The 288,358-nt window shown below is 37.5% G+C and overlaps 4 protein-coding genes and 1 non-coding gene across 8 annotated transcripts; 2 read left to right on the forward strand and 3 right to left on the reverse strand.

Moving 5' to 3' along the window:
* Positions 1–22,997: 22,997 nt before the first annotated feature.
* LOC117079754 lies at positions 22,998–23,102 on the reverse strand. The gene has a single exon (XR_004435597.1). It is a non-coding gene; the product is annotated as a U6 spliceosomal RNA (small nuclear RNA).
* Positions 23,103–23,952: 850 nt separating this feature from the next.
* On the forward strand, positions 23,953–48,998 carry OSGIN2 (oxidative stress induced growth inhibitor family member 2). 2 transcript variants are annotated; one of them, XM_033203721.1, is made up of 6 exons: positions 23,953–24,207; positions 30,965–31,119; positions 35,457–35,593; positions 35,938–36,129; positions 42,727–42,818; positions 46,155–48,998. In XM_033203721.1, exons 2-6 carry the CDS (start codon positions 31,053–31,055, stop codon positions 47,176–47,178), a joined length of 1,512 nt encoding a protein of 503 aa, XP_033059612.1. In that variant the 5' UTR covers positions 23,953–24,207; positions 30,965–31,052; the 3' UTR covers positions 47,179–48,998. The 2 variants fall into 2 exon arrangements, with proteins under 2 accessions (XP_033059612.1, XP_033059611.1); XM_033203720.1 differs by lacking the exon at positions 23,953–24,207 and adding an exon at positions 24,222–24,918.
* Positions 48,999–55,047: 6,049 nt separating this feature from the next.
* NBN (nibrin) lies at positions 55,048–108,295 on the reverse strand. 3 transcript variants are annotated; one of them, XM_033203383.1, is made up of 17 exons: positions 108,087–108,235; positions 106,278–106,411; positions 104,942–105,090; positions 104,298–104,457; positions 101,148–101,251; positions 93,971–94,088; positions 93,151–93,344; positions 86,850–86,947; positions 80,854–80,983; positions 77,372–77,644; positions 75,330–75,777; positions 69,622–69,693; positions 67,938–68,093; positions 65,071–65,184; positions 58,919–58,968; positions 57,419–57,487; positions 55,048–56,343 (listed from the first exon to the last, which is right to left on the reverse strand). In XM_033203383.1, exons 1-16 carry the CDS (start codon positions 108,121–108,123, stop codon positions 57,457–57,459), a joined length of 2,268 nt encoding a protein of 755 aa, XP_033059274.1. In that variant the 5' UTR covers positions 108,124–108,235; the 3' UTR covers positions 55,048–56,343; positions 57,419–57,456. The 3 variants fall into 3 exon arrangements, with proteins under 3 accessions (XP_033059274.1, XP_033059273.1, XP_033059275.1); XM_033203382.1 differs by lacking the exon at positions 55,048–56,343 and having other exon boundaries at positions 57,304–57,487; positions 108,087–108,295; XM_033203384.1 differs by lacking the exons at positions 55,048–56,343; positions 108,087–108,235 and adding an exon at positions 107,770–107,955 and having other exon boundaries at positions 57,304–57,487.
* Positions 108,296–126,552: 18,257 nt separating this feature from the next.
* DECR1 (2,4-dienoyl-CoA reductase 1) lies at positions 126,553–171,567 on the forward strand. Its single transcript, XM_033203385.1, has 10 exons — positions 126,553–126,854; positions 141,784–141,986; positions 142,895–142,952; positions 143,072–143,158; positions 144,897–145,044; positions 156,344–156,443; positions 162,207–162,279; positions 164,330–164,476; positions 171,239–171,301; positions 171,401–171,567. The coding sequence occupies exons 1-10, from the start codon at positions 126,786–126,788 to the stop codon at positions 171,458–171,460; spliced, it is 1,008 nt and encodes a 335-aa protein (XP_033059276.1). The 5' UTR covers positions 126,553–126,785; the 3' UTR covers positions 171,461–171,567.
* Positions 171,568–178,582: 7,015 nt separating this feature from the next.
* Positions 178,583–204,228, reverse strand: CALB1 (calbindin 1). Its single transcript, XM_033202684.1, has 11 exons — positions 203,946–204,228; positions 203,346–203,422; positions 199,655–199,729; positions 189,741–189,824; positions 189,586–189,642; positions 186,487–186,564; positions 184,013–184,068; positions 183,888–183,927; positions 183,708–183,761; positions 180,595–180,666; positions 178,583–180,279 (listed from the first exon to the last, which is right to left on the reverse strand). Exons 1-11 carry the CDS (start codon positions 204,022–204,024, stop codon positions 180,166–180,168), a joined length of 786 nt encoding a protein of 261 aa, XP_033058575.1. The 5' UTR covers positions 204,025–204,228; the 3' UTR covers positions 178,583–180,165.
* Positions 204,229–288,358: the final 84,130 nt, after the last annotated feature.

Here is a 288,358-nt window from a genome sequence, read left to right on the forward strand (position 1 = left end):
GCAGTGGCTCACGCCTGTAATCCCAGCACTTTGGGAGGCCAAGGCGGGAGAATCACAAGCTCAGGAGTTCGAGACCAGCCTGGCCAACATGGTGAAACCCCGTCTCTACTAAAAATACAAAAAAGTAGCTGGGCGTAGTGGCGGACACCTGTAATCCCAGCTACTGGGGAGGCTGAGGCAGGAGAATTGCTGGAACCCTGGAGGTGGAGATTGCACTGAGCCAAGATCGCGCCACTGCACTCCAGCCTAGGTGACAGAGTGAGATCCATCTCAAAAACAAAACAAAACAAAAAGATACTCAACAGTATTAATAATTCATGAAAAGCAAATTAAAACCACAATAAGATGTCACTACATATCACCAGAATGTCTAAAATCAAAAGACTGACTAGCATTAGGTGTTGGTGAGGATACTGAGTGACTGAAACTATCAGGCATTGTTGGTGAGGATGGAAAATGATACTGGCACTTTGGAAAAGAGTTTGGAAGTTTCTTATAATGGTAAACATACTCTTGGCTGATAACTCAGCATTCTCACCCTTAGGCATTTCCTCAAATAAAACAACATATATATTTACCCAAAGACCTGTATACAAATGTTTAGTTTTTAAAATTTGTATTTATGAGAGCCCCAAACTGGAAACAACTCCAATGTCCTTTAACTGGTAAATGGGTTGTGGCAGTTCATACAATGGAATTCTATCTCATAATAAAAAGGAGGGCATTCCTGGAAAAAAGGATGCCTGGCACAAAGGCTCAAGACAAGGAATAGCTTGGTGTATTGATGTAACTACTAGGATTTCAGGATTGCTGGAAGGTTGTGTAAGGTGGTAAGCCATAGTTAAAACAGACTACATACATTGTAGAGTATGCTAAGACATAGGGCTTGTATTCTTGGTGAAGGGCATAACTTCTACAATGGGATTTGGGCAGAATAAGATAAACAGGCAGACACTGAGATGAACAGAAAAGAAAATATTTGTTCAACGAGCATGAGTTAGCATATTGTCAAGGAATCCTAACCTGCACAGGTAGGCTAGGAAGTCAAAGACAGGGAAGGGAACAGTGGCATCCTTCCGAATTTTCCAGAGAGTGTAATTTACATATATAGGACAGGTAAGCTCTACATGTGTTTCTATGTAATTTCTGCATGTTTGCATTAGATTTACAGTTTCTCTTTCAATGTTCAAGTTAACACATTATTAAAATCAGAGTAGTGACTGTATAGACACTATCAGAAATTCGATACTTTCCAAGTAATCAAAAGACTATGGAGGGAAAAAGAACATAATATTTTCTTCTGTCAATAGAGTTAATAGGCCAAGTGCAGTGGCTCACGCCTATAATCCTAGCACTTTGGGAAGCCAAGGTGGGCAGATCACTTGAGGTCAGGAGTTCGAGACCAGCCTGGCTAACATGGTGAACCCTCATCTCCACTAAAAGTACAAAAATTAGCTGGGCATGATGGCATGCGCCTGCAATCCCAGTTATAGGAGGCTGAGGCAGGAGAATTGCTTGGCCCCCAAGAGACAGAGGTTGCAGTGAGCTGAGATTGCACCACTGCATTCCAGCCTGGGTGACACAGAGAGATTCTATCTCAAGATAAAAATAAAAAATAGTTAATAAAGTTTTAACACTATTTTACTCCAGATTTTGGCACTAAAATATATCTTCATAAGATGAAGCTAAGAAGCATAACACATTTCTATGTAAATGAATTACACAGAGTTTATAGGCCACCATTCAATTTAAGAAATTTGTTGAACAAATAAAGCCCATTAGGATGGGTTGCCCATAGCTATAGGAGTGTCCCAGATAGAAATCTAAAATAGGAAGAAGCTGGATCATGGTCATCAGGGAAAAGTTGGAACTAAAGAAGCAGAGGAGCTAGCAGAAGCAGCCATCAGAGTTGTTCCCAGAAAGACAAGTTATAGTAATGGAGACTTCTTGCCTTTACACCAAGTTTCCTTGGCAGTCCTGCATGCTCTGCATCATGTGAACGGAGTAACCAGAAGGCCATGCTGGAAGGAAAGAATGCATATCTAAAGGAATGAATAAGTAGGGGACTGAAGAGAGAGTGTAAGACAATGGATCAGTTCCAATGGGCTATACCACTTCTCTAAGAATATTTAACTAATTGTACTCATGTAACTTGTGGCTGTGACATGTATGTCTAAACTTAGCTCAAGCATGGCTTTGTCCACTTTGTGCCCCAAATCTGCTAATTAGATTTCTATTGCAAGCCAAAACTCTTGTGCCCACTTTTACTTAATTCAGATTTAAAAATAGGTCTGCTTGTTCCATGTGTCAGTGTCAAATGTATTGGTTTTCCTAACAGTTCAGTCTATTTAGAACTTTCTTGGCTTTTGCTAGTCCTACTCTCATGGAATGGAATTCTGACTCTGAGTAATGAATAATTAAATGTAAATGATTCTGCTCAAGTGGTTTCACTGGCTGTAACTAGATGCCAAATAATAATAAAGGTATTAAGTATTATGCATACCAGTAGTGATTTCAAGTTCAAAGTTCTGGTTTGATCCTTTTGGAAAAAAAATAATTTTACTGTGCCTGAGGAATGATGGTCATTTAGAAACCACATAATATTAGACTAAACTGAGCCAACTATTTCAAGGGGGGGGAAACAAAAAATTCTTTACTTATCACCTTTGTATCCATGATACAAGTAAATGTTATTATAATGATAAGGAAATGATTAATAAATCCAATCAGAACTCCTAAGAAACTATAATGAAAGATTAGAAAGACTCACAAATATTTAATAAATAAGTGAATTGTAGGTTAACACATCAACACAAGCTGATATTAGAAAGACTTCTTCCTCCCAATACAAACACATGGATCAAATATAATAATGGAAGATTTGGTTGTAATGTCAAGCCTGAAATTGACAGGAAAATCTCCAAACTAAATTCCCTGCATACAACCAGGAGTAGTAAGGGGCTGACCATCCCATGAAGTGGAAGAAGCTCAGCCACTGACCCTGCCTAGAAAACTGCAAGGAAGCTTTGCCCCCTGTCTAAAATATTGGGTGGAAAAGAAGTCACCTCCTGGAAGCCAGCACCTCTGCCTGCGGGTAACTGTGGAATGATCCTAAACTGAGATGTTTGCATTGTAACTGGTCCAGGTATGGTGAAATCCATCAGCCTAGGCAGGGGCAAATATAAAACTACCCTGTGGTTCAGATTCCATATCCTAAGTACATAACAAGAACACCCAAATCAAACCCCTGCTGGAGAAGAATTTACAGATGGAAATTATAATCTGCTTCAGGAAATGAATGAATCACTGTAAGAAAGTATTAGCCAGACACAACAAATAGGAAAATCCGTAAGCCAAGGAAGAGAAAGAAGGATATAGTTTAAAGATACTTTGACATAAATATTTGTAAGGAAGGAAAGAATACAATGACAATGAAAGAAAAAGGCTGTATGGTACGAGTAGGCAGATTTGTACAGAAGCCAAATAGAATCTTCCTGCAAATAAAATATACACTCATGAGAAAAAAAAAAATACTTAAATGGATAGAGTTCAAATCTCTTTTCCTTCATTAGTTTATCTACAGCTCTGGTGGTCTTTTGTTACTTAACTCTGGAGATTAACTCTTACATACATGTTTTTTTAAACAGGAAAGACTAATTTCCCCTGCCACCCTGGAATTGCACATAGAAGATTAGATATGCTTTACACCCTTTTTTGGAAATTGATTGAAAACTCTAGTTTTGAGCTCTGGATGCCACACTAAATTTCCAGCATACTTAGCAAGAGTTTTCATTGAATTCTATTAAATTAACATAAAAATACACACAAGCACATTTCTTAGCACTCTCCCAAAAAGACACACTTTTCGAACATTCTAGTTATAGTAAAGTAACAGGTAATTAGTTAATCAAATCATTATTTTAACTGTGTTATGACTGGTATATATTCTAAAACAAAATTTAAAAAATAATTTACATTTATAATTAAAGCTATGATTTCTGGTACTTATAAAATCTGTTCTTAGTCTCAGAACAAGGAAAAATATGGATATTCTAGTAATACTATGTAATTGATAATATCACTATTGCATAAATGAAAATTATCTTATTTTTAAAAGAGTTTCACAATTTAAATACCTTAGAATGCCAAGTTAATAATTACTCTCCTACCATAGAAACGTATCAAGAATAAATTATATAATGGTGGAAATTCATGTTTTCTTTGAAAATAACCTTGTATTTGGTATATTTGGCATTACAGTTGTTTCCTTCAATTCTATAGAGAATAAATGCAAAATTGTAGTGGATGTTCAACAGGAATGACAGTCTTCCAATAAGTCACTGTTACCTGTTAAATACCTCTTGTGACTAACATCCAAATCAAGAAGCCATGTAACAACGAATACACATACTATACATATACAAGAACTGCTAGGTCATACAAACTTTGACTGGGGAGACTAGTCTTTTAAAATTGAAAGAAAATAAAGGGCAAAATAGCAAAAATATACTTAAATGGAAAAAAATAATATCGGTGTCTTTATAAAAAGCATCCTATTCAGTGGCATAAATTTAAATTCTGAAGGCTCTGGGGTGAAATGTGGAAAATTGGTCCCTTTCCAAATGTAAGTTTGCATCTTAAAATTTTCCCTGATTTAAAGAACAAATTAGCACTGAAGAAGATGATCAGGTAAAAAGAACATCAAAAATACAAAGAACAGTTGTATTCTTTTTTGTTTTTTTCATCTCGCTCTGTCTCCCAGGCTGGAGTGCAGTGGCGCAATCTCAGCTCACTGCAACCTCCACCTCCCGGGTTTAAGTGATTCTCCTGCCTCAGCCTCCTGAGTAGCTGGGATTACAGGCATGTGCCAACATGCCCGGCTAATTTTTGTATTTTTAGTAGAGACAGGGTTTCATCATGTTGGCCAGGCTAGTCTCAAACTCCTGGCCTCAAGTCATCCATCCAACTTGGGCTCCCAAAGTGCTCAAAGTGCTGAGATTACAGGCGTGAGCCACCGTGCCCGGCCAAGTTGTATTTATTCTAACTTTTTAAAAAAAAGATAAAACAGATTAAGGGAAGGTAATGTACTTTGCAAAATACTGATTAGATAGGTTTATACAGCACCAACCATACAGCAATATTTAAATCTAACTCTGATTTAAAAAATAATAATAATAATCAATTTTCCAGTGGTGAATATTCTTAATAACTTTGCTAATAAAGGCTGAGAGACTGAATATGCAAATAGACAATGGCCAGAACATACACAAAAATCAAACTTTGACCAACAACCTTTAGAAACCTGTCCAGGGAAGCAACCCCCTTACCTACAAAAAACAGTCCAGAAAGTCAGTCTGATATAAGTCAGAATTGCAGGAAGCCAGGTTGTTCTCTCTAGTGAAAATCCAGGAAGCTAAACAAAACCATCAGTCCCAAATCGTTAGGACTTGATTAATAACTGACAGCTTCCCTAATTGTTGTCCCCACTTCCAACGTAGAACCAACTAGAGAAAGCCGAATATGTATCCTAATCAATCACAAAGATGCTTTGCTTCTGGTGTTTGCCTGTATCCAGCATCCCCATGCCAATAGTCTCTGATCAGGGCATCCCAGAAGCTTTTCCACTCTTGCCTGCTTCTGAGTGTCTGCCAAAATGCCAGTGAAAATGGCTGACTCCCTTGCTATAGCAAGCTCAGAATAGCCTTTGCTTTTCTCATTTAATTGGTCATCATTTATTTCCACAAACCCATGTAAACAGAAGGTATTACTAAAGTTAGTATTTCATAAAAAGTTAACAATCATTTAGCCTTATCATGAATCACGTAATGTATTAAATGTTTTTGTATGAGTTATCTAATTTAATTTCATAATATAAAAATTGTTACTGAAATTGATATATTACTATATTCATTTTACAGATGAGGGTATTGAGGCAGAGGATTGAATAACTTGTTTAATACTGAGATAAGGGTCGGCGCAGTGGCTCACATCTGTTGTAATCCCAGGCCTTTGGGAGGCTGAGGCAGGAAGACTGCTTGAGTCTAGGAATTTGAGACCAGCCTAGGCAACACAGCAAGACCCTGTCGCTATAGAAAAATGAATCAAATAAATAAATAAAATTACAGAAAAAATACTGAGGTTATAAGTAGTAAATCAAGGGTTAAAATCAAGACAATTTGATTCCAAAGGGGATAGCTCTTAACTACTGTAGCAAATTGTACTTGAAATATGGAGATAGGTGCATGTTTTAATTGCTTTCAGAAGAAAATAAAAACCACAAAATTAACCTTTTATTACATTTCAAGCTCATATGTGATCACAAAGTACTATACAATAGAAGAGGAAAAAAATTGGAATTCATTTATATCAACCTCTTTCTTTTATAAATAACCTAAGTGACACCGAGAGGAGTGAAGTACTTTGATCAGTATTATATATCTATTTAAACAAACAACATGAGATTAAAGCCCAGATCTTCTGACAGCCCAGATATCCAGCAGGCTTCACAGGGGTACAGAACATTTGCCTGGTGAGATATATAATTCTTCAAAAAACTTTATGCAAGTGTGTAATGCTAGCACATTCCAAACATATTATATAACATGGATAAACACTTATCTTTCATGGAAATAATGAGTTAATGTTATTTGAGAGGTCACTGAAATTCAGCAAGTATTTATTGAGTGCCCAATCATATTCGGTATTATTCTAGATACTTGTTTCATCAGTGAACGAAATGAAAAATACCTGATCATATTTGTTTACATTCTAGTGGGTGGAAACAAACATTACACAATAGGTACAAGAAGTGGGCAAATTCTATGTTAGACACTGATAAGTGCTACGATAAAAAGAAAGTAGAGCAGAGTGAGCTTGGGAGTACCATTTTGGGGCCTGGAGGGCAGGTCAGTCTCATTGAGAAGGTGAGGTAGTTAGCTATGCATATAGGAAGGGAAAGTGTCCCAGGCAGAAGGAACAGCCAATGCAAAATTCTAAGGAGCAAGTTCTCTTCCTTAGAATATCAGGTTGAAAATCGTTGACAAAGTGGTTCAATGCTCTAATTGGTTTTGCCTAATTCAATCAATTGTGCAGAAACTGCAGGTGACTTTTTTATTAATGATTTGCATCATGGGACTGAGGTCCCTTCACTAGATTTTCAATTTATTTGGTAGTGGTGGGAGTTGGAAAGAAGAGCGTCGAAAGGGGAAGAGGTGGTGTCTGGGCACTGATGTTTTTTTTTTTTTTTTTTTTTGAGACGGAGTCTCGCTCTGCTGCCCAGGCTGGAGTGCAGTGGCCGGGTCTCAGCTCACTGCAAGCTCCGCCTCCTGGGTTTACGCCATTCTCCTGCCTCAGCCTCCCAAGCAGCTGGGACTACAGGCGCCCGCCATGTCGCCCGGCTAGTTTTTTGTATTTTTTAGTAGAGACGGGGTTTCACCATGTTAGCCAGGATGGTCTCGATCTCCTGACCTCGTGATCCTCCCGTCTCGCCCTCCCAAAGTGCTGGGATTACAGGCTTGAGCCACCGCGCCCGGCCTGGCACTGATGTTTTTAAAAGCTCTTTGGGTGATTCTAATATACAGTCATGGTTGAGAACCACTATTCCGGTATAGGTGAGAAAGAGAAGGGTGTTGTTTTTTTGTTTGTTTTTCATTCCTGTTCTTAGTAGTCTGCTCAATATGCTTATCAGGCTTGCTGCTCCAGTTGTCACCATCTGGAACTTTAAAACCACAAATCCCCTTCACAGAAATCCTGGGACCTCCTGTCAACCCCACTGGAGGTGAAACATAGGAGAGGTCATATTTCTCCTTTATGGCTCCACTTGTGAGTTCCCCACAACACCAACAAACAAGACTGTGTATGGGTGTGAGATGACTGAAAACGTTGTTAGAGAATGAGAATGTAAGAGGAACGGAGAGAAGACGGTAGCAACATGGTTGGCATAAAATGCCTAGCAAAAAGTTTTAAGAACAAGTCTCTCTAATATTCAATTTTAAATCTGGCACTGTGGTGATAGAAAATATCTCATCTCCCCAAATCTTCAGTAGAGTCATTTCATTTACATGTGTTTGGCACATTTTTGGCATACAGTAAGTGTCTGTTAGATGAAAGAACAAATGAACTCAAGGGGGCTGAATGCAAAAAGCAACAGGCCCCCAAGCCATCCCTTTCCATTCCCTCCAATGTTGTTTCCCAGAGGCAACCACATTAATCTCATTGTTTTTAGTTACCCTATGTGTAAACAATCTGCTCATGCTGTGAATTTTCGATGTCTCAATCTTAGATGTTGCATACTCACTTCCCGCCAAGATAGACAAAGATTTAACTACGTTAAGCCACCACAAATTTTCCCTACTCATAACAGCTAATAAATTATATCACTAGTTAGCATTCCACTTATTACATTTGCAATTTTAAATAATATAACTAAACTCACAGTTCTTGCTTCAACATAAACAATATCTCTTCACTTTCCCAGGTAAGAATTTTGTATCCCTTACCCTTGTCTTCACATTTGGTTCCTTTATCACACTATCATGCTTCACATTTACAACCTGTTCTGTTAACTATAGTTAAACAAGTCTTGCTTTGCCTACAGGTGGACTGTATTTTTGAAAATCAGTAAAGGATATTTATGCTACATCTGTGTAAACAGTATTCACTGTCCGGGAAAGTTACCTTCTATGTCTCTACTTGTTTTTTTTGTACAGCTTTTTGTCATATATCCCACTCAACTAAATTATAAATTGCCTTTTTACTTTGTCTTGAATTGTCTTCCTTTATGGCATCATTAGACTAGGTTCTTCCAACATTTCCAGAATACTAACAAATCCAGGAACTCCTTTTTTTTCTTTTTCTTTTTTTTTTTGAGACGGAGTCTCACTCTGTCGCCCAGGCTGGAGTGCAGTGGCCGGATCTCAGCTCACTGCAAGCTCCGCCTCCCGGGTTCACGCCATTCTCCTGCCTCAGCCTCCCGAGTAGCTGGGACTACAGGTGCCCGCCATCTCGCCCGGCTAGTTTTTTGTATTTTTTAGTAGAGACGGGGTTTCACCGTGTTCGCCAGGATGGTCTCGATCTCCTGACCTCGTGATCCGCCCGTCTCGGCCTCCCAAAGTGCTGGGATTACAGGCTTGAGCCACCGCGCCCGGCCCAGGAACTCCTTTTTTTTCTACAGGCAGTTCTTACAGTGCTGAAGTGTTTCAATCTATATAGGCAGGCTTCCTGTTGCATAACTATCCTGGAAGTTGCATTCATTGCATTTCTGATTTTGTTCCACTGTTTCACAGACCCAATCCACTCCATTTCCTTCAACAAGTCCCTTGTTTGCTTGGCCTATATTCTCAAGAAACATCCTAAAAAAGAATATTAGTGAGGTAAAGCTTTCTCAAAAGTTTGTGTTTCATTTTCTTTTTCATTCTGCCCACATATTTTATCAATAGTTTGGCATGGTATAGAATTCCAAGTTCAGGAGGCATGGTGGCTCATACCTGTAATCTTAGTATTTTGGGAGGCCAAGGAGGGAGGATGGCTTGAACCCAGGAGCTCATGACCAGCCAGCGCAACACAGTGAGGCCCTGTCTCTATTTTTTTTTTTTTTTTTTAAGGTGGAGTTGTGCTCGTGTCTCCCAGGCTGGAATGTAATGGTGTGATTTTGGCTCACTGCAACCTCCGTCTCCTGGGTTCAAGCGATTCTCCTGCCTCAGCCTCCCAAACAGCTGGGATTACAGGTGTCCACCACTATGCTCGGCTAATTTTTGTATTTTTAATAGAGACGGGGTTTCACCACGTTCACCAGGCTGGTCTCGAACTCCTGACCTCAGGTGATCCACCCGCCTCGGCCTCCCAAAATGTTGGGATTACAGGTGTGAGCCACCATGCCTGGCCCTGTCCCTATAAAAATAAAAAAAAAATAGCTGGCATGGTGGCTCACACCTGTAGTCCCAGCTACTCAGAAGGCAGAGAGGGAGGATCACTTAAGCCCAGGAGGTCAAGGCTTTAGTGAGCCATGACTGTGCCATTGTACACCAGCCTGGGCAACAGAGTGAGACCCTGTGTGGACAAAACAAAACAAAACCAAAAAAACAAAACAAAACAAAAAAATGGAATTCTAAGTTTAAAGTCATCTCTCCTAGGAACTTTTAGGGTTTCTTGTATCTTAATACTCACTCAAAAGTTTGTTGCCAGCCTGATTCTCATTCCTTTACAGAGTACTTGAACTTTCTCCCTGGAAGCTTTTAGAATCCTCTCTTCATCCTTGCTATCCTTAAATTTCATGATATATCTATGTATACACATATTTTTCTTGTTTCTGTTCAGTACTCAGTAGGTCTTCTACATTTGCAGAATCATGTTTTTAGTTCTGAAACTTTTTTCTTGTTGAGCAAGTTTCATCCAACCACTTTCTCTTTTCTAACTTTCCGAACTTCTACTATTCTGATGTTGAAAATGTACATTCTTAGGATTTATCTTTTCTTTCTCTGTTGTTCTCTACTTTTCCTCTTTAATTTTGTAGTAATGCAAATTGAGCCTACCAACTGACCTTACAGACTATGAAAGAAATAAATCTCTCATGACTTATGTTTATTCCTTCCATTTAGTTAAAAGTTTATCCAACATCAGCCCTGCTGGGTTTAGTGGGTGAGTGCTACCTATGATTGCGAGTATTCACTCCTACTACAAGTCAAGATTCATTCTCAGTGCTGTGTATACAGCAGTGAACAAAGAAAAAAATTCCTGACTTCTTGAACTGACTTTGTAGTAGAGGGACACAGACAATAAAAAAATTAAAATGTTGCATGTCCAGTACAATTCTGGAGTCAGCAGTTGTAGCTGCAGCTTTCTGATTTTGTAGGCAGCTTTTTGTTCAGAGACAGGCAGCAGCTTCTTTGGTGGTTTGCTCTTATAGTGTGACTCTAGGAATTTTTCTCAGAGTTCTACGTTTCTTTAGCCCTCCTATGATTCAGTAGAATATGTAATACTTGTTGAGAAATTCTTTTTATCCTTAAATCATAGAGCATATAGAGTGATTTCTATGAATTCTATTCTCTGTAACTGAATCCGAACCTTACTGCTACAGTAGTCACAAAAATAAATTGTACTTTTCAGCAAGATGCCTCCTTGGTATTTTTCTTTCTGTCCTCTGAGACCAAACTGTAGGGGCAAGGCTCATTTAAGTTCCCAGCACAGGCCCCGACCTCAATTTTGTATGTACTCAGGGAAGCATTCCTACTATTTGCCATCTAGACAGATAATTTAGCTGATGAGAATTCCAAGCTGACAGTTAAATGGAATACTGTACCAAAAAATATCAATGAGCACTGTACCAAAAAATATCAATGAGCACTCTGCGAGGCTAGGGCAGGCAGATCACGAGGTCAGGAGATCGAGACCATCTTGGCTAACACGGAGAAATCCCGTCTCTACTAAAAATACAAAAAATTAGCTGGGCGTGGTTGCACACACCTGTAGTCCCAGCTACTCAGGAGGCTGAGGCAGGAGAATGGCGTGAACCCAGGAGGCGGAGCTTGCAGTGAGCCGAGATCGCACCACTGCACTCCAGTCTGGGCGACAGAGCCAGACTCCGTCTCAAAAAAAACAAAAAAAAAACAAAAAAAGTATCAATGGGCTTGAGGATTATAAATCTGAAAGGCATATGAGCTTCCCAGAGCTTCAGGTTAATAAAGGAGAAATACACGAATGTAACCAGGTTAAGCCTAAAATTTGGTAATACTCACTTTACCATTTGATCTGAAAATACTGCAAGAATGCTCAAAATGAAAATGAAGACATCAAGCAAAAATTTATATATGCTACTTATAAACATTCTGAAGGTGTCAGATATTATGTTTACTAGAACCCGCTGAGTTTTACACTGTCAAATTACGGCCTTTTATGACATGGCCCGTTGACAGATTTGCCTAGAATTGATGAAATACAACAGTTTATCCTGAATAGTTTACATTAGATTTGCTTTTGAAAAATGCATAAACATACCATCTTAGTCACCTCAGGCTACCATAACAAAATACCCTAGACTGTGCAGCTTAAACAACAGGAATTTATTTACTCACGGTTCTGGAAGCTGGGAAATCCAAGATCAAGGATTAGTTGATTGCCAGTCAATTTGGTTCCTGGTGAGTGCTCTGTTGCCAGTTTGTCGATTTCTTGGAGAGCCAGAGAGAGTGAGCTCTGGTGCTTCTTCATCTTCCTATGTGGCACCAACCCTATCAGATTAGGACCCCACCCTTACAGCCTCGTTTAACCTAATTATCACCTTATAGGCCCCATCTGCAATACAGTCAACACTGGGGACTAGGGCGTCAACATAAGAATTTTGAGGTAGACACAGTTTAGTGCACAGCACATACTTTCCAGAATTTTGCTTTTAGAAAATGTACAAATATTTTATAATATTGATAATTGTAAAAACTAACCTTTATTTAGTGATTAACATGAGCCAAGTACTATGATGTCTTATAAATGTTTTCTTATTTAATCTTTACAACCAATGAGATAAATTCTGTTATCTTCATTTTACAGATGACAAACTGATGCGCAGAGGTGCTAAGTAACTTAACCAAGATCACATGGCTAGTACAGTAAAGATTCCAACACAGAGGATCCTCTTAGCTACTATGTTATAATTTAACGTATAAAATGCTCATATATTATATATCAGTAAGAAGAGTTGTTCAGTAAGGATTTTACAACAGGTGACACTGGAGACTGAGAAGGTACCATGAACTGGCACAGTTGAGTGTGTGAGATAAGCCCTGCTGTAAATATACTACTGTGGGCACTGAAAGGAGGACTCAGTTCCTATCATGTAGGTGTTGGGAGTTTTAGCTTATACACCAATTTGCACTCTCACCAACAGGATCTGAGTTGTTTCTCTACAATCTCACCAACTCTGGGTTTTATATTTAAATAAGACCTCACCTATAACTTCAAAATAAAAATATGAAAATACCGATATAACCCTTCTGCTGTAAGAATAATCCCCTATGTAGTCATTGTGGCCTGTTTTAATCACGTCATTATGAAGTGCAAACCACGACAATAAATTCACAAGGTGAAATGCAAAGCTAAGATTAAGGCTAAAATTTGATATGCTCGCTTTATTATTTAACCTGAAAATACTGCAAGAACACTCAAAATGAAAACAAAGACATAACGGAACAATTTATACAAAGGTCTTATAAACACTCTGTAAGTGTCAGATATTATTTAAATTATCTGGATTGGGGAGAAGGCAAAGCAAGATGGCCAAATAGAAGCCTCCACCAATCCTCCTTCCTGCAGGAACACCAAATTGAACAACTACCCCTACAAAAAAGTACCGTCATGAGAAACAAAAATTGTGAGCGATCACAGTATATGGTTTGAACTTCGTATTACTGAAAGAGGCCCTGAAGAGGGTAGGAAAAACAGTCTTCCATTGCCAATACAACCCCTTCCTCATTCCCTGGCAGTGGCCCTATGGTGCCAAGAGAGAACCCATGCACTTGGAGGAGGAAGAGTGCAGTGATTGTGGAAACTGGCATGGAAACACAGTGCTCCCCTGTAACAATGGAAAACACCACCAGGCAGAACTCAGGCAGAACCCATGAAAGGGTCATCTGGACCTGCCCTAGCCAGAGGGCTCAGCCCACCCCAGTGCTCAGAATGCATTCTGGCAGACCTCATACCACAGGCTAAAGTGCTCTGGGGTCCTAAATAAAGTTGAAAGGTGGTCTAGGCCATAAGGACTGCCATTCCTGGGCAAGTCCTGGTGCTGTGCTGGGTTTGGAGTCAGTGGACATAGGGGGCACGTGACCTCGTGAGACACCAGCCAGGGCAGCCAATTAGAGTGCCTGCACCACCCTTCCTCATAACGCCACGCAGCAGAGCTCCAAAGAGACACCTTCCTTCTGCTTGAGGAAAGGAAAGGGAAAAATAAAGAGGACATTGTCTTGCATCTCGGACACAAGCTCAGCCACAATAGGACAGGCATCACGCAGAGTCCTGACGTCCCCATTCCAAGGTCTAGCTCCAGGATGACATTTCTAGATATACCGTGGGCCAGAAGGGAACCTGCTGCCTTGAGGGGAAAGACCCAGTCTTGGCAGGATTCATCACCTGCTGACTAAAGAACCCTTGGGCCCTGAAAAATCTGCAGTGGTAACCAGGCAGTACTTGCTGTAGGCCTTGGGTGAGACTCTGTGCTATACTAGCTTCAAGTGTGACCAAGCATATTCCCAGGTATGGTGGCTACAAGGACAGACTATTGTTTGAGAAAAGCAGAAGGAAGAATAAAGGGGTCTCTGTCTTGCAGCTTAGGTACCAGCTCAGCCACAGTGGGGTAGAGCATCATGTGGGCTCTTGGGGGTTCCAGATTCCAGGTCTTGTCTCTTATATGGAATTTCTGGACCTGCCTTGGGCCAGAGAAAAGTCCAGTGCCCTAATGAAAGAGTCCCAGACCTGGCAGCATTTACCAAATTGACTGAAGAGCCTTTGGGCCTTGAATGAACAACAGCAGGTAGCCAGACAGTACTTGCTGCATGCCTGGGGTGGTGGTGGCCATGGGAGAGACTCCTATGCTTGTGGAAAGGGAAGGGGAGAATGGGAAGAACTTCATCTTGTGGCTTGGGTGCCAGTTCAGCCACAGTAGAATAGAGTACCAGGTAGATTCCTAAGGGTTCCAACTCCAGGCTCGGGCTTCCACGTGGCATCTCTGAATGCCCTCAGGACCAGGGGAATCTTACTACCCTGAAGGGAAATATAGCCTAGCTGGTTTTGCCACCTGTTCATTGTAAAGGCCTAGGACCTTGAGTGAACCCAAGTGGTAACCAGGCAGTGGGCCACGGATGAGACCCAGTGCTGTGCTGGATTTAGGTCTCACCAAGTGCAGTAACAGTGTTAGTAGCCACAGGGGTGCTTGTGCAACACCTCCTGGAGCTCCAGGCAGCTCAGAGGAGAGAGAAAGACTCCATTTGTTTAGGAGAAAGTAAGGGAAGAGAACAAGAGGCTCTGCCTGGCAATCCAGAGAAGTCTACCAGATCTTACCCAAGACCAGCAAGACAGTACCTCTTTGAGTCTGCAAGAGCCACAGTGTTACTGGGCTTGGAATGCCCTCTAATCCAGATACAGCTGTGGTGGGAAAAAAAAAATTAGACCACAATTCTCAAGTCCTTTTGAATAACTGAAAAGTCTTCCCAAGAAGGGTGAGTACAAACAAGCCCAGACTGCAAAGACTACAATAAATACCTAACTCTTCAATGTCCAGACACTGATGAACATCCACAAGCATCAAGACCATCCAGGAAAACATGACCTCATCAAATGAGGCATCAGTGAAAAATCCCTGTCCCACAAAGACAGAGATATTGCGACCTTTCAAAAAGAATTCAAAACAAGTGTTTTGAGAAATCTCAAAGAAATTCAAGATAACACAGAGAAGACATAGAAAAGGAATTCAAAATCCTATCAGATAAATATAACAAAGACACTGAAATAAGTAAAAGAAATGAAGCAGAAATTCTGGAGCTGAAAAATGCAACTGACATGCTGAAGACAGCAGAGCCACTTAACATCAGAACTGATCAAGCAGAATTAGTGAGCCTGAAGACAGGCTATTTGAAAATACAGTCAGAGGAGACAAAAGAAAAAACAATAAAAAACAATGAAGCACACATACAAGACCTAGAAAACAGCCTCAAAAGAGCAAATCTAAGAGTTATTACTCTTAGAGAATAAGCAGAGAGAGAAATAGGCATAGAAAGTTTATTCAAAGGTTGTGCAGGATCTGGATTTTATGCAAAAGAAAAAAAAAGTTTATTCAAAGGGATAACAACATAGAACTTCCCAAACCCAAACTTAGAGAAAGATGTCAATATCCAACTACAAGAAAGTTACAGAACACTCACAGAATTAACCCAAAGAAGACTACCTCAAAGCATTTAATAATCAAACTCCCGAAGGTCAAGGATAAGGAAAGGATCCTAAAAGCAGCAAGAGAAAACAAATGAATAACATACAATGGAGTTCCCATACGTCTGGCAGCAAACTTTTCAGTGGAAACCTTCCAGGCCAGGAGACAGTGGCACAGCACATTTAAAGTGCTGAAGGAAAAAAAAATTCTACCTTAGCATAGTACATCTAGCATAAATATCCTTCAAACATGAAGAAGAAATACAGACCTTCACAGGCAAACAAAAGCTGAGGGATTTTATCAACACCAGACCTGTTTTATAGGAAATGCTAAATGGAGTTCTTGAATCTGAAAGAAAAGTATGCTAATGAGCAATAAGAAATCATTTGAAGGTACAAAACTAACAGGTAATAGTAAACACAGAGAAAACACAGAATATTATAGCACTGTAATTATGGTGTGTAAACTACTAATATGTAGAAAGAGTAAAAGATGATCCAATCAAAATAATAACTACAATTTTTCAAGACATAGATACTACAACAAGATATAAATAGAAATGAAAAAGTTAAAAAGCAGGGAGACTAAATTAAAGGGTAGAGTTTTTATTAGTTTTCTTTTTGCTTGCTTGTTTACGCAATCAGTGTTAAGTTGTCATAAGTTCAAAATAATGGGTAATAAGATGTTATTTGCAAGCCTTATGGTAATCTCAAATCAAAACATACAATGGACACACACACAAAAAAACAAAAAGCAAGAAATTAAAACATACCACTAGAGAAAATCACCTTCGCTAAAAGGAAGACAGGAAGGAAGGAAAGAAGGAAGAGAAGACCACAAAAGAACCACAAAACAAAATGTCAGGAGTGACACCTTACTTAACAATAGTAACATTGAATGTAAAAGGACTAATATCTCCAATCCAAAGACATACAGGACTGAATGGATAAAAACAACACCCAACAATCTGTTGTCTAATAGAAACATACTTCACTTATAAAGAAATAAATAGGCTGAAAATAAAAGGATTCAAAAAGATATTCCATGAAAATGGAACCCACAAAAGAGCAGGAATAGATCTATACTTCTATCAGCCAAAATAGATTTGAAGACTACAAAAAGAGACAAAGAAGCTCATTATATAATGATAAAGAGGTCAATTTAACAAGAGGATATAATTTTAAATACGTATCACTCAACATTGGAGCAACCAGGTATCTAAAGCAAATATTATTAGTGCTAAAGAGAGATGGACTCCAATAGGGTAATAGCTGGGGACATCTCAACACTCCACCTTCAGCACTGAATGAATCATTCAAACAGAAATTCCACAAAGAAATACTGGACTTAATCTGCATGATATAACAAATGGACCTAATAAATATCTACATAACATTTCCTTAAAACATTCAAAAATTTAAAGTATAATAATATAAAGTATCTTCTCAGACCACAGTGGAATACGATTAGAAATTAATAACAGGAGGAATTTTTGAAACTATACAAACACATGGAAATTAACAATATGCTCCTGAATGGTCACTGAGTCAATGAAGAAATTAAGATGAAAACTGGAACTTTTTTTGAAACACATAATGGAAGTTCAAAATACCAAAACCTATGGAATACAGCAAAAGCAGTACTAACAGGAAAGTTTATAGCTATATAGTATTATCAAAAAAAGTAGAAAAACTTCAAATAAACTAATGATTCATTTTAAAGAACTAGAAAAGCAAAGGCAAACCAACTGCAAATTAGCAGAAGAAATAATAAAGATCAGAGCAGAGATCAATGGAATTGAAACGAGGAAAACAAAGAAGATCAATGAAACAAAACGTTGGTTTTTGAAAAGATAAAATTGACAAATCTTTAGCCAGACTGAGAAAAAAGAGAAGACCCACATAAATAAAATCAAAGACAAAAAAGGAGACATTATAACTAATACTGCAGAAATTCAAAGCATCATTAGTGGTTACTATGAGCAACTATATCCCAAAAAATTGGAAAACCTAGAAGAAATGAAAAAATTCCTAGACACATACAACCTACCAGAATTTAACCATGTAGAAATCCAAAAACTGGGCAGACGAATAACAAGTAATGAGATCAAAGCCATAATAAAAAAATCTCCCAGCAAAGAAAAGCCTGGTACCCAATGGCTTCACTGCTGAATTCTGCCAAACATTTAAAGAACTAATACCAATCCTACTCAAAGTATTCCGAAAAACAGAAGAGGAGAGAATATTTGCAAACTCACTCTATGAGGCCATTATTACCCTGTTACCAAAACCAGGCAGACACATCAAAATAAATAAACAAAAATAAAAAATAAACCGCAGGCCAATATCACTAATGAATACTATTGCAAATATCCTCAACACAAAATACTAGCAAAGTGCATTCAACAACACATTAAAAAGATCATTCATCATGACTAAGTGGGATTTATCCCAGATGCAAGAATGATTCATCATACGCAAAACAATGTGATACATCATATCAACAGAATGAAGGACAAACACCTATGATCATTTTAATTGATGCTGAAAAAGCATTTGATAAAATTCAACATCCCTTCATAAAAAAAACCTTAAAAAAATTGGATATAAAACTCAACATAATAGAATCTATATATAGCAGATCCACATCTAGTATCATACTGAATGGGGAAAAATGTAAAGCGTTTCCTCTCATACCTGGGACATGACAAAGATGCCCACTTTCACCACTGTTATTCACCATAGTACCGGAAGTTCTAGCTAGAGCAATCAGACAAGAGAAAGAAATAAAAGGCATCCAAATTGGAAAGGAAGAAGTCAAATTATCCTTTTCAGATGAGGTGATCTTATCTTTGGAAAAACCTAAAGACTCCACCAAAAAACTATTAGATTTTATAAACAAATTCAGTAAAGTTGCAGATACAAAATCAACACATAAAAATCAGTAGCATTTGTATTGCCAACAGTGAACAATCTGAAAAAGAAATCAAAGAATTAATTCCATATACAATACCTAGAAATAAAATTAATTACCCAGAAATTAACCAAACTGGAAGATCTCTACAGGGAAAACTATAAGAAATTGATGAGGACACAAAAAAGTGGAAAGATATTCCATGTTCACAAATTGGAAATATCCATATTGTTAAATCGTCCATATTATCCAAAGCAATCTACAGATTAAATGCAATCTCTATCAAAATACCTATAACATTCTTCACATAAATAGGGGAAAAAAATCCTAAAATTTATATAGAACCTAAAAGACTCAGAATAGCCAAAGCTATCCTGAGTAAAAAGAACAAAACTGGACGAATCACATTACCAGGCTTCAAATTATATTACAGAGCTATAGTGACCAAAATGACATGGTATTGGCATAAAAACAAGACATAAAGATCAGTGGAAGAGGGCTAGGCACAGTGGTTTATGCCTGTAATCCAAGCACTTTGGGAGGCTAAAGCAGGTGGAACCCTTTGTGTCAGGAATGGATGGGTTCTTGGTCTTACTGACTTCAAGAATGAAGCTGCGGACCTTCGCGGTGTTACAGTTCTTAAAGATAGTGGATCCAGAGTTTGTTCCTTCAGACGTTCAGATGTGTCTGGAGCTTCTTCCTTCTGGGGGATTTGCGGTCTCGCTATCAGGAGTGAAGCTGCAGACCTTGGCAGTGAGTGTTACAGCTCTTAAAGACAGCGCGTCTAGAGTTGTTCATTCTTCCTGGTGGGTTCGTGGTCTTGCTGGCTTCAGGAGTGAAGCTGCAGACCTTCGCAGTATCACAGCTCTTAAGGGCAGCATGGACCCAAAGAGTGAGCAGCAGTAAGATTTAGGGCAAGGAGGGAAAAAACTAAACTTCCACAGTGTGGACATGGACCCCAGTGGGTTGCCACTGGTTGACTCGGGCAGTCTGCTTTTATTCCCTTACCTGGCCCCACCCATATCCTGCTGATTGGTCCACTTTACAGAGAGCTGATTGGACCGTTTTGACAGGGTGCTGATTGGTGCATTTACAATCCTCTAGCTAGACATAAAAGTTCTCCAAGTCCCCACTAGGTTAGTTGGATAGAGTACCAACTGGTGTATTTACAAACCCTGAGCTAGGCACAGAATGCTGATTGATGTATTTGCGATCCCTTAGCTGTACATAAAGGTTCTCCAAGTCCCCACTAGACTCAGCAGCCCAGCTGGCTTCACCTAGTGGATCGTGCATGGGCGCTGCAGGCGGACCTGCCCGCCAGTCCCTAGCGGCCCCTGCACTCCTCAACCCTTGAGTGGTTGATGGGACTGGGCGACATGGAGCAGGGGGTGGTGCTGGTCGGGAGGCTCCGGCCGCGCGAGAGCCCACTGCGAGTGGGGGTGGGAGGCTCGGACATGGCGGGCTGCAGGTCCCCAGCCTGCCCTGCAGGGAGGCAGCTGAGGACCGGCGAGAACTCGAGCGCAGTGCCGGTGCACTGGCACCCTCTGCAGCTGCTGGCCCGGGTGTTAAGCCCCTCACCACCCTGGGCCAGTAGTGCTGGCTGGCTGCTCCGTGTGCAGGGCCCACAGGGCCCGCAGAGCCTGTGCCTGCCAGAACTCGTGCTGGCCCACAAGCACCACGGGCAGCCCCGGTTCCCTCCGGCGCCTCTCCCTCCATACCTCCCTGCAAGCAGAGGGAGGCGGCTCCAGCCTGGGCCAGCCCAGAGAGGGGCTCCCACAGTGCCGTAGCGGGCTGAAGGACTCCTCAAGCACTGCCAGAATGGACCCGAGGCCGAGGAGGCGCCGAGAGCCAGGCTGCTAGCACGTTGCCACCTCTCACCTTGATGTCAGGAGTTTGAGATAAGCTTGGCCAACAGGGTGAAACCCTGTTTCTACTAAAACTACAAAAATTAGCTGGGCGTGGTGGCTTACACCAGTATTCCTAGCACTTTGAGCACTTTGGGAGGCTGAGGAGGGCAGATCACTTGAGGCCAGGAGTTTGAGACCTGTCTGGCCAACATGGTGAAACCTTGTCTCTACTACAAATACTACACTTAGCCAGGTGTGGTGGCACGCACTTGTAATTCTAGCTACTTGAGAGGCTGAGGAGGAAGAATCGCTTGAATCCGAGAGGTGGAGGTAAAAGTGGGCCGAGATCTCACCACTGCATCCAGCCTGGGCGACACAGGCAGACTCCATCTCAAAAACAAAAACAATGGAACAGAATAGAGAACCTAGAAACAACTCCATACATCTACAGTCATTTTCGACAAAGGTGCCAAGAACATACATTGGAGAAAGGACAGTCTCTTTGATGAATGGAGCTGGGAAAACTGGATAGCCATATGCAGAAGAATGAAACTAGACCTCTATTTCTCACCATACACAAAAATCAAATCAAAACGGATTAAAGACTTAAATCTAAGATCTGACACTATGAAACTACTAAAAGAAAACATTGAGGAAGCTCTCCAGGACATTGTGCTGGGCAAAAGAGATGTTGAGTAATACCCTAAAAGCACAGGCATTCAAAACAAAAATGGATAAATGTGATCACATCAAGTTAAAAAGCTTCTGCACAGCAAAGGAAACAGTCAACAAACAGACAACCCACAGAATGGGAAATAAATATTTGCAAACTATACATCTGACAAGGGATTCATAACCAGTATATATAAGGAGCTTGAACAACTCAATAGGAAAAATTATAATAATCTGAGTTTAAAAAGCACAAAAGGGCCAGGCACAATGGTTCACATCTGTAATCCCAGCACTTTGGGAGGCCAAGGCAAGAGGATCACTTGAAGCCAGGAGTTCAAGACCAGCCTGGGCAACATGGTCAGGCTGTTTTTTTTTTTTTTTTTTTTTTGTAGAAACCCCATCTCTACAAAAAAGAAAATAAAAAAAAAAAAAAGAAAATTTAGCTGAGTGTGGTGGTGCACACCTCTAGTCCCAGCTATTCAGAAGGCTGAAGTGGGGGGGATTACTTGAGCCCAGGAGTTCGAAGTTGCAGTGAGCTATGATCAAACCACTGCATTCCAGCCTGGGTGACAGAGCAAGACCCTGTCTTAAAAAAAAATTTTTTTTAATGGGCAAAAGATGTGAATAGACATTTATCAAAAGAAAACATACAAATGACAAGTATATGAAAAGGTGCTCAACATCACTCATCACCAGAGAAATGCAAATCAAAACTACAATGAGATATCATTTCATCGCAGTTAAAATGGCCTATATCCAAAAGACAAGCAATAACAAATGCTGATGAGGATGCGGAGAAAAGAGAACCCTTGTACACTGTTGGCAGGAATGTAAATTAGTACAGCCACTATGGAGAATAATTTGGAGAGTCCTCAAAAAACTAAAAATAGAGCTACCACATGATCCAGCAACGCCACTGATAGGTATATACCCTAAAGAAAGAAGATCAGTATATCTAAGATATACTTGCACTCCCATGTTTATTGCAGCACCGTTCACAACAGCCAAGATTTAGAAACAACCTAAGCGTCCATCAACAGACAAATAAAGAAAATGTGGTTTATGTACACAACATAGTAGCATTCAGCCATAAAAAAGAATGAGATCCTGTTATTTGCAACAAAATGGATGCCACCGATGTCATTATGTTAAATGAAATAGGCCAGGTACAGAATGACAAACTTTGCATGTTCTCACTTACTTGTGGGAGCTAAAAATTAATTGAACTAACAGAGAGAGTAGAATGATGGTTACAAGGCTGGGCAGGGTAGTGGGGAATTAAGGAGTGGAGTGGGGATGGTTAATTGGTACAAAAGTATAGACAGAATTGGATCTAGTATTTAACAGCACAAGAGTGACTATAGTCAACGATAATTCATTAAACATTTAAAAATAACTAAGAGTATAATTGCATTGTTTGTAGCACAAAGAAAGGATAAATATTTGAGATGATGGATACTCCATGTACCCTGATGTGATTATTACTTATTGTATGCCTGTATCAAAATCTCATGGACCTCATAAATATATATACCATGTACCCACAAAAAATAAAAATAAAAAAATTAAACGAATTTTCTGGATTAGATTGGCATAACTTTCAGGAATTTATGTGTTTATTTTTAATTTGTGTGGTTACATAGTAGGTGTATATATTTAAAAATATGGAACCCTTTCACGAATTTGCATGTTACCCTTGGGCAGGGGCCATGCTAATCTCTGTATTGTTCTAATTTTAGTACATGCGCTGCAGATTTAAGCACTGCTTTCGGAATTTAAGTACTTTATTTTATTATTATTTTTTTTTGAGACGGAGTCTCACTCTTTGGCCCAGGCTGAGTGCAGTGGCCTGATCTCAGCTCACTGAATCTCCGCCTCCGGGTTCAAGCGATTCTCCTGCCTCAGCCTCCTGAGTAGCTGGGATTAAAGACACGTGCCACCACGCCCTAGGCTAGTTTTTGTATTTTTTAGTAGACACGGGTTTCACCATGTTAGTCAGACTGGTCTGGAACTTCTGACCTCAGGTGATCCACCAGCCTCGGCCTTCCAAAAGGAATTTAGGTACTTTAAAATGCTGTTATGTATGTTAATGGAAAAGTATCTACATGCTTCATTTTCAGAACCAACCACATTCAAATGAAATGAGTGCGTCGAACCGACAAAAGCTCAAAAAAAAAAAAAAAGAAAAACATATAATTCTTAAAAGTGGTTAATATACTCTCAGATTGCATAACCCTGGTGGCAGTCTGAGTCCTGATTTTCTTTTAAGCTGCCAAGACTCTAAAATACCTGCTCATTACAAGTCTGTTCAGTGACAACATTCAGTAAAACTTACATTTGTTTTACAAAATTATATTGAAATATATAAACGTACGTGTATTTTAAGCACAAAAATAATTACGGCTGTTTTGGAAGCGGAGCTAACCATTTCCGTAGAAAAGTAGATGCAATCAATCTCTCCTGGGTTTTGTCCTCCCCACCTTTAATTTTTGACAAACCGAATAAGGACACTCACTACTTAATACTTTTCTAACTCTCTATTGCATCACAAACGCCTGCAGGGGCTTAAAAAGTAGCAAGCGTTCCCGCCCTTCCCCACAGACCGGTGTGGTCTGGGGCGGGCCTGAGCACCTGGATTTTCACCCAGCGTGCTGGTAATTCCTACACTTGTGTGTGTTTGAGAGTCATAAAGAAGAGAGGATGACCTCTTCCCGGAAGCGGGACTTCCATAAAAGAACCGTGGGGGGCGGGTCCCGGGCACCTGTGGTTTGGTGAGTCCCCCAGGTGACTGTGATGCGGGAGTCAGGGGTGGAGGCACCCGGAAGCTCCCGCGGTCTGCACCCCAGCAGCGCGAGGAAATACCCAAAGGTGGGTTCTCAAGCGTGGGAAGCTCGACCCTTCCTGGGGTCCTCGGCGAGGTGGCCGAGGCCGCGCCTTACGCCGGGACCTCCGCCGGGCCATCTGGGTGGCCCGAGTTCTCAGCAGCTTCCTTCCGTTCGTCCCTCGGCCCTCTCGGCGCGCACCCACCAGGCTCACCAAATCGCACACGGAGGGGCGGCGGGGAGCAGACCGAGGTCCAGGTCCCGATTGCTGCTGCTGGGGCCGCGCTGTTTGCCGGCAGACCTCGGCTCCCTGCCCGCTCAGCCTCGGTTCCGTTAGGCCCGGCCCCTCGCCCAGGCCCCGGCTCCACCAATCGCAGACTTCGCCCGCCGCCGCCGCACCTGCGAGGAGGGGCCCGCGCGCCGCCGCCGCCGCCGTCGCAGCGTCCCCTCCCTGCTCCGCCCCTACCGCGGCGCCCGGAGATCACCCGCCTTCGGCGCCTGGCTCCCCACAGGCGAGGAGCGGAAGCCGCTATCTGGAGGCGGACTCCGGCGCCACAGAGCCGGGGCAGCCGCGGCAACGGTGAGGTGCGGGGCAGGGGCGCCCGGCAGACCCCGCGACCCCGAGCGAGCGGGCGCCCGGAGCGGGCAGCCTCGCCGGGGGAGGCGGAGGCGGCCACGGCGGCCGCGCTCGGGCGCCCCTCGCGCAGCGCTCCATGCCCGTGTGGTGCTGCCGCTGCTCCCTGGCCGGTCATTTCAGGTGACTTCCTCGCCGGGGATGGGAGGGGAGCAGGCGGGGATGCACCGCTCTCGAGCTCTTTGGCCTGGCCGGAGTCGGGACCGGGGTGGAGGGCGAGCGCCTGGACCGCAGCGTTCCTACCGCCTCGGCCGTCCTGCTGGGCGTGGGGGTGGTGTGGGGTGCGGTGTGGCGGGGTCCTTGCCCCGGGGAGCCTTGTGCTGTTGTTCCCTTTTCCCGCGCTGGACCGCACGGGTCACGGGACTGCGGGACCGGCTAGGCCTGGGCTGAGTCGGTTACGGGGAGCTGAGACTTCGCAGTAGTGCAAAGTTTTAGCGAAGGGATCTACGAAGTGCTTGCCTCCCTAAAAAAAATTATTTCTTAAAAAGTCTTCTAAATAATGTAATGAGTGGGAGGAAGGTAGGGAACTACATTTCAATGTCATCTAGTTACAAATAGATTCTGCCTTGGTTAAGATGTTAGCCTTGGTAAGTCGTGTGTGTTGTAGAAATTTAAAGAATGAGGCGATTTTACACTCACCTTATGGGGAAAGTTTTTAGGGATGATAAAAAATAATACGTTTCTAAAATAAAAGTATGTTTTCTAGATCTAGCACATTTGGTCAACACCTCAGTCATTGGTGGAAAGACCAGACATTAGAAACTGATTTTAACCCTGGGGTGAAGAATTGTTAAGCTTAGGGAATACCTTAGTACCTTGCTTTACATGTACTGATGTTCCGGAATAATTCTATGTAAGACTTCTTTCCTGGTAAAATACGAAATTCTGATCAAGCGTTCCTAAATTACGGGTTTTCTAGATAGAATTTAGGTAGCACATGAACTTAGATGGAAAGAAAGGTATATCATTTCTCTAAATTTTAAAAACTAATATTCAGTTACAAATATAAGCAACAAATCACAGTAGTATGTGTGACTGTCATCAGTAGAGATCTTAAATATGTTTATATCACATTGCAGTTGTAAATATAGAAATACTGTGTATACTTATTCAAAATTATAGTAACACATTACTGAATTTATTGAATGCAGTGGAGAAGCACATATACATATATATCACGTTTACTTTTTATGATTGTTTTAATAGAATTGGTTTTCTTGTAAATCCTGTGTATGTATATTTAAGAACAGTATTCAGAGAAGGACGAAGCATCATTCTATAGTAAAAAAGATGTAAGGCACAGAGAAAGTTCGGAACTTCTTTTGTAGTAGTGATAATCCAAGCTTGTCTAACCTCTCAATGAGTTTAGAATGAGTCTCTAAGTTGTGGATATTAAGGAAAAATAGTTTCATATAATAAACTGCTTGATTTTAACTTTTAGGTAAATTTGTTGACTAAGACAGCGGTTTGAGAGTATCAGATTCTCTATGGAAAGTTTTAGGAAATAGGTTCCCCTAGTGAAACTTGTTAAACTAAATAAAGCCCATGAGAAACTAACATGCATTTCAGAAAATATTGTGTGAAAGCTATTTGACACCTTTTGAAATACAGTGTATAATTCATATTCTTTTGACTAACTCTGGGTCGTGAATACCATTTGCTTCCTGCTGTGCACAGAAATTTGGAGTAGGAAGTGAAAACAAAGTATTTGCTATGTTTTGGTCTTGAGGGACAGAAAGGAAAACAAGCTAGCTGCCAGAGATAAACATTATGATTAATAAACCACACTTTTTATTCCAAAAACAGTTCTGTTGTGTCTAAAGTTTTTTTTTTTTTTTTTTAATTGTTTACCAGCTCCTTCAGGAGTATGTTTCTGATTTACCAATGCTATTTCTCGAGCAGTTTCAGGTCAGGAGTTCAGGTCAGCATGGCCAACATGGTAGAAATCCCGTCTCTACTAAAAACACAAAAATTAGCCGGGCATGGTGGTGTGTGCCTGTAATCCCAGCTACTAGGGAGGTTGGGGCAGGAGAATACCTTGAACCCAGGAGACAGGTTGCAGTGAGCTGAGATCGCACCACTGAACCCCAACTGGGCGATAGAGTGAGACTCTGTCTCAAAAAAAAAAAAAAATACAGATTATAAAACAGGTTGTGACATCTGTATTGTCTAACATCTCAATGGATAAGTAGTGAGAGAGCTGTCCTAATTTTCCAACGGAAAAAACATCTTTCGTGTTCTGGAAGATGAAGAGTGTGACTGACTTCATTTGTGGCTTTAGAACCTTCTTTCCATGTGGTAGTATACATTTGATAAATTTTAGGATCATGGTTCCAAAGACTCTAAAAATTCAGTTAGTAAAGCATTTCATTTTGGTTTGAATGATCATTTAAACAAGTGCTGGTGCTATAGTATAGAAAAAGTCTTTTTGTTGTCCAGATACTATGTCTACACCATCCTTTGAAATGTTCTCTGAAACTTTGTGCTGTAATGTTTCAAAAACAAAAAATGGAAGGCCTCTAAAAGCGTCTTAAATATCAAATAGGCTTTTAACTTGCTTCCTAACAATAGAATAACTAATTTTGCACGTAAAGTGCTGTTCTTTAGTAGTTGCTAAATGTAATTGTACATATTTTCCAATTTTAATTTGTGTCTCAAAGAAAAAGTGGATTTTTATTACTCAAAATAAGTTGTTTTAAATAGAATATCAAATTGGAAATCTAGAGATTAACACTGTTCATAGACTTGTGATATACTGTGCATGTACTATAAAACTTGTACAGCAATACTGCGTTTACAACTTAAGCTCTGAATTTTTTAGAAAGAATAATTACTGAAAGTCTTGTTTAATTAATGTTTTATGTAAAACCATTGAATCACACTTTCTGTTTTTTGTTTCCTTGTTTTTCTTTGTGTTAAACCACTATCAAATAATAGGCAGGTTTACGGCAAATAGTTTATCACACAGTTTATACCAGTGGCTCCTGAAAAATCAGAGCAAATTACCTGTACTGTGTAAATTTAGATAAACTAATGTGTAGGAAATTTGAATAAACTAAACTTTGGTTCTTCATTGCTTGAGGGCTGCACACGCAAAAAACTACTAGACCTAATATATAAATTCAGTGGTATTGCAGGATGCAAAATCAACATACAAAAGTGAATTGTATTTCTATACATTAACATTGAACAATCTGAAAATGAAATTAACAAAGGAATTTCATTTATATAATGGCATCAAAAAATGAAATACTTAAGAATAAATTTAATAAAAAATGCAATACTTGTACACTGAAAACTACAAAATGTTGAGAGAAATTCCATGCCTTTGCTATTGTGAATAGTGCTGCAGTGAATGTACACGTGCATGTGTCTGTATAATAGAATGATTTATATTCCTTTGGGTATATATCCAGTAATGGGATTGCTAGGTCGAATGGTATTTCTGTCTTTAGGTCTTCGAGGAATCACCACACTGTCTTCCACAATGGCAGAACTAATACACTTCCCCCCAACATATAAGCATTCCCTTTTCTCTGTAACCTTGTCAGCATTTGTCATTTTTTGACTTTTTAATAGCCATTTTGACTGGTGTTAGATGGTGTCTCATTGTGGTTTTGATTTACGTTTCTCTAATGAGTGATGTTGAACTTTTTTTCATATGATTGTTGGCTGCATGTATGTCTTCTTTTGAGAAGTGTCCATTCATGTCCTTTGCCCACTTTTTTATGGGGTTGTTTTTTCTTGTACATTTAAGTTCCTTATAGATGCTGGATATTAGACCTTTGTTGGATGCGTAGTTTGCAAACATTTTCTCCCATTCTGTTGGTTGTCTGTTTACTCTGTTGGTAGTTTCTTTTGCTATGCAGAAGCTCTTTAGTTTAATTAGATACCATTTGTCAATTTTTTTTTTGCTTTTGTTGCAATTGCCTTTGGCGTCTGAATGGTATTGCCTAGGTTGTCTTCCAGGGTTTATACAGTTTGGGGTTTTATATTTGAGTCTTAAATCCATCTAGGGTTATTTTTTGTATGTGGTATAAGGAAGGTATCTAGTTTAGATCTTCTGCCAATGGCTAACTAGTTATCCCAGCACTATTTATTGAACAGGGAATCCTTTCCTTTCCCCATTGCTTATTTTTGTCATGTTTGTCAAAGATCAGATAGTTGCAGATGTGTGGTCTTATTTCTGGGTTTTCTCTTCCATTGGTCTATGTGTCTGTTTTTGTACCAGTACAATGCTGTTTTGGTTCCTGTAGCCCTGTAGGATAGTCTGAAGTCAAGTAAGGTGATGCTTCCCGCTTTGTTCTTTTCACTTAGGATTGCCTTGGCTATTTAAGTTCTTTTTTGGTTTCATATGAATTTTAAAATAGTTTTTTCTAGTTCTTTGAAGAATGTCATCGGGAGTTTAATGGGAATAGCAATGTTATCTATAAATTGCTTTGGGCAGTTTGTATGAATTTGTATGGCCATTTTAATGATACTGATTCTTCCTACCCATGAATATGGCATGTTTTCCCATTCGTGTTACCTCTGATTTCTTTGAGCAGTGATTTGTGTCATCTCTGATTTCTTTGAGCAGTGGTTTGGGGGTTTCTGATCAAACTGACTTTGATCAGAAGCCTCCAAAGATACAGGAGAACCTAACCTTTGCACCTACTTTGGAGAAGTATCAGGGACACAGCAGAATATAAAATATGTTAAATGCAGTTGCCAAGAGGTGTAAGCAGGCACAGGCAAGACAGCCGATGCATCTGGATCTGATCAGAGGCAGTAGTTGGAATGAATCAGAAATCGATGGATTGAGCATATAAAACTTCCTCCCAAGGGTAGGCTTGCACTGTGAGAAGGGTTTTCCCTTAGTAGCCATGTCTGATTGGTGTCTGTTTTGGTCAAAAGAGGCTATGTAAGAGGAAACCAAATAATTGGGGTACAGGTTACTTTCTTTGCTTCAAGAAAGCTCTCAGTGTGTCCTGAATAAGTCTGCCCTATCCTAGGGTAGATTGGGAACTCTGAAGTTTATAGGGAAGTAGAAATTCCTGTCTCTGCTTGATTCTTTTCTTTGTGTCAACCTCCTCTGGGATCAGTGAGTTCAATCCTGTGAGATAACTGATCCATCCCATGCTTATTTATCATTTCAGAGTAGTAATAAACACACCCACTAGTAGGTACTTAATTTAATACTTCCAGACATTGTGGTTGTTGCTGACTGTATGAAGATAAAATTAATTAAGGGATTCTATTCTAAAGTAATCTGTAGTATAATGCAGAACATTAGCTGTGTTCAGGAGATACTCCATGTATTGCATGAAAATGTGAGAATGCCAAAACTAATTTCTAGAGAGCCAGTTGAGAAAGAAAAATTGGAAAATAACATTAAGATATAATTTTAATATATTTTTGAAATATATTTAATATATTTTTGGTAACATAGCGAGATCCTGTCTCTACCAAAAAATATTTTTAAAATTAGCCAAGTGTGGTGGCACACCTGTAGCCCCAGCTACTCTGGAGGCTGAAGCAAGAGGATCACATGAGCCCATAAGGTGGAGACTGCAGTGAGCCATGCTTGCGCCATTGCACTCCAGCCTGGGTGACAGAGCAAGACCTTGTTTCAAAAAAAAAATAAAATAAGTATATATATAGTATATATGTAATACATTTCTGAGTAAAAATGTATAAACCTAATTTCTTATACCAAAATGCACAATTTATAATGTATAAATACCATAACTTTTTCTTAAAACATGTATGACTATATATTGTCTTTAATGCACTCACCTTTTAAAAAGAAAAATGTAGAGGAGAAACTAGCCCTTTCTAGACTAGTTTCAGAGAATTATGAACTCCCCAACACAATGCTGTCTTTGATCATGAGAGAGCTGCTTATTTCATAGGGACTTGACTACAAGATACTTGTGAGAGAAAAGCAGCTATTAATATTTGGAATTGTTGAGAAAAGCAGCTATTAATATTGGGGATATTTGGCCTTCAAGTTGGTATAGGTTGACATGTAGCGAAGCTATTAATTTGAAAGCATTAGTCGGAAGGATTATTTTTCTTCTTTTATGGAACGATTAAAATATTTTATGTCAAAATCAACTCAGAGTAGAGATTGATTTTTGTAAAGGCTATATTGACTATATCTCTTTTTATTCCCTTTTTTTTAAAGAAACTATAGTGACACTGAAACTGAAGGAGAGATTTTTAATTCCTTAGTGCAATACTTTGGTGATAATTTGGGGCGAAAAGTTAAAGCGATGCCATTAGTTGAAGAAACTTCTTTACTGGAAGATTCATCAGTGACTTTTCCTGTGGTAATAATAGGTAAGTTATTGTATTTTATCTTCTAAAATTACAGTTATGACCCTTAATACTTTTATAAATCTACAATTAGTACAAGTTCTTAAGATTTTATTGAAAAGTGTTCTTAGGTGGTTTGATATGCTAAAAAACTAATAACCAAATCTTTGGAGAGTAATTGGTTTATCTGATTTTAGCATCTATGTTAAAATGCAGTGTCTTTTTACTGAAGAACTGATATTACTACATTATTTTAAAATACCTCCTACATTTGTATTAATTGTATGACAGTGTCGTGGTGATGTGATATTATTATTAGAGCTCTGAAAAGTGTTCTATGTATATTATTGGATAATACCTTACAACTTTGTAGACTTCCGATGTTGGTAGGGCAGATACAGACAGAAACTGACACAGATATTGAGTAACTTGTGCAAGTTAGTAACTGGTGCTCAATTAGCAATGACATTACAGTACTCTAAGGTGATGTTTATAATTACTTTAACCACAACATCACTATTTTATATCCTTTGTATCACCTCAACAGATAGGCATATAAGATATTAAAAATTTAACTATTAATACAACCTAATTCAGATTTAGAAACTTGTATAATTTAGTTTTATTGCATGCATTTAATTACCTGTTATGTATATTTTTCATCTAATATACAAACGCGAGGAATTCAGACAAGGAATATAGTGTGAAGCTAACTAAGACAAAGGAGAGAGTTAAGGAATATAGGTGGCTTGGTGGCATATGACTTCCTATGTTTCTTTGATAGTTTGTTTCAAAGTTAGTAGGAAGGGGAGAAAATTCATGTCTTCTGGCTTGTGGGAGATACTGTAAAGGAAGGAAAAGAGGAGAGCAAGATTGTTCTTCTATACTAGGTTCTATACTAGATTCTCCTCTACAGTATATGATAGAAATGACAGTTTTTGTAATAGTTCTCAACCAAGAGATATCAGGGACCATAATGTTATGTTTCATTTTCCCCCTTATGTCTAACCTTGGTTTTCTGTCCTGAATGAATGGAGGAACCTTGTCTTCTTGTGTGGCTAGGCTGTGGGAAGGTCAGAAAAGAAAAACTTAACCTTCATTTGCACCTGCCCACTCCACTCCCCACAAAACAGCCTATCCCCATTTTGCCTCAGCTAGCTGTGAGTAGCTTAATCTCATGTATATTTATATAGTGTCATTACTGTTGACAATGGCACCACCAGCCTGAGCATAAAGAGCTAATTAATATATGTTTTATGTTGCTGCTGTAACAAATTACCACAAACCTAGTGGCTTTAAACAATGTGAGTGTATTATTCTACTGTTCTGTGGGTCAGGAATTCAACGTGGATCTTCCTGGGCCAAAATCAAGGTGTTGGCAGGACTGTATTGCTTTCTGGAGGCTCTAGGGAAGAATGTTTCCTTTTCCTGGCTCCCTTCTGTAGCTTCAAAATCAGCAACGTTGTTCCTTAACCTTCTTTCATTGTCATGTCCCCCTTTCACAACTGAGAAAAGTTCTCTATTTTTAAGGACTCTTCTGATTAGATTGGGTCTACCTGGGTAATCTAGGTTACTCTCCATCTCAGGATCCTTAGTCATATCTAAAAGTCCTTTTGCTGTGTAGTAACATTTGCAGGTTCTGGGGGATAGGTCTGGGAAATCTCTGGGCACGGTGGATCAAACCTGTAATCCCAGAGCTTTGGGAGGCCGAGGTGGGCTGGATCACCTGAGGACAGGAGTTTGAGACCAGCCTGGCCAACATGGTGAAACCCTGTCTCTACTAAAAATACAAAAATTAGCCGGGTGTGGTGGTGTAATCCCAGCTACTTGGGAGACTGAGGCAGGAGAATTGCCTGAACCCAGGAGGTGGAGGTTGCAATGAGCCAAGATTGTGAGAGCTTGGGCGACAAGTGAAACTGTCTCAAAAAAAAAAAAAAAAAGGGCTGGGCCTAATGCCAGCACTTTGGGAGGCCGAGGTGGGCAGATTAAAAGGTCAGGAGATCGAGACCATCCTGGCTAATAGGGTGAAACCTTGTCTCAACTAAAAATATAAAAAATTAGCCGGGTGTGGTGGTGGGCACCTGTAGTCCCAGCTACTCGGGAGGCTGAGGCAGGAGAATGGTGTGAACCCGGGAGCCGGAGGTTGCGGTGAGCTGAGATTGCGCCACTGTATTCCAGCCTAGGCAACAGAGAGAGACTGCGTCTCAAAAAAAAAAAAAAGATTAGTTCTAAATATTTTTTTATTTTTCTTTCAGTCTTTAAGGCTTCCTATTCTAGTATTATAAGTTGAAATATTCCTCTGCTTTCTCTATTTCTAGTATTCTTATGGTTTTACTTTTCTTACATCTTTGAGTATATTTTATTTGGGGTAACATATTAGGCAAGGAACAGGATTTTTTCTTTGTGGCTAGCAATTCTCTCAGTTGATTAAATTTTTGAAAGGCAGAGATAATAAAGAAGTGGCAATCCAGAATAAAGGAATTGTTGATTCATAAATGGAAGTAGTTCAAGTAATCCAGTTTGGTTTTAGTTAAAGCATATAAACATATAGGAAGGTGATATCAACATTTAGGACTGGAAAGATGGTCGAGACTCGAATGTGTGTAATCACCTGGCAGTTTCTGGCCTGCTGCACAGCCAAAACCAGTTCACTGAGACCATGGCATTGCAGTAAAGAGTTTGACACAAGGCCAGCCCATCTGAGAGAACTGCAGTTATTCAAATTAGTCTCCTTATAAAACTCCTGATTGGTCGGGTGCAATGGCTCATACCTGTAATCCCAGCACTTGGGGAGGCCATGTTGGGTGGATCACGAGGTCAAGAGATCAAGACTGTCCTGGCCAACATGCTGAAACCCTGTCTCTACTAAAAATACAAAAATCAGCTGGGTGTGGTGGCACACGCCTCTAGTCCCAGCTACTTGGGAGGCTGAGGCAGGAGAATCGCTTGAACCCAGGAGGCAGAGGTTGCAGCGAGCTGAGATTGCGCCACTGCACTCCAGCCTGGTGACAGAGCGAGACTCCATCTCAAAACAAAACAGAACAAAACAAAAAAATGAAACAAAACTCCTGATCCCTCCTGATGGCTTGGAGGTTAGAATTTTTCAAGGATAGTTGGGTGAACAGGGGACTAGGAAATAGGGTGCTGCTGATTGGTTGGGGATGCCATGCTGGGGTATCAAAAATGGTTCTCTTATACTGAGTCCAGCTCTCGGTGGGGAGCCACAGGACTGGTTCAGTTGAGTCTTGGGTCTGAGTCTTGAATCTTGGGAACAGTAGAGTCAGACAGTCATCAGATACGCAAAAGTCTGAAAAGACATTTCAAAAGGCCAACCTCAGGATCTACAATAGCGATGTTATCTGTAAGAGCAATTAGGGAAGTCACACATCTTGTGACCTCTGGCTACATGACTTTTCAGCAGTACAAAATTATAGACACTCTGCCTACATCTTAGCAGAATTCAGGCACCTCTCATAATCCTAACTTTGTGGCCTTTCATTAGTTTTAGAAAGGCAGGTTAATTTTGGGAAGGACTGTTACCGTCCTTAAACTATAAATTCCTTCCATGGTTAGCTTTGCCTATACCTAGGAATGAGTGAAGACAGCCAGCCTTTGAAGCTAGAAGCAAGATGGAGTCAGCCATGTTAGATTTCTCTCACTGTCATAATCTTTGCAAAAGTTACTTCAAATGGAGAACACTGGATAGTCAGAAACAAACAACTAAGACCTTTAGAATGGAAGGTTAACATGATGAGGATTGTGTGTTACCAAATCTTAATCTGAATGGAGTATGTGAAATGATTGGAAGTGGGTGAATCTCAGGGCAGAGAAACAGTAGGAGACTTGTCCTTTAGGTGAAAGTACAGGAATGAGAATAGCAAAGACAACTGACAGGATATGGGGGGCACACTAGGTTTAGAACCAGAAACTGATTAACTTAGAAGTTTGCTAGTACCATATTTTGAGATAGGATAGGGTTTGAAGGAGAGGGCACCTCAGTGAAGGGACTTATGAGCTTGCTTTTGAGCACATTATGTTTCAGTTATTAGTGGGCCACTCTTGTCAGGTAGAGTCAAGAAGTAGAATGGAAATGTGGGATATATCCTTGGGAAATAGGTCAATTTAGAGAACTGATTTTGGATGTCAGTAGCATAGAAAGTTGAAGCCTTGAGTAGGTGAGATTCCCAAAAGAAAATAAGAAAGAAGGCAAAGGTAAAAATCTCATGAAATATCTGGTTTTAAGAGATTAGAAAAGGAAGAATTGGTGAGGGAAAAGAGCCATTTTCAAAGTAGGAAAAAAGCCAAGGAACGAGAGTATTAAGATGCATGACCTACCCCTTTCCACCTTTTATTTTTAATAGGAAATGGACCCTCAGGAATATGCCTTTCTTATATGTTATCAGGCTACAGACCATATTTATCATCAGAAGCAATACACCCAAATACAATCTTAAATAGTAAATTAGAAGAAGCAAGACATCTTTCCATTGTTGATCAGGTATTATTTCTTACATGTCAATTTAAAAAAGTTGTTTATGCTGAAACAAGACTAGTTTTTATTTATATAAGCTTTGTTTCTTAGTTGAAACCCTTTATTCTAAATAACACCTTATATAATTTTTATTTTAGATTCGTAAATATATTCTGAGTTACTTCTGTTTATTTTCTTGAATTTATTAGAGCAGAGTTTTCTGAATTATTTCTTAATGGAGATTTAGTAGGTGCCCTGGTCAAGTTTGGGAGTACTGCTTTTTATCATCGGAGCATCATGGTAGACATTAGAATATACTATCTGGGAAATGCTGGCTTTTTTCAAACTCTATCTCCCTTTTGTTCATTCAGGACTTAGAGTACTTGTCTGAGGGCCTTGAGGGCCGATCATCCAATCCAGTTGCAGTGCTTTTCGACACACTTCTTCATCCAGATGCTGACTTTGGGTATGATTATCCATCCGTTTTGCATTGGAAATTAGAGCAACATCATTATATCCCTCACTTAGTTCTTGGTAAAGGTCCACCTGGTGGAGCTTGGCATGTGAGTATATTTTTCAGCATTTTAGTGTATGTGAATTATTTGTCTTGATAATACCAAGTTGATTCTTAAGCATTATGATAATGTTATATATGATGTTTATAACATTTTTATTTGAGAAGAATTTTAATGCTGTTCAGTTAGTTAAATATGGGTTTATTACTAGTAGCAGTAAATCAAGCCAAATTTTATTACCGGTACAGTCTTAGAATAAGCATGTCTCTATACTCTCTTACAAGAATTATTTAGAAGACATTTTAAGAATGTTTTGTTTAATAAAAATTTAAAACTCACTTATTCATTTTAGACTTTACAGAATCTCACGTAGTATTTCAAAGCAGTATCCATTATTTTTTCACATTTTCAGAATCTTAAGTGAAAAACATAAAGGAGGTTGTATTAGTCTGCTTGTCTGTGATAACAAAATGCCATAGAATTGATGGCTTAAAAAACATACTTAGTTCTTAGTTCTCACAGTTCTGGAGGCTGGAAGTCCCAAGATGAAGGTTCCAGCCAGTTCAGTTTCTCATAAAGGCCCTCTTCCTGGCTTTCAGATAGCTGCCTTCTCAGTGTGTCCTCACATAGCAGAGAGAGAGAGAAATTTTCTCTTCTTATGAAGCCAGTAATCCCATTCTCAGGGACCCACCCTCATGACCTCATCTAGCCCTAATTACCTCCCAAAGGCCCCGTCTCCAGAAGCATCACACTGGGGGTCAGGACCTCAACATAAGAATTTTGAGGGTAGATACAATTCAGTTCATAGCAGAGGTTAAACCAGAGAACCAGTGAATTAAAGAGTCACTCAGTACATTTCATTAGTGGGCCAGTAATAATTGTTCATCCTTCCTGTGTTCTTAGTAGTTAACACTGTGTCTAGTGTGTAGTGAGTGTTCATTTGTTATACAAATTGATGTTAAGTAATTTAGTTTGCTATGTTATAAATTACAGACTTCATGGGAACTTTAATATATCACATACCAAATTTTTAGTAGAAACTTCAGTTGGCTATTCGTATATTAGTGCACTTTTGCACATCTGAAAAGTTGTTTATGTTTATAAAATGATTGTTTCAGGGTATCAGGACATTCCTAGATTAAATACATCATGGGTTTCTTTTAAAATCTTTATTCTCTTTTTTTTTTTTTTTTTTTTTTTTTTTTTTTTGAGACGGAGTCTTGCTCTGTCGCCCGGTCTGGAGTGCAGTGGCCGGATCTCAGCTCACTGCAAGCTCCGCCTCCCGGGTTCACGCCATTCTCCTGCCTCAGCCTCCCGAGTAGCTGGGACCACAGGCGCCCGCCACCTCGCCCGGCTAGTTTTTTGTATTTTTAGTAGAGACGGGGTTTCACCGTGTTCGCCAGGAGGGTCTCGATCTCCTGACCTCGTGATCCACCCGTCTCGGCCTCCCAAAGTGCTGGTATTCTCTTTTTAATCATGAGTAGCAACTACCAAATTGTTGCTTTTAGCTTAAGTTTTATGATGTTTACTTTTTAATATCAACTTTAAGCTTAATTTATTTATAGTAAGCTGCATCCATTTAGAATGTATAATTTGATGAGTTGTGACAAATGCCTGTAACTGTGAAGCCACCAATACAAGATAAGAAATAATTCTGTCATGCCCAAAACTTAAGTGTTTATATTTGCTGTTAATTAGTAGCATTCTTTAAAAAAAAAAAAAAAAAAACCATATTGTATTTGGAGGTGGGAAGGGCATTTAGACTGCCTTCTCTGAATTCCTGAGGTTTTATTTTACTTAACATTTTTCTGCTTTGAAGAATGTGCAGGCGATAATTGATGTTTCATTTCTTTCACTTAAGTATAAAAAAGTTAAAGTATGGATAAACCCTGATTACCAAAAACACGTTTTGAGCCAGTGGTAAAAGTTAAAATATACCTAAAAGTTGCTGATTTTTTTCAGGCATGTATTCACTAGAATAGGGCTGTAAGTAAGTAAGATTTCAGCTGTGTACCAGTTGTCAGTCATCACCTCTGTGAAGGTTCCTGATGTTCCCAGACATAATTACTTGATCCTATCTGCATTCCATATCTTAATCTTACTGTGCTCGCCTGTAGTACTATTTATCTGTTTATGCGACCATCTCTCTTGCTATAGTTTATGTACATCCTAATTAACCTGAGTCGTGGCTTAAGATGTAAACTCCTTGAGTCATCACCCCTCTCCCCTACTTATCTTCATATAGTTCTGTTTCTCTTGTGATCTAGTATCTCATCACTCTTCTCTCTTCCAAACTTTCTGTGGCCCCTTGAACCAATTTAGTGGTAAACAACTTGTTTGCTTTGCCGTATCTTTAACCATTCAGTCAGATGCTGCTTGTGCTCCCTTTCTTGAAAGCTAGCTATTTCCTAAAGGTACCATTCCCACTGCAGCCCTCTGAAGTGGAGCCTATTCATTCTCCCATAGCCCCATGTCCTATCAGGTTGGCTAATAAGGTTGGTCTTCTCTTCACACCCCTATGCGCTTGTTAAAAAGCCCTGTTCCATTGAACAGGTCATGCCATTTTCTAGCTTTTCTACCATTCCAGACTGTCTCCAGACTGTGTCCATTTCTGACTTTTTTACCATTCCAGACTGTCTCTAGTTACTGAATCTGTGGCACCTAATTCATGGTCTTCCATTATATCCCAAGTTTTATTATCACCTTGAATAATTTTACCTCTACAAACATGACACAGAACCAAGATCTTAACCTTTTAGTTTCTTGGTCTCCTCATTCTCAACGATGTTGTATTCTTCTTTGGCTACTCACTCCAGTGGCTCCATCGTAGATCTTACCTCTCATAACTACTCAACTTGTAAAAACCTAAAATCTCCAATGTCTTCCTTTCTGATCACAGTTTCCTGTTCTTCAAGCTTATCACCCAGTTATGCACACTCTACATAATCTTTGAATACAGAGCGTGCTCCAGGCTGTGATCTTCATATTACTTATCCAGCCCAGCTTCTATAGTCCATTGAGTTAACTATTCTCTTTAATTCCCTTAACCCATTGTCCTTGTATCACATGGGTTTGTCAGATAGGCAGTTCATCTAACTATCCAGTTTATCTTTTCTTGAGCAGTCAGACCCCCAGAAAAAAAAAAAAAAATACACAACTGTGAAAATATTCTCTACTCTCAGTTGGGGCCAAAACACTACTATAAGCTTTGATATTTCCTTACTAACTTCTTTTCAAACCTTTATCTCTTTTTTCTCTTTCATGCTGAGATAAAAGTGCTCTTGGTTCTTATTTTACAGAGAAAATGTAATCCATTAGGATTGAACTTTCACAATTTCACACTCAAACCTAAAACTTACACATTAATGCTAATTCTTTTTTTTTTATCCCGTTATAACGGAAGAGATATTACTACTATCTAAGGCTCACCTTCCAGCTACATTGTGGATCCCTATCTTCCCAAGAACATTATTTATTTGATTTTCCCCATTTCTTTTATATCTTCAGTTTATCTGCCAGCTTCTATTGGTCAGTATGTAAACATGCTGAAATTATTTCCATCTTTAAAAAAATTTTAGGTGCCAGCCGATCTTCATCCTTTGGTTTCTAACTAACTTCCTGAAAGAGTTGCCTATACATCCTTCTCCCTGCTTTGCCTTCTGCTCCTTAGCTTATTCACTCTACCTTCTACCACTGATTTTCCATTGGAACTATTTTTTCTGAAAGTCAGTAACTTTCTTTTTTGCTTAATTTGATGATGAGTCTCTAAATTTATCTTTTCTGACCTCTGCAGCTTTTGACAGTGTTAATATCTTTCTTAGGTTCTCTGATTCTTCAGTCTCCTTGTTTTTCTTCCTGTTTGGTCACTCCTTTTCTGATACCTTTGTGGATTCTTGTCTTTTTTGTTGTTTTTGAGACAGCGTCTCACTCTGTCACGCAGGGTGGAGTACAGTGGTACAGTCATAGCTCACTGCAGCCTTGGACCCCTGAGCTCAAATGACCCTCCTGCCTTAGCCTCCCAGTGCTGGGATTGCAGGCATGTGCCACCACACCCAGCTGACTCTTATTCTTTAAAAATGTGCTTCCTAGACCTTATGCCAAGCCTGGGTCTTTTCTTCATGCTCTTCATTCTCCCTGGGTTATCTTACCTACTTCAGTGGCTCGCATATTGATATTGATTCCCAAATCAGAATTCCCAAAATCAAAACCAGCCCAGGTTGCTGTTTCTCATATATTCCCTTGATTATTCTGCAGGTGTCCTGAGACTTAATGTGCCTAAAGCTAACTATCTTTATCATCAAGTTCCTTCAATTTCCTTGTCATTAAATGACATTCTTATGTAGTTACTCAAGCCAGGAACCTGAGAGTCTTCCTTGATTTCTCTTTCTTCAACTCTCATTTCAAATTAATCACCAAATCTTTTTCATTTCTGATTTTTGGGTCCATCTATTTTGTTGCTAATATTGGTCACCACTATCTTTCACCAGAATTACTGCAAACCCTTTCTAAATGGTTTTCTTACTCATTTTGTCTTCTCCAATCCATTATCCATACCAAAGCTAGACTCATCCTTCTAAATTACCTGAGATGTTACACCAATGCATAATTTCTTCAGTTGCTCTCCATTCATCTAACATATAGTATGTAGACTTTGTAATGTATCTCACATAGCAACATTGTGTAGGCATTGGGTAATATTGTAAATCTTAGGTTTCTTATCATATTCCTCTTTTTATCTCTGACATTCTGTTCTCTAGCATGCTTTTGTTGGGGAGTCCAAGTTCATTCTCAGACTTGAAGATTCAGTAGGATTCACAGGACTCAGTAAAGATGGTGTACTTGTGGTTAAATTTTACTACAGTGAAAGGATACAGATAACAATCAGCAATGGGAAAAGTCTCACGGGGCAGAGTCCAAGTGTAAGTTTCTAGATAACCAATCGTAGTAAAGTCACAGGTGTGGTGTCTAGGGATGTTTTCTGTGGGGTCAGTCATATAGGCCAGCAGCTCCCATGTGACTTACCTCTGCCTCCCAGAGCAAAAACTGATATTCACATAAATCACATTGTTACGATAAACTCTCAGGGTTACATTGGTATAGCATCACCAAGGCCTTAGGCATGCAAAACCCATGCTCATCAGGTAGAGTATTCAAGGGCTCAGAAGTTATTTCTGAGAAAGTGGCAGCCAAGCTTGGTCCTGAAGACAGGCCTCTCTTGGTAATGTGAAAGGTTGGAACAACGCAGGCCTGCTAAGTTAATCCTATCAGGCACAAGGCTGAATTTCTTTTGTCTTCTTGAAGGACATTCATATTCGCTGTCTTTATTAAGCTGCCGCATGAATTTTTATTTGGCCTTGAATGTTTTCCCTTTCTATTGGTACACTCCTCAGCCCATTTGTGTCCTTGGAGAACCAGATGCTTTCTGTATGCTCCTACAGTACTTCTATTTAGTTTGCATCCTTTAATACTAGTCTCTATGACAGCTTGTCATGGCATATAGGTTACATGGGGAAAAAAGAAAGGTAGGAGAAAAGAGATCAAAGCACTAGGGCCCTCAACCAACTGGAAGAACTTGTGCAGTGGGAATAATGTTAAGAAATTGTTGTCAAAAAGTGAAATAGTGGTTTTTTTAAGGTTTTAGAGTTACAGGTGAAACTCTCAGGTTCCAAATAATCTCCGATAAATAACACATTCTTAACAGCTCCTTTTATGATGATTCCAGGTTCTGAACCTGGTATCAGGGTTAGCTTCCCTCAAAGCAGGGTGGCAGCTTGCTACATTCTCTTTCTTGGGTGATTTGTATACAGTCACAAATGATGCTTCACAGGGCCTAGCACATAGTAAGTACTCTGTGAATGTCAGTCAGTTACAATAATAATAATATGTCCCATTTTTCAAACTGGGTGTTATAGAAGCAGGGCAAGAAGTTAGGAGAAAAGAAGCCACTGCCTAAAAGAGTTGATTGAAAGAGATCATAGAGGTCAAGATATAATAGATACTTGGCCTTTGGACTTTTCTTGCTTTGTATTGAACAAAGCAGAAATAAGTAGGTCAAAGGAGCTTGATGGCAAGCAGTGCCTCAGCAGTGGGTATGTTTCTCGGGCATCCACTGCCTATTTCTGTATCTTTAAGAAGAGATGCTGCTGTATCCACATCAGCCTAGATTTTAGAATTATAGTTGATGAAGGGGGCAAAAGCTTTGTTGCTAATTAAAAAAAAAAGTTAAAATGGAAAGCCATCTAAAATTTTGGAACTTAATGAACATTCTTCCTTTTGTTCAAAAAGTGAATATAGTGAATTTTTGTTTCCCTGACATAATATTGTACATCTGAATTATGTTGATCATAGACCAAAGTTACCAACATTGTGTAGGCATTGGGTAATACTGTAAATCTGTTTTCTAAATGTGTAACTATATGGAAGAAGGTTGTTGGGATAATATCAAATGATGAAGGCATATGAAAGTTTATTGGAGTAATGTTTTTGAGGTAAGTTATCCAACCATTTAGGACTGGGGGAGCGTACCTTATCCAGAGTCATAATTATTGTAAATGAGATGGATTTGGTTAAAAAATAGACAAACAACAAAAAAAAGTTACTTCTTGTTTTTTGACTGTACTTTTTTTTTTTCTTTAACTCTAATAGAATATGGAAGGCTCCATGTTGACAATCAGCTTTGGAAGTTGGATGGAGCTACCTGGACTTAAATTTAAGGACTGGGTATCAAGTAAACGAAGGTAAAGATTAAACTGTATTAAAATTCTTTGGTGTACATTGAAAAAGAGAATGTGGAAAAATTTCAAAATATTTGTGATTTTGTCATGGCTGAAGAATATAAAGGTACATGTCTTTCAAATAAAAATGTGTCCTTGAAACAGTGATTATAATATGCTAGTTTTCATTTAGAGATGTTATAAAACTAAGCACAGAGGTAAGGGATTATTGCAGATTGGTTTCCTGTGACTTTTTGTTAATCATGGATTTATCTACTCTTTTGTTAAATCATCCTCTGTTTAGTTACTTTCTCATCCATCCATATATTATTTTTCATACTTTATTTTTATGAGTTGATATATAACTTTATGCACATTTCTTATATGAACACCTAAACTCTGCATACCTAAAGTGTTCGACTTTTAGGGTAAAGACTATATGTTGTATGATTGATAATTTAAAATTATGGATAAACTAGAATCTGGCTTATGGATGGCTAATTGGGTATGAAGGGACATATTTTTTTAAAAAAAGTATGAGAGTAGAACTGAGGGCCTGGCAGAGTGGCAGCATTTTGGGAGGCTGAGGTGGGAGGATCACCTGAGGTCAGTTCGAGACCAGCCTGACCAACATGGTGAAACCCCGTCTCTACTAAAAACACAAAATTAGCGGGGCATGGTGGTGCATGCCTGTAATCCCAGCTACTCGGGAGGCTAAGGCAGGAGAACTGCTTGAATCCGGGAGGCGAGGTTGCAGTGAGCCGAAATCGCACCACTGCACTCCAGCCTGGGCAATAGAGCAAGACTCTGTCTCAAATTAAAAAAAAAGTAGAACTGAGAAGAAATCTCATCTTGGAAAATTATAAATGTATTTATTTTAAGGGAAAGATCCCAAAATTTAAAAAGAAATATGAAAATCCTATCAGTCATTTTCAAGGATAGTAAATATTAGAGAAGAATTACTAATACAGAGAATCTACTCTAATTTGACTACTCACAAAAACAGTAAGTGAAGCAAGAAGTCACATAACCTTTGTTAGAACAGGATGTAACATTTGAGTACTTCAATTCCTGCTAGATAACACAACCATGTTAATTCATAGAAATTTTCCTTAATTTGAGGAAATTCAGGGAGAGCAAATTTATATCATCATGGGTAATTGAGATTAAACCTTTCAAAAAATTCATTTTAGATTTTTAAGAAGAATTATATATGGGTTTGAAACTTGAAGTAAAATTAGGCAGGTTGTACAGTTCTTGATCTTCGTAAGTTGGCAAGTGAAATTGCTTAACACATTCTTCACTTTGTAAAAGGGTAAGAAAGAGAAAGCTTTATGATTTATGTACCAGAAGCATTTACTTTTCTAAATTATGAATATTGTGTTGAAGTGATATGTGCAGATGCATTTTGTGATAAATTTAGGTTTAGTTGCTGCCTTTGCATAGTGTTGAGAGAAGACTCTTAGGTCTCTAGAGATTGGTGGAGTTTGAGTTCTGACCCTGTGACTTCTAGTATTGTGATCCTGAACAAATAAACTAGTCAATTTTCCATTCTGTAAAATGGAGATGATAATACAGCCATGTATTGCTTAATGATGGTGATACGTTCTGAGAATGGAGTCGTTAAGTGATTTCATTGGGCAAACATCATAAAGTGTACTTACACAAACCTCCACGGTATAGCCTGCTATACACTTAGGCTATAGGATATAGCCTGTTGCTCCTAGGCTACAACCCAGTACAGCATGTTGCTGTACTGAATACTGTAGGCAGTTGTAACACAATTGTGTTTTTGTATCTAAATATAGAAAAAGTACAGCAAAAATATGACATAAAATATTAAAAATGGTATACCTGTATGAGGTGCCATACCAAAAATAGTATACCTGTGTAAGGGCACTTACCATGAATGGAGCTTGGAGGGCCAGAAGTTGCTTTGGGTGAGTCAGTCAGTGGTGAGTGAATGTGAAGGCCTAGCACATTACTGTACACTAAGGTACACTTTATAAACACTGTACACTTAGGGTACACTACATTTATTTTTAAAAAAGTAATTGTACCACAACTTTAAGATGGCTATGATGTCACTAAGCTGTAGGAGTTTTTCAGCTCCTTTATAATCCTTTATGGGACCACTGTTGTGTATGCTGTCCTTTGTTGATTGAATTATGTGACACATGCCTGAAGAAGTAAAAATCGAAAGTTAATTCTAAATCTTAATTATAATTATTAAATTTTAAAAGAAAAATTTTTGTGAACTTCCCATTACAAGTTACAAACAGTCTCTGATTAATCATGGTTTGACTTAAGGTTTTTAGACTTTAAGGTGGTACCAAAGTGATGTGCATTTTATATAAACTATACTTTGGGTACCAATACAGCTGTTTTGTTTTTCACTTTCAGTGTAGAAATCAGTAAGTCACATGAGATATTCAACACTTTATTATAAAATAGGCTTATTGTTAGATGATTTTGCCCAACTGTAGGCTAGTGAAGTGCTCTGAGCACATTTAAGGCAAGCTAGGCTAAGCTTTGATGTTCAGTAAGCTAGTTGTTATTAAATGCATTTTTGACTTAAAATATTTTCAACTTACACGATTGGTCTATCAGGATAAATCCCATTGTAAATTGAGGAGCATTCATATCATGAATTATGTCAAGTAATTTGTTTCTCATCTCTGATTGGGGCAGGGGATTTTGCTTGTTGCTTTGAACTCTGGAAAATGACATATAGACTAATGCAAGTTTTTCATAAAGAACAGTTATGTTTTAGCTCTGCTTATGAGTAGGAAAACACATAGAGTGAAATGTCATCTATTATTTACCTAGATGTAAGATGACTTTGTTTAGAAAAAGACAGATCTGAATTATTTTCAGTTATTAGGAAAATAGCAGTGTATTAAAATTCATTTCAAGATGGTATATTTAATTTTAAGAAGCATAGATATTACAGTTAGACCTGTTCAATGATTGTCATGAAAATAATTCAGTTGATAGTTATAGATTATAATTGTGAGATAAAGTAGTCCAATTTTCAAATATCCACATTTTAATACCTTCATTTAATGAAAGTTTATCAAGCAGTGTCTTTGAACAGACACTATGCATGGCATTGGGGAAACAAATGCATTAAATATAGTCTCTGCTCTCATGGAACTTCTTCTTCTTTTACTAAAAGTAATTCATGAAGATTTTGAACTAAAAATAGGTTTTTTTTGTTTTTTTTTTTAAGTGTTAGGATAATGTATAGCTAAGACAGTCCAGCGGAATTAAAGAACTATAAAAGCTTACTAGGTAGATAATAATCATGTAAACCGAAAGTAGTATCCTTATAGGATATTTGTCCTTTTCCTTTTTTAGGAACCTAAAAGGGGATCGAGTTATGCCAGAGGAAATAGCTCGCTACTATAAACATTATGTAAAAGTCATGGGTCTTCAGAAGAATTTCAGAGAGAATACTTACATAACTTCCGTATCAAGACTCTACAGAGATCAAGATGATAATGATAGTCAAGACAGAGATATTTCAACAAAGATAGAGAAGTCAAACTTTATCAAGAGAAACTGGGAAATCAGGGGTTATCAGCGAATAGCTGATGGTTCTCATGTTCCCTTCTGCCTCTTTGCTGAGAATGTAGCACTGGCAACTGGAACTTTGGATTCTCCTGCCCATCTGGAAATTGAAGGGGAAGATTTTCCTTTTGTGTTTCATTCAATGCCTGAATTTGGAGCTGCTATAAACAAAGGAAAGTTGCGTGGCAAAGTGGATCCAGTGTTAATTGTAGGTTCTGGGCTTACTGCTGCTGATGCAGTACTGTGTGCTTACAATAGTAATATTCCCGTGATTCATGTGTTTCGCAGACGAGTAACTGATCCAAGCTTAATTTTCAAACAGCTTCCCAAAAAGCTGTATCCTGAATATCATAAAGTTTATCATATGATGTGTACTCAGTCATACTCTGTAGACTCAAATCTTTTATCTGATTATACCAGCTTTCCTGAGCACCATGTGCTTTCCTTTAAGTCGGACATGAAATGTGTTCTCCAAAGCATTTCTGGATTGAAGAAAATATTTAAGCTGTCTGCAGCAGTAGTATTGATAGGTTCTCATCCTAATCTGTCTTTTCTGAAGGATCAAGGGTGTTACCTAGGCCATAAGTCAAGCCAGCCAATCACATGTAAGGGTAATCCTGTGGAAATAGATACATTTACCTATGAGTGCATAAAAGAAGCCAACCTTTTTGCATTGGGTCCTTTGGTTGGAGACAATTTTGTTCGATTTTTAAAGGGAGGGGCACTGGGTGTTACACGCTGTTTAGCTACAAGACAGAAGAAAAAGCAGCATTTGTTTGTTGAAAGAGGAGGAGGAGATGGGATAGCTTAAAGCAAGTTTACAAGTAATTAAAATGGACAGTTTGCTGTTAAAGATTTTTAATAGTGGTTTTGCAGTGTGCTGGCTTGAATTTTCTGGACTTGAGTTAACTGAAGGAGAGCCTCAAACTATAGTAACTTCATTTTTAAAAGTTACTAGAATTTGGTATCTTGATTTATATTGTAATGTTTCAAAGGTGTCAGTGTCAGACAAATAGAAACATTGCCAACTTGGTGTATCTTAAGCTTTCACTTAAACATTCTTTTCTTCCAAAACTTATTTTTCGTGATCGTTTTTGGTTATTTATTATACTCGATTCCAAAATAGTACAGCCTTGAATCTATAAAACTGTGCAGTCATTATGCCAGAAATTATCTTAAATATATAATGGGCCACCTTGCTGTTCAAAGGATGGTGCAAGGTCCTGCAGCATCTTCTTCATCTGTAGCTTGTTAGAAATGGGCCCTACAGCTTACTTCCTGCATTTTAACAAGATCCCCAAGGGATATGTATGCTCATAAAAATTTGAGACACACTGTGTGTTACATGAAAATGATATAATTAAGGTATGTATGCTGGGGGTGGGGTGAGGGTAGGAGGCATTTACAACTCAGATTTTATTTATTTTGAAATTATCAATTGTATAAATCTAATTTATTACCAAATAGGGTCTTTTAAAAAATATTTTTATTGTTGAAACCTTGACAGGTACTTCATATTCTAATCATTTCAACAGTCCAATAATGTGTTATATACTTTGACATCCAAGAACTCACCAAGATATTTTTCAGAGATTTATTCTAGATTTAACTATCATAGCATTTAACGAGTCTGATTTGTAGTTCAATAAATTGTGGGTTGAACTACTTATCCCTGTGTGAACACTGAATTCCTTTCTGTCACTGAAACTAAGGTATTTGGGTGTGGTAAGTACTTCTAAAATTGTTACACTGTTTGGGCATTGTCTAAATTACTAAAGGTTAAAATAAAAATAAAGTCAACATTTTTCTTTTGCATTCCAAAGGTGTACTTAGAGATCTATAATAGTATTCATTGGAGATGACATAGCAGCTCATATCATGGTTTATTGGATTTATGTGTTCTAATTATCTTTATATAAGTGTGTTTACTGTCTGTGTTTTCACACAAACCGCTAGAAGTTTTAATGTTAAGACAAAAACATCTGAAGTTCTCCATGGCAAATTGAATTTTTCAGTCATTTTCTCTCTCTCTTTTTTTTTTTTTTTTGGTACAATTACTTCATCTGGAATGTCTTCATTGAATTCTCGTTATTCTATTTTTTTTAGAATTAAAAGTGGATTACGTGTGTTTTTCTGTTCATTTTATTGTAGTATTAAATGCTTAGCTTATTACGACCATAATTCACTATACAAATATTACTGTATAGAATATATTTGCATCATCAACTAATTGCTTCAGATGAATTCTTAGACTTTTGATAATATCACACCTAATTTAACTTGATTTTACAAGCTGTACAATTTTAGTTTTCTATTGTGATAACTTCTTTTTTCAAACCAGTTTCACATCTTAATGAAACAACATTCTCTGACTGCACTTGCTTCAGTACTCTCTTGCTTGCCTGTTTTTGACCGCTGCATGAGTTGGATTAGATGTTTTTCTTACTGTCACTTCTCAATAGAAAATGACAGTGTTATAAAAAAGGGAAGGATAAAACCTTTGACATCCCCTTGTGTCTCAAAAGTCCACATTTATTCAAACAATGGCTTTTTTGTGATGAGGGTATTTGTTAAAAAAAAAAAAAAAAGAGACTTCAAGAAAAATAAAGGTTCAGTGGAGCTGCAAATAAACCTGGTGAATCATTTCATCTTTGGTAATCTCCCATTTCCTGAGTTCTTCCTCAATCCAGGCTGTCCTGTATGGTATATAACATTCAGGCATTTTCTCTGATACACTATACTTTCATATTCTATAAATTTCTGTCCTATAATTCCAACACTTTACATTTTTACTTTAGTATCGACTAGCTATTCATGGAAGGGAAAAATCACTAAATACTTATCTAGTTATAGCATGATGTGAGCATCTCCTCCTTATCCCTCGATGCCTGGCTTGGTGTCCATAATTAGCAGATGTTGAAAGACTGTTTACAAAGCAGAATTCATTTGGGGATTTAAAGTGCAATGATACAACAAAAAGATTTAATTACAGCTTCCAGTGTTTTGAGTATGTGAACCATATCCAACTACTTTTTTGAAAATCTAAAGTTTTATGTAATACATTGCTGTGGCATCAAATTTTAGTTGGTTGTATTAGTCAATAGGAAGTGGTGGAAAATTTCTAAATAAATTCAGCTATTAAATAAAAGCAGCTTCCACTAAATCTCAGCATTTGGAACACTGGAGAACCCAGAATGGAACAAAATTAGACTGAATGTAAATGTCATTTAAAAATCTTAACTGTGGCTGGGCACAGTGGCTCACATCTGTAATCCCAAAACTTCGGGAAGCTGAGGCAGGTGGATCACCTGAGGTTAGGAGTTCAAGACCAGCCCTGCCAACATGGTGAAACCTCATCTCTACTAAAATACAAAAGTTAGCCAGGCATGATGGTGTGTGCCTGTAGTCCCAGCTACTTGGGAGGTGAGGCACAAGAATTGCTTGAACCTGGGAAGCAGAGGTTGCAGTGAGCTGAGACTGCACCACTGCATTCCAGCCTGGGCCTCAGACTGGAACTATCTGAAAAAAAAAATACTAAAAATCTAACTCAGTTACAAAGGCTGCTTGTTGCATAGAACCATTTTGATCTGATCACACAGTCTTTTAAGTTGTGTACATTCCTTGGTGTGGGGGGATAAAGGGTCTGAGTCCCCTAAGGCTAGTCTGAAGAGTACGTGAAATAAGGATTAAAGAGATACCCTGATTATTTTGAACAACCCCCTCTCCGCCCCCCGCATGCAGGTTATTCAAGAGAAATGGTGTCTTTGGGGAAGGAACAGGGTAAAAAAGGTAAAGATGATGACTGATAAAGCATAAAAAGAATGAAAACCTTCAAATTAAAAATAAAAGGATGGCATCCTGGTTTTAATCATGATGGAGTAATAAGAATGGGGCTTACCCTTTACTGTAATAATCAACTGTAAAACTCTTGAAAATACATAAAGCAGTGTTTTCACACAGTTGTAGACAGCAGTCCAGGACTGATTTTTAAGAGAAGAAACAAGCGGTGAGCTCCATAATCACCCTGACTTTCTGCTTGAAGGTACTTTGCAAACTAACATAAAGTGGAGTATGTCTGGTTGGGAGAAAATAATACAGTATAGGGTTCCTGCTAGAATTTGCTGAGCAGAGTACTGGGGAGGAGGAAGCTGCAGAGAAGCAGCTGCAGAAATCTGCATAATTTTCTTACATCTAGCACAACACTAAACAGTACAGGGAGAAACCATGGGGCTTTAGGGATTAGCAGCTATAAGTTAGGGGCCGAGTGGAGACTTTGAAGGTATTCAGTTCTGGAAGACTTTTGAATTCTGGCCAAATAGCAGAGCCACCACCTCAAGTATTCAGCTGAAACCCCAAAAAGGCCATGCCTTGCAAATAGGGGTACCTTAATTTGCCCCAAACTAAGCCGCAACAGGATCAAGCAGGTCTGTGAGTAAATGAACTGCCTGCCAGCACAAGACTTGACACTCCTCAAGGAAGACAAAATCCAGACTGTAACAACAGCATCAATAATGTCCAGCACACAGTAAAAGATTACTGGGTGTCCAGACAAGAAAATGTGACACAATCAGAAAAAACAAGCAATCAAAACAGATGTAAGAATTGATACAAATGTTGGAAATCACAGACAAGTACTTTAAAACAGTTAATATGTTCAAAATATTAAAATGACACTGAAGAAGTAGGGAATCTCGGAAGAAATACTAAGAAGTGAACATTGTATAGCTGGAAAGTACATTCTGAAAAGAAAAATTCACTGGATGAGCTTAACATACAGGACACTGGAGAAGAAAAGATCAATGAACTTGAGGACAGGTTAATATAAACTATCCCAACAAAGCATAAAGAAAACTAAAAAAACAATTGCCAGACTTGATGGGATAGTATCAAGTGTCTAACATGTATAGTTGGAATTCAAAAGGAGAGGAAGACTGAGCCAGAAAAATACATATTTGGAGAATAAAAAGCAGAAAAATTTCCAAATTTCATTTAAGAAATCTACAACCCATAGATCCAAGAAACTCACACTGCAAACAGGATAAAAAGGAAATCACACCTATGCACCTAACAGATTGCTGAAAAGTAGGAAAGTTTTAAAGCTGTCAGAGAAAAAAGGGAACAATGATGATAAGAAATATATGACTAGAAAAAAATGCAATCAAGAAGGCAGTCTTAAATATCTTTGAATTGCTGAAGTAAAAATACTGCCAAACTAAAATTCTATATCCAGTGAAAATATTCTTGAAAACAAAAGTGAAATATGTCATTTTTGGATATGTGAAAGTTGAGAAAATATGCTGTCAGAAAACCTGCACTGCAAAAGGTGGAAATTCTTCACACTAAGGTACATGATACCTGCATGTATCTACATGAAAGAAAGAAAAATGCCAGAAATGGTAAATAAAAATTATCTATTTTTCTCATTTCTTAAATTATTCAAAATCCAGTTGACTGTTGAGAATGTGTTTAAGCATAAACAATTTAAACAAAAAGTAAAAAGTTGTATGATTTAGGACATGTAGAGTAAAATATACAATAATTATAGCACTGTACAGAAAGACAACTAGAAGTATACTTCCCCCTCCACCCCCGAGAGAGGGTATCACTCTGTCTCCCAGGCTTGATTGCAGTGGTGTAATCTTGGCTCACTGCAGCCTCAACATCCCAGTCTCAAGCGATCCTCCTGCCGCAGCCTCCCAAGTAGCTGGGACCACAGGCAAGTGCCACCACACACAACTAATTTTTTGTAGAGATGGGGTTTTGCCATACTTGCCCAGGGTGATCTTAAACTGAGCTCAAGCGATCTGCCTGCCTTAGCCTCCCAAAGTGCTGGGATTACAGGCATGAGCCACTGTGTGCGGCAGAAGTATACTTTTATCAGGTGTATACATTATACAATTAGTGGTGTGTTATTTTAGATAAGAATCCATATCCTTATGGTAACTACTAAAAATAAGTAAAAGGTACAACTATAAAGCCAATAGAAGAGATGAAATGGAATACTAAAAAATAAAGAAGGCAGAAAAAGAGAAACAAGGGACAGTGAGAAAATAAGCATGATCATATACTCCAACTTAACCACAGCAATAATTATATTTACATACAAGTGGCTTAAGCACCACAAACTTAAAAGCAAAGATCATCAGACTGAATAAAAAGCTTCAACAAGGTTTACAATAGCTTTATCCAAATATAAAGATACCAATAGGTTATAAGTAAAACTGGAAAAAGACATACCATGAAAACACTAATAAAAGACTTCAAGACAAGTATTAGAGATAGATATTTTATCACAAAATGTTTAGTTAATGGAGAACATATCAATTCTAAATGTCTATGCACCTAATTATTGAGTTTTAAGATACATAAAAGACAATGGAGAACTAAGGTGAGACAAACTCACAATCATAGTTGGAGATTGAGTAGACAAAATCAGAAAGGATGTAAGAGATATTCAGTGGCATTACCAACCGCTGATCTGACATTTATAGAACAACTACACTCCTAAACTGCAGAATACTCCTTCTTTTTACATGCAACCAGAATATTCACCAAAACGGGCCAACAATATGCTTGCCCATAAAACAAGTCTCAAAACATTTAAAAAGATTAAAATATTACTGAATATGATCTCTGACCACAGTGGAATTTTAGAAATAGTAACATATAGAAATAAATAACAATTAACTATTATATCTATTTCCAAAAATTATATTTGGAAATTAGTCCATATGTCAGTGAAAAAAAATCACAGGGAAATTGGGACATTTTTTGAGCCAAAAGATCACACAAGTAACCAAATTTGTCACATGCAGCTAAAGAGGTGTGTTGAGTGCAATTCTAAATACTGTTTTGAAGATGGTTTAAAATCAACGATCTACAATGGACTAGGGGAAAAGAGCAAATTAACCCTAAGTAAGCCGAAGGAAGGAAAGTGAAAATCAATGAAATAGAAAAAGGAGAGGCCGGGCGCAGTGGTTCATACCTGTAATCCCAGCTACTCAGAAGCCTGAGGCAGGAGAATCGCTTGAACCTGGGAGGTGGAGGTTGCAGTGAGCCAGATCGGGTCATTGCACTCCAGCCTGGGTGACAGCGAGACACAGTCTCAATAAATAAATGAATGAATGAATGAATGAATAAATAAATAAAAAGGACATACACTAGAGAAAAATTAATGAAATTAAATGTTCTTCAAAAAAATTTAATGTAATTTATAAAGCTCTAGCTAGATAAGAACTACAGAACACAAGATTCAGATAACAAGAGATTCTACAACATTATAGACATTTTAACACAAACACTATAAACTTTTATACCAATACATTTCACAACTTACTGGAAAATATGAAGTCCTTAAAAGACAAACTACTGAAACTACTAGAGGCAGAACATCTATAGCTCCTTGAGATAAAAAATACAGACATTGATAGCCACTGTAATAGGTAAGAAAAAGAAAAGACAAAAACAATCGGAAGAAGTAAAACTGCCTGTATTCACCAATGACATGATTGTGTACTTAAAATCCTAAGGAATCTGTGAGAAAAAAAAAAAATGCCAGAATAGGTGAGTTTAGCAAGTTCACAGGATCCAAATTCTATACACCAAAAGTAATTGTATTTTCATAGAGAATAAATAAATCATTGCAAGATGAACTTTTTGAAAGTATCACAGTACCAAAAAAATGCTTAGGGACAGATTTAAAACAGATGTCCAAGCCTCTACAGTGAAACTACAAAACAATATGGAAAGAGTAGATCGATCGAAGGAAATGAATAGACATATTACACGCATGGAATGGAAGATGGAGTATTTTTAAGATGTCAGTTCTTCACAAATTGATTTTCAGATTCAGCACAATAATTCTAGCAATTGTTGGGATAGAAATTGACATGCTCAGAGGACTGATGTATCAGACTTCTAGACTTCCTACATAGTCCTGACTTACCATTTTTTGACTAGATGGTAGTATAAGAGTGATACACATTCAATAGAAAGCCTACTTTGAATGTTGTTCTTTTCCCTGGCTAGAAATGTGACCATACAATACTTAATCTTGCAATGCTGGGCGGCAGCAGCAAGCCACAGCTCCCAGTCAGCCACAGCATCAGGAGGGTAAAAACTGATTCTTGCTCTTTGTGAATAACACTATTCCTGCTAAACCGTCAGTGTCAGTGCCCTTAGTGCCTTCAACCAATGCTTCTACTCAAGCCTAATCAGTAGGGAAATTGATAATCCTGTTGCTGTAGTATTCCCCATCATGCCGCAATTTTAGTGCAATGCTTCAAACATTCTTCAGGCCCAGTGTGCTTTCAGCTGTGTATGTTAATAGTGAGTAGCTATATAATCATTCTGTTTTTTGCTTTCAGTTTAGTATTCTATAAATTAGATGAGCTATTCAGTACTTTACAATAAAACAGTCTTTGTGTTAGATGATTTTGCCCAACTATAGGCTAATGTGTCATGAGTACATTTAAGGTAGGCTAGGTTAAGCTATGATGTAGGTTAAGGTGTATTAAATGCACTTTTGACTTAAAATACAGTATTTTCAACTTATGTTGTGTTTATCCCAACTTAAGGAGCATCTATGCAGCTACTGTAATTCAAGGCAGTGTGGTATGAGTGCAAGGATGGACAAACATTTCAATGTAACAGAACAGAAAGTCCAGAAACAGATCCACCATTATGGTTAACTGATTTTTTACTAAATGGCAAGGTAATTTAATGAGGAAGGGATAATTCTTTCAATAAACAGTGTTACAATGACTGGATACTTGTATGGGGGAAAAAAGAACCCTGATCCATAATTCACAACATACATATCAATTCAAGATGGATCACAAATATAAAAATATAAAGTTTATATAATAAAGCAGAATACCTGAAATCTTGGGGTTAAATTGGAGAGAAAAAATATAAAACATTAAAGAAAAAAATTAATTTGACTTTGTCAAAATTTAAAACTTCTATTCATCAAAAGACATAAAGAAAATAGTCAAGCCAGAGACTAGGTGTAATATTCTCAATACATATATCTGACAAGAGACTTGCATCTAGAATGTATAAAGAATTTCTATGACCCAATTATAGTTATCAGGGATATACAAATTAAAACCAAAATGAAACATCACTACACACCCATTGGAATGGTTAAAAGGAAAAATACTGACACCACCAATATTTGTAAAGATAGGAGGTACTAGAACTCTCATTCATTATATTCATAAATTGACAAATATAAAAATTTCTATAAGTAGGGCAGTCTTCCTTAGAAAGGGATTGTGGGCATGACAGAGACCAATATTAATCTGTCCATTATATTCCTTAACTGTAAAATGGAGACCATATGTTCCACCAGCTTCACTCGGTAATTATGATACATGGCTATTAACAGACTCAAATGACTCCATTTTATCAATTAATATGCCCTGTCAATTCTGCTTCTAAGGTATCCCTTGTTCTATCCAATGTCATACCACTATCATAATTTAAGTGTTCATAACTCTCTATAATATTTCAATAATCTAACTGATCTCAATGCATACAGTAGAAATTGCAGATTGACTTACCTAATTCCTGCTCCCTAGGAAGGCTGAGAAGCTTTAAAAAAAAACCTTCATTTCCCTAACTCCCTTGCAGCTGGCGTTCCACCTGCAAGTAGCCAGAACTTGGAAGTAAGTTTAATGTGGTTCTGGCAAGCAGACGCACTTCCACAAGATTTGGAAAGTGAGAGTGATGCAGAGGCCAACCTCTTGCCCCTCTTGTTGCTTCTGTTTACAAGGGAAGTCATGGAAATATGGCCTCCATTCCTCACTGTTCCATTTCTCATTCTCCAGACAACGAAGCAGTTGTAGTGATTCTTGATGGGAGCTTCCTTCTTGCTGGATCACAGGGACATGAATATATTCTCGAACACAGAGTTGAAAATCACTTGTCAATAAAGTTTGAAAAAAGACATTCGTTGTTTCTTACCATTTCCCTTTAAGGTAGAAAAAGAAAACAATCTCACCATTTCTACTTTGTAAGCAGGAAAACTAGGACTCTAAATAAGCTCAAAACAGACACACACCCAGCTCAGTAAGACCACCAAAAAGGGGTACAGGTCTTTCCATTCTGGTGAAAACTAAACCCATGTTTGATAAAGTCTCCACATGGTATTCAGTTTCTAGTACTAGAATAACATGTAGGTGACATCTGCACCACTGAAGCCATTCTGTTTGGATCACTAGAGTTTAGGTAAGACTACAGCATAATGGAAAAGAAACAGTATTAAAAGAAAAATATATTGATATTCCTATAATTTTTAATCTAAGTAAAAAAGCAAGGTGTAGAACACTGTATATGTTATGCTATCATTTGTGTAGGAAATTATTTAAAAATAGGAATTTGAATAGGACTCAAATATCCCTGGAAAGATTCATAAGAAATGAGTATCATGAATTTTTTCTTTTTTTTTTTTTTTTGAGACGGAGTCTCGCTCTGTCGCCCAGGCTGGAGTGCAGTGGCCGGATCTCAGCTCACTGCAAGCTCCGCCTCCCGGGTTTATGCCATTCTCCCGCCTCAGCCTCCTGAGTAGCTGGGACTACAGGCGCCCGCCACCTCGCCCGGCTGATTTTTTGTATTTTTTAGTAGAGACGAGGTTTCACCATGTTCGCCAGGATGGTCTCGATCTCCTGACCTCGTGATCCGCCCGTCTCGGCCTCCCAAAGTGCTGGGATTACAGGCTTGAGCCACCGCGCCCGGCCCATGAATTTTTTCTGAGGGGAACCAAGTAGCTAGGACAATGGTGGAAGGGTGACTTTAGTCTTTACATACATTTAGAATTTTGAACTGTGAATAAATAACTATTTAATAAACAAAACACATTGAAAAATGAAAAAAAAAAAAAAAGATGCAATGACAAAGCCTGAAAACAGAACAACTGTTACACACAAAAGAATCAAAGTTTTGTGCATTTTATTTAATAAATTTAGGCCATAAAATACTGTAACTTAAATCTCTTCTATATACTATATATATTAATATAACCTTATTGGCCTGAAGTAGATGCTTACTAGGAAGTTTTTCCATGGCTTCTTTTTAAAATCCTCAGTTATCTTCTCCTTTTTAAATAAGGATTGTATCTGCAAAGAAAGAAATTGGGTTAAATGATATTTAGATAAGGGATAGTATTTCTTTTAAAGGTAAAGGACTTTCAAACTGTAGTCACACTTTGGCAAATAGGATAGGAATGTCAATTTTGTCCTTAGGATCAGATATTAAGCACAGACATTTTTATTTTCATTTATCCCTTTGATGTTGCTTTGATGAAAATATGGTAAAAACCAAACAAAAAAATCAACAATAACAAAAATCCTGTAAAGCTTTAAAATAATTAATAAAACAGTTTAAAAATGAAGGTATGTTTGCACTTCTTTATGGCTTCAAAGATCCCCATTCCTCCACTTAATAAAAGCATATCATCTGCATAAAAGAGCATAATCTCCTTAAAAGTAATTAGCACTTTACAACATTTTCTCCTACAGCAGTTAAACAAATATGGCTGAACAACCCATCTCATTTGACTAATGACAAATCAGTATTGTTTGTGAACATTTTGTTTTTTGAGACGGAGTCTGGCTCTGGAGTGCAGTGGCGTAATCTTAGCCTACTGCAGCCTCTGCCTCCCGGGTTCAGGCGATTCTGCTGCCTCAGCCTCCTGAGTAGCTGGAACTATAGGTGCATGCCACCACGCCTGGCTAATTTTTGTATTTTTAGGAGAGACGGGGTTTCTCCATGTTGGCCAGGCTGGTCTTGAACTCCTGACCTCGTAATCCGCCCACCTCAGCCTCCCAAAGTACTGGGATTACCCAGTCTGTCTGTCAACATTTTTACCAGTAATTTATACTCTCAAGTATGAAATTAGAGAATCAATCTAATTGGCTGCAAAATAGACTCAAAAATAAAGTATTTCTTCATTCTGTCTTTAAGTTGGGAAAATATTCCTCTCCCCTAGCTGATATCTACCTCTACAGTATTTTACTAATATTTCAGAGGCAATTATTATAATAGCTTTGTTAGGTGTGCAGGAATGCTGAAAATGTATTAAATCAGAATTAAATTATAATCACATAGTACAACTCTAAAACCTCCCACAAAAACCTGCTTTGAAACTCTAATCCAGCCTTTTGCTTTTATGCATGTGCCAATTAAAACTAAACAAATAGTCTGGCATTTTACTTGTCTTAATTCAAACTCAATCATAATTCTACTCAGAGCTGAAAAATCTTCACAAATCTACACAACAGTTTCACACAATTCAGGAACCGTCTTTTTGCCTGAATGACCCCATACAAATTTTAAGTATCTTATAAAACAACTTAACCCCAAACCTCAATGCTATATTCAATTAACCCAATTGAGAGGTGCTTAAGTAATAAAAATAAACACTTATGTTAGGTGAAGGGACTAGTTGTCTATGAGGACACAAGAAACAAATTCTTAATTTCTATGAGTAGAACTAAATTTTATATACATCTCTCAAAGGTACATGAAAAAGCTGAATCAAACTTTACCTAAAAAGATCATCAGCAAGAGACTCTTCTTTTGCATGTTGATTTTGTACCTGTCAAAATTAACATAATATCAAACATTTGCTCAGTGGTGAATATATAGTTAATGAATTGCTATAGTGATAGGTCACTGTCATCTTAGATAGAGATTCACATCCTAGAGGTCACCAAGTCTATGAGTTCTTGCCTCTACAATATTTAACGGATCGTCTATATTTTCACTCCATGCTAATATTATTACAAAAGAGCTCTAATTAAACAGCTTTCTTCCACCAATCTCCACTCAAAGACAACCAATGTCTATTGCTAGCTTGCTGAGTTTCTAAACACTCTTTCCAGCAAAACCCTTTTACTAAATGAGATTTCAGTGCTTGGGGATCAGACCACTGATGAGACTAAGAGGGCAACATTTACCCCACCTTCAACTACAGCAGCTCCACAGTTAAAGGGGCTCCTGTGTTCTTGGTCCCAAATCAGGGCTTAGAGGCTGCTGCTAAATTACCTCTCCTCTAAAGTCCTTTTAAATACAAACTCACTAAACTACTACAGCACCTTACAGAGTCAAAATCAAAAAATCCCTGTGCTGAGTGCACCTTCCTAAATAAAAGCCAGCTATGTCCCTATCATATGCCATTTGAAACCCTTCAGTGACTTCTCCCACCTACCAAGGAAAACACAAACCCTTGCATTTGACCCACTGAAATGTGCAAGGTTCTTCATAACCTGGTTCCATTTTACTTTCCTAATCACTTCTCAACCTCCTCTTCATGGGCTCTGTATGCCGGTTAAAACTGAATCACACAAAAAAGAAAAAAGCAAAACCAAAACAAAACCCCAGAATCATCTCCTAATTCTGTGACCTTCTATCTGCTTTTGTTCATGTTTCTCCCTCTGCCAAGGAAGTTAATTCCTTTTTATCCCTCTTCCCATATGTAATCATCTTTAAACGTACATTCATTCAATACTTATTTAGTGCCTCTTTAGCAAAGGCTTCCTAATCCCCTTCTTTCCAAAACAATGCCCGCTATGAAGAACTCTCCCAAAATTTCAGCTATGGAATTCCCAGGATGCTTATCAATTTCTACCTTCTGTTATAATTATTTATGTTTGCACCCTATCCTCTCTAAAAGACCAGAAGTTCCTTAAATACAGATAGAGTAAGTCCTGACTTAATGTTTTCGACAGTTTCTTGGAAACTGCAACTGTAAGTGAGATGACAAACAGCAGGTCCTTGAATCATGTTGTTTTGTTGTACTAATGAGAAATAATACTGTTTATGTCATTTCGCTTAAAGTTGCAGCTTCCAAGAACCTACTGACAATGTTAAGTAAGGACTTACTGTGTTTATTTTTACTGTTACTAACTTACATTTGAATGCTTCCAGATACTATCTTAAACACACTCTCTCTCTCTCTATATATATATATAATCTCACTTCATTTTCATGTAACTTCATTACTACTATTATACTATTATCTCAATTTTAATCAATGAGGTAACAGAGACTTAGGTAACCTGCAGAAGATAAGGGAACTCAGATGGAATAGCTGGGATTTGACCAGGTCTGCCTTACTAAGAGCACCAGCTCTTAACTAGGCTGCCTCAGGGCTTCTGAATCTCTACAGCAAGCCTACAAGAGTGACTTGCAGGGATTCAATGTTACAGACTGATTTTTCTATCATATAGTGAAATAAAATTACATCTTATCTTTTCAGATTTTCTAATAGGGATAGCAGAACATAAATGGGAAGACATAGTTTTAATAAAACAGTTGTCAAAATAACTACTGGTATCATTTTTCTAAATATTCTTAGAGGTTTCCTGGGGAATAATTTTAAAGTTGTAGCATAGTAAAGAAAAAACAGTGAGGAGAAAGCAGTTTTATTTCATATATTTTAGTAAAAACATATAAAATAGTATTGAGAAACAGAAATGCCTCATATTACCGGCATTTTTCAGAGGTCTGCGATAACTACTACTCATAGTCTTTCAAATTCAAATCAGGTTGGATACAGTTCAAATAATTTTTATGTTTGATATACACAATGAAAATATCTTAAATTCAAGGGAACTTCAGGAACTGACGCAGTGATTATGAAAACTAAGACTGGTGGGTCTGCAGCAGAGGCAGAGAAAGAAGGATGAAAAAGAAAAATAGGAAGGGAATATAGAAAAAGAAAAGCTGCAGCCAACAGGGAAATGAGATGGCAGTACAGAACATTTACATAAATAAGCAGTAGCCACGCAGCAAAAGAAAGTCAAGTCTGTTATAGAGTAAGTCCTATCAATAGCATCTAAAATGATTCTAGCAAAAAGAGAATTGATTTGGTGAAATCATCTAGAACACAGTCCATCTAATTCCTAATGAAATAAGCAAAAAATAGAAAAAAGTCAGCAGATGTATGATGTATCATCATTCTCTCAACTTCTTCCCCATCTAAAATTAATCAAACAAAACTTGACCATGTTAATTAATGAAGGAAAAGAGTTTAAACCATGTCATACACTTAAAAAGTGCAGCTGTGCAAAGAAGCAAATGATTCTGATGCAGCTGCTTCCTAATACTGTCCCAATCCATTAAAAGTGCTACAGAACTGGTCAAACCTGAGGATTCTTACTAATGCCCCAAATTTGGGGAAAAGGTAGCCTCAACAGGGAAAACAATTGCTAGTGGGCTGCTAGGAAGGGACTAATGGTATAGAAGGTAAAGAAGTGGGGCTGACACTGACTGAACACAGAGGCTCCAAGGATCCCTAACAAATTAGGTAAACAACCCAATAATGCTAGGTTATTCTCTTTTAGCTACGCACACTCCCTGGTACAGGACATTTAATTAAAATCCCAGGAGACAGCTAGCCCAAGCTGCACACAGCTCTAGCTGAGCCCTTCCTCTCCCAGATTCAATGTCTTCAGACAACAGAAACTAGATGGGACATGCCATGTGCCATTGACTGTTTCAGCATGATGCCATGCTGACAGTGAGGCACGAGGGAAATCTGTTCTTTAATTTTTATTTATTATTATTATTTTTGAGATGTGGTCTTGCTCTGTCACCCAGGCTGAAGTGCAGGGGCTCCAATCATGGATCACTGCAACACTGACCTTCTAGGCTCAAGCAATCTTCCCACTTCAGCCTCCTGAGTAGCTGGGACTATGGGCACATGCACTACCATGCCCAGTTAATTTGTTGTGTTTTGTTTAATTATCATTTATTTATTCTTTTTGTAGAGACAGGGTCTCAAGATGTTGTGCAGGCTAGTCTTGAACTCCCAGGTTCAAGTGATCCTCCTGCTCCCAAAGTGCTGGGGTTATAGTAATGAGCCACACCATCGTGCCTGGCTGAATTCTGTTCTTATGGGCAAGCTAAGAATGTTATAAGTAATTTTGATTATACTCAACTTCTGTCTCACAAACTGGCTTCTGAATGCAATCCCTGCATAAGATGGCATATGATCCTTTATGTAGCAAACAGAATATCTGGATAAGACATTTCCCTTTACCCAAGTAAAGACAAAAACAGGAAAGGGATACTGGAACAGAACATGCAGAAAACAGATAAAGAACCTAATCTGCAGGAAATAATAATCCATGAATAAAAAGCAAAATAGAAATATGAAAGCAATGAAATAATAACAAAAAATTAGATGTTAACAGAACAATGAAATGAAAAAAGAACAAATGCTAAGTAAAAGAACCATAATAACAGCCTTTCAGAATTAAATAAATTAGAAATAGCTAACACTCTAACACTTTCCACTGTTATAAATGATTTATATGTAGTATCTGATTTAATCCTCCCTCGTATGTCTGTGAAATAAAGGTACTATTATTATTCTCATTCTGCACAGATGGAAACAGAGACATCAAGTAATTTGCGTAAGGTCACATACCTGGTGAGAAACAGACATATCTGAAATGTAAATTTCTGATACAGTGAAAGAGCCTAAGAAAACCACAGTGAATGCAGAAAAAACAGATGTGGAGGACAAAGGTAATCCAATAAAACGATAGTTACGTCTTAAATGTAGAGAGCCCAGCAAATATAAAATATTTTAAAATATATAACAGAAAAAAAGTTCCTTGGGAAAGAGAATTACACCTGCAAATCAAAACAGCATACTATATGTCAGGAAAAACTAATGGAGAATGATCGACACTGAGATGTATTCTGACTGTTACTGGCTTTCAAGCTTAAGAAAGACGGCTGTGGTCATGCAAGTCACCTAAAAAGGGGACAAATAGGACTGGCATAAGGTGAGGGAAGCTAGGTGGGAGGAAGTACTAATAATGTCCTCACTTTTCGCTGTAGGGAGCCAACAAATAATTGTATATGTGAAGTTAAATATGAAGTTTAAAACAACTACCAAATCTGACTTACAGTGATTTTTATAGTTTTCCTCCTTAATATTAGACAGATCTCACAAAATATCTTGGAGGGAAGAAACATTTACAGAAATTCAGCAATGCCTTCAGTTTAACTTCTTCCTATCAATGTCTCCCTTCTTTCCCAGCCTGTCCCTGCCTCTCAGTACTCCTCAATGAAGAGATATCTGGAATATTATTCACTTAACTGTTTAAACAGGTAATTTCTGGGCTTTAGGTTTTCACATCTTCATTCTTTGTGTACTGCCATAGTTCTGTGGAATGCACATGTTATAAAATAATAAAGCCAATTTATTCTTTAAAAAAGGAAAGGAGAAAGGACGTGATTTCCATTCTTTCAATTTTTTAAAAACAAGCATCCTGAATGACCTTAACAACTCTACTTCATGGGTGACTTTCCTAAATAACCCTTTTTTAAAATAACTGATAGAAAAGCATTTTAAAAAGTGAATTACACTACACCAACTATAAAGCAAAACAAGGAACACTGAGAGATTAGCAAGGACCACAGTCAGCTTTTGCCTTGCCCTGTGAGTATCTGCAAGTCATGAAAAACCTGAACTCTGCTTTAATGTCTACATGGGGTATGAGTGATACGAAAGAAAACCCAAGATGGTGACTTTAATAAAAGACCCAGCACTAAAGGAAGAAAGAGAAATAAACCTTACAACACAGAAGGAGCTAGCAAAGAAACTTGCCCATCTTCATCCCGGCACTTAGTGAAGGAAAGAAATAAAAATCTCATTGGAAGTTTCTAAACAAGCTGGCCTTCATTCACTCAGGCTTCTGGTCCAAATATTAATACATACTAACTGTCTGGGTGATTCAAAGAATCACAAGAAGATATTTTAATTTAAAGTGGTCTCATATTGGTAGAAGAAGACTGGTAGATAAAAAACATACCTTTTCTAGGAGAAATAAATCTGAACTTAAGACTCAAGAAAACCTCACAGATTGAGTTCCAAAGAAAACAATCGGTTCATATTCAAAAATCACAAAGCACAAACTTGAAAACAAGGTACTGTAAGAGCAGAAAACAGATCAAACATTTTAGTAATGGTATCATTAGGCAAAGAATATAAAAGGGGAAGCTTGAAAAAGAGCAAGGAACAAGAAGATTTAGAAAGAAATAAAACAGACTTCCAGTAATGAGAAAATAAACGAATGGACGCAATGCCAACTAGAGTTGAAGACAGAAGTAGTAAATTGGAAGATGACCTGCAGCAGTTGCCAAAAATATAACCCAGAGAAACAAAGGCATGAAATACACAGGAAAGGAAAATGGAAAATAAAATTTAACTTACATTAAACTGGAATTCCAGAAGGAGATAATGGGGAAAACAGCAAAAAGGTAACTAATATTCAAGAAAACGAATGAGAAATTTTCAGAATTGTTAAAACACAATCTCTAGTTTTAAAAAGGCCAGTCCCTTGACATACTATTTAAGTGATATATGTGTAATATCCTCCATATTCTTTGAGTTTCGTTAAATTTTTGTGGCTTTTATCTCCCCCTTCTCATTAGGAGGTAAACTGAATTTCTTAGGTCTCGCTTTTTTTTTTTCTTTTTTTTAACAAAAATAAATTTAGTATTCCTTTAAAGAAGTGTTATGGAAGGGTATAGATTAACGTTGTGTAACTCAGGAATTTTCCTGAATGAATGACTTTATGTCACTTATTTTAATTTGGCTTTAAGAAGAAATTGCTTGAAGGCCACCATAAGGGACCAAAGTGCAATTTAAACAAGTTTCTGGGCCTCACTTCCTACTAACCTCCATTTCCTGCCTTAGCCACTCTTCTAGTTCTGTATTCTTTCGAGCATGATGAGGTATTAGATCTGATCCTCCAATGATGTGTGGAAGCTTTCCTGCTCCAGGATATGTGACCTATTGAATAATAAAAGTAGTACATTAAAACATATTAACAAACAAAAATGACCATTTTTTAAAAAGATTAAAAAGCAAAGATGGTAAATCATGCATAAGTACCAAAGACGTTTATATTCTACAAATAAAAGAGAGAAATAACTCTGTTCTAAACCCATCTGTTTTCGCCCTTATCTTTTACAGCTATTACTATATACAGATCTGGACATGTCATGGGATATATGTATTAAAAATAATTTAACACTTTTAATTTGGAGTTTTTATTTTAAAATGGCCTTACCTTATCATTTAACAATTAAAGCAACTCCAGATGAACACAAACACTACAATTTTCAGCACTACTGTATTTTGTTCTAATGACTTCAAAGCTTAAGCTCTTTCTAATATTGTTAAAAATTTAAATCTTTTTCGAAACTTTCCAGTTCACTGAGTCCTAGCAGGAGATGTTGGGGATGCCAACAATTTACACTTTCAATTAATATTTTAATTGTTTACAAGTAAAGAGGTGCTTTAAGAAAAGCAAATTCCATGTGAAAATGCCTATCAAGATCATTGTTAATACTTATTAGTTAATACCATTGTTAATAGTAACAGTTCCTTAATATTTGTAACATGCTTTTAAAATTCCGATATATGAAGTAGAAAGAGAATCTTAAATTTATTTTCACCCCTAAGCAGTATTTTAAAAGTTTAAAAAGCACCATGTCATTGATTAGGAGGGTTGTTTGAGACAGGGTCTCACTCTGTCACCTAGGCTGGAGAGTGCAGTGTGAGGAGACAGAAAATCACCTGGTGACCACTGAAAAGGCCCCAGAGACAAAACTTCTCTGAGCAATTTAGAAGGGAAAAAAGACCAACTGGTGACCATCAAACAGGCTAACTGGAGGCAAAACTCCTTATGTGGGGAATCTAGAGGTAATCAAACTTCCCCAGTATCTAAAGTTGGCTTCTGATTCCAGGCCTCTTTCAACTTTTAAAAGTAACTAAAATTTTTATACATCTCTGGAATGCCATGCTGAAACTCATTTTACAATCCCAAGTTCCCACCTTAAGGTCCATAAATGCTCCTAAGGACAATCTGCCACAGTGTGCTCACTCCTCTCGCTAAGGCGCCGCTCTGCATTTTTCTGCAGCATTCTTCCTTTCTAATAAACTTTCCTTTTCCAAATCTATACTGTTGTCGGTAACTTCTTTTTAGCAGCCCGTGAGTTGACCACTTCCCAGTGCTGGGGCTCTGATACCTGGCCCAGCACAGTGGTGTAATCTTGGCTCACTGCAACCTCCGCCTCCTGAGCTCAAACGATCCTCCAACTTCAGCCTCCTGAGTACCTGGGACTACAGGCACACATCACCATGCCTAGCTAATTTTTATATTTTTTTGTAGAGATAGGGTTTCACCATATTGCCCAGGCTGGTCTCAAACTCCTGGGGCTCAAGTCATCCACCTGCCTTGGCCTCCCAAAGTGCTGGCATTACAGGTGTCATCCACCAAGCCTAGCATGACTCAGAGATGTAAAGAACTCAGACAAATTCCTGCACTAATATCAATCCAGTTAAACATCTTCCTATAGAAATTTTGGATTGGATTTCTTCTATAGTTTCAGAACAGATTACTTGGTTAAGGATAGCAGTTTAAGCATTTTAAGTATTTCCAAACCACTTTCCAGAAATTTATATTACTTCATACTTCTTCAGTTGTTAATACACCACTCTGTGCCAATAGTAAACATTACTGCTGTTTCTTTGTAAAACTATAAAAAAAGTATTTTGAATTTTATGAGATCTTGTAACACAATATTAAACATGAAGTAACCATGTAGTAAGAATGCCTTTGTGCTACTCATCAGCCTCAGATACAGGGTGAGAAAAAGTGGGTGTTAAAAAAAAGGTATCGTGGTGCCATTTAAGTGGAAGATATTTCCATCTTCAGCTCTAAGTAGAAGAGATTCTTCCCATCAAATGGAGTTCAGAACCCTTTAGATACTATTATAGTAGGTAGAAAAGTAATTTAACTGTGAAATGTTAATAGTAAATGCTCACAGTAGAGAGAAAAACCTCTACCACTTCACAGTCATGACAAGATCATGTTATAGAGGAAAGCAGTTTTCCACAAAAATTACTTTTGAGTAATTACTGTACTCTGATCAAATGGGTAAGTAAAAGCTAGCAGTGAGAAGTAGGTCTGGAGCAAGAAGCAAATGTAAGACAACAAAAGAATACCTACTGGATAGAAGTCTTTTTTTAACCATTACCGAAAAAATAAGTATCAGTTCCTTAATGAGCAGAAACTCAGGTCTGATGATGGTACTCAGCATACATATTTACATTGTGTTTTATATGTAAATATAGACTACAGTTTGAATTATTAAATATGCTCAGTTATTTTAAATACATTTTAATCTTCATAAAGTCCTGAGCTAAAGATCCTCTTTGGGTAGTTGTAGACCAATATTAGACTAACAGAGAAGATCCTGTGATTATCAACAAAAACTTTCTGCTAATAAGGAGAGAAAACCAGGTAAACAGCAACCTGTAAAGAATTCAATCTTGATGAAATCTGTTTCATTCTAGGTGTTCAATATATTCATTAACTGTAAGTTCATGACCTTTCTAGAAGAATATTTTTAAGCATTTTAAGCAGAAGAAATAATATCAGTTTTCAACATAAACTGCTTTTATTTTCGTTTAGCATCATTGGTGTCTCTAAAAACATTTCAAACACTGACCTGTTGTGATACAGCTGAAATACCTACCTTTTTGAATTTCTTGAAATTGTTAAGTTGACCATAATCATCATTTATGCCAGATGGATTTCTGGAAGTAGAGTTTTCAATCACCAGTGATCTAAATTCAGTCAATAACAGCTTTCTTGGAAGCATCTCACTATCATCCTGAAGTTTGTCATTGTTCTTAAATGGGGTTAAGATGGATAGGTAAGAAAGAGAAGAAATAACAAAGAAAAGTCACTTGTCATTTGGGAATCTATAGAAAAAAGTTCAAATACCTGAAAAAATAGTAAAAATGTTTTATTTCTCATACCTGAACTTTGTATTTGGAATCAAATCATATCTAATTCAAAATCAGAAAATTACTTACTCAAATGCTATAACTTTGGACACATTTATACTCATCTGTGATAGAAGGCTAAAAACTGTGAAGTATTTTTAACCTAGTAGTTAGTTCTAATAAATATCATCTCAGTAAATAATTTACCTCCAGATCTATATTTTATTGACATAAAATCTCAGCATTGTCTGCTTTTCATTAAAATTGTACACTGAGATTATAATATATCCTGTTCTACAGGTCCTCATCTACTTTTCTTAAACTTTTGGGATTGTCAATAGTTTGTATTTTTTATTACTCTTAACATCTCAAAAAAGTCAATCATTAATTCTGGACATACTATCTCATTAAATGACAAGCCATTTTTAATTCAAGATTAATGGCTGTTAAATTCGCCTGAAGAGTCCTTCCTGTTATCTTTCAATTGCTGGATGAGATTCTTGGCTTCATGTCATTTACTATTAACTAGTCAGTTACACATCAACATTGTTACAGCTGCTTAAGGTTGACATCTTAGTTCTTTTAACTGCTGTAACTATGTAATTAATATGCAAGTTGCTAATAGGTCTAAGATAAAAGCAGTCAAAAAGGAAAAAAAATGGGGAAAGTCAGAAGGTTCATCTGATAGTGACAGAATGTAAACAGCACATTATTAAGAACAGCCTAAACTTTTAGAGTTTACAAATATTTCCCACCCATTACTCTATCTGATATAAATTCTGCTAGAAAAGCATCAACCTCATTTTATAGAGTATTTGAGGTTCTTAAATGTGAAAATGACTTGTTCAAGGCCACATATCTAAGGAGTAGAAGGCAGGGAATTATACCCTTAGTATAATACCTATAGTATTCTCTCTATACTCTTCACTGCATCATGGTTATAATATGATTGATCCAGGCCGGGCATGGTGGTTCACGCCTGTAATCTCAGCACTTTGAGAGGCCAAGGCAGGTGGATCACCTGAGGTCAGGAGTTCGAGACCAGCCTGACCAACATGGAGAAACCCCATTTCTACTAAAAGTACAAAATAAGCCGGGCGTGGTAGCACATGCCTGTAGTCCTAGCTACTTGGGAGGCTGAAGCAGAATAGCTTGAACTCGGGAGGTAGAGGTTGCAGTGAGCCGAGATCACACTTTTGCACTCTAGCCTGGGCAACAAGAGCAAAATTCCGTCTCAAAATAAATAAACAAATAAATAAATAAATAAAAGAAATAGTAATAATAATATGATCGATCCATTTCCAGGCACAATCATGAAGTAAGCCAAAATTAAGAAAGAGAAATAATCCAAAGAATGTAAAATGACAAAAATTGATGAGATGACAGTCTCTGTAAGCCAAATACGTAAAAAATTAACAAAACGTTTCTCACAGATACTTCTTCTTTAGTTGACCATAGTGATCCTTCCTTGAGTTCACGTTTCTTCCCAATTTCATTTTCTTGCTAAAGAAATAAAATAAAAAATACTGTTCATAGGAGTTATAAAATGATACCTTTCTATCACTTCTTGACCTTTTGAATAAAATGAAGTGTTAAATGGTTCCTTTCTAAAAACTTAAGAGATATTCATGTTATGTATAACCAGGCATTTGGCTTTCAACTGCTTTCCAAGAGAAATTATGAAATGAAAATTTATGTTGAAAGAGATACTGTAGTATCAGGGCAAAGAATTGGAAGCAATCTAAATCCATATAAATCACATGCTTAGAGAATATTTAACAGTATGGGAAAATGATTATAAGTAAATTAAAAATGACTACAAAATTGCACTAACAGTTTGCAAAATAAAATGTAAAGAGAAAATACTAAAATATTAACCATGGTTGTCTGTAGATGGTAGGATTATCAACAAACTGTCAGTTTGTTTTATTTTATACATGTCTGTATGATCGTGTATTACTTTTATAATCAGAAAAGAAACATTTTAAAAGAATTCAAGTTTACAATAGTATCTTAAATCACACTTAAAGAAGAAACAGGTACTTCAACTGTTTAAGATATTTGGAATAAAAGTGAAGACTGCCTTGTATATAGTCACAGTATCTTTCACATTAACATGTCTAGATCATGTTCTGGACGAAACTATTACATAAATGGGTAACGAAAAACGCTTAACTTGAGATACAATTCTCTTGGATGCAAAGTGGGGGACATAACATTTTACATCACATTTTCAGTAATACAGCAGTAAGTCATGAAAGTTTTAAAAAGGAAGTTGGAAAGGGCAGAAAAACAAATGTACTTTGTGCTTGCCTAAAGAGTAAAGAGGATACTGTAATCAATAGGATTAAATGTATGTTTCAGGCCTATCACATGCCATTTTACTTAGGCTGAGTACTTTCACATAACATTTACAGAAAGTTGTTAACACAATCAGAACATTTTAGTCCCTTTATTCATGAATACAAACTCCCTTTATGCACCTTCTCCCCATCCTGCCCTACTCTCTCAAAGTTGCTCTTCCTCCTGAAGAAGTTTTGATTTTCCAACTCAAAGAATCATAAAACCTACCTAGATACTCAGACTATAAGCTTGGAAATTATCTTTTATCCTTTCCTATCTATTTATTTCCCATATAAGCAAATCACCAAGTCTTGGGGATTCTACCTCAATGCCTATCAAACTTCTCTTCTCAAACTGCCTTTCATAGTAGATGCCCAATGCCTACAGTAATGGAATAACTGAGTGCATTACACAGTGAAAGCTGACAAAAGTAACAGTCAAAAGCGCATGGCAGACCTGTGTTTAAGTCTCAGTTGTCAAACCTAGCTATGTGACCTTGGCAAGTTACTTAATAACTCCCACTGTCAGTTTCCACATGTGTTCAATAGGTGTATTTAACTACTGCATTGTAGGGTTGCTGTAAACATAATAAAGGTATCCAATAAGTGGTAGCTATTACTACAGGATACTGGAAAATGCTATAGTTTTAAGAATTTACTAATGAGTATTGAAAAGACGCTATATAAAAATGCTGAACTTGAGATAGGAGGGTGGAATGAAGTGAAGAGGAAATATACTATAGATATAGGGGATGCTGTTAAGGAGAAGAATGTTAAGGATCTTGAGTCAGTTTTGCATTTTATGGAGACTGTGAAACTGAAAGTAAGGCCAAGACACAGTTATCTATGCATAGCTATCATTCATATAAGGATAAAGTCCTAGCAGGAATATTAAGCTAATAGTTTTCCATTTCAGCTGATAGGAAATCTTACAGACATGCTATAATCTAACTTTACATCCAAAAATAGAGAAATGACAGTTCTACCATCAACATCTTTTGGAAAGTGCCTTTCTGAAATATAGCTAAGGATTCCAATACCAAAGAGAAGTATCACATTTTTTGCCTTCAAAAAGTTGCAAAAAAAAAAAAAAAATAATAATTAAAGGATTAAGAAGTATTTCTCTTGACGGTCACTTCTGTAGCTAAAAAAATTAAGCACCAATTCCTTTAATCCATGAAATTAACAAGGACTTTCAGACAAATTCTTAAAATAACACAAATAAAATAATTTAAAACAAACCCACATTGAGTAAGGTTGATGGATTTTATCAGTGTCAATTTCCTGGTTGATACTGTGCTATAGTTATGCAAGCTGTAACAATCAGGGGAAATTAGGTAAAGGGTTCACTGCATGTGAACAATTATCTCAAAATAAACAGTTTTTTAAAATAACCTTACATTGAAAACAGAAACACTTTTGTACCTATTACAGATTCTTACTAAAAATATTATAGTGCTGGAATACAGTGATGTAACTTGTAGTAGTTAACCCCGTGGTATCCCTGGGGAACTGGTTCCATGACTTCCCATGGACACCAAAATCCAGGGATGTTCAAGTCCCTGATAAAAAATAGCATAAATTTTGCATATAACCTAGGCACATCCTCTCATATACTTTAAATCATGTCTAGAATACTTATAATACCTAATACAATGTAAGTGCTATGTAAATAGTTGTTATGTAGGAAATAATAATTTTTTAAAAGTTTCCACATGTACAGACGCATTTTCTTTCCCAAATACTTTCAATCACAGGTTGATAAAATCAGAGGATGTGGGACCCATGGATACAGATGGCCAACTGTATCTCAATTACAGATACTGCAATTAAACTGCTATTCCCTCTCCAAAAGCCTACTACAACATATTTTGTACTGTAATTTTCATTTAGAATGTCATGAATTCTGAAACAGTAAAATAAAGGAAAAATGGAATTATGCTATAGAATCACAGGGAAAAATAAAATAATTATATTTCCTGATATCATTATACCTCATATAAACCTTACATATTAAATGAAAGTTCTGGTCTATGAAAGACTGATGGCTCCCATGTCAAGGGTGTATAGTGCTCAGTTCTTGTCTTTCCCTGTCTGTGCTCTAACGCCCAGTGCCCTGAGTGACATAAGCCCTGGAAGAATGTGCAGTGAAAATAGGTCTTCAGGAAAATTAATTAGCAGTGATCCAGGATGAGCCAAAGAGAGCCGTTACAAACTAAAACTACAACCACTTCCAGACAGATTTGTGGCATCGTAGCAGTGGACTAATCTGGGATGGAATTTAAGGGAAAAAAAGGGGGGTGGGGGTAGCTACTTAAAAAAAGATTAAAGTCACCTTGGGAGGCCAAGGTGGGCGGATCACGAGGTCAGGAGATTGAGACCATCCTGGCTAACACGGTGAAACGCTGTCTTTACTAAAAATACAAAAAAGTAGCCGGGCGTGGTGGCGGGCACCCGTAGTCCCAGCTACTAGGGAGGCTGAGACAGGAGAATGGCGTGAACCCAGGAGGCGGAGCTTACAGCAAGCGGAGTGCAGCCACTGCACTCCAGTCTGGGCTACAGAATGAGACCCCGTCTCAAAAAAAACAAAAAAAGATTAAAGTACGTACTACGACAAGAAGACTAAAGAAAATAAGAACATGTCAGAGAAAATCAGAGGAGAAAAGAGCACAGCAAGGGAAATGCATTTCCAAAGCTGTGGCCAAAGTAATGTAGAAAGTGCCTAACTTTCTAAGCACTTACCTGTAATATTAAGTAACTGAATACAGATTCTGAAACAGTCTGGAACTAAAGTAATAATGTAAATCCATAATGCAACAGAATAAAGATAGCTTTACAAACATATGTAAATGTATTAAACTTAGCAAATGTCTTGGATTTCAACAAATGTCACATTAAACTATTTTACCTAGCTCTCCACCATAGTAGAAATTGATACAGAAGTGACTTATAGAACATATAAATCTCTTGTTTCACTTAGTGCTTCTGTGAAATGAAAGCAGTCTTAAATCCTTCACAATAAAAAAAAAACCTCTGTCTCTGAACTTCTCACTCTGGCTGCAAAATGGAATCTGATAATTCAACATTCATTCTCTCTTTCTTCCTTAAATATAACTCTTTATCAAGGACAGCAATGTGCCAAGTTTAAAACATTTCCAGACTCTTCTAGATTGAGGATAGAAAGTGGCTAAATTATATCCAATTCTGGCCAATAACAACAGTTATTAAGTTGGGTTTCTGAGAAAGCTCCTTAGAAAACAGGCAGGAATTCACCTGGAAAGGCCTTTACCCTGTCCCCTCATCATCACATTCTTCCTCCCTGGAAAGCAGACTTGATGGTTGGAGGCATCCTCTCAAAGAGCGGAAAGACAGACACCTAGTAAATTAATACCATGGAAAGCAGCTCTGATTATCTACTTCCAGGCTACTTTTATAGAGGAAAAAAGATTCTATCTTATGGAAGCCACTAATTTTAGAATTTTTAAAAATATCAAAGGAATTCTTAGCTAACACAATGAGGGAACTTATCCTGGGAAGGAAAATCAGATATACTGAATGAAAATCTCTGGGGCTCTGGTCTGGGAATCTATATTTTCAAAAAGCTTACCAGCTGACTTCAATGCAGCTGGTCCACAGAAGGGCATTTAGGATCACTTAGAAGAACTAACGAATAATGGGGATACCCTTGCCTATACGAAGATAACAATATACAGGCCAAATAGGACATAACGTTCTGTTTTTTGAGGAGTAGTTACAGATTTATAAGGTCCTTGATAAACTCTAGGTTCTCAACTGCTTAGCTAATAAACTATAACTACCATTCACTTAATCCTATCCTTTCGCCTATTCCTGTCCTTATTGTGCAGGTGTTATAGGAGAGGATTACCACAGCCATGAATGAGTGGAGTTAATGAAACCATGTTGGAGATCAGAATATTAAAGTTTTACTTCATCAGGTCTGTGCTCTCATCTAAAGAGCTAACAAATCTACAGCCAGATCAACTTACAGATGTTTATAAAAAAGAAAATAATCTGAGGTGTTTTCATAGATCAAAATAGGTAAGACAAATTATCAACATTCATGAAAATAGACAAGGACATTAAAAAACCTAAATGAAAATGCAGTTCTCACTCATAGGTGGGAACTGAACAATGAGATCACTTGGACTCGGGAAGGGGAACATCACACACCGGGGCCTATCACGGGGAGGGGGGAGGGGGGAGGGATTGCATTGGGAGTTATACCTGATGTAAATGACGAGTTGATGGGTGCTGACAAGTTGATGGGTGCAGCACACCAACATGGCACAAGTATACATATGTAACAAACCTGCATGTTATGCACATGTACCCTAGAATTTAAAGTTTAATAAAAATAAAAAATAAAAAAATTTAAAAAATAAAAAAAAAGAAAATGCAAATTCCTAGTGATGTTATAGCCTAAAAATTTATTGAGTAGATACTTAGTTTTACTAACTTCATCTTTCTGTGCCTGTTTCTTATACTGAAGTATCTCCTACACTTATCATCACAGCCAAATGTCTAATAGTATAGCCTAATTTGGAAATCTATTAAAACAATCTTCTATAAAAGTTTAATTTGTGGTCATTTATTTTACACTACTGAAGAATCACTATACTTTTAACATTTACCATTCACCTTATCAACCTACAAATTCCTATAGTACTGAGTGTTAAAAACATTAATGGATGCTCATACTGTCAATACAAAATCGAAAGTACCTGTTAACATTCTAAGCTTCTATGTACTATACCTCTCATTTAAAATGTTACTTACAGATATTTTGTTACTTTCTGGTACTGCTTCATCACTGAAAGTCTCATTTGTTTCTATATCCATCCTTGGCCTTTTTCTAATATTGACATCTTCCTCTTGTTTTTGAACTTTCACACCAGTTTCTAAATCTGGTTTTGTGTCCTTGAATAACTGTTCCAATACTTCATCTTCTATGGCCACATCATCCATTTCTCTTTTTTTATTTGATCCTAGCTTTTCTGAAGCATGAGATTTACTGGTAGAATTTTTCACACTGGATTTTAAATCTGTATCTGTAAATAAGTTATCGTCGGAGTTTGTGTCCACAGGCTCATTCTGAGATAGATGCTGCTCCTTATTTTTCCATAATGAGGGTGTAGCAGGTTGTGTTTGTTCTAAAACAGAACAAGACATTTCTATTCTTGCTGATTTACATGAAGACATTTCTTGATTTTCTTCATCCCTTTCCCTTAGATTTTTTTAAAAAAAGAAGAAAACAAAACAAGAAAATGAACACAGCTAAGTAATCTTTTAGTTTGGCAAAATTCATCACTCCCTTCATTTAGTTCACAATGTACTCTTGATTTTATTAATTAACACTATTACTGGAAATCAACAAATAGACCTTTGAAAACAGTGCAGAACTCACATTTCTGCTGTTTTGATAGAACTGATGGACCCTGTGGCTAAAGCAGTATGGTGATTGCTATCTTCTCTGCATAAGTTGCATTAGTTGATAAATTACAGGAAAAGGCAGAAAAATATAAAAATACAAAGAACATGTTGCCAGGAGACAGCAGCTTACTTTATAATGTAGTGAGGTTGTGGGCAGGGAAAATTACTCTGGGAATATAACCTGATGGGTTAATGAGAGATGGATTTAAGATAGTAAGTCAGAGTGACTAAATCTACAATACGGTACTGACTGTATACTGCAAATGCTATGTGAATATATCACTAAAAGTTTCCTACACAATACTGTATCATTCATTCAATAAATACCAAACACTTTATGCAAACGCACTAAGTCCATAGAGGACACAAAGACCTGGGACTCTGTTCCCACGAGTTTATTGGATTCATGTTGAACTAGAATAGTCAACCCAATGTTCTATTAACACTAATTTAATGCCAAGGTACTGGACAAACCAACCAATCAAGAGGTTTTTGTAATAATTTAGGTGGTCAGAATTTGAACCTGGCAATAGATGGAAATGGAGGGATTGATAGACACTGAAAATAACAATCAAAAACAGTGATTTCAGGAGCCAGAGGATAAAGAGTCAAAACTTGTAACAATGTAAGCTATTTTACTAAAAAAAAAAGAAATCACATTGGGTGAGAGAACAGAAAAAGTTTTTAGGTCTATTACTGGGGAAACAGCATAAAACCCCTGTAGAAAAGAAGTAAAGCTTAAAGGAAAAGTTAGGGCCAAATATGTTGATGGTCAGTAATAAAGTCTCAAAACCTGAAGGTAGAGTATAAAGAGCAGTAGGGGGAAGAAAAGAAGTCCTCCAAAGTTCATACAGAAATGGGAGAAATAACATCATCGTTTCTGAGAAGCTTAACAGGGATGGTACAAGACAAAAGGCAGTAGTAGCTAGAGGAAGAAACCAGGTCAAGAGAAGGTTTTCAAAAATAAAGGTGAGATTGAACTTTTGAAAACAGAAGAAAAAAATCTAGGATGATCAATATATTCAAAATATGGAAATTGAGAAAATAATTGATGGAATATGGTATTAGAGGGAGTGAGAGCGGTTCTCAAGGAAAACCAGCAGAAATATGATTTTAGAACTGAGATGGGAGCTTAGTTTTTATTGAAGAGAATTGCGGCAAGTAAAACAATACATAAGTACACGTATAGAAGGAGATAAAGGAGAAGCTGTCTAGTGGCTCTAGTGAAGGAGATCAGGGACATTTCTGAGAGGGAAAGGGGTCAAAAAGCCGCAGCAGGAGAAGCATACTTAATCAGAACAGACTAAAGACAATACCATTCTACAACAGGATAAAAAAACTTTCATATTTTTTTTTCAGAGACATGAGAGAAGTTATCAAAAACAGACCTTTTTTTGGTAGACGGCTGAAAGTAGTTTCTGATGGAGTTGGTCTGCTGCTGCTGAGAAGGCCTATCTTTACTTTTATTTATACTTGGCAATTTAGTTGGTGAAAGCTGATAGTTTGGGATTCTCATCTTAGCTAAAGTATTTGATACCATACTATTATTATTGGAGCTTGTTTTGCAGGACTCCTTTACAGTGGGTGCGTCTTGTGAAAGCATTCTGATTTTCTGTTCCATTTTGGAGACTTTGATTTCTTTCGGCCTTTCACTCAAATCCCTGTAAAAAAGAAATGAATGCAAGGTAAACAATCAAGTTTACAGCAACTTTAATATAGAAACAAAGATCGTTAAATAGTTCTAATGTAATATAATTTTAAAAGATAATTTTTAGACAAAAATATACTGAATATATTTTACCATCCCAAGAAAGCAACTCCTTTATTACCTAAGCAAAGGATGATACCTTACTCTTCTTCACCCACTAGAGCACATATTGTTGCTCTACTATAGATGACTGACAAACACACAAAGAATACCAACTTAGGATAGCCTATTATAAGTTAAACTAGGTTATAATCCTAGGCAATTTCCGTTTTGTTTAAAAATGTTTAATTATTCCCACATAAAATCACTATTATTATGGTACTTTCATTATTATTTATTATTATATTATTATAGTACTTTTTTATTAAAAACGGAAAATCAGAATAAAGTCACATATAAGATATTCAGGTCACTGTAAATGAACTGATATGATTATATTTCAGTCAGATGGCAGGCTCTAGAATAGAACAGAACTCTAGATTACCAGAAAAATATTTTAAACACACATGCACAGAGTATACTTTTACACACTTTTTACTTTTACAAAGTATGGTTAAATTAGACACTGCCATTGCTATTCTTATTTTACAGAAAAAAAAAAAAAAGGTCAGGCTGTCATTCAAGCAACTTCCAAAACCTTAACAATTTCTCTTGAAAAAGTTAAATCTGGCCTCAATATGAGTGTAGCAAAAATTAAAATAAGTATGGTTTAATATAGTGATATCTTAAGTATCTTAATATGAACACTTCATTATGTAATATTTAAAATAAAAAAACATATTGTTATAAATAGAAAATAACAAATAATATAAAAGCGCGAACCCCTTCCATTCAAAAAAACAAAATAAAACCCCTCTTCAGATAAAGAACCATAGAAAAACTATCTTTATGGACAACTATTAACTATTTAAATAGCTAGGTAGACACATATAAAGTATCTTCAAAATTACAAGTGATATTCAAATATAGGCAACATCATACAATACAAATACATGTATTTCAAACTTATCTCACCAGTTACAAATAAGTTGAACAACTCTTTCCAGTCATCCATGTACATTTGCAAGGAATAAAAAAACTATCCCAAGACAGGAGTTGCCAAGCTACAGCCTGTAGGCCAAATCTGGTCTGTCACTTATTTTTATAAACACAGTTATTAGAACATAAAACTTTCAATTACAGTCGCCAACACCATATAATGATATTTCTATCAACAATGGACTGCAATATATGATGCTGGTCCCATAAGATTATAAAGAAGCTGAAAAATTGCTATCACCTACTGACAGCACACTGCAACCCATTAGGTGTCTATGGTGATGTTGGTGTAAACAAACCCATGTTGCCAATCATATAAAAGTATAGCACAGTAGCACATACAATTAGGTACAACACATAATACTTGATAATGATAACAATGACTATGTTACTGGTTAATGTATTTACTATATTATACTTTTTATCGTTAGAATGCACTCCTTCTTTTATATATATATATATATTATATATATATATAAAGAACTTTAAAACGGTCTCAGGCAGTCCCTTCAGGAGGGATTCCAGAAGACACTGTTATCATAGGAGATGACAGCTCCATGTGTGTTAGTGTCCCTGAAGACTTTCCAGTGGGACAGGATGTGGGGGTGGAAGACAGTGATTGTGATGATCCTAACCCCGTGCAGGCCTAAGCTAACATGTATCTTTATGTCTTTGTTTTTAACAAAAAAGTTTAAAAAGTAAAACAAAATATAAAAATTTGAAAACAGAAAAGCTTAATGAATAATATGAAGAAAATATTTTTGCACAGCTATACAATATTTTAAGTGTTTACAGCTAAGTATTATTAAAGTTTACAGAGTACGAGTTACAGTAAGCTAAGATTAATTTATTATTGAAGAAAGATTTTTTTGTATATAAATTTAGTGTAGTCTAAATGTAATGCTAATAAGGCAACCATCATGTACAGTAATGTCCTAGGCCTTCACATTCACTTACCACTCACTCACTGACTTACCCAGAACAGCTTCCAGTCCCACAAGCTCCATTCATGGTGTCTTCTTACACAGGTATACCATTTTTTATCTTTTATACAATATTTTTTCTGTACCTTTTCTATGTTTAAATACACAAATACTTCCCATAGTGTTACAACTGCCTACAGTATCAATATAGTAACATGCCATATACATGTGGAGCCTAGGAGAAATAGGCTATACCAGCAGTTCCCATCCTTTTTGGCAACAGGACCAGATTCCTGGTGAGGTTCCAGGTTTGCTGGTGTGGGGAGAGGGGGGAAACAGTTTCGGGATAATTCAAGCATATTTATTGTGCACTTTATTTCTATTACTATTATATTGTAATATATAATGAAATAATTATACAACTCTCCATAATGTAGAATCAGTGAGAGCCTTAAGCTCGTTTTCCTGCAACTAGACAGTCCCATCTGAGGGTGATGGGAGACAGTGACAGATCATCAGGCATTAGATTATCATAAGAACCTAGATCCCTCACGTGTACAGCTCACAAGAGGGTTTGCGCTCCGATGAGAATCTAATGCTGCCGCTGATCTGACAGGAGGTGGAGCTCAGGCAGTAATGCGAGCAATGGCGAGCAGCTGTAAATAAAGATGAAGTTTTGCTAGCTTGCCCGCTGATCACCTACTGCTGTGTGGCCTGGTTCTTAACAGGTCATGGACTGATACTGTGGCTGAGAGATTAGGAACCCCTGGGCTATCTATACTATACGGCCTGGCATATAGTACTCTATACCATGTAGGATTATGTCAACACACTGTTCAATGTTCACACAATGCCGAAATTGTGTAAGGAAGCGTTTCTTGGAAAGTATCCTTGTCTTTAAGAGATTACGTATTGTCTCTTGACAAAGACTACATATCATCTATGGCCGCTTTCATGCTACAATGGCAGAGTTGAGGAGCTGGGACAGAGATCAACAGTCCTCAAAACTGAAAATAACTACTCGCCCCTCCTTTACAGAAAACCTGCTGACCCTTGTCCTAAGATACCCCATTTTCCCAGGGATCCCACTCTCCCATGCTTTCTCTCTCAAGAGACAACCTGATAAAGGTATTACTTCCTGAATACACTATTAATTTATTGATAGAATAATAACAATAGTTTGGTGACAAAGAAGCTTTACCATGTATCTGCTTGCTCTGATTCTGTGTCAGCTACGCATGTTGTAGTATTCACTGGGGCGCTTGGCATTAGTTTTTCATCAACTGACAAGTCTTGTGAAAGGCTTGGTCCTGGAGTTGTTGTCTTTAATCCTGTAAATCACACAAATAGGAAGAAATAATCACAACTGCGAGATACAAGATGAACATCTGGTCACTTAAAACTGTTAAGACTATGCCATGCTGAGGGGATTAACTAGGGAATACAGCACATGGTTTTCTCCAATGAGTCGCACCAACCAACACAAAACAGTCTATAAGCAGCCTGTTGGCATCTATGATGGGCTTATCTAAACCAAATCATTTTAAAGCTACATCAGACCCTTTGTGCTAAAGTATTATCAACTGAAAGAAAAATAAAATAAGCAAATTCTAATTGAAATTATCTTTTAAGTCCGTGGGCCAAAAAATTACATTTATTCCCCCACAGAAAGTATACACACCCTACCATGTATACAAATCAGAATCAATGAGTTTTATTTTCATAAGGAATACATTATTTGAAACAAATCATGTAAAACCATCTTAGACATAAACTTTTGGCTACTCCAGAAAACCATAATGATTACCTCATCTTTTGATTTACCAGTTCAAGTGCCACCCTTCTGGAATACTTTTTTTCTTAACACTTTTTAAAGGTTTGTTATCATTATTATTATTTTTTAGACAAAGTCTCGCTCTGTCACCAGCCGGGAGTGCAGTGGCGCCATCTTGGCGCTCACTGCAACCTCTACCTTCCAGGTTCAAGCGATTTTCCTGCCTCAGCCTCCCGAGTAGCTGGGACTACAGCCGTGCGCCACCCCGCCCAGCTGTTTTTGTATTTTGTATTTTTAGTATCACCACGTTGGCCAGGGGGGTCTCGATCTCTTGACCTCATGTTCCGCCCGCCTCGGCCTCCCAAAGTGCTGGGATTACAGGCATGAGCCAGGCGCCCGACCTGGAATACTTCTTTTCAATCTCCCACACTGAATTAAGAGCTCTCCAATTCTGCTTCCATATCACCATGCACATCCTTCTATTAACAATTCAAGCCAGGTGCAGTGCTTCACGCCTGTAATCCCAGCACTTTGGGAGGCTGAGGCAGGAGGATCACTTGAGCCCAGGAGTGTGAGCCCAGCCTGGGCAACACCAGGAGACCCCATCTCTACAAAAAATAAACAAACTCGCCAGGCATGGTGGCACACACCTGCGGTCCAAGCTAATTGGGAGGCCAAAGTGGGAGGATCACTTGAGCCCAGGAGGTCAAGGCTGCAGTGAGCCATGATTGTGCCATGGCACTCCAGCCTAAGACCCTATCTCAAAAAACAACAAAAAAGCAATAAACAAAATTCACTTATGACTAGCTGGGTGACCTGTGTCAAGTCACTTAACTTCTCTATGCTTCCATTTCTTCATCTATAAAACGAGAATAATTATAACACCTACCTCACAAAGTTGTTTGGAGGGTTAAATAGCCCCTGGAAAAATGCTTGGAACATAGCAAGCACTGTGTCAGCATTAGCTGTTATCATTATCATCACTTTACTTGTTTACTTGCTACTTTTTCCCTTGTTAGACTGGTGTATCCTTGAGAATAAGGACTAAGTCTTGCATATTTCTACATTACCAGTACCTAGAGCGATATTTGGTATAGAATAGATGTAAAAAAGTTTACAGATTAAACCGTTAACTGAAAAAATTTTTAAGCTGATGTTTACTAAATACCCAAGCTAAATTATTCTGTTAGGTCCTTGTGACATAGGATGTGCTTAATAAATATTTATTAATAATTCTAAATTCAGATACTTAAATGACTTCTGCCACTTTCCCGACGTGACCTCTAGAAGTTCACTGGCATTTCCTTTAAGACACATATTTCTAGAATTCACTTTCACTTGCACGTAAGTTTGGAAAGAGTAACAATTATAAATGTTTATATAATCACTGAGTAATTTACTATAGGCTTGGCGAGGTGGCTCGCTGCTGCTCAGTACTTTGGGAGGATGAGGCAGGAGGACTGCTTGAGACCAGGAGTTAAAGAGACCAGCCTGGTCAACACTGTGAGACTTCACTTCAACAAAAAATTTAAAAATTGGCTGGGCATGGTGGTGCGCACCTATAGTCCCAGCTACTCAGGAGGCTGAGGCAGGAGGATTGCTTGCACCCAGGAATTCAAGGCTGCAGTGAGTTACGATCATGCCACTGTACTCCAGCCTGGGTGACAGAGCGAGACTTTATGAAATAATAATAAGCTAATGACCCAAAAATAACGGATGTTTGTTGACAGATTACTTACAATTTTCTCCTTGTTAAAAATACCATAAGGGCAGGAACTTGGTCTCATCTATTCACCTCTTTATTTCAAATGCTTGCCATAACACAGGTATGCAACAAATGTTCAATAAATATTTGTTGAATAACAAAAGAGTGCATATAAAAACAAAGGAAGGAGGAGAGAGAAGGGAGACGCATTCACTCTGTTCCCCCAAACATGGTTGTGCTATAAAATTATTTTAGTATCAGAGGACTATGACTTGGAACCCTCATAAAACTACCTATGAAAATGTGCAGGAAGTAATACTACTTACAGTGTACTTTTTAATTCACTTTCATGACTCTGTTTCTATACGAAATAATACATTAGAAAAAAGTACCAGTCTGGTAGTCAGAAAACCAAATTTTAGAATTGGCTTGGCCATGAAGTAGTTATAGACCTTAACTTTTCTCAGCCTTGATATACCTTATCTTTTAATAGAATGATTAGATGATCTCTAAGGCCCTTTCATCTATAAACACAATTTCGACAGTGGTTGACAAAATTTTGTTACTCCACACTGGAAAACATAATCTTCTGTACCAATAGCTTAGTTCAATTATGCAAAATATTTATACCTACTACAAACAAGTACCATGCTTGCTGCTGTTAGGGGATCCCAAATTAGTAAGAGCCTACAAGATATCTAGTGGCTGAAAGAGGCGTGCAAACAACTGGTTATATCCAAAGTAGGAAGAAACTCCGGCTGGAATGCAAAAGAGCTACTGAGCATAGAAACAATAGTTAAATCTGACTTGGAGGAGTTGGGAGGGAAAACAATTTAGAAGACCCTCAGGAGGTAATCATTTGTAGAATGAGTCAGATTTTGACGAGCAGTACTGAGCATTCTAGGAATGGAACGTTATGATCAAGGTGAGGAAGTGTGGGAACTATAAAAAAATATGGCACATATATTCTGTAGAGAGGCTATGTAAAAAAGCTGAGGATGGGAGGAGGAAGGCTGCAGCTAAACTACCGGGGACTCAGAAGTCTAGACAAAGGGTCTTGGAGATTTATTCTGTGGATAATAAGAGCTAGTTAAAGTTTTTCAGAAAAGAGAAGGTAATTTAATAGTGGCATAGTGAAATATTAACTGTAGAGATGAATTTGGAGTAAGGACCATTACTAGAGCAATTATTAATACAATCAGCTCTCCACAGAGAAGGATGTAGAGGGTTCAAATAGGGCACTGGCTGTGAGAAGGGGACAGTCACAGACCTCTTGAGCAGAAGCTGTACAGTGAGAATTTCAGGTCTTGGTGATAAAATGGAAAAGGAAGAATAAAAAATGACCAGAGTTTCCAGTCTGAGTGCTTCTTCTTTTTATATAAAAGAAGACTCCTCTCTAGTTCATTTCTTCCCAAGATTATTCTAATTTAGTGGTTTCTGGAGTTTGTATAGGAAACAGGAGCTTAAAAATCAAAACAAACCAACAAACTCAGATGTCTAGGATGCATTTCAGAACGTTTCTGAATCATGGAGAATGTACATTTGAATTAAAGATTGCTTCTGAAGCATAATGTCTAGTTGAGAACTGATTTTCTAAACAGAAACACAGGACAGTGACCCCAAATGTGTGCTGAGACAAGGGGAGCTACTAACTTAGACTTAATCACCGTTTTTATATGTTTGTTGTAGTTAAAGCCTAAAATTACTGATACTGGTCTTTTTTCTGTAACTGAACAGAAATCTATCAACAAAATAATATGTATAGCACCTGCTAGTTCCAAAAGTTGGGCATATTTCTAGTAGACAAGGAAGGAGTAGTTCCTCCAAGAATATGGCTCTCTTTGGCGTCCACATTTAGAAAGTTCCCTTGCCAGGAGTTTGAAGAGTTGGTCTTTAGCTTTTCACTTTATGGATGAATTCTAGGAATTTGGTGAAAATATTAATCATATCACAATTCCACCAAAATAAGTTATTTGGATATATTTAAAACTTCACAAGCACTTAGGATTGTGTGTATTTGAAGGTTACCTATGTACAGACACAAACATATCCAGTATACTCAATGGGATAGGGTAGAGATATCAGTTGAATCAACATTCTTATCCAAATAATAAAAACAGCCTGTCAAATTTTATCAGATGTCTATCCTTTTGCATCAGCTCCCAATCATCCCTACACCACCATTTCTCAAAACGTCACACATTAAAATATAAGCCATTTGCACTGCAATGTAATAATGTCACAACAGCTTTGAGATTCAGTTTGAACCAATTACTTGCTATGTGACCTCCAGCTAATTTCCTAACCTCACTGTCCGTCAGTTCCCTCATCTATGAAAAGTAGATGATGCCCTTCCCTCTATCTTACAAGGATTGTTTTGCAGATTAAAGTTTGATGATGTACGTAAAGTACTTACTCTAGTCTCTGCACACACCAGAGGCAGCAGTTATTACTACTACTCATGGTTACTAATGATCTACATATCTAATAGCTTCCTGGTCATTAGGCCCTAATGGCTAACTCCTTCCAAAATTTAGCTTAGCACATTCCTTACTTGTTTAAACCAAAGTTGCAGAGCACAAGGAGATACACGGACTGACTCCACAGTGGCCATTCAACGGACTACAGTGAATGATGCTCCCCGGAGTGTGCAACGCAGTGGTGCTGTTCTCTAACTTGTCTCTTTTTGCCCAAGTTCAATAGCTGCTGATGAAATAACTACAGAACAAATCCAGGAAGCAAATAAATATATATAGGAATACAGAATGGATGCTCTGAGAGTTAGGCAAATTAGAAAAGTTAGTAGAGAGAATAAATGTAAAAATCTCCAAGGTAAAAAAGCAAGAAGAAAATAAAGAAACCGTTTTTACAACAGCTTATTAAAAAATTTTTTTAAACTATGGAAATGTGTTTTAAATAATAAAGGGGAAATAGTGACTGTCTCTGAATACATTGACTTTCGTGATCAGCAGTGAGATTATTATAACGCACAGTCTTCATCTCAGTAAATGGCACCACCATCCACCCAGTTACTTACGCCAGGAAACTAGGAGTCATTTCCATAGGAAAGTCCCACCAGGTCTAGTTCTAAAATATATCCTGCACCTGTTCATTTTCCTGCATCTCTACTACTGTCATGCTGGTCCAAGGCACCAGGCTCTTTCACATCTAGATTTCCACAACAGCATTCTACTCATACCTCCTCTTACATTGTTGACCCTTAGAATTCTCCACTCAAACCTAAGAGCGATCTGTTCCTTCTACCTGGAATTATCCACCACCCAGATCCTCACAAAGCTGCCTTTTCTCATCATTCAGGACACGTGGCTCAATTGTCACCTCCTGAGACTTTCCTTGAATACCTATCTAAAACAGCCTACTACCATCACTATTACATACCTCACCTAGTTTTACCTGTCTTTACACTTGGCTCGATCTGAACTTATTATGTATGTTTGTTTGCTTGTTTACTAAATCCTGATCTTCAGAACATAAAGTTTACAATAACAAGGATCTCACTTTATTTACCACTTCATAACAGTGTCTGCTACATGGTAGCCATAAATATTTACAGAATGAATAAATGAAAGTATAAATGGATGAATTTTAAAATATAGTGAATATGCTCACCCCAGCAAGTATACAAGCAACGTATATTTAGCTTATCAATTTACATAATAAAGTTGCTAACGAATCAATAAAATCATGCTTTAATTACCTGTACTGGGATGGCCCTGAGGATCACAGTAATTCTTTGTAGTCATGAATATCACCGCCAATCCAATTTCTGCTTCAGGAATAGGTCTAAGACCTTGCCTATTAGAATAAAATAGTTGAAGTATAATAATACATTAAAACTAGCAACTTTTATTAAGACAATGTCAAGATAAAGCAACCTCTTTTTTTTTTCCTCCCAAATAATTTGACGGTATAGACAAAATTTTAAATGTAGAGTACTATAATAGTTTACTCGCTGGGGCACTGTTACGTTGACGAGTCCACCATCGTTCAGTAACTCCATTAACTTCACCTGTAAAAGAAGGGGCTAAAGAATATAGACCTTCCCAGTTGTACAATTCTACTATTTTTGGAATAAAAAGAAAACAGTACTACCCACATTAAACAACAGAACAGGCTTTTATAGTCAGGCATGGTGGCTCACACCTGTAATCCCAGCACTCTGGGAGGTTGAGGCAGGTGGATCACCTGAGGTCAAGAGTTTGAGACCAGCCTGGCCAACATGGTAAACCCTCGTCTCTACTAAAAATACAAAAATTAGCTGGGTGTAGTGGTGCACGCTTGTAATCCCAGCTACTTGAAAGGCTAAGGCAAGAGAATCGCCTGAACTTGTGAGGTGGAGGTTGCAGTGAGCTGAGATCATGCCACTGCACTCCAGTCTGGATGACAGCATGAGACTCCATCTCAAAAAAAATAAAAAATAAAAAATAAAAAATAACAACAGGCTTTTACAAACAAATCTATGGACACTATGATCCTAAGATGAAACTTCAAAGAGAAGAAAAAAAGAAGGGAGAGAGGAAGGACGGAGAGAAGTAGACAGAATTATACCTAAGGTATATCTATACATGTGTTACAACTTTAAGTATAGTAAATCAAATCATTTTGCCAAATTTACATGTATTAAGGTATCTTCACATTAAAGGAATCTTATGGTGAACCTATTTTTTGTTGTTCTGTAAGGTCAATGACTGATTTTTATATAAACAAAAATATACCATTTAATATCATATAAAAATTACACCTCAAGGCCGGGCGCGGTGGCTCAAGCCTGTAATCCCAGCACTTTGGGAGGCCGAGACGGGCGGATCACAAGGTCAGGAGATCGAGACCATCCTGGCTAACACGGTGAAACCCCGTCTCTACTAAAAAATACAAAAAACTAGCCGGGCGAGGTGGCGGGCGCCTGTAGTCCCAGCTACTGGGGAGGCTGAGGCAGGAGAATGGCGTGAACCAGGGGGATGGAGCTTGCAGTGAGCCAGGATCCGACCACTGCACTCTAGCCCGGGCGACAGAGCGAGACTCCGTCTCAAAAAAAAAAAAAAAAAAATTACACCTCAAATTTTAACAAAGAACAACGACGTGTCTTTTAATACTCATTGTAAAGTGTTTTTTTTTCTTTTTTTTTTTTTTGAGACACCGTCTCGCTCTTTTGCCCAGGCTGGAGTGCAGTGGCACAATCATGGCTCACTGCAACCTCTGCCTCCTAGATTCAGGCAATTCTCGTGCCCTCGGCTTCCCAAGTTGCTGGAACCACAGGTATGCACCACCACATCCAGCTAATTTTTGTATTTTTAGTAGGGATGGGGTTTCACTATGTTGGCCAGATTGGTCTCGAACTCCTGGCCTCAAGTGATCCGCCTTTCTCAGCCTCCCAAAGTGCTGGGGTTACAGGCGTGAACCACCTTGCTCGGTCAAGATATTTTAAATGGTTAGTTTGCAAGGTCTTTTTCAAATGCTTAATGGGTCTTTTTGTGTGTATTGAGCTTACTTAAATAGGATTCAGTTACATGTGCAATTAAAGTATCAGACTAAAAAAATAAAATTTTAAAAAGCTTTATAATTGAGTGATCACATATACCTACCTATAATTCAGGTAATTCAAAACTGGTATTTTATTACTCTACTAACTTTTGCAACTATAAATTATACTATGTGAATTAGTTATAAAGAATGGTTACGTAAAATAGAAACGTTTTAATATGTATTTAATAATGCTCTACAGAAATTACATCACCCTTAATGGAGAAACACTGGAAGCATTTATTTTAAAGTCAACAGTGAGATAAATGTGGACATTATCACCACTTCTAGTCAACACTGCTCTGGAGGTCCCAGTTGGTATGAAACAAAGAGACAGAAAAAAGAGGTATCAGAGAAATAAGGATTAGAAAGGAGGATGGAAACATTCCTTATAAATGATATGATTTACAGAAAAGACTATAGATAAATTATTAGGAAAAAAGAGGAATCTGGCAAGACGGCTGGATATAAGATGAATAACTGAACGTCAGCTGAATTTCTTTACAGCAGTAGTGAACTAGAAAAAGTAAACTGACAACATCATTCACTTATAATATCAGAGAATATGTACTAGCTAGGAATAAATACAGTAAGATATTCAAGATCTCTATACACAAAGTATAAATTCTATTAAGAGATTTCAAGAAAACTTAAATAAATGGAGATACCACATTCAAGGATAAAAATAATTAAAATTTATATAAATTGTTAATTCTCAAGTTTACTTGTAGATTCAGTGCGCTTCCTAATCAAAATCCAAACAAAATTTAGCAAAAGATGATTCTAAATGTAAATGAAAAAATAAAGGGCCAGGAATAGCCAGGATGCTTCCGAAGAAGAGCAAAAAAAGACTTGTTCTACCAGCTAGGAGGACTTCATGAAGCTGTACTAATTAAGACAATGTGGTATTGGTACAAAGAAAGGCAGACTGATGAACGAAAAAGAATAAAGTCAAAAACACAGAAGTGCATGTACGTAACTTTGGTATAAAACAGAATTCCAGATAAGTTAAAAACAAATGTCAAAAACAAAAGATGGTATCAAAATACTAGTAAAAAACATAGGTGATTATCTTTAAAGCACTGATTAACACAGAAAAGATTTTTACTATATAGCAGGTCCTCAAATAACAGCATTTCATTCAGTGTCATTTCATTATAACATCGGCAAGAAAAAACCTGATTCCTAACCAGGGCCGCTGTCTGTGTGGAGTTTGCACTCTCCCCCAGTGTCTCTGTGGGTTTTCTGTGTGTACTCTGCTTTACTACCACATTCCAAAGATGTGCACATTAGGTGAATTGGTGTGTCCACATTGTCCCAGTCTGAGTGACTGTGGGTGGGTGTGTCAGTGTGCTCTGCAATGGAATAGTGTCCTATCCAAGGTTGGTTCCCACCTTGCACCCTGAGCTGCTGACTAGGCTCTGGCCATCCACAACTGTTAACTGGATTCCGGATGACAGTCATTTCACACAGGAGAAAACTGGGCTAGGGGTAACCATGTAAGTTATTTTCAAAGATCTGGCTGGTATTTTAGATGACAGATTTTTTTCAGACACTTACTGTCTGAAAAATAACTAATTAAATAATTCGTGAACAAAATAAATGTGTATTATGCACAGATCAATGATAAGCATGTGTCACAGACCAAGGATTATGATTCATCCAATTCTGTGAAAGGCTGGGGAACAGGTCAGGAAAGAAGGAAAAGCAGGAGGAGATAATAAAGAGAAAATAACTAAATTAATAACAGGAAGAGTTACCAAAATTTGAGCTGAGATACCAGAAAAAGGCCTCAGCAAGAACAAAAATCCGGGTTGTATTGTTCCCCTGGACTTCTAATCTTCTCCAGAAGACATTTAATCTTTACCACAGATTTCCTATACTCACTTCTGACATCTAGAGTCACGGCAATCACCGATCACAACGTTGCCCTGTTGAAGTTCGGTCAATAGCTGGCTTTACTGGCCACTCTGCTTCATATAATTGTTCCTTCATTGGCTTGAACTAAGTCAACAGGTATTATTTTAAGTGACAGTCTTTCTCAAAGTATAATACAGCACTCCCTCCAAAAAATGTATTGTGGCGAGGTGCGGTGGCTCACACCTATAATCCCAGCACTTTGGGAGACTGAGGCAGGCATATCACTTGAGCTCAGGAGTTCGAGACCAGCCTGGGCAACGTGGCAAAACCCACTCTCATAATAAAGAAATTAGCAGCAGCGTGCTCGCGTCCCAGCTACTTGGAAGGCTGAGGCAGGAGAATTGCTTGAGCCTGAGAGACGGAGGCTGCAGTGAGTCAAGATCACACCATTGCACTCCATCCTGGGCCAAGGGAGTGAAACCCTGTCTCAACCCCCACCCCCACCAAAAACCCTAAAAACTGTATCATAACAGGAACCAAGTGTCACCTCATGATCAAGCCGCCAGCGTCTGAGCTACCTGGTACTCCATCTACTTTTTTTTTAACCTCAGGGTGTCAATATATGCTGAAAGTAAAGAGCCTGGCCTCCAGAATCCAACTGCCTGGGCTCACATCCTGGCGACCGTGCTCACTGCCTCTGCTATATGCAAACCCCCTTCTGCCTCACTTCCCTCATCTGCACAGTGAGGACCACAACAGTAAATAATATATAGGTTGAGGATTAAATGTTTATACATACATAAATTCTTAGGACAGGACCTGCTATGTAGGATAATTTTTTCATTATTATTATGTATTACTGCTGTTGCTCTGCCTGGCACATGCTTTCTCTGGCTCTTTGAAAAACTGGTCAGAGGTTAAGACATTGTCTAAAAGAGGCCTTCTCTGTTTAGAATAAGCTTCTTCCCCACTGCCAGGTTACTGCTTCCTTTATATACATGTGTAATGATTTGTTTACTTGTCTTTCTGTGTCTCTCCCTCTAGACAGTAAGCTCCAGTGATGGCAGGGACCATGACTATCTTGTTTTTCATTATATTTCCAGTGCCTAAAACACAATAGAACTACAGTAAATTTGTGTTGTAGTAGTAAGATAGTATTTTTGTTATACAGTACATCTTCTTTTTTACAGTAGTTAATACATTTCAATTAAGTAAAATATTTATAGGATAGATGACTAAAATTTTACTTTTTATTTCAGCAAGCCTATAAGAGAAAAATAGAAAATCCCCATGGTCAGAAGGATTCCTGGGACAGGAAAAATGAATCTTTTGTAGGAAGTTGGCTGTGGACTTTTCAGGCATATAAACACTTTAGGACTCACCTACTTTTTGCTACATGAAGAGCAATTTAGTCAGAAGACTGCCACGCCTGGTATTTCTATAATACGTACTGGCTTCAACAATGCTAAGACTATTAATGCAAATTAAGGTCTAAGGAAAATCCTTCAGTTAGCTCTTTTACAGTCTCCCTCCACACTACAAACATCATTTCAACCAATCTGCCTTTTTTTCTGCTTTCCCATAATAGCCTATATAAGGATAGAAATGTTTATATGTCTTTCTAATGGGTAATAACCATCAAAAGGCAACTACATTTCAACTCTAGGCAACTGCAGAAAACCTTTCACCTTTGAGTTTTAACTTTCTTAAATGCAACATAATCTGTAAAAAAAGTTAATACTTTGTTAATTTACAGAGCTAAATTCTACAAATTCTATTAAAGTAACAAAAGAGCATAAAATATTTTTGAGTAAAACTGTCATCAATAAAGATATTCTATATCTAATACACCAAGTCACAATTAATTTTCAAGTATACTACACTATAAAACCTTTTATTAATTCTTGTATCAGCCGGGTGCAGTAGCTCACGCCTGTAATCCTAGCACTTTGGGAGGCCGAGGTGGGTGGATCATCTGAGGACAGGAGTTTGAGACCAGTCTGGCCAACATGTTGAAACCCCGTCTCTACTAAAAATACAAAAATTAGCTGGGTGTGGTGGTGCACACCTGTAGTCCTGCTACTAGAGTGGCTGAGGCAGAGGATCGTTTGAACCCAGAAGGTGGAGGTTGCAGTGAGCCAAGATTGTGCCACTGCACTCCAGCCTGGGCAACTGAGTAAGATCCTGTATCAAAAAAATAAAAAATAGGCCAGGTGTGGTAGCTCATACCACTAATCTCAGCACTTTGGGAGGCCGAGGCAGGTGGATCACCTGAGGTCAGGAGTTCAAGACCAGCCTGGCCAACATAGCGAAACCCTGTCTTTACCAAAAGTACAAAAATTAGCTGTGCATGGTGGCGGGCACCTGTAATCCCAGCTACTCAGGAGACTGAGGTAGGAGAATCACTTGAACCCAGGAGGCAGAAGTTGCAGTGAGACAAGATGGCGCCGCTGTACTCCAACCTGGGTGAGAAGAGCAAGACTCCATCTCAAAATAAATAAACAATAAAAAAAAAATTCTTGTATCTACTTTTACGATGTTAGGTGAAAAGCAACAAAAAAGGTTAAACATAAAATCTCCTACTTGCAGTTTTCTACTAATAAAGAATAATTCTATACCTTTGGAGCATATCCATTATTGACTGAATCCATTTCTTCTGAGAGTCAGGAATTAAGGTCTGTGAGTTTGTTATTCCTGTATCAACAACACACGTTTCCGGAGCCAAAAAGAAATTATGTTCTTCTTCATTTTCTTCTGTTATCAACCTAGCTTCCCCACCTCCAAAGACAACTGCAGAACTCAATTTCTTATGCTAAAAATGGAAGGAAACATTTTAAAAAGTAAAATGTAATAATGTCTTGAACACATTCTTATAAGAATTTGATTTGGGAAACACAGAAGTACAATTCAAGAAGACTTGGTGCTACTTCTTGAGTAGGTAATTTCAGCTCCCACTCTGAGAAAGTCCCTAGTTCAACAGGTCTCTGCAGCCCTGGAACTGTTACACTCTCTGTGGTTCCTCATCACATTTCCTAACAGCACTGCAACTGTGGGCTTATCTGCATTTCTCCACTACAACATAAACTCTCGGAAACCCCATTCTGGCACACAGAACATATTCAACAGATTGAACTTCTTTAGTTAGCTTACTACCTAAAGAGGTTTAGCTTACTAACTAAAGAAGTTAAAACTAAGTTTCCTGTCCTCCTCACTTGTGTATTTATGAATAGGCCAGTTATCACAGATTTTAAGAAACCCTGTAATCACAGCCATGATCACTGACTGGGCAGGTCTGGTGCCTGGGCAGTTTTTTATTCTACTTCACACTTTCACACAAAATCCCAAAACGAAATACATTAACAGCTATTGATAAGAGTTAATAATGTATTCTAGTTTGTAAAGTATTCTTCAGGAAAATTTAGCTTATAACATAATTACCTGTTTGGCACTCAAAAATATAAATGTTTTCCCTTTGAAGATTTGTTTTCTTTCCTGTCGTCCTGACAGATCAACATTTTTACTTCCAATAGACGGTTCATCAAGAGGTGGGTAAAAACTGTAAAAATAATTAAAGTATATTCTAATTACATACTACTATGTTTGCTATTAAATTTGTAAATGGAGTGATTATCTGACACTCAAAAGGCACAATTTCCATAATACCATTATAGCAATTTTTTTTTCTAGGTAAGAATTTTATCTGGGACAAAATGACAAAAAGCATCTAATTGCCTTTTCTAGAAATATGGTGGCAGGTGACACAAAGAGCTAGAATTGATCATTAATACCTCAAAATAAATAATCCAAGGTAGACAATCATAACAATATGAACATTAAACACACATGACTCAAACAAGGTAACTGAATTACAAAAGGCTGAGAGAAACATCCATAAAGATCAAATTCTATTAGCATCTTGTGTTTGCTTAGGAGCCAATATCTATTAAAACGTTCATGTTTCAATTCTATTAACAATCTATTATGAGTGTTTTGTTAGAGATCTCTTTGGAGAAGTTCAGGAAATTTTTAAACTTACATTACTTACTCAGCTTAAATAAAATTTACAAAACAAGACTAAAGAATATAACAGTTTAGCTCTTTAATTTAATGCTGTAAGAACATCTTAATCATCCATGAAAATAAAGGAAAATAAGAAAATGGAGAAATATCAACAGATAATTCTTAAGCCTCTCATCAGTCTAGAGTTTCAACTTCCTGCCCAGCCACCAGACCTGCCCAGTCAGTGATCATGGCTGTGATTACAGGGTTTCTTAAAATCTGTGATAACTGGCCTATTCATAAATACACAAGTGAGGAGGACAGGAAACTTAGTTTTAACTTCTTTAGTTAGTAAGCTAAACCTCTTTAGGTAGTTCAGATCCTTTGCTACAGGTGTTCATAACTGACCAGCATTTCAACTTCTCTCTCTTCCTTTTAGTAAAAATTACTAATCAATGATGATGATGATAAGGGGACAATGTAGGGAGGGAGAAATTCACAACCTGGACAATCAGTCACAAATCAAGAGTTAACTATCTGCAGAGATCAACATCCAGCATGGCAAAAACACTGCAGTCATTAAGAGTCACCATCCAGCATTTTAGAACTAATTACCTTACATCTTTCCCCTGGACTTCTCCTTGGAAACATACATGTTTCATAAAGCAAAGCTGAGTTATGATTGAAAAGTTATATTACTTTAAAATTTTTTTGATAACTGATGCATGTATTTTAATTTCACTACAATGGATGCTATAAGTCTATTTTAAAGTAATGATTTCCGGAAGCTGCAATCTCAAATGAGTTATCTGCAGGCAAGAGCAGACTCACTTGGCAGGACAGAATGCAGGACACTGTGTTAGTTCTGGTTTTCTAAATAACCAACTTTAAAATTCTATTTATTTTACTTGTAAAATATACAGAGAACAGTGGAAACTATTTTAACTGTTAACAAAAACTAAATCTACAATAAGAGTACTGGAAAGTTAGTAGACATTCGGACACATAAAAAGGATCAATTTTAGTATCTCTTTGAATTCTTTTTATCCCTTATCTCTTAATAAATATTCCCCCATAACTTATACTTCTTTTTTAGTGTAAAAGCTAACTAACACTTTACTTATATACAAATAACTAGTTTACCAGTTAGTCCACACAATAATGTAACAACACTACGACAGATTACAGAGCCAGTTACAGACAAAAGCAGTAAGTAAATACTTAACACATATGACTGTGTGTTATAGTCATATATGACTACAACACTAGGACTGAGTAGATGTGAGATTCTTCCTGCTTTCCCAAAACACTAAAGTTGAATGATTTTTAAATTATCTACCGCTTTATATTATTCACACTATCATTCTTAATTATGCCATAGATAATAGTTTACAGTAGCCAGGGAGCAGCTAACTGTATCTTAGTTCAATGAAGTCTGAGCCAGGTTCCTAAACACACATGTATGGTAGCCTGTTAGGCCTCTCTAACAACTCTACCAGAGTTCTAACTTTATTAGTGTGATTCTTTAACAGCTGACTCCTCCACTAAGTGCCCTGAGGGCAGAAACTGTAACTTTTTTTGGCTCATCATTATATCCTCAAGTCTATCTTGCCTGCTTCACAGCAGGCGTTCAATACATATTTAGAAATAAACTGACATTACAAAATATAAATAAAAATTCAATCTAATAATTTAAAAGTGAATAAAAAGTATAAACATTCTTCAATTCCCTCAAGTATAGATTTGAGTATTAAAATTCTAGAACTTGTACAATGTAGTTTGGTTTTGTTTTGAGAACACTGATAAATTTGAGCCCCAATACTTGGTAACATCAATCTTGAACAAAAAAATACAAAACTGTATTATCTAGAAGCTAACCAAATGGTGGCCATGACTCCAACACGGGTTATTCTTAGTAATACATATATTTGATATATGATAGATACATTCATACATAGATTAATTAATACAGTGATTAAAAAACACTATGTTCTAGAACTTCAAATACCTACATAAGCCTTCTTTACCGGTATAATGATGAGAACGAGAAAGAAGAGACTAGTGATGAATGTGAAGAGATCATTAAAAAATTATTTCTGAAGCATTACATTCTAGAAGTTTTAAAGCATTTCTGACACTCCAGTAATTTAATAAACTCGTACAAAAACTGGAAAACAGGAAAGTAACCTGTCAGAAACCTAGGTTAGAAGCATAGTGACTGAATATAATGATACTACAAATATAAAGTGATCTCCAATTTCTACCATTAAAAAATTAAAATGTTTTGGGTTCATTTATACAGAAACTTCAAGAGCTACAAATAATTATGTTTTATTACACAGTAATTGGTACATATTATGAATCATACATTCTATAAAATGATGTTAATCTAGAAATGTTGCTTTTTCCCATTCACATTTTCTACTTAAATGCATTACATGATCTTCAATACATTTCATCTAACCTACAGTATATCATCTTCACTTCTGTACCAAGATTTTGCAAATACAGAATTTTTCTGACTCTATGTATAATTCTGGCTCTAGAAACTGTATCCCAAGCCACACATATTTATTTGTCCAATATCTGGACAGCTGCTTATTTCATTAGTCCTGCAGGCATACATTCATAATTTCTAGAACCATTTACTATATGGCTTTATTTATTTATTTTTTTTGGTGATCTGGAAAAGGCTAGACTAGAGTGACATCCACAATTTGCAAATGTAAGGTTCTATCTCCTGAAAAAAATTACGAATACTAGCTAAATTTCTCGCCTTTGATTTAAATTAACTACGTAAGGTGGCCTCTATAAGCTTCCTAAACTGTCAAACTTTCATTTACTGAGATTATTTCAGGCCAATGTGTCTTTTGGGTCTGAGATTGGATTACCAGCTGATAAGCCAACCTGTTCCTGTTTCATGGATGCTGGCAGAAGACAAACACTCCTGAGTCACAGCAAAGCAAGCAGCATGAGCCCCAGTATGTTTGCTGCAGGTCTCCTCTCTGACCAGGTCCCATAGGTAAGACGTAGGGGGTACATACAGTGGCGTGTGTTACAGGAGAGAGGAATACTGAACTTGGGAAACCACCAGTATTACAACAGGCCATAAGCAAGCCTACATTTTGTCACAAGAAGGAAACATTACTTCATCCCTCGAGGTTTGTCACTGCAAACATACCCTCGAGAAATGGTCTGCATAAAGGAGAGTCAAGGCCTTGCATTCTTGGCCTATTCAGCAAATTGTTTATGAATGCAAGGGACCCATGGAGGACTCCATCCCTCAAGAGTATCTCCCTAAAACAATACTTGTTGCTTGAAATAATTAATACACCATCCTACAACATGACTTTGTAAAAACTCAAATAAAAGCCAACTCCCCCTCCTTTCTAGGGGATAATCTCCTTACATTTAGACATATAAATCTCCTCTATTAGAGCACAGATTATCGAAATTAAACACTCCTTTCAAATGTATTCTTCTGAAAATGACTTCATCTACTTCAGCTACTTTGATGACAGTCAAGGAAAATGAGATACTGCAAATCATTTTATGTACATGAAGTTATAACTGTCATATCCTGTTTCTTGATAACAGTGCAAAGATGTAGACATAGCTGTACTAAATAAGACTGTACATTTTATTGGAAAAAAATTATAGTATGCCTCTTAATTTAAATCCAGGACTAGCAGTCATACTTTTTTGGAACATTAGAGGTACCTACGTAATCAACAGAGTTACCACAATTTATTTCACATCCCTTTCGTAACCCATTCCTTCTACTAGTTAATGTTTATAAACTGAATCTTTTTTCTGTTAATTGAGTACTCAGACAAATGAGCTTTCAACAAGCACATCAAAATGGATCCAGATAGGTACAGGACTCTATTAAGGCAAATAACTACATACATTTAAAAATTTTATTATCAATTGCCATCATCAAACATGGGCTAATAGAATAAATAACCTGTTCTAGTTAACACCGAATTAGGAGTTATTCAACAATCTTATGGTAGGGATGTTGCATAGTCGTCATGTACATTGATACAATCAAAAACTGAATCTAGAAACAAATTATGTGGAACTTGATCAAAAACAACCCTAGGTTAAACACAACTGACAATCTGAACAAAAAGAGGAATCAACGACTAATTCTAAAAACTCCAAGACCACAAAATATATCACTAGTAGTGAAAACTTATCAGACTCCTCCACCCTCAAGTATAACCTAGAATTAAGAATAGTTCATTATCTGTAGCCAGAGTCATTATTTACAAGACTTTATGTACTTCCTCAGGGAGACTTATCAAGAGGCTTCAGGGAAAAATGTGATTCTGTTAAAATACTATGCAAGTTTGTAGTTATGTCGGTGAAGTTTCTTGAGGAAAGACCAGTGCTTTCATCTTCTTTTTTTTTTTTTTGAGACAGAGTTTCACTCTGTTGCTCAGGCTGGAGTGCAGTGGTGGGGTCTTGGCTCGCTGCAACCTCCACTTCCTGGATTCAAGGGATTCTTATGCCTCAGTCTTCCAAGTAGCTGGGATTACAGGAACCTGCCCACCACACCAGGCTAATTTTGTATTTTTAGTAGAGACAGGGTATCTCCATGTTGGTCATGCTGGTCTCGAACTCCTGACCCCAAGAGATCCGCCTATCTTGGCCTCCCAAAGTGCTAGGATTACAGGCGTGAGCCACCAGGTCTGGCCTGCTTTCATATTTGCAGGAGTTAAGTCAGGGTGATGGGAAAAAATGTAGAGGGATGCAAACCTTGGAAGGCCAGAAGGTTTTACATTTGAAGGCAGCCAAATTCTCTTACACAATGCCTGAAAGCTTAGGTTAGATAACAAGGGATGTGAAGAAACTGATCTAGGTAAGTTACTTAGCTCAGAACCTAGCCTTTTATCATGCGTAGGGCTGCTCTCTCCAGACGGGAACCATGTTAATTATCCACAAGTGTGTAGACTCAAAGCCTTTGTCATTAAATCTATACTGAATAAACGACCACAGCACCAGCTAGTTGGGCTGTGGCTGCTAACTCTACAGCACCCTCCTCAGTGTCTGTGGGTGGCTCAGCCCCCTAGCTCGCTCTTTCACTGGATACCTGTGTTTGAGTGCATTTGTTCATCTGTCGCTGGGTCAGGGACTGTGGGTCAGACCTGGCACATATTCACGGGTCTTGGACTCAAAAAATGTTAAGAATCCTCTATTTTAAAATCTGAGTATCTTTTTCCAGAGTCCAAATACATCGCATTATCTGCCAACTGGAGTATAAAATACCAAAAAACTTCCCAGATAAAAATTATAAAAAAAGAGAAAAATTTGATTTTTGGTTACTTTTAACAGCTGTTATCAGGTATAAATAGTCCCTAAAAAACTAACATTAAGCAAAATAGCTTATAACAGCTCAAAACAGATTAAAATTAGTAGTAAAATTTCTAACTGGCATAACATTTTAATTTTTTTTTTTTTTTTTTTAAGTTCTGGGATACATGTGCAGAACGTGCAGATTTGTTACACAGGTATACATATGCCATGGTGGTTTGCTGCACCTGTCAACCTGTCATCTAGGTTTTAAGTCCCACATGCATTAGGTATTTGTCCTAATGCTCTCCCTCCCCTTGTCCCCCAACCCCTGACAGGCCCCGGTGTGTGATGTTTCCCTCCCTGTGGCCATGTGTTCTCACTGTTCAACTCCCACTTATGAGTGAGAACATATGGTGTTTGGTTTTCTGTCCCTGTGTTAGTTTGCTGAGAATGATGGTTTCCAGCTTCGTCCATGTCCCTGCAAATGACATGAACTCATTCTTTTTTATGGCTGCATAGTATTCCCTGGTGTTTATGTGCATGGGTATGGACATATACCCAGTCTATCATTGATGGGTATTTGGGTTGGTTCCAAGTCTTTGCTATCGTAAATAGTGCTGCAATAAACATATGTGTGCATTTGTCTTTATAGCAGAATGATTTTTAATACTTTGGGTACATACCCAGTAAAGGGATTGCTGGGTCAATTGGTATTTCTGGTTCTAGATCCTTAAGGAATCACCACACTGTCTTCCACAACGGTTGAACTAACTTACACTCCCACCAGCAGTGTAAAAGCGTTCTTCTTTCTCCACAGCCTCACCAGCATTTGTTGTTTCCTGACTTTTTAACTCGGCTAGGTAGGTATTAGTCTCAATTTTGAAATGAGTAACTGGAGCTCAGAAAAACTGAGCTACATTCCCAAAGCTATGGTGCTGTTAATATTCTGGACTATGTGGCTCCCAAAGAGGGCTGCTGTACCACACAATTCCAGAGCTAACTGTGGTGTGATGCCCGGACCTGAGAGATGTGCTCTTCTGACCATATCTCAGTGCCATTTATTGTCTTTCCATTTTTTTCTTTAAATATTAGCATATATTTAACTTTTGTTTCAGAGATACAGAATAACCAACAAAGAAATCTGGGAAACTCTTTCTTTACATACTAACAAAAAACCTTCCATTAATAATACTGAACTATAACAGCAACTATTACATTCTGAAACAAGCATTAAAGAGGGAATCAACCTAAATAAAAATCAATGCTATCATATATTATAAGTGACATCTTGTTATATTTAAAACACATAATATACCTTTCAATTTGTGGAGGCTGCTTCTTGGACTGAACTGCTTTCAGGAATTCAGTAAAATATTCTGGCTTTACAATTGGACGTCCACAAATGAGTGCACATATAGTCTAAAATGAAGAAAACATGTGAATATATATATTCATATGCTAGCAATTTTTTTTTTTTTTTTTTTGAGACGGAGTCTCGCTCTGTCGCCCAGGCTGGAGTGCAGTGGCCGGATCTCAGCTCACTGCAAGCTCCGCCTCCCGGGTTTACGCCATTCTCTCGCCTCAGCCTCCCGAGTAGCTGGGACTACAGGCGCCCGCCATCTCGCCCGGCTAATTTTTTGTATTTTTTTAGTAGAGACGGGGTTTCACCGTGTTAGCCAGGATGGTCTCGATCTCCTGACCTCGTGATCCGCCCGTCTCGGCCTCCCAAAGTGCTGGGATTACAGGCTTGAGCCACCGCGCCCGGCCGCTAGCAATTTTTTAAAGAAAAGTTTTAAATTATAAACTACAGAGAGGCTGTTTACATTCATAAAAAATAATGTTTTCCCTTTCATCTCTCTAAATTTATAAAGAAGCCACAATCTATAAAATAGAAGTCAGTCTTTGGTCACTGCATCATTTTAGAACATAAATCGCAATATAATCACTCAATTATGAGAAGTCACCATTTATAATACTAATTTTTAAAACTGCTTTTTTGGAAGGGGTGCAACAATATAAAACAAAAGTCAATTTTAAAATGCATTCCACTTTCAAAGACATTCAAGTGTTAAAAATTATCTTAGAATTGAGAAAATGTAACATCTGCTGCAGGGAAGACAATATTAGGAGATAAACATGAGATATTTTTAGACTAACTGTCTTTCAAAAAAATTGTAACTAGGCAGTAAAGCCTTTTTGAGAAAGTAAATAAATAAATCACTTTTGGTAAAAGCACAAAATAAGTATATATAAAGTGGAAAAAAAGAAACTTAAACTCACATGTGAATTAAACTATAAGTCTCAAATATGATACATCCAAAAAATATGACAAACATTAGAAAATACTAGAGTGGGTAATGAAAATAAGATTCAGAATAATATAAATAAGCTTTTTTATTTTTGAGACAGGGTCTCGCTCTGTTGTCCAGGCTGGAGTGCAGTGGTGCGATCCTGGTTCACTGCAGCCTCAACCTCCTGGGCTCAAGCAATCCTCCTGCTTCAGCCTCCTGAGCGGCTGGGACTACAGGCACATGCCACCATACCTAGCTAATTTAAAAAATTTTTTGTAGAGATGGAGTCTTACTATGTTGCCCAGGCTGGTCTCAAATTCCTGGGCTCAAGCAATCCTCCCACCTCGGACTCCCAAAGCACTGGGATTACAGATGCAAGCCAGAACACCCAGCCATGAATATGCTTTTAATAACACAGGGTATTTTATTGTCTACATAGGGACAAGCAGATTTAGAGTGTCTCTCAAGCATGGAACCTGAAAGATACTACCTTCCAAAGTAAAAGAAATAAACTAGCATGAACCAGTAATGTGCAAATCAACACTGTACTGAGTCATCTCTAATACACGTGACTTGGGAAATTAATTGGTCCATGCCTCAGTTTACACTTCAGAAAATAAAAGTTGAACTTAAAGGTTTTTTTTGTTGTTGTTCTTCTTGTTGTTTTTTTGTTTGTTTGTTTGTTTTTTGTTTTGTTATTGTTTTGAGACGGAGTCTCACTCTGTCGCCCGGGCTAGAGTGCAGTGGCCGGCTCTCAGCTCACTGCAAGCTCCGCCTCCCGGGTTTACGCCATTCTCCTGCCTCAGCCTCCCGAGTAGCTGGGACTACAGGCGCCCGCCACCAGGCCCGGCTAGTTTTTCGTATTTTTTTAGTAGAGACGGGGTTTCACCGTGTTAGCCAGGATGGTCTCGATCTCCTGACCTCGTGATCTGCCCGTCTCGGCCTCCCAAAGTGCTGGGATTACAGGCTTGAGCCACCGCGCCCGGCCTGTTGTTTTTTTTAAGTAGCTAATAGTAAGAAAAAATGGTCTTTGACTTCCTTTTTGGCTCTAACATTCAATGACTTAAAAAATAAAAGCTAACTGTACTTTCAGAAAATTTACCAAAAAGAAAACAGAACAACAAGGTTTTCTATTTTGGCAAATGAATGATCAGGAATTTTTTTTTTAACAAATTAATCTGTAAACCATGTTGGTATGTGTAATAAAGCAATTCACAAGGTGGTCATCAGCATCCCACTCACTGGAAGTGCCAGGTCTGTCACAGACGTAGTAAAATATCTCTCAAGACAATCTAACTACCTTTGACCTTATTTCACACCAACCAAGCAAGTGTATGATTACCTACTCTATTTCTTAATATCTTAAAGAGGACTGTGCTAGGGCCCACACTCAAATATTCTGGTAAAGGTGCATCCCTTCTGAAAACCATAAATGGACACTTTGATTTGTAAATCTACTATTTGTGAGTTTATATGCATATACTAGTACTCTGGAGGCTAATCACACTGCTGAATTTATAAAATCAATTTCATAAACTTGCAAAAATAAAAAAACCCTTGATTACAGACAACCCCACCAAAGCACAAGTTGAGCTCCAGCTGAGCAGCAAGCCTTTCTCCATGATAATTCTTTAGCTATAAAATATAATGCTAGTTTAATTATATTAAATACTAAAGGATTTTTAATAAAGGAATCTAAGTATTTGTGGTTTTTTACTATAGATATTAATCTAAAAGAATCTCACAAACCTATAGTCAACCTGTTAAAAAGGAGATGAATCACCTGGAGACTGGAGGAAGACAACTTGATAGAAGAGACATAAGATGCTAACTTTGAAGACTGGCAGTTAATCTCTAGTTGCGTTGCTTTAAGACTGAAAACACAAACTATGCACTGTCATAACCTTCTTGGTGGAAGGACAACAGAATCACTTTTTAAAATGCTAAACAAAATGTGAAATATAATTTTAGTTGCTTTGGCTTGTCTCAGATAATAAACAGGTTATCTGAAAAGCCACTGAAGCCTAAACACAAAGGGATGGAGTGGGTATATATACATCTACAACTAACAGTTCTGATAGTCTTAAAGTAACTAAAAAAAAAAATCTGTGTATAGTGGGTAAGCTTAAATTCAAAGAACTTATTTTAACATAAGAACAAGACATTCAACCTACTTTAATGGTAACTTTCACTGATACCATGACAAGGTGAGTGCATTCTTCTGTCCAGTTGTTTACAGTAAATCCTCCAAGTTGCAATACAGCTTGATTTAAAGCAGTTTTCCCAGAGACATCTAAACAAGAAGAGCATGCAACCAAAGGCTCATACTCTACTCTGTAAATGAGAATAAGTTAAATAAAGTTATAGTAGCATAGTTGCAGAGATGGCAACTTTTAGTACTTTAAAACTTTAAGCTCACATCATATACTGTTATCGTAACTTTTATTTATTGTTACCCTTTGTAACCTATGAAATTATCAATTCCTCATCATTATTAAGCTTTGTAACCTAGAAAATTATCAATTCCTAAGTCCTGAGTCCAAAAGAAAAAAAAACAATGACCAAAAGTTAATATCATACTTTCACCAATGAGGAATCGAAGAAATGTAATTTCCCATGAAGTTCCTCAGGGCCCACTCAAACTCCCATCACCATGACGTACAAAATGCACTCACCACCCCTGGCACAGAGTCCAATACTGTGCTAAGTAGGAACTACATTACACTGTTTTAAATTCATTAATCAGAAATATAATTTTCCTTTAGGATTTGGCTGAAATAAAGCTGTCCATTTTAATATCAATTTAAAAATGTCTTACCTGAATTTACTTTCAAACACTCCAAAAGTAATACTATCCCCCGACTTCAAAGTTCGGGAAGAGCCATTCTGCATTTTTTCCTCATTAACAAAGGTACCATACTTAGAATTATCTTTTAATGTCAATACAGGGATTTCATCTGTTTGACTCTGAAAAGTTAGCAAATAATTTAAAGTCTTTTACCACTCAGTACATTCACTTCTCAGAGAAAAAGGTTTCAAAAGAAAAAACAATAGGCAGGTGGCAAACCTCCCAACACAGCAGAAAAGTACTGCTTTCGTTGCCTTGACAGGAAGATCCCTCAACTAACAATTCATATTTCCCCTTAGGGAAGTTTCTTAACCCAGGATTACCCCTCCCAGAACACACATTTTTTTACTTGCGTACGTCAGTGGGGATTTTCCTGACCCCTCACACACATTTGAGAATTTTTTGCTTTCGTGCAGTCTGTTTCATTTAAAACATGACAACTTCATTCTTAGATCTTTTTTTGTTTGTGTTACAGTATCAAAACCACATTGCAAAAATTAGTCCCATGAGAATATGAGGTTATAGGCTAGTGTTTCTGACTTACAGTAACAATTTTACTTTTTCTGCAGAAATTTCAATAATGTTTTTCTATACCTAAAAGAATAGAAACAAAACCTAAATAAAAATAACAAATTCAGATCGCATATATGCAATCTTTGATTAAAATAATGGCTTATCTCTCTTATTCCACCAGCGTTATCATGAGTACAGATATTTATGTATTTATTTTAGCACTTTTATCACCCACGGTTGTGATCAAAACAAACTCAAAGCCATTTAAACGAGCTGTGGGCCTAAGTAAGCATTTCCCTAATAAAACAAATGAATTCCCATTGCAAAAACTTGTGTTATATGAGAAATGCCCGTGTCCACACAGCTACATAACCTCTTTAAGAGCCAGAGCCATGAAGAACTGTTCATTGTTCTCTTCTCAGGGTTGGCACAGTTACTAACACATAAAAACACATTACTGCTAATGGCAAAAACAGCAATTACTTTTGCACCAAACTAATAGTAAACAATTAATATTCAGTAAGCAAATAAAAATAAATATGTCCTACTTCCTCTGAGTTTCTAACTAACTAAAACAAAGAGTAAATTACTGAAATAGAAACTTCAAATCTCAAAATAAACAAATACCACTGGTACCACTGCCAAAATATAAGTATTTAATTTTGTTAAAAAAGTCTACACAGCTCTATAAAATGACAAGTCCTGTGATCTCTCTCTCACATACACACCAAGAGAATATTTTGTGATTTCAACCCCCTTACTAGAAACTAGTGAAACAAAATTAGTAACATACCAGGTTGGTTACAGAAAAGTTAGCAGTTAACACAGCATGATTTCGGCTGATTGACTGATCATTTTCAATTAGAATGGCACAGTTTTTCCTTCCAACAACGTACTCAACGCCAGTCAAAAGTCTGTATGGCTCTCCTGAGACAAATATTTTTTTAAAAAAGATAAGTTGATAGACACATACACATGTACACGAACACACACACACGTAAGTATATATGATATGGGTATGACAAATATTAAATAAAACATCTTTATTTTGTTATTCAAATGTTACTCAACTTTATATATGTCAAACTTGTGTTTTCAGTAAAGCCTCACTGAAGGATACCAAAGGTTATCTAACTATGGTGTTTCAGAAGTAACAACAACAAAATTTAAAACACAATAAAAAAGAGAAAAAAAAAGGTTATCTAGATAGAAGGCTACATCGTTTTTCTAAAGGGAAAACAACGCTGAAAGAAGTCAATGTTCCCTCAAATTAACTTAAAAACTTAATGTATTACCTAGCAACAATCACAATATTATGTTTGGAACTTGATAAACAAAAATATCTGGAAACCATAAAAAAGGTACTCAAGCCTGTAATCCCACCTACTTGGGAGGCTGAAGCAGGACAATTGCTTGAACCCAGGAGATGGAGGGTGCAATGAGCCGACACAGTGCCACTGCACTCCAGCCTCGGTGACAGAGTGAGGCTCCGTCTCAAAAAAACAAAACAACAAAACAAAACAAAGATAGTAAAGAAAAATGTGAATAATATTATAAGAGCTTGCCCTACCAGATGGCAAAATATGTCATAAAACTAAAAGTATGGTATTGGACCTGGAGTGAACACCACAGACCAACGCAACAAAGTCCAGACTAAGATGCACGTGTACATTTTTCGCAATTTTGTTTTTATCTTAAAGAGAGCATCTCCCATCAGTGGGAAAGGGTTATCAGTTTCTTTTAAAATTGCTGTAAATCATAAGTTGTTAGAGTAACAGTATATATATTGGAGACATGCGGAGTTCCATCTGGGAGCGTGATTTCGTTACCCAAGTGGCAGAGCGATTAGGGCAGATAAAGAGTAAGGAGTCCAGGAGAGCCAGGTCTCCAGGGACGCCTTGACCTGTGAGTCTTCACAGTATAATATTTATTTAGTTTGGCCGTCTCCACACTCTCCTACCCTGCCAGTCCATTTAGTCTCTACATAGATCTTTGCTAATCATCACGTAAACTTCCCGAGGACAAGACCCTTCACACCCACCACATTAACATGTGATTACATTTCACACCGCTGGAAATGAAGGAGAAAAAAATCGACTTTTCCCGTTGTTCTGATGACATTGTGGAAAAGGAGTCTGAAACAAAACTGAAAGTAAGCCTTCTCGTGCTAGACATTTCCCCAAACTGTCCAGTAGTTCTTCACAAAAGTCATGTGTGGCTCCCGTGTGGTCCGCCCATGCTAACTTCCTGCCGGGGGTTCCCACTAGGCGCCGGCTGCCGCTCACCTGCAGGCCATCCAGCCCCGGGCGCTGCAACCTCGCCGCGTCGAGGCTGGGAGGGAGAGGGTGTCGGGGGAGGGGTACGGAGGACGGCCACCAGGGGGCGCAGCAATCGCCGCACCGCCCGCGCTGTATTCCGGCTCACAGCCGCCTCGCCGCCGGGAATACGCGCTTGCCATACAGCGAACTCGCCGCTTCTGCGACCGCTTCCGCAGCGTCCCCGAGCGGGAACGGACGCGACGCAGGAATCATCACCCGCAGGACCTCCCCCGAGGCAGTCGCTACCGGGAAAATGGGCCCTGAGGCTTCCCTTCCGCCCTTACCTCCTGCCGGACCCGCGACGGGCAGCAGTTTCCACATGGGTCCGGCTCCTCAGGGCTCAGGCCGACGTGCAACCGCGTAACCGGGACTGGTACACGAGCGCGGATACTGCGCCTGCGGTCGGCACGTGCTCCGGGACGTGCGCGCTCCCGGGAGCCACGCAGGCTGCCTTGGATCAGGCGGGAGTGCGACTTGGGCGCTTGGCCGTCACCTGGTGGTTGGTCAAGGAACAGCAAATCGGTATTGAAATGTGCTGCGTTAAAAGGGTAGTTTCTAAGGTGTTGCTGAGTATAAGGTTACTACCTTTCCTGATTATGAACGAAAAGAATTTTAAAAACTAACTCCAAAGCAACATAAGGAACGTTTTTAATTAAATGCATTAAAATACTGACCAGTTATGTAGTTTCGTGCATTTGCAATTTCTTAAATTGCAGGTGTTCTTTTGGATTCTAGGGATGGTGAGAATAATGACGAAGATAAGGATTTCACCTGAAAGTAAACTCATTATTTTTACTCTTTTCTAAGTTCAAATCAACTTGTTCTAACATCTTTATTTCATAATGCCACCGTTTCATCTCATCACATGCTAACTACTGGGCAGTCTCCTGTATTTAATACCCTTCCTTTCCATTTCCACTTGTCTCAAGCTGGTTCAAGCTCTCCTCCTAATTCCAGTAGCTTCCTAACCCATCACCACCCACGTCCCCCATAATGTAGGCTACATCCTGCGCACTACCAAATAAACATCTGAGAGCACACTCCTGATCACATACATTTTGGCTTTCAAAAGCATTCTGTAATGGGCGGGGGGAAGTCACTTTCAAAAGGCTCGTTTAGGCTCAGCACCGTGGCTCACGCCTTTAATCCCAGCAGTCTGGGAGGCCAAGATGCGAGGATCACTTGAGGCCAGGGGGCAACTTGGCAAGACCCTGTCTTTATAAACAAATTTAAAATTAGCAGGGCATGGTGGCATGCTCCTGTATTCCCAGCTACTCAGGAGGCTGAGGCAGAAGGATCATTTGAGCCCAGGAGTTCAATGCTGCAGTGAGCCATGATCATGTGCCACTGCACTCCAGCCTGGGCAGTATGAGCAAGATCCTGTCACCAAAAAAAAAAAAAACACACAAAAAAAACAAAAAAAACTGGTTTACCAATCTCTGTTATCATCACAGATGCAAAATCCTAAACACAGTGTTAGCAAATTGAATCAAGTAGTATTATAAAAAGAATAATCATAACTAAGAGGGATTTATCCAGAAACAAAAGGATAGGTTAACATTGGGGAAAAAAATAAATGTAATTCATCAGAATAATTTTTAAATAGGAGAAACATCATGATTATCTTGATAGTTGCAAAGAAATTGATAAAATTCAACACCCATTTATGATTAAAAACCTCTCTGCAAAGTAGGAATAGAGAAAACATCCATGATCTGATAAAGGACATTTACAAAAAAACTACAGCTTACGTTATACTTAAGGTAAATTATTGAACATTTCCCCATGACATCAGTATTGAAACAAGGACGTACCTGCTCTTACCACTTATTTTCAACATGGCTTTAGATGCTCTAGCCAATGCAATAAAGGAGAAAAAGTAACAAAAGACATTAAGTTTGGAAAGGAAGAAATAACAGTCATTATTCACAAATTACATGATTGCCTATATTGAAAATCAAAAAGACTGTTGGCAAACTAATTAATAAATCAACTTAATAAGGTTCTGGATATAATATCTACATACAAAATTTAATTGTATACTTTTATTCCAGAAAATAAATAGAAAATTACATGTATGATTATAATGGCACCAAAATAATCAAGTACTTGGTAATACATCGATCAAAATATGTAATACAAAATATTATTGACTACGTAACATTATTGATGGAAAGTTTTTTTTTTTTTTTGAGACGGAGTCTCGCTCTGTCCCCCAGGCTGGAGTGCAGTGGCGCGATCTGGGTTCACTGCAAGCTCCGCCTCCCGGGTTCACGCCATTCTCCTGCCTCAGCCTCCTGAGTAGCTGGGACTACAGGTGCCCGCCACCTCGCCCGGCTAATTTTTTGTATTTTTAGTAGAGACGGGGTTTCACCGTGGTCTCAATCTCCTCACCTTGTGATCCGCCCACTTCGGCCTCCCAAAGTGCTGGGATTACAGGCGTGAGCCACTGCGCCCGGCCAATGGAAAGTTTTAAAAGTCCTAAATAAATGCAAGGATAATGGATCATGTTCACAGATTGTTAAGATGTCATTTCCTCCAAAATTGATCTATAGATTCAATATAACTTCAGTAATGTCTCAAATGCTTTTTTGGAGTAGAAATGGATAAGCAGATTCTAACATTTATATGGAAATGCAAATGCCTAGAATAGCCAAGGCAATTTTGAAGAACAAAGCTGGAGTATTTGAATTATGAAATACTGAGATCTATTATAAAATTAAGTTAGTGTCTGCTTGGTACCAGAATAGAAAACAGGCAAATGAGTCAGAATAGAGGGACCTAAGAGAAGTGGACACATAAGGTAATTTGGTTTTTCAAAGGTGATTACAAGGCAACAAAGGAAAGTCTCATGTGCCCCCACCCCACCCCACAAATTAATGATCCCGTTTATTAACATGACACAAAAAATGTGTTCACATAACACAAGAAATGAAGACTGATCCCCCTAATTCATTTAGATGAATTAGAATTCATCTAAATTCCAGATGAATCATAATTTAAATATGAAAGTAAAACAATAAATATTGGTGGAAGAAAACATGATTTCAAAGTAGGCAGATCTTTCTTAAGTAGGACACACAAAAGTATGCCCTGCATCATCGAATCCCTAAATTTCACTGATTTAGTGAAGCATCAACATTTTGCAGGAATTTTCTTCCACACTCTGAGGTATACGTATCTCACCAACGCCTCCAACCTGTATGCCAAATCCTTGCTCATCCAATCTGGCGAGCATAATACCATCACTGTAGTAGAACAGTGGGATGTTCTGCAGCATGTCCAGACACTTCAGGTCTCTTGGGACTACATTATGCTAGAGGTTAAGGAGATATAACTTAGCTCTGGGTCAACACTGCAAATATTTTCTAGTATTTGTTCTAATTAAATATGATAGCTCTGGGTCAACACTGCAAATATTTTCTAGTATTTGTTCTAATTAAATATGAGCACTTTTGGATTCTACTTTCTGATAAGGTTGGGGAAACACATGTCATCATATCAAACACCCCAAACCTGTTGCCTAAGGTCATGTTGCTCTGCTCTTGTAAAGATTTCACATCTGGTACGGTAGCTCTAATTGGGGTTATTACTTTGTTGATTGCAGTAGTCAGCTGTTTATTCTCTAGGAACTGTCAGGCTTCTGTAGGTCAAGTATGATGAATTAAATGGAGATATAAAGGGAGCCAAAAAGAAAGCACTAATATCTATCATTCCTCTATATTGTTTTTGCTCACTGTCATGGCTGTACAATTTCAGAGGCTGCTCCCTGTTGGCCTTGCCCACGTTGATAGCTCTTACCCTATAGGCCAAGGAGCTGATGTGAGTATTGTAAGAACTACCAAGTATGTTCATTTTGATTATATATTTGGGAACTAGGGAAATGACTACCACGTAGGTCTGTGTATTCAGTGGACCCACTGTGTGCCAGACCTGGACAAGGACTCCCTTAACTCTCTGGCTTCTGAATACCTCTGCTTTAACCAGGAGCCGTACTATTTTGGGTTCATGTGTATTAATAATGATCATGTCCCACAGCCCTCCAAGTATGTGGGCATTCTCTTTTCCTCAGTGTATGATTTTCCAAGTGAATGGCTATAGGTCCCTTAAGGGAAAGACTGAGAGTAGGGTGGGGTGTGGGGAAGTTATTACCATATATTCTTGCTATGGGATTGCAGGGTCCTTCCTCCTGGCAGTCCTGCCTCTCCACCAGTCAATGGGTTCTGGATTGGTAAAGTGGCTCAGGTCATGAAATTCAGAAAGAGACTGTGACTTTCTATTGAGGCTGCTTCTCTGAGCCTTGTGTCTTCCATTCTTGTTACCTGTTCACTGAACAGATTGAGTATACTCTTGGTTAGCTGTCTTTCCCCATAAGGGTGCCTTATTCTATTAAGCATCTTTTAAGCTCACTCTGGGTCAAGAGCTCTGCTGCCACTTCCATCTTGCCACTCAGGATAATTATACCATTCTGATGGTTAAGTACCAGCAGCTGGCCTCTATTATTTCAGGATTCTATTATTCCCCTTCCTATCTGTGAACTCAATTCCATAACAGCATGTTTGATCATCAACAATGACCTACAGAGGATACTTACCACTCAGCTTCTCAGTGATGCTGGTGCCCTTCTCACCAGAGAATTCCATGTCTCTTTAATAAATGGCACATCTCAACTGGAATTGTGACATCTGGGGGTTTTCAGCCTTACATGGTATGGCCACTCTAGCATACCCATTTCCCTGAGCAGTTTGATCCCTGGTTCCACCATCTGCCATGGCAGCTGTGGCATTTTTACTTCTCTTAGTGTGGGCCACCACTTTTCCACAAACTCCTAAGAGCCGTCATAGAAGCATAATAGCAATGTTTCCCTGAGTCCTTGCCAGAATGTTTGATACTCTCTCCCTGGAGACTGCTCTCAAATCAATAAACTCTCCCTCATACAAATTTACTTTCCACTCTCCTCTTGTTCAGCCTCCTCAGAAGGCAGCCCTGTAAGTACTGTCTTGTTCCAGCTGTTGCATGGTGGCAGGGTTCTACAGCTCCTTCTGCGTAAAGCCACCTCCTTCCTGTATCAGGCCCAGTTCTTCCCGACTGGGAAACACTATAACTTAGCCCAACTTATTGTCTGATTGTCAGGATGAAAGACGGTAGTGGCAGAGTGATGAAGGAAAACTGAGACCCCACGATTTCTATCTGTTGCTTGGTAACAACGCAGGTCTAATAATCAGAGCCCAGAAAAAAATTGAAAAGAGGAGCATGATGCAAATAGGGTTTGCTTTTAGTAGCAAATTGGTCTGCTTATTGCTCCATGCTCCCTGCTTCTTGTACCTTGCTGGCATCTCTTCTCACCTCTGTCATGGTATAAACAAACTCTTCTACATCTTCAGAGTATTGACAGAATCTTCCCTTTACATCTTGCCTTAAATGAAACTTTGCTGCCACCCTAGACCACAGCTTCCCATGACAGATTCTAGGCTAGTTTGCTCCAATGCCTCTCCCACTCATATCCACCACAGCTATGGGCCACTAGGGTTACTACTTCCCCCTAAACTTTACCTTCCATTTTAATGTATTACTCTTCCTACTTTGCAAAACCTCTCCTTGGTCAGGATCATTTCGTGTAACTATCCACCCTCTAGACCTTCTTTTTCTATTACCTACTGCAGGTATGACCATGTCAGTTGCCCATATTCATTAAGGACACTGTCACATATGTGAGAGATTTTGCTCCATCTCAACTCTTGCCATCACTCTCAACTATGCTGAAAACTCACTCCAGGCTCACCATTCTTCAACTGTCTCAGCTTCTGTGACTTTCACCTCTACTCCACACATACCGCCCTCTCGGTTGGCTACACTTTTGATCTTCACATCATCAGAAGCTTCTTCACCCTTATTTTCCTGCTTTCTAACTGGAGCTGCCTGGCCTTCCCACTTCTTTGTACGTTCACTTCCATTGCCCCACTTTTTAGCCTCACCCAGGACTCCAGCCACATGATCCTTCCACTTTACCCAGGTGTCAGTCTCCTTCCATCCTCCTTCATATCCAGGCTGGACATCAGGATCAATAGCTCAGTAACTTTGCTGTCAGTCAGCTTCTCAGTACTGAGCTGTAGCTCTCAGAAGTACTTTTACTCTGAGATCTCTCAGCTCCATAGCTCACTTGTCTAGAAGCCCTAACAAACTCAGAACTATGAGTCAATCCCACAACAAATTTCTCTACTGAGACACCTGGGTAAAATCTGTCCATCTTCAAAAATACGGAGCCAATGCCAATCCATAAACTCTTATATCAGTTGAACTACAGAATACAATTGATCAGTGTCTTTTCCTGCTTTCAAGAAAATCTCTTCTCCATAACTCTGAAGAGCTATTTAACACATTTGCTGAACTCCTCAGATCTGATCATCTCCTGCTTTCCTTCCAAGAAAATGGTATCATATCTTACTAGAAATTGATGCAAGAACTTCCTTACAATTTCTGACCTTACAGTGCTGCTGTTCGTATCACAAGACAAACCTCTTGTCTTTTAAAATCTGTACCCATGCCTTATCCTTGCCTTCTTATTTCTGGTTTAATATGATTTTACTATTCAGTTCAGGATCAATTTCTCCATGTGCTTATACCCATCTCCTCTCATTTACCCAGGGTTTTGCTTTATCAGTTATCCCTTTCTCCTACTTGTTTTCAGTTTCTCCCTTTGGTTCCTTTGCCTTACCCTAAAAATATTTACCTTGTCCTTTCCCCCAAAATTCCATTAACCCTGCCATTAATTTCCAACTAATGTTCAGCTAACATATAAGTTCAATAGTGCTAGACTTAATTATTTCAAGATCACACAATGGGTAACTAACAAAGGTAACTCAGTCACCTCTTATCTATAAGCGGTCTTAAATAATAGCTACCTTGAAGTGTTATTGTTAGGAATAAATGAGATTATAAATTGAAAAGTCTCTGAGACAAGTCTCAATCAATTTAGAGGTTTATTTTTGCCAAGGTTGAGGACAGGCTTGGTAAAAAGACACAAGCCACAGTAGAATGTGTGGCCTGTAATTTTTCCAAGGATTTTGAGGGTTTCACTATTTAAAGGGGAAAAGTGGTCAGGAGGGGAAAGAGAAAAAAAAAAGAGGTAGGGTATGGTCACACTCTTGTGAATCCACACGTTGCACAAGAAAAGGAGGGGAGAGAGGGAACAGTTGATGTATTTATATCGTGCTCAATAAATCTACACTTTACATAAGATAAAGTAAACATAGAAGAAGCAGCAAATATGCATTTGTCTCGGGGTGGGTGGGTTGGGGGGGTGGCGGGATGATTTCTAGTCTCCTCTTGTCCCATACCTGTGAAGATAATGTGTTAACTTACGTCGTCAGATGAGGGAGGCCCCCTGTGGAGATACATGGCTATCTGTCAGTTTAAGACAAAAGGAAAGGTAGTTTTTTCATGACTCAGTTTCTGAGCTTAACTTTTCCCTTTTGGCATAGTGAATTTGGGGTCCTCAGATTTTATTTTCCTTCCACACGATACTATACTATATACATGTTAGTTGTTAAGCAAATGTGAGTTTCCTTTTCTTCATTTCTAGTTCCACGAGGGAGGAGGTGGTGTCTAAGACATGTCTGTGTTCCTACTGTCTAAATCACTTCTGTGTCTCATATTCACCATAGTGATGAATACATGGAAGACACATAACTCTTTGTTAAACTTAATTATTCATTGAACCTCTTCCAACTTTTACTTAGATTGCAACTGTGAAGGTCGTTGGGGTGTGGGGTGTGGGTGAATGAGAAGCATGTGGCGAACAAGTGTTGATTCAAGGTGTATCTTTATTATTATGAATATGTCTGATAGTAAGGAGCAATGAGTTCTATTTTTGTGTCCCAGTGCTCATTCTACTTTACTATAATGATTTTGCTATAATAATTATATATTTTACTAGAATAAATAATTTAACTTCTATGTGTCTTGTTTCATCTTTATATGGGAATATAACAATATATATATAATTAATCTGTGCATAAGAAATAGAATTAATTGACACATCAATGGATTGCTTGAATCATATTGGCTGTTTGATCATAGTTTTTTTTTTTTTTTTTTTAATTTAAAGATAAAAGAATGTAAGACTCCAAATTGCAGAGTATAAGATTTGGCTTCACTGAATGAGAACAAATAAGTCTGTGTAATGGGATCATGGGCAAGCCTCCCTTGCAGAAGTCATTCAATAAGCGAATTAACAATTGCAAAGCACTTTGAAACTCTGACGCTTTTTACCTAAAATATGTAAATTAGACAGAGTATTCAAACACCAGAGATACATAAGAGCTAATATTATATATATATGTTATATATATATTTAAGTTATTTTATTTTAACAGTATTTCACAATGACCTCCTTAGTAGCACACCAGGTTACCTGTAGCAATTCTGCTAAATCTAGTTTTTTTCAAGTGATCTTATAGTTCTACACTTTTCTCATTTATGCAAACACCCTAGTTTTATGAGGAAAATAAAGCTGATAAAAGTTAATTTGTCCGGTAGCAGCAGAAAGCCAATTTGTCACAGAGTTGTGACAAGAACAGTATCATCAGGTGGTTTGCTTCTCATTGCAGTTCTCTTTCAATCCCTTCAGCTCCCAAATAGAATAGACTTAGTTCCTGGAGCACAGCACAACTCTTGAGCAATTCCTGTAATGTACAATTTGGGGTGTGAAGGCAGGATCAAAAACCAGAGAGGCCTAGCACAGTGGCTCACACCTGTAATCCCAGCTTCTCTGGAGGCTGAGGCAGGAGGATTGCTTGAGCCCAGGAGTTTAAGGCCAGTCTGAGCATCATAGTGAGATCCCATCTCTAGAAAAAAATTAAAAGCAAAAATCCAGAGGGAGGAACATTATTCACCGTAGCTCCCTTTTCCCCAACTCAGACTTGCCCTGTAAGGATGTCAGTGATCATTTGTCTGGCACCTTCCACCAGACGTAAGCATGACTCTCCCTTTCAGGTGGGCCTTACTGATATTTTTCAGTAGTGAGTCAGAAATCAGTCAAAGAGTGTCTCAGTCTATTTATTCTATTTCCAAAATAATATGGAGTAACCCTCTGGCCATTTCTGAAAGGTGTGGGTCTTCCTCACCGCAGCAGCACAGGCTGGTATAACAACATGGCTTTGGGGCTGGGTGCCAAGGGGTTTACTTGCAGCTTACTGCTATTGGGGATGTCCAGTTAAAAACAACATTTCCTGCCATCCCAGTAGACTCACAGGCAATTGACTAGAGATTGTGAAGACAAAAATAAATCTCACACTTTATATAGGCAAGCAGATACAACCATTTCATACATGTTCTTAAGAGGAACAATAATTAGTCCTCAAGTAAGAGGACTTGACAGCACCCTTTGTCACACCTTGTTCATATCAAATTCACTTGGTAATTAGGGTGATCACCCATATTAACTAATTGGATTGATTGATTGATTTATTTTTTTTTTTTTTGAGACGGAGTCTCGCTCTGCCGCCCAGGCTGGAGTGCTGTGGCCGGATCTCAGCTCACTGCAAGCTCCGTCTCCCGGGTTTACGCCATTCTCCTGTCTCAGCCTCCCGAGCAGCTGGGACTACAGGCGCCCTCCACCTCGCCCGACTAATTTTTTTGTATTTTTTTAGTAGAGACGGGGTTTCACCGTGTTAGCCAGGATGGTCTCGATCTCCTGACCTCGTGATCCGCCCGTCTCGGCCTCCCTTGGGTTGATTTAAAGGAAAAATTAACTTATTTTATCTTTATGACTCGGGGTAGGTTTCAACTTGAAGCTAGGTAAACAGCTGAAGTTAGGCTCCTACTTTCCCACAGAAACAGGAGATAGGAAAGGGGCACTATCTTCTTTGATTATTACTTTGCAAAGGAGTGGCTGTAGGGTCCTTAGACACTGCTGCATTGTAAGGCTGGCAAGAGGCTTACTTAGCCTTAAAAAAAAAAAAAATAGATTTGCACACATTTCAAAGAGACAATGAAAGAATTTGCAATGACAAGATTTATAAAGCAAATGCTCTAAGAAAAGGGAGGAGGGGAAACCTCTTCCTTTATTTTCAACAGGGAGAATTAAGCTTCTTATTCTTAATTTGTGTTTGCCCTTACATTCCCAACCTGGCTAAGCCTGATCACCCTCTTCAACCTCTTTTCCTGGGGCAGAAGCTGTGAGCCTTAATTTCATTCAAACACAACTCCATTTTGGATACTGCGTGTCTTTTTTTTTTTTTTTTTTTTAAAGACTCTAACAAAAATATTAAACTGCACTGGCCAGGGAAGGTGGTTCATGCCTGTAATCCCAGCATTTTGGGAGGCCTAGGCAGGCTAATTGCCTGAGGTCAGGAGTTCGAGACTAGCCTGGCCAACATGGTGAAACCCCATCTCCACTAAAAATACAAAAATTAGCTGGGCTTGGTAATAGGTACCTGTAATCCCAGCTACTTAGGAGGCTGAGGCAAGAGAACCCCTTGAACTCAGGAGGTGCAGTTTGCCGAGATCACGCCACTGCACTCCAGCCAGGGCAACAAGAGCAAAACTCTGTCTTATATATATGCGTATATATACATATTTGCACTAAGCATAATTTCTAGACACCAATGCTTTCGGCGAGGCATTTTGTAGGTTTTTTCTTTTTCTCCCTTAGGGTAGTTTACTTCATGGGTAATCATCCTGTTGAATTTGCTTAGTAGTTATAGCTTGTGATTCTGTGAGAAAAGAAAAATCATTACATAGTGGTATCAGGGGTTCTATGCTGATTCTGGGCTAATTACTGGCCATTCTCTATGTACATGATGATAGTGAGCATTTGCTGGCTGTTTTGTATGTGTCATGTTCTGTTCTACGTGCTTTAAATATATTATTTCATTTAAATCTGAGTAGAAGCTTTTGAGGTTGGCACCCTTACTATTGTATCTGCATCTCACAGATAAGGGAATCAAATGAGAACGTTTGTAACTAGCTAAACATTATACATCTAGTGAAACATGTAGCTTGGCTTGAACCCCAGAAGTCTGACTCCTGAGGTTCCACCCCACTAGCAAAGAGTAAAAAACAGTGGCTGAAAGCAGGGGCCCTATAGCGTGACAAGGCTGGGTTCAGATTCCATCACCGTTGTTTACTAGCTGGACAGTTTGCCTACCTGTGTTGTGCCTCAGTTTCCCAAATGCTGATAATGATAATATAAGCCTTGTAAGTGCTTGTGACAATTAGTGAAATACGTACACAGACTGTGTGCAGAATCTGACACACAGAAAAAATTGAGAAATACTAGCTTTCATGAGAAATAGATCCTCAGACACTGAAGTCATGCTCCATGGCCCCCCCTCATGGAAACACTGTAACTTATTGCATTTTGAATGGCCCCTTGGTTTTATGCCCCTTGTCTGTTCCTTAGTAGCGCCTATCACTGCTGCACATTCTCCTCTAAATTGCTTTTGTGATAACCCCATTAGAAAATGGTAACAGTCTCAGTACCTCATTCAACAAAGTGTTTGAGGGCTCACCATGCACCAAACATTGTGCTAGATATGAGGGACAGAAGGATGGTAAATTTAAAAAGATAGGCACCCCACCCCACAGCCTCTAATATGTAAGAGAAAGACGCAACTGCAATTGTATTAAGAGCCCCAAAAGGGAAATTCAGTGCCCTGTGAAAACATATAGCTAAGGCAAGGGCTGATTTACCTGAAGCTGGTAAATTTCAGGGCCTCCCGCTTGCACAGCTCTTCCAAGGCCCCAGGGCAATTTTTTTTTTCCAGTCAAATTCACAAAAGTAAGTTATTTTAACAAAAGGAGTTAAAATAATTCTCTTTCCATTCCTATTTCTGTCAAAATCCCTCTCATGTTGGATGATGTTGGAGTGGTCACCAGCAGTTTGGGTGTCTGCTAATTAGAATTGGGGAATTAATTTCTTTCTTAGATCAATTCAGAAATACTTGTGTGGTTTGTCGTCACTTCAGTATAGAGTTAATGCTAGTTGTCCCTTGGTGGGGCTGTCTTCCAGCAGACTGGACTATACTTTCTGCCCACCTTGTGACATGTACGTGCAGGGCCAGAGGTGGTACTGAAATGTAGACGTGTCCAATGGTACCCAGCTCTGGAAGTAAATGTGAATTGGAGGAGAAGCAAAGTTTGAATTGTTTAAAGTGTATGAAGCCATAAGCTAGTACCAAATTATGTAAAACTGTTGGCCCGGCGCGGTGGCTCAAGCCTGTAATCCCAGCACTTTCGGAGGCCGAGATGGGCGGATCACGAGGTCAGGAGATCAAGACCATCCTGGCTAACACGGTGAAACCCCGTCTCTACTAAAAATACAAAAACTAGCCGGGCGAGGTGGCGGGCGCCTGTAGTCCCAGCTACTCGGGAGGCTGAGGCAGGAGAATGGCGGGAACCCGGGAGGCGGAGCTTGCAGTGAGCTGAGATCTGGCCACTGCACTCCAGTCCGGGCGACAGAGCGAGACTCCGTCTCAAAAAAAAAAAAACAAAAACAAAAAAAAAAAACTGTTAGCAGAGAATATGGTTTCATGGATGCACAGTCAAAACAGAAGTTTGTCCCTGTCATGAATAGTCACTATGTAGTGTTTACTATTATGAATGCACCATGCTTTTTTGTATATGATAATAATTGCATGCAACAGAAATTTTTAGAAATTCTGTCTTGGCCAGATACAAATCTGTAGTGGTCCTATGAATGGCAAGTCTAAGTGTGTGTGAGGTATGATTTAGCATTTGAACTCCCTATTCTCTCTATTAAAAATATGGGTATAAAATCTTCAATAAAGGAAGAGATGACCAAAGAGAATGCAGCCCCGAAATGTAGGCGGAAATTACAAATAGAGGCGTGTTAGACATTTAAGTAATTTGAAACATTACCTTATATTTGTGTGAAATTTAGGATACTGTGAATTTTTTGGAATTTGTAATTTGTTATAATTTCTTCTTATAGTCTAAGTTAATATTCATTTTTGCATCTAATTTTGTATTCTTTTTCTTAAATGGCTTCCCAAAGTTTGTAAGCTTCAGATACCACCAAACTTGGACACTTCCCTAATGGGAAGACTTGAATTAGTGTAGAAGTCAAGGTAACTTTTCCTGAGAAAACAAAATCAAAGCTGACCCTTGATTATGGGGTCAGAGGCAGCCATACTTGGGTGATGGTGTGAAAGTGGGGAGAGGAGGCGTGTGTGTGTGAGGGAAGCAGCCATTGCTGGAATGTAGGAGTCTGCCAGGCACTAAGGCTGAACCATCAGATAGGAAATCAGAAGAATAGCACCAAAGGGAGAAATCTGCCCCCATGATCCAGTCACCTCCCACCAGGACCCAATTCCAACATTGGGGATTACAATTCAACATGAGATTTGGGTAGGGACACAAATCCAAACCATATCACTAATGTTGCAACTTCTTCTTAGAAACAAGATGAACCTCACTTTTAGGCCTGTGGATTTCAGGAAATATTAAAAATTAAAAATAATGTAATCATTTTTTCTGTTCATATTCAAGACAAGTTAGTAGTATAAATGTTCAACCATATATTCAAGGATGAAGGTAATATTTTATTTTATTTAAATTCCAATCTTAGCCCTATTCATCCCTCCATGATTGTGGGAATTGTGAGAAATTCAACCTTAGTCATCTTTAGTGCTCTGTCTCCTTTCTTCCCTTTCGGTATCATAAGAAGGTCCCTAAGTCCTATATAGGCCTTTAGGGGAGGCCTCTCTGATTTTCAGTTCCTAGTGGTTATATTTTTCCTAACCGGTTTATTCCTTTGAGGTTCCAACCATCTGCTTCTGTACCAAACTTGGGGAACACAGTAAAACAGAACCCAGAGTCCAGGCTGCCTAAGTGTTTTATGTAGCTATTTCCCTCTGACAGATTGTAGAGTGTGGGTGATGCAGTTTTGATGTGTGTCCCCACCCAAATCCCATATATTGAAATGTAATCCCTGGTGTTGGAGGTGGAGCCTGGTAGAAGGTGATTAGATCACAGGGGTAGGTTTCTCATGAATGGTTTAGCACTCACTATTCCACTTGGTACTATCTTTACCATAGTGAGGGAATTCTCCTGAGATCTAGTCATTTAAAAGTGTGCCCCTTTGCCTTCCATGAGTGGAAGCTTCCTCAGGCCTCCCCAGAAGCAGATGCTACAGTGCTTCCTATACCGCCTGCAGAACCGTGAGCCAATTAAACCTCTTTTCCTATAAATTACTCAGTCTTCGATATTTATTTATAGGAATGCAAGGATGGACTAATACGGGGGGTCTACCTAAAACTTTTGCAATCTTCTTTTTCATGTCTAGTGTATGGTTGTGGTAGACAGAGTTCTAGGATGGTCCCATGAGTCCAGTCCCTGGTATTCATGCTCTGTATAATTCCCTTCCCTTGAGTATGGATAGGAACTGTGACTCACTTCTAGTTAACAGTATGTGGCAAAGGTGAAAGAATTTTGCAGATGCAACTAAGATCCTGTGAAAGAAAAACAGAATATAGGGACTCTGCACTCACTATGCTATAAGGAAAGTTAAGCTTGGGAACTCAGTCACCAATACTGTCTTTTTGTTGTTGTTGTTCCCAAACCGATAGCTATAATTTCATAATCCCAGGACATAACGTCATTTCATCTACTCCCTCTTTTCACATGTTTATCTTATGTAAAATGTAGATTTACTGAAGCTAATCAGAGTCTCAAAAGAATGGAACCATCTGCCTCACTGTCTACCCTCTTCCTTTTTTTTTTTTTCTCCTGCTTACTCTTTCTTTTTTAAATAAAGAATTTCCCAAAACTCCCTTTGGAAAAAGCATAGGTTACAGATGCTCCTGTGAGTTGCATTTTTTTCCCCAGACATGTCCTCAACCTTGGCTAAATGATCTCTAACCGACAGAGACCTGCCTCAGTCACTTTTTGGTTTGCAGTCCCAAGTCAGTTGATTTTATTTAATCAAAAGGAGATTAAGACTATTTTCAGTGGGCCTCACTTAATCTGATGATTGTCCTTAAAAGATGGGCTGGGGCCTCCCTGAGGTACAAAATTATCCTTGCTGGCTTGATGTAGTAAGCATTCTGCTGAGGAAGCCCGCATGGGACGGGATGGAGGTGACTTTGAGAAGTCGAAGGCAACTCCAGCCAACATCCAGCAAAAATCTGGGGCTGTCAGTCATATGGCTATGAGGAAAATAATTCTGCAAACAATCTGGATGAGCTTGGGATCAGATCTTCTCCAGTTGAGACTCCAGATAAAAACAGCCCAGTTGACACCTTGATTGCAGTCTTCTGAGACCCAAAGCCAAAGATTCAGCTAAGCTGTGCCTAGACTCCTGACTCCTGTGAACTGTGAAATTATAAATGATTGTTTTAAGTTACTAATTGTGTTACTCCATTCTCACAATGCTATAAAGAAATACCTCATACTGAGTAATTTATAAAGAAACGAGGTTTAATTGACTCACAGTTCTGTGGCTATATAGGAAGTATGACTGGAGAGGCCTCAGGAAACTTAAAATCATGGTGGAAGGCGAAGGGGAAGCAGGCTGTCTTACACAGCTGGAGCAGGAAGAACAGAGAGGGTGGGAAGTGTCACACACTTTTAAACAACCAGATTTCCTGAGAACTCTATCAGGAGAATAGCACCAAAGGGAGAAATCTGCCCCCATGATCTAATCACCTCCCACCAGGCCCCAATTCCAACAGTGGGGATTACAATTTGATATGAGGTTTGGGTAGGGACACAAATCCAAACCCTATCACTAATGTTGCAACTTCTTCTTAGAAACAAGATGAACCCCACTTAAAATTTGGTTTGGAAGTCAAGAATGACAGTGCCCCTATACATATCTCAAGAGAGTAGGTAAAGGTTTATTATTGATATATTCTCAAGGTTTTTTTTGGGGGGGGAGGACAGAACAGGCCTCCTAAGCTAGTCCAAAAGTTATTTAAGACAGCAAGTGTTTTGGGCTGAATTGTGTTACTTCTCCCTTCTCCCAGCCAAAGACATACATTGAACTCTTAGCCCCCAGTACGTCAGAATGTGACTATATTTGGAGATAGAGTCTTTAGGGAGATAAATTAGGTCATTGAGGGTGTCCAACAAGACTGGTGTCCTCATAAGAGGCAATTTAGATATAGAAAGGTGTACAGGAGGATTATGTAAAGACATAGGGAGAAGATGGTCCCACAGTGGCTCCACAAGAAACCAGCTCTGCTGTCTTATGGCCTCCAGAACTGTGAGGAAACAAATTTCCATTTAAGCCACTCAATCTGTAGTAGTTTCGTTCCTGGACCAAACTGAGGGTCAGGCTGCTATTTCTTGCTGCCAGTAATGAGATGCCAATGAACTGGGGAGGAAGAAAGTTTTTATTTCTATAACCAGTTACAGTCCTGGAAATTATCACCAGACCAACTCAAAATTACAAAGTTTTTCAGAGTTTATATACCTTCCAAGCTATATGTCTACATATAAGTGTACATTCATCTAAAGACATAAGTGATTAACTTCTTTTAATCTATAAGTAAGGTCTGAGTACTGAAGACCTTCCTCTGGAGCCTCAGTAAATTTACTTAGTCTATATGGGTCTAGGTGCTGGGTGATTACCCTTATTTTGTCTCCTGCTAGATTACAGAGGTTTGGGGAGTTCCTTCAGACTTCCAATAGACTTGTTTGTGGAGGCCTGGGGAGTTTCCTCAGGCCCCCAATAAAACTTGTTTAATCCTGAATGGGTCTTGTTAAGAATTCCTTCATTATTTTTTCATGCTTTAAGTTTAAGGCCCAGGAAAGGTCTAGGAAAAACTGTTGATGGGCTTTTGTTACATCCCAGCCTTTGTATAAGGACATTGGTTTTTTTTTTTAAGCTTTTAATATTTAACTTATCCACTCAGTCACTACTGAAACAGTTGTGATGGAGGCCTGCATTAGTGAAACCTGGCCTGCCACACTTTCTCGTGGCAGCCCTAGAAAACTAATATAGCAAGGAAAAAATGTTTTGGAGTTTTCATAATGGTTAGGGGATTGGGCTGAACAAAGTTTCCACACACGAGAAAGGGCTTCGCTGCCAGAGCCAAAGGAGGGAGCGTCTGGGCTTTCTTATCGACTTGCCCAGATGTGGGAAACAGGGGAAGAACTATCAGCAATCAAACGTCAAAAAAGGGAGTCAGACTTTTATTGCAGTTAAGTTTGTGGTAAACACTATTTCAGGGCACCATCTAACTCCAACGATAGTGTCTGTGTCACTTTTCTTGAGGTCTTTTTCTGAAGCAAGCCCTGATGTTACTGTCACAGGCCAGAGTGCTGGGGAATCAATAGTCCTGGCCCTCAACCGTTGGCGTGAGAGTTTGCGTGCTAATACCCCAGCTTCCTCATCCCTTGGATGGGATTTCTCTGAGGCCTGGGTTCTCCATTTCCACCCAGAGTTTCCCCTGTGGCATTAAGCTCTAGTTGCCCACTGCCAGATGCCTGGATGACTTACCTGGGTTGCCTACCTTCTCTTCCCTGCTGGTGCTTCCCCAGGTTCTCAAATGGGTCACTTGCACTGGATACCGGCCTCAGAGTCTGTATCCTTCAGGAAAATCAACACTGAGACAATGAATTAATACTGCTTTCAGGGCACTGTCGAGGCCTTCCAGCCAAAGATAACCAGGGACAAATCTGCAGTTGAACCAGTTGGGTTTATTATTTTTTGCAGTGAAGGACACATGCCATGAAAAATTATAGGGTGTCTCAGTAAGAGGTGTTAGAACGTTAGAAAGAACTTCTTATAGGGTTTGGATTTCCAATGATTTAGGAGATGGCCTAAGGAAGTTGGGGTTCACTCTAGAATGGATGTTGTCAGAAAGGGCAGGCAATTCTGTGAGAATCTCAATAAATCTTACTTATAGTGAAGGAAGATTAAGTCTATAGGTAGAATGAGGTTAAAGTTGTAATTGGAAAAGAAATAGCAATTCATTTAGGCCGAGAGACATTGTGTTTGGTGTTTTGTGGGTGGCATCATGAGTTGTTTTCGTTGGTGCTTAGAACTATGACTTGCTTTGCCTCACCTTATTATGATCGCAGAGCAACCTTGTCTGAATTGGTATTCTGTGTGATGGTTTAAGTTTAAGAGATTAGTATGACCTAGCTGTGAGTCCCGGGCCAGGTTCTGAATATCAAGGGCTGGAAAATGCCAGCACATAGTAAACACTCAATATCATCTACCATCAGCCTGAGCCTAGGACCTCACACCCATCCTCTTTTATCTAAAATCCTGAATTAGCTATGAACATTCACATTTTACGAATGAGGAAAGAAATGTGATCTGAGCTAATGCCTTGTGTCAACAGGTATGTTACACTAAGATGGAGAATGATATACTGAATCTGCGTTTGCCTTTAACGTGTGTATAACTTCGAGAAAAAAGCCAAGGTTAGGCGGTCGGAGCCACGCTGGATCTCGGCGACAGGGGGCGGTGTGTCCTGCGAAAAGTCAAAACGCCGGAAGCTGGCCTTGGTGTCTTTCAGGCTCTTAGCCTTAAGGAAAGTGAGGTTGTGTTTTACATCCAACATATTATTCTGATAATATGTGACTTGGCGCCACGCGTGCACTTAAACACACACTTAAGGGATAAACATATACTACTGAAAAAGGTTTTCGCCCTTGGTGGGCAGTGTAAAAGGGGACGCGCAGCTGCAATCTGCAAACCTTTGCAGGGCGCAGGGGTTCATCCACCCGCTCAAGGACACAGAGACCTCCGTGTTCTGCTATACAAAGCACTCCCGGCCGGACCAGAGAGCAGGAAAGAGTATCGGCCAGGCCGAGCTGGGCGGCGCCCTCGGCCCGAACCTGAAGGTCAGGGCCGCAGGGCGTCCTCGCCGCCTGGGTCCCAGTTCCGGTCCCAGCTCCCGGCAGCCCAGGCAGCCATCCCAGCCGCAAGAACTTTGTTCTTTTTGTCCCGCCCCCTGCGCTGTACCGCCTTCCCCGCCTTCCTGTCCGAGTTCCGGAGAATCAACATGACGCTGCAGGCCGGGGTTTTCTTTGCTCTGGGGTCGCGGCTGCCCTGTGGCCTCGCTCCTCGGCGGGTAAGGCGGCTGGGGTCGCGGGGAGCGAGGACAGGGCGTCCCGACTCGCAAAGAGAGAAGACAGGGCGTCCCGGGGCCTCGGGGAGCGAGGCCAAGGCGTCCCGGGACGCAGAGAGGACTGGGCGTCCTGGAGCGCTAGGAGAGCACAGAGCAACCCGGGGCGCGGGAGACAGGACAGAACGTCTCGGGGCGCAAGAGAAAGGGCACGAGGTCTTGGGGCCCAAAGAGAGGACCCGGTGTCCCAGGGACTCAGGGAGCTAGGACAGGGCTTTTTGGGGCGCAGAGAGAGGGACACCAGGTCCCGGGGCGAAGGGCAACGCCGGGAGTGAGCACCGGGGCCCAGGTCGTATTCCACTCTCAGATGAAGCCCTGATGTGTGTAGGGGACTAGGGAAGACACGTGATTTTCGAAGTTTTCACAGTTCTGCAAGTTTCCAACTTGTGTGTAAATAGGAAGAGGTAGGGAAGAATATGGTGCTCGCCCGTCCCCTAAGGAGTGAGAGAGGGACCAGGCCGAGCAAGCACTGGTCTTTGACATGCTTTGTTATGAGGAAAGCCCATCTATGTGTTATGGAATTAAACACTAATGCAAACAAATTCTCATAAAAATGAAACAAAAACAAAACCCCAGCTGTTTATAGACTCGCCTTCCCAGATGTATAGCTGGGAGAGGTCCGTCTCACACTGGCTTCCCCCTCTCTCTCGCCTCCACTCCTGTCAGCATCTCTCCATTGCACCCATAATGGAAATAAAATACTGCAAGTGAAAACAGGAAGAAGAAAGAGAAACAAAAACGAAAAAGAAGCAATATCCAAGACAAGCCTTCCGCACATCTGAATTACAAAATTGTAATAAGTAAATTAAAAAGCACGTTTTCTTTAGCCAGGCAGAAAAATTAATACCTCAACTGTGAAAAAACTTCTTTTGATTTGATAGAATAGAGAGCCATGGTGTTCTTTTTCAAAGAATACGGGCAGCAGTAGTTCCAAATAGGAATACAAAGAATTAGTATGGCGGTTCCCTCAAGTAAGAGATCTGTCTTTTAAAAAGTGAGATTTGTTCAGGGTTAGGTTTTTGCTGAGTTTTTTTTTTCCTCCCTGTGAAAACTGGGTTATAGATCATTTTAAAGGAAGCCTATATTTTCTGATTCTTTCTCAGAGACATTTCTCATTTGAAACCTGCAACAGCTCTGTGATGTCTTCAGAGATTTCATTTTTTAACACACATCATTAGGATTGTAGTAATAAGGTCACACAGACCTTATCCGAGCTCTTCTGACACCATTAGACAGTACAGTTTGAGAGGGAGAAAATGAACTCATTTAAAACTTCATTGTAATCTGACAATTTTGAAATTTCTTTGCTGAAAAAAATGTGGAAGTTCTGAGGATTGAGGTTGGGAGGCAAGAGAGGCACCTGTTAGTGTGGTTTGTCCCCTTCCTAGCATATGTAGCCTCGAGTTTGAATTCCTGGGAGGAGAGAAGTGTTTACATCTGAGAAGTGGGAGGTTGTTCCAGGGAACATCATGTTTTTGTGGGCAAATACAAGTTGTTATAATTAAAACTCCTAATTTGAATATTTTTGTTACCAAGAACCAAGGCAAATGTTTCATTTGTTTTAAAACCTATTTGTGAATTGCTCTATTAAATTGTGCTGCTGACTAGTAGACCTCATTTCAATTTAATAAGTATTTATTGAGGACTGGCTTTGTGTATGGCCCTGTGCTATGTCCTGGGACTCAAGATATAAAAAATATGAGCCCTGCTCTCAATTGCTGTCAAGTTGCTCTCAGTTCTATTGAGGAAAACAGTCATTCAGTTGTTTATGAGGAAACACTAATTAATTAAGTACCTACTAAGTGTTGGGCATTCTTTGGCAATTTGTGGTTGAAAGACATTCCTACCTTCAATGCAGTATAGTCTCATATATGTTTTTTAAGCCACAAGTAATAACGAATGAGTAGGCCTTAAAATCAATTTAATGGAGCAAAACAACCCTTTGGGAGGCTGAGGCGGGTAGATCATGAGATCAAGAGATCAAGACCATCCTGGCCAACATGGTGAAACCCTGTCTCTACTAAAAATACAAAAGTTAGCTGGGTGTGGTGGTGTATGACTGTAGTCCCAGCTACTTGGGAGGCTGAGGCAGAAGAATCGCTTGAACCCAGGAGGCGGAGGTTGTAGTGAGCCAAGATCGCGCTACTGCACTCCAACCTGGCGATAGAGTGAGACTCCATCTCAAAAACAAAAAAATTGGAATAGAATGGGATATATCTAAATTCATCTCATGTAGTAAGGTTGTTTATTTTGTTTTGTTTTGTTTTTTATATTTTTATATATTTTAATTTGTACATATGTTTATATAATAAAATATATATTTTATTTTATATATTATTACTTACATATCTCAAAGAATGAGACTCCATCTCAAAAAAAAAGTAGTAACTATCAAGAATAAAATCACTAGTTTTAGAAAAATGGTTCCTGGCCGATATTAATTCACCAATACAGTTAAAAAAACAAAGTAACATATGACCTCAAACTGGCCACCCAAAATTAACTAGGTTTAACATTTGGTGAACATCATTCCAGGCATCTGTTCTGGTAAAAGGATGGATAGGCATAATTTTACTTGGATGTCACATTTTCCCTTAGAGTGTAGTCAACTTTGTTTCATTGCTTTCTCATGATGAATATTGTCTTGGAGCAGTATAAAACCAGCTAGATGTGTTTTCTTTATTTTTTTTTTTTTTTAAATCTGGAAGCCTAAGTATTTCCTTATTCAATGTAAAATTCTGGAGTATAAGCTGTATGCAGGCAAATATTTTCATCTGTTTTGTTCACTGTTTAGACCTAGAACAGTGCTTGGCATAGAGTAAACACATAACAAGTATCTGTTACATGAATGAATATGTGTACTGTGTTGCTATGAACATGTGTATGTTGCTATATAAAGCAGATTTCTTGCTATGCTTCACAGTCAAATCTGAAAAATGGTACTCTAGTGAGTCACCAACAGACATCAATAGACTGTGAAGATGCAGATGTGTATTATAATGCGTATATGACCCAAACTGTGCATACCTAGAGGAGGCGAGGTAGGCTTCATGGAGGAGGTGGTCCCGGTAGCCTACTGTCAAACCAGGAGTTGGAATTTGTGTGGTCCCAATGGCAATACAGACCTAAGGAATAGCATGTATCAAGAAGTGAAGGAGTGGCTTATTTTTAAAAATTCAAGTGGTTTGGTATTGTGGAGTTGGTGAAGTATGGGAACAGAGAAGCATGTGGAGCTGAGATCAGTCAGGTTGCTGGGGGACAGGGCATGGTGGGCTTTTCTTATTTATGTAGAAAATTGAGCATTTACTTTTTGCTAGGCACCTTACTAGGGATATGAGGGTGAGAAGAAGAGCTGATCCCTGCTGTCAGGAAGCTTAGAGTCCAATGGTGTTATGGGGTGATGTGCTGCATGTTAGGTTGGGTGTTCTTGCTTTGGGAGGGGATCCCAAATAAATAGCATCCGTTTTTTTCCAGTCTGAAAAATGAGTAAAGGTGGAAGCCAAAGTATCACTTTTATCACTTTTTAACCACACAAAAGTGGTTTGTGAGAGGCAGCTGGGCCCATCAGCTGCATCTCCCGAAGTAGGCAGACTTACGTAACTCTGAAGGAAGGTGGAGTATTACCCTCTGAAGGCAGCTGGCTCCCAAGAGGAAGAAGACCAAGGAGGACTGTTCATACCCAACGATCCTGTCAAAATTTACCGGTCATATCAACTGTCTCTGCAGGGACAGATTGTACCTCAGTTTGTGTTGTTGTAAAGGAACACCTGAGGCTGGTTAATTTATAAAGAAAAAGGTTTGTTTGGCTCATGATTCTGATGCCTGGACAAGTTCAAGACTGAGCATCTGCATCTGGTGATGGCCTAAGGCTGCTTGCACTTGTGGCAGAAGGTGAAGGGGAACTGGAGTTTGCAGAGATGGAAGTGAGAGGGTGTTGGGAGGTGCCAACACACAGCCTGCTTTAGTGGGAACTAAGAGTGCAGACTCACTTGCCACTGCCAGGATGAGGATGGTACTATGACATTCGTGATGGATCTGCCCCCATAACCGAGGCACCTCCCATTAGTCCCCACCTCCAACATTGGGGATCACATTTCAACACGAGGTTTCAAGGGACAAGCATCCAAACGTCCTTAGCAGGTTGACTGGAGTTGTACTACCTGAGCTTCTCTCAGTAGGGAGATGTCAGGACTGGGGAAGAAGCATCTCCTGCTCGTGGGGGAAGTATGTGCAGTTTTATGAGAGCATTGTTGTTTGGTATATATCAAAGCTGAGACCTGAAGGATGAGTAGGAGTTAGCCAAAGGGAGAGATATAAGAATGTTTTAGACAGGAGGGTAGTCTGTGTGAAGGCCCAGCATGGAGGTTATCAGTAGAGAGCGGGGAGGCAGGAGGTGAGAGACAGCTTAGTGAGCAGCCTGTCAGCTGTGTTAAGGAGTTAAAACTTTGTCTTGAGGGATGGGAGTGGAGACAAATGGCCAAACCCTGAGTAATCCTCTCGTCTGATGAGAGGTGATCGTGACCTCAACAAGGGCATGCATTGGGTTTGGAGACACTCAAAGTTGAGTGATATTTGGGAGGTAAAATCAGAGGCCTTGGTGATTGGTTGGTGGTGAGGATGAGAGATAGGGCTGTGTTCAGAGGTGACATGTTGCCATCAAAATTGTGAGCAGAAATACAATATCGTCAGGTAAGACTGGAAGTAGGGAAACCAAACATCAAAACACCAGTGATGAGGGTCTGAACTGAGTGTAGCATTAGAGCTACTGGGGACTAAAATGAACTGGGCTTGGTTTGAATGTATGGGGTAAGACGAAGCCCAGATTTCCGTCTTTGGCCCCTGAACTAAGGACAATGCCACTCTCTTGAGTGAAGACATTAAGTGGGGACTGGAGGGAGAAGAGGAGTAAGTGACATCATTCTTGAAATGTCAGTAGGATCTGGGACTCCTCAAGTGGTATATAGATAATTAAGCTACAGAGGTGGAAGAGAGAATGTTAATTCTCCCTGGGAGTGTTAGGGAAGAAGGCACCAGAGCTCTCACAGCTGGGTTTCAATGATGAATGTTGGGTGACGATAGGGAGCAATTTGTGTAAAGACAGGGAGGTAGGAAAGAGTTCGTGTTTGGGGAACCCTGAGTATTTTGTTTTCCTGAGTGTAAATTTCAGGGGAGATGAGGCAAGAGAGAGGGGCAGGAGCTAGTCGTGAAGACATATGCTGTGGGGAGCAAAGGAATCTGGGTGTTCTGCAGCTACCAGGAGCCGTTAGAAGATCTTAGGAGAGAAGTAACGTGATCCCGTTGGTAGTCATCTGGAGATCAGTTAAAAGATGACACAGAGTAGGCCCTCAGTGTTTGTGAATATTATGAGATTGGGGTTTGAAATCAGATGGTGAATAGAGAGGGACACTGGGGAGGTAAAAGGCAGGGAGCTTAGAGATGGATGGGATGTATCAGGTGAAGAGGAGGAGAGGGAGTCACTGAGGTGGGGCAGAGCAGGGCAGGTGGTGGGGGTGGGGTTAGTGGATGAATCTTGGCCTTGTAGCTTAAGTATGCATCTGAAGAAATTTCAAACAAACTTCCTGCCCAAACTACAAAGCTAACTTTATAGTATTACAAAAAAAATCTAGATCTCAGATGTCTCCCAAAGGTCATGATAATGACATCAAAAGAGGAGGGAATTTAAAGTTATCCAGAGTTTCTTACAGCCGATGGTAGAAAGCATGCCATTGATGTTTAGCAACTTTTAGTTTTTGCAGAAAATTCTAGGTAGAAAATGATCAGCGTTCTCAGCTGTCCAGCACTCTTCCTAAGTTGATGAATCATTCTGAGATCGAAGTGCCAGGGTAATGATAAATAAGTCTAGTAAAAAAGTCAACTGCACTTTGATCCCTTGCAATCTGGGAAACTCTCACATTGCATTGTAACATGAAAGCAGTGATAGAACTGTAGGCTTTCATAATTGCTGGAATGATGAAATGATGTTGCCATTTACCTTTAGCCCTGATTTATTCTCTGTGCTTCAAAACCATATTTCCTACTGCAGCTTAGATATCTCTATCTGACTATTCCAGAAGCATCCCAGATGCAGCATTTCTAATGCAGAACTCATTATCCTCAGTGCTGCAACTTGGTCTTCTCATGCCAACCCAGTCATTTCAGTTACAGCATTACTCTGCATGCAGTCACTTAAAACTAGAACTCAGTTACATTCCGCAGCTCTCACCTTACTCACCAGGTCTGGCTGGTTGGCTTCTGGGTTCAGGCTAATTTACATATTAAATGTGTGTAGAATGTGTTGTCTTCTCTTAATTTCTGCTGCCCTTAGTGTCTCTCACCTAGACTAATGACTTCTGTCTGATGGGGTCTCCATTTCCTTTTTTCTGGCTCACAGTTAAATCTTAATTTTTCTAGAACACAAAGGCAGTGCAGATGTAACAGGGATATAGAGGTAAAGTTGAGAGGTAGAAAAATCTCTTAGTTCTTTTCAGTAAACAGGAGACCTGTTTATATGCTTTTAATGAAATAGGCAAAAATGTGATAAAATAGATCAAGAACAAAAGCCCGAGCTCATGTTGTTGGGCATGAGGCAAGAAGAAATCATGGATCTAGTGGATATCCTGAATACCCTGACTTGATCATTGCACATTCTATGCATGGAATAAAATATCACATGTACCCCACAAATAGGTAAAAATGTTATGTATTAATAATTGGACCAGGCAATATTAGGTAGAATGGTAACTCATTATGTCCTCATTTTTGGGGACCTTTGTTCTTGCAAGTAGTTTTATTTGCTAACTTCCGACCAGTTCACATGATAGCATCCTGGGCTAAGCATCACCATCTGTTGCCTGGCCTGTTACACAAGTGTCCTAATAGTTTCCCTGCTTCCAACCTTGCCCTCTACACTCCATGGCAGCCAGAACAATCCCTTAAAACTTCAGACAGATCATTTCCATTCTCTCCTCAAAACTTAGAAGATGTTTTCCACTTGACTCAGAGTAAAAGCCTAAGTCTCCACCGTGGCTGACTCAGCCTGCATGGTCCAGTCCCCTTTACCTCACTGACCTCTTCTCCTGCCCCTGTCTCCCTCCTTCCTTCTTCTGCAGCCACACTGGTTTCTTGACTATTACCCCATCCATAAGTATGCCCCCTGCTTAGGGCCTTTGCTCCCAATCCCTTTTGCCTAAAACCCTATGATTCATTCTTCTCCTTCACGTCTTTGCAATGAGGCCTTTGCTGATGACTCTATTTAAAGTAGCAATGCTATATCCCTAATCTCTGCCTTATTTTTTCCCACACTACATACCAACTTTTAATATACTACATATTTGACTTAATTTCTGTATCCCTCATTCCCTCAAGGATAATCTTGCTGAGAATAGAATATTGTGTCTTTTTTTTTTTTTTTTTTTTTTTTTTTTTTTGCTGCTGTACTGCCATGCCTAGAACAGTGCCTGGGGTGTTATATATGCTCGATAAACACTTGATTAAAATGAATAAATGAATAAACTCTATATCCATCATAATGTCATGTTTATCCTTAATACTTTTTCATGTAAGCAAATTCTCAAATCAAAACAAACTCTTTGCAAGAGCAGAGATTCTAATTTTTGGTTTAAAAAATATTGTCATTATAGTTTTGGTTAACATGATAGGGGATCAATAAGAGATGACTCAAATCAGAGACAGGCAGGAGTAAAGACCCTAGCTGAAAATTTCAAATTGCCTCTTAGCTCGGTGATTTCATCTGTTTTTATTTTGTAGTATTGGGGAAGCATCTGTTCAGTCTGCATCTAACTGCAGACAGATAGGCACTGTAATAAAATGAGATGTACACCCTAGAGCATAGAGCACCGACATTTTCAAGGACTCATGTTCACTGATATAAAATGTATCATGACTCAAAAATGTAATTTCTGTCTTGCTCCTGGCAACTGCATAATTCAGCTTAGCCATTGGAGCTTGGAGTCCAGCTAGGCAGTTTCGTTTATATTTGTTCAGCCTTACCTTCATGTTGCTGTGGCAACAAGATCCGTGCTCTGCAGAAGCTGAGAATATCAGTGGCTTCTGTTCAGTGCCCTGCTATAAGTTAAGGAGCAGGCAGATGTGCTTAAGCAATCTACACAGTCATGGAGCATGAGTTAACAAGGCCTTTGGCAAACCTTCGGTGTGGTAATCCGTTATTTTAATGTCTGCAGTGCAACTATTGGCATTTGGGGTAAGGCAGTTCTTCATTCTGCAAGACTGTCCTTTTTTGCACTGAAACATCCAGTAGAACATTCCACCTAACTATCCCTTGTATTTGCAGATGCCTCCATCTAAGGACCACATACACTCTGCTGAAGTGGCAGTGATCTGGTCGTTGGAAAGAATGCATGCATGGCACAGGAAAGTGCCTCTAGCGGTCGGACAAAATAAATTGGGAAGTAGTTATGGAAGGCTTCCTGTGTTCAGGGAGTACATAAGGTGTTTTGGGAATGCAGATGTACATTTGTCAAACTCGTCCTTTGAAAAATACGGTTGTCCAGTGTTTACCATGCTGACGTTTTAATACGACAGTTAAGGCCCAGTCTGCAAAACTCTTATGTGAATTTGAGTTGGAGTAAATTTGATCTCAAAAATATGCATTCATCCTGAACCAACAGATACTTAGAAGCTCCAAGAGAATAGATATGGAAATATTTCATTATTTTTATAAATATAGTTCACACTTTAGTGTTTAATATAGAGTAGTTATGCTTCAAGTAAGGTGTATGTCCTTATCATGAAATTGATTCTATGCCATTTTTTTCTTGCTCTGTTTTCTTCTACGCACTTCTCATATTGTGTGCTTGCCTATATGATTCAATTTTGTGTTAGCTATTGTTAATGAAAAAAATGTATGAACATGTTGAACATTCAGGCAATATAAAAGGATATGCAGTGACAGTGTCATAAGGTTATTACTACTATGGTTATTACTATGAATAGTTTCTTGCGGATACTTCTGACGGTTTTTGTGCATATGTCAACATATGTATGAAGATATCCTCATTTTAAGAAACCACATGAATGGGAGCATGTTACATGCATTTCTCTACCTTGAGTTTTACACTTAACACATAATGTCTCACATTGTTGGTATCCAACAAATACTTATTGAATAATTAAAAAATGATACATCTATAGCAATGTTTACAGTCAGCATATACATTCTAGCTTCTTCTTTTGGTAGATAATAGATCCATATAACAGTATTTTGTAATATAGATGTGCTCTAATTCATTGGCTATGTCCCCTAAGGAAACATACATAGATTGTTTTGTAGTCTTTCTATTACAAACAATGTTTTATTGAATCTCTTTGGCTATTTTGAGTCTCTTGCATTTTCATACCAATTTTAGGATAAGCTTGTCAACATTCACAAAAAGCTGATTAGGATTTCGATAGGGATTTTGTTGAATCTGTGTATCAATTTAGTAAGTATTGTCCTCTTAACAAAATTAAGCTTTCCAATCCATTAACGTAGAATGTCTTTTTATTTACTTAGGTCTTTAATTTCTTAATGATGTTTTGTAGTTTTCAATTTATAAGTCTTGTACTTCTTTTATTAAATGTATTAGTATTCTTTTCAATGTGATTATAAACAGAATTGTTAATTTCATTTTCATCTTAATGTATATCTTTGATCATAGCTACTTTTCCCCCTGCTTCTTTCCCAGATGAATGAGTATATATATATTTTAGATAAATTCCTGCATGTGGATTTGCTGGGTCAAAGAGTATTTATATCTAACATTAAAAAAATGTTGCCTGATTGGCCTCCTAAGAAGTTGCCAGAATTCTTATCAACAGATTGTAAGGGTGGCTTTAATCAGCTGTTTCTTGTATTATATATGATAAAATTTGAACCTTACTGGTCTAGTAAGAGAAAAATTATGTCTCCTTTTGTTTCAATATGCTTATTTAGTTATAAATATGGTTGTATATTTGTTTTTTGTTTGTGTGGAGTACCTTTCTAAGCCCTTTGCCCAGTTTTTCTATTTGCAAGTAACTCAATACTTAACATAGATTGATTTAGATTTTCTTTTCTTTTCTTTTCTTTTTTTTTTTTTTTTTAAGAGGGAGTCTTGCTCTGTTGCCTAGGCTGGAGTGCAGTGGCACGATCTTGGCTCACTGCAACCTCCTCCATCTGGGTTTAAGAAATTCTCCTGCCTCAGCCTTTCGAATAGCTGGGACTACAGGCACATGCCACCACGCCTGGCTAATTTTTTTATTTTTAGTAGAGATGGGGTTTTACCATGTTGGCCAGGTTGGTCTCGAACTCCTGACCTCAGGTGGTCCACCTGCCTCAGCCTCCCAAAGTGCTGGGATTACAGGCGTTAGCTACTGCGCCCAGCCTGATTTAGATTTTCTATTCTTGGGATGGCCAACCAAATGTTACATTCAGTAAGACAAGCATTTACCGAATGCCTAATTGGTGCCAGAAATTTTACTGTGGTGATGAATATAAGGTAGTGTCCCTGGCTTCCTGAGCATCCTGGTATGTTGATGTGAATTGCGGCAACTCCTTAGCAGGCCAATTTGGAAGCCTTCCATTTGCCTGTTTTTAATAGGGTGCCATTTAAAAAGTGCTGACAGAGATATTGACAATGTTGTCTGGTTTTGAAGGTCAATTCTGCTGGGTTGAGAAAGACAGTGGTTAGTTCAGGTCAATGAGAAAGCAGGAGCAAAGGCCAGAAGGTGAAAGTAGTTGACAAGTTTTTGGAATGCTGAGGGCTTGGTAAGTGTAGAGTTTACTTCTACATGGCAGACCAGTCACGAGGTGGGGCTAGGAAAGTATTAATACATTGGCACCATATTGTCCAGTGGCTTGAATGCCATGCTCAAGAGTTTGATTTTTGTCTTTTTGACTTTGGAAGGCATCCATGTTTTTGAGGAATGGAATTTTAATGTGGAGGACCCATCCATAATGATGATGACGATGATGATGGTGATGATAAATAGCTAAACTAAGTGCTCAAAAGATAATTCATTTAGCCTCACAACTCCCATATGAGAGTCTGTTATTTTATGAATTTTATATATTTGAAACTGGATCCACCTAGCACATTAAACAATTATTTTTGTAGAAATTTCTTTTACATGAAATTTAGTTATGGTGCAAAAAAAAAAAAAAAAAGCCTTGCCTCTTCTTTCGTTTTTTTTTGTTTTGTTTTGTTTTGGTTTCTTGTGTGTTACTTAGACTAGGCATCTAGGAGTCACATACTCAGATGCCTGAAGTCCTTGAAGGCCCTGTTTATGAAAGGCCACCCAGTGAAAAGGGCTCACTTTTCCTGTGTTGAGTCAGGGCTGGGCAGAGCTCAGGCCTTGTCTCAACAGGGCTGTCATAGTCGTACTTAATCATGTAGTAAGGTGTGCCCAAGTGTTGGTAGAGCTTCTGACTTTTATGTGAATTCTTCCATTATCTAAATGTTGGCTCAAGTTTTAAAAACTCTGGGCAGGATAACAAAACATATTTGGCCTAGAATCACTAATCTGCTTCTGTTTGAGATACCCTAGACATTTTAGACTAGCCAAATTATACCTAAGTAATTTAGGTATATATCTCATGGATATACAGTCCTTATCCTTGAGGGGAAGGTGCAGTGTCAAGACTCTCAGAATTGCCATTTTGAAGATTAAAAGTGTGATCATGTCTTATTAGTTTAGATGCTGTAATTTTGGAATACATGAAGGAGGAAGCTATTGTTTATATGATGTGGGAGAGGGATGAGTATGGTGAGGAAGGTGGGTGATAGCTAATTTTTTGTGGGAGAGATTTAGAGCTTGTAACTAAAAAATAATTCTGTATTGCCAAAGTTGGAAGACTCTAGAAAGTTTTAAGAATTTTAGGTCACTGAAGATCTCCAGAGAAATCAATCTTGATATGAAAGGTGTTATTTACATTTTTGAAAAAAACTTATTTCTCTAAAAACCATAAAGCAGGACTTGAAAATCTTTAAAAGCTTGTTTGGTATCCACTTTTTATAATTCAAAAAAGCCCAACCAAAATACTGTTTCAGGTTATTAAGGATGCTTCTTTGTAGAAACAGGGGATTGAGTATGATGTGATCCTGTGACATCTGATCATCTCAATGGGTCTTAATGTTGAAATGAGCATCTTCCTTTTAGGCAGAGAAGATGGCTTGAATTTATATTAACACATATGCTGTGTATTGTTAGGGGGTAATGAGAATTAAAATAGCTTATCAATTTCTTCACTTTGGTGGGGAAGTGGAATCATAAGGTTAGTATTGATCAGATCATATAAGATAAATAAAAAAGTGCTACGTAATAACCTGTTATATTATAGACACTAGGAATTATTTTTATCACATGTGACATTTTTACCTTTATATCCTTTTCTCTACCAGTGAGGAGGTTGAGGAATGTTTTAAAATAAATTTAAAAATAAAGTTTGTATGCAAATATCTTGTTTAATTATTTTCATGAAGTCCCACATCAAATCCCCTATACACATTAACATTAAAAAGTTAAAAATTATGGTAAAGCCTTCAGAAAATTAGAATACTTTTTTCATTATTATTAATGACAAATTTACCATTCTATTTGAGTAAACTTGTTGATTCATCATCTTAATGTAATAGTTCTGAAGGCAGGTGGCAGCCTTAAGGAAAACTGCCACTTATGTAGAAAAAGGTTATTGTGGAGTTGCTTGGATTACTGTGCTTCGGCAAAAGGATATGAAAAGAAAATGCTTTGTCAATATGAAGCTAAAATAAATATGATGACTATGGAGCATAACAGGATTTATAAACGTATCTTCAATTATTTTGTACATGATCTCAAATTGTGTCTTTTAGTAACGTTTTTTCTGCTTATAAAGATCTAATCATACTTATTGGATAGATTTGGAAAGTACTAAAAGCCAATCAAACAAACAAACAAAAAAAGCAAATAATTATCTATAATGTCATCACTTAGCCATAACTGTAAAGTAATGGGTGGACTCTGAAGTCAGATACTGGATTTAAGTCTTTATTCCCTATTATTATTTATTTTTAAAAGTTAGCTACTTGACCTTTCTATGCTTCAATTTTTTTCATCTATAAAATAGGAGTAACAATAGAATTTACCTTATAGAGCTGTTTTGAGGACTGTATGGTAAATATTGAATCTACTACTTACTGTTGTTATTTCCTTCTAGTCTTTTTTTCTAAGTGTATATTTTTATTTGTAGTTAAAAACATACTGTATATTTGTTTCTTTTTTTTCATTTAACATCACATTATAAACATTTTCTTGTGCAATTTCCAGTTGATGAACAGCCTCGTTCTAAATCATTGACCACATTTCTTATTCTTTCCTTAGGATAAATTTTAAGATATCCTGAATCAACTGATGACAGTCTATTTAGCTTACAGGAATACTCTGGAAGGAAATGGCAGCTTCTGGAGTTTTAACTGGAGTTTTAATCTTGCCACCATAACTTAATGGAATATCACATAACCTCCCTGGTGTGATCATTAAGCTTAGCAGGATCTCGGAGAATAGACAGAGGAATATGCAAGCTGGTTATCAGAGAAGGCTCTGGAGCCTGTCAGTCTGTGTTTGAACTGTGGTTCTACAACTTTGGCAATATATATATTTTTTATCACTCTGAGCCCTTTCTGTACAATAGGATAAAACTAATACCTATTTCATGTGGTTGTTGGGAAGATTAAATAGTTTGATATGTAATCCTGGCAGGTGGTAACCACTTAATGAATGTTAGCTCCTATTGTTCGTTATATTAAATACCTAAAGTTTGTTTTATGATTAAATGAGAGAATGGCAGTGATGTTTGCATGTAATGTAAGTACAAGCTGTTACATATAAAATAGGGCAATACAAATATTTTTTACTCTGAAATGTATTGATTTTTCCCTCCATTTAAAATAAATAACAGAAATATTCTGTTTTATGTTTTGTGGCCAGAAGCTAGCATGTGAAGAGGCATTTGATTTAATAAACCTTATAGAGAATTTTTAACAATTTTCTTCAGTGATTCAAAGGTGAAAAGTGATTTTTATCCAGATTATTTTTGTTGAAAGATAAAAATGCTTTATGTTAGTTTTTAAAAAATTAAATTTGGTCGGGTGCAGTGGCTCATGCCTGTAATCCCAGCACTTTGGGAGGCCGAGGCAGGCGGATCATGAGGTCAGGAGACCGAGACCATACTGGCCAACATGGTGAAACCCCGTCTCTACTAAAAATACAAAAATTTAACTGGGCATGGTCACGCGTGCCTGTAATCCCAGCTACTCTGAGGCAGGAGAATAGCTTGAACCCGGGAGGTGGAGGTTGCAGTGAGCCAAGATCACGCCACTGCACTCCAGCCTGGTGACAGAGCGAGACTCCGTCTCAAAAAAACAAACGAAAAACCAAACCAAAAAACCAAAAACCAAACCAAAACATAGCAAAATTAAATTTAAGTAAAACACCTGCAGATAATAATGTAAGCATTTGTAGTGCTTACTATATGCTACACACTGCTCTAGGTGCTTTACCTATAATAACTCATACAATCCTCACAATGCCATATGAAAAAATTTATTTTATTGTCCTCATTTTGTAGATGAAGGAACTGAGGCACAGAGAGGTCAAATAACCTGCTGAAGGTTATACAGCTTGGGAGAAAATTCTGTACTATGTAGTCCAGCTCCAGAGCCTGTTCTTTTTAAATCAGAAAGCAAAGAATAACAATTAAGTACAATACCAATATGTTTGCAAAGAGTTTGTGTTGATACAAAAATTTGATTACTATTAAATTCAAGAGCATGTTTTAAAAAATTCATCTGTTTTTTGGAAATATATGTATGCAAATTTCAATTCATTTTTCCCCTTTTAGTTTTTCAGTTATGGGACAAAAATATTATATCAAAACACTGAAGCTTTGCAGTCTAAATTCTTTCCACCCCTTCAAAAAGCGATGCTACCACCTAATAGTTTTCAAGGAAAAGTGGCATTCATTACTGGGGGAGGTACTGGCCTTGGTAAAGGAATGACGGCCCTTCTGTCCAGCCTAGGTGCTCAGTGCGTGATAGCCAGCCGGTAAGTCCCTTACCTCAAGCCTATTGGTGATGCTTTTGAAGAAACTATTCTGTGCCATAGTATTGAAAACACTGTTTGCCCGAGTTATTTGATTAGCATCTTAATCTTATATGAAATACTAGAAATATTCTTTAGATTATTTAAATAAATCGTTTTGAAAAAGTCAGGTACTATTTGAGATGAAAGAAACAATGAAAATTGTGGAACTGATGTTTGGGTAAACATCCACAATTTTCATTATTTTGATTTCCCCAATTAAAATAATTGGTAGAATTATTTCATTATTATTTATTTCAGTATATTGGTAGAAAATGTTTTCATTATTTTAATTTCCCCAATTAAAATAATTGGTAGAATATTTCTTTTTCTGTACACGAAGATGAAGTTAAAAAGCTTAACATGGAGCCAGGTGGGGTGGTGTGTGCCTGCAATCCCAGCTACTGGGAAGCTGAGGCAGGAAGATCGCTTGAGGCCCGGAATTTGAGACCAGCTGGGCAACATAGTGAGACCGTGTCTCAAAAGAAACTTTTTTTTTTTTTTTTTTAAGCACTACATGGAGGTTGCTTTGTCTTCAATGGGAATGATTATGGTTACTGCTTTAATTAAACATTAAACATTAAACCATGAATATATTTTCTTTGTAAAGCTGGCTTATTAAGGAACAATTTAAATCTGTGAGTAGATAATGTTCAAGTAACTGGTTTAGAAGTGACTAATTCAATAAATTAGTATCAAATATATAAAAATGATCTAAATTTGACTTTTAGAAAAAATTCACATTGATTTTTGTATATAAATAACATGTATACTTTCTCAGAAATGCTTTTCTTTAAGCTATGGATTCTCTATTCTTCAATTTATGAAATTGAAAAATATAATATGAAGTCATACAAAGTGTTTATTTCTAGGAAGATGGATGTTTTGAAAGCTACCGCAGAACAAATTTCTTCTCAAACTGGAAATAAGGTACGTTAAAAATCAGTTATTTAATTTAGATTTAGGAATTATAACATGTTCAAATAATTTGTTCATGTGTTTGGTTTAAGAAACCTGGAAAATGTCATTTTCTTTTTGTTATTTTGCAGGTTCATGTAATTCAGTGTGATGTGAGAGATCCTGATATGGTTCAAAACACTGTGTCAGAACTGATCAAAGTTGCAGGACATCCTAATGTAAGTGTAGTGATGACGAAGCCGAACTGCCAGACACTTGATGTTGATAACACCCAACAACTTGTACAAAGGAAATAAAATGTTGATACTGATGTAGGACAGGCAAGTCCCAGTCTGGGGCTTAGCCTGGGAAGGTTCTTGGCTTTACCCAGGAAAGAATTCAAGGATGAGCTAGCTGGTGGTAGAAGAGAACAGCTTTTCTGAAGCAGCAGCAGCAGTGGAATGGATCTGTGACTGTTCCTTCAGAGCAGGGCAACCCCATAGTCAATGTGCTGGGCATAGCAGTTGAGAGGCAGTTTTATAGTCATATTTATATCCACTTTTAATTACATGCAAATTAATTAGGTTTATGCAGAAATTTCTGGAAAAGGGTTGGTAACTTCTGAGTCATCAGTTCGTTGCCATGGAAAGGGCAGTAACTTGCTGGCATTGCTATGGCAATGGTAAACAAACATAGTGCATTGGTGGGTATGTCTAAAGAGGGGGTGCTTTCATCTAGGACTTGGTTTAACTAGTCCTCAATCTGGTCCTGTGCTGGAGCTCTGTCTCCAGAGTTAGGCCCGCCTCCTACCTCTATATGAGCAAGTGCTGTGTTGAGAAGCACCTATTTTCTGTCCCTAGGAAAATGCCAGTTCTGCTAAAGCAAAGAATGGAGTAGAAAGACCGCTACATGACTTCCTTTCAGGAATACTTAAAGAATCCATTTATGATTGCTCAGAAAACAAACTTGATTTCACTTTATTTAATAAGATTATGAAATAACAAGAGCAGTTATCCAAGAGCACAGCATTGAGTTTAAATGATTGATGCTTTTTGCTTCTGCTAATAATTTTTGATTGTCTTCCTCAGTGGAGAACAATATGAACATGAAAAACTGTAAGAAATTCAAAATTTCTCCTTTTAATACCTGAAATAGGCATGAATATTTTGCTGTTGCTTGGTACATTTACTGGAGAGAAGCCATTTCTTCCAGTAGTCTCAAAGATAGCACTTTCTATGATAAAGATATTTTCAGAACCAATAACATTGAATCTCCTGTAGAACTAGCCAGAATCTTTATTGATGGTAAATAGATCATCAACCACAAGCTGCATTGGTTAAGTTAAACTAAAATGACACCAGAAACAAAAGGGCATTTCTTGAGATCTTTGAAATAAAATAGAGTCACATGGTAAATATGTTTATCTGTATTAATTTTCTTTTTTTTTATCTTTTAAAATTTTATCCATTTATTTTGAGACAGGGTCTTGCTCTGTCACTCAGGTTGGAATGCAAGTGGCACAGTCATGGCTCAGTGGTGCCTTGACTTCCTGGGCTCAGGCAGTACTCCCACTTCAGCCTCCCAAGTAGCTGGGAATACGGGCACGTGCCTCAACACCCAGCTAATTTTTAAAAGAAAATTTTTGTAGAGATGAGGTCTCGCTTTGTTGCCCAGGCTGGTCTTGAACTCATCCCAAAGTGCTGGGATTACGGGCATGAGCCCCTGCACCCTTTTAGTTTTCTTGATAACAGAATCTACCGTAATTTAAAGACGGCTTAGGATTCTGAAATTTGGTAACTAACATGGGAGGTTTTCACAGACTCAGACTACCAAATCTCATGGTATTGTTTCGTAGGTAACTGTGAACTTCAACTTCATTGTATTATTTCTATTAATTCATTTCAGAAACAAAAACCCTGCAGAGAAAATGTTTTTCCTCATCTAAAGTTTCTGTAACTTGCCTTGTCTATTTATTAGATTGTGATAAACAATGCAGCAGGGAATTTTATTTCTCCTACTGAAAGACTTTCTCCTAATGCTTGGAAAACCATAACTGACATAGTTCTAAATGGCACAGCCTTTGTGACACTAGAAATTGGAAAACAACTAATTAAAGCACAGAAAGGTATGTTTATTTGCTTTCTCATATTTATTTGACTCCTATGTGTGCAAGGTTCTGTGCTAAGCTCTGTGATACTTTAAAAGTCAATGAGAGTCTACACTTGTACAACTCACAATGTAATGGAGAAAAATGATATTTAAATAATAACTATGTATTACAATTTGAGCAGTAATAAATATTGTTTCAAGTGCATTGACAATCCAGGAACAGGAATGACTAACTCTCTCTAGGGTCAGTGATCAGGTTGAGGAACAAGATGCAACTTAAGCTGAAAGTTCAAAGATCTAGATGTAGAGAAAGAGGAGGGAAAGGACATGTGAATGTCCATGGATAGAGGCCTGGTGGAGAGGAGGAGCATAAGTACATAGGAAATGACGAAAAACTTGATGTTATTAGAGATGGGGAGAGTAGGAAATGACTTTGGGAAGGTGAGTTGGAGTGTAATTGGGAAAGTTCTCAATACCAAAATAAGGAGTTTAATGTTAATTCTGAAAGAAATAGTAAGTATTTTTGTATGGATTTCCATTGAAGGTGGAACAAAAATGTGACTTGATTGGAAAGGTTAGTGACAACAAGATAGATGATGGAAGGAGTGCTGTTCAGGAGGATTTGATTTTTCTTTTAGCATGTGGCTAGATTGCATGGGAGATAAAGTAGAAGACATTTAGAAGATGAGATCAACAGGCCTTATTGATTTGATGAGAGTGTTTTCAGACGGGATGAAGCGTCTGAATGACGTTAATACTACTGAGATTAAGAACACTGGAGGGAAAATAGATTTAGAAGGAACTTACTAGGAGAACATTTTTGTTAATATTACAAATGAATTACTTTACAAAAGTTCATAGGTACATGAATAGCAAACATGTCTAAGGTATATATGTGTGTATATTCATGTATATCTAGAACCAGCATACGTTTATTCACCTGACAGACACTTACTAATGACTTTTGGGTAGCAGGGCCAATACTCATGCTCAAAGCAGAGGTGGACGAGACTCTGTCCCTGAATAATTCGGGGAACTTGAAGGATGGGGGTATTTTCTGAGAGAAGGTGGAGAGTATTCTAAACAAGGAAAATAAGGAAGAGTTCTCATGCTCCTCAGAGGGTGTCCTTTGAGGGCTGAGGGGAGGAAAGAGGGCATGGAGCTGGCCAGGTTCCTCACTCTGGTTCAGAAACCTTTGCCTTACAAGGTTCAATTTCTTCTTTTGTGCAGCGCAGATGATCCTAGCACCAGCTTGAGATAGGGTATAGGAGCAGAGAGATGCTACAGAGGCACTAGCTGTGTGTGTGTGTGTGTGTGTCTGCGTGTCTGCTCACACACATACACTAATAGCTTCCATCCTTTCTATGCACTCATTGAAATTGAAATTCCTGGTTACTCATTTCCATGACGCAGAATGGATGTGATTTATAATTGGAGTTTGGATGATAAGTGTTTGATATGATTTTTTTTTCCGTGGGGGGTGGGAAGATGGATAGGAGTGGGAAGGGGGCAGGGAAGAGTGTGACTCCTCTCTCTTCCCTCCTCTGTCTGAGGAACCTTGATCTCTGTATCTCTCCTGTGTCTCTGCCTCTGATTCTCTCGCCCTACCCCCCATGCTCATGTCTCAATCTCATTCTCTACTGCTCTGCCTCTGTCAGCTCCTCATTTTTGGTTCTCTGTTTCTCTCTTCATCTGTCTCTTTTGTTTCTTTGTCCTTCTTTGCCTCATTGTCCCTTATTTCTTCCCTTGCTCATCTCTATGACGCTTGATTTCTGTCTGACTCTCCCTTCTTTCCTCATTATTGTCTTTCATTTTAACATAGACTCTGATCTATTCTTGTTCATCACATTGGATTAAAATTCTATGGGCTTCATTAAAAATATATTAGATAAGATACCTTTTTAAAAGATGGAAGCCAGTTTTTATTCTTCCAAGATTCCTGTCAGTTATTGATGCTATAAGCTGACAGAGCTTAGAGAACTTGGACCACTGGACTGAGGGGAGTAAACAGTAAAGGATTTGTCCTGGTAGTGGATCGACAGTCAAGGAACTGAAGCGTGACATTTTTAACAATATCAAGTCTTCCAATCTTGCAACATGGTATCTCTCACCATTTATTTAGGTCTTCTTTAATTTCTATCAGCAGTGTTTTGCACAGGCATTGTACAAGTTTTGTTAACTTTCTCCCAAAGTATTTAAATTATTTGTGCTATTGCAAATGGCACTGTTTTCTAAATGGTATTTTCTAATTCTTTTCTTGTAGTATTTAGAAATACAATGGATTAGTTTTGTGTATTGATGTTTTCCCTAGGAGCTTGCTAAACTCAATGGTTATTACAGTTTTTTGTTTGTTTGTTTGTTTGTTTAGATTCCTTTGGATTTTCTACATTCCTAATACTGACAGTGAAAAAAAGACAGTTTTTATGGTTTCCTTCCCAATTGATAAGCCTTTTATTTTCTTTCTTGCCTTATTTTACTGGATGGCACCTTCACTAAAATATTGAATAGTAGCGGTGAAAACTTAGATTCTACTTGTTCCTACTATTAAGAAGAAATCAAATACATGGAGGAAAGCAATTAGTTTTTCGCTATTAATTATGATTTACCTGTAAGTTTTCATAAATATCCTTTATCAGCTTTAGGAAGTTCTCTTCTATATCTAGTTTGCTGATAGCTTTTTTAAAAAAATTATTATTATTATACTTTAAGTTCTAGGGTACATGTGCACAACATGCAGGTTTGTTACATATGTATACATATGCCATGTTGGTGTGCTGCACCCATTAACCCGTCATTTACATTAGGTATATCTCCTAATTCTATCCCTCCCGCCCCCCCACCCCATCACAGGCCCCGGTGTGTGATGTTCCCTGCCCTGTGTCCAAGTGTTCTCACTGTTCAGTTCCCACCTGTGAGTCACAGCATAGGGTGTTTGGCTTTCTGTCCTTGTGATAGTTTGCTGAGAATGATGGTTTCCAGCTTCATCCATGTCCCTACAAAGGACAGGAACTCATCTGTTTTTATGACTTCATAGTATTCCATGGTGTATATGTGTGACATTTCCTTAATCCAGTCTATCATTGACGGACATTTGGGTTGGTTCCAAGTCTTTGCTATTGTGAATAGGGCCGCAATAAACATACGTGTGCATGTGTCTTTATAGCAGCATGATTTATAATCCTTCGGGTATATACCCAGTAATGGGATGGCCAGGTCAAATGGTATTTCTAGTTCTAGATCCTTGAGGAATCGCCACACTGTCTTCCACAATGGTTGAACTAGTTTACAGTCCCACCAATAGTGTAGAAGTGTTCCTATTTCTCCCCATCCTATCCAGCATCTGTTGTTTCCTGACTTTTTTTTTTTTAAATACTTTATGTTCTAGGGTACATGTGCACAACATGCTGGTTTGTCACATTTGTATACATGTGCGATGTTGGTGTGCTGCACCCATTAACTGGTCGTTGACATCAGGTATATCTCCTAATGCTATCCCTACCCCCTCCCCCCACTCCACAACAGGCCCCAGTGTGTGATGTTCCCCTTCCTGTGTCCAAGTGTTCTCATTGTTCGATTCCCACCTATGAGTGAGAACATGCGATGTTTGGTTTTCTGTTCTTGCAGTAGTTTGCTGAGAATGATGGTTTCCAGCTTCATCCATGCCCCTACAAAGGACATGAACTCATCCTTTTTTATGGCTGCATAGTATTCCATGGTGTATATGTGCCACATTTTCTTAATCTAGTCTGTCATTGATGGACATTTGGGTTGGTTCCAAGTCTTTGCTATTGTGAATAATGCCACAATAAACATACATGTGCATGTGTCTTTATAGCAGCATGATTTATAATTCTTTGAGTATATCCCCAGTAATGGGATTGCTGAGTCAAATGGTATTTCTGGTTCTAGACCCTAGAGGAATTGTCACACTGTCTTCCACAATGGTTGAACTAGTTTACAGTCCCAACAACAGTGTAAAAGTGTTCCTATTTCTCCACATCCTCTCCAGCATCTTGTTTCCTGACTTTTTAATGATCGCCCTTCTAACTGATGTGAGATGGTATCTCATTGTGGTTTTGATTTGCATTTCTGTGATGGCCAGTGATGGTGAGCATTTTTTCATGTGTCTGTTGGCTGCATACATGCCTTCTTTTATGAAGTGTCTGTTCATATCCTTCGCCACTTTTTGATGGGGTTGTTTGATTTTTTTCTTGTAAATTTCTTTAAGTTCTTTGTAGATTCTGGATATTAACCCTTTGTCAGATGCGTAGATTTTTAAAATATTCTTATAAACATATTCTCACTCTGATGGTAGTTTCTTTTGCTGTGCAGAAACTCTTCAGTTTAATTAGATCCCATTTCTCAATTTTGGCTTTTGTTGCCGTTGCTTTTGGTGTTTTAGACATGAAGTCCTTGCCTATGCCTATGTCCTGAATGGTATTGCCTAAGTTTTCTTCTAGGGTTTTTATGGTTTTAGATCTGACATTTAAGTCTTTAATCCATCTTAAATTAATTTTCGTATAAGGTGTAAGGAAGGGATCCAGTTTCAGCTTTCTACATATGGCTAGCTAGTTTTCCCAGCACCATTTAATAAATAGGAAATCCTTTCCCCATTGCTTGTTTTTGTCAGGGTTTGTCAAAGATCGGATGGTTGTAGATGTGTGGTATTATTTCTGAGGGCTCTGTTCTGTTCCATTGGTCTATATCTCTGTTTTGGTACTAGTACTATGTTGTTTTGGTTACCATAGCCTTGTAGTATAGTCTGAAGTCATGTAGCATGATGCCTCCAGCTTTCTTCTTTTGACTTAGGATTGTCTTGGCAATGCGGGCTCTTTTTTGGTTCCATATGAACTTTAAAGTAGTTTTTTCCAATTCTATGAAGAAAGTAGTTGGTAACTTGATGGGGATGGCATTGAATCTGTGAATTACCTTGGGCGGTATGGCCATTTTCACAATATTGCTTCTTCCTATCCATGAGCATGGAATGTTCTTCCATTTGTTTGTGTCCTCTTTTATTTCGTTGAGCAGTGGTTTGTAATTCTCCTTGAAGAGGTCCTTCACATCCCTTGTAAGTTGGAATCCTAGGTATTTTATTCTCTTTGAAGCAGTTGTGAGTGGGAGTTCACTCATGATTTGGCAAATGCACCTTGTTTCACAAGTGGAAAGAGTAGAACATAGTGGAAGGCTTTCCTTATTTGTCAGTAGTGTGAGTGCAAGGTGTATGTTGCTTAGCGTATATAAGAACCACATGAATACATTTTTTATATTGTGTCTAGATATTTTTTCTAGAACAGTGGGTGCATCTAAAGACTATTTTAAAACACATTTTTAGTTATCTGTTGAAATTTATTAAGGCAGTATTAGTATCCTTTTAAAATCACTTTTTGTAGAGTCATCTTGTTTGATGGGAGAGTTCAACCTCATCTGTTAAAATTTCTTAGAGCAACTGTGTATCTTATTTTGGTGTTTTTTGAAGATAAGGTATTAAGTGATTTGGGAATTTTGAAAAGGAATTATTTTTTCTTTCTAAGTAGTAATTAGAAATGTCTTGGCAAGGCAGTAGTAGTTACATAGTAGTTAAAAGTGCAGGCTCTAGAGCCTAACTGCCTAGTTCCAATCCTGGTTAATACTTGTTAGTCCTATCAACTTGGACAGATCAGCTTGCTGTGCCTGTCTTTTCTGTAAAATAATGTTAATAATAAAGCCTTTCTCCTAGGATTGCTCTAATGATTATATGAGCCAGTATCTGTAAAGTGTTAAGAATAGTTCCTGGGCCAGACTAGTACTCAGTAAATGTTAGTTATGAAAGAAAATGTTAAGTTTCCTCCATGGTAAGTGTATTTTTACATCTTTTACAAGGGGACCGTCAACTATCTGAAACTTAGGTTTTGACTCATAATTAAAATTGGTTAGAAAAACCAGAGCCCTGATATCACTTATTATAATTAAACTTAAAAATAACAGCCTACATGAGGGATATATTTATATTAAATGTTTAAATGAGAAAAGTGTTTCCTTAGTAGATAATATTATTTATATAAGGTTATTCTAGTTTTTAAATGTTATAGTCCTATTTTGAGTAGCTTTTAGAGAATTAAAGATTTTTAGATTTTCATATGGGCTCTCATATGGGCTGGGAGACAGGTATCCTCTGTGCTCCCATTAAAAAGACAGAGAAGTTTGTCTTCTTACCATGATTGTCAGTAAGATTAATTGCTAGCAATAATAGTAGAAGAGTTAGAAGTGCAACCAACAGCTCAGTTGTGTATTTAGGCATACAAGGAGTTCAGTGTTGCTTATATGTGACGTATAATGCCTGAAGGGGTAGGAGATGAGGCAAGCAATGTGGACTTTATCCTTTGGTGATAGGTAAAGTTAAACAAGGATTAAAAAAAATTCTTAAGATGCTTTATTTCTGTTTGCTGGAAAATTGACATAATACACTATGCTAGTCCCCCATTGTGGCTACAACAAATGACCACAAACTTAACAGCTTAATGTATCATACACTTATAATTTTATAATTCTGTTTTTCACAAGTACATGCACAGAGTTGCTTGACTGGTTTCTCTGCTTCAGATCTTATAGGCTAATATCAAGGAGTCACCCAGCAGAGCTCATGTCTTGGAGGCTCTAGAAAGACTCTATATCCAGGCTCATTCAGGTCGTTGGAATAATCAAGTTTCTTGTGTTTGTAGGACTGAAATGTGTATGTTCGTGGTTGCTGTCAGCTGAGGGCCACCCTATCTCCTAGGGACCTCTCTCTGATCCTTACATAGGGACTGGTACGTCTCAGAGCCAGCAATACCACAATATGTCTTTCTCATGCTTGGGGACTGACTTTCCCTTCTACCACATCTCTCTTGCCTGCTCCTTAAAATTCATCTTTCTGACTACAGCCAGAGAAAGTTATCTGTTTTTAAGGGTTTATGTGATTAGACTGTGTTACTTGGATAATCCCAGAAAGGTCCCTCTCTTAAATTCTGTAATCTTTCTTAACATCTCCAAAGTTATTTTGCCATGTAAAATAAGAAATTCAGTTCTTAGGAATTAGGGCATGGGATCTTTAAGTGGGGTCATTCTGCCCACACATATTTCTTGTCTTGTTAGAAAGGAAACCCTCAGAACAACCAGAAAATTTTGAAATAAGTAAATGATCATGTAATATCTGTAATGTAAAACATGCTTCCTTAGATATGGCACCCATATGCACTGCTCAACCATGTGTAGCAGCCCTGACCTACTGGCGGTTCAACAAAGTCTTAGATGTGTCCATGAAACTAGGGGACTGGGATGCCTGTTGGAGTCTTGGCTTATATAGTTACCTTCCATTCTGGTGATGTTTCGTAACACAACTTGCCAAATTATTAATATACAGGTAGTAAATGGCAGTCTTTTTGCATGAGAGCAGAAGAGTAATAGGTGGAATCAATAACAGCAGTAAATTAACAAGTAGTTCTTAGAATCTAATGACATTTGCTGGACACTCCCTATGTTCCTGTTTTACAGGAGATAAATCTAGGGCCCAGAGCAGGGATGCGACTTCCCCAAAGCCTCATAGCTATACAGCTAGTAAATAGTGGAATCCATTTCTGAGCCCAGGTGTCTAGACTGTTCCCCTTCTGTTGGTCACTAGAACTAAAATTGTTTAGTGAATCTTTCAATTTTCATAGTTTGTACTGAAACCAGATTTTAGAGCTTTTGAATCTTTTAAATCATAATCTTGGCACATATCATAGCTTTTTTGATAGATAATGTGATTTTTGATGTTCTTTTATTACTATTTTTTTCCATTTCAAAATAACGAAGGATGGGCTAGCATATTTATTTCATTTATTGCTTCCCTTCTCTATTTTCTTAACCTCATTAATAATATAGATTCATTTCTGTTGTCTGCTCTGAGCTGTTAGAAACTTGCCTTTTATAAAGCTTTTCCATGGGCAGTTATTCTAATTGAAATAATGGGCCTCTGTACAAGAAGGAAAATAAATGTGACTAACCCTGGGGATCCAGGAATTCTTTACTTTGCACTTTAGCACCAACGTTCATTTTTCTGAAGCTACTAATTGTTTCACCTTGCAGCATTAATGCTATTGGAACAGTGCAGTTTGAAACTTTTATCTCCCTTTTACACTCAGGAGAATTAAAAGCCACAGTATCTCATTCTAAGAGGTGGGCTCCCCAAATTTTCTACACTGAGAAAATAAAACCTAAAGGGATAAAGAGAATAGTAAAATAACTTTCATTTCAGCATCTAAATTGTGTTAGGATGGCTTAACACCTTTCCCACGCTTGGAGAAATGTATCTCCTCAGTCTTAGTTGAAAGATAGTGCACTTTCCATTGGAGCATTTGCTTTGTATTTGTCACTTTTAAAGCAGTTTTTTTTTTTTTTGTAATTTTGCTATAAGAATGATGCAGTTAGCATCTGTTGTCAGTGTACTGTAATGGAGCTCACTAATGTTCTACATCCCTCCTCTTTCACAGAGTACGATTTTGGAAGCAAAGTAATTTTCAGCGATCTGAAAGCCTGTTTGATATATAAAAGGAGTTACCAGAATGACTAACATAACCATTCTTATTTTTTGCTATCCTCAAAATGGTACTCCTGCCCCTCCTCCACCCCCGTGTTTCCCAGGATGTGCTGAGTTTTCTTTCTACTCTGGAAAATGCTGAGAGAAAGAGAAACTAAATATATGGAGCAGAGAAAAAACTTAGCTGAATATTCTTCAAAATACTTTCCTTGTAGTCCTTCAAATTTAAATTTCTAAAAGTATTTACTGTTATGTAAAAGATGTAAACTTATTTTGATCCTTTTGCAAATATTATTGTCTTATCCAGTGTTATGAATAAATAAGAAGTAGAAAAATCACTGATTTCTCAGGACCTAAAGATGACTCTTTTAAGCCTTCCTTCCTTGTTTGTTTGTTTATTTATTTATTTATTTATTTTTTGAGACGGAGTCTCGCTCTTGTCACCCAGCCTGGAGCGCAATGGCATCATCTTGGCTCACTGCATCCTCTGCCTCTTGGTTTCAAGTGATTCTCCTGCCTCAGCCTCCTGAGTAGCTGGAATTACAGGCATGCCCTACCACACCTGGCTAATTTTTGTGTTTTTAGTAGAGGCAGGGTTTCACCATGTTGGCCAGACTGGTCTCGAACTCCTGACCTCAGGTGATCTGCTCCTCTTGGTCTCCCAAAGTGCTGGGATTACAGGCGAGAGCCACTGTGCCTGGCCTCATTCAGTTAATTTATTGAGAACCTGCTGTGTCCTAGACTCTAGTGACCACTATATGTACAGTGTCACTTTTTAATATAGCTTTTATACACTCAGTTATTTTAAAAAGAAATTTAAAAAACAAGAAAAAATATTTTATATTTACCTGCATATTTACTGTTTTTTTCCTTTTGACAATCTCAGTCTCTCTATAATGTCATTTTCATATCATCTTGATTTTTGAAAGGTATTTTTGATGGATATGGAATTCAGAGTTAACAAGCTTCTTTCAGCACCTTAAAAATGTAGCTCCATTGTCTTCTAACTTATTTTTAGAAATGAGAAGACAATGAAAATTTTTATCTGTGTTTGTGTATTTTTATTGTTTATTTTTACCTTTGGCTGCTATTAAGATTCTATATATCACTGGTTTTCAGTTATTGATTATGACAACGTCTTCATTTTTTTCCCCCTGTTTATCCTGCTTGGGATTCATTTAGCTTTCTGCATCTGTAAGTTACAGTTTTTACCAAATTTGGAATTTTTTAAGTCCTTATTCAAGTACGTTTTCTTCCTCTGTGACTCCAATTATACGTTTGTTAGAATGCTAGATACTGTTCCACAGGTCAGTGAGATTCTGGGTTTTTCCTCAGATTTTTTTCTCCATTTGTCTTTCATTTTGGATAGTTTATATTGCTGTGTCTTCAGATTCGTGGATCTTTTCTTCTACAGCTAAGCTTATTTGTTCAGTTTTTCATTTCACATGTTGTATTTTTCTGCTTTAGAAGCCATATTGGTTTCTATTTTGTATTTTCCATTTTTCTCATCATATTAATATTTTCAGTGAAATCTTTTAAAAATATTTGTAATAGCATTAAAAGGCTGTCTGCTACTTCTGTCTTCTCTGTCATTTCTGGGACTCTTTGTCTATTAGTCATTTTTCTCCTTGTTAGGTTTATGTGTCTTTATATGCAGTAATTTTTTATTGCATGCTGTGAATGCTATGTTGTTTTGTGTATTTGTGTCTGTGTGTATTTTAATTTTTTTTTGAGGTGTGTGATTTTTTTGTTATTTTCGAAAGCTGTTAAATTACTTGTGCATCAGCGTAATCATTTTTAAGGGTCATTTTAAAGCTTTATTTTAGCAAGTATATAGTAGTCTTTACTTTGGGGCTAATTTAACCCTCCTACTAAGTCATTTTTTTTTCTGAGCTCTCTACTGAAAGCCCTGAATGTTCAGTGAAACTACTTAAAACTCACATGTCTCCCAGCCCTATGCGAGCTCTGGGAATTGCATCACTTACAGCTTCCTGATAATTGTTCTCTGCCTGGCCTCATGGAATCTCACACTAAACACGTATAGCTTATTATTTATCTAAAGACTCATTGAGATTCCATGCAACTTTATGGAGTTCTGTTAGTATCTCTGCCTACTTTCCTCCTTGGAGGAACTCTTAGAAACCTTAGTTTCTTTAGGCTCCCCAAACCGATCTCTATCTTCTTAACTCAGTGTGAATGCCATTTTCTGCTTAGATTCCTCCTCCTCATCCTTCCATCTATATAGTACCTTTAGGCAGAAATCTAGAGTATCTCAGGGCTTATTCATTTTCCTTCTCTCAGAGATCATAGTCCTTCCCTGCCTGCTGTGCAGTATCTGTATATAATTGTAGCATATATCTTACTCAGTTTTCTTGATGTTTATAGCAGAAGGGTAAGTTCATTATCGCTGGAGGCAGAAGTCCCTGCTAGTTTAATTTTAATTCTGATTTATTCTTATTCAAGTAGTATTTAGTTCATGGGAATTCTGACCAGCTGATTATACAAGGTGCAATAGGGGCATGCCTCTGAGATTTGGGCTTTTGTATTGACTCACCAGGCATGCATTCCAAGTAAGTGCAGACCGGGCCATCCTAAATCACAAGATTAGTAGCAAGACATATCAATTTTCTTATTCTCTCATTAATTTAGAGTGAAGTTTTAAAAAATACTTCGGTTTTTCTTACACCCTCTTTAATCAGATCCCATTTTTATAAATCATGTTTTCCTTATGTGAAGTGATACAGCTATATTGCTAATCAACTGTATCCTTTTAAAATTTCAGGAGCAGCATTTCTTGCTATTACCACTATCTATGCTGAGACTGGTTCAGGTTTTGTAGTACCAAGTGCTTCTGCCAAAGCAGGTGTGGAAGCCATGAGCAAGTAAGTACTTCCTTATCAATCCTGTTGCTGAACGTAACTAATACAGTTTGGTGGCTCAGGGAACTAAATTCCAGCTTTCTGGTGTCCATCCAGAGAAAAGTAAAACAAAGACTTGGATTCACCATGAGACACACATTTTATCTCCCAGATAAGTCTTGTTTGTCTATAGCAGCATTGTCCTGTGGAACTTTCTGCAGTGATGGAAATGTTCTGTAAATATGCACTATCCGGTAGCCACATGCAGATATTGAACCCTTGGAATATCCCACTATGACTGAGAAACTAAATTTTAAAAATTAATAGCTGTATATGGCTACTGGCTATGTATTAGACACCACAGGACTATAGCTTTTTTGCTCTCCCAAAGATCTTTATCAGTGTCATCCCTAACCCCTCTCATAAGCACATCTTTATTCTTTTATTGCACATACTGTTTAAGGTTAATGGGACTAACACAGACTATGAGCACTTGCCAAGTCCAGTGGCCTTTCTCAGCAGAGTATAACTGCTTTTTTTTTTTTTTTTTTGTCTGAGACAGGACTACACTCTGTTGCCCAAGCTGGACTGCAGTGGCGCAATCACAGCTTATTGCGGCCTTAATCTCCCAGACTCAAGTGATCCTCCCACCTTAACCTCCCAAGTAGCTGGGACTACGGGGCGGTGCCACAGTGCCTGGCTAATTTTTAAAAATTTTTTGTAGAAATGAGGTCTTACTGTGTTGCCCAGGCTGGTCTGGAACTTCTGACCTCAAGAAATCATCCTGCCTCAGCCTCCCAAAGTGCTGGGATTACAGGCATGAGCCACCACACCCAGCCATGATTGCTTTTTGAATTTGTTCTCCATTGTCTTTGTTAAAATGGGGATTATCATCATTTCATTGCTTGTCTGGCTTGCTGTAATCACGGTATATTTCTTTGCTACCAGTCTCTTCCCCCTGTATTTTTTATTCACATTTTCACCAGAATTATCTTTCTAAGAACGTATATGTCTGCTCACGACACTCCCCAGCTAAAAATCTTAGATCATTTCCTGTCACTCTTTGGAATAAAAGCCAGAACTCACTATGGCATTCTAAACAGACTTGTCTCTGGCCATTGTTAATTAATTTATTTATTCAATAAATATTTATTGTATACCTTATATGTGCTTCGTCCTAGGGATATGAGAGTGATGGAAATAGAACAGTCCTCATTGTCAGCTGAGTTTAAATTTTTTACTATTCCATTTATTATTTTCATGCTTTAATTTCCATTAACTGTTCCATGTTTCCCTAAACGTACCATACAGCTTTCATATGTCTATGCCTGAGTTATACTGTTGTTGGAATTTTGCTGTGATATTTTGCTTACTTCCTTTGGGATGTTTTCTCTGTAATCATTTCCTCCTCTCTGCCTTAAAACTTTGTTTAATCCAATCTAGTGAGAGGACAAACATTAATAAGTAGATTCTAAAATGAAGGTAATATACCAATATAGCAGAGGCAGAGAGCAGGGCATGGCCGGCTGGAGTGCAATGGTGCGATCTTGGCTCACCACAACCTGTGCCTCCTGGGTTCAAGTGATTCTCCTGCCTCAGCCTTCCAAATAGCTGGGATTACAGGCATATGCCACCACACCTGGCTAATTTTGTACTTTTAGTAGAGATGGGGTTTCTCTGTTAACATAACATTAAGCAATCTGACTTCCCCACTTCAGCGTGAGTTCTGTGAGAAAAAGGGCCATATGTTTGCATCCTCATTACCCAGAAGGTTCTGGTCCATAGCTGGTGCTCCATGCTTGTTGAGCTGAATTATGGTACTCTTCTTTTAGTAGTCCGAGAGCATTTTTAATATTTAAGTCAGTAAATACACATTAGTTTGAGATAGAAAGAAATATTTATTCACAAGCTGAATCTTAGTCTGAATAGAGATAATTACCATTTTTAAGGTCATATGGTGTTTTAAATAAAGGATGAGAACTTGACTATTTTGGCAGCATTTGTTCAATGTCAATATTTGTTTTGTGAGAACCCTTCAATCTTGTTAGAGCTTTTCATCTCATGTCCTTTAAGAACTGATTTGGTGCTGCTTTTATTGTGTTCCTGCATATAATAGATGCTCAGTACACATGTGCCTTCCTTTATAGCTTGAGTTGCCATCAACCTTCTTCTCATACTTTATAGTACACAGTCATACTAAATAAGGCATTATAGGTCCCCAAATTCTACATGTTGTTTGGGCCCTTGTCCTTTACTCATACTGACCCATATGCCTTGGCTGTCTTCCTTTCTCCATCTGTATTAGTCCGTTCTCACACTGCTGCGAAGAAATACCTGAGACTGGGTAATTTATAAAGAAAAGAGCTTTAATTGACTCACAGTTCCACATGGCTAGGGAGGCCTCAGTAAACTTACAATCATGGGGGAAGGCACCTCTTCACAGGGCAGCAAGAGAGAGAATGACTGCCGTGTGAAGGGGGAAGCCCCTTATAAAACTGTGAGATCTTGTGAGAGAACTCACTCATTATCACGAGAATAGCATGGGGAAAACTGCCTTCAGGATTCTGTTTTGTCTACCTGGTCCCACCCTTGACATGTGGGGATTATTACAATTTAGGGTGAGATTTGGGTGGGGACACAGAGCCAAACCATGTCACCATCCTACCTTCTTAATCTGTCAGCTCCTCCTTTCTCCTGCCTTTGCAGCAAACTCCTAATCCTTCTTCACCCGTCAGCTCAAATGTTACCTCTTCAGAGAAGCCTTCCCTGTCACTCCCACTTAGGTTCTTCTTCTTTTAAGCAGGTATGGCTCACATCACACAATTCCCAGCCTAGTAACTAATTCATTATATAACCAAGCTCACCTCTCTTGAGAGGGAGGGACTGCTCTTTTGAGAGCAGGGACTGACTTTATTTGAGGCTAAGCAATATTTATAGTATTGATACATGGTAAGTATATGATAAACATTTGTTGCATGAACAATAATAATAGCTAACATATTGAATATTTTGTTCTTAGCATCTTAACATGCAGAGCTAACTGTATGAGGTAGATTCATTGTCAGATTACAGTGGTTCTTCAGTGTATCAGCTAGCTTAATGACAGTTGAAAGATCATGCTAGCAATTGAACAAATGTATCTGAGACACCTCTGAGCACAAGAGAGGATGGCTTTTCCTCTAGGCAGATTTTCTTAACAGGTTGCTCAGTTTTTCATAGGATAATATAGACTCTGCTCAGTACAGTAATTCTATTAAGACATGAAGCAATTTAGAGTAGATACACTATAAATAAATGCCCAGAGTAGCTATGGCAATGAAGTTTGTCAAAAACATCACTCAGAGAAGCAATTTTTATGTATGTTCTGTCCGAAAGAGATACAGCCCACTCATTTCTCTAAAATACATTCATGGATTAAGTCAGATTAACAGGCTATCTTTAGATTATATGTACCCTATTCTGTAGAACTGGTTTTACTGAATTGGCCTTTGAAGTGATGCTGTAAGACTGTAGTAATGGATGTCTGATAGTTTCATAGAACTTAGCCCATTTTTAAAATTATTTTACTTTACATTCTGGGATACATGTGCAGAATGTGCAGGTTTGTTACATAGGTATACATGTGCCCTGGTGGTTTGCAGCACCCATCAACCCGTCATTTACATTAGGTATTTCTTCTAATGCTATCCCTCTCCTAGTTCCCCAACCCTCAACAGGCCTGGTGTGTGATGTTCCCCTCCCTATGTCCATGTGTTCTCATTGTTCGGCTCCCACTTAGAATGAGGACATGCGGTGTTTGATTTTCTGTTCCTGCGATAGTTTGCTCAGAATGATGGTTTTCAGCTTCATCCACTTCCCTGCAAAGTATATGAACTCATCCTTTATTATGGCTGCATAGTATTCCATGGTGTATATGTGCCACATTTTCTTTATCCAGTCTATCATTGATGGGCATTGGGGTTGGTTCTAAGTCTTTGCTATTAAGAACAATGCTGCAATAAACATATGTGTGCATGTCTCTTTATAATAGAATAATTTATAATCCTTTGGGTAATACCCAGTAATGGGATTGCTGGGTCAAATGGTATTTCTGGTTTTAGATCCTTGAGGAATCGCCCCACTGTCTCCCACAATGGCTGAACTCATTTACATTCCCACCAACAGTGTAAAAGTGTTCCTATTTCTCCACATCCCCTCCAGCATCTGTTGTTTCCTGACTTTTTAATGATTGCCATTCTAACTGGCATAAGATGGTATCTCATTGTGGTTTTGATTTGCATTTCTCTAATGATCAGTGATGATGAGCTTTTTTTTTTCATAGTTTGTTGGCTGCATAAATGTCTTCTTCTGAGAAGTGTCTGTTCATATCCTTTGGCCACTTTTTGATGGGGTTGTTTGTGTTTAATTTGTTTAAGTTCTTTAAGTTCTTTGTAGATTCTGGATATTAGCCCTTTATCAGATGGATAGATTGCAAAGCTTTTCTCCCATTCTGTAGGTTGCCTGTTCACTCTGTTGATGCTTTCTTTTGCTGTGCAGAAGCTCTTTGGTTTAATTAGATCCCATTTGTCAACTTTGAACTTAGCTCATTTTATCTATTGCAAGGATACAGTATCTTAAGGAGATTGTTATACTACACAATTTTCCTTTTGTAAGTCTAAAAGACTTAAACAGTTTTTCGTATTAGAAACAATTGTGCTTTTCCGGAACAATTAGCTTGCTTTTTCTTTATGGGTACTTTGGATTGTGTAACTGATTAAGCTTACCTTTTTTGTATGGAGTCATGGGATGAATAGATACCAGTTTGTGATGTGACTGTTGCAGTTATATGGAATGTCACACACTTCAGTAAATTTAGATATTAACTTCATTCTTGGCTCCATTATATTTTGTTATCCTGGCTTTTCTCTCTATCTTGCTTTTTTTTCTTTCCTTCTTTCTTTCAAATTATCCTGTCTTCCTCATTTGCATTATATGTATTCTTTTAAGCTACCTTGTCATTATTTGAAATTACATTAAGTATATATACACACAAATATACGTATGAATGTAAATGCCTAAAATAAATTTAGATTTTAAAAGAGCTATCTGTAAAGTAAGCTTTTAAAACAAGTTCCTTTGAAGTTCTTTGTTTGCTATTAGTGTTATATTTTGCTTCAGGACATTAAGTAAGATTTTGTTAGATTCCTATTTCCTTTCAAGTTTAGTTCAACAATTATATTAAAGCCTAGTTAGACATGGATGTGGTTAATATTTTCAGTCGATGTAATCTTTTACTCAAATAAAACACTTGTGATGTTATAGATGTTGTAATCCAATGTACAGCGCTATGAGTAAAGTTATAATGAACTTTGTAACTATAAGACTGAACTCCAGAAAATGTGAGGGAAGGGCATAAAGCACTCGCGTTTTTATGTGAGTAATGAATACCTACTCTAAAAATGTATATTGACATTGGACTTCATATTCTAAACTACAAATGGTAGGTGGTATAGCATAGTGGTTAAGGACACGAAAATGTAAAGGTTAGGTTGTCCAGTAGAGTGACTAAGGGTATAGACTGAAGCTAGATCTCTTCAGATTGACAAATTGGCCATTTGACGTAGAGAACATGATTTAACCTTTCTGTGCCTTAGTTACATTATCTGTAATATAGGGAACAATAGTAGTACCTACTTCTTGGGGTTGTAATCTCTGACATGTAGTAAGCATCTAGTGAGTCTCAGTTATTACTGTTTTTAACATATGGTATAATATCTCAGAATGTATGTTGTTGATTTTAATTTTTAGGTCTCTTGCAGCTGAATGGAGTAAATATGGAATGCGATTCAATGTGATTCAACCAGGGCCTATAAAAACCAAAGTAAGTTGTATTTTGCTTGTTTTCACATTGTGAATGATTAAATAATGAAACACTGATAGATATAGTCTGGTTGTTGTGTAAAGGACTTTCCAGAGATGCCTGGGTTTAGAGCCCTGGTTCTAGGGAAGAGGCCTTTGCCTTTATTCGTTATCGAATATAAGAAATAAGGAGGTGGGCAGGAATATACCAGTTATGCAATTTCTTCATAATGTCAATTTCATTGTCTTAATCTTTTGGGATCTTTTATGCCATCAGTGTTGGCACTTTATCTGATTTGCTTCAGTGGTTATTGTCCTGTATTTGTTAACTTCACGACATTTTAAAGGCTCTTACATTGTCTGACGTCCTTTTTTAAAAAAAAAATCAAGGAAATGTAACTATATTTATAGTTTGAGGGATGCTCCAGTAACTTATTATACAGTCTTTGTCTTGCTATAGGTAGGTAGCATTTTCCTTGACTCATGCTTGTGCCCTTTCACTCTCAGTCAATTATGCATGTCATCTAACGCCCACATCTCTCTGATTATGAATCCTTCTGACAGCATGGATTTCACCTGTAAGTAATAATCCTTGCAGATACTCATTGCAACTTGTAATTATCTCTAATGTTGTCACAGATGTTGCTCAGAATGTCCACAGCTTCTCTGCTCTCTCATTATCCCAAAATAACTTCACCCTCACACTTCTCTTGGTTTTCACCTAAAGCAGGTATTTATAATGCCAACCAGATGTAATGTTGAAAGGTCAGGCAAAATTTGGTAACTTGTTTAAGTTGTGTAAACATATTGGAAAATAATACTAAGGGATATTTGGGTTATAGGTAGCTCTGGGTATTAAGTAATAACTTGGAAATGTCCATATTAGTTTATTTAGCAGTTTAAAGGATGGGAAATAGAAATAAAAACTTCCTGAGTGATTGAAACTTGATTGACTATCTTATTTATCTGACAATTCAATACTAAACAGTTGAATAAAGTTAGTGGAAAGAAACTTAAAAACATAACATTAAAACACATGATTCAGGGTGGCCCTGTCCTAAGCATATCTGAAAAGAGGCTTATAGACACAAATGCTTCTCTCCAGGATGCCAATATCTAGGGAAAAATCACCTGCGTTTTATTTATTTATTTAACCTATCTTTATTGACTGTTCACTGTATGCAAGGGTACTGAGAAAGATACAGAAATATCTCTGAGAAAGTGCTTACCACTAAGGAGTTTATAGTCTAGCCACTGAGATAGGAGTTGTACCCAAATAATAACTATTTACTGTTGAAGAGATTAAAAGAAAACTGAAGTGTAGAAACTCCCTAGCATGCACTTTTTAGAACCAGGATTGGGACCGGTTGCTACCCTTTGTCTCTGGGCTTTATACCCTCCTGGGAAGAACTGGAGGTCTCTCATGGAGTCCTCTGAGTGTTTGTTCTGTCTTATGGCCACGTTATTGAGGAAAACTGTCACCTAAACTTCAAGGCACTAGTACAGAAAAATCAGTTGTTTTTATTAATCATGCACATCCATAATTCATCTTGGTTTGTTCCTTCACATCACTGACAGAAAGCAAATTGTTTGGCAAATTTAGTTATAGTTTTTCTCTCTCTAGAATCTAATTGAATTTCTATATCCTTGTTTTCTTCCTTTTCTAATATTTTGGGATGAAAGAAAAGGAATTTCCTCCTAAATATTTCCTATGAGCCACTTTTCTGTGTTTATGAAAAGCCAGTAATACCACTGCCTTTACCACATAAGCTTGTACATATTTCAGAGTACCTTTATATACATTTTTTCATTTGATGCTTATAACAGTTTTGTGAGGTAGCTAAGATAGATATCCTCATTTTATATAGAAGAAACTTAAGATTAAAAGAGTTATATTTTCCAGTGATCTATTTTTTCTTTAAAGAAGAATTTGGTGAAATTGTTTTTTACTTACAAAGCCTGAGGTTTTAAGCTGCATAGTAGCATGCCATTTTATACACATTATTTTCTTCAGTAGGAAAGGAGTTGATTGAAAAACCCAACACAACCCAATTGTTTTCTTAATTTCTAAGGGTGCCTTTAGCCGTCTGGACCCAACTGGAACATTTGAGAAAGAAATGATTGACAGAATTCCCTGTGGTCGCCTGGGGACTATAGAAGAACTCGCAAATCTTGCTGCTTTCCTTTGTAGCGATTATGCTTCTTGGATTAATGGAGCAGTAAGCATTGTTTATTTCTCTTCACTTTTTTTCTCAGGAGTGTGTTTAGGGCACGGAAGTCTGTTCTGGAACCAATCCTGACAATGCTAAATGTAAATATGATTTAAAATATGTATTTAGCTGTAAATAATATAAAAATATTATATATATTGTTTAAACTATGACATTTATTCAGTGATGTATTAGTCCGTTCTCACACTGCTAAAGACATACCTGTGACTGTAATTTAGAAAGAAAAGAGGTATAAGGGAAGCGCAAGGGGTCAGGGAATTCCCTTTCCTAGCAAAGGGAAGCCCTGACAGATGGTACCTGGAAAATGGGGACACTCTCACCCTAATACTGCACTTTTCCAATGGTCTTAGCAAACGGCCCACGAGAAAATTATATCCCACACCTGGCTTGGACGGTCCCACGCCCACAGAACCTCACTCACTGCTGGCACAGCAGTCTGAGATCGAAATGCAAGGCCACGGCAAGACTGGGGGAGGAGCGTCCGCCAATGCTGAGGCTTGAATAGGTAAACAAAGTGGCTCGGAAGCTCAAATTGGGTGGAGCCCACTGAAGCTCAGAGAGGCCTGCCTGCCTCTGTAGACTCCACCTCTGAGGGCAGGGCATAGCTGAACAAAAGGCAGCAGAAACTTCTGCAGACTTAAAGGCCCCTGTCTGACAGCTTTCAAGAGAGTAGTGGTTCTCCCAGCATGGAGTTTGAGATCTGAGAATGGGCAGACTGCTCCCGCAAGTGGGTCCCTGACCCCTGAGTAGCCTAACTGGGAGACACCTCCCAATAGGGGCCGACTGACACCTCATACACCCGGGTCCGCTCTGAGACGAAGCTTCCAGAGGAACGATCGGGCAGCAACATTTGCCGTTCTGCAATATTTGCTGTTCTGTAGCCTCCGCTGGTGATACCCAGGCAAACAGCATCTGGAGTGGACCTCCAGCACATTCGAGCAAACTCCAGCAAAACAGACCTGCAGCTGAGGGTCCTGACTGTTAGAAGGAAAACTAACAAACAGAAAGGACATCCACACCAAAACCCCATCTGTATATCACTGTCATTAAAGACCAAATGTAGACAAAACCTCAAAGATGGGGAAAAACCAGAGCAGAAAAGCTGAAAATTCTAAAAATTAGAGCAGCTCTTCTCCTCCAAAGGAATGCAGCTCCTCGCCAGCAACAAAACAAAGCTGGATGCAGAATGACTTTGACGAGTTGAGAGAAGAAGGCATCAGACAATCAGTAATAACAGACTTCTCCAAGCTAAAGGAAGATGTTCAAACCCATTGCAAAGAAGCTAAAAACCTTGAAAAAAGATTAGACAAATGGCTAGCTAGAATAAATAGCACAGAGAAGACCTTAAATGACCTGATGGAGCTGAAAACCATGGCATGAGAACTACGTGACACATGCACAAGCTTCAGTAGCTGATTTGATCAAGTGGAAGAAAGGGTATCAGTGATTAAAGATCAAATGAATGAAATGAAGCGAGAAGAGAAGTTTAGAGAAAAAAGAGTAAAACGAAACGAACAAAGCCTCCAGGAAATATGGGACTATGTGAAAAGACCAAATCTACATCTGATTGGTGTACCTGAAAGTGATGGGGAGAAGGGAACCAAGTTGGAAAACACTCTTCAGGATATGACCCAGGAAAATTTCCCCAACCTACCAAGGCAGGCCAACATTCAGATTCACCAAAGTTGAAATGAAGGAAAAAATGTTAAGGGCAGCCAGAGAGAAAGGTTGGGTTACCCACAAAGGGAAGCCCATCAGACTAAGAGCGGATCTCTCGGCAGAAACTACAAGCCAGAAGAGAGTGGGGGCCAATATTCAACATTCTTAAAGAAAAGAATTTTCTACTCAGAATTTCATATCCAGCCAAACTAAGTTTCATAAGTGAAGGAGAAATAAAATCCTTTACAGACAAGCAAATGCTTGGAGATTTTGTCACCACCAGGCCTGCCTTACAAGAGCTCCTAAAGGAAGCACTAAACTTGGAAAGGAACAACTGGTACCAGCCACTGCAAAAACATGCCAAATTGTAAAGATCATCGATGCTAGGAAGCAACTGCATCAACTAATGAGCAAAATAACCAGCTAACATCATCATGACAGGATCAAGTTCACACATACCAATATTAACCTTAACTGTAAATGGGCTAAATGCTCCAATTAAAAGGCACAGACTGGCAAATTGGATAAAGAGTCAAGACCCATCAGTGTGCTGTATTCAGGAGACCCATCTCATGTGCAGAGACACACATAGGCTCAAAATAAAGGGATGGAGGAAGATCTACCAAGCAAATGGTAAACAACAAAAAAAGCAGGGGTTGCAATCCTAGTCTCTGATAAAACAGACTTTAAACCAACAAAGATCAAAAGAGACAAAGAAGGCCATTACATAACAGTAAAGGGATCAATTCAACAAGAAGAACTAACTATCCTAAATATATATGCACCCAATACAGGAGCACTCAGATCCATAAAGCAAGTTCCTAGAGACCTACAAAGAGACTTAGACTCCCACACAATAATAATGGGAGACTTTAACCCCCCACTGTCAACATTAGATAGATCAACGAGACAGAAAGTTAACAAGGATACCCAGGAATTGAACTCAGCTCTGCACCAAGCAGACCTAATGGACATCTACAGAACTCCCACCCCAAATCAACAGAATATACATTCTTCTCAGCACTACATCACACTTATTCCAAAAGTGACCACATAGTTGGAAGTAAAGCACTCCTCAGCAAATGTAAAAGAACAGAAATTATAACAGACTGTCTCTCAGACCACAGTGCAATCAGACTAGAATTCAGGATTAAGAAACTCACTCAAAACCGCTCAACTACAAGGAAACTGAACAATCTGCTCCTGAATGACTACTGGGTACGTAACAAAATGAAAGCAGAAATAAAGATGTTCTTTGAAGCCAATGAGAAAAAACACACAATATACCAGACTCTCTGGGACACATTTAAAGCAGTGTGTAGAGGGAAATTTATAGCACTAAATGCCCACAAGAGAAAGCAGGAAAGATCTAAAATTGACACCCTAACATCACAATTAAAAGAAGTAGAGAAGCAACAGCACACACGTTCAAAAGCCAGCAGAAGGCAAAAAATTACTAAGATCAGAGTAGAAATGAAGGAGATAGAGACACCAACAACGCTTCAAAAAATCAATGAATCCAGGAGCTGGTTTCTTGAAAAGATCAACAAAATTGATAGATCATTATCAAGACTAATAAAGAAGGAAAGAGAGAAGAATCAAATAGACACAATAAAAAATGATAAAGGGGATATCACCACCAATCCCACAGAAATACAAACTCCCATCAGATAATACTATAAACACCTCTACACAAGTAAACTATAGAAAATCTGGAAGAAATGGATACATTCCTGGACACATACACCCTCCCAAAACTAAACCAGGAAGAAATTGAATCCCTGAATAGACCAATAACATGCTCCTTAATGAAGGCAATAATGAATAGCCTACCAACCAAAAAAAGTCCAGGACCAGACAGATTCACAGCTGTATTCTACCAGACGTACAAAGAGGAGCTGCTACCATTCCTTCTGAAACTACCCCAATCAATAGAAAAAGAGGGAATCCTCCCTAATTCATTTTATGAGGCCAGCATCATCCTGATACCAAAGCCTGGCAGAGACACAACAAAAAAAGAGAATTTCAGACCAATATCCCTGATGAACATCGATGCAAAAATCCTCAATAAAATACTGGCAAACCGAATTCAGCAGCACATCAAAAAGCTTATCCACCATGATCAAGTTGGCTTCATCCCTGGGATGCAAGGCTGATTCAACATACGCAAATCAATAAACATAATGCATCATATAAACAAAACCAAAGACAAAACCACATGATTATCTTAACAGATGCAGAAAACGCCTTTGACAAAATTCAACAGCCCTTCATGCTAAAAACTCTCAATAAACTAGGTATTGATGGGACATATCTCAAAATAATAAGAACTATTTATGACAAACCCACAGCCAATATCATACTGAATGGGCATAAACTGGAAGCATTCCCTTTGAAAACTGGCACAAGACAGGGATGTCCTCTCTCACCACTCCTATTCAACATAGTGTTGGAAGTTCTGGCCAGGGCAGTCAGGCAGGAGAAAGAAATAAAGGGTATTCAGTTAGGAAAACAAGAAGTCAAATTGTCCCTGTTTGCAGATGACATGATTATATATTTAGAAAACCCCATCATCTCAGCCCAAAATCTCCTTAAGGTGATAAGCAACTTCAGCAAAGTCTCAGGATACAAAATCAATGTGAAAAAAATCACAAGCATTCCTGTACACCAATAACAGACAAACAGAGGGTCAAATCATGAGTGAACTCCCATTTACCATTGCTTCAAAGAGAATAAAATACCTAGGAATCCAACTTATAAGGGATGTGAAGGACCTCTTCAAGGAGAACTACAAACCACTGCTCAGTGAAATACAAGAGGACACAAACAAATGGAAGAATCAATGTTATGAAAGTGGCCACACTGCCCAAGGTAATTTATAGATTCAGTGCCATCCCCTTTAAGCTACCAATGACTTTCTTCACAGAATTGGAAAAAACTAAATTTCATATGGAACCAAAAAAGAGCCCGTATTGCTAAGACAATCCTAAGCCAAAAGAAGAAAGCTGGAGGCATCATGCTACCTGACTTCAAACTATACTGCAAGGCTATGGTAACCAAAACAGGATGGTACTGGTACCAAAACAGATATAGACCGATGGAACAGAAAAGAGCCCTCGGAAATAATACCACACATCTACTACCATCTGATCTTTGACAAACCTGACAAAAAAAAAAGAAATGGGGAAAGGATTCCCTATTTAATAAATGGTGCTGGGAAAACTAGCTAGCCATATGTAGAAAGCTGAAACTGGGTCCCTTCCTTCCATCTTATGCAAAAATTAATTCAAGATGGATTAAAGACTTAAATGTTAGACCTGAAACCTTAAAAACCCTAGAAGAAGACGTAGGCAATACCATTCAGGACATAGGCGTGGGCAAGGACTTCATGACTAAAACACCAAAAGCAATGGCAGCAAAAGCCAAAATAGACAAATGGGATCTTATTAAACTAAAGAGCTTCTGCACAGCAAAAGAAACTACCATCAGAGTGAACAGGCAACCTACAGAATGGGAGAAAATTTTTACAATCTACCCATCTGACAAAGGGCTAATATCCAAAATCTACTAAGAACTTAAAGAAATTTACAAGAAAAAATCAACCCCATCAAAAAGTGGGTGAAGGATATGAACAGACACCTCTCAAAAGAAGATATTTATGCAGCCAACAGACACATGAAAAAATGCTCATCACTGGACATCAAAGAAGTGGAAATCAAAACTACAATGGCATCTCACACCAGTTAGAATGGCAATCATTAAAAAGTCAGGAAACAACAGGTGCTGGAGAGGATGTGGGGAAATAGGAACACTTTTACACTGTTGGTGGGACTGTAAACTAGTTCACCCATTGTGGAAGACAGTGTGGCGATTCCTCAAGGATGTAGAACCAGAAATACCATTTGACCCAGCCATCCCATTACTGGGGATATACCCAAAGAATTATAAATCATGCTGCTATAAAGACACATGCACACATATGTTTATTGTGGCATTATTCACAATAGCGAAGACTTGGAACCAACCCAAATGTCCATCAATGACAGACTAGATTAAGAAAATGTGGCGCATATACACCATGGAATACTATGCAGCCATCAAAAAGGATGAGTTCATGTCCTTTGTAGGGACATGGATGAAGCTGGAAACCATCATTCTCGGCAAACTACTGCAAGAACAGAAAACCAAACACCACATGTTCTCGTTCATAGGTGGGAATTGAACAATTCCCAGAACACCTGGACACAGGGTGGGGAACCCCACACACAGGGGCCTATCATGGGGTGGGGGGGAGGGGGGAGGGATAGCATTAGCAGATATACCTAATGTAAATGACGAGTTAATGGGTGCAGCACACCAACATCACACATGTATACATATGTAAGAAGCATGCATGTTGTGCACATGTACCCTAGAACTTCAAATATAATTAAAAAAGAAAAAGAAAAGAGGTTTAATTGACTCACAGTTCTGCATGTCTGAGGAGGGCTCAGAAAACTTACAATTATGGCTGACGGGTAAAAGTCATAACCTAACATGGTGGCAGGCAATAGAGAGGGAGAGAGAGAGAAAAGGGAGACAGAGAGGTTTGTGTGTGTGTGTGTGTGTGTGTGTGTGTGTGTGTGTGTGTGTGTGAAGGGGAAAGAGCCCCTTATAAAACCATCAGATCTTGTGAGAACTCACTGACGATAACGAGAACAGCATAGGGGAAACTGCCTATTCCAGTCACCTCTCACTGGGTCCCTCCCTCCACACCTGGGCATTATGAGGATTGCAATTAAAGATGAGATTTTTGTGGGGACACAGCCAAACCATATCAAGTGATAAATTAATAGATGCAAGTTACCTTGATAGATATACCTTTAAGATGATCTTCAAGATTGGGTAGATTTTTGAAATTGTGGAGATGTTAGAAATAGAATTATGAACTGTGTAAATCAATTTAGGTTTAATCATGAGTTTTATCTTTAAAATTTGGGCTTGATTTAAAGTGCCAAAGAGATATTCCATCCAAAGTATGGGAAAATGACTAGTGGTTCAGAAACTTTTTAAAAGGAGTAGTTTCAGAGTTTAAAAATTTGTTTTTTCCAGGTTGTTAAATTTGATGGTGGAGAGGAAGTACTTATTTCAGGAGAATTCAATAACCTGAGAAAGGTAATGCCATTTTGTGTGTATAATGTAATATTAGCAGCTCGGTTACTAAGCTTTAAAAACATGTAAAAAGCACATTAAATTGACATCTTTTTGTGTTAGGTCACCAAGGAGCAGTGGGACACCATAGAAGGACTCATCAGGAAGACAAAAGGTTCCTAAGACCACTTTGGCCTTCATCTTGGTTACAAAAAAGGGAATAGAAATGAAAGAAATGATCTCTCATCTTTTGACTATTTCAAGTCTAATAAATTGTTAATTAACAAACATTCATTGAATATGTATTTTGTGCCAAGCCAGTGATAGCCATTGTATATTCAAAGATGAATAAAATGAAATATAGTCCTTCAAAACATTAAAAAAAAAAAGGAGGCATAGGGAGAGTAGGTAGTAGGTAAAGATTCCTCTTTACCTACTGATAGAGGTAAAAAGTGCTTAGAAGTACAGAAAACAGATCTTTGTGGCTTGGAAAATCAGGAGAAACTCAATGGTGGGGGTAGTATTTGAGTTACATATTATACTATACCTATACTGATAGGGCCTAAAAGAAAGAAATTAGAGGATACACACTAAATATAATAGACTTTGCCTTTGCAGTATATTTTCTTTTCACTGGCCTTGTGAATTACTTCTTTGGGTAACTCCGTATTAACTCAAATCTTTAATTTTTACTAGGACCTATTTGTAGCCAGACATTTCATTTAGTACTGAATAAGCTATAGCGCTTGCCCTTTTGAAATTCATTATCTAGCAAGATAGTCAAACTTATAAATAATTATTTATGGTACATTGTGATAAGTATTATTCCAGCAGTATTTGAGTGTGGAGGAGGAAGTAATTCATTCTGTCTCCAGACTTTAGAAAATGTGATGCCTAGGAGATAGCATGTCATCCCAGCTGTAAAAGAAGAATAGATTTCTCTGGGTAAAAAAGGTAAACAAAGTCTATAAAATATTTTTGTGTATCATTTGATTAAATTTCCTCTTTGGTTTGACTATTTTGTCATCCTGAAAATCAAATAATAATGAATCCAAAGTCTCAAGTCTACAGAGCTATACTTCTGAGCCTATATTTTTAAAATGTCCATTTTGCTTTCCCAGGAGTCACTTATAACATGTTCACTAGACTGACTATTGCCATTGCCCAAGTTGACAGGAGAGGAAACCGGCTTCCATATTACCTCATCTGAATAAATCTGCAAAGGAATCCAGTTTTCCTGTTTGAATATATATGCCACAAGCCCCATGGAAACCCCAATTACACTGACAGTTAATTGTGTACATAAATTACATTTATTACAGTTTTGTTTTTTTTTTTTTTTTTGAGACGGAGTCTCGCTCTGTCGCCCAAGCTGGAGTGCAGTGGCCGGATTTCAGCTCACTGCAAGCTCCGCCTCCCGGGTTCACGCCATTCTCGTGCCTCAGCCTCCCGAGTAGCTGGAACTACAGGCGCCCGCCACCTCACCCGGCTAGTTTTTTGTACTTTTTAGTAGAGACGGGGTTTCACTGTGTTAGCCAGGATGGTCTCGATCTCCTGACCTTGTGATCCGCCCGTCTCGGCCTCCCAAAGTGCTGGGATTACAGGCTTGAGCCACCGCGCCCGGCCACATTTATTACATTTAATTGTGTACATATAGGGGAATGTTATAGATTTGGAATAAGTGGCCTGACATTTCCAATTATACTGACTTTCACTGGGCTTTTTAGGCTGTTACACTTTTTCTCCACATGCTTGCAATACAATACTCTCAAAATAAAATGCAGACAGTTAACTAGTCTCCATTTTACCTTTTGTACTGATCCTGTGTATTAGTCTGTTCTCATGCTGCTAATAAAGGCATAACCAAAACTGGGTAATTTATAAAGGAAAGAGGTTTCGTTGACTCATAGTTCAGCATGGCTAGGGAGACTTCACAACCATGGCAGAAGGTGAGTGAGGAGCAAAGTCATGTCTTACGTGGTGGCAGGCAAGAGAGCTTGTGCAGGGGAACTCCCATTTATAAAACCATCAGATCTTGTGATGCTTATTCAGTATCACATTATTGTATTGATATTGTGTCCACACACCATTAGTGATGGTTTATCACTCATTTCATTTCCAAACCCACCTTCCCACCCACCTCTCACCAAACATACAAAGACACTTTCCCTCCACTGATTCCACCAATATAGCCATGTTTCTCTTTCTGGTTAAATTGATACTAAATGTTTACATTTATATAACTTAATACATTTTTTTTTCCAGTGTTGTCTCAACCTTTTTTTTAAAAAAAAATTCAGATTACATGATAAATCAGATCCTTTTTAAGATAAATATTATTTTTAGTATTCTGTTGTTTTGATGTATCATAATTTAATTTATTGGAAATGGGATTATTTATAATTTTATCTTTTTAAATTTTTATAAAGACAGTGTCTTGCTATATTTATCAGACTGGTCTTGAACTCCTGACCTCAAGTGATCCTCCTGCCTTGGCCTCCCAAAGTGCTGGGGTTACAGGCATGAGCCACTGAGCCTGGCCTTTGTTTTTAATTTTTTTGTTTTTAAATGTTTTTCAAGAATGCTGATGCCTCCCTTGCCAATGCATTTTAAAATTAGTATTAATATTACTTTTGATTGGAAAATCATAATTGAATTCATTTATGGGGTACCCTGTACATTTTAGGGGTACAGTGTGATGTTTTGATATATGTATACTGTTAGGCAGGAGTCTAGACCCAACATGACGGCGTTACCCGGCGTAGCAGGCCTTTTGTGAAAGACTTCCTTCACCCTTGTACACACCCGCAGACTTACATGCATCAGAGTTCCGGCTGGGCAACCACACTCCCCCATGACCTGCAGCTCACCTGCATTCCACAAGTTCGTAAACAGCAGTTTCAGTTAACAGTTTCCAAAGACCCCTTCCTTGTGACCCTTACTCAACTCCTGCCCTAGTAGTTTCAAGACCCCCCAGGCCCTGTTTGCACAACCAGCTTCCCTACCTCTCAGGCTATAAGAAGCCCCTACCCTCCTCCCTCAGTGCGACTTCCTCGGCCCACACCTTTGGACCAAGGAACCTTGCCCACAAGTCCTAATAAAAGCTATTCTCACTGCCATTTGCCTTGTGTTTTCGTTCCCGGTTCGGCTCCAGCCTCAGTTTACCTTTACATATACAATGTGGAATGATTAAATCAAGCTAATTAACATATCTATCACTTCTCTTACCTATTGGCCTTTATGGAGAGACATTTGAAATTTACTTTTATTATTTTTAAATATACAATACATTATTATTGACTATAGTCAGCCTGCAGTAGATCCTAAAACCTGTTCTTTCTATCCAAAATTTTGTATGCTTTGATCAGAAACGCTCTTCTTCCCACTCCCTCAACCTCTAGTAAACCATCATTCTACTTTTTTTTTTGAGATGGTGTCTCGCTCTTGTTGCCCAAACTGGAATGCAATGGCATGATCTCGGCTCACCGCAACCTCCACCTCCAGGGTTCAAGCAATTCTCCTGCCTCAGCCTCTTGTGCAGCTGGGATTACAGGTGCATGTCACCATGCCCGGCTAATTTTTTGTAGTTTTAGTAGAAACAGGGTTTCACCATGTTAGCCAGGCTGATCTCGAACTCCTGACCTCAGGTGATCCGCCTGCCTAGGCCTCCCAAAGTGCTGGGATTACAGGCGTGAGCCACCATGCCCGGCCAATCGTCATTCTACTTTCTACTTCCATGAGTTCAACTTTATTTGATTCCATACATAAGTGAGATCACAGGTTACTTTTATTTTTCAGTATTGTAAATAAAACTGAAAATTTTTGTGTATAACACATTTTTAGAATTTGGAATTTTTTCTTCATTTCTAGAAGTGGTATTATTAATCAAAGTTATGAAGCTTTTAAAGTTTTTTTGATATACATATCCAATTGTTATTCCAAAGATTTGTATGGGTTTAAACCCCGTGAGTAATGTGTGACAGTGCCCATTTCAACAAATACCTGCCAACAATTAAAACTATTCACCAATTTTACATGTAACAAATGATAGTACCATTAAAAACATTATTAGTGAGATTGAATACTTTTATACACTTGTGAATTTCCTGTTTGTCGTTTTACCTATTGGTATCTCAATGGGGTATTGTAAAATTTTTGATTTGTATGAGTTTGTATGCAATTTTTTTTCCTCTGTTAAAGACAAAAATAGTTCTTTTAATAGTTTCTTAGTCATCTATTGCATCATTATTATGTATTATTACAAATGGTTGATGAGAAAGCAAAGCTTGCCAGCATGGCAGAGAGGATCAGAGAAGAGAGATCGTGGAGATATTGACTAACATATTTTTTCCTGAGTCTGAAAGAAAAATAAACATTGTTTATGGGTAATTCTATGACAGACCACGTGTGGGCTGTAACCACATCAGTATTCACCTTAAGAGTTACTTTGTCACTCAATACCTTCTGTAAGAGTCCTGCTTCTGTTGTACTAGTGGAAGAGTTAATACTCAGTAAATTAAAGATTATTGGTAACAGTTTCACTCATCTTACCATTAACATGTGAAACCACTTCCAGGAAATGTTTCAGGTATAGAGCGACAGCCATTGTTTCCTTATTGTTCTTGTGGAAACTAAAACAATGAGAATTTAATGACTTTGAATAATAGAATTTTAGAGCTGGTAAAGCCTTAGAAAATGCTAATTCTCAATGTTTTTGTTTTACAGTTAAGGAAACTGCAGACCTAGAAAGTTGTGTGACTTGCCCTAGGTCATACAGTTTAAGTCAGGCTCATGTCTCTCACCCAGTTGGATATTTCTTGGGATCATAACTTAAGAGACAATAACAAGGTTTTTAGGAGGTAACAGTTACATTACAAAAGCCTTGAAGAGGCGAAAACCCATCAATGTCTTTAGCTTATTAGTTGAAGTATGACTTCTAAAAATGCACAAATCATGAATTATTACAATATGAATGCACTCAGGTAACCTTTCTCCAGGTCAAGAAACAGAAGAAACAGAACATTACCAGGAACCCAGAAGCCTCCCTTCTGCCCACCATCGTGACTCCTTTCCTCCTTCTCACAACTAAACACTGTCTTGACTTCTAACCCCATCGTTAAGCTGTTTTGAGATTTATATAAATAGAATCACACAATATGTATTCTTCTGTTTTTTTGGCTTTCTTTCTGTGTAGTAATTGCTTATGCACGCTCATTGTTATATTCCATAGAATATAAGGTATATATATGAATATACCACAATTTATTTGTTAGTTCTGGTGTTAGTGGACATTTGAATTATTTCTAGTTTGAGGCTATGCCAAACACAAAGCTGCCACGAACATTCTATTCTTTTGGCGAAAATATATACACCTTTATCTGTTAGACTGGTAATACCTCAAAGTGAAATTGCTGGGTTTTAGGGTATGCTTGTGTTCAAATTGAGTAGATACTGTCAAATGGCTTCCAAGACTATTCACAATTTAACCTCCCACCAAGCTGTTTGGGAACTTCCACTGTGCCGCATCCTAACCAGTAGTGAGCATTCAAATTCTCTTTACTTTGAGCCATTCTGTGAGTGTGTGGTGGCATCTCGTGTGTTTAATTAGCTCTTTTTTTTTTTTTTTTTTGAGAGAGAGGGTCTCCTGTTGCTTAGGCTGGAGTGGAGTGACATGATCTCGGCTCACTACAGCTTTGACTTCCTGGGCTCAGGTGATTTTCCCACCCGAGTTCCCTAGTAGCTGGGACTACAGGTGCACGCTACCATGCCTAGCTAGCTTTTTGTAGAGACAGTTTTGCCATGTTGCCAGACTGGTCTCAAACTCCTGGGCTCAAGTGATCCTCCTGCCTCAGCCTCCCAAAATGCTGGGATTACAGGTGTGAGCCACTGCACCTGGCCAATTTGCATTTATTCTGATTACTAATAAAATTGATTACTTGTATATGTTATTGGATATCATTTGGGTATCTTCTAGTGAAAAATTTGTTCAGCTTTCTTACACATTTTTCTATTGGGTTATATTTTTAAATGTTGGTTTCTAGGAGTAATGTTAATATATTTTGGGTATGTGCCTTTGTCAAGTATGTGTTGCAAATATCTTCTCCCACTCTGAAATTTGATTTTTCACTCTCTTTAATAGTTTTTTGTTGAAGTATATAGTCTCTGAACAGGAATTCTTAATTTTAATAGAGTCCAATTTTTCAATTTGTTTCTTCATAATTGGATGTGAAGAAGTATTTTCATGCATGAAGTATTGAAGTTATTCTCCTGTGTTTACATATGTTTCACATTTATATTGATAAACTTGTAATGAATTTTGTTTGTGGTATGAGGTAGGCATTATGCCTGTAATTTTATATTTGCCTATCTAGATTCATTTTTTTCATTCTTCATCCTGTTCTGTGCTTGAGGAAGCAGACTTGTCATTTATAGGTAAGTGCGACTGATGTAGCTGAGGTGTAGGAATTTCTTTGTGTGATAGTGCTCAGGAATTAAAGCCTACCGTGCTAGTCCTGCTTCTAGATTCATGACAGTTATTGCTGACAGCCCTCTATGAAGTCTCTTCAGAAATTTCCCTATCATAATTTGTTGTTGTTTTTCTTTCTTTGCTCGTGCTGTTACTGTAAGAATGCCAAATCTGGTAGAGTTTTGGTGCATACTTGGTAGTGAATAGTTATTTTTCTATGAATGAAATATAGGAAAATTCTGTATGTTCCTGTTATTCTGTTGGAGATATTTCAAGAAGAAATATTTGACTATGGGCCGGGCACAGTGACTTACGCCTATAATCCCAGCTCTTTGGGAGGCGACGGCAGGTAGATTATGAGGTCAGGAGTTCTAGATGAACCTGGCCAAGATGGTTAAACCCCGTCTCTACTAAAAATACAAAAATAAAAATTAGCCGGGCGTTGTGGCGGGCACCTGCAGTCCCAGCTACTCAGAAGGCTGAGACAGAAGAATCGCTTGAACCCAGGAGGCAGAGGTTGCAGTGAGCCGAGATCATGCCATTGCACTCCAGCCTGAGCGACAGAGTGAAACTACGTCTTAAAAAAAAAAAAAAAATTAAATATTTGACTATGTCAGTTGGGCAGAAAACTTCAAATATTTGGAAATTTTGAGATTTCTTTGTAAATTTTAATGTTAGAGGAACCCTTCAATTCAACGAAGTATCCAGTAGTTCACTGAGTCACATTTATGTTTATTTAGATTCCTTAGGCCATAAAAGTTTTATCCTACATTTCCACCTGGATCCATCATGGATTGCATGTCAGCTGACATTTTGAAGAAAAAAACAAATACAAGAGATTAAGGTTATTTTCTTCTTTCTTTATTCTTAGTAGTTAAACTCAATCTAACGGCAGTGCTTCCATTTACACGCTAAAGGCAAAGCCAATCTCCCACTCAACATCATTTGATGAATTTTAGTTTTTGGCAGATCTCGTTTCTGTTTGTTCTTGAGGGAAACATTATAGTTCACATTTTTTTTTGTTGTTATTTTTATGAATTCAGAAAATAAGTGTTGTTTTTATAGAACGGGGACATTCAAGCTGACCCAGAACGATCATTAACTCCTAGGCAGTAACTGTAAATTTCACATGGACACATCTCTCATAGCTCCCTGTTTCACAATCAAAGAAATCTAAAATCACCAACTGTTACATGTCAACTATAACCAGTATAGGATATTCTAGCTACAAATATGTGAAACTGTGACTTAGATGTGTGTTAAAGAATGTTTTAGAATCTTCTTGCTAAATAAGATAAATGATTACGTTAGCATTTCTTTTCAGATGTTATTTTTTAAACTCATTTGAAACTATTTGCAGATAGAAATAGAACTATTTTGAATGCTGATCTCAATATGAAATATAGAATCCACAGAATACACAAAAGTATTGATGATATAACATTCAATAATCAGGATGCTATGAATTTTACATTAAAATTTAATTATGTAGTAAAAAATAGAGTTGTTATAGCTAGAAAAAAATATTTTTAGAGGCAGCAGATACCCTTGGTGGAAATGAACAGTTCTACATAGAAAGAAAATCCAGGAAGTATGCAAACTAGACACCAGGATACGCAGTGTATTAGATTTAATCAGAGATTACACAGAATATGACATGAAACAACAGTTGACTAGAATAATTATTATCTGCAACACGTGAAAACAGTTTAGAAAATTGATTTAGGTCATATTCTCTGACAGTAGGCTTGTTGGAAATACAGGCATAGAATCAGACAGATTTATGTGTCATCTAGTGCTCCCTTCCCTTGTCACCGTATCAACTTGAACTGATAGTTTTGTATGGATCCAAGCAGTAGACATGCTGTTGATTGGTAAACTAAATCTGTAATGAGACTGTTAACTTCATAAAGCCACAATTAACTATTTATTTATATTTTGGTGAGTATTTTAGATGCAAAAGCACATTCCTCCTAATAGTTGGAAATAAGCTTAGAAATATTTTGTGGGACAGTTCTATGATTGTCTAAAATAAGAATGTTTGGCTTGTCATACATAATTCCATTATTCAGTGACAAATGTGCATTTGCACATCAGAGACTAGAATTTTAGACATTAATCCTGGTGGAATTTTTAGGGAAATCTTGTTCAACTATATTTATGAAAGCAAGAATATTTTTTAAAATTGGGTGTACTGACTGGTCTAAGCATAGACTTTCTTCTTTTCAATCATATGGTTACAAAAACTGTATATTACAAACAGTATAGAAACAAGCTGAAAAGAATGAGCCACACATCCTGGATAATTATCTATATGCAGTTAAATTTACAGATATAAAAGAAAATACAGACTACTCCCTTATAGTGCACAGTTATTTTTTAGATACAGTGTATCACTAGCAAGTGGTTGCGACCACCAACTCTAGTTATCCCCAGCACAGAGAATAAGAGCAAGATCTGTTCGGTACAGCTTCCCTCCGTCCGACAAAGCCATTATGTTCTTCTTGTATGTTGTAATATTATTAATATCCAGCTCCTGTATAAACATAAATGGCATTGTAATCCAGTTAAATATGGAAGTTAATTAACCACTGTCAAGTGATAAAATTCGAGATGAAACTACTTGTTACATCAATCCATTAACAAAAGAGCTGAATTAAATTCTTATACAAATGTGAATAATCACAAGGTTGTTTTTAAAATCTATTTATCACAGTTACCCTGATTTAGGCCAGAACCAAACTGAGTTAAGAATTGAATTCTATTTCTGCAAAGTAGATTATGTGCGGTTGGTTTTGGATGGATCCATAGAGTCTGCTTAAAGAAGTAAGTGCCATGGTAAGTAAGTTACCTGTTTATTCTTCTCGCACAGATCCTTCAGTAAAGCATCCAGTTCATTTTCATCTATGTATCCATTGCCGTCCTGGGAGAGGAGAAATAAAATATACAACCAACTCCATCGACAGTAGTGGGAAATGAAGTAAAATGGAAATAATAGGAATCCTTAGAAAGTCTCCCAACTGCATATTTGGCAGATAATCTGTTATGTCAGACCACCCAAGTTTTTTTTTTTTTTTTTTTTTTTTTTTTTTTTGAGACGGAGTCTCGCTGTGTCGCCCAGGCTGGAGTGCAGTGGCGCGATCTCGGCTCACTGCAAGCTCCGCCTCCCGGGTTCCCGCCATTCTCCCGCCTCAGCCTCCGAGTAGCTGGGACTACAGGCGCCCGCCACCGCGCCCGGCTAGTTTTTTTTTTTTTGTAATTTTAGTAGAGACGGGGTTTCACCGTGTTAGCCAGGAGGGTCTCGATCTCCTGACCTCGTGATCCGCCCGCCTCGGCCTCCCAAAGTGCTAGGATTACAGGCTTGAGCCACCGCGCCCGGCCCACCCAAGTTTTTAGCTGCTCCAAAGTTGTAAAATATGCAAGGTGTTAGTTACCTCTCATTCAACACCTTACATTTGTAAAAGATCTTGAACTTTTCAAAGTACTTACACATGTAATTCACTTAATGTTAACAATATCATATCTTCTTCTAGGACAAGTGAGGAAACTGAGGGCTGGGGAAGGTATGTGTCACACCAGGTGGTGGCAGAGTTCTACTAGAGCCCACAGTCCAGGAGTAAACAAATTAGAAGCAAAGGATGTGACCTAGTGACATCACAAATAACCTTTATCTTGGTGGATATTTTCACCTCGCTTAATCTTCATTCAATCCTGCAAAGTGGTGTTATTATTATCTCTTGTTTACAAATGAAAAAATTGAGGCTCACATGAGTTTGGTATCTTGTTCAAAGTCTCAAAGCAGGTAAATCATAGTGTGGGATTCAAATCAGGGGTTTATGTAGTTTGGGCATACCATAATACCTTTCCTATGAAAAGAATGAGTTGGTTGTGTAATTTTCATAGTCATTTTTTCCAAATTCTTCTCAAGAATCAAATTATAGATAAGAACACAATTTTAAGGCATCCAAATCGGAAAGAAAGAAGTTAAATCATCCCTGTTTGCAGATATTATTTTTATAGAGAGAAAACCCTAAAGACCTCACAAAAACTGTTGGAATTAATAAACAAATTCCATAAAGTTGTAGGATGCAAAATTAACAATGAAAAATTAGTTATGATATTAAACCATCTGAAATGGAAATTAGAAAACCCCATTTACGATAGCACCAAAATAATAAAATACTTAGGAATAAAGTTAACTGAGATGAAAAACTTATACACTAAAAATCACAAAATACTGATCAAAGAAGTTAACAGAGACACAAACAAATGGAAAGACAGCCTGTGTTTATGGATTGGAAGGCTTAATATTGTTAAAATGTCTATACTACTCAAACACATCTACAGATTCAGTGCAATCATTTCCAAAATCCCAATGGCAATTTTTGTAGAAATAAAAAACCCTGGCCGGGCACGGTGGCTCATGCCTGTAATCCCAGCACTTTGGGAGGCCGAGGCGGGTGGATCATGAGGTCAGGAGATGGAGACCATCCTGGCCCACACAGTGAAACCCCGTCTCTACTAAAAATACAAAAGTTAGCCGGGCGTGGTGGTGGGCGCCTGTGGTCCCAGCTACTCAGGAGGCTGAGGCAGGAGAATGGTGTGAACCCAGGTGGTGGAGCTTGCAGTGAGCCAAGATTGCACCACTGCACTCCAGCCTGGGTGAGAGCGAGACTCCATCTCAAAAAAAGAAAAAAATAAAAAAAAGAAATAAAAAACCCTAAAATTCATGTGAAACCAGAAAAGATCCCAAATAGCCAAAAACCATCTTGAGAAAGAAGAACAAACCTGGAGACATCATACTTCTTGATTTCAAAATATGTTTCAAAGCTACAGTGATTAAAACAGTATAGCACTGAAACAAAAATAGAAACGTAGACTAATGAGCTCTCAGTTTCACATGTTATGGTCAACTGATCTTTGATAAGGGTGCCAAAAACACAAAATGGGACAAGGATAGCTTTTTTCAACAAATGGTGTTAGGTAAACTATACAGCCCTATGCGAAAATGAAATTGGACCCTTAGCTTACACTATATAAAAAATAAATTTAAGATAGATTAAGAACTTAAATATAAGATCTGAAACTGTAAAACTCCTAGAAGCAAACAAACATAAGGAAAACCTTTATGACATTGTTCTTAGCAATGATATCGTGGATATGACACCATAAGCAAAGACAACACAAGCAAAAATAGACAAGCGAGACTACATCAAACTAAAAAAGCTGCACAGCAAAAGAAACAACAGAGTGCAAAAGCAGCCTACAGAATACAGAAATATTTGTAAACCACATCCCAAAAAGGGTTAATTTCCAAAATTTATAAAGAACGCCTATAACTCAATAGCAAAAAATGAATAATCCAATTTAAAAAATGGGTTAATGACTTGAGTAGACACTTACCCAAAGAAGATATATAAATGGCCAACAGGTAAATGAAAAAATGCTTAACATCACTAATCAAGAGAAATAAAAATTAAACTAACAATAAGAGATCTCCTCACACCTGTTAGAATGGCCATTATCAAAAATACAAAAGACAAGTGTCAGAATGAAGAAAAATTGGAACTCTTGTGTACATTGCTGGGAATGCAAAAATGGTGCATCCACTATGAAAAACAGTGCGGAGAGTCCTCAAAAAATTAAAAATAGAACTGCATATGATCAATCTCAGCACAAGACAAATACTGCATGATGCCACTTGTATGAGGTATCTAAAATATTCACACTCATAAAATAGAATGTTATTGCCAGGGCTGGGGGAAGGAGAAATATGGAGTTACTAATCAATGGGCATAAAGTCTTAATTATATAAGGTTAATAAATTCTAAAGATCTGTTGTCAAGATTGTCTCTATAGTTTATGGTACTGTATTTTATACTTAAAAATTTGTTAAGAGGATAGATCTTATATTAAGGGCCTTACTGCAATAAAAAAGAAAGGAAAAAAGTAACAAACTTTTACCTGATCATACAGCTCAAAAGCCTTATTGAACTCTTTCCCACACATTTTGATTCCCTAAAGACAGAGAAGAGAGTAAATGTTAAAATGTTATTACTATGTTTCAGTATGTTTCCCTTGACAAGTCTCCCACAGTGTAGCTTTTCAAGGAAAAATTATTTAAGGTAGTAAAAATTTAAGTACCTGGAATTTAAGAAGAAAATTCTCCTGCACTGGTAGTAACCTTTTGAGAGAAAAACATTATATTAATATATTACATTTTTTGAAAAGGATCTACTTATAACATTTTTCATGGTTCCTAAACTCACCTGGCCATCTCAGTTAATTCCAGCTTCCCATCATTATTTGAATCAAATAGTTTCAGCTGAAAGAGAGAATGCCATTATTCTAGCTATTTGAGGAATAATTTATTGCATGAAGGAGATGAACTTTAAAATAAAGCTGTTTGAGTTATCAACTACTTGTATATATACAGTAAAAATTTAAAAACTAGCGTTTTTAAAACTTTAAATGCAAATTTCTAATTCTGTAATGTGTCAATTGCTAGCGTTTATCAGAATAATATAGAATAGTCAAAAAAGAGAAATAGTGGTTTTAGCTATGTTTCTAGAATACTGTCACTTTTTTATTGCAAATACATTTATATGTGTATCAAGATGTGGGAGGGATGGTGTCTGGCAGTTTTTGCACTTCTGGAGTGTCTCCAATAAGAAAATAAATATTTATTTCACCCGTTTAGATCATAGAATAGCACAAACAGAAGCAGAAAACAGATAACAAATAAATCCTTAGAGAATATAATTTTTGAATAATTTTGAATTGTTTTATTTTCTATTGGACATTAGGAACTCCATAAAGCTCTCCAACTCTCCATTGCACTTATGTATACATCATTCACAAAGACACATCCAGATGTAAACACTCATACCCGTATTTGGGAAGCTTTCATCTTTTTAGACAGTAGCAACTATTGCTATAATATGTTATACCAAAGTAGTATATATGAATTACATTAAATATATAAAATGTATATACTAAATGAACATTAAATATGTGAAAAATTAGCAATATTTTTGTTTTTAAAGAACGGAATGTGTCCAGTGCTATAATGGATACAGATTTAGTGACATCTTTTTAAAGAGGAAAGGAAGGGCATTCTATGGTTTGAGATGTTCTAAGAATCTTTTGTAGGAGGCAGATTTTTTCAGGGTCCCATGCTGACAAAACATTTTATCCATTGACCGTAAATTCTGATATTGTCACACTATCAAGATACTGGACAGCTGAATCACTTAGTTTTGTGCCCATGGGGAAATATTTCCCAACATATATATTTAAATTTTAATTAGCTCTTGATTAATTTGCTTCCTGGATTTGAACTGGTTTATGACATTTAATCAGATATGTCAGGCCAATCCAACAGAGGAAAACTCCCATCTGAGTGGGTTTTGAAAGGCTGCTTCAATATTGTACCTGGAAAGGAGCCTTTCTTTAAATAGGCATCCCTTAAGATTGGAACAAAATAGAAAATTGATAAATGTAGGTTATTGTCCATTACCAAAAAGTTATTCAGAGCTTAGACCTGCTGATTGTGACACATAGCAAGAAACTCTCCTCCATTTGTTTGCTAATGCTATTGTAAGTGGAGATGTAATGAGGAATTAAAGATGACCATGAAAACCTTTTTGGTTGTTTTGAAACTAAAGCTTAGCTCCACTTTATAATAAATAACACTAGTTGGTGAATAAGGCAATAGTAAAGTTCTAGTAGTTCCCCACTCCAACTCAGATAAAAGTAAGCTGAGATGCTGAAAGCAAACCTCGGTTACATCAAGTATAATCAAAGACTTTATTAGATTGTTTCTCAGAGTAATTAAAAAGTCTAACTCCTTCAATCTAATATAACAGTAGCTTTTATAGTATAGAGCTATGTTTATGGTTTGCTGATTTAAACCCATGGAGTAAGAATTCACAGTACTGAAAGCATGTATAAATATATGTATCTCCTGGTAGTCCAAATTCTGTGATGAGTCAAAATGAGCAAACTTCGTCCAGTAGAAACTAACTTCATAGACATTGGTTTATTTTATCTGGAACCTTATTTATTTGCTTTTTTTTTTTTTTTTTTTCTGAAACAGTAGGTGCCTATGTGTAAAGCAGTTTTCTTGGCTCTATTATCAACATTCTATAATTGATCTTAGTTATGACTGTTTAGCATAGCATCAGCCTCACGGCATATTTAGATTTCCTCATTCAAAGCACCCATACAAAACCCCAAAACAACAAAAATCAAAAGAAAGAAGGAGACCCATTTTAAGTTGCTTAATCGATAAAGTAGCTAGACAGTCCTTTAAACTCTTAACAAAGTGTGATTTCCCAAACTATGATAAAAATGGATTTAGGACCTCTATAATAAGTGAGTTTTTGGTGATATAATTTATAAATATAGTGTGCCTTATATATGTGTAAGTTATATAATTTAGTGATATAATTACACTGGCTTTGGAAGAAAAACAAGTCATCTTTTGATAGATAAAAATTACATAGCTCTACAATGAAGAAAATGCTCATATGTTGAGTCTTAAAGCCAATGCCTGCAGAACTCAAAATGACAAGATGTAAGCATCCCTAAGTATTTCACTTTTCAAATGAAATGACACCTATGTGCATATGATGCCCACACCACCATTTATTTATTTCATCCTGTGTAGCCTTGGGAGTTAGCAAGAACATCATACTACTTCATGAGCTCTTGGGTACAATCTTTTCAAGATCAGTCTTACCATTAGGTCTGTATACTCGGCTAATTTTGTGTCATCAACAGTCTTGTTTGCTTTTTCTAGTAGATCCTTTAGAAAGTTCTGTTAAAACAAAGAACACTTAGATTAATGTCATTAATAATATATCATCTACTTTCATTTCAGAATGCCTTGGAACAGGACATACCAGGAATGCCAAGAAAGTCTCTTTTTGAGGGTAGAAGCAGGTGAGTAGAGGGACTTATAATAGAAGAAAGACTAAACCAGGTGGTCCTCCTGGCATTCCAGCAACGAATATACCTTTGACAGGAATAATACCTGCTTTTTACTGAGACTTGATTGGTCATTGTCTGTGCATTACTATGCTTTTATGATTTCAGTTTATCTGAATAAAACCTTTTAAAACCAGCCAGCCCAATGGATGTATTTCTCCTTGCTGATATCTTCACAAGTACTCATGGGATTGTTCTGCAAGAGACACAAGGGCCTTTGTACCTTTGGAATATGTGTGAAAAAATATCAGTAAACCTGATAGAGATCTATTTCTAATTTCAAATCCATTTTCTGCCCCCCAGGCTGTATTTACACATCAGTTTATAGCCAGCATGATGCTTGTTTCTCCAGAGGGCCAGTTGGATAGTTTTTGGCTTGATGCAGTCCAAAGTGCTTTGGTTAAAATGCTTCCACTGACTATTTAAATTAACAAAATTGGCCACAGATGATGTCATTGAATCTTTGAAAGATATATGAATCATATTAAAATAGAGATTAATGTGGGAAGATGAAAAAAAGATGATTATTATCTTGACAGCTGGAGCTTAGGAGTGAATTTATTTTTTTTTTAACAGAAACGTAAATCAAATAAAAGCTTTACAAGATTTGCCATATAAGTGACAGTGTAAGCACTTAAGCATATAATAGTCATTCATTTTGTTTAGTGCTATTCATTCGTAACTCCTTTATTTTCTCAGAAAATGAATTAACACAATTAGGAAAAACTAGGCAGATACTGTGCCCAGATATTATTGAAGGATTAGATTTCTTCGATTCAGCAATGACTTATCTCCTTCCTAAATGTTCCAGTTCTGGGCTGATTTGATGTCACCTTTTTAAAGGAAAGACACTCTTAGTTTGACAATTTTTTTTATAGCAAATATTCCACTTCAAATCCAAAGTGAAGCATGGAAAATTCAAAGTTATCTGTTGGGGTTGAATTTTATTTTTGAGCCTTATGGGGCTTTTGTCAGAGATTAATTGGGTTAAAAAGCCTCATCAGAGACTAAAATGGTGGTCACAAAAATAGCCTGGGAGAAACCTTGGGACGCAGAGATTCAAAGTCGTGTCTGAGAGCAAGTGATGTTTTACTCCATTATGGATCTTAAAATTAGCTTTCTTGAAAGATCCATTAAAAAAGAATGCCAACTTATCTTCAAAATTCCCCAGGGAAGAGGACTTCTATTTAGAATCTCTTTCAGAGAATAAAATTTAGAACAAAGAAGGAGACTTTTAGAATATTTAGAGGTCAGTATTGGAAATGAGCTAAAGTTTTCATTATGAACTAAAAAGGATATTTAAAAGAATATTTTTGGTCTAATAAAATAAAAACACAGTAGCTTAACTGTCAGCTTGTGGGTTGTTGAGCTGCAAGTTCGTAAAATACATTGTTTTTAGTGACTTCACATTAAAAACATTTACATTTTCAGGAGGATACAACTGAATATGTTTTAGCCATTTTGCCATGGCCCAAATGTCCTAGTTTCATCTTTAAAATTGTATGCTACTCAAACCATGTTGAACTATGACTAGAACTGTTTGATATTCATATTTCCCCACATAGCGAAAAAGCACCTCTTAATAAATGAAGTCTGAAAGCATGTAGTGCTGTGGGGGGGTGAGAGGGAATCATTCTTAGCATTATCAGATATTCTAGGTCCAAATCTAGGTTCTGTTCCTAGGCAGCTGTGTAATCTTGAAAAATCATCAAATCTCTCTACATTCCAATCTCACTGTTTGTATATTAGGAGTGATAATACCTGCCTTGCATATTTTTCTGTGAGGATTAAATTTTAAAATACATTCCAAGCACCTTGTACTCTGCCTGGCACATAGCAAATATTAACTCACTTATGTTTTAGTCACTCTATGTTCTAAAAATAGAAAAAGTAGGGTCTTTAAGATGGAGATGTTTTGGAGTCGGTTTGAGAAAATGAGAAGAATACTTCCATATTCCTGAAAGGTTAATAAATTGAGTTCATGAATAATACAATTTATTATATGTTGCATGTCACAAAAGCTTTCGTGTGCAGAATCTTACTGGAGCTTCACAATAAGCATGAGAGGAAGGATTTATTACCCTCATTTTAAAGATTAAAGAAAATTGGAAAGATGTAGCAATTAATGAGGTAAGACTTGATTTCAGATCTCTGTCTTTTCCTTTATATCCTCCTCTGTGATATCTGAAGTGATAAATTCATTTCCTAAGTTGCAGTTTTTCAAAGGTTTAATTATAGAAGAATTTTTATTTTTTACCATCATTGTTGTTGAGAGACAGTAGGTTGTATAGAATGTCTACAGGCCTTGGAGGCAGACAAGCCTGGATTTGCACATCAAGGCTCTGTCTGATTTCTGCGTGGCCTTCAGTATATCACTTAACTTCTCTCAACTCTTCCTCACTGGGGTAATACAATCTCATACAACTTATGCAAAGATTAAATAAGACATTATGTGTAAAGTAGTTAGCATACAGTAGCTATTCAGTAACTTTTTCTTCTTTCTTTTGTAAGGAAATTTATTTATATGTGTTTATTCTGAGAACTAAAACTACAAATTTCAATAAAATGAATGGATTTTTCGGCTTATCTATAATTCTATCTGTCTGTCTGTCTTATATTTGTGTATGTGATGGAAAATGTTAATTTCTTGCATTACTTTACAGAATTTCAAGAAGCAATTGAAGTTGCTTTTTTGATCTGGTACTTCATTAACAATGTCGAAGAGTAGGTGAAAATGTGACACTGTTCAACATTAGTTTCTTTTGTGGGAGGTTTTTTAAAAAGCTAGGAAACTCTTAGTTCATAACTGCATTTGAAAGGAAAAACTTAGCACAAGTTTTTATTTGCTTACCTTAAGCTCCTCAGTTTCTATGAAGCCACTGTGGTCAGTATCATATTTTCTCCATGTCTGCAAGTAATTTGGGGTAAGGAAAACAAACACATTGTTAATAAAAGGAACAATTTCCTACTTTAAGCAGCTTTCTTAAAGGGGCAGCTTTCTTATACCTTCATGAATTCTTCACAGGACTTCAGCTGCTGGCATCGGAAAAGCAGCAGGAAATTCTCTTCTGTGGGTAATATGTGAGCCAACTGGAAAAGATGTAAAAAGAGAGAAACGTGTTGTAAGTTGCTCAAAAATAAGTCTCTGCCATTACCTGCTGCTTAGTTTCTCTTCAACCTGTTCCCTCACAGGCTAGAAAAGTAGGAGAGGAAAAACATTAGAGTCGGCTTTCCCTTTCTGGTACTTTCCTATGGAGTGCTGTCGATTCTCCAATGCTCCTGTGCCCTTGTGTGCTTGGTTCTTGGGCCAATGAGGTGGCTGCAGCAAACCTGTACTCAGGTAGAACTAGCGCGGCCACTTCTTGTCTGCTGGACATTCAGGCAGATTCATCCTGTTGGCTTGAACCCTTCATGTGTTCTATGCCACAGATTAGGACTCTCTCCTTGCAGGGTACACAGAAAGGCACATATGGGGGCCATAAATTTCATGTGAAGTGAAAGAAACCATGAGAAACATAAATGTTGGGGAGGGGAGTGAAGGGGTAAAATGCATTCCCAAGCCCGAGGAGAAAGCCTACTATGAGATACGAGAGAAGATAAACCAAAGACAATTTTAAGGCAATGGAAAAGAAATTCACCAGGAATGGTGGGGCATTAAACAGGAATAGGAAAAGCCAATTCTCAAATTGTTGCTTTCTACTGAAAGGACATCCATTGCTTGAATCCAGGGCTGGGGTTTATTTTCTGATCTCCACGGCATGCCTCTATGACATTTTCCCTTAGATCTCATTTCATAACTTCAATCCTCCTCTCTTTTTTTTTTTGGAAGAAAAAAGGATTCCATATCCCGTTTTATGACTAATCTATTGCGTGCGGAGAAGGAAGGAGCTGGATTGATGGCCCCACTGCAGATGTGAGATCTATTTCTGGCACAGTAGCTAATTAGCTGTGGTCCCCAGCAACCCCGAGCCATTTCTGGACTTCAGTACCCTCATCACTAAAACAAGGACTTGAAATAGAAGCCAGTGTTTCTTGAATATATTGGGTTCAAAACGCCTTCTGTTGGAAGCACTGCATTTTCACCATTAAAGAAAGAATCTACACACACTGTATTTCACCTGATTTTCAAGATTTTATGAATTCCCTAGATCACAGGCCTGGACCCTCATCCATGGATTTTAGGCCAAGAGCCTGTAGTCTAGATCAGCCTTAAAGTCAAAGTCTACCAAGTTATAGAAAAGACTATCATAACTTTTTAAAAAAATTCATCATTTTAGGTTCATTTAAAAATTAAAAATTTAATATAAAATGCACTATTCTACTTTATATGCAAGGAATCTCATTTTTCTTGTGGCTCTGTATGCCCTTTAGCTTATCTTATTTTTAGATTTTTGAAATAATATTTCAAATTAAAACCACTTGGTTTATAGGCACTACACGTGTGGGTGAGACTAAGGGAAAGGGTCAAACCTCATATCAACATGTTTAATATGACCTAGTCATAAAACATTTTCTTATTTATTTATTTATTTATTTATTTTGAGATGGAGTCTCACTCTGTTGCCCAGGCTGGAGTGCAGGGGTGCAATCTCGGCTCACTGCAAGTTCTGCCTCCCGGGTTCACGCCATTCTCCCACCTCAGCCTCCCGAGTAGCTGGGACTACAGGCGCCCACCACCATGCCTGGCTAATTTTTTGTATTTTTAGTAGAGACGGGCTTTCACCATTCACAGGATGGTCTCGAACTCCTGACCTTGTGATCTACCTGCCTCGGCCTCCCAAAGTGCTGGGATTACAGGCGTGAGCCACCACGCCCAGCCTTCTTATTTATTTTTAAAGGAAGGTCACTAGTGTGGATAGATAATATATCTAAAAAGTAAAAATCGGGGTTTATAATCTGCCAGTACTTTAAAAAAAATGTAATTAGCTTTTGGTACACAAACACATTTGCATCATTGCAGTGTGTATGTGTGTGTGTGTGTGTGTGTGTGTGTGTGTTGTCCAGGTCCATTATTAAGTGCAGGACATACTTCTGTGGCCTTTGCATTCTTTCAATTCCTTTGAATACTTGAATCAGAAAATTCTATATCTCAGAAATAATGTAATTTAATTCTATTCAAAGACCAAACTTTTCGATTGAGGACGCTAAGGCCCAAGGAAGTTAAATGACTTGACTTGATGATTGGCAGACTGAAAATCACTTTAATTTGGTGATTATTAATAGATTAAGTCAACAACATGCTTATTGAAGACAGTAATAGAATGGTTTGGTTGCTTCTTTGCTCTTGGACTGCAAATAATGAATTTGTTGGTGATTTTTACACTTGACAATAAGACAGTTTGAATGTGATAGGCTGTTTCTACTAATTGAAATCTAGGACGCCATTTTCCTTATAAAAATCCCTTCTTTTCCTCATCTGTAAGTGGGCTTCTAGTGGAAAGTAGATATAAATGATTTTCATTATTAAAGTATCCAGATATCTGGTAAGTTAGACCTAGAATGTAGGTCTCCCCATAGAGCTAATGGGGAAGAGGAGAAGGGAGGGAGAATGGCAGTGGGTGGGCTCGGCGTGGAGAGGGACTCTGGAGGAGGGAAAAGCACCCACGCCCCTCCAGTCTTTTGTTGAGCCTGGCCTCTTCTATAATAATACTTCCCTGGAGGGATTCTGAAGAACGTCTTCTTGAGGATTTTAAAGAAGATAGGACGAGAAGATAAAGTAATCCAAGAAAGAAGAGGGAACAAAGACGGAAGACAATAAAACACATCAAAGAGGAAGAAAATATGTCAAAGGCAGACATTTTAAGGGAAAGATTGAACAATGGAAATGGATGTTATGTATACATTTTGGAGGGTTCTGCATGATATAGAAAGTCTAGCCACATTTTATTATGGTTTTTCATGAATATAAGTGTTCATTTAGGAAAAAGGAGATAGCTAACACCAACTCGTCCTTTATTTATTGGTATGCAACTTGTTAGATACTTCTTACAGTTTTTGCGTGACCTTCCTCTAGAACATTACTTTCAAGAGGGCAGGGAATAATACTTTTCTGCATCCCCTGAATGTCCAGCATGGTATCTAGCGTGTCATATGCCTGAAATAAATGCTTGTGGATTGGTTGGTAATTTTACTTTATTAAAAACACCCACTTAAAAGAATTTAGAATATTTTTTGCTTATCTTCGTCATAATTCTCTATTTTATTTGGATTTTTATAATTAATGTGTGTTGCTTTGAACAAAAATGAATAATTTTTCTTTAAATATTTTACATCTCCAAATCCACTGAATACATAAAAACAGAAAAAACAAATGAATGAGCTAGTAAGCAATCACTAAATGTAAAATTAGGGAAATTGTCATATTTGTTTCAACATAAAAGTTCATGTAACTCACATAAAGTTCAGAGGTCTCCTAAATGTAAGATACAGAGATAGTAAAAATGCTCTTCATGTCTACTACAAATGTGTATTTCTTGCCCATACTGCTTTGGTCTTATTCTTAAATTATTAAAAAATACAGATTGTGTCTATGTGCAACATATTCAATCTGTTTTAATTTCACTGAACTGTTGTTACACTCAACATGATACCATCCTCTTTTATAAATGTTAGAAAGGAGTCTTAAGCATATAAAAGATTATTATGTATATATAGGATGTGGCTATAGTGAATGTAAAGAAATCTTTCTTAAGACACGTTTCACAATGTGGTGGTCCTGTGTTGCCTCTCAGTTTTTCTGTTAATGTGTATGAATCAATATTCAAGTTTCAGAGCTGGGCACAGTAATTCTCCAGTTGTAGCCTTTATGACCATGTCTACAAGGTGCCAAAGGTCTTTCATATCGGAGGTGTTAAGCAGAGTTGCTTTATTCTCAGATACGCTAAGTCACTGTTGTTTATAGAAGTACCCAATACTACTTATTCCAGTATTATTGGTGATTCTGTAATCTTTGGGCTGCCTGCCTGCTCTTTTATGAACTTCCAAAACTTTTTTTATGAGTTGGAGAAGAGAGTGAAGAATATCAAGGGGTTGAGTGGAACGCAGGTAGCTATGGAAATAAGTAGAATCCCTCAGAGCTTCATTTCTGAGAACTGGTTGCTTGTCATCAAGAGTAGGAAAAAAAACCCAACAATTTTCTACTTGCTTGTCTCCCCTACTAGTCTACATGCTCCTTGATGATGGAGTCTGTGTCTTATTTACTGTTTCTTTGGCCAGCAACTGCACAAATTGTAGTAAATATTTTATTGAAGCAATACAGAAAGGCAATTAACTATTTGTCTAGCGTCAGGATAGGCTGTAAATAAATGGAGGTAAAGTTCCTTCGGAGATAATTGCAATAACCTATTACTGAGCTGTGAACAGGGGTTGGGGCAGACATAGTGATATGCTACCCAGAACTCCCTTCAAGTGCTGGGCATGTTGCTGCAGCCTCACCTGTGAGGCCCCATTGAAGGAATAACTGGGCTGAAGAGAGCTGTGTCCCCAAGGAGGTGGCATCCTATGACTGATCAACATGGGGATATAAAGGGCCAACGGTCTCACTCAAAACTAGAGACATTCCTGAAGGGTCATCCCAGCTTCAGAACTCACTGTAGGGTCTCAGCTGATGTCCCCGTTGAGACTGTGACACAGCCTAGCTTCTCCCTCTGCCCAGATCTATTCTCTTCACTTCCATCCCAGGGATATTGATCCCAAGAGCACTTCCTAATAAACCTGCTCATTGCTACTCTTCCACTCAGATCTGCTTCCCAGGGAACTCTACCCATAACAGGGATCTTTATCTCTCTCTTTTATTTCTAGCATAATACTGAGCCTTTGCCTGATGTTTTGGAGTAAGTTGAAATCTCTTGCTGTGGCTCATTTGGCTACTAAATACTAGGCACTGTGCTGGTGACCACAGTCACCACTAGTGAGAACCAAATAGGGAGGCAGATACTTTCAAAGAAGTTTTCCCCTGACAATTTTAAAGCAGGAGATAAAAACAACAATAAAGCTAAGTACCAGTTGTGAGGAGAGTGTACATGAAAGGCAACTTGATTAGTGATATAAATTATATCACAGTGCATATGAGGCAGAATTCCTAACTTTTAAAGACAATCATGGTATGTTAACATTATTGAACATGTATTAGACAAGCATTCAATTCTTTTTTCACTTGAGAACCAGAAAAATGTTTTCCCTAGCCAGTGAGAAGTGAGTCCAGGAAATTTGAAAGGTAAATAACTTTATCAAAAATATAAAGCTCTTTCAGTTTAATAATTTGAATTTGACAAATGATATAATAAGTCGGGGGAAAGGCTTGGCATTCAGAAGATGGGGTCGATTTTGTAGTAAGTTATTTTTATATGTAACAATAACTGCAAATACATTTGTTGAGTTTTTACAGTGTGCCAGGGTCGATTTATTTGTTCAACATGTATTATTTGATACTGATGATCATAATAACCTTATGAAGTTAATACATTGTCATTCCTGTTCACTGCCAAGGAAACAGAGGTTCAAAGAGGGTAAATGGTCTGCTCTCACATAGATTATAGTTGGAGCCAGATTTGAAGGCAGAGTCTGACTTTCTTGGCTTTGAGACTTTGTTTCTTACCTTCATCACCCTCCATTAAAATCCTCAATCAAAAAAGTATTCCTAATAAATCATTTAGAAAAATATATGCAGAGGGAATTTTAAAATCAGATTTCATTGTCAGTCATTTCCCAAAATTCTGTGGTGGAAAAGTAGTCTTCCATTAAAAAGTATATTCACTATGGCTAAACTCACAGGCTCAAATCCCACTGCAGATGAAAAGAGGGAAAGGCTGGAGAACAGCTTGCTTCCCTGGGAGGGTTGTTATAGTTTTAGGATTAAAATAGCTTGTAGGTGCATTTTTCAGTGGATGCACTGACCTGGATGGATAGAAACAGTAAGAATGGAGAGGATGGTAGGTTCTCACACATTGCCAAAAGGATGAGGTGAAAAACTTACAGATTTGACATCCACTCAAGAGAAATACCTGTATTTCATGTGAACACCAAAGAAGAAAGCTCTATTATCTGCTAAATCATTCAGTCTTCCTTTTTTAAAATTATTTTAATCAGCCTTCTTTGCAGTAGAGTTATTATTCTGAATAAATTTGGAACTTTTTTTTTTTGAGGCGAAGTCTCGCTCTGTCGCCCGGACTGGAGTGCAGTGGCCAGATCTCAGCTCACTGCAAGCTCCGCCTCCCGAGTTTACGCCATTCTCCTGCCTCAGCCTCCTGAGTAGCTGGGACTACAGGCGCCCGCCATCTCCCCCGGCTAGTTTTTGTATTTTTAGTAGAGATGGGGTTTCACCGTGTTAGCCAGGATGGTCTCGATCTCCTGACCTCGTGATCCGCCCGTCTCGGCCTCCCAAAGTGCTGGGATTACAGGCTTGAGCCACCGCGCCCGGCCTGGAACATTTTTTTGACCGTCACATTTTTTGTTAAATTATCTTAGAATTTCGATGCTCCTGTCTTGAGTTTGTGTTAACAATCTCTTTATTTCTAAACTGTATTTGTGTGAATTTTTAAATCTATTTTAAGGCAAGAAATTAGAAAGTTAAGAAAGAAACATATTTGTTTCTAGGTAGCAAATGCGTGTTGTTAGAAAGTGTCAGTTAACTTTATCAGGTCAGAACTTTGAAAGTTAACCATTACATTTTCTAATCTTTTGAATGACATCTTTCAGAGACAAACCAATTTGGCCTATTCCATCAGGGAAGCAGACCACTGCATGAGTATCATTTAGTTTACTTTGATTAGATTTTGATGAGTTTGTGAGTATAACTATTAAGTGAGCATAACATATAAGTAAATCCATCTTCCTTTGCCTTTGAACACCAAAGTTAATGTGTGCTTGATGTCAGTAGGTAGATTATTATAAATTATAGAAAACATAGGATTTTGCATTCCTTTATAGCTGGCTAGAATTTTTATGTTCTATATTATTTATAGGATTTCTAAGCAAGTGATGTATGTCAAATAGGAAAAAGAAAGGATGAACTTCATTTAATACAGCTTTCTGGTTACACTAGAGAGCAAAATATAAGTTCAGGCATTTCCTACTCTCCCTGTCCCCATTTCCTACATGTAACCTGTAACTTTTAATTTCTATTTCCCAATTATTTTCAGAATTTCTCTTTTCTTCACTCTTAACCATCACAGAGTGAACCAACATGCATATGAACTATTGAAGCAATCTCCTATTTTTCCTCCCATTCTCCAATTCTCTTCTCTCAACCTAATGCCCTCTTCCAGATCCCTTACTCCTATGTCTTGGCTGATAACTGAGGTTAATGAAAAGAGTTCCAAAATCAGAGTGAGATCTAAGTCTGTGTATAGACTTTGTCACTCCCTGCAAGTGGGACCTTGGATACATTATTCGACCTTTTCGGGCTTCAGTTTCTTCATCCTTAAAATGAGGAATGTTGGCTAGTTCTTCCCAAGAGTCCCATCTAGCAAAAAGTTCCATGTCCTGGAACACTAAAATCTTCCGATCAGTTTATATGTATCTCATTTGTCTCCCTTTAAATTATTTCTTCTTCAGCTGATCAAAAGCTCTGCTGAAATCATGTTTCGAGGGCTTTGCCCAAATAAATTATCTGCAGAACACTTTCTGCATCCCTATTCAACCTGGCTAAACTTAGAAACTTGCCATAAGTAATCAACCAACTGAAGCTTGAAAACCTTTCCTTTTAATGCAGAAAATGTACAGATTATTTATTATTTAAAAAAAGGCAGAATAGTTTGGGGGAACATGTCTGGGTTCTGACTGTTCTACCATTTATTTCTTGCTTTTTCTGTGACCTTAGGCAAATTCTGTTGAAGCTTCACATTCCACAACTATAAGATAGGTCTTCATTTTATATTTAAATTTACTTAATTTTCTTGTTACAAGGATCAAATGAGATAACACATTTGAAAACACTTTGTCAATTTTATTTTATACAAATGTGAATTCTTTTATTTTTATTGCTATAAAAGCTTCCCACTTCTTTATTTCAGACTTCATTGCCTTCTCCATCCTCTTCTGTTATGTATATTTCTATATGTTTCCTTACACAGAAAGCTTTTTATTTCCTGTAACAGTTTCTTATCTAAAACTTCTGAGGAAATTTCCTTCATTAAACCTCTAGGACAATGCATCTGCTAAATGGCTTCTAACCTCTCGTTCAAAATAAAGCTTAAATAATAAGTCACAATGATTAGATTGTATCACATAAAGTAAAACCTGGATTCAAAACATGCTCACCCATTTTATCCTTTTAAAAATGTAAAATCCATGTGAATCAGACCAATGCTTTTTACTGCACAATCTAGTATCACTGAAGAAATGAAATTGAATAAATAGCTGAGTCCATTGGAGTCCTTCAAGGTGAAGTATGTTAAATGTAAGGTGACAGGCTTTCCTTTACTAGGATTATAAAGTATGTCAAACTCTAAAAGAGGCAATTCGTAATTTCACTGATGTCATATTTCCAAACTAGTTTTGAATAATTAGATTACCTCATCTCATTTATGTTTAATTTAAAAGTTATTTTCTTATCCTTGATGGTTTTATATCTTGATTAGTTGGCCTGTATGTCAATCTGTAAGTCCCATTACTATTATCTATTTATATAGTAATGAGTTACACATAGGTAAAGGGGAAAGTATGTACTCCAGGGAAAAATTTTAATTATAAAGATAATAATAGTGTGTCCTCTCTTAACTCTATTTGTATCAGCTGTTTAAAAATAAGTCATCACACACTGGGGCCTATCATGGGGAGGGGGGAGGAGGGAGGGATTGCATTGGGGAGTTATACATGATATAAACGTCATGCACATGTACCCTAGAACTTAAAGTATAATAAAAATAAAAATAAAAAAAAAATGTGTATTTCATATTGGTATCACAAGTGTCCTATAAGATCAATTATTTGAAAACCAGGTTATTTCTCTGAATCAAAGGTAAGTTATTACTAAATGTTGTTGAGAGCCAGAATACTTCGCAATCTAATACACTGAGAAACACTATATAAATAACATAATTATGTTATGATTTGGCATACTTTAAATTATGACCTTATTAATTTTTCAGGACAAAGGCTTCCCCCCAATTTCTCTAATAGGCTGCTGAGATAAAGAAAGAGGCTAAGACACCACAGGCTGGAAACACAGACATAAGGGAAGCAACAGCTCTTTCACAAATCTGAGAATACAGAAGAATTGAGGCATAATTGGTTTTGCTTCCTTGATTCACAGACAAAAATAAGTTGCCCTTAATAGGAAAAGTCAGTGTGAAAGGATAAAATTTGACACCCACAGTTTTAACTTTCAGAGACTCACACGAAATCTGTACCTATAACAGATCATAAAATATTCACTAACTCTAGTTAAATTCTTCTGTTTTTACTAAGGCCAATTGTCAAACAGGATGCAGCTTTTTGCCATGAAAAATAAGGACTGTAAATATTTCACAGGGACTACAAACATTTTATTTTATATTTTAAAAGTCAAGTCTACACTGTTAAGTGATAAGAAATGCTGATGGACCATATGCTTAGATACTGCATTGAAGTGAGGCTGGGTAATGGAATGTGATTGATATTCATCTAGAAGTCAGGGACTTGTTCCTCTAACTGTACCTGTTCCAGCAGACAACTGTATGACCAGAGACAAGCCATTTTATTTCTCCAGGGTCTCAATTTTGTAATATATGAAATTTAGGCCCTGGGTTAGGAATACTCTTAGATGTTTTTCATTTGTGAACATTTTTTAACTTTGTGCTTCTGAACAGAAGACAATGTATTACTTAGGTAAAATAAACCACTCTGAATGGGTCTTGCTATATCATAGTTGACTTGAATACAATTTCAAAATTGAAACTCATTTATTAAAATTAAATCAGAAAAATGCATAAATTCCTTACCTCTACAATTCCTATTTTCCCATCATCTCTTTGCCCATACTGATCCACAAAAGTCTTCATTTCAGGTGATAACTCCTAAAATTATATAAAAGCAGGTAAGAGGTTTGTAAAAAAAATACCCAGTTATGCTTGTGACGGTGTTAATAACTTACTGCAAAGAAAAACCAAAATTAGAACCATATAGAAATATGCATAATGATTAATTATTCTCATAAAAATTAAAGGCATAACTGATACACAGTATTTATTAGGTCCAAATGAAAGAGTTATAATCATGATTATTATTTCTCAATATGATTTATCTTATTATTAATTTTGAGAATATGCTATCCTTTGAAAGTGTAGTCAGAAACATTCCATTCATAACTTTTAGTGAATTTTAACATAATCATCACTGTCAATATACTTTAAACATGGCTTGCTTCACTAAAGATGACCTTATATTGATACACTATTTTGTCTTACAACATTTTTCTCATTCTAACATAATGTTTTATCTATGGAAAGTAATATATGTTTTCAGTTTGAATAAACAAAAATTATGAATGTTAAAGAGTAACTCACTTTGTAAGCAAAGATTGTTTTAAGCATAAAAGAGGCATTTATCAATTAAATAAATTTTAAAATTAAATATATTAGAGATCTATGAACTATAAACTAGTGATCTAAACATAGAACTGGTATTCAGGAGGTTTAATTTTTACCCTTGGGTCTCCAACATAGCCCATTTAAAATAGCCCTGTTGCATTAGCTGAAGCCTATTTAAAATAGGTCAGCCCTTACTAATGTTCTATTCTACGTCCTTGGGAAAGCAAATTAAGGTCTCAGTTTTCATCATAGCTAACAAGATGGTGGTATTATCTACCACACAAGTTTTCTCTGGGGATAGATAGGTTAATATAATTTAAGGGTTATATTGAGACTAAATATCATTTTTACTAGTATTCACAAAATCTGTTTGGAACCAGTGTAGACATCTTTAGTAGAACTAAGATAATAAATAATAACAAAGCAATATAATTATATTTTAGTCTTTATAAAACTTACTATGGATAAATTACAATTTGTATTTATTTCATTTTGTTATAGAAACAATTGTAAGAAAATGAAAGTGTTCAACCACAGCAATAGTGGGAATATCAGGTCCTACAGTTTTTTTTTATTTTTACATATACCTTAACATAAACAAAAACCAAAGCATCTGTCCTTAAATTTTAAAATGGTGTAATATCACTACTTTAACTAGCAGACTTGACATTTACTTTGTGAAGTTTCTGACAAGTATGTCAAAATCTATTTTTTAAACAGTGCAAAAGATATACTCATCATCACCACCAATTAAAAATGTATAAAAATGAGTGCAAATACAAAGACCAAACACTATGATTAGTATAAAAGGATAGTTTTTGAAAATATATTGCACTGTTATATTTCATTAATGTTATAGTCACCTAGTGAAAATTTTGAAATTTCATGTTATTAACAGAAAAGCCAAACAATGTTTCCATTAATGCAATGAAATTTGTTATTCTATGGCTAGAAATGCAAAAAGCCTGGTTTATAAGGGCAATTTTTGTGTTCTAAAGAAAGAGAAGAAATATATACAAGTAAGTTTAATGCAGTGAAGTTGGTAGTATAGTGAAACATGTATCTATTATACGAAACTCTGAATCCAGATCTTGATTTAGATTTTAACTACCCAACTCAAGAAAAATACTCAATTCAGAAAAATCCAGATTGTATTTACATTCCAGAAAAATGGTCAAGAATCAAGGTATTAAGCAACTTGATATAATCCTATAACTATGCTTGTTTAGTATCATTATGTTATAGTCTAATAATTGGAGCTTTGACTATTCCAAAACAGAGAAAAATAATTAAATTCTAAATCTCCAACATGAAGATATTGCTTACAAAAAGGTACAAATATTAAAATCGGAGGAAGAAAAATATATTTTAAATTTCATGAATATTTAAATTTCCAAACTGAAAATAGATTTCAATATTAAAATTACTTCTGGACAAATTAAAATATAATCATTTAGCTGCCAGAAGCATCTTCCAAGATTTTAATTCTAAATTTTATGGAAAGTAAGACTTTTCCAACCGGATTTTAAAATATGTATTTTTAAACTAGGAAGATAATTGCTTTTATTAGATTAGCCAAAGATACATAGAGCTATAATGACAGTATTGCATAAATTTATTTACATGGCAATATATAAGATCTGGGGAGGGTGAAGAGTATATAAAACATTTTTATGCTATTTTATTCCGTTGTATTATACTTTTAGATTATATAATATTAAATCTGGGTAAAACAATCCCTAGAGCACAATCTGGTTTAAAATCAATTTAGTCAATGATTTTTGTAACTGATAGTTCTGTAATGCATTATAACACATTTAGAACCCTCTGGGATTCTTTTGAATATGCTATACAGTGACGTATATTACACAATTTTCAATTTAGATAGGGCAAAAAGAGTTCTATTATTAAATTTTATATATATCACTCAATATTAGAGGTGGTGATCTGCTATATAATACATACATCATTGGTAGTGTAAAATCTCTTTCTAAACATAGTCAAGAAGGCCAAAGACCATTAACGTGTAACTCATCCCAATTCAACACCGCCTTCTGAAAGACAGTGTTACATAAACCTCAATAGAGTAGTACAATTTTTAACCCGTTTTCCTCTGGACAACCATCTCATCTATGTTTAAAAGCTGATTATATTTTATATTTGTACTGACAACATACTTTCTTAACAGGTTAATTTATGCCCAAAGGGAGTCATTTATAATTAATAAGAATTGTCATTTGTTTAATTAACTAATGGCTTAAATAACAAACATAGCCATTTTCAAAACACCATCAATTGCTGCCCATCAGAGTATCATTTTGCTTTTTTTTACAATACATGAAATTCTTAAAATTGTTTTACTTTTTACTTCTCTACCTTTTAGGTTTATTGCTTTCAACAGAAATGAAGACCTTTTCTTGCTAAATTCTTGCTCACTGTTAGGTTGCAAGTTGGGCAACTTTCCCTTAATGAGGACAAGATGTTTTCTCATCTCCCCAACGACATCAACATCACAACAATAAGAATTGGTGATAGAGTAAGAGATCCATAATCTGCAGATCTGTTTCTTGACCACCAAGGGGCAGAAATGCATTTCCACCCCCTTATTTCTCACACAATAAAACAGAAGTTAAAAATTACCTAATCAAACTCAGTGGTAAAAGTGGTGATCCGCTAAAGAATCTCATGCACCCAGTTTCCTTTTAAGACCTATTAAAGCAAGGACTAGTATAGAAAATATATATATATTTAAAACTGCGATTTCAGATAGCAAAGTTTTTCCCTTTAGAAAATCTCTCTCTCTCTCTGTCTTCCCTTCTCCCTTCTTCCCTCCCTTCTCTGTCCCTCCCTTCCCCCTCTTCCTCTCTCTCTCTCTCTCTCTCTCTTTCTCCCCTCTCTCTGTGTCTCTCTTTCTCAGTCTGTCTCTTTCCCCTTTCTCTGTATGCGAATTGGAAAAGTGTTCTTTCTTGCCTTTCGCAGTCAATAAAAGTTTACATTACCCAGAAAGCGCTTTACCCTGCTGGCTTTTTGTGAAAACACAACAATGTTTTAATTTGGGGGTTGAAAGTCTTTTTTTTTTTCTTTTTCGCAAACTTGAACCTACCAATCCAGCCTTCTTTCGCGCCTGCTGGAGCTCCTGGATCAAGTTCTGCAGCTCCTTTCCTTCCAGGTAACCACTTCCTGCAAAGACAAAGAGGCACTCTGGTGTCAGATATCTCATTCCGAGTGTCTTCCCCGTTCACTTTCCAAGACAGTTTTCTTTCTGGCGACCCGAGAGGCTCTCTCTTGCCTGGACATTGATTAACCAGCAAAGCGTACAGACGCGGCAGCGCTCCCCTCCTGGGGTATCAAACTTTAGATCCACTGAGGAAGACAAAGGAGGATGGTTGGGGTGCTGAGCGCAGCCACAGAAACTTTGGGGGAGCAGTGTCCCCCAATCCCTGCTCTCTCTCTCTCCTTCTACCATTACCGTTCCTGGAAAGACAAAAGTTTAAGGTTTTGGGATTACAGTGGAAACAATATAAACTTTCAGGTTGACGGTTTGGCGGCCAGTCGGGAGATAAGAAGATAAGATTAGGCAGAAGGGGGAAGAAGTAAAGAATAGAAAGGAGGGATAATGGGATCAGGAGGCTCAGAAAAGGGCAAAGAATGGGAAGGGGCATGGAAACGGGTCTTGAAACAGTTAAAAAGAGAAGATAATCACCGTCAGCGTCGAAATGAAGCCAGATCTCGAAAAACTGTGAGGCTGTGATGAGGGACGATTGCAGGTGGAATTCTGCCATTGTACAGCGGGGTGTGTGTCTGGGTGTGTGAAATGCGTGTGTGTCTGTGTCCGCGCGAGAGAGGGGTAAGCAAAAGCTCAGCGTGTGCGCGAGTCAGTGCTGCGGAGGGAGACCTGGGCGCGGGCGCTGCCGGGCGCTGTCCTCGGTGCTGCTCAGCTCAGCGTTCCTCCAGACTTCTCTCCCTACACCCCGCACCCAGTTCTCAGTATTTATCCCAACGGCCCAAAGCCGAGCCACGCCTCCTCCAGCCTCCCATTCCTCACTCCCCGCCTCTTGCTCTCACCAACCTTCTTCCCCTCCCTTCCAGTTTTCTGCTCGGTTCCCAGGAAAGCTAGTGGAGCGGGAGTTTGGGCTTGTTGGAAGCAGCAGGTGGTGGGAGATCCTTTGCTCGGAGATTGGATGCTGAAAACAGAGGCGCATTTTCCCCTACATCCTCCTAGTCCAGGAAGAATCTTATTCCTGAATATTATAGCAAAACTCTTGTTACCAAGAGAGGTTTTAATGTTCAGATAGAAGGGGAAAGCTGATGACGGGTAGAATCACATAAATGATTATTATATTTATGTGTGATTTCTCCAAGACTTCAGTATTTGTTTGAAAAAAAAAAAAAAAAAAGCACGTGAAAACTTGGCACACATTAGAATAATTTGATTAATGTATACAACGAGTTGAGTGCTATCAATAATCACTCTATTTTGTGCCATCATATCAATGTTTCTTAAGATGGTTTCTATGAACTAACCTTGCCAGTATGGAAAAGCGAGATTATGATTTTCTTTTCAGCATGACGTAGAATTGTAATTGGAAAGTAACATAGTTAAATTATAAAACCTTAAAATCTTAGAGAAGGAAGTCATCTTACAGATACTAGAGTTTACTGCCTTTCAGTTTAGAAAGAGTGAGTAAACTAAAACAAAGAGAAAGGAAGGATCTTACCCAGGTTCATAAGCAAGTACGTTAGTGCAACAACCACAGCCCCATTGAGTGGCCTTAACACACATACATCTCCTTCTTTCTATGCCGAGCAACCCATACTGGAGAATTTTTCAGAAATTGGAAGTCACCATCAGAGCTGGAAAAACTATCTAACTAAATGTATGCTATGTTATATGTATATATATGTGTAATATATGTGTGTGTATACACATATGTGTATATGTTCTGTATTACATACACATATGTATATGTGTTGTGTATTTTAATATAATTAATGATATATTTAGATTATTTCTTATTTACATAAATACTTCTGGAGTATTTGGCTTTGAGTCTTTTGAACCTTGAAGTCCGCTAGAAATGTATTCCAAATGTCTGATTACAATTGAACTAAAACAAAATGAAAGAACAAGAGAAAATCTACACATAGCCCATATAAGCTTAAAGTGAATTAAAATGAATTTACCGGCCGGGCGCGATGGCTCACGCCTGTAATCCCAGCATTCTGGGAGGCTGAGGCGGGTGGATCACGAGTACAGGAGATGCAGACCATCCTGGCCAACATGGTGAAACTCATCTCTACTAAAAATACAAAAATTAGCTGGGCATGGTGGTGGGTGCCTGTAACCCCAGCTACTCGGGAGGCTGAGGCAGGAGAATGACTTGAACCCGGGAGGCGGAGGTTGCAGTGAGCCAAGATCACACCACAGAACTCCAGCCTGGTGACAGAGCAAGACTCTGTCTCAAAAAAAAAAAAAAAAGATTTTACCAAGCTCTATATTCTTAACCTTGTGTAATTGAGTTTGGGACCCCTCAGATTTTTTTTTTGAGATTATGGCACTATCCAGTACTATATTTGTGGAGTTTTTAAATAAGTATCCTTTTCAGAGACCCATCAATTTGTAGCTAGCCTATTTCAATAATCTTCTCAATGAAATCCTCACTTTCATAGTACTTTCCAGTTCATACATTATTTTTACTTCTGACACCTCATCTGATTCTCACTGATGGTCCTATTGGTCATTATATTAGTGACCAGGGTCGCTGTGTGAAAAATATAGTGTGTGAACTTGGACACCAGTGCTAGAGAATAAACTTTGAAGAGAGGGTGAGAACGCAGTGACTAAGGAATTACTTGAAGAAGCACTCTGATCATTGCAAGTCTTGACAGAGCTAACAATGCCTAGACTTTGGATATAGTTCTGAGACAAAGAAAAATGCTAGAAAAAGTATGTAAGAATATGGACTGAACAAATTGATGAAAAAAGAGCAACATTTCTACTATTTTAAAAAAATAATTAAAATTAATTTTTTTTTTTTTCCTAAAAAGAGACCACACACTGTGGTATAAATTCCTAAACATTTTCACCATAATCTGTTTGGTTTTTAGAATTTTATCTTAACTTCCAAAATTATTACAAGACAATTTATAAAAGTTAAAAATATTTATATGAAAGTAATCTTTTTTCTTATTCACTTTCCTGAAGCTATGGCAACTTCCAAATTTCCATTTAGGAAGGTATAGGTGTTGTGACTTGAGAGAGAGTGAGAAGTAAATGGGAGACTTCCTTGGAACTATGTCCAAACAGCAAGCACACTTTTTTGTGTGTGTTCTTTTTATGTTTATATGAAGTGACTTTTGAGGGAACTAATGTAGATTATGGAGATCTAAAGCATCGCTTAGTGCTGCCCCTACCATAAGGTAATCAACATTAAAAGATCCATGTTTATGGAAATATACAAGTCCATATCTAAAGGTTTTTTTTGTTGTTGTTATTTGGTTTTACAGAAAAGGGACTATGTTTTGTGTATTATCCTTCAACTTTTTATAATTAATTCAAGGGCATCCCTCCAGTATTAACATCAACATCTAATGTATACTTTTTACAGTTTAATATTTTATTAACTATAATTATAGATATGCAGATTTATTTATAGTAGTACACTGTGACACATAATGCTGCAATAAACACCTTTATACATTTATATTAGCTATACATATTTCTGATTACAACAGGGCAGAGTCCCAAAAGTAGTATTTTTAGTTAATATAATGCATATTTTAGATTTTAATATACATTTCCAAATTATTTGCTCCAATTTGTAGCAATTTATACTCAAATGTCCAAAGTCTGAGGATGACTTATCCTCATTAACTATGAATGTGATTGCTTTTTAAACTTTATGCTAACGTAATAAGTAAAAAATAGGTTGTTATTCTTCCTTTAATTTTCATTCAATATTAATTTTTTTAAATTTACCTTTTGGTTTTTAAGGTGAACTTGTTATTCTTCAGAAATTTTTTCTAATGGCAGAAACATAATTTCATAAAAACTGTTTTTCCTTAAAATTGTTATTGGTCCTAGACTGTCACTTCAAATCAATATCTCTTTTCAGATGTATATTTTGGGCCATTTCTAGATTAAATTATACTTTATGGTACTAGTAAAGAACTGTATGATCCAGATCTACAGATTTGAGGTAACTTGAGGAATGCTTCTTCCCTTATTCATTAACTAGGTAGTAAGGACCTTGCACTCAGGAATCTTTTAATTTCTAGGATTCTGGGGGAACTACAAATGCTTTCAATAATGAGAAGATTTTTCCATAAGATTGGAGTTTCTAAAAACAGCATTGCAAACAAAGCATTCTTATGGCTTGCTTTATAGGCTTCATTACACAACATTAAGGTGAATGGGTTCATAATCCAATATTGTCACCAAAGTAGAAGCAATTTATGTTCCAAAAAAAAATCTCTGGGGTAATTAAACTGCATTTCCCATTTCATGTTACTGAATTACCACATCTCCATTCATATGCAGGCTACCACAGTTCCAATTCACTATGCAAACTGGAAGACTCAGAACTTCCCAGGTTTAATGAATGCTTTCTTAGCCTCCATTCAGGAAAGAAAACTCCCCAAAATATTTTACTATGGGTTTAATTGCATGAGGAGTATAGTACATCACTCTCTCTTGGCGTCCTAGTCCCTCACTGAGGTGTTGTTAATAGATGAATGAAGCCTGCTGGGGGAGTTTGCAGTTTTACCTATTAGTGTTCTCTGAAAGATCCCTCATCAGCATGATACTGCCATTTGAAGAACTTTTCCCCCAAAGCAAGGGATTTGCATACATTTAGTCAGAGAATTCCACCCCCTGGGCTGGCTAGGTAAATAATTATCTCATTCTGGGCATCAGAAGTTTTTTTGTTTTGTTTTTGTTTTTAAACTGACCAAATGTAGCTCATATAGGGCACAGTAGAAAGTCTTGGAAAGAGTGATACGTGTCAAACTGTGGACTGAAACAGGAAAGTATGGCTTGGAGCTGCTGCCTGCAAGTATTTGCAAGGCTAACATAAGAAGAGGGGACAGATTTTCTCAGAAACGCCAGAGGTGACTTTTGCTGCCCTTTAAAAATACTTCTCAAATTTGAGCTCTTCTACAGGAATGGATACTGCATGAATGGTACAATTCCCCCATAAGAACACTCATCCAGTCACTCAGAAATATTTAATGACTACAGTATATTATTCAGAATGCTACCATAGTAAGCAAGACAGAGTCTCGGACCTCATGGGATTACAGTTTGCAGGGAAGAATGTAGAGTAGAAGCTGAATGGCCAGCTTCTACTGGGAGTGTCTTGGAGGGGATATGAGCACTGAGGGTGTTTTGACTTTATAAATTTTGTGATCTCTTCCACCTCTTTAATTCTATAATTTTGTGACTGTGCCTACTCTGGTAGTTTTGTGATAAGTAGTATGCATTTGCAAAATTGATTTCTAGAAAGGAATGTAGACTGTTGCCTTGAGCAAAAATGATTTTCCTAGTTATTAACTGGCACATTTGGGATAATTTTGAAGTCCTTGGCCTCATTAAATTCATCTAACCACCTGAATTACAAAAGCCACAAATACTGTTACGAATATTTTAATTTACATTAATTGTATTTTCACTTTTCAAATATAGAGAATCTCCTGATATATAAAGAAAAAAGGATACAAAAATGAGATTTTATAAAATTTTTATATAGTTATCTAAAGTCATCAGGCTTCTGCCATTGATACCGATTTTCATCAATTTTAAATTCCACTTTTTATATTTTATCTCTGATATGTGATACATCTTATAGCTAATGCTTTATAATTGGCAAATTGATAAATGATAATCATGCATCTTAAATCAATTGTATTTTAAACTTGAGCAAATTTGTTAATCTCCTTCAAAAATTCAGTGGGTACCACTTGCATGAAGAATAGATTTTAAGTCCATAAGCTTAGACTCCAAAGAACTCTGCAATATATTTTCTGCCTTATTTGCAATACTGTTCTGTAATATCCAACTCTCTAGTCACAAAAAATAAAATTGAAAAAACCCTATATATTTTGAGAATGTCTTTGCTTATGTTATTCTCTTTTTTGGGAAATTTCCTTTCCTTCCTCCTTCAGCATTTTTCTTTTGGAGTTTTATCCTTCAGCAGCCTTGTACAGGTATAGACTGTGCCAGCTTGTTCTCTCTTGGCCTCTCGTCAAGGGTAGTACTTCTGTCTGCAGGGTATCTTTGAGTAGTTTGCTATTCTCTGTCTTGCCTGCCTGGCCTCTCAACTATTGGACAATTATTTATAAAGTGGTTTCAAAGGCCCAACTTTAAACCCTTCCTTAGACAACCGGTTGGTCCCCTGCTCTGGGAGGTAACCATACTGACACTGAATTTAGTGCAGACACCCAGTTAGCATAGCACACTATCGCCCAGAACTCTTGAGCTGAAATGATTCTCTGTCTTAGACTCCCAAGTAGCTGTGACTACCAGCACATGCCAACACACCTGGTGAGTGTGCTCTTTCTAAAAGACATACATGACCATGTCCTTTCATTAAGTGGTTTCCCATGGTATGGTATATGAAATGCCCTCTAATTTCACTTTGCCCTCTGACATTAGGTTTCTCAATATTCTCCCCCACCTCAATTTTTTTAAAGCTGTGCTGAATTACTTGCTTTTCTCCAAATATTCAGTTCTTTGAATATTTTTGTCTGCCATTTCCTCTCCCTCTAATCTTCCAGGATAAAGAATCACTACATCTTAAGCTTTTCTTGACCTTTTCTTTTGTTGCTCAAAACTGATCATTCCTTTATTTGTACTTCCACTAACCCTGTACTTACTTTTATTATAAAATGTATTGTATTGTTATGCCTTTTGGACTGTGCTTCTCCCTTGTCCATGAGTCCATAAAGACAGAAATTGAGGTGTTCCTAATTTTTTGTCTCCTTTGTGTCAAATATTGTGCCTAGTACATAATGAATGTTTAACAAGATGTTGAATAAATTAATGGAGAGTTAGAATAGTAAGATTAACATACCATATATTAATGACTTCAAGGAAGGACAAGACTTTATTGCAGTGGTTCTCCAATATGGCTGCGTATTAGAATCACTCAGCTTAAAAAAAACTCAATGCCAGATTGTGAGAATATTAAATCAAAATATCAAAGAATGGGACACAGATACATTTTAAAGTCATCCACATGGTCCAAATGTGCCAACATCATTGAGAAATACTGTTTAAATACTTAGTAGTTTTAATAGATTTATTGAAAGTTCACCCATTTTAAGTGTATAATTCTTTGATTTTTAATAAGTTTAAAGAGTGGCAAACCACCACCAAAATATAGTTTAGAACTTTTCCTTCACGTCCTGCATTTATATTAGGCCTGCTGCTTGTGAATCTCTGTTTACACTCCTCCAGCCCCAGGCATCCACTGATTCACTTCTGTTTCTATACATTTTACTTTTCTGGACATTCTATATAAATGGAATCATCCATTGTGTAGTCTTTTGCATTTAGCTTCTAATGTTGTTAAGGTTTATCCACAATGTAACATGTATCAACATTTCTTTACTTTAAAAAAAAATTTTCCATAAGTTATTGTGGTACAGGTGGTATTTGGTTACATGAGTAAGTTCTTTAGTGGTGATTTGTGAGTCTTTGGTGCATCCATCACCCAAGCAGTATACACTGCACCATATTTGTAGTTTTCTATCCCTCACCACCCCCTACTCTTCTCCCAAAGTCCACTGTATCATTCTTAAGTCTTTACGTCCTCATAGCTTAGCTCCCACATATCAGGAGGTGTTTGGCTTTCCATTCTGAGTTACTTCACTTAGAATAATAGTCTCCAATCTCATCCAAGTCACTACAAATGCTGTTAAAACATTCCTTTTTATGGCTGTGCAGTATTGTATCGTATATCCCTTACATTTTTACTACTATTTATGTGCTGTATCTATACAATAGTATTCCATTTTATAGATACAGAACATTTTGTTTATTCATTTATCAGTTAGTAGACATTTGGATTGTTTCCTGTTATGCATTATTATAAATAATGCAGCTATGAACATTCACATACAAAACTGTGGGCAAATGTTCTAATTATTAGAAATAGAATTGTTAAACCTCAAGACACATTTAGATTTAACTTTCAAAAAATTTTTCAAACTTTTTGTCACTGTGGCTTTATGATTTACAATCCCACTAACAATTCTTGGAAATGTTAGTTTGTCCACATTCTCACCAGCAGTTGTTATTTTCGGTGTTTTTGAGTATAGCCATTGCAGTCAATGTGTAGTGGTATCTCATTATGGCTCTAATTAACATTTCTCTTATGATTAATGATTTTGAGCACTTCTCATGTTCTTATTAGTCAATCATATGCCTACTTTGGTGAAATGTCTATTCAAGTCTTGGTTCCTTTGTAAATCGGGTTGTTTTTCTTCTTGTGACTATTAAGAGCTCTTTATTTATAATGCATGTAAGTATTCCACCAAATATATGATGTGCAAATATTTCACCCCAATCTGTTACTAGTCTTTTAATTTTGTTAACAGAGGTGTCTTTTAAAGTGCAAGAGTTTTGTTTTAATAAAATTTATCTTTTTTCTTCTTTTTATGGCTTATGTTTTAGTGCTGCATCTAAGAGATCTTTAATTCCATGCCATAAATGTTTTTCTAAATTATTTTTTAGTTTTCACATTCTAGTTCTTACTTTCAGGTCTACAATCCATTTTGAGTTAATTTTTGTGTATGATGTGAAGTAAGGGTCTAAGATTACTCATTTGCATATGGATCTCAAAATTTCCTACCATCATTTGTTGAAAAGATTGTTCTCTTTATACTTATTCTTCTTGATATATTTGTTGAAAATTAATTGATTACAAATACAAGGATTTATTTCTGGACACTCATTCCTGTCCTATTGATGTTAATGCCTATCCTTATAATGATACTACACGGTCCTGATTAACTTTATTGTATGTTTTGACCTTGAGTAGTGTACATTTTCCATTCTTCTTCTTTTTCAAAAATTGCTTTGACATTGTTAGGTCCTTTCCATTTCCTTAAAATTTTGGGTCACGTTGACAATTCCACACAAAAGCCTGCAATAATTCGACAGGGTTTGTGTTGAATCTGTAGATCAATTTGTTAGAGAATTTCCATCTTAAAAAAATTTAATCTATATGTGATTACGAAATATATTTTCATTTACTTAGACCTTTAATTTCTCTCAGAAATATTTTGCAGTTTTTAGTCTATAAATCTTGCATTCTTTTGTTAAATTTATTTCTGAATATTGAATTAATTTGATACCATTTTAAATACAATTATTTTTAAATCTCACGTTTAGACTGGCAGTATGGTAGAAGTACAACTGATTTTTATGTTGACTTCATATTCTGTGACATTGCAAAACTCATTCGAATTCTTAGTAATTTTTTGTGTGTGTGTGGCTTCCTTAGGATTTTCTACATATTGGATCATTTTACCTGCAATAAAGACATTTTGACTTCTTCATTTTAGACCAGAATTTCTTTTCTTCTTTTCCTCTTCTTCCTCTTTTTCCTCTTCCTCCTCCCACCCTTTACTGCCTCCTCTTCCTCCTTCTTCTTATTCCCCTTCCTCTTCTTTTCCTTATCCTCCATTTCCTGCCCCTAGTTTTCCTCAGACTCCTCCGGGACAATTTGAATAGAAGAGGTGGGAGGGGACATCTCTGCCTTGTTCTTGTTCTTAGGAAGAAAATGTTCCGGGATCTCTGGGGTGTCAATTTTTCTGGCCAGAAACCTCTGTGGCCACTCCGCCTTTGCCTAAGTTCTTGTCCTGCACCCAGGAAGAATGAGGTGTGCGGACAAGTGAGGAGTGAAGAGTAAGAGTTTTACTTAGTGTTAGAACAGCTCTGAGGAGTGGGTAGCTCCTCTCTGTGGACAGGTCATCCCGTCGAGTGTTCATCTCTCAGCAGAGAGGAGGTTCTGGAGAGGGTGGCTCCTCTCCGCAGGCATCTCTGCAGGTCTCAGAAGCTCTCAGTCGACAGGGTAGCTCCTCTCTGCCAGCAAGTCGTCCCTGCAGCTCTCGGAGGAGAAGGCACTCCTCTCTCAGCTGAGGCGGCCCTGGAGAGGTTGTCTCCGCAGCTCTCAGCAGAGAGAAGACCCTGGAAAGGATGGCTTCTCTCCGGGTGTCTCTAGAGGTCTCTGAAACTCTCAGTAGAGAGGGTAGATCCTGTCTGTCAGCAGGTGATTTCTGCAGCTCTCGTCCCAGACGGTACTCCTCTCTCAGCAGAGAGGAGGTCCTAGAGAGGTGGCTCCTCTCCGCGGGCGTCTCTCTGGGTCTGTGAAGCTCTCAGAGGAAAGGGTACCGCCTCTCTGCCTGCAGGTCGTCTCTGCAGCTCTCAGCGGAGAGGGTGCTTCTTCTCTGCAGTTGGTCGTCCTATTGTCTCCAGCTATCAGCAGAGAAGGTACGTCTCACTGCAGCTGGTCACCCAGTCCCACCAACCCTGTTCACCCTCTTGGTTCTCTGGCCATCCTCTGCACTGCTCTGGCTGAGCCCAGGGCTCTTATAGACCTCATAGGGGAGGAAGTGCGTGGGGATTGGCCCATGGGTGGCCATGGGCGGGCCCGGAAGAGGCACCATGAGTTCCCGCTCCGGTGCCGGACTCAGCCTTCAGGCCTTCAGTGTCCTGAAGGTGGGGCCTTACTGGGGACCTGCCCCCTTCCACCCAGGACTCTTTCTGCCTCCCACTGCCATTCAAGGCCCCAGGTCTCGGCCCCAACCCCACTTAGAGATCGGAGCTGGCACCAGAAGCAGAGAAAGGCCAGGCAGTGGGAGCGGACACCCCCGAACCTGAAGAAATGGCCGTGGGGTAGGGTCCTTCCTGCAGCCCCCGACGGTGCAGGCTGCAGGCTGCAGAGACGCCCAGGTCCTGAGCCAAAGATCATGGCCGCGGCAGCACCTGGTAAGGCAGATTCGGCCTGCTCCAGGCCCTCCCCAAGAGCACAGGGAGGCTTCCATCCAGGGCTGCAGTTTGGGCAGCCGTAGTCCCTTCCAGGAGGAAGGGGCTTCTGCCTACTCCATAGAGCAGGAGGCCTGGGTCTGCAGCTGGGTTTGGGCAGCTGGCAGTGGCACCGGAAGAGGTCCCGCTCCAACTCAGAAGGGGCGGGGCTGCCGCCGGCTCCATGGTGTGTGCAGCCTGAGGCATGCCTCCTTGCTGCAGTCCCCCTGATGGCCACAGCCATCACAAACATTTGGAGTTCTCGTTAAGTGTGATATTAACTGTCGTTTTTTTTTTTAGCTGTCCTTTATCAGTTTAGGTAGGTTCTTTTCCCAGTTTAAGAGTTTTTGAAATTATCAAACCCTTTCTGTGTATCACTGGAAGTGACACACAGATACACAGATCATATATGTGGTTTGTTGTCCTTTATTCTGTTAATACAGTGTATTACATTACTTCATTTTTGAATGTTAAACCATCTTGCGTTCCTGGGATCAAATTCACTTGGTCATATGGTTTGATCTTTTAATATATTGTTGAGTTCAGGTTGTCAATATTTTATTAAATTTTAGTATTTAATATTTATTTGATTTTTTGTTAATTTTTTGCATCTGTATTCATAAGGGATATTGGTGTCTAGTTTTCTTATTACGTCTTTGTCTGATGGAAGTATCAGGATAATACTAACTTCATAGGATAAATTGGAACGTGTTATCTCCTCTGTTTCCTGAAAGAGTATGTGAATTATTATTTCTTATTGAAATATTTGATAGAATTCACTGGTAAAGCTACTTAGGACTGGGCAATCCTTTCTGGGAAGATTTTAAATTATTTGTTGAATTTTGTTACTTGTTACAGGCTAATTCAGATTTTTTACTTCTTCTTGAATACGTTTCTTGTAATTTGCGTCTTTCTGGGAATTTGTGCACTTTATCTAAGTTGTCTAATATGCTGGCATAAAATTGCCCATAATAGTCTATTATAGTGCTTTAAATTTAGGTGGGGATGTAAGTAATGTTCTCTTTTTATCCCTGAACTTTCCTACCTTTTTCCAGGTTAGTCTGGCTAAGAGTTTGTCAATTTTGTTGATATTCTCAAAGGACCAACCTTGCAATTTATTGTTTTTTCTCTTTTGGTTTTTCAGTTTCTAGTTTATTCATTTCTAATTTAATCTTTATTATTTTCCACCTTCTGCTTGCTTTGAGTTTAGTTTGACCTTTTTCTGGTTCTTATGGCATAAGTTTAGGTGTTTGGTTTGAGATTTTTTATCTTTCCTGATATATGTGTTAAAGCTATACATTTCCCTCTAAGCATTGCTTTAGCTGCATTACATGCATTCTTATATATTATACTTTTGTTTTCATTAAGTTCAAAATATTTAGAAAATCTTCTTTGAGATGCCTTTCTATCCCATGCATTACTTAGAAGTGTATTGTTTTATTTAAAATTATCCGTGTAACCTAATTTATTTATTTTGTGATATTTAATTTAATTTTCTTGAGGACATAGTATGTATATTCTGTGATTTCAGACATTTTACATTTATTGAGACTAATTTAATGGTCCATTCTATAGTTGGTTGTGAATAATGTTTCTTCTGCATTTGAAAAAAAAATGTATATTCTGCAGTCTTTGGGTGGTCTGTTTTAGGGTTGTAAAGTTAGTCAAGTAGGTAGATACAGTTGTTCTTATCTTCAATATACTTAGCTGAATTTCTGTCAAGATGGTCTCTCAATTATTGAGAGTGAGTTATTAAAATATTCAATTATTGTTTTCAATTATTTATTTCTCCTTTCAATTGTGTCAGTTTTTGCTTCATGTATTCAATCTGTTTTTAACTGTTTATACATTTATAATGGTTTTATACATTCCTGATGCATTGATGCTTTTATCATTAGAAATGATCACTCTTGGCCAGGCGCGGTGGCTCAAGCCTGTAATCCCAGCACTTTGGGAGGCCGAGACGGGCGGATCACAAGGTCAGGAGATCGAGACCATCCTGGCGAACACAGTGAAACCCCGTCTCTACTAAAAATACAAAAAAAAAACTAGCCGGGCGAGTGGCGGGCGCCTGTAGTCCCAGTTACTTGGGAGGCTGAGGCAGGAGAATGGCGGGAACCCGGGAGGCGGAGCTTGCAGTGAGCTGAGATCCGGCCACTGCACTCCAGCCTGGGCGACAGAGCAAGACTCTGCCTCAAAAAAAAAAAAAAAAAATAAAATAAAATAAAATAAAATAAAAAAAAAAAAGAAATGATCACTCTTTGTTTCTTGTAATATTTCTTGTTTTAATATCTATTTGTTCAACATTTACATACCCACTCTAGCTCTCTTATGGTTACTTTTAACATTTCATGTGTTTTTCCATCCTTTTTCTTTGAACCTATTTGTAGTTTTTGAATCTAAGGAGTATATCTTCTGGATAGCATGCTGTTGGGGTTTTTCCTTCTTGTTTAACATCTGCTTTTTTGAATGAGATATTTAGTTCATTTATGTTTAATGTAATTATTGATATGGTGGTATTTACAGCTATCATTTTGTTCTTTATTTTTTATTTGTCCCATGTCTCTAGTTTATCTCTTCCTCTCTTTCTTACTTTTGTCCAGTAAGACAAAATAAATATTTTTAGCAAACTATTTTAGTAACTCTTTTAATTTTTTACTACTTTTGAGTCATCTTTCTAGTCATTGTTGTAGGTGTTAAATATACATTTAAACCCCTCAATCTACTCTAGAATAATTCTCCTGAGTTTTGCTTTCACTGTCTTTTCTCTCTTCACTTTTATATGTGTGTATATGTGTGTGTTATATAATTATACATTATATTATTTAAATATATCATATATAATGTGTATATTTTATACACTCAAGAAGTGTCAAAATTACTATATTATACATTCTTATTCTTTTAAAGAAGCGAAAATGAGAAAATATATTTATAGTTTTTATATTTATATATATATTTACCATCTATCACTCTTTATATTTCCATATTTTGATTCAAATTTTCATCCGGTTTCACTTCCTTTTAGTCTGATGAACATCCTTTAATTTTTTTTTGTAAGACAGGTCTGCTAGCAATGAATTCTTCCGGGCTTTGTTTTTGTGGGAATGTCTTAATTTCATGTTAATTTTCAGAGGAGTTTTGCTGCATATGCAATTCCTGATGACTACATTTTTATTTTAACCCTTTGAATATGTCATTCCATTGCCTTCTGGCCTCTATTGTTTTTGGTGAGAAGTTAGCAATGGATTGTTTTGCCTTTTTTTTTTCTTTTCTTTTCTTCTTTCTAACTGCATATGATGAATAATTTTACTCTTACTACTTTCAAGATTTTTTCTTTGTCTTTATCTTTCATCAGTTTAACTATGACACATCTGTGTGTAGAAACTTTATCCTGCTTAAAGTTCATTGAGCTTCTTGAATATGCAGATTAATATTTTTCATTAAACTTTGGAATTTTTGGTCATTATTCAATTTTTTTTTCCATTTTTTTCTCTTTTTACTCTCTACCTTGGACTCTAATTACACATGGTTAGTATGGTTCATGTTGCTCCAAAGGCCTTTGAAGTTCTGTTGACTTTTCTTCAATCTTTTTTTCTTTGCTATTCAGACTGGATTATAACTACAATTCTATTGTCAAGTCATTGATTCTCCCTTCTGTCATCTCATATTTGCTGTTGAGCCTCTTGAGTGAATTTTTCATATTAATTATTGTAATTTTCAACCCCAAATTTCTATTTCATTCTTTCCTTTTTAAAAATAATTTCTATCTCTCTAAGATTATTTTTATAAGCACATTTATTTTATATATGGTAAATAGTATGTTTTGATACGTATATGCAGGCATACATCAGAGATACGAGTTCAGTTCCAGACTACAGCAATACAGCCAATCTCACAATAAAGTCATGCAAAGTTTTTGTTTTTCCAACACATACGAAATTATATTTCCAATATACTGTAGTCTCTTGTACGCAATAGCACTATGTACAAAAAAAAACAGTGTGCGTGCCTTAATTTAAAAATAGTTTATTGTTAAAAATGCCAATGATCACCTGAGCCTTTAGTGAGTCATCACCTTTTTGCCAGTGGAGGGGTTTTGCCTTGATGTTGATGACTGCTGACTGATCAGGGTGGTGGTTGCTGAAGTTTAGGATGACTGTGGCAATTTCTTAAAATAAGACAACTATTAAGTTTGCTATATTTATTGACCATTTCTTTCATAAAAGATTTCTCTATAGCACAAGATGCTATTTGATAGCATCTTTTGCACAGTAGAACTTCTATCAAAATTGGAGGCAATCCTCTCAAACCCTGCAACTTGTCAACTAAGTTGATGTAATCTTCTAAATTCTTTGGTGTCATTTCAACAATGTTCACAGCATCGTTACCAGGAGTAGACTGATCTCAAGAAACTACTTTCTTTGCTCACCTGTAAGAAGCAACTCCACGTCTATTACAGTTTAATCATGAGATTGTAGCAATTTAGTCACATCTTCAGGTTCTACTTCTTTTTTATTTTTTTGAGACAGGATCTTACTCTGTCACCCAGACTGGAATGCAGTGACATGAATACAGCTCACTGCAGCCTCAGCCTCCTGGGCTCAAACAATCCTTCTGCCTCAGCCTCCTGAGCAGCTGGTACCATAGGCATGTGCCATTATGCATGCCTAAGTTTTTGATTTTTGTAGAGATAGGATCTCACTATGTTGCTCAAGCTGGTCTTGAACTACTGTGCTCAAGCAATCCTCCTGCCTAGGCCTCCCAAAGTGCTGGGATTATAGGTGTGAGCCACTGCATCTGGCTGGGCTCCACTTCTAATTCTAGTTCTCTTGTTATTGTCATTATGTCTGCAGTTACTTCCTGCACTAGTCTTGAATCCCTCAAAGTCATCCACAGAGGTGGGAATCAACTTCTTTCAAAATCCTGTTAATGTGGATATTTTGACCTTCTACCATGAATCACAAATGTTTTTAATGGCATTTAGAATGATGAATTCTTTCCAGAAAATTTCAATTTACTTTGCCCAGATTCATCAGACGGATTACTGTCTTTGGTAGTTATAGTATCATGAAATGTATTTCTTAAATAATAAGACTTGAAATTAGAAATTACTCCTTCATCCATGGGCTACAGAATTGTTGTTGTGTTAGCAGATATGAAAACAAAATTAATCTCCAGGTACATCTCCATCAGAGCTCTTGAGAGACCAGATGCATTGCCAATGAGCAGGAATTTTGATAGAATCATTTTTTTTCCAAAGGAGTTGGTCTCAACAATGGGCTTAAAATATTCAGTAAACCATGCTGTAAACAGATGTGCTGTCATCCAGCTTTGTTTTTCATTTATTGAGCATAGGCAGAGTAGATTTAGGGCAATTCTTGAGGGCTCTAGGATTTTTGAAATCATAAAAGATGTAAAGCCACCAGATACACTAGCCCTCAACAAGAGATTCAGACTGTTCTTTAAAGATTTGAAGCCAGTCATTGACTTCTCTAGCTATGAAAGTCCTAGATGGAATTTTCTCCCAATACTAGGCCATTTTGTCTACATTTAAAAAATCTGTTGTTGGCTGGACATGGACATGGTGCCTCACACCTGTAATCCCAGCACTTTGGGAGGCTGAGGTGAGAGGATTGCCTGAGGTCAGGAGTTTGTGACCAGTCTGGCCAACATGGTGAAACCCCATCTCTACTAAAAATACAAAAAAAATTAGCAGGGTGTGGTGGTGTGTACCTGTAATCCCAGCTACTCAGGAGGCTGAGGCAGGGGAATTGCTTGAACCAGGTAGGTGGAGGTTGCAGTGAGCCGAGATCATGCCACTGCACTCCAGCCTGGGCAAAAGAGCAAGACTCTGTCTCAAAAAAAAAAAAAAAAAAATTCTGGTGTTTAGTGTAGCCACCTTTATCAATTATTTTAGTCAGATCTTCTGGATGACATTCTGCAGCTTCTATATCAGCACTTGCTGCTTCACCTTATACTTTTATGTTATGATGATAGCTTCTTTCCTTAAACCTTATGAACCAACCTCTGTTATCCTCAGTCATTTCTTCTGCAGCTTCCTCACCTCTATCAGACTTCGTAGAAATGAAGAGAGTGAAGGCTTTCCTCTGGATTAGGCCTTGGCTTGAGGAAATGTTGTGGCTGGTTTGATCTTTTTATCCTGACCACCAAAATTTTTCCCATATCAGCTACAAGGCTATTTAAATTTCTCATTGTTTGTGTTTTCCTTGGGAGTACCTCTTTCAGTTTTCTTCAAAGGCTTTTCCTTTGTATTCACTACTTGACTACCTGGCGCAAGCGGCCTGGCTTTCATCCTATCTTAGCTTTTGAAGTGCCTTCCTCACTAGGCTCACCGATTTTTAGATTATGTTTTAAAGTGAGAGATGTGCAACTTTTTCTTTCACTTGAACACTTAGAGGCCATTATAGGGGTATTTTAATTGGCCTGATTTCAATATTCTTGTGTCTCAGTGAATATGAAAGTGTGAGGAGAGGTAGAGAGATGGAGAAATAGCTGGTTGGTAGAGCAGTCAGAAGTCACACATTTGTTGATTAAGTTTGCCATCTCAATCGCTTCTTGGCCTTTTGGCTAAGATCAAGTTTACCATCTCATATGCTATGGTTTATGGTGCCCCCAAACAATTATGCTAGTAACAGTAAAGATCACGGATCACCATAATGGACATAATAATAATAAAGTTTGAAACACAGCAAGAGTTATCCAAATGTGACACAGAGACACAAAGCTAGCACATGCTATTAGAAAAATGGTGCCAATAGACTTGCTTGGAGCAAAGTTGTCACAAACATTTAATTAGTAAAAAGTGCAGGATCTGAGGCATGCAATAAATGCAATAAAACAAGATATGCCTATACATACTAAAATGATTACTACAGTGAAACAAATTAACATATCATTTTTCTCACATGATTACCTTGTTGTGTGTATATATGTGTGGTAAGAACACCTGAAATTTACTCTTTTGGTAAATTTTATTATACAACACAGTATTTATTAATTACAGTAATCATAGTTTACATTAGATTTCTAGACTTATTTATCCAACATAACTGTAACTTTGGACCCTTTGACCAACATCTCCCCATCCCCTTCCACCTATAACCACCATTATACTCTATTCTATGTATTCAACATTTTTAGATTCCACATATAAGTGAGATCATGCAGTAGTTTTCTTTCTGTGTCTGACTTACGTCCCTTAACATAATGTCTTTCAGTTTCACTCACGTTGTTGCAAAGGGCAGGATCTTCTTTTTTTTTTTTTTTAGTCTGAATAATATTCCATTGTGTGTGTATATGTTATATTATATTTTATTACATTCAACAATTTATTTATCCATTCACCCATCAGTGGACACTTAGGTTGTTTCCATATCCTGGCTATTGTGAATAATACTCCAATAAACATGCCAGTGCAAATATCTCTACAGAAAATTTCATTTCTTTTGGTTATATATTCACACCCTTTCTAACACTTATCTCTTGTCTGATAATATTCATTCTAATAGGTATGATGAGGTGGTATTTCAGTGTGGTTTTTATTTGCATTTTCTTCATGATTAGTGGTGATGGGAATCTTCTCATATACCTCTGGGCCATTTGTATTTCTTCCGTCTATTCAGGTTGTCTATTTTTTAATTGAATTATTTATTTATTTTTTGTTGTTGAGTTGTATGTGGTCTTTATATTATCCTGGATATTATTCTTTTGCTGGATGTGTGGTTTGTAAATATTTCCTTCAAATATGTAGGTTGCCTTTTCATTTTGTCAGTTTTTTTCTTTGATGAGCAGAAGATTTTTAGTTTGACATAGTCCCACTTACTTATTTTTTGCTTTCGTGGCCTTAGGGTTTTTTGTGATATCTAAAAAATCATTGCTGAGACCAATGTCTGGAAGCTTTATTCCTATGCTTTCTTCTGGAAGTTTTACAGTTTTAGGTCTTATGTTTACGTTTTTAATTTATTTTGAGTTAATTTTTGTGTATGGTATAAGATAAAGGTTCAAATTCATTCTTTTGCATGTGGCTATTCAATGTAACCAACATCATTCTTTGAAAGATTATCCTTTCCCCATTGCTTATGTGTGGTGCTCTTGTTGAAAATTAGCTAAACATATATGGTTGAGTTTTTTTTTTTTTTTTTGTCTTTCTGTGCCTGATTTATTTCACTTAGCATAATATCTTCCAGTTCCATCCATGTTGCTGCACATGATGGGATTTCATTCTTTTTTATGTCTGAAAAATATTGACAATTTTCTTTTTCATTCATCCATTGAAGGACACTTAGGTTGTTTCCATATCTTGGCTACTGTGAATAATGCTGCAATGAACATGGGAGTGCAGAGGTCTCTTTGAGATCCCAGTTTTAATTTCTTTGGATATACACCCAGAACAGGGATTGCTGGATCATGGGGGTAGTTCTATTTTTAGTTTTTTGAAAAACTTCCATACTGTTTTCCATAATGTCTATGCCAATTCACATTCCCACCATCCAGTTTACAAAGGTATCCTTTTGTTCACATCCTTATCAATACTTATGATTTGACTTTTTCATAATCACCATTCTTTTTTTTTTTTTTGATAATTGCCATTCTAACAGGTAAGAGATGATATCTCATTGTGGTTTTGATTTGCATTTCCCTGATGATTAGTGATGTTGATGACTTTTTTATATACCTCTTGACCTTCTTTAGAGAAATGTCCATTCAGATCTTTTGCCCATTAAAAAAATGTATTTATCTTTCAACTTTTAGGTTCTGGGGTAGATGTGCAGGATGTGCAGATTTGTGTTACCTTGGTAAACATGTGCCTTGGTGATTTGCTGCATACATCAACCCATATGGTTGGGTTTTTTTTAGATTTCTTTTCTGTTTCATTGATCTAAGTGTCTGTTTCTATATTGTTTTGATTACTTAAAGCTTTGTCATATAATTTGAAATGAGAAAATGTGATGATTCTTAGTTCTTTCTCAAGATTATTTTGACTAAAAAGATATTTTATAGTTCGTATTAATTTTAGAATTTTTCTATTTTTGTTTAAAAATACCATTGGAATTTTGATAGAGATTATGTTTTATCTGTATATTGCTTTGAGTTGTGTGGATATTTTAACAATATTCATTCTTCCAATCCATAAACCTGGGATATGTTTCCATTTACTTGTGCCTTCCTTAATTTCTTTTATCAAGGTTTTATAGTTTTCAGTGTACAGATATTTCACTGCTTTGATTTAATTTATTTCAAAACATTTTATTTTTAATGTATTTTAAGTGGAATTGTTTTCTGGATTTCTTTTTTATTAGATCATTATTGGTGTAAAGAAAAGTAACTAATTTTTGTATATTGATTTTGCATTTTGCAACTTTACTGAATTTGTTTATTAGTTTCTATAGATTTTTTTTTTTTTTTGTAGAGTCTTTAGCATTTTCTACATATAAGATCATCTGCAAATGGGTAATTTTACTTCTTCCTTTCTGATTTGGATGCCTTTATCTTTTGACACTGAGTGCTCTTACAATTCATTACTGTGTTGACTAGAAGTGGTGATAGTAGGCATCCTTGCCTTTTACCAGATATTGGAGGAAAAGCTTTTAAGTTTTTCCTCATTGATATGACATCTCTGGCCTTTTCATAAATAGCATTTATTGTGTTGCAGAAGTTCCCTTCTACATATATTTTGTTTAGAGTTTTTGTTACAAATGGGTGTTCAACTTTGTCAAATGTTTTTCTATTATCTATAAAGATAATCATGTGGTTTTTATGTTTCATTCTGTTAATGCAGTGTATTGCTTTGATTAATTTGTGTATGTTCAACCAAACTTGCACCTTAGGGATGAATCCCACTTGGTTGTGGAGTATTATCTTTTTGATGTGTTCCTTTTTTTTTTTTTTTTTGAGGCGGAATCTTTGCTCTGTCGCCCTGGCTGGAGTGCAGTGAGGCCATTTCCACTCACTGCAAGCTCCGCCTCCAGGGTTCATGCCATTCTCCTGCCTCAGCTTCCTAAGTACCTGGGACCACAGGCGCAGGCCACCAGGCCCAGCTAATTTTTTGTATTTTTAGTAGAGATGGGGTTTCACTGTGTTAGCCAGGATGGTCTCCATCTCCTGACCTCGTGATCCGCCCACCTTGGCCTCCCAAAGTGCTGGGATTACAGGCGTGAGCCACCAAGCCCGGCCTGATGTGTTCTTAAATTCAGTTTGCTGGTATTTTATTGAGAATTTTTGCATCCATGTTCACCAGATATATTGGTCTGTAGTTTTCTTCTCTTATAATGTTGTTGTCTGTTTTTGGTGTTAGGGTAATGCTGGTCTCATAAAAGGAGTTAAGAAATACTCTTTTTGCTTCAATCCTCTGAAGGAGATTGTAGAGAATTCATACATTTTTTTTTCCTTAACGTTCCACAGAATTCACCAGTGAACTCATCTGGGCTTGGTGCTTTTTGCTTTGGAAGGTTATTAATTATTGGTTCAATTTCTTTAGTCAATTCAGATTGTCTTTTTCCTGCATGAGTTTTGTGAAATTGTGTCTTTTAAGGAATTGGTTCATTGGCTCAATCTAGATTACAAATTTATGAGCATACAGTTGTTCATAGAATTCCCTTATTATTGGCCGGGTGTGGTGACTCACGCCTGTAATCCCAGCACTTGGGGAGGCTGAGGCCGGCGGCTCATGAGGTCAGCAGATGGAGACCATCCTGGATAACACAGTGAAACCCAGTCTCCACTAAAAATACAAAAAGTTAGCCAGGTGAGGTGATGGGTGCGTGTAGTCCCAGCTACTCGGGAGGCTGAGGCAGGAGAATGGCGTCAACCAGGGAGGCGGAGGTTGCAGTGAGCCGAGATCGCGTCACTGCACTCCAGCCTGGGTGACAGACCGAGACTCAGAAAAAAAAAAAAGAAAAAAAAGAATTCCCTTATTATCCTTTTACTGTCCACAGGATCTGTTGTCATGTCCCCTCTTTTATTTCTGATATTAGTAGTTTGTGTTCTCTATTTTTGTTTCTTAGTTAACCTGGCAAGAGTCATATTGATCTTTTCAAAGATAGCTTTTGGTTTCATTGAGCTTCTTTATAGATTTCCTCTTTTCAGTTCATTGATTTCTGCTCTCATTGTTATTGTTTATTTTCTCCCACTTTAGATCTAATTTGCTCTTCTTTTCCTAATTTCATAGGGTGAAAACTTAGATTATTTATTTTATATCTTTCTTGCTTTTTACTATATGCATTGAATACTATAAATTTCCCTCTAAGCACTACTTTCACTGCATCTTAAAAATTTTGTTGTGTTTTCATTTTTATTTAGTTCCAAATATTTTAGATTTTTCTTGAGATTTCATCTGTGACCTATGTGTTATTAAAAAGTACAGTAGCTCAGGCATAATAGCACACACCTGTAATCCCAGCAATTTGATAGGCCAAGGCAGAAGGATTGCTTGAACTCAGGAGTTCAGGACCAGCTTAAGCAACATGGTAAAACCCTGTCTGTACAAAAAACACAAAAAAATTAGCTGGGCATGGTGGTGTGCACCAGTTGTTCCAACTACTTGGGAGGCTGAAGTGAGAGAATTGCTTGAGCCCAGGAGGTCAAGGCTGCAATGAGCCATGATTGCACCAGTGCACTCCAGCCTGGGCCACTGAGTGAGATCCTGTCTCATAAATAAATAAATACTTAATAAAAGAAGAGTATGTTAATTTCCACACTTTTTTATTTTCCTGTTATCTTTCTGTTATTGATTTCTAATTTAATTTTACTGTGGTCTGAGAGCAGACATTTCATGATTTCTGTTCCTTTACGTTTGTTAAGATATGTTTCACGGTGCAGAATGTGCTTTATCTTGGTGAATGTTCCACGTGAGCTTCAGAGGAATGTGTATTTTGCTACTGTTAAATGAAGTCGTCTATAAATGTTGATTATATCAATTAATTGATGATGGTGTTGAGTTCCACTATGTCCTTAATAATTTTTTGTCTGCTGAATCTGTCCACTTCAAATAGAGGAATGTTGAAGTTTCCAACTATAATAGTAGATTCATTTAGTTTTCCTTTCCTTGCATTTTCATCGTTTTTTGCCTTATGTAGTTTGATGCTATGTTGTTTGGTACATACATATTTAAGATTGCTTGCAGAATGACCCCTTGATCATTGTGTACTGCTCTTTATCCATGGTAATTGTCCTTCCTTTGAAGTTTGTTCTGTCTTAAATTAATACAGCTATTCCTGATTTCTTTTGATTAGTGTTACATGATATATTTTTCTTCATCCACTTACTTTTAATCTATATGTGTCTTTATATTCAAAGTGGGTTTCTTCCAGACAACATAGAGTTGGGCCTTTTTTTTTTTAATCCACCCTGACAACATCTGTCTCTTAAACCATTGATGTTAAAGTGATTATTGATATAGTTGGATTAATATCTACTATATTTGTTATTGTTTTCTATTTGTTGCCCTTGTTATTTGTTCCTTCTTTGCCTTCCATTCTTTTTCTGCATTCTATAATTTTGAGAATTTTATATGACTTCATTTTCTCTCCTTCCTTAGCATATTAGTTATACTTCTTTTTAAACTTTTTTTTTAGTGGTTGCCCTAGAGTTTTCTTTTTTTTTTTTTTGAGATGGAGTCTCACTCTGTCGCTCGGGCTGGAGTGCAGTGGCTCAGCTCACTGCAATCTCCGCCTCCCGGGTTCACGCCATTCTCCTGCCTCAGCCTCCCGAGTAGCTGGGACTACAGGCGCCCGCCACCTCGCCCGGCTAGTTTTTTGTATTTTTTAGTAGAGACGGGGTTTCACCGTGTTAGCCAGGATGGTCTCGATCTCCTGACCTCGTGATCCGCCCGTCTTGGCCTCCCAAAGTGCTGGGATTACAGGCTTGAGCCACCGCGCCCGGCCTTAGAGTTTTCAATATATATTGACAACTAATCCACATCCAGTTTCAATATACATTGACAACTAATCCACATCCACTTTCAAATAACACCATAGTGCTTTATAGATAGTGTGAGTACTTTATAGTAACAAAATAATCCTAATTCCTTCATTTGATCCCCAGATTCATTGTAGTTATTCAGTTCACATATATTAGCATGCATAAGTATATATATATATAAAGCATATATAATTGAACACATTGTTGCCATTGTTATTTTGAACAAACATTTGTTAGATTAAGAAAATAACATATTTATTTTACATTACTTATTCCTTCTTCAATGCTCTTCTATTCTATATGTAGATCTGAGTTTCTGACTTGTATCATTTTCCTTCCCTCTGAAGAACTTAACATTTTTTGCAAGGCAGATGTACTGGCAACAAATTTCCTCATTTTTTGGTTGTCAGAGAAAGTCTTTTCTCCTTCACTTTTAAAGGATAATTTCAAAGGACACAAAATTCTAGGTTGGTGTTTTTTCTCTCAACACTTTAAATACTTCATTCAAATTTTTCCATGCTTGCATGATGTCTGAGGAAAAGCTGAATACAAGTTTTATTTTTGTTCCTTTTACAGGTAAGGTGCTTTTTTCCTGTGGCTTCTTTCAGGGTTTTTTTCTTTATCTTTGATTTTCTGTAATTTGAAAATGATATACCTAGGTGTAGTTTGTTTTTTGGTTTGTTGGCTTGTTTTTTGGCATTTAGCCTGCCTAGTGTTCTCTGATCTTCCTGAATCTGTGGTTTTATGTCTGACATTAATTTGGAGGAAATTCCCAAACATTATTGTTTCAAATATTTCTTATGTTCTTTTCTCTGTTTCTTCTTCTTCTCTATTCCCATTATGAGTACATTACATCTTTTATGATCGTCCCATAGTCCTGGGATAGTCTATTTGTTTTTTCACTTTTTTTCTCTTTGCTTTTCAATTTTAAAAGTTTCTGTTGATATATCCTCAAACTCAGAGATTCTTTTCTCAGTCGTGTCTATTTGATAAGCCTGCCAAAGGCATACTTTAATTCTGTCACAGTGTTTTTGATCTATATCATTTCTTTTTGTTTCTTCTTAGGAGTTCTATTTTTCTGCTTACGTTGTCCATCAGTTTTTGCAAGCCGTCTATCCATTAGAACTTATACATATTCATTTATGTTGTTTTAGATTACTGGTCTGATAATTCCAATATCCCAGTCATGTCTGGCTTTGGTACTTGCTCTGTCTCTTTGAATTATGTTTTTTACCTTTTGGTGTGCCCTATAATTTTTTTTTGATAGCTGGACATGATGTAGTGGGTAGAAAAAACTGCTATAAATAGGCCTTTAATAATGTGGTGGCAAGGTGTGTGGTGAGGGGAAGCATTCCATAATTCCATGAATATGTCTCAGTCTTTTAGTGAGCCAGTGCCTGTGAACTTCACAAATGTTTCTCAGGTTTTTTCCTCCTCCCTTAGGTTGGATAGGATGGTTAGAGTGGGCTGGAGAACTTGGGTGTTTCTCTTCCTTCACATAGAAGGCTAGAGTGGGTTGGAGTTAGAGATTCGTTTTTCCCCAGGTCAACCCAGCAAGTTAATGTCTGGTTAACTAGTTTCCCCTGAGGGCAGGTTTTGTTAAGAAGAATAGAGTGCTCTGGCATATTTCAGAATGGTTCAATTTCCCCCACCCCTGCCAAAAGCAAGAAGGAATTTTTCTCAGATATTTACTTAGAAATCTGGGAGCTCTTAGAGGTGAATCTGACAATATTGTGTGTGTGTGTGTGTGTGTGTGTGTGTGTGTGTTGTAGGGGGTTCCCATTGATGGTGTCTCTCTGGAGTTTTTAACCCTCAGACTTGTCTGCACTGAGTCTCCAGCAACTTGTCAATTACAATTCAGGTTTTCCTGCCTTTCCACAGTTTCTATTTGTGATTCTCTGCTCCAGAAACTTGTGACTCCCTGTTTTAGCCTGTCTGTTTCTCCAGTTTTGGGATCAGCAGTTTAATCTAGTGACCTTACTGCTCTTACATATCCAAAAAGAGTTGTTTGTTCAATCTATTTAACTTTTTACGTGTTGTTTGGATGGAGTGGTCATTTCCAAGTTCCTTACATGCAAAACCAGAAAACCCATTGTTAGAATTTTGAAAGAGAGGAAACTTTATTTTTACTTTTAAATTTCTTCAGTAACTATAATCAAGTTTCTGGGGCTTTAACAACCCCCAGTACCTAATTCTTAGTGTGCTTGCTGTTCAGTCAAGTTTTAAGTCAAGTTTCCCAATCGCTGCATCCAATCAGATTCTCCTGTGTAAAAAAATTTAATGAGCCTGTTTATGCTGTTGTATTTTATGAATGTACTTTTGGTTTACATGTTAGTGGACATTTAACTCTGCCTTCTTTTTACATTTTCCCACGAACCCTATACGAGAAAAGAGTTTATAGCTGTGTTAATAAAAGAAAAAAAATGCTGACATCTTACTGTCACTTATGCTAACAGACAATTCATCCATTTTCATGATTACAAATTTTTTTACTAGGAATGACAGTCTGTAAATGTGGGCATGAAGCAGGCTGGTATGCCAACTAACTGCTCTTGTACATGAGAAAGCGAGGATATCACAATATAAAAAATATTTTGTATATTTTTTGACTTTCAGTTTTCTTTAAAATAAATTTTTTAGTCATCCAGCCCAAAATGTCCTCTTTTTTTTTGTTTTGTTTAGGGAAAGAAAAATAGTAGATTCCAAATGCATTTATTTCTGGTTTACCTAGTGTCAGAGAGGATGTGGGTTGAAGTTGAATATGTAGAAAGGGAGTAGAACAGCATACATGGGTAAAATTTGTAACAATATCAATAGTGGACTTACATCTTTTTTTGAGAGTTTGGGAAGTTTAAACAATTCAGCATTTTTTAATGTTATCCTATTATGCATTAAAAGATAATTTTTATTCCCGATTAAGCACTACAGGGTAATAGGAAAAGCACAGGCTTTGCAATTAGGAAAACCTACTTAAAATCTTGATTTTGCTACTTGCTAATTGTGTGACCTTGGTCAAGAGTAGTTCTAAAATCTGATAAATGGTAGTTTCTACCTCATTTTGTTCTAAGAATTAAAAAAGAACCATATGTAAAGTACTTGGTGGGATGCTAGCCAGTTCATGTCGTTGGTGATTCATGCAGTTATAATAAGCATCTATTAAGGTTAACATATTAAAGTGCTCAGTTTAGACCTAAGATTCTTATCTTAAGATGCATCTGATCCTGATACATTATCATTGACTAGGGTAACCATTCCCATGCCCTTTATGTTAGAAAAATTCCATGGCAATTTTACTGGTGCATGATTATTGGATGGTTATTGTTAATTTCCATTCATGGGTCATAATTCATTAACCACAGGTGCCATTTTGAATGACCTTTTGACTTCCACTTTACAAACAATGCCAGCATGAAGCAAAGTGAGGTCTGTTGATCATAAGAGATAAGTACATTTTTGAGGTACTTTGTGATTGCTAAAGCTGAGTGCAGTCTCAGTGACTCTTAGGTTATCAAAACCCCTTTCAATTAGCCATGGCATAAAATCAATAAATATCCAGGGAAAAATGTCTTCAAGGGAGATGAAAAAAGGAGTATTTTAAGGTCCCAACAAAAATGAGGGTAAAATGTGCTAATCAGTAACAAATTTAAAAAAGAGAGAAACAAAGAAAATCCATCTGACACAAAAAAATTTTTTTCCAAGATCTTTGTATGTGCGTTTTCAGGAAACAAAACATTAAGAATGTTCCCTGGCCATTAGGGAGCATTGGAAAGTTGGATTCTTCTCTATTTTGTTTCTGGGAATAATAAAGTTTTGGTATACTCAGAGCTGAATCAGATTGAAAGGTTTAATTCCTCTAGGAAAATGTTGTTTTTCATTGTTTTTTCTTTTTATCACATATGTGCCCAGGGAGAGCCTTGATGAGCCCTAAACAAATAACTTGATAGTTAGATGGAGAGCAATTAGAATGTTCTTACATGCACAGCACTCAGCATCGTGGTGTTTGGTGTCATGGAAATGCAAATTAACTAAAGCACCAATAATTATAATGCTAATGATGATACGCATTGTTTAAAAATTATTTGAAGATAAGCAGAGTGTTATCTATAAGTAGATAAACATGCACTAAGTATATATGTAGATATGCGAGCATTTGTAGAGCCATTTTTCACTTTATGAAGTATATTTACATTAATGAAGTTGAATTTCAACTGACTTTCCAAAAGCAAATCATATTTTCTAACCCATTCCACTTACATAATTGGAGATGTTTCTCATGGGCAATAATGAAACTGAAAAGCAAATACTGGTCTGGAATTTGTTAATAAAGTTTTTATTCAGCAACAGTTTTGCAACAATCACTATGTGCCCTCCACTGTGTATAAGTTGGGGATGCGATACTAAATCAGGTGCTCCCTGTTTTCAAGGATTTTTTTCTTTTTCTTTTCTTTTTTTTTTTTTTTTGAGACGGAGACTCGCTCTGTCATCCGGGCTGGAGTGCAGTGGCCGGATCTCAGCTCACTGCAAGCTCCGTCTCCCGGGTTTACGCTGCCTCAGCCTCCGGAGTAGCTGGGACTACAGGCGCCCGCCTGGTTTTTTGTATTTTTTTAGTAGAGATGGGGTTTCACCGTGTTAGCCAGGATGGTCTCGATCTCCTGACCTCGTGATCCGCCCGTCTCGGCCTCCCAAAATGCTGGGATTACAGGCTTGAGCCACCGTGCCTGGCCAAGGATTTTTTTCTTTAGCTGGAAACAGAGAAGTAAACAAGGAATTTCAACACAATGTGATATGTGTTATAGAAAGATAATATAGAGTCCTATGGGAGAACACAGAGGGTACCTAATCCAGTCAACTGTGGCAGGAAGAGGTTCCTGGATGTGATGTTATCTAAGCACAATTAGGAATTATCTAGGCAAAAGTAGAGTCTAAGGTAGGTTTTGGGGTTAGTGCTGATGGTGGATATAGTGATGATGGTGGTGGTGGTAAAGGGAACAACAGGTACAAAAGCACAGAGCCTAGAGGGAGCATAAAGTGCTTCTGGGCCTGCATCTTTTAAGTATTGCTGAGAGAATTTAATGTGGGGGAATGGAGAGAGGTTGATGGTGAGATATGAATTTGGAGAGGTAGGCAGGGGACAAAATATGAATAAATCTATAGCCTGTGGAAGAAGAATTGCTGTTCAGGAGTATACTAATAAACTGCTCTTGGAATAAAATGCTCTATTTTGTAGTTCTTGCCCATTTCTGTGGTGTAAATACTCCCACCATGGCTGTATGCTACCAATCGTTGAACAACTGGCTTGCAAATTTTTTTTCTGAATATTTAACAAGTGGCTTTTGAGAGCCAGTTCGAGCTGGTTCCATTCATCCCAGAACTCACTACTGGAGACTAGATCAACATAGATCTGATATTGGGATGGACATACAGATAAAAAGACAAGCAGATGTACTGGTTATTGTAACCCACCACTAACTTTTTAAAACCTTTCCTTTTGTAGGTTGCAACTGAACCTTACCTCCTCAACTCCAATGCATGCGTCTATACTCACACAATCTGCAGCTCATTTTACTATGGGATACTTTCAGTCTTGTGTGAGTAGAACTTAGAATCTTAGTATTACTATAGAAGAGATCTTTGAAATTTTCTAGCACGACTCTTTTAGAGTTTAGGAAACAGAAACTCATGTTACAGCTAATATTTGCAGAGCCAGGTATATATCCTTTATGACTTTTCCAGCCTTTCCCACCTCAGCCATTAGCCATACTCATAATCTCCCTAACCCTACAATTTCTTTACACTATTAGTCACTTAATTTTAGTTCTTTGCTCCCTATCTAAATATTTTTGATTCAACTAAGCTGCAAGATCATACTTTGCTGGTTTCAGACTTAGAGTTCCCTTATTTTAACATTGCAGATGTTCATTCTAATTATTTTTCCACTATAGATAAGATATTGTGTCTGGCTGTTCTTAACTGTTTTGTCTTTTTGTTGTTAAAAGCTTAAGTATGATATGTGTTGGCGTAAATTACTTTGGGTTTATCTCGTTTGTGATTTTGTTTAACTTTTTAAATATGTAGGTTTATGTCTTTTGCCAAATTTGAGAAGTTTTCAACTATAATATTGTTTCGTTCATTATTTTTCTAGGCCTACCTTTTTTCTCCTCTGCTTCTGGGACTTCAATGGCACGAATGTTGAATCTTTTGTTATAGTACCATTTGAAACCCTGTTTAACATTTTTTCAGTCCATTTTCTCTCCATTCCTTAATTTGGGTAATTTTAATTATTCTATTTTCAAGTTCACCAATACTTTCCTCTGTTCTCTCCATTCTGATATTATGGCTGTTGCTGAGATTTAAAAATTTTTTTTTTGTCTTATGAGTTTTACTTGGTTCTATTTTATACTTTATGTTTTATACTTCCTATTTCTTTGTAAGACCTATTTCTTTTTTTTTTTTTTTTTGATTATACTTTAAGTTCTAGGGTACATGTGCATGACGTTTATATCATGTATAACTCCCCAATGCAATCCCTCCCTCCTCCCCCCTCCCCATGATAGGCCCCAGTGTGTGATGTTCCCCTTCCCGAGTCCAAGTGATCTCATTGTTCAGTTCCCACCTATGAGTGAGAACATGCGGTGTTTGGTTTTCTGTTCTTGTGATAGTTTGCTAAGAATGATGGTTTCCAGCTGCATCCATGTCCCTACAAAGGACGCAAACTCATCCTTTTTGATGGCTGCATAGTATTCCATGGTGTATATGTGCCACATTTTCTTAATCCAGTCTGTCACAGATGGACATTTGGGTTGATTCCAAGTCTTTGCTATTGTGAATAGTGCCGCAATAAACATACGTGTGCATGTGTCTTTGTAGTAGAGTAATTTATAATCCTTTGGGTATATACCCAGTAGTGGGATGGCTGGGTCATATGGTACATCTAGTTCTAGATCCTTGAGGAATCGCCATACTGTTTTCCATAATGGTTGAACTAGTTTACAATCCCACCAACAGTGTAAAAGTGTTCCTATTTCTCCACATCCTCTCCAACACCTGTTGTTTCCTGACTTCTTAATGATTGCCATTCTAACTGGTGTGAGATGGTATCTCATTGTGGTTTTGATTTGCATTTCTCTGATGGCCAGTGATGATGAGCATTTTTTCATGTGTCTGTTGGCTGTATGGATGTCTTCTTTTGAGAAATGTCTGTTCATATCCTTTCCCCACTTTTTGATGGGGTTGTTTGTTTTTTTCTTGTATTTGTTTGAGTTCTTTGTAGATTCTGGATATTAGCCCTTTGTCAGATGAGTAGGTTGCAAAAATTTTCTCCCATTCTGTAGGTTGCCTGTTCACTCTGATGGTAGTTTCTTTAGCTGTGCCAAAGCTCTTTAGTTTAATTAGATCCCATTTGTCAATTTTGGCTTTTGCTGCCGTTGCTTTTGGTGTTTTAGACATGAAGTCCTTGCCCATGCCTATGTCCTGAATGGTACTACCTAGATTTTCTTCTAGGGTTTTTATGGTATTAGGTCTAACATTTAAGTCTCTAATCCATCTTGAATTAATTTTCGTATAAGGGGTAAGGAAAGGATCCAGTTTCAGCTTTCTACTTATGGCTAGCCAATTTTCCCAGCACCATTTATTAAATAGGGAATCCTTTCCCCATTTCTTGTTTGTCTCAGGTTTGTCAAAGATCAGATGGCTGTAGATGTGTGGTATTATTTCTGAGGACTCTGTTCTGTTCCATTGGTCTATATCTCTGTTGTGGTACCAGTACCATGCTGTTTTGGTTACTGTAGCCTTGTAGTATAGTTTGAAGTCAGGTAGCGTGACGCCTCCAGCTTTGTCCTTTTGACTTAGGATTGTCTTGGCAATGCGGGCTCTTTTTGGTTCCATATGAACTTTAAAGCCGTTTTTTCCAATTCTGTGAAGAAAGTCATTGGTAGCTTGATGGGGATGGCATTGAATCTATAAATCACCTTGGGCAGTATGGCCATTTTCACGATATTGATTCTTCCTATCCATGAGCATGGTATGTTCTTCCATTTGTTTGTGTCCTCTTTGATTTCACTGAGCAGTGGTTTGTAGTTCTCCTTGAAGAGGTCCTTGACATCCCTTGTAAGCTGGATTCCTAGGTATTTGATTCTCTTTGAAGCAATTGTGAATGGAAGTTCATTCCTGATTTGGCTCTCTGCTTGTCTGTTACTGGTGTATAAGAATGCTTGTGATTTTTGCACATTAATTTTGTATCCTGAGACTTTGCTGAAGTTGCTTATCAGTTTAAGGAGATTTTGGGCTGAGACGATGGGGTTTTCTAAATATACAATCATGTCATCTGCAAACAGGGACAATTTGACTTCTTCTTTTCCTAACTGGATACCCTTGATTTCTTTCTCTTGCCTGATTGCCCTAGCCAGAACTTCCAACACTATGTTGAATAGGAGTGGTGAGAGAGGGCATCCCTGTCTTGTGCCAGTTTTCAAAGGGAATTTTTCCAGTTTTTGCCCATTCAGTATGATATTAGCTGTGGGTTTGTCATAAATAGCTCTTATTATTTTGAGGTATGTTCCATCAATACCGAATTTATTGAGCGTTTTTAGCATAAAGGGCTGTTGAATTTTGTCAAAAGCCTTTTCTGCATCTATTGAGATAATCATGTGGTTCTTGTCCTTGGTTCTGTTTATATGCTGGATTACGTTTATTGATTTGCGAATGTTGAACCAGCCTTCCATCCCAGGGATGAAGCCCACTTGATCATGGTGGATAAGCTTTTTGATGTGCTGCTGAATCCGGTTTGCCAGTATTTTATTGAGAATTTTTGCATCGATGTTCATCAGGGATATTGGTCTAAAATTCTCTTTTTTTGTTGTGTCTCTGCCAGGCTTTGGTATCAGGATGATGCTGGCCTCATAAAAAGAGTTAGGGAGGATTCCCTCTTTTTCTATTGATTGAAATAGTTTCAGAAGGAATGGTACCAGCTCCTCCTTGTACCTCTGGTAGAATTCAGCTGTGAATCCATCTGGTCCTGGACTTTTTTTGGTGGGTAGGCTATTAATTGTTGCCTCAATTTCAGAGCCTGCTATTGGTCTATTCAGGGATTCAACTTCTTCCTGGTTTAGTCTTGGGAGAGTGTAAGTGTCCAGGAAATTATCCATTTCTTCTAGATTTTCTAGTTGATTTGCGTAGAGGCATTTATAGTATTCTCTGATGGTTGTTTGTATTTCTGTGGGGTCGGTGGTGATACCCCCTTTATCATTTTTTATTGCGTCTATTTGATTCCTCTCTCTTTTCTTCTTTATTAGTCTAGCTAGCGGTCTGTCAATTTTGTTGATCTTTTCAAAAAACCAACTCCTGGATTCATTGATTTTTTGGAGGGTTTTTTGTGTCTCTATCTCCTTGAGTTCTGCTCTGATCTTAGTTATTTCTTGCCTTCTGCTAGCTTTTGAATGTGTTTGCTCTTGCCTCTCTAGTTCTTTTAATTGTGATGTTAGAGTGTCAATTTTAGATCTGTCCTGCTTTCTCTTGTGGGCATTTAGTGCTATAAATTTCCCTCTACACACTGCTTTAAATGTGTCCCAGAGATTCTGGTATGTTGTATCTTTGTTCTCATTGGTTTCAAAGAACATCTTTATTTCTGCTTTCATTTCGTTATGTACCCAGTAGTCATTCAGGAGCAGGTTGTTCAGTTTCCATGTAGTTGAGCGGTTTTGATTGAGTTTCTTCGTCCTGAGTTCTAGTTTGATTGCACTGTGGTCTGAGAGACAGTTTGTTATAATTTCTGTTCTTGTACATTTGCTGAGGAGTGCTTTACTTCCAATTCTGTGGTCAATTTTGGAATAAGTGCGATGTGGTGCTGAGAAGAATGTATATTCTGTTGATTTGGGGTGGAGAGTTCTATAGATGTCTATTAGGTCCGCTTGGTGCAGAGATGAGTTCAATTCCTGGATATCCTTGTTAACTTTCTGTCTCGTTGATCTGTCTAATGTTGACAGTGGAGTGTTGAAGTCTCCCATTATTATTGTATGGGAGTCTAAGTCTCTTTGTAGGTCTCTAAGGACTTGCTTTATGAATCTGGGTGCTCCTGTATTGGGTGCATAGATATTTAGGAGAGTTAGCTCTTCCTGTTGAATTGATCCCTTTACCATTATGTAATGGCCTTCTTTGTCTCTTTTGATCTTTGATGGTTTAAAGTCTGTTTTATCAGAGACTAGGATTGCAACCCCTGCTTTTTTTTGTTCTCCATTTGCTTGGTAGATCTTCCTCCATCCCTTTATTTTGAGCCTATGTATGTCTCTGCATGTGAGATGGGTCTCCTGAATACAGCAGACTGATGGGTCTTGACTCTTTATCCAGTTTGCCAGTCTGTGTCTTTTAATTGGAGCATTTAGTCCATTGACATTTAAGGTTAATATTGTTATGTGTGAACTTGATCCTGTCATTATGATATTAACTGGTTATTTTGCTCGTTAGTTGATGCAGTTTCTTCCTAGCCTCGATGGTCTTTACATTTTGGCATGTTTTTGCAATGGCTGGTACCGGTTGTTCCTTTCCATGTTTAGGGCTTCCTTCAGGGTCTCTTGTAAGGCAGGCCTGGTGGTGACAAAATCTCTAAGCATTTGCTTATCTGTAAAGGATTTTATTTCTCCTTCACTGATGAAGCTTAGTTTGGCTGGATATGAAATTCTGTGTTGAAAATTCTTTTCTTTAAGAACGTTGAATATTGGCCCCCACTCTCTTCTGGCTTGTAGAGTTTCTGCCGAGAGATCTGCTGTTATTCTGATGGGCTTCCCTTTGTGGGTAACCCGACCTTTCTCTCTGGCTGCCCTTAAGATTTTTTCCTTCATTTCAACTTTGGTGAATCTGTCAATTATGTGTCTTGGAGTTGCTCTTCTGGAGGAGTATCTTTGTGGCGTTCTCTGTATTTCCTGAATTTGAATGTTGGCCTGCCCTACTAGGTTGGGGAAGTTCTCCTGGATGATATCCTGAAGAGTGTTTTCCAAGTTGGTTCCATTTTCCCCCTCACTTTCAGGCACCCCAATCAGACGTAGATTTGGTCTTTTTACATAATCCCATACTTCTTGCAGGCTTTGTTCATTTCTTTTTCTTCTTTTTTCTTTTGGTTTTCTCTTCTCGCTTCATTTCATTCATTTGATCCTCAATCGCTGATACTCTTTCTTCCAGTTGATCGAGTCGGTTACTGAAGCTTGTGCATTTGTCACGTATTTCTCGTGTCATGGTTTTCATCTCTGTCATTTCGTTTATGATCTTCTCTGCATTAATTAGTCTAGCTGTCAATTCTTCCACTTTTTTTTCAAGATTTTTAGTTTCTTTGTGCTGGGTACGTAATTCCTCCTTTAGCTCTGAGAGGTTTGATGGACTGAAGCCTTCTTCTCTCATCTCGTCAAAGTCATTCTCTGACCAGCTTTGATCCGTTGCTGGTGATGGGCTGCGCTCCTTTGCAGGGGGAGATGCGCTCTTATTTTTTGAATTTCCAGCTTTTCTGCCCTGCTTCTTCCCCATCTTTGTGGTTTTATCTGTCTCTGGTCTTTGATGATGGTGACGTACTGATGGGGTTTTGGTATAGGTGTCCTTCCTGTTTGATAGTTTTCCGTCTGACAGTCAGAAGGACTGTCTGTTGGTCTGTTGGAGATTGCTTGAGGTCCACTCCAGACCCTGTTTGCCTGGGTATCAGCAGCAGATGTTGCCGAAGATAGAATATTGCTGAACAGTGAGTGTACCTGTCTGATTCTTTCTTTGGAAGTTTCCTCTCAGGGGTGACTCCTCCCTGTGAGGTGTGGGGTGTCAGACTGCCCCTAGTGGGGGATGACTCCCATCTAGGCTACTCAGGAGTCAGGGACCCACCTGAGCAGGCAGTCTGTCCGTTCTCAGATCTCAACCTCCGCGTTAGGAGATCCACGGCTCTCCCCAAAGCTGTCAGACAGAGTCGTTCCAGTCTGCACCGGCCCGGGCTCTTTCCCCTGTTGGACTGCAGCTGTGCGCAGTCCGCAGAGGTAGAGTCTACAGAGACAGGCAGGCTTCCTTGAGCTGCTGTGAGCTCCACCCAGTTCGAGCTTCCCAGCGGCTTTGTTTACCTACTTAAGCCTCAGCAATGGCGGGCGCCCCTCCCCCAGCCTCGCTGCTGCCTTGCGTATAGATCGCCGCAGACGGCTGTGTTAGCAGTGAGGGAGGCTCCGTGGGCGTGGGACCCTCCCGGCCAGGTGTGGGATATATTCTCCTGGTGTGCCTGTTTCCTTAAAGCGCAGTATTGGGGTGGGAGTTACCGATTTTCCAGGTGTTGTGTGTCTCAGTTCCCCTGGCTAGGAAAAGGGATTCCCTTCCCCCTTGCGCTTCCAGGTGAGGCGATGCCTCGCCCTGCTTCAGCTCACGCTGGTCAGGCTGCAGCAGCTGACCAGCACCGATTGTCCGGCACTCCCTAGAGAGATGACCCCAGTACCTCAGTTGAAAACGCAGAAATCACCGGTCTTCTGTGTCGCTCGCGCTGGGAGTTGGAGACTGGAGCTGTTCCTATTCGGCCATCTTGCTCCGCCCTTCCTGTTAAGACCTATTTCTTTGCATTTTTGTGATGGCTGCTTTAAAAATCTTTGCTAGATGACTTTACCCTCTGTGTCATCTTTGTGTTGGTGTTGTTGATAGTCTTTTCTCATTCAAGTTGTGATTTTCCTGATTCTTGGTATGATGGGAGATTTTTTATTGTATCCTGCATATTTTTGGCATGATGTAGAGACACTGTGGATTTTATTTAAATCTTATGATGTAGTAGGTCTTTTCCGACACTGTACCTGTGGGCAAACATGGCTGCAGCCTCATTACTATCACTGGAAGGTAGAAGTGCAAGTTTCCCCTAAGCCTCCACTGAAACCCTAGAGTAGGGGTAGCGTGTCTCACTTTGGTGGCTATGGGTGGGAATCAAAGCTCCTCGCAGGCTGCATTGACACCACTCTGGTTGGGAGGGAAGGGGAGGCTGTTAACTGCCCACATGTGGCTTCCACTGACATCATGGGGTGGGAGTTGCTGTCAGGTGGGATGAAAGTCGTCCTGCTCCCCAACTCCACCTTCTCTGATTAACTTCCCACCCCCCAGCGGGAGGGGAACCTTGTTATAGCTGGGTGAGAGTGGAAGTCTATGTTCCTCACTTAGCCTTTGTTGGCAGGCCTGGGGTGTGCCATAGTTTTCTCTCTTTGGTTGTAGCAAGTCTTCTGTTTTGTTAGGCTGCCATTGTTTTTGATCCTTTGGCTACAAAAAGTTGGCTGTTCTTTTTTTTTGTTTGTTTTTTGTTTTTACCTGTTAAGGGCTTTCTGGGTTGTTGGCTTCTTTAGCACTTGAAATGTTCCAAAAAAATCTGTATGTCTTTTTACCTTTTATTAAAAAGTTATCTTGAAGGCCAATGGATAAACATTTAGAGATTTTAATTTCAAAATTTGAGAAAAAGAGTGAAAGTCAGAACTGTCCAGAAATGGAATCTTAGTAGGTGGGATATTCTGTATCATTAGCTGTTGTACATGAAATTAAAAAATCAGAAAAGGAATTGCACTAACATTTAAAAGGTCTCCTTCAACTCTAAATATCTGTGATATTTGGAAACCAGCAGCTTCAGAAAGTCTTCCCTAGTGAAGAGAGTTGTGACATTGAGGCATCACAAGTTGAAGATGCATTCCATGATCCTTCTATTATGCAGTGTTTTCTTATCTACACAGTAAACATTAAGAATAGCAGAGGGAGGATGTGGGGTTGTAAAGGAGTGTGAAGTAGCTTATAAGAGTCTAGGAGGCTGGACTGTGTTTTCACGATGTTTATGTTGTGTTTGGCTTGCTAAAAACTTCATGATCAGTTATAAAAATGTTTCTAATATTTAGCGCACATAATTTTTCTGTATCCTGGACAGGAAAAAAGAAAGCATTGGCCTTTATGTAAAAGAAGTGTGTGTGTGAATTTATAACAGATTATTTGGAGTGATTTATGAACATTTGGATCTCAATTAATGAAATACAAATTTTTGCCTACATGTATGTAAAACAATATTCCATTATGCCCTTGTCTGTATCTGAGAGGTCATAATTATCCTTTGAGAATATATTCATTTTAGCCACATGTTGGAACTAGGGAGATCCATAGGTAGTAGCATTCTTAAATACTGGAGATTCTAGATTGTGTAATTCCAAATGCTCTTTATTATAGAAATAATATAATGTGATTCAAAAGCAAATTCATTATATGATGGGCATCTCAATAAAGTGTTATATGGAAAAACCCCCAAAAACTAAGGTGCACACCCTTAAAAGGTTAACTAGTTCATCTCTTGATTCCTGTGAACTTGAAAAAGGTCTGTATTGCCATAGGGGATGATAAGGAAATTAGTCAGTGTAATTAGAATTTGCTAATGCAAATTTGTTGTTATTGAGCTGTGGAATTACCCCAATGAGACTTATTTGCCATGTCATCAGCTATGCATATTTTCAGCTAGTCACATTGGCGGCTCTGCAGCCCTAAAGACCAGTTTGGCATTTGTTCCCAAGTGTCATTTTCATTAACATTGGTGGATGTAAAGTATAAACAGTGAAGGAAAAATTATTTCCCTTTGCAGTTATCATGAATTGCAGAATGATAGAAGTGGCAAAGCAGTGGATTTTTATTTATTTATTTTTTTTACATTTAAGGATTTACTGAGCAATATCACTGCAGGGCTTTTTGTTTGTTAATGGCCAGAAGATTAGATTTTTCAATATTCTTTTATGTTCAAATTGTGATTCTTATATGATTTTTATTAATAATGTTTTATGCAGGGAAAGATTAAGCAACTAAAAGTCATAGCGTGGTTAGGAACTTTGTTGGCTAACAGTCTTAAAAATGTAAAATTCAGGATGTAGTGAGAAAGGATTGTGATAAGAATTAGAATGAAGAGGATTGATTTACCTATTTAGTCTGTATGCATACACATACATAAACCATGTGTATTATGTACAAAAATGTATGTATGTATACATATATAGTCTACATATATATGTATACCCATATATCTACATGCATACATATGTGTGTATACATATATGAATTGATGTATATATAAACTTTTTAGCCAGTTTACTTCCTGTTAACGTCTTTCTTTTTAAGTGAAGGCACTATTTTCTTACCTTGCTATTATTATTATTACTACCGTGATTATTATGTTCTCTTGCGCCTTAAAATACCTTCAAGTTTCTCTTTCTAAAGTTTGCCATAAAATAAGTGCCTGTTTTTAGATTTTATTTCTCCATTATATATTTTCCCATTTTTATTGCTGTGAACTTTACTTATGTTAAAAGAAAAACTTAAGACAAATTAAGTTTAACAGAGTTTAAATGAACAAAGAATGAATCTTGAATCGGGCAGCCTGCTGAACTAGATGGGTTCAGAGCAACTCTAGTGCTGTTGCATAGTTGAGAAGGACTTAGGGACAGGAAAAGGAAAGTGATGTCCAGAAAACAGAAGTGAGGCACAGAAGCAGCTGGATTGGTTACAGCTTCGCATTTGCCATATTTAAATAGGATTTGAACAGTTGGCGGCCTGTCAGTGGTTGAAGTATGACTGCTGTGATAGGTTGGGACTCAGCTACATGTTACCAGAATAAATTACAGACGTTTTACACATCCAATTAGGTTACAGTTCACTGTGTGAAACCTTCAGGCTGGACTTAACACAGGAAAGGAGGCTAAACTTACTTTAATACTTACTTAAAAAGTCCTGGCCGAGCACGGTGGCTCATGCCTGTAGCCCCAGCACTTTGGGCGGGCGGATCACGAGGTCAGGAGATTGAGACCATCCTGGCTGACACGGTGAAACTCCATCTCTACTAAAAATACAAAAAATTAGCCAGGCATGGCGGCGTGCGCCTGTAGTCCCAGCTACTTGGGAGACTGAGGCAGGAGAATGACGTGAACCCGGGAGGCGGAGCGTGCAGTGAGCCGAGATTGCGCCATTGCACTCCAGCCTGGGCAACAAAGCGATACTGTCTCAGAAAAAAAAAAAAAAAAAGGCCTTTTTGGGTGAATCCCTTGATAACAACTTCAGTTATCTTTATTCCAAATAATAGCGGGAATTCAAATTTATATTAGATGAATATGATTGCTAACTCTTTGAGAAACCTGTTTATCAAATTGGAGACAAAATTAACTCCTTGGTCTTAGTTTTAAAAGTCATGGTACTTTCAAAACTTGATGTTGTACAAATTGGAAACTTGTGCTTCTTTCATATTCTTTCATATTATCTTTACATTTGGAGCTCAAAGTCCTTTTTCTTTAGTACAAACTCACAAATCCAAGCAAGCTGTGCTGGTGACTGTATAATTAGGTCTCTGAAGAGGAAAGAGTGTTCGAGTGACATAAAATATATGTAAAGAGAAAAGGGTGAAAACAAAACCATAGCTCCAATATTTTTTGGAGTGGTACAGCATTGTGATTTGAGTTTTCATCAGCTCTGCTACCCATGTTCCCCAAACCACAAGCACCATTTATTTATTTAGTTAGACAACGGTGATAGTGAAAAGTACGTTTTCCAAGGTGGAAAAATATAGGTCTGACTCCTGAAATTCCAATTTTAGTGATTCCCAAATTCATGGTATGGTGTTGAGCAGCCATTTTATCCTTCTGTGTCTTTTCCTTGCCTGTAGATTGAAGAGATAGGTAAGGCCCATCTTTTAATGTGTTAATGTAGACTAAGCCTTCTTAGATTTGTAGGAATTTGAATGGTAACTGAATCCTTCCAGGAAACAGAAAGTCTATTCTGTACTTAAAACCCATCTTTGTTGTTGTTGTTGTTTTTTGACCTTTCTCTATCCTTATTCCAGCATTTAATAACCATTTAAAATGAGTTTTTCCTTATTAATAGAATTTAAGCCTCTTCCTCTTGTTTTTGCTCTGCTGGAGAAATGTGCAGACTTGGATTTTTTTTTCTCAGAAAAATTGGAGTGTCTCCATGGGATCTAATTAAACTAAAGAGCTTTTGCACAGCTAAAGAAACTACCATCAGAGTGAACAGGCAACCTACAGAATGGGAAAAAATTTTTACAACCTACTCATCTGACAAAGGGCTAATATCCAGAATCTACAAAGAACTCAAACAAATATACAAGAAAAAAACAAACAACCCCATCAAAAAGTGGGGAAAGGATATGAACAGACATTTCTCAAAAGAAGACATCCATACAGCCAACAGACACATGAAAAAATGCTCATCATCACTCGCCATCAGAGAAATGCAAATCAAAACCACAATGAGATACCATCTCACACCAGTTAGAATGGCAATCATTAAGAAGTCAGGAAACAACAGGTGTTGGAGAGGATGTGGAGAAATAGGAACACTTTTACACTGTTGGTGGGATTGTAAACTAGTTCAACCATTATGGAAAACAGTATGGCGATTCCTCAAGGATCTAGAACTAGATGTACCATATGACCCAGCCATCCTACTACTGGGTATATACCCAAAGGATTATAAATTACTCTACTACAAAGACACATGCACACGTATGTTTATTGCGGCACTATTCACAATAGCAAAGACTTGGAATCAACCCAAATGTCCATCTGTGACAGACTGGATTAAGAAAATGTGGCACATATACACCATGGAATACTATGCAGCCATCAAAAAGGATGAGTTTGCGTCCTTTGTAGGGACATGGATGCAGCTGGAAACCATCATTCTTAGCAAACTATCACAAGAAGAGAAAACCAAACACCGCATGTTCTCACTCATAGGTGGGAACTGAACAATGAGATCACTTGGACTCGGGAAGGGGAACATCACACACTGGGGCCTATCATGGGGAGGGGGGAGGAGGGAGGGATTGCATTGGGGAGTTATACATGATATAAACGTCATGCACATGTACCCTAGAACTTAAAGTATAATAAAAAAAAAAAAAAATTGGAGTGTCTCATCCCATTGCTTAGAAATGATTCAATGGTTGAAAGTGTTACATGCTAACACTTGGTGATATTTGACTATCTTGGTACATTTTAGATCAAATGATGTTTATGTAAATAATTCCTAACCAAGCAATTGTTGAGAAAATGTATATTTAGTTGGGCAGTATCTTTAATTTTTATCATGTTTATTTACCTTCTAATCTACAAAATGTGATAATTTTCAATGGTCCTCATCATGATTAGTGTAAATTAGCAAGTAAGTTTCTCCGGTCTGTGATTTCTTATTGATAGAAAAAAGTCGAGATTGCATTGCTTAATAAAATCTAGGCAGGGTAGCACAACCAATAGGAAGCTAGAATACTATAGAATACCATGCTTTATTCAAGGAGTTCAAAACAAACCAAAGTACTAGAGTAATCAGGATGATGGAAAAATTGTTCCCTGTAGGAAGATGCAGTTAACTCTTTTATGCCACTACGGTATTGATATTAGGGGGAAAGAAGCAACTGCTTAGAATCCCAGAACAGCTGTTAAATCCCAGGAGAGAATCAGGTAGGTTTAGCCAGTCATTGTACCTTCTTTCCTTTTATTCTATCAAGTTATGATAACTTTGGAGCAAGATAATAGCTATGTTTATTTATTTTTTAACTCTTGAGAGGAAGAGATTTTATTTAAAATGTCATAATTTCTTCTGAATGTCTAAATTAATTCAATTTTCCTTTTATTATCTCCTTAGCAAAAACAGAGATAGCAATAAAATATTCATTATCTAGCATCCTTTCCTGTTTAGGAAACTGAGTCTGGGATAGGCAAAGCAATTCTCCCCAGGGTACTCTGAATTTGAATAAACTACCTGACCCTGGAAAGAGAGTTTCATTCTTTTAATATTTTGTTATTTTTCCATCACTGTACAGAATTAAAAAGATTAGCCAAGTGCATGGAAGAGGTAGGCTAATGTTTTCATATTTTCAATTCCAGTCTGAACCCTGTTGCTTGTTAACCAAGGAAACTTGGGCTCCATCTACTTGTACCGGTTTGTAAATACAATTATTCATATGTAATAGTCAAATAAATATAAAGATAAAATAAATTCATATTGTCAAAAACATCTACATTACCTACTGGCTTGAGTCTTGTGGAGGCAGCATGAAGAGGTTTGGGGTTGTGGTTTTAAAATTGAATCTAACATTTATCACGTTTGTGAGTTTGGAAAAATTATTCCATTTTTCATATGCTGGTTTCCTCCTTTGTAGTACAGAATAGTTAGACTTATCTCTATCATTGAATGGCTTAAATGAAAAGGTGCGTGTGCTCTCTTGGTGTTCTCTTGCTTCTTCGGCTATTTGTTTTGTCATAATTGACTAACCTCACATTTATTGTGTGCATCTATTCTTCCACAATACCTTTCAATACACCCAACCTAAGTAACAACTTTATCCTGAAACGATTAGAGAGAGTTAACCGATGTCAGAGAATTTGACAGTGGAAATGTACTCAATCATCCACTTGCTTTTGCTTTTAAAATCAAATAAATGTTTAACCTATTTTATAAAAATCAAATTGGCTGCTTTTTTCATTATTTAATCGGAATAATAGATGGGCACCTTGGCTATTTGGTAGGCTTAGGTGCAAAAAATATTGTTTATGAAAATTATATTGTGACTGGGTTACATCCACAAATTAATTTACTAAATAAAGGAAAACCATCAACAAAGAATTTGTTTATACAGCTTACTTGTTTATAATTCAAAATGAATTCCAACATATAGTCCTGTATCTTCCAGATAAAAATATTCCACTCAGTATTTCTGCTCTTGGAGAACTTGTTATAAATAAACAGTTTTAAATAAACATTTCTTATATTTTTCATACAAACTCCTTTGTTAGACTACGATGACAAAACCTGAGATTGCTTTAAAGGATAATTATATAACTATGAACTTTCAAAGACTATGCACATTATTTACACAGCAGAGAGTGCTGTTTTTACAAACTATTGCGTTTGAGGGGGTAAATATATGTTTGAAACATAAAGAGCTTTTACACCTCTAGACTTAGAATATTTATTTTAAAAGTTCACTTGGTTGGGTGGCTGATTTGATTTCATAGAATTACATTGTATCTAGGCTAATATGCACTGTGTTAGAAGTACTCCTTTGTGTATGAAAAAATATTCTGCATGTCTTTTTGTGGTGTCAGTAAAATTTTAGTACAAGTAAAAATATTGTACTTTCATGTTAGTTCTATCAGACTAACAAAGAAAATACATTTATTTGGCATAAGTGTGTTCTTCTTATTCAAGCTAATGGGTGTCTGTGAAAGAACGTACATACACGGCATCTTTGATCAATCTAATGAAACTCAGATCCTTTGATCTTGTGAATGACCTCCTTGGGTAGCTAGGAAATGCAAGTGGGCCAATGAGTTGCTATGTCCAAACTGGTTGAAACGCCTAATATTAAAATCTGTCATTCTCTTATCTATAAAATATTGTCATTTATTGTATCATCTGCTGACTTTTACTAAACATTAACCTTTAAAAATGAAAAAAAAATAACCTTGATTATTTTTCTATTGTATGCATAGTCTCTTTGCTAAGAATTTCAAATATCTTGGAATTATAGATGTTTTGTTAGTAGATATTGTTTCTCAAAACGGTTAAAACTCAGCTATATTCTGGATCAGTATCAAATATGTGCTTTCTTTTAAGTCACAACTGTATTCACAAGCTCTAAAAAAAAATCCCCTATTTTAAACTGCTTATGGATAATGTAAACATTTATTCAGACCAGCTATTTCATTGGAAGGACAGTTGGGAATAAAGATGCCAGTCAGATGGCTTTTTAAAAAAATTACAATTTTAGACCCAGTATGGTGGCTTAAGCCTGTAACCCCAGCATTTTGGGAGGCCGAGGGGGCAGATCACTTGAGGCCAGGATTTCAAGACTAGCCTGGCCAACATAGCGAAAACCCATCTCTGCTAAGAAAACACAAAAATTAGATGGGTGTGGTGGTGGTCACCTGTAGTCTCAGCTACTCAGGAGGCTGAGGCACCAAAATTGCTTGTACTCGGGAGGCAGAGGCTGCCTTGAGCCCAGATTGCACCATTGCACTCCAGCTTGGGTGACAGAGTGAGCCTCTGTCTCAAAAAAAAAGAAAAAGAAATAAATATATAAAATTTGGAATTTCTTATTCATTTTTGTTTCAAAATGGAATTTTTTTTGTAATACAAATTATGGTAAAAATTAAAAACATAAAAATTTAAAATCCCCTTGTAATTCCACTTCATCAAGTTATTTACTGTTAATTTTTTAGGGTACTTACTTCCATCCTTTAAAATTATTCGTATATTTTTATGTGTATATAATCACAATGATATAAAATGAATGTAAGATGCTTCTTCGACTTAAAGGCATTTTGTAGACTGCTTACCATGTTAAAAGGGTGCTTGATCTTTTTGAGAACTCATTTCATGTTTTTCCACAAACAACATCGCAGTTAATGTTCTTTGCTATTATGTCTCAATAAACATCTTTGTGCATATACTTTTGTCCGATTATTTTTGTAGTGTATTTTCAGAAATAAACTGCTCAATTAAGTAGTGTGTAATTTTGAAAGATATTGAGATGGCTGTCCTGAAAGTTATTTTCAAACTATATTTCTATCAAAAATATATGTGTCTGTTTTCTTGCATCCTTGCTAGCACTTTACCTTAAAATATATTAAAACATTTTAAAACTTTTTAAAACTGCATATTTGTCAGGTTGAAAAACAATAGAATCTTGATATTTTTATAATAACTAGTGAACAATTTTTCCTACAGTCATTTGTTTTTCTTACTCGGTAAATTGCTTGTTTTTAATCTCTGCCTATTTTCCTAATAGGATATTATATATTATTATCATATTGCTAAATAATATAATATTAGGGTTTTGTTATAGGACGTTATTCATTCATTATATACTATGAATGTTATCTATTGTATATATTGTGATATTTTTCTGTTTACTTGTTTTTAAGTTTTATTAATAATGTTTTTGTCTTATAAAAGTTCAAATACCTAGTTACATTACTTTATAGTTTCTGTATTTTTTATTAACTAAGAAATAACTTTTTGCTTTTCTTCTTCAATATTAAAAATACTATTCTTTGTTTCATTATAATAATTTTATGTTAAAAATCATTTAAATATTCATATACCTGGATTTTATCTGAGACACACAAAACTTTAATTCCAAGTGTTCAGCCAGCTGTTTCAAAATTGTTATACGTATCTATCCTTTTCCCCCCACTGATTTGAAGTGCGCATTTATAATAAAAAAGTTTTCATATATTTATGGATCTCTATTTTATCTTTTTCATCTATTTGTCTTTTTTTATGCCAATGACATATTGTTTTAATTACTACAGCTTTTTATAAATCTTGCTGTTCATTAGAACAAATTCTCACTTATTTTTCTTTGTTTACAGTCTTGGTTATTCTCATAAATATATTCTTCCTTAGGAAATTAATAATCAGTTTGGTAAGTTCCATTCTCCCCATTATTTCTATAGGGAACTACAGTGCATTAAATTTATACATTATGTTGGGAAAAATCTGACATCTTTACAAAATTGAGTCTTCCCATCTAAGAATCTGCATATCATGAACTTTATTTAGAAAGTCTTTTTATGCCTTTCAGTAAACTTTTATAGTGTTTTTCACGATATTTTATAGTGGTATAGTTTTTTTTTAGGTTCATGTTTAGGAATACTATAGTTTTTATTTTTATAGGACTATGAATAGGGCTGTTCCATTCAAACATTATTGCTAACAGGATTTACTAATTTTGTGTATTAATATTGTAATTTAGTCATCTACTACACTTGTTATTGCTAAGTTCTTCATTTGGTGCTCTCACCTTTCTTGGATAGATAATTATATCATTTGCAAATCCTGATAATTTGCTTACTTGCTTTCCTATGTTTACCTCTCTTCTTTTTCTTGACTCATTGTGTTGACTGGAAACTTCAGAGCAATGTCAGGTAATGGAAGTGACAGCAAATATTCTTTTCTCTTTGACTTGAATAGAAGTGCCTCATTTTCACCATTAGAAATGATGATGCTTTCTTTTTTTCTGTTAGTCTGAATCACATTAAGGAAGCTCTATTCATAATATAGGGATAGATGTATTTTATGGCTTTCTATCATCTATAGAAACAAATGTATGGTTTTAATTTATTGACATATCAATATAAAAAACTACAGTATTAGATTTCCTAAATTGTTTATCCTTGTTTTCTTGGAATAAAGCCAGCTTGGTCATGTGGTAATATATTCTTGATATAATTCTGGATTTGATTTTCTAGTATTTTCATTTGAATGTTTTTCATTGCACTCTCAAATGATACCGCTTTATAGTTAGTGTGTGAGTGGGTGCATGCTCACAGGTAGACATGCAAATTTGACTAGTTTTTAGAATTAAGGTTATAGGTGCATCATAAAATTAACAGTTAAAACTTCCTTCTTCTCTGTAATGGTTTAAATAAGGTAGAAATGATCTGTTCTTTGAATTTTTCTGAAGTCGTCTTGGTTTGCTGCTGTATGGGAAAGGCAAATCTTTGATAATATTCTCCTATATTCAAGTCATTATATCAAACTTGCCATTTGTTACTTACGGCTCCTTTTTCTCTCAAATTCTCAGGTAGATCTGCTAAAATTTCCAGTTGTGCTTGTGGTTTTTCTTTCTTGCATTGACAATAGTTTTTTCTTATACATTTTAACTAATTGTTTGGAGCAGAAGTGTAATCTCAGCTTGGCTTCCAGGATTTCAAGGGCAAGTCATTTCTAGGAACTGTAGGTAGATAGGGGAATGGGGAATTGGTAAAGAGAAGTAGGAAAGCCAGTAAAGGATGCCTTAGCAAGCATTTGTCATTTTGAGTAACTGCAGCTTAATCTCTCTGGGACAGTTGTGGGAGCCAGTGTAGAAAACACATTTCAGAGTTGTACTGTCCAAAGAATGAGAGAGCTGGTGAATTTATGGACCTTCTCTTATTAGTTAACTTGTTGAAGGCTACCAGGGGTAGGGCCTGCTTCATCTGTAGTCAGAATGGGCTCTGGCAGGGAAAGATCGCATTAATTTTTTTTTTTTTTTTTTTTTTTTTTAATTTCAGCTGAAGTCAGGCCAACATAGGGGAGAAACAATATCTGCTACCAGCTTTCGCAATCGTAATAGGTTTGTAATGCTTTGTATACCTATAATTCATTCATTCGTTTCTTGAGTAAATGTTCACTTTCACACAAGAGTGATAGTTTGACATATCATACATAATTCTAGGATCACAATCCTTTTCTTGTAGAATTTCTCAAGGTTTGATTCATAGACTTGGCTTTCAGAGCAATACTCTTAATCATTGCTTCTATTAATTAATCTGTCAATTGATTTTCTAATTATTAAAAAGTGTTTGTTCTCCTTTTGCGCTCTATTTTTTTAGCAGTTTACTCTCAAAAAAACAATATATATATATTTCAAATCTCATTGAGAATTCTAATTAGAACTTTTTTAAAGTTCTGTCCTGTTTCCAGAATTAGCATATTCACTAGTAGTTATTAATTCTGATCACCCAGTGTGCTCAACTTCTTTTTTGCCTTCTGTTTTTTTTCCCCCACATTTTTGGGAAACTGCTGTTGTCTAGTCATATTAATAATGATTAAAGTGATGAATTTAGATTAATTGATAGTAAATGTTAGCAGGCATGCTCTCCTTTGGTAGCTATGTGGATTAGTAATTATAGATTGTGTGTTTTCAAAGAGAATAAGATTTTTCAAAATTATGGAAAGACATAATATTGTCAATTTTTAAATTTGCAGTATAAGTTAATTGAGAAACTTCTGTCTACTATTATCATAGATTTCTGAAGGAAAGAGCATTTTAATTTCTCTGAAGTAGGAAAATATAAAGTACAGTCTCAAATAGAAATTTGGAAGTATACATACGTAAGGGCATTGATCTTTATTTTCTTGCTTCCATACAGATTAATGGCAGCTTTTTCTCTGGTGGGCATTGGGAGCCAATGTAGTCTAATTTTTGCCCTCAGGTCTCATCTTACACTTGCCAACTTCATGAATAGTTGTGGATGTTTTCAGGTGGCAAAACTCCACTTTATTTTGTGTGCTGCCCATACCAAGGGACCCCTGGGTGCAAACACTGTGGCCACACCCTTTATCTAAGGTGCCCTGGTGAGTGTCCTGAAATCCTTCAATTTACTCTCTCCAGTTGCATCCCAAAGCCAGTTTTGGTCAGGAAAAGTACTCTCTTGACTTCATAATTTTGTTCTTCAGTCTTTTCCACCAGGTAGGGAATACTACCCTTGAAAATGTTTTCCATTTCCCTTTTGTGACTCAGCCTTAGGCTTATAAATGGCAGTTTACTCTCTAGGTTCGGTCAAATATTTATTGCTATTTGTTAATAGTTTTTAGAGTTGTCACATGAATGGGGCCTTCTGTGGCTTTAGCATTGTTGAAAGAATATTAAGTTCCCTTTGTTTATTTTGGTGGATATTTGTTGAGGTGTTTTACATCCTGTAGCCACTTTTACAAGTTACCTAGCTTTGGCTTTCACGGTTACCAGGAATGAGTGTGGTAAATATTTTAGGTAATCATGAGGAGCATTTATTCAATAGGAAAGAAAGGAGAAAGGAAACTTACTGTTATTGAATTACTGCTGGGCACAGGAACTGTTAGAATTTTTATTTCTCTGAAACTCTGTAAGGTAGTCATTGTTGAGGTAGGAATTATTACCTTTGACAGAGGGAGAAATAGTGGCTCAGAATGTGTAAGTACCTTGTTTGTCATGTAGTTAATTAGAGACAGAACTTGGATAGAACACAGGTCTCTCTGGCTCCTCAATCCATGTATTTTTTCAATACTTCACTACTTTTTCTAATGAATTTATTGAACAGCCCTAATTCTTTACTGCACATTTAATGAGGACCTGGCCAAATAATTATTAATGACTTACTTGAAAGCTATTTTTAAAATAAGGTTTGGTTATCTTAGGTTCTTAATCAGAAATACTGATCAAATTCTTTCTTTCATTACAGCTCCTAGCACAATAATGATTTAAAACCAATTGGATGTTTTCAATTATTTAAAAAAAGTCATGGGAACTGTAAGCTCTGTCCTTAGAAAAATTTACATATACACAAAATTTTATCCATACTTTCAGGGACTTCAGGAATTCAGGATGTCTGTCAATGCATCCCAGGATAAAGTCTTGTCTTAGAAGAAAGGGATGATCACATTTGGTCAGTTTTTTTGTATGACACAATATCATCCTTGAGACTAAATGTTTAACGATATACAAGGCTCTCTCTGAATTTAAAAGAAGATATTCTTGGATCCTGGTAGCTAACAGGAAATGTAACTTTCAAGACCTTTTTTTTTCTTTTTTCTTTCTTTTTTTTTTTTTAAAGTACAGTACATAATATGCTCTGTCTTTTGGAGACAAACTGTGTATGTGTGTAAAACATTTTTGATGTGTTATATATTTATAATATTTCATCAAATGTATGTTTTTACTCTCTACCTTTGCGTTCTCCAAGCTGAATAACTGGCCTTTCCTTAAGGCTTTATCTCCTGGGCCTTATTGGCCCTGAATGTTTACATGTTCAATAGTAGTTGAATTTGAAGACCATACAGATAGTTCATTATGATTCAATAATTTATTTTCTAGTTGTCTCCCTATTTGGAGAAGAATGTCAGAAAACCAGTCCTTGCACATTGTTTCTTATAGAATGAAATAGTCTGATATTTTTTGTGCATGTGTCTGGATTTGTAAAAACTATTGTGTAGGATTTGTAAAACAAGTTCTCTTCAGACTGTTTTTGGCTATGTGATGAAAAAAATTATTCATTTTAATGGACAAGAATAATGTTTTGATCTTGGTTCTATTAATTTGTGAGGCAGGTTGTATAGGCCATGATTGATAGATTGTTCTCGATTAAAATTCCTTTAACACATTGAAATATTTCAGTGTATGCTAATGATAGTATGTTAATGTAACATTGATAAGTTATTGGATAAATTCATTTTTTTCACTATTTCTTTGAATGTCATGTAGTACTTTTGATGGATAATGGCCACACATAACTGATTTACTTAAGAATTTATGAAATCAGGCTCTGCGGCCCAATCTGAGGTGAGATGTAGGGAAGTTGGACAAGGGGCTGAATTTATGTGACGTAAAAACATGACCCACCATAAGCCAACCATGGGCTGAATGTTGTTCTGACTTTTGTTTAGACTGAACAATATTTTAAACATAATAGGAATTGGTTCTGAACCTGTAAAAGTTGGGTGATTTTATAGAAAATTCAGGGTTTGCCTTTCATTGGAGAATCAGAAGATCTGACATCACTAGGCTCAAATTCAGCAGTAGAGTGAACTGTAGTTTCCTTTTTGCCCTCCTAATAAAGAGACTGAATTTCAGTTGCCATATATTATTGCATTTGTATTGTCATGTTCTTTTGCAGAAAGAAAGATGATTTCTTTTACAAATACCTTATCAAAAGAGAGAAAACAAATAATAATCTAAGAGGAGAGCATATGGCATAGAGCATATTTCTTTCCAAAAGTGAGATTATTCCTATCTGTTTAATATGCAAAATGTGTTTTTTTTTTAAAAAAATGCAGCTCTTATACTTTTATGTAAGCAATCACAATAAGAAATATGGTTGATTAATGGAAACCTTGTTTGATGAGAAACATAATGATTTGAGAAAAGGTTCTGAAATTTTTTTACTTGGTTTGCTTTTGAATTTTAAAATATCTGAGTAATATTGCTATAAATTTTTCTAGTATTACCTACAAAAACTGCCTTGGCCATCAGAAATTCCTTTTATAGATGGGGAGTTTATCAAAGAATATAAAGACACAGGAAATTGTGTGTCTTAAACATAAATAATTGTTTAAATTGGCAAGTTCATTCCAACTTGAAATATGAGCTCAAGGTGTTGAAGAAACAGCTAAGAAGCTAATGGATAAGTTGAGGGAAGAAGTTAAAATATTTGTGTCATGTTTTATTGCAGCCAATGAAAACCCAGATAAAACAAATATCACCTGGTTAGATACATTTATATGTATTATAAATGAGAATATAAATGAAGCTTAATAACTTTTGGAAATAAAGCCCATGAGAGACACAACATCAGAAAACAGAAGACTTGTTGAAACAAGTCTTGCAATGCTTAATGAAGATTAGGCAAGAAATACCAGGGAGTGACTCTAGCTGGAACCTCTGTGGAAGTCTATGTTAATATCAAACTCCTGGGATAAAAATCTCAGTGGGGAAACTTTGGAGGAATACATTCCAATTTGCCAGGAATTACTTTGTACTAAATGAGGGGGGGAAAAAAAGAGCTTGCCTTGGTTGGGGTAAGTGACACTCAAGCTGGAAATGCTTCTGTGACTTGAAATGTAGATAACTCAATGTCTTACTTTATGTGCTAGAAGCAGCATTCACTAAGTCTTCTGTTGTATTATGCAGAGGCTAGTGACTCAGTTGTACCACTTTAGTTGTGCCTGTTGAAGATACTTTTGTGTTTTTAAGAGTGAAAGAAATTGACTGACTCATGCCATCTTGGGAAAATCCTTGCTTCATCTTCAGAGACTAATGGATACATCTCAGGCTTTTGGGTTGATGTTAAAATGTATATATATGCCATGAAAGGACCTTCACAAGTGTTTACAAATGACTTAATGTGCCTCTTTTAGGGAAAATTGAATCTTAGGGAAACCCATCTGACGAGGAATATTGGTTTATATTCTTCTGACGAAAGTGGTTTCCGCAGGTGAAAGTTATGGCTTAAACTACATTCCCTCTGATATTGAAGTTGAGACTGAATTCTAGAAAATACTCTCTGTTTTCAAAGTTTATAAAAATAAGCTAACACTTAGTTTCAATTAACTTAAGTTTTCTCAATTAATTTTAATCACGCAAACAAAGGATCTTCTGAATTGCAGAAATATGTCACTGAAAACTAAATAGAAGGTCTAAAATATTAAAATTCTACAAATATCTCTGTGCAGCAGTTTTCTTAATGGTAAAAGACATTGTACAAAGATGTCATACATGTTGAGATATATTTATGTTTGTGAATAGCTATTTGTTGAATAAAACTCAATCAAACTCTCTATTAAAAGATTCAAGGCTAAATTCTGTACTGCATGTACCACATAAAATATGCAAGCAGGTATGGTCATCTTGGTATGAAAGAAAGGAACAAGATTTAGAAAAAAGAAAATTAATACTTAGCAACTTCTGTCTTTTCATGTGCATGTCTAATACACAATTTAAAATATAATCTCCACTATAACACATTTGCATTATTATATTTTTGAGCCATAATTTAGTAAATATTAAAAAATGGTTATTGTTTTAGCAGCTGATACTTTAAAAACAAACACCTGGTTTACTTTCCTTTTCTACTTCCTTCCTGTACTATAGGCATTTGGATTTGAGACCCTCAACTCAGTGACTTGCCTTAGCAAATGACAGGAAGAAATCTGGCTTTGCTCTCTACGTGCTTTTAAAATAATGAGTGGAAGCTGATGACGACTGACTTCTCTGGCTGGCTATGGACTGATTACTATATTTGGCATGACAATAGCCTTTGGCTAGGTAGGGACTATTTATTTTTTCATTCACCTTTTCTCAGACTTCTAAAATTGTTGGTGCTCCTTTCAAGAGGCTACTCATTTTAAATAATTTAGAGCAAGACTTGAATAAAATGTAAATACGTATTATGTTCCCAGCTAAGATAAGCATATTCTAATTTTGTGTTTTATAAAAAAGTGCATATAGTCATGTTCTTAATATTATGAAAATATCAACTGTCAAAGTTGTTTGTGCTTGTCACAATTATTGATAGCAATTATGATTTTCTTGATTAGAATATAAACTCCAGAAGACAGCATTTTTAAAAACATTAATTGACTTCAGATACCTAATAGAGGGCCTGGTACATAATAGCCACTCAATAAATGTCTGTTGAAATATTATTTCAAGGATGACTGAAGCAAAATCCAATGTTTGAGTAATATATATTAGTCATGCTAGGGTAAGTTGTGTTGTTGGTAACAACCGACCTCCAAATTTTAGTGACTTAATGTACAAAAGTTTATTTCTTGCTCTGCAATGTGTCATCATGGTTGACAGAGGGCTCTGCACCAGGATTGATGGAGACCAAGACCTTGTAGCAGTGTTATTTAGATTAGCGGTCTCCACTCAGACATTGTAATAAGGGAAGAGAAAAACTGGAGAATCATGTATAGCCTATTTTGCACTTATTTATTTGGCTAAAAGTAGTTACATGTCTTTACCTAGATGCAAACAGGCTGAGGAGTGTTGGAGAGCAAATAGAATATTTCATGAAGATTAACATCTCTGTCACAACGTGGTAAGCAAACTGGCAACTAATTCTTACCTGCAGTTGCTGCATGTACCTGCTAGAACTGTTGTCAGACCCTTTGGTACAGATATCCACATGTATAACAAGAAGTTCATCCCCTAAAAGGACTATAGGGCTGACCGCTATGTGCATCATGCACTAGGGTATCCTGAACATTCACGGTTGTGTCACATTGTTTAAAGTGATAATTTAGAGTGCTCTTTGTTTTGTAAATTTTTAATTTTCATGGGTATGTAGTAGGTATATTTATTTATGGGGTACATGAGATGTTTTGATACAAGCATGAAATGTAAAGTAATCTAGAGGGCTCTTTGAACCATTTTGATTAACAGTACCACATGGGCAAATGGTCCCATCGAAAGTGGACCCAGAAGTAAATTCTGATATATTATCCCTCTTTTGTTCTAGACGTTTCCTCTTTCTGCCCTGAAATAAGTTCTTTGGAAGTAGGCTCTGTGTAACTCATTTCTAGTTATGAATCACTGTACTGGTTCTGCCAAGAATGCCAGGGTTACCCTCCACATTGAAGTTACTACTACAACTTACGAACAAAGTAAGTGAGAGGAGACAAAGATCTTCCTTCTATGTGTTTTGCAGGAAAGGCTTCTCAGAGGAGATGTCATCTGAGTTAACTTTTGAAAATAGGTACTTTTTATTTGTGAGCAGATAATATTCCAGTGCAGAAGGGAGCACTGTGAGGTATAAGGCGAGAAACCTGCCTAAAGTCAAGAAGGCATGAAAGTGCATGACATTTCTGGGAACAAAGGAGAACACCAGTGGATTAAAACATGAAATTCTTGTGAGGGAAGTGGTGTAAAATAAATAGAGAGGTGTGTGGTTACTCTAATGATGGTATCCAAAGACTCACGCCTACCAGTAGACCCACTTTGTAAAATTTCCTCTCATATTGACTAAGCTTGACCATGTGATGTAAATTGAAGCTTGATAAATGCTCATGCATGGGGCTTGCCTGCTTAGAGCTTTGAAATCATCAAGGCTGAAAGAGTTCAGATTATCCTATTTGAGGATGAAAGATTCATGGACAAAGAGTAACCTCCCCCCGCCACCCCCTGCCTCAAAAAAAAGTGAGAGAGACCATGTGGAAGGAGAGAACATAAGAGAAGGTTCTCATGGAAAGAGCAAGACCACATCATCCGGGAGGAACCGCCCCAGCTGACAAGCAGGGATGTAATTGAACTCACGCAAGATCAATAGAAGTAGCACCCAACTAACCCAGAGAACGGAGAGAAGTAATAAACATTGTTTTTTTTTTTTTTTTTTAAATTAATTAATTATTTTTTTTTATTATACTTTAAGTTCTAGGGTACATGTGCATAACGTGCAGGTTTGTTACATATGTATACTTGTGCCATGTTGGTGTGCTGCACCCATCAACTCGTCAGCACCCATCAATTCATCATTTATATCATGTATAACTCCCCAATGCAATCCCTCCCCCCTCCCCCCTCTCCATGATAGGCCCCAGTGTGTGATGTTCCCCTTCCCGAGTCCAAGTGATCTCATTGTTCAGTTCCCACCTATGAGTGAGAACATGCGGTGTTTGGTTTTCTGTTCTTGTGATAGTTTGCTAAGAATGATGGTTTCCAGCTGCATCCATGTCCCTACAAAGGACGCAAACTCATCCTTTTTGATGGCTGCATAGTATTCCATGGTGTATATGTGCCACATTTTCTTAATCCAGTCTGTCACAGATGGGCATTTGGGTTGATTCCAAGTCTTTGCTATTGTGAATAGTGCCGCAATAAACATATGTGTGCATGTGTCTTTGTAGTAGAATAATTTATAATTCTTTGGGTATATACCCAGTAGTGGGATGGCTGGGTCATATGGTACATCTAGTTCTAGATCCTTGAGGAATCGCCATACTGTTTTCCATAATGGTTGAACTAGTTTACAATCCCACCAACAGTGTAAAAGTGTTCCTATTTCTCCACATCCTCTCCAACACCTGTTGTTTCCTGACTTCTTAATGATTGCCATTCTGACTGGTGTGAGATGGTATCTCATTGTGGTTTTGATTTGCATTTCTCTGATGGCGAGTGATGATGAGCATTTTTTCATGTGTCTGTTGGCTGTATGGATGTCTTCTTTTGAGAAATGTCTGTTCATATCCTTTCCCCACTTTTTGATGGGGTTGTTTGTTTTTTTCTTGTATATTTGTTTGAGTTCTTTGTAGATTCTGGATATTAGCCCTTTGTCAGATGAGTAGGTTGCAAAAATTTTCTCCCATTCTGTAGGTTGCCTGTTCACTCTGATGGTAGTTTCTTTTGCTGTGCAGAAGCTCTTAAGTTTAATCAGATCCCATTTGTCCATTTTGGCTTTTGTTGCCGTTGCTTTTGGTGTTTTAGACATGAAGTCCTTGCCCATGCCTATGTCCTGAATGGTACTACCTAGATTTTCTTCTAGGGTTTTTATGGTATTAGGTCTAACATTTAAGTCTCTAATCCATCTTGAATTAATCTTCGTATAAGGGGTAAGGAAAGGATCCAGTTTCAGCTTTCTACTTATGGCTAGCCAATTTTCCCAGCACCATTTATTAAAGAGGGAATCCTTTCCCCATTTCTTGTTTGTCTCAGGTTTGTCAAAGATCAGATGGCTGTAGATGTGTGGTATTATTTCTGAGGACTCTGTTCTGTTCCATTGGTCTATATCTCTGTTGTGGTACCAGTACCATGCTGTTTTGGTTACTGTAGCCTTGTAGTATAGTTTGAAGTCAGGTAGCGTGACGCCTCCAGCTTTGTCCTTTTGACTTAGGATTGTCTTGGCAATGCGGGCTCTTTTTTGGTTCCATATGAACTTTAAAGCCGTTTTTTCCAATTCTGTGAAGAAAGTCATTGGTAGCTTGATGGGGATGGCATTGAATCTATAAATCACCTTGGGCAGTATGGCCATTTTCACGATATTGATTCTTCCTATCCATGAGCATGGTATGTTCTTCCATTTGTTTGTGTCCTCTTTGATTTCACTGAGCAGTGGTTTGTAGTTCTCCTTGAAGAGGTCCTTGACATCCCTTGTAAGCTGGATTCCTAGGTATTTGATTCTCTTTGAAGCAATTGTGAATGGAAGTTCATTCCTGATTTGGCTCTCTGCTTGTCTGTTACTGGTGTATAAGAATGCTTGTGATTTTTGCACATTAATTTTGTATCCTGAGACTTTGCTGAAGTTGCTTATCAGTTTAAGGAGATTTTGGGCTGAGACGATGGGGTTTTCTAAATATACAATCATGTCATCTGCAAACAGGGACAATTTGACTTCTTCTTTTCCTAACTGGATACCCTTGATTTCTTTCTCTTGCCTGATTGCCCTAGCCAGAACTTCCAACACTATGTTGAATAGGAGTGGTGAGAGAGGGCATCCCTGTCTTGTGCCAGTTTTCAAAGGGAATTTTTCCAGTTTTTGCCCATTCAGTATGATATTAGCTGTGGGTTTGTCATAAATAGCTCTTATTATTTTGAGGTATGTTCCATCAATACCGAATTTATTGAGCGTTTTTAGCATAAAGGGCTGTTGAATTTTGTCAAAAGCCTTTTCTGCATCTATTGAGATAATCATGTGGTTCTTGTCCTTGGTTCTGTTTATATGCTGGATTACGTTTATTGATTTGCGAATGTTGAACCAGCCTTCCATCCCAGGGATGAAGCCCACTTGATCATGGTGGATAAGCTTTTTGATGTGCTGCTGAATCCGGTTTGCCAGTATTTTATTGAGAATTTTTGCATCGATGTTCATCAGGGATATTGGTCTAAAATTCTCTTTTTTGTTGTGTCTCTGCCAGGCTTTGGTATCAGGATGATGCTGGCCTCATAAAAAGAGTTAGGGAGGATTCCCTCTTTTTCTATTGATTGAAATAGTTTCAGAAGGAATGGTACCAGCTCCTCCTTGTACCTCTGGTAGAATTCAGCTGTGAATCCATCTGGTCCTGGACTTTTTTTGGTGGGTAGGCTATTAATTGTTGCCTCGATTTCAGAGCCTGCTATTGGTCTATTCAGGGATTCAACTTCTTCCTGGTTTAGTCTTGGGAGAGTGTAAGTGTCCAGGAAATTATCCATTTCTTCTAGATTTTCTAGTTGATTTGCGTAGAGGCATTTATAGTATTCTCTGATGGTAGTTTGTATTTCTGTGGGGTCAGTGGTGATATCCCCTTTATCATTTTTTATTGCGTCTATTTGATTCCTCTTTTCTTCTTTATTAGTCTTGGTAGCGGTCTGTCAATTTTGTTGATCTTTTCAAAAAACCAACTCCTGGATTCATTGATTTTTTGGAGGGTTTTTTGTGTCTCTATCTCCTTGAGTTCTGCTCTGATCTTAGTTATTTCTTGCCTTCTGCTAGCTTTTGAATGTGTTTGCTCTTGCCTCTCTAGTTCTTTTAATTGTGATGTTAGAGTGTCAATTTTAGATCTGTCCTGCTTTCTCTTGTGGGCATTTAGTGCTATAAATTTCCCTCTACACACTGCTTTAAATGTGTCCCAGAGATTCTGGTATGTTGTATCTTTGTTCTCATTGGTTTCAAAGAACATCTTTATTTCTGCTTTCATTTCGTTATGTACCCAGTAGTCATTCAGGAGCAGGTTGTTCAGTTTCCATGTAGTTGAGCGGTTTTGATTGAGTTTCTTCGTCCTGAGTTCTAGTTTGATTGCACTGTGGTCTGAGAGACAGTTTGTTATAATTTCTGTTCTTGTACATTTGCTGAGGAGTGCTTTACTTCCAATTCTGTGGTCAATTTTGGAATAAGTGCGATGTGGTGCTGAGAAGAATGTATATTCTGTTGATTTGGGGTGGAGAGTTCTATAGATGTCTATTAGGTCCGCTTGGTGCAGAGATGAGTTCAATTCCTGGATATCCTTGTTAACTTTCTGTCTCGTTGATCTGTCTAATGTTGACAGTGGAGTGTTGAAGTCTCCCATTATTATTGTATGGGAGTCTAAGTCTCTTTGTAGGTCTCTAAGGACTTGCTTTATGAATCTGGGTGCTCCTGTATTGGGTGCATAGATATTTAGGAGAGTTAGCTCTTCCTGTTGAATTGATCCCTTTACCATTATGTAATGGCCTTCTTTGTCTCTTTTGATCTTTGATGGTTTAAAGTCTGTTTTATCAGAGACTAGGATTGCAACCCCTGCTTTTTTTGTTCTCCATTTGCTTGGTAGATCTTCCTCCATCCCTTTATTTTGAGCCTATGTATGTCTCTGCATGTGAGATGGGTCTCCTGAATACAGCAGACTGATGGGTCTTGACTCTTTATCCAATTTGCCAGTCTGTGTCTTTTAATTGGAGCATTTAGTCCATTTACACTTAAGGTTAATATTGTTATGTGTGAACTTGATCCTGTCATTATGATATTAACTGGTTATTTTGCTCGTTAGTTGATGCAGTTTCTTCCTAGCCTCGATGGTCTTTACATTTTGGCATGTTTTTGCAATGGCTGGTACCGGTTGTTCCTTTCCATGTTTAGGGCTTCCTTCAGGGTCTCTTGTAAGGCAGGCCTGGTGGTGACAAAATCTCTAAGCATTTGCTTATCTGTAAAGGATTTTATTTCTCCTTCACTGATGAAACTTAGTTTGGCTGGATATGAAATTCTGGGTTGAAAATTCTTTTCTTTAAGAACGTTGAATATTGGCCCCCACTCTCTTCTGGCTTGTAGAGTTTCTGCCGAGAGATCTGCTGTTAGTCTGATGGGCTTCCCTTTGTGGGTAACCCAACCTTTCTCTCTGGCTGCCCTTAAGATTTTTTCCTTCATTTCAACTTTGGTGAATCTGTCAATTATATGTCTTGGAGTTGCTCTTCTGGAGGAGTATCTTTGTGGCGTTCTCTGTATTTCCTGAATTTGAATGTTGGCCTGCCCTACTAGGTTGGGGAAGTTCTCCTGGATGATATCCTGAAGAGTGTTTTCCAAGTTGGTTCCATTTTCCCCCTCACTTTCAGGCACCCCAATCAGACGTAGATTTGGTCTTTTTACATAATCCCATACTTCTTGCAGGCTTTGTTCATTTCTTTTTCTTCTTTTTTCTTTTGGTTTCTCTTCTCGCTTCATTTCATTCATTTGATCCTCAATCGCTGATACTCTTTCTTCCAGTTGATCGAGTCGGTTACTGAAGCTTGTGCATTTATCACGTATTTCTCGTGTCATGGTTTTCATCTCTGTCATTTCGTTTATGATCTTCTCTGCATTAATTCGTCTAGCTGTCAATTCTTCCACTCTTTTTTCAAGATTTTTAGTTTCTTTGCGCTGGGTACGTAATTCCTCCTTTAGCTCTGAGAAGTTTGATGGACTGTAGCCTACTTCTCTCATCTCGTCAAAGTCATTCTCTGACCAGCTTTGATCCGTTGCTGGCGATGGGCTGCGCTCCTCTGCAGGAGGAGATGCGCTCTTATTTTTTGAATTTCCAGCTTTTCTGCCCTGCTTCTTCCCCATCTTTGTGGTTTTATCTGTCTCTGGTCTTTGATGCTGGTGACGTACATGGGGTTTTGGTGTAGGTGTCCTTCCTGTTTGATAGTTTTCCATCTGACAGTCAGAAGGGCTGTCTGTTGGTCTGTTGGAGGTTGCTTGAGGTCCACTCCAGACTCTGTTTGCCTGGGTATCAGCAGCAGAGGTTGCTGAAGATAGAATATTGCTGAACAGCGAGTGTACCTGTCTGATTCTTCCTTTGGAAGTTTCCTCTCAGGGGTGACTCCACCCTGTGAGGTGTGGGGTCAGACTGCCCCTAGTGGGGGATGTCTCCCAGCTAGGCTACTCAGGGGTCAGGGACCCACCTGAGCAGGCAGTCTGTCCATTCTCAGATCTCAACCTCCGCGTTGGGAGATCCCCGGCTCTCCCCAAAGCTGTCAGACTGAGTTGTTTGCGTCTGCACCAGCCCCCGCTGCTTCCCCTATTGGACTTCAGCTGGGTGCTGTCCCCAGAGGTGGAGTCTACAGAGAGAGGCAGGCTTCCTTGAGCTGCTGTGAGCTCCACCCAGTTCGAGCTTCCCAGCGGCTTTGTTTACCTACTTAAGCCTCAGCAATGGCGGGCGTCCCCCCCCAAGCCTCGCTGTTGCCTTGGGGATAGATCTCCGCAGACTGCTGTGTTAGCAGTGAGGGAGGCTCCGTGGGCGTGGGACCCTCCCGGCCAGGTGTGGGATATATTCTCCTGGTGTGCCTGTTTCCTTAAAGCGCAGTATTGGGGTGGGAGTTATCCGATTTTCCAGGTGTTGTGTGTCTCAGTTCCCCTGGCTAGGAAAAGGGATTCCCTTCCCCCTTGCGCTTCCAGGTGAGGCGATGCCTTGCCCTGCTTCAGCTCTGGCTGGTGAGGCTGCAGCAGCTGACCAGCACTGATTGTCCGGCACTCCCTAGAGAGATGACCCCAGTACGTCAGTTGAAAATGCAGAAATCACCGTTCTTCTGTGTCGCTCGCGCTGGGAGTTGGAGACTGGAGCTGTTCCTATTCGGCCATCTTGCTCCGCCCCCCACATTGTTGTTTTAAGCTACAAATTTCAGGATGGTTTCTTAGGCAGTGATAAGTAATAGATACAGAAGATAATTTTGTTTATTCAGTCAACAGATATTTATTGGGTTTATTAAGTATTTACTGCGTGCAAAGCACTATGCTAGAATTTGACCATAATTTGTAGAGCCTTGTATTACTTGGTAAGGATTCATTTTCTCTCTGCCCTAACTCCAGCCATTACAAATTCAATTGCTGTTGTTTTAATTCAGAGCTTCGTCGTGTCTTACCTATTATAATAATATCCCAGTTGCTCTCCCTTTCATTCCAGCCTCTTTGTTGTAACACAAAAACCTGACCTATATTATACTCCTGTTTAAATTTCTTTAATGGCTTATCATAACCTTCAGATTAAATATTTAGATTCCTTTATATGCATCATCTAATACTATTTATACTCTCTTACCCATTGTTTAATAACTTGTGGTTTTCTAAATAAGCAGTGCTTACTCTGCTATTGCAACTGATGCACATGTTGTTGTCTTGGCCTGAAAGGCCTTCTCTCATTTGTCTTCCTAGAAAAAACTTACACATACTTCAAGATAGAGTCAAATGCATACATGCATACATTTCTCTCCAATAACTCCAGATGAGATGGATCATTCTCTCTTTTTTGTATCATACTACCACTGTCCATTGCATATCACTCTAATATCATAACACTTGTCACATATGTTGATATGCTGTTTTTTCTTCTAGATTGTGAGCTTCTTGAGAGCAAGGGATTTGATCTTTTTTACCTTTGTGTACTCAGCTCTTTAATTTGTAATACATAATAGATACTCGATAAATATTTCTTGAGTAATGCCTTTGTGTGTAGAACATAGAAAATTCACTGAGTATTTTATGGGAAAGAATTCTTAAAAATTTAATTCAGGCATTAGTGTGAAAGAGGGAAGAAATAAAGGCAAGTTTATCCCTTTCTTAAACTATTTAACTACTTTAGTGGTCAAGGTGAGACAGGAGGATGGCTGGAACTAAGGCAGCAGGAATAGAAGAGGGAATGGTCTTAAAAGAGGTGAAATGGGCATGACATAGCAGAATCTCTAAATAGGGAGGAAGAATGAACAATTATAAGTTTTTTTATGTTTAGCTTGGACAAATGAGTAAATGGTGATACCACTAACAAATATAGAAAATACGAAAAGAGCAGGTTTTGTGACGAAAAAAAGGAGTAAAAGGAAATGATCATCAACATTATGCCTATCCACGGTGAATTTCAAGGATATGGCAGCTCTCTCTGGTTAGGGAAACTAACTGTTCATACTAATGAGGGTTACTTTTAGAAGGAGGATAAAAATCACTGTGGCACTAGAAAATCCCTGTGAAGGATGGCCAAATTTGATTTGGAACTCATAAGAAAGGTAAATGAACCTAGACTGGCAAATAATATGCTGAGTAATCTTTAAACTTCTCCCAGGAGGTATCTGATACATAATCAAACAGTTGTATTTTATGCTACAGTCTACAGTTGTGAATTCTTCAAGAAAATGAGGTACCTAAAGAGACAGTAATAGTCCCATTTTAGTGATGCTACTACTAAGGTAACTATTATCATACAGAATAACAACAGTCACTGACATAACGGAGTGAATTTGGTAGCTCCTGCTGCAGGAATGGCATCATAGAAATGATTCTCCGGAAATTTCATCCATGTGTTACAAAATTGCAAGAGTCTTCTCTTTGATTCTTCTTCAATCATTTATTGTCCGACAACAATTATACAACAGCTGGTATACCAAATTAGTGCCTTTTCTTCTGACTAGAAGAAGTCTTAATGTGTCTGACAAGACTTCCTTTCTGTGTTTCTTACACCAGATGAAGAGTTTCAAATAACACAGCAGTTCCCAACCTTTTTGGCACTAGGCACCAACTTCGTGAAAGACAATTTTTCCATGGACAGCAACGGGGCTGAGGAGAGAGGGATGGTTTCGGGATTGAAACTGTTCCACTTCAGATCATCAGGTATTGAATTCTCATAAGAAGTGCACAACCTAGATTCCTCGCATGTGCAATTCAGAGTAGGGTTCCTGCTCCTATGAGAAGTCTATTACTGCCGCTGATCTATCTGACAGGAGGTGGAGCTCAGGCGGGTAGTTGCTCACCAGCCACTCACCTGCTGTGTGGCCTGGTTCCCAACAGGCCACAGACTGGTACTGGTCCCAGGGGTTGGGGACCCCTGAAATAACACATTGCCTATGACAATACCCTCTCATTATGCTAGTTGCTCTGGGCAAGTTGAATTCCTGTTTCAATTTTTCTCAGAGATAAATTCATGAGAAATAGGTTGCTAGAGAGAGGAGTTAAGAAATTAAGCCATATATTATATTCTTCAGAGTATTTCTTAATAATAAGAAGAGACAAAGTCAAATTTTGTGGGATATTAAAAACCCCCATAAAACTAACACTTCAAAGCCTTGAATTTTGAGATAATTAGGGCAGCAAAGAAACACTTTATGTATCTACAAAGCGGAAATTAAATGGGGCAGTTGAGGGGATCAAAACAAAAATGGAAGAAGCTGAAGTTCAAACTTGGAGTGTGGATTTTATCTAGACTCCCAACTACATTGTTGTAAGAACAAAAAAGAGATCAGAGATAGGTTCTCGTGTAGTTTAAAATATACCAAGAAGCAGTAATAGTTGGTAACTGCTACTTGTGGTTCTCTTTCATTGTTTTGCTTAAAGCAAAAAAAGTCAAGTGACATAGTAGAGCTTCACAATAGATTTATTTCCCCTCTTCTAGTCACTACACCAGCGAGACAGCTCATGACATTCTTCTGATAACTACAATGGGTTAATGCTTCTCTGAACTCTAGAGGCCAAGTGAGTTAGCTCCCAGAAGACACGAATATCATCAACCAAATAAAACCTTACACAGCACCACATATAATCCTGATGTAGCTATATGTCTGTGCCTTACTTAGGAGGATGCATCTGCCCTCATCCCTCCTGCAAAGACTGCACTTGGGATATTGTACACCACAATATCCTTCTACTGTATCAGCAAGATGGAGCAGATCCTGTAACTGGAGCCTGAGCTGATACCTGTGGTAACTCAGGAACATATAACATCTACTCTCTTTGTAATTTGGGCAGTGCTATCTTGGAGGCTGCTTGATAAGTTAGGTGATAATGAAATTAAGTGCTTTAGATGCATTGTCAGTTTGTTGTGAAGTTGAGTTTATTTGCAAGGGAAGTAGTTCTGCCTGTGCAATTGCCAGCAAGTTAAATCAAGACAGAAATCTACCCCTTAAAGGAGCTGCTTTTATTAAGAAGAGGGTGTCACTGGCTGTGATGGATACAGACACTGTATTTCCAAAGAATAGCAAAGAGCACAGAGCCCTTAACATAGCTGATGCTTGTGAAATATTTTTCTTTTATTTTAGCCACAATATTAACTACATGCTTTTGCTTTTTAAATTTTTTTCTAATTTGATTCTCTTGTTTTAAAAATGTATTTTCCAAGAGTAGCCATGAATTGATCATTACAGTTTGACAGTGGGCTCATTTTTCACTTTGTCCTACTTTTGTGACTTTAAATTTTTCTATTAATAAAATATTTTAAAAATGTGTCTTCTAACCAGGTTTTTCAGTAGCTTTTTAAAAGTAGCTTTTCTTTTTCTGCTGCAATTTCAAATTTGAAACTAAGTTTTATTAATTATGCAATCTCTAAGTGGTTGTACAATTTTCATTTTCTTTCCATTTGCCTATTTACTTGTCAACACTTATCACTGCTTTTGTCCTTTAGTTTATTCAGTCTTTAATATATTTAAGGAAGAACTCATTTAATGAATGCATGATACTGACCTTGATATTTAAGATCATGTTGAGCAAATTTTAGTTCTTACTTTCAAGGAATCTATGTTTTAAAGACAGATATGTGCCACACATCTGATACTGATAACATTTTAGTAAAGGTTGTCTTGTGAGGATTAATTCCAGCAGATCTGGAATTAGTCATAGCTCATTTGCTTCAGTCTCTATATGACACTGACTGTTAGCCAGTTAAGAGTAGTGTTCTGTAACCATGAGTCTGATGATCTGTGTTTATCCCTTGGCAGAGAAAAACCAAAGAAAATAGAATTTCATGAGATCTTTAATATCTCATGAAGATATTAAGTAGATTAGAGAGTTTGAGAAGAATGAGTATTGTAACAAGATTTTTAAATTTGTTAAACCCTTTTCAGAGGGCAACTGTCTGAAAAGAGGTTTCAATTCAAGAGGGAACAGGAACAGAAATTTGGTGGCAAAAGAGAAGAGGAGAAATGAGGCTAGAGTTTGAAGAAGAAAATGGTTGACAGGAAATTTATTTAGGGTTGGTGAGGAAATAAAATACCTGGAGGCTAAGGACAAAGATTGGAGTAGGGGGCAAGTCGAAATGCAAGAGATGAGACGAATTGTTGGGTGATGCCCTGGACAAGGGGATGAGGACGAAATCAAGAGAGTGCTGTTTCTGGCTGGGCTCACGTCTGTAATCTCAGCACTTTGGAAGACCAAGGCACATGGATTGCTTGAGGTCAGGAGTTCAAGACCAGCCTGTCCAATATGGTGAAACCCAGTCTTTATTAAAAATATAAAAATTAATCGGGCGTGGTGGAGGGCACCTGTAATCCTAGCAACTTGGGAGGTTGAGGCAGGAGAATCACTTGAACTCTGCTTGTGCCATTGCACAGAGAGAGAGTGCTGTTTCTTTTGTGAAAGAGGAAGAAGGAAATATTAATTGTATAAAAATAAAGCAGAACATATATTTCACAGGCCCATGTTTGGAATCTTAGGATAGCCATTTTACCATTTAAAAATGAATAGCACATAGTATGTAGGTGCATTGTTTCAAAGCAAAATATGTGAGAGGGGTACAGGTTGTCCTGGAGCAAAAATCTTCTACCAATCTTAACCTGTCTATATTTACACCTTCAGAGCAATAAGCATTTTATTATGGATTCAGGCTTTTCTTTGGCCATCTGGCTTTGCTCTCCTGTTTTCTACCGTGGCTTTTAAGGCCCTCAATACCATCTGTCTTCATGTATAAATGTTCTGCAGCACACTACTGGGACGAAGAATGGCATATTTTTAACAAAGCATTCCATTAAAGTTGACAGACCTCCAAACTGACCCAGTCTGTATTATAATATTTTCTTTAACTTCTTCCCCAAATTAACTGATTCTTCTAAAATAATCTTGACTATTACATTTATTAATTTTCCATTTAAAAATTTGTCCCCTAATATTTTACACATAGAATTTTAGTTAGCTTTACATACAGTATACCCTCTAAAATGGAGTAATAGGAACTAGATTACCCTCCTTCTGGAAACATTAACAAATGAGCAAATTATAAGGAACTACAAATTTCAAGTCACTGAAGAAAAGGGAATGAAGGATAGTGGTCTATGAGAGATAAGAAAAATGAGATGATTCCTATGATTGCTCTAGTTTTTTGCCTTAAGAGAGTTTCCAGGCCATGATGCAAGGAGGAGGAACCCAGGCAAAGATTGACTGACTCCCTGAGTTAAGGATACATTGCTGAGCGCCAGGGAAATCAAAGGGGCTATAATTTACAAGACAAAGTACCAGAAAGGAGAGATCTGCACAGAGAGAATTCTGAAGAGCTGCAGATCATCTTCCTGAAGTAGTCAGGTGATTACTGATCAACATATATGTGTTACGAGACAAGCTGAGTCTGAGGAAAGAACTGCCCCAAAGTCTGAAGGTAACAGTGCCCAATGCTCACTCGCATGTCAGTTACCACCAGCCAGCATGGAAAACCTCATGATTCATGAAACCCTGGGTAGATTACACAGTGGGTCCTTGGTACTTAGGAATAATTAACCCCAAACTGAGCTCCAGTCTTGCCTAGCAAATTCTAAAAGCAAGATATGAAAGGATCAAACTGTTTCTAATAATTTATAATTTGTGTCTCAGAAAAAAGCTCAAGAATATGTACAGGAATACAAAAATATCCAGAACCTAACAAGGTAAAATTCACAATGTCTGCTTTCCAATAAAAAAGTACCAGTCGTGTAAAGAAATAAGAAAATAAAAGCCACAATGAGGAGATAATCAATAAAAACTAACGTGGATCTGATACAGATATTAGAATTAGCAGATAAGAACATTAAAAGTACTTATTAATTGTATTCTGTTTGTTCAGAAAGTTAAGTTGAGACATGGAAGATATAACCAGACCTAACTTGAACTTCTAGAGATGAAAACTACAATGCAAGAAGTATAAAATACTTTGGATAAGATTGCAAATTAAACATTTCAGAATAAAAAATTAATGAACTTCAAGCCAGAGCACTGGAAACTATCCAAAATCAAAAACAGAGAGGAAAGAGAGTTTGAAATAAACAAAACTTAAAAGAGCATGAATGATCTGGGCAAAAACTTCAGGTGGCCTAATGTACATGTAATTGATGTCCCCAAAGGATAGGACAAAAGTGAGGACAAAAATATTTAGAGAAATGATGTCCAAATTTTTCTAAATGTAATGAAAATAAAAAAATTTAACTTAATAAAAATTTTCTAAATTTAATTCTGTTGTCTCACATATCTGAGGCTTTGCCCACAGATCCAAGAAGCCAACAAACCCCAAGTTCGGGAGGGATAAAGAATACTCAACCAAGGCCCATTATAACCAGATTGCTCAAAACAAGTGATAAAGATCTTAATAAGATCCTGAGAAAAAATGATATCACATACAGTGGAATAAATATAAGATGGCAGCAGATTTCTAATCAGAAACAATGCAAGTAAGAAGACAATGAAGCAGCATCTTTAAAGTATTGAGAAAAATAAAAGATTGAACAAGAGTTTGTAACCAGTGAAATGTCTGGTTTTCAGCAGTTTGACCTAGACAAGGTTTACTTTGTATTTATCTTTCTGAGGATTTGCTGAGCTTCTTATAAATATATATTTATGCTTTTCTCCAAATTTGGGGAATTTATGGCCATTATTCTGTTTTCTTCATTATAGTTTTTTTCTTCATTTTCTCCTTCTTCTGGGATTTCAATCATACTATGTTACACCATTTTCTATTGTCTCACAGATCTCTGAGGCTTTGTGCATTTTTCCCCGGTTTCTCTTTATCTCTCTCTCACTCCTTAATTGTATTGATCTATATTAAAGTTTAGTGATTTTTTTCTTTTTCTGTCTCTAATCTAGTGTCTAGCCCACCCATGCATATTTATTTCATGTATTTGTGATTATCAGTTCTGCCATTTTCATTTGGTTCTTTTTTATAGTTTCCTTTTTTCCTTTTTTTTTTTTTTTTTTTTTTGAGACAAGGTCTTGCTCCCTTGCCCAGGCTGGAGTGTAATAGCATGATCTCGCTTCACTGCAACCTTTGCTTTTCAGGTTGAAGTGATCCTGCCACCTCAGTGTCCTGAGTAGCTGGGACTATAGGCATGTGCCAGCACCCCCAGCTAATTTTTGTAATTTTAGTAGAGACCGGGTGGTTGCGCTATGTTGTCCAGGCTGGTCTTGAAATCTTAGGCTCAAGTGATCCACTCACCTCGCCCTTCCAAAATGCTGGGATTATAGGCATTAGCCATGGCACCTGGCCATAGGTTCCATTTTAAAATGGACATTCTCCATTTGTGCATTCATTATTACTATCTTTTAAGTCTTTGACCATATTTATTCTACATACATTTTTATCTGAAAATGTAATAACTGGGTCATCTCAAGTTTCATTTATATTGACTATTCTTTTGTTTTCCAGGGTGAGTATTATACTTTGTGAACTTTTCACATGTCTAGTAATTTTTACTGCCTAAGGACATAATGATTACTACATTGCCTAGAGTCTGGACCTTTTGTTGTTGCTGTTTTGTCTTTTCTATTTTTTTTCTTTCTTTTTATTTTGAGTATTGCTTTTTGTTCTGGCAAACAGTAAATTTACTAGTGGATTACTCTCCTTTTTGTGATGGCCATTTTTAAGCTCAGTTCAGGCAACTCTAAAGCAGTCTCTACACTAGTAATAGACTTGGCATAATCTAAGGCATGCCTTTTCTGTATCCTATGTATCCTAATACTGGGAGACTTCCAGGATCTTCACTCAGCTCTCAGCTCCCCAGAATACTTCAGAGCCTCACTCTAACAGCTTAATAATCAGCCAAAGACTGAAGGAGAATCCCATGCAGATTTCTGGAGTGTCTTCTCTGTGCAGTTCTCTTTTTCTAGCATCCTGCTCTGAAACATTTTGCCATTCTGCCACTCAGCAACACCAAACTCTTATTTTTCTTTCCTCTGGAATTTTTTTTTCTGACTTGTACTCCAATTCTCCAGGCCATACTCTAGAAGTGCTTTTAGATAGAAAGCTGCGTTGATCTCGAGGCTTGCCTCATGTTTCTTTTCTCTCAGGGACCATCTTTTGTTAAAAAATAGGTAAGTGTCAACTCATATATTTTAAAATTTCTAGTGTTGTTTATCATCGCTGTGTTGCTCTGGTATAAGCTAATCCATCATGACTGAAGACAGAAATCCTACTTGATTTGACTTCTACATTTAGGACTGTAATCTATTGCATTTTTTTACTGTTGTGAGGTAAACAACAACTTTCATTTTTTTCTTATTAATAGCCAATTAGCTCAGCATAATTTATTTAAAAGACGATCCTTCCGCATTGAACTGCCATAGAGCCTTTGCATGCTACCATTAAAAACACTGATACTAAATACTTTAAAATTTAATATCAGTTAAATATAACCTATTGACTTTTACTGTTCTTAGAGAAGATACATTTTTTGGTACATAATGATAGAAGCCGTATTAGGTGATGACACCAATCATAGAACCAAAACTTAAGAACTTTCCGTTATCTAAGGTTACAGTGCAAAGCAATAGCAATATTGGCCTGCGACACCAATCATAGAACCAAAACTTAAGAACTTTCCGTTATCTAAGATTACAATGCAAAGCAATAGCAATATTGGTCTATGAGTGCTTTTAGAATTAACCATTTTATTTTTCCTTTTTTTCACAGCTGCTAATTATGAGAATGTAAAATCTTTCATTAGAAATAAATCTAGTTCTTTCTGTAATACTTAGCCCTTTTTGAATGGACAAATTAAAAATTATAACACTATTACTAGTAACAAGAACAACAACAAAAGGATTAGTTGATCTTATTGTCTCTTATTACTGTGGTGACTGATCTTTACAGATGGCCTCTCAATGAACCAGGCCTCTTAATGTTCGCCCCTCTTTCCTTATTGTATATAGTATATACTATATACATAATAGTATATATTTCCTCATAGTATATGCGCTTGCCATGTGTAACCAATATGCAGTGAAAGTGACACTACAGAGTTGTGAGGCTGGATTATAAGAGGATTTGCATCCTCCACATTTTATTGGAACACGTGCTTTGGGGAAAGCCACCCACCACATAAGAAACCCTCTACTCTTAAGACTGTCATATTGTAAGAATTCTCACAGTGCCATATGAAGAGGTTGCATGAAAAGCGGGTGAGAAGAAGAGAAGAAAGAGAGAGAGAGAAGGGAAGGGAGGGGCAATGAGGAGAGAAAAGAATACTGGGCTTGGCTATTCCTCAGATGTTCCAGGTATATCAGCTGGGGTGGCAGATATATGAGTGAAGGAGCCATGTTGAACATCTAGCCTAAGTGAGCCTTCAGCCCCAGTGACCAAATGACTGCAGTCACATAAGAAATCCAGCAAGAACTGCCTATCTAAGCCCATTCAACTCATGGAACCATGAAATATAATAATAAACTGTTCTTTTAAGCCACTCAGTTTATGGGTAATTTGTTGAGCAGCCATAGATAACCAGACAATTACAGTAATGACTGCTGCAATTGAAATAAGCTGTTTATGTCTAAATGATTGTTGCTTTCGATGAGCTTTTGTCTACTCCAAAATGACAGACTCTACAAATTACTTTTACTATTAAAGAGTTGTTATTATTTTAAAATTTTGAAACAACATTTAATTGTGCTCAGTGCTTATCAGGATGCACTCACATAATTTGAGGGTTGAAATGACCTGCTGTTTTAGCTAAAGTTATTGAATAATTTACCATGACTTTATTGTAGAACTTAAAGACTTGCTTTTATTGGGCAAGAGTAAAACAAATTCCATGGTTTGACTTGAAGAATCGGATGATTGCTCCTTTTAATGTTTTTATTTCTATTTATGTACAGATTTTTAAAATCAATAATTTGTTGTTATCTGTGCTTGATTATACCAAAAAAGAACAATGAAAGTGTTAACTTCTAATTGTACCTATAAAGACTATTGATTTAGGGATATGGTTGCTATTAATATTTTAAGGATCTATTCCAACTGGGCACTCACTTATTTATCCATTGCCTTGTTGATAGAACTATTTTTTTCTGTTCAAATGGAGCCCAATTCTATTGATTTTTGTGTGGAAGGTTTGTCTGCCTGCTGAGGATGTTTTCAGGAACCTCTCAGTACTTATGTCTTCTATGTTGAAGTTTTGATTCAGTATGTTCTTACCAGTATTCCCTATTCTTTCTGCCTTACTCTTTAATGTTATCAGATAAGAGCCACTTAAATATTTTTTGTTACCTGTATGCCTGTTATGTTCTAAACAGCTGAGCAGAATTATGTCTTTCATTCTAGTAAAGTAGCTTTGTTGTATAATATTGTTATGGTTTTAAAAATGTATCAGTTATTAACAACTCAAAAAAGGAAAATGTGATAAAAATATGGATTTTTCAAGTAATATTCCTAGTACCTATATGTATACAAATAGTATATAATAATATGTGAAACAAAATAAAATTTTGACTTATGTTGTTTATCATTTCTCCCTTCTACTTTTAAATTATGACAGACACTAGTTTAGTAAGCAAACTAGAGTATAGTCCAGCTAATAGATGCACACTGTTACTGTCAGTTGGGTAGGCTGTTATTTAAGTAGTATAAACTCCAAGGCTGGATTTCAATTGCAGTCATATATAATCAGAAACCTGAAGATACTTTATTTACTTAGAAATCTAAAATGCCACTCAGTAGCTGAGCAAGTGATCACTCATCCAATGAATAAGTTTTCTAAAAATTTTAAAAAGCAAAAATAAAGCAATTGACAACACTGATCTATTTTGTGTTGGAAAACACACAACTTCCTTCATTCAAAATAGTAAATAGAAAGTCATGCAGGTTGTGGTTCAGATGAGATGAAAAGCAATCTCTGAGAGACTATTTACAGTTACTTTTTAAAACACAATGGTATTGTTGTGGATCAAATACTAAACTTGGGTGTCAAATAACCTGTGGCTTATTACTGGTTTCTCCATTCATGCTTGCATTTATATAGAATTATTCACCCAGAAAGTCTTCTGAATTATTAACCTGGAATCCTCTTCATTACGTCTACTTGAGATAGATGGGATTGATTATTCTCCGCATTGTATAGGTGAGGAAAGTTACTCACCTATGAGTAACTTTCCTCATAGGCAGGGAAGGAGAGTTACTTTCCCTAGGCACACAACAATACTACAGCCAGAAATCAGTAAGTCTTCTGATTCAAATACTGAACATGAAGAAATTCAGACTTAATGTTAAAGCAATATTTAATAAATACTTAGAAATCAATCAGTGAATAGCCCCAGTGAGTAGAGCAATCTGTGTACTTACTATTCTTACCTCTCTACCTTCGGTTGCTAACTAGAGTCCCCAAAGCATATCTTTTGTAGTTTACTTACTGATTCCAGGGAGTAGACTATTAGAGATGGTCCAGAGTCTGCATGTTCAAGTCATGCTTGTGTACATCTTCTTGCAGTCTTTTGGTGCCCTCCTATTTCCTGTTATCCACCATGCGGTTTTATTTTTCTCTTTTTTTTAATTTTTATTTTTTGTGGGTGCATAGCAGGTGTATATATTTATGGGGTACATGAGATATTTTAATGCAGTCAGGCAATGTATAATAGTCACATCATGGTAAATGGGGTATCCATCACCTCAAGCATTTATCCTTTCTTTGTGTTACAAACAATCCAGTTCTACTCTTTTAATTTTCTTACATGCAAGATTAAATTATTATTGACTATAGTCATCATGTTGTGCTATCGAATATTAGATCTTATTCAATGTTTTGAACGATTTTTTGTACACATTAACCATTTTAACTTTTCCCCTACTGTCACCCCCTCCTCAGCTATCCTTGCCAACCTCTGGTAACCATCATTCTACTCTCTATCTCCATGAGTTTTAATTTTTAGCATGTACAAATAAATGAGAACATGCAAAGTTTGTCTTTCTATGCCTGGCTTATTTCACCTAACATAACGACCACCAGTTCCATCCATGTTGCAAATGACAAGATCTCATTAAAAATCTCTTTATTTTTATGGCTGAATAGTACTCCATTGTGTATATGTACCACATTGTCTTTATCTATCATATTTCTGTTGATGGACACTTATATTGTTTCCAAATCTCAACTATTGTGAATAGTTCTGTAATACACATAGGGGTACAGATGTCTCTTTCATGTAGTGATTTTCTTTCTTTTGGTGTGGGATTGCTGGATCATATGATAGCTCTATTTGTAGTTTTTTGAGGAAGCTCCATACTGTTCTCCACAGTGGTTTTGCTACTTTACATTCCCACCAACAGGGGATTCTCTTTTCTCCACATCCTCTCCGGCATTTTTTATTGCCTGTCTTTTGGATAAAAGCCAGTTTTACTGGGTTGAGATGATATCTCATTGTAGTTTTGATTGGCATTGCTCTGTTGATCAATGATTTGAGTGTCTTTTCATATACTTGTTTGCCATTTGTATGTTTTCTTTTGAGGAATGTCTATTCTGATCTTTTGCCCATTTTAAAATCAGATTATTAGATTTTTTCCTATAGAGTTAGTTGTCCGAGTTCCTTATATATTCTCGTTGTTAATCCCTTATCAGATAGATAGTTTATATATATTTTATTCCATTCTTTGGGTTGTCTCTTAACTTTGTTGATTATTTCCTTTTGTGCAGAAGCGTTTTTAGTTGATGTGATCCCATGTGTCCATTTTGTTTTGGTTGCCTGTGCTTGTGGGATATTACTCAGGAAATCTTTGTGCACTCCAACTTCTTGGAGAGTTTCCCAAAACGTTTTCTTGTAGTAGTTTTGTAGTGTGAGGTCTTAGACTTAAATCTTTAATTCATCTTGATCTGATTTTTGTGTATGGCAAAAGACAGTGTTCTAGTTTCATTCTTCTGCATATGGATATTCAATTTTCCCAACACCATATATTGAAGAGACTGTCATGGTGTCTTATTTCCCAGCACTTCTGGGATTAAGAAGATGTAGGGAAGCATCATTTCCAGTTTGCTCCATACATTCAGAACCTCGAGGCCAAAATTATTATCCTTCTTTTGTGGTCAACAATAAGATTTTTCAGTGGTTTTATCTTTTTTTGATTACTCAGATTCCCAGTAAAGTAGACATTCCCAGGTGCAATGCTTTTATGCTGCTGCCAATAGGTAACGGGAGCCAGGAGGCGATTTCATCCTCAGGCACTCAGTGGAATGTATACCTTGTAGTTGGCTGATACTAATCAATGAAGCTTTAGTTTCAATGTGACACAGTTGTTTCAGAATTCACCTTGGGTTTAATGTTCCTGGAGCTTTATTCAAATATCTGAAATTTTATCTAGGCGTATTGAAAAAAAAGTTTGTCAACTAGACTTTTTTAGACAACTGAATAGGAAAAATGCCTAGTTCTATGTATTTGCTTAATTTGATTGCCTTGTTTTAAGAGAGAAACATCTTTTTGGCTTTAAAAAAGGGCAAAATGAACCCAAAGTATATAACCAACTACAATAACCTTAATGTAGGCAGCAGTGTCTCTGGTCAAGGAAAACTCTAGCTGGTGTAGAAGTTGCATTTTGGATCTTTGCATGGATCATTGTGAGTAAGCAAGGTGAAAAAATACATAATAGACAATTAAAATCTTGATTTGCAGTACTTTCCAGTAATGACTGACAATTCCTTGGTCTGCAATATTTAAAATAGTTAAGATTTATTTAAATAATTTTATGAAGAATTTACATTCACTGTGATAGTTAAACTATCTCAAGTTATTATTTGTAATTTTCATATATTTTGGTGTAGACTTCTAATCTTAGTGAGGAGGGACCCATTAAATGGCTTTAAGATTTGTGCCTTGATTTCTAAACTGTTAGTAGTTGTATGACTCAATAGCCCATAGATCAGACTTTCAACATCTGAATTATTTACTTGAAATGATTGATTAGACTTGCTCGTGGATTTTTCTCTCATTAGCATGCAGTTCTAGTGTCCTTGAAGAGAATAATGATAATAATAATAATAACAAAAGGAGAACAAAAAAGGGAGGACACATTTCTTGAAATGGCTTCTTGGCTTTCTATCATAGATTTTTTCTTAGCTTAGTTTCTAAAGGTGGATTGACTAGCAATAGAAGAATATCAGTCATGTGTGTATTTATGATGTGAAATTTCTAAGTGGAGTATCCTAGCTATGCTTTGGGAGGAATAAGAACTGAGGGTGGGTTCTAATACCCTTCTTCTGAAACATGTTTGATGACTCATTTATAAAGCTTTGGGGATGGGCAAGGGGGTTGAGTAGTGACTGATTTCTTGTCTGTTGCCATGTCATGGTGGCCAGAGTGGCAGAAATGTATGCTGTAGAGCCACAGCGCAGAGGACTTCTAAGTTCTTTCTTAAAACACCTCTTTTTTCTTTTTTTTTTTTTTTTTTTTTAGGGGGAGTCTCGCTCTGTCGCCTGGACTGGAGTGCAGTGGCCGGATCTCAGCTCACTGCAAGCTCCATCTCCCAGGTTTACGCCATTCTCCTGCCTCAGCCTCCCGAGTAGCTGGGACTACAGGCGCCGCCACCTCGCCCGGCTAGTTTTTGTATTTTTAGTAGAGGCGGGGTTTCACCGTGTTAGCCAGGATGGTCTCGATCTCCTGACCTCGTGATCCGCCCGTCTCGGCCTCCCAAAGTGCTGGGATTACAGGCTTGAGCCACCGCGCCCGGCCAAAACACCTCTTTTTTCTTATCATTCTCCTTCTTTCATACCTATCATAATCACCCTTAAATGCTTGTCGAATAAAATTCTGTAACCTGGCATTGATACAATGTGATATAGTCAAATGAGAGTTTATCACTTTGAAATCCTCTTTGTGGTCATATAATGGTTTGATCACTTATAGCTTAGCAATCCAGGATAATTGCTTACCCCTCTGCATCTCATTTTTCTTATCATTAAAATGGAAACTATAATATTAAGTAAGATTGTCATGAAGATTAGATGAGATAATATGTGCCAAGTACATGTCATACTGCCTGACATATAATAGGTCTTTAATAAATCGTAGCTACTTTGGGGCATTGTTATTGCTATTACTATTAGTATTGTAACAGGGATGTTGAATAAGGAAAATTCATGGGATTTAATCAGAAAATATAGATGCTTTCCATTGTCCCCTTGGAATATACTTACTGGTGGAACTGCTGCAGCCTCTTTTTGAAACGTAGACAGTAACATGAATTTTCTGGTCGTTATTAGTAATTACAAAGTGTTATGTTCACTCCAAGCCACATAACACAATATTAATTTAAAACTATAGATCATGAAGTAATCACATTGTTAAACATTTTCTTCTCCTTCCAGCTGGAATGTGCTGCAGATGAGAAATCTGGTTCATGAAGGGGGCAAGTAGAAGGATGTTCTCCTTAGAAATTTCACATAATAAATGCACACATAATACTCTTCTAGACTGGGCACGGTGGCTCATGCCTGTAATTCCAGCACTTTGGGAGGCTGAGGCGGGTGGATCACCTGAGGTCAGGAGTTCGAGACCAGCCTGGCTAACATGGTAAAACCCTGTTTCTACTAAAAATACAAAAAATTAGCCGGATGTGGTGGTGCGCCCCTGTAATCCCAGCTATTTGCGATGCTGAGGCAAGAGAATCGCCTGAACCTAGGAGGCGGAGGTTGCGGTGAGCCACTGCACTCCAGCTTGGGCAATCAATCCACTTTTAGAACTAAGCTAGGAAAGAATCTACAACAGAAACCCAAGAACCATTTCTTCTCCTTCTCCTCCTCTATCTTTCTAATCGAGGTTTTCCCTATTGGTTGTAGGTGGGAAAAAAACAGGAAAGGTCTTATATGCTGGTACTGCCGGAAAGTGACTTTCTATATCCCACTGAAAAGAGGTCAACCTGGTGCCTTATCTTGTGTGCTTTGTAAAAGTCTCTCATTGAGAATATTTGAACTTACTTCATATGAGAAGGGCAATATATTTTCCTCCAGCTGCTTCTCTCTAAATTGCTCTTGTTCCCCCATGTCCCCCGCCCCGTTTTCTCAGGAAGTCTTCTAGGGAAGAATTTAAAGTGGCTTCAGGCTAGCTCTTTCTCTTGTGTGGCATTCTTTTGCCCTGAAAAATGTTGGGATTTCAGGCAGATGTCAATGAATGTGCTACTTCCCTTTCTCTGCTTCTCAAGCGGCCAGGGAGCCCATCGCTGCTTCTGAGAATTTCCAAACAGGAATCCAATGCCGTCCATCTTGTGTCCTGCTCCTGGAAATACATAAGACCCTCTCTGAGTGATCCTGCTGAAGCTCTTCTCACTAGGCTTGTAGTGGAGCAGCCTGTACCCCACCAGTCACTGGCTTCCTCCAAAGACAACCTTCTCACAGATTTTTTCCTCATCTGCTTTCTCTGCACGCTGCTATATCCTCTTTGGGGCTGAGGGGTCTTCAAAACCACCAAACAAGTTTTTTGGTCATTTCTTTGAAAATTTGCATTTTTGTGGGATATCTTGTGTTAGGTTTCTTTTCTATTGTATTTTGCTGCCCAGTGAAAACATTCAATGTTGTGTCATCTTTGAGACCTATCTTTTAGAACTCTTCCAAAGTCTGCTGTGGTCAGTTTACTGTCTTCCTCTTAGTTCTACATTGAGATTTTCTCCTCCATGTCTTGGCTTTGGCGGATCCCTCTCTCCTAATTTTCTAAACACTTTCTCTCTCTCTGTCTTCCTTGCCCCCAAAGTATTATGTTTCTCTGTCCAACCCATAAGTTTTTGGGTAACTTAGTTTAGAAAATGAGTTCACATGAGAGTATTAAAAGTTCCTAGGTAACATTTACTTTAACTGCAAAGAGTGAGCAATATGGGAATTACAAGTGCCTTGGAAGAAACAGTGGAAAACACTTCAAACTCTTCATACCGCACCAGTCAGCTGCCTCTTCAGCTTGTGCCAAAGGCTGGCTTTGCCAATACCTTGACTACATGAGGCTACATCAAGACTAACTTTTCTTTCCCGGTAGGCCTATTCTAATACTCCAAGACAAACCACAATTAGAATGAATGCTATTGGTCTTCTATCAATCATTGCTACATTTGTTGAAATAATCCCCATTTAACTGGTTGTCACAATCCTGCAGCGTTAGAGTTGGATTAAGGTTGAATAATAAGTGATCTTATTATTTGTGCTTGGAGAATGAGAAAAGAGGCTTTGACTGGTTGAATCAGTAGCAGAAAATGGAAATCATCCTCTTTTACTCGTAAATGAGAGAGGGAGACAGAATGAGTATTTTGTACCTTTTAACAAGAAAGCAAGTGAAAGGAAACTACCTGTGTGTTGTAATGAGAAATGAGGGCTACAAGAAACTTGAAGTCAAATATATTTTTCTTTAACACTGAAATAACTTGAATACAGAATATTTCATCTAAGTTTATATTTGATGACATGTTGTGAACAAAGGAAATCAAAGTGCGGAGCTGAAGCCTAGTAATTTTTAGTACTTATTTTGATAAAATACATTCAGGCTTTTGAATATAATTGTTCTATAAGTTCATAGCTTGCATATATGGCTTAGTATATGAAAACAAAATCACTGAGAAATTAAATTTTACAGTTTATAATCAAATAACAAAGTTTATAATAAAATAATACATTTTAAGAAATTCAATGTTTGTGTATAAGCCAAATTTCAGTAAGGTTGAAGCATGAAACGCTATCAAGTGAATTTAGGACCATTCAAAATCTGTCTATTTAATAACAAACAAATATTTTTGAGAGGTCATTAGTGTTGCTTTGGACATAAAAAAGGAAGAACTATATTAAATGCCTAGAGACAGACACTTTCCAATTTCTATTTTCTTTTCCTTTCATTTCAAACTTCTTTTTCCCTATGACAAAAGTCTTCCACCATCAAGTCTTCTTGATTGGATCCTACTAGATCAGGTTAATCTGTTTTATAATTAATAATTTCTGTTGTTCCAACATGTGATACTATAAGCACTAGCTATTGTCTGGAGCAGGGGAAAAAATGAGGTATAAAATAAACAAATTCCTATTAGCAAATGAGAGCTGCAGGAAACTTGAAGCCCTCGTTTTGTATCTGGAAATGGATCTGGGTCACTGACATAATATTCAGAACTCTGGATTGCAAACATAGGCTGTGAAATTAAAAAGGGTGTTTTTTAATCTATGTGGCTCAGATAGCAGTAATTTGGAAAGGACCAACAGTGTGTGTGTGTGTGTGTGTGTGTGTGTGTTCGAAAAGGAAAACAAAGAAAAAGAACAGGAACAAAGCAAATCTCAGTGGCATATCAACTGGTACAATGAGTAACTAAGGAAGGCTATAAAAGTTACTAGCAAGTCATTCAATCATAGACTCCGGGAGAGAGAAGGGCTCTCAAGTGGTCACATAATCTAGTTCTTTGCCCTGGAGAAATAGGATATTTCAGCCTGTTTCAATTCTAGCCCTCTGGCTTCTCTTAAAGATTTCAAAATAGATTATACAGTTTTTTAGGTCGACAACAATTTACTGAGTTCCTACTATGTGGCAAAGACTAAGGATAGGAGCAGGGCCACAAAGATTAATTATATATGTCCTCTTATCTGAAGAAGTTTAGACCAAATGAGAAGACCAACACACAGGCAGATAATTATGGCCACATAATATGAGTAGCTTGGTCAAGTATGCAGTACGTTCTAGTAGAAAAAATTCTTTCAGTGTCATTTAAGCTTATGACTTATTTTTCTGTGTTCTAATAAAAAAAAAAGAAAAATTTCTATCAAATGGCAAGAAAGGAAAGAATGTAGTAGCTGTGTCTGGTACATCTACAAAATATCTATTTGGATATTTAAATGATATCTAGGAAAAAAAAATTGACCTAAGGAAAAGGGAAGAAACAAAGGTAAGTACGTGAAAAAGAAAATAGTTGACCAGTAAAGAATAAAGCTCTTCTCTTTTTTTGTATTTCTTAATTAAAGCTTAGCATAAATATAGAAAAGTGCCCCAATAAGATCTATAAACTTTAACAAAGTAAGACACTCTGGTAAGAAATAGAACATCTCCAACACTCTCACAGCTCTCCTTGTTCTTCCTCCCAGTTATCACACACCCTCAAATGTAACTGCTGTTTGACTTCTAGCTACAAAGATTAGTTTTGCCTGCTTTTGGACTTTATGTGAGTTAAGTCATGTATTCTTTTGTGTCTGGTCTCTTTCATTACACTTTATATCTATCATTCATCTATATCATTTTGGATAACCGTAGTCTGAAGATGTGACTATATCACAAATTATTTTTTCATACTAAGTAAGTTTGGGTTGTTTCTATCTCTAGGCTATTACACATAATATTTTATAAATATCCTACTATGTTGTTTGGTACATATATGTAAGCACTTATTTTGGCTTTAATCTGAGTAGAATAAGGGGCCATAAGTAATGCTTTAATGGGTACCCTCGGTAAGTTTTCTAATGTATTTCTGCCAATTTCCAGTTGCTCCACATTTGTGGTAACAGTGTTTCAGTCATTTTAGCTGTTCTTGTGGGTGTGTAGTGGTAGCTCACTGCTTTTAATTTGCACTCACTGAAAATTATGAGTTGATTACCTTTTCATATGCATACTGGGAATTCACATATCCTCTTTTGTGAAGTGCTTTTTCAGGTCTTTTGTCTCTTTTTTAAAAAGTTATCATCTATCAGTTCTTATTGTAAGAGTTATGTATTGAATCTAAGTCCTACCTCATACATATGTATTGTAAATACTTTCTCCTATTCTATATGTTGCATTTTCACCTTTTAACTTTTTAAAATAAAAATAGGATTTTAATTTGAATGCAGCTCAGTTTATTAAGCTCTTCTTAGGATTAGTGCTTGTCATGGTTAGTGCCCCATTTCAGAAACCTTTGCTTACTCCAAGGTCATGAAGATTTTTTTTTGGATGTTTTTCTCTAAAAGCTTTACTATTTGACCTTTCACATTTAGGACTATGGTCCACTGATCCATCTGACTTCTTCTTTTATTTTAGAGATAGAGTCTCACTCTGATTCCCAGACTGTAGCATAGTAGCCTGATAAAAGCTCAGGAACTTTTGGGCAGTCTTGAACTTTTGGACTCAAAAGACCCTCTTGCTTTAGCCTCCAGAGTAGCTGGGATTACAAGTGACTGCTACCAGGCCCAGCTAATTAAAAACAAATATTAGAGATGTGGGTTTTGCTATGTTGTCCAGGCTGGTCTTGAACTCCTGACTTCAAGATATCCTCTTGCCTCAGCCTCCCGAGTAGCTGGGATTACAGGCATAAGCTACTACACTTGGTAGATTTGATTTTTATGTGTTGTGTGTGGTAGTGTTTAACATTTCTTATTTTTTGAAATGGATAGGCCCTTAAGCATCATTTATTTTGAAGACCCTGTTTCATTGCAATAATTTTGCCTTAAATTAGGTTATTATGTGTGTGTAAATAAAAATATAGACTTTTTTTGTTCCATTGGTGTTTTTGCCTGTCCTGTCTCATTGCTGTAATTACTAGTGGCTCATACTTAGTCTTTACCTCTAATAGTATACATCTTTTAATTTAGTTCTTAATTTTCTTGGCTATTCTTGGTTCTTTGAAATTCCACACCTTTTAGTATCAGCTTTACAGTTTCTAGAAAAAGCCTATTAAGCTTTTGATTGGAATTGTGTAAAATCTAGAGATCAATTTGGGGAGAACTGACATCTTTATAATACTGAGTGTTCCAGCCCATGAATAAGGTACATCTTTTTATTTTATTGATGCTATTATACATTATACTTAAACATTGTTTTTAATGCATTTTGCTGGAATATAGAAATATAGTTTATTTTTATTTGTTGGCCTTGGATCCTGGGACCCTGATAAATTTGCTTAGTTCTAATAGCTTATCAGTTGATTTTATTGTATCTTTTAGGTACATAATTGTATCATTCACAAATAATGAAGATTTTATTTATTGCTTTTCAATCTTTAAACTTTTTATTACCTTTTCTTCACTTATTGCTCTGGCTAGATCCTGTAGTGCAATGTTGAAGAGCAGTGGTGACAGCAGCCATTGTTTCCTTGGTCTACTCTCAGGGGAAAATTTTTCACTGTTTCACAATTAAGTGTGGTATTTGCTGTGGCTTTTTTTTTTTTTTTATTATATTGGAGATAAAAGTTCTTTTATATTTCTACCTTGCTTAAACATTTTAAACATGAATGGATATTTTTATTAAATTTTATCTGCATCTAAGTGGATCATAAAATGTTTCCTATGTTTTCCTAATGGAGTTTGAATATTAAACCAACTTTGCATTCCTAGAATAAATTCAATTTAGTTGTGATATGTTATTCCTTTAAATATTTTATTAGATTCAATTTCCTGATATTTTAATTTTTAAAATATATATTAATGAATGTTTATATTAATGAGAGCCACTGGTCTGTAGGTTTTCTATATCATAATATTTATCATGCCTTGGTATCAAATTTATGTTAGCCTTTTAAAACAAGAAGTCTTAGGCCGGGCCTGGTTGCTCATGCCTCTAATCCCAGCACTTTGGGAGGCTGAGGCAGGCGGATCACTTCAGGTCAGGAGTTTGAGACCAGCCTGGCCAACATGGTGAAACACCGTCTCTACTAAAAAAAAAACCAAAAATACAAAAAAAAAGAGCTGGGCATGGTGACTCATGCCTGTAATCCCAGCTACTCGGGAGGCTGAGGCATGAGAATCACTTGAACCTCGAAAGCAGAGGTTGCAGTGAGCTGAGATTGTACCACTGCACTCCAGCTTGGGTGATGTGAGACCCTATCTCAAACCAACCAACCAACCAACCAACCAACGAACCAACAACAAACAAACAAACCCGTGTTTCCTTTTTTTCCTGTGCTCTGGAGTTCTGGAGTCAGTTTCTGTAAGATGGCTATTCTTTCCTTCTTAAATATTTAAAATAATTCATTAGTGACGCTACCTGGGCCTAACATTCCCTTTTGGGAAAGATTTTTAAATTATCATTATAATTTGTTCAATTGATATAGTATTTTGTGTTTTCCGTATCTTATGAGTCAGTTGCATTTTTCAAGGATTTGCCCTTTCACGTAAATTTTAAAAAGAAACAAATTAGCATAGAATTGTTCATTTCAATGAAGATTTTTATTTTGGAAGAAGTGCTCATGAGTCTTGGTCAGGAGTAAGTGGACCTAAACTGTTCAGAGAATTTTATGGTGATTTCACAGATTATGCCAAAGACAGACTTTTTTTCCACTTTGAAATAAAGCAATATCAATGAAAATAATATCAGTTGGTTGAAAGTATGTTTAATCACTTCTTTTTTTTTAAACTAAGGAATTACTCCAGAATTTAATGGCTCACAACAGCGATCATTTATTTAGCTCTCCATTCGGAGGGTGAGAAGCCTGCTCTGGGCTGGCTTTGGCTCACTGTGGCTAGATACACTCAGGGCCTGTGGCTAGTTGGTGGCTTGGACAGGCCTGAGGGTGGCTGATGATGGCAATAGTAGAATTGAGGCCGGGCGTGGCAGTGGCTCATGCCTGTAGTTCCAGCACTTTGGGAGGCTGAGGCGGGCGTGTCATTTGAGGTCAGGAGATAGAGACCAGCCTCTGCTACATGGTGAAACCCCATCTCTACTAAAAAACACCCAAAATTAGCTGGGTGTGGTGGTGCACTCCTATAGTTTCAGCTACTCAGAGGGTGAGGTAAGAGAATCACTTGAACCCGGAAGGCAAATGTTGCAGTGAGCTGAGATAGTGCCACTGCACTCCAGCCTGGATGACAGAGAGAGTCTCCATCTCAAAAAATTAAAATAATGATAATAATAATAAGTAGAAATGGCTGAGAGGTTAGTGGTGTTTTCATCAATGGCTATGCAGTCCTCATTCTCTAGAAGGTTTGCCTGGACTTGTTCTCATATCCCTCAGAGTTCCAAGAGAAGCAGCAAAACACATCGCTAATGTGTAAGCACTTTTCAATTCTTTGCTTGTGTCACAGTGTCTCCTAACCATTTGGC

Source organism: Trachypithecus francoisi, unplaced genomic scaffold, assembly GCF_009764315.1.
Source record: "Trachypithecus francoisi isolate TF-2019V2 unplaced genomic scaffold, Tfra_2.0 Lachesis_group7, whole genome shotgun sequence".
NCBI lineage: Eukaryota > Metazoa > Chordata > Mammalia > Primates > Cercopithecidae > Trachypithecus > Trachypithecus francoisi.

Coding starts and splice junctions, on each gene's coding strand:
- OSGIN2 (XM_033203720.1), top strand. CDS start 24,875: ATGCCCGTGTGGTGCTGCCGCTGCTCCCTGGCCGGTCATTTCAG. Junction 31,120..35,456: donor TTTTCCTGTGGTAATAATAG/GTAAGTTATTGT, acceptor TATTTTTAATAG/GAAATGGACCCTCAGGAATA. Junction 36,130..42,726: donor CACCTGGTGGAGCTTGGCAT/GTGAGTATATTT, acceptor TAACTCTAATAG/AATATGGAAGGCTCCATGTT.
- NBN (XM_033203383.1), bottom strand. CDS start 108,123: ATGTGGAAACTGCTGCCCGTCGCGGGTCCGGCAGGAG. Junction 93,345..93,970: donor TATTTTTGAGTGCCAAACAG/GTAATTATGTTA, acceptor TTCCATTTTTAG/CATAAGAAATTGAGTTCTGC. Junction 68,094..69,621: donor CAACTAAAGAAGAAGTATCT/GTGAGAAACGTT, acceptor ACCCCATTTAAG/AACAATGACAAACTTCAGGA.
- DECR1 (XM_033203385.1), top strand. CDS start 126,786: ATGACGCTGCAGGCCGGGGTTTTCTTTGCTCTGGGGTCGCGGCTGCCC. Junction 126,855..141,783: donor GTGGCCTCGCTCCTCGGCGG/GTAAGGCGGCTG, acceptor TTCCCCTTTTAG/TTTTTCAGTTATGGGACAAA. Junction 164,477..171,238: donor CTTCTTGGATTAATGGAGCA/GTAAGCATTGTT, acceptor TGTTTTTTCCAG/GTTGTTAAATTTGATGGTGG.
- CALB1 (XM_033202684.1), bottom strand. CDS start 204,024: ATGGCAGAATTCCACCTGCAATCGTCCCTCATCACAGCCTCACAGTTT. Junction 184,069..186,486: donor CCGAGTATACAGACCTAATG/GTAAGACTGATC, acceptor TCTCTCTTTCAG/CTGAAACTATTTGATTCAAA. Junction 180,667..183,707: donor CTTTTGAGCTGTATGATCAG/GTAAAAGTTTGT, acceptor CTCCTCTCCCAG/GACGGCAATGGATACATAGA.